The 208,073-nt window shown below is 43.9% G+C and overlaps 4 protein-coding genes, 3 long non-coding RNA genes and 1 pseudogene across 13 annotated transcripts; 6 read left to right on the top strand and 2 right to left on the bottom strand.

The window, feature by feature from the left end:
• The first annotated feature begins 10,287 nt into the window (after window positions 1-10,287).
• LOC308569324 lies at window positions 10,288-36,405 on the top strand. The gene is made up of 3 exons (XR_014000669.1): window positions 10,288-10,333; window positions 33,763-33,953; window positions 36,306-36,405. It is a non-coding gene; the product is annotated as an uncharacterized lncRNA (long non-coding RNA).
• A 14,442-nt stretch (window positions 36,406-50,847) lies between these two features.
• LOC308569325 lies at window positions 50,848-58,412 on the top strand. Its single transcript, XR_014000670.1, has 3 exons — window positions 50,848-51,022; window positions 55,261-55,412; window positions 58,377-58,412. It is a non-coding gene; the product is annotated as an uncharacterized lncRNA (long non-coding RNA).
• A 468-nt stretch (window positions 58,413-58,880) lies between these two features.
• Window positions 58,881-59,607, top strand: LOC308569818 (baculoviral IAP repeat-containing protein 5.1 pseudogene; annotated as a pseudogene). The gene has a single exon. The product of its transcript is annotated as a baculoviral IAP repeat-containing protein 5.1 pseudogene (transcript).
• A 6,399-nt stretch (window positions 59,608-66,006) lies between these two features.
• On the top strand, window positions 66,007-144,692 carry FAM171A1 (family with sequence similarity 171 member A1). 3 transcript variants are annotated; one of them, XM_081163185.1, is made up of 8 exons: window positions 66,007-66,451; window positions 99,761-99,988; window positions 105,605-105,697; window positions 110,864-111,022; window positions 112,827-113,003; window positions 137,388-137,504; window positions 138,026-138,140; window positions 141,832-144,692. In XM_081163185.1, exons 1-8 carry the CDS (start codon window positions 66,355-66,357, stop codon window positions 143,537-143,539), a joined length of 2,694 nt encoding a protein of 897 aa, XP_081019311.1. In that variant the 5' UTR covers window positions 66,007-66,354; the 3' UTR covers window positions 143,540-144,692. The 3 variants fall into 3 exon arrangements, with proteins under 3 accessions (XP_081019311.1, XP_081019310.1, XP_081019312.1); XM_081163184.1 differs by having other exon boundaries at window positions 66,129-66,451; window positions 112,866-113,003; XM_081163186.1 differs by lacking the exon at window positions 66,007-66,451 and having other exon boundaries at window positions 99,882-100,015.
• A 5,756-nt stretch (window positions 144,693-150,448) lies between these two features.
• On the top strand, window positions 150,449-181,266 carry NMT2 (N-myristoyltransferase 2). Of its 4 annotated transcripts, none has more exons than XM_081163246.1 (12): window positions 150,449-150,573; window positions 160,587-160,663; window positions 168,112-168,214; window positions 170,619-170,737; window positions 170,961-171,052; window positions 171,306-171,422; window positions 173,126-173,296; window positions 174,874-174,982; window positions 176,217-176,387; window positions 178,296-178,463; window positions 180,044-180,181; window positions 180,973-181,266. In XM_081163246.1, the coding sequence occupies exons 1-12, from the start codon at window positions 150,546-150,548 to the stop codon at window positions 180,991-180,993; spliced, it is 1,314 nt and encodes a 437-aa protein (XP_081019372.1). In that variant the 5' UTR covers window positions 150,449-150,545; the 3' UTR covers window positions 180,994-181,266. The 4 variants fall into 4 exon arrangements, with proteins under 4 accessions (XP_081019372.1, XP_081019371.1, XP_081019370.1 ...); XM_081163245.1 differs by having other exon boundaries at window positions 168,112-168,256; XM_081163244.1 differs by having other exon boundaries at window positions 160,587-160,722.
• Window positions 181,267-183,648: 2,382 nt separating this feature from the next.
• RPP38 (ribonuclease P/MRP subunit p38) lies at window positions 183,649-184,636 on the bottom strand. The gene has a single exon (XM_081163292.1). It carries the CDS (start codon window positions 184,619-184,621, stop codon window positions 183,674-183,676), a length of 948 nt encoding a protein of 315 aa, XP_081019418.1. The 5' UTR covers window positions 184,622-184,636; the 3' UTR covers window positions 183,649-183,673.
• Window positions 184,637-191,794: 7,158 nt separating this feature from the next.
• ACBD7 (acyl-CoA binding domain containing 7) lies at window positions 191,795-198,837 on the top strand. The gene is made up of 4 exons (XM_081163365.1): window positions 191,795-191,953; window positions 198,294-198,411; window positions 198,502-198,564; window positions 198,668-198,837. Exons 1-4 carry the CDS (start codon window positions 191,942-191,944, stop codon window positions 198,739-198,741), a joined length of 267 nt encoding a protein of 88 aa, XP_081019491.1. The 5' UTR covers window positions 191,795-191,941; the 3' UTR covers window positions 198,742-198,837.
• Window positions 198,657-201,453, bottom strand: LOC308569424. The gene is made up of 3 exons (XR_014000716.1): window positions 201,330-201,453; window positions 200,734-200,858; window positions 198,657-199,918 (listed from the first exon to the last, which is right to left on the bottom strand). It is a non-coding gene; the product is annotated as an uncharacterized lncRNA (long non-coding RNA).
• Window positions 201,454-208,073: the final 6,620 nt, after the last annotated feature.

Genomic DNA, 208,073 nt, shown 5'->3' with positions numbered 1-208,073 from the left:
AGGGCAACAGCAAAGTTGGGGCACACACAGAAAAATGAGAAACAATTTTTTGAAAGAATTTTGTAATCCAAAAATTAATTTCAGCATATGTGTAAGTTTTGTGTCATTTTTTAAAAAAACTTATTTTACTGTTTAGTATTTTATTTATATATATATATATATATATATATATATATATATATATATATATATATATGCAGGTTTTGGTGTCTTCGGGTGTCTTCCCGTGTAAGAGTTGGGGTGTCTAGGCGACGTTTTGAAACGTCGCCTAGACACCCCAACTCTTACACGGGAAGACACCCGAAGACACCAAAACCTGCATTCCTGTACCCGTGAAAATCTACGAAAGCAAATATATATATATATATATATATATATATATATATATATATATATATATATATATATGTAGGTTTTGGTGTCTTCGGGTGTCTTCCCGTGTAAGAGTTGGGGTGTCTAGGCGACGTTTCGACGAGGTCTCACTCGTCATCTTCAGGCTGGTGCTTTCGGCTTCTTGTTACTAGAACAGAGCAGGATCTCAGTGTTTGAGTTCCTATAAATACTGTTGAGGGGGTGTGGTGTATAGCCTCCAACGTTCTGGGCAGAGAGGAAGTTCCTAGGTTAATGTGCCTTTTCTTCTTTTGTTCATTAATTACTTGAGGGATATCTTGAGTGATTACTTGAGTGATATTCTGAGTACCACTTAGGAGGGTCATTAGGTGTGGATTAGTTGCTAAAGCTTTCGTGTCTTGACCTCTTGACCTTGTAAAGAGTTTTTCTGAGAAGATGGCTGTACTGCACTTAGTTGTGCTCTGGCTTGGCTTCGTGTATAGGGGCGAGCTGTGGTTTTGTGCCCTGTGCCAGCCAGATCTGTGTAGGGATTGCAGGGGGGTGCAGCATCCGGAGGTGCCACTATGGTTTGGCTACTGGATGGTGTCTGTAATTTATCTGTGGAGAGGGTCTGGGTTTGGGTCTGGTGTGGTTGATTGGAGATGGCGTTCTGTGTGCCTCTGGTTCTGGTGTCGGTTTTTGTGGGGAGGGCTAATTTCCAGATGTCTGGCAGGCGGGACGTGTCGTCACGCTTGTTCATGTTGTGAGGGTGTTTCTCTATCTCGATGGCTTCCATGATTATTCTCTTGTGGTGATGTTCCATGTTAAAGAGCAATTTGGAATCTGCAAAATTAATTTCGTGTCCTGTTTCTTTCATGTGTTGGTAAAGAGAGGAAGTTTTTTCTTCTTTTTTGACGGCATTCTTGTGTTCTGCGATACGTGCATTTATTCGTCTGTTTGTTTGTCCAATGTACGTGGCTGGGCAGACTTTGCAGGGTATTTCATAGACCCCTTGGTTTTCTAACTGGATTTTATCTTTTGGGTTTCTGAGGATATTGGCTATTTTTTGGTTGGTGCAAAAGGCTGTTTTGATATTGTGTTTATGGAGGATTTTGCTAATTTTATCTGTAGTGCCCTTGATATAAGGAAGGAGGGCCATGCCATTGTTTTCTTCTGTGTCTTGGTTTTTGGGGGGTGTTTCTTTTTGGATTAGCTTCGTAACCCTGTTTTGCTGGTATCCGTTGGCGATTAACACATTTGAGAGATTCTGTAACTCAGTTGTCAAGTGGTCTTTGTCAGCCAGGCGTTTGGTTCTGGAGATGAGAGTCTTGGCTACGGAGTTTATTTGTGCAGGGTGGTGGTGTGATTGTGCATGTAAGTAGCGGTTGGTGTGTGTTTTTTTTCCGGTAGATAGTGTGTCCTATCTACCGGAAAAAAACACACACCAACCGCTACTTACATGCACAATCACACCACCACCCTGCACAAATAAACTCCGTAGCCAAGACTCTCATCTCCAGAACCAAACGCCTGGCTGACAAAGACCACTTGACAACTGAGTTACAGAATCTCTCAAATGTGTTAATCGCCAACGGATACCAGCAAAACAGGGTTACGAAGCTAATCCAAAAAGAAACACCCCCCAAAAACCAAGACACAGAAGAAAACAATGGCATGGCCCTCCTTCCTTATATCAAGGGCACTACAGATAAAATTAGCAAAATCCTCCATAAACACAATATCAAAACAGCCTTTTGCACCAACCAAAAAATAGCCAATATCCTCAGAAACCCAAAAGATAAAATCCAGTTAGAAAACCAAGGGGTCTATGAAATACCCTGCAAAGTCTGCCCAGCCACGTACATTGGACAAACAAACAGACGAATAAATGCACGTATCGCAGAACACAAGAATGCCGTCAAAAAAGAAGAAAAAACTTCCTCTCTTTACCAACACATGAAAGAAACAGGACACGAAATTAATTTTGCAGATTCCAAATTGCTCTTTAACATGGAACATCACCACAAGAGAATAATCATGGAAGCCATCGAGATAGAGAAACACCCTCACAACATGAACAAGCGTGACGACACGTCCCGCCTGCCAGACATCTGGAAATTAGCCCTCCCCACAAAAACCGACACCAGAACCAGAGGCACACAGAACGCCATCTCCAATCAACCACACCAGACCCAAACCCAGACCCTCTCCACAGATAAATTACAGACACCATCCAGTAGCCAAACCATAGTGGCACCTCCGGATGCTGCACCCCCCTGCAATCCCTACACAGATCTGGCTGGCACAGGGCACAAAACCACAGCTCGCCCCTATACACGAAGCCAAGCCAGAGCACAACTAAGTGCAGTACAGCCATCTTCTCAGAAAAACTCTTTACAAGGTCAAGAGGTCAAGACACGAAAGCTTTAGCAACTAATCCACACCTAATGACCCTCCTAAGTGGTACTCAGAATATCACTCAAGTAATCACTCAAGATATCCCTCAAGTAATTAATGAACAAAAGAAGAAAAGGCACATTAACCTAGGAACTTCCTCTCTGCCCAGAACGTTGGAGGCTATACACCACACCCCCTCAACAGTATTTATAGGAACTCAAACACTGAGATCCTGCTCTGTTCTAGTAACAAGAAGCCGAAAGCACCAGCCTGAAGATGACGAGTGAGACCTCGTCGAAACGTCGCCTAGACACCCCAACTCTTACACGGGAAGACACCCGAAGACACCAAAACCTACATTCCTGTACCCGTGAAAATCTACGAAAGCAAATATATATATATATATACACACACACACACACACACACACACACACACACACACACACGGGGGGGGGGCACCATAACCTTTTTTCAGAGTTTATGGCCTCTAAAGGTCTTAATGCAGCCCTGAACCCGAGGCATCATTGACTTTAAAGAGGATTTAGAACAGTACAAAAGGCAGGCATGAGTTACAGATATTTGGTAGTGATGTGTTTGAAGAGTAAGATCTGGGAAGTTGAAATAACATTAAGGTAGTAACTACATATCACTTCCACTTTTAAGCACCAAATACTTGCCTGGAGCAGACTTTTTAATTTCTGGATGCATCATTCTTACCCCAAAAGATCGTTACTGATGATTTCTCAGCCTGTTGTAACAAGTAATTTAAAAAGTGGCTGTTTTTGTTTTTAAACTGTTCATTTTTGCCCCACTAAAAAACAACTGTTATTACTGATGTAATATAGCAAACAAACTTAATGAACTAGGTGTATTATTAAGAGGCATCGAGACTGGAATTGGACATCATCCCTTAATCTTCTGTAAGGTCTGTTTATTCCATTAACATCAGCCTGAAACCAGCTAAACTCGTATTTCAATGCAAACATTAAGAAATTTCAGTGCCATCAGATAATTGTTTCCCAAGCTGTTGTGTAAAGCCCTGCCAGGTGGGTGGGAGCCATTAATATTCAATAAACCTCCTTTCCACTTCAGATCCATGGGTCCTATTGGGACCTGCCCTGCACTCCTATTAAAGGACATTATTTTTTCAGGAAGTTGGTATCACATATGGAGCTTGCCTACAAAGTCTTCTTCAGGAACAGAAATAACTGCACTTTTGAAATTGTTTTTGGTTAGCCAGTATGTTATACTTGTTTCCTATGGTTGAATAAATGGCTGCAACGCTCTAGCAAAGGGCTTAGAGAAAATATAGTGGGATCAAATAAGTACTTCAATTGCAAGAACAGGGAGGTATGCACATGATGAGAAAATCAGCCATTATATAGATCATGAATGGGAAACCAATGGCTCTCCATAATGTTTTGGACTACAACTCCCATCAACCATTGCCAGCATGGCCAGGGGTCAGGGATCTTGAGAAATGGAAACCCAACAACTTTAAATAATAATTTTATTATTTTATTATTTAGATAATAAAATTGACTGGGTTGCCCCAGCCACTCTGGGTGGCTTCCAGCAAAATATAAAAACACAATAAAACATCAAACTTTTTTTTTTTTTAAAAAAACAACTTCCCTATATAGAGCTGCCTTCAGATATCTTCTAAAATAATAATCATTTTATTATTGATATTTATGTTATCTAGAGGGCCACAGGTGCCCCATTCCTCATACAAGTAAACCTGTGGGATCAGGTCCTGCAATAGACTGCACAACCAATATGGCATGCCACCACCAGTTCCCTGGGGGGGGGGGGTTACTATAGAATCATAGAATTGTAGAGTTGGAAGGGACCACAATGGTAATCTAATCCAACCCCCTGCAATGCAGTTATCCTTTGCCCAGTCCTCAAGCAGTCATCACCTCAGCCATCCGCACGGTCTACCCCATTCATATCAATTGAGGTAGAAGTTCTCTCTGTGTGTACTCATCTACATATGCTGATTTGCCGTCTCCATTGAAAGAACCATGCCTTGATAGTTGTTTGGATGCTGTGGATGTTTTTTTTATATATATAAATTTTTTTATTGATTTTACATTTTTTTTAAAACAATACAAACATATAAAAAGACATACACACACGTATAGTTTCATAACCTTCTTTTCGTAAACCATGTTTCTCAGACTTCCCCATACCTCCCCTTTCTGCATCCCAATGTCCAAAAGTTTTTAGCAACTCTAAATATTTCTGTCAGTCCTCTGTCCTCTTAATCTTTCCTTTAGTCTAGTCTTATATCGCTATAACCCTTTCTTACTCAAAACCTCGACATTCTAGCATTCAGCAAGTTTATAGTAGTCCTTAAGGTAAATTTTAATTTTTTTCCAATCTTCTTCCGCCGTCTCCTTTCCCTGGTCGCGAATTCTGCCAGTCATCTCGGCTAATGTCATATAGTCCATCACTTTCATCTGCCATTCTTCCAGGGTGGGTATATATTGTGTCTTCCAATACTTTGCGATGAGTATTCTTGCTGCTGCTGTGGCATACATAAAGAAAGTTCTGTCCTTCTTTGACACCAATTGGCTGACGATGCCCAAGAGAAAGGCCTCTGGTTTTTTAGGGAAAGTGCATTTAAGTACCTTTTTCATTTCATTATATATCATTTCCCAGAAAGCCTTAATCTTCGGGCACGTCCACCAAAGGTGATAGAAAGTACCTTCAGTTTCTTTACATTTCCAACACTTATTATCAGGCAAATGATAAATTTTTGCTAGCTTGACTGGGGTCATGTACCACCTGTAGATCATTTTCATAATGTTTTCCTTTAAGGCATTACATGCCGTGAATTTAATACCGGTGTTCCACAACCATTCCCAGTCAGCAAACATAATGTTATGCCCAACGTCCTGTGCCCACTTAATCATAGCTGATTTAACTGTTTCGTCTTGTGTGTTCCATTTCAGCAGCAAATTATACATTCTTGACAAATTCTTAGTATTGGGTTCTAGCAGTTCAGTCTCTAATTTTGATTTTTCCACCTGAAAGCCAATTTTCCTATCCTGTTTAAAAACCTCCATTATTTGGAAATATTGAAGCCAGTCTTGTAATTTAGGTTTCAGTTTCTCATGACTCTGTAATTTCAATTTATCTCCATCCTGTTCCAGAATTTCCCAATACTTTGGCCATCCGGCCTCCATATTGAGTTTCTTCAATGCCTTAGCCTCCAAGGGTGACAACCATCTAGGGGTTTTGTTTTCCAACAAATCTTTGTATCTTATCCAAACATTAAACAATGCTTTTCTGACAATATGGTTTTTAAAGGCCCTATGCACCTTGATTTTGTCATACCATAAATATGCATGCCAACCAAATGCATTATTAAACCCTTCCAGATCCAGCATGTCTGTGTTCTCGAGGAGCATCCAGTCTTTCAGCCAGCAAAACGCAGCTGCTTCATAGTACAATTTTAAATCCGGCAGGGCAAATCCCCCTCTTTCTTTGGCATCTGTCAATATCTTAAATTTAATTCTGGGCTTTTTGCCCTGCCAGACAAATTTCGAAATATCTTTCTGCCACCTCTTGAAACAGTCCATCTTGTCAAGAATCTGTAAGGTTTGAAACAAAAATAACATTCTAGGCAATACATTCATCTTAATAACTGCAATTCGGCCTAACATTGACAGTTTCAAATTTGACCATATTTCTAGATCTTTTTTAATTTCTAACCAGCATTTTTCATAGTTGTCCTTATACAAATTCAAATTTTTAGATGTCAAATAAACCCCTAAGTATTTCACCTTCTTGACCACTGTCAAACCTGTCTCTTCTTGAAATTTCTCCTTCTCCATGACTGTTAAATTTTTTTCTAAAACTTTCGTTTTTTGTTTGTTCAGTTTGAATCCAGCTACCTGGCCAAATTGTTGAATTATCTCCAACACCCTTTTCGTACTAGTGTTTGGCTCTTGTAGGGTCAATACTAAGTCATCTGCAAATGCCCTTAACTTATAATGTTTAACTCCGACCTGTACACCTTTAACCTGCTGGTCATTTCTAATCATATTCAGCAACACCTCCAGGACAGAAATAAAAAGCAATGGGGAAATTGGGCATCCCTGTCGTGTTCCTTTTTCTATTTTAAGTTCCTCAGTTATCACATTATTTACAATCAACTTGGCTTTTTGTTCAGAGTATATCGCACCCATACCATTCTCAAATCCTTGGCCTACCCCCATCCCATGAAGATTCTTTTTCATAAAACTCCAAGAAATGTTGTCAAAGGCTTTCTCCGCGTCCACAAAGATCAGAACTGCTTTAGTGTTTATTTTCACCTCTAGCAATTCCAAAATGTCTATTATATTCCTTACATTGTCTGATAGGTGCCTTTTTGGGAGAAAGCCTGCTTGGTCCTTATGAATCTTCTCCATCAACACTCTTTTAAATCTTTTTGCCAAAATGTCTGCAAAAATTTTGTAATCCACATTAAGTAATGATATTGGGCAGTAGTTCTTAAGTTGAGTCTTTTCAGTCTCTGTCTTTGGTATGAGTGAAATATACGCTTCTTTCCACGATTCCGGTGCCTTTTCCCCCTCTAAAATCTCGTTGCAGACTTCCTTTAACGGATAAACCAACCACTCCTTCAAAGATTTATAATATCTGGAAGTCAGTCCATCTGGCCCTGGAGATTTGCCCAATTGCATGTCTTGAATGGCACCCTCTATCTCTTGTTCTGTTATTCTCTGGTTTAAGTCCACCTTGCTTTGATGAGAGATTTTCTGTAATCCATGTTTATTAAGGAATTTATCTATATCCTCTTCGTTTTGTGGTCCTTGAGAATAGAGTTTTTTGAAATAACTCAGAAAGCAGTTTCTAATCTCATTGGGCTTAGATATATTCTTTCCATCCACTTCTAGGCTTGTAACTGTATTTAGTTTCTGCCTTTTCTTCAATTGCCATGCCAGAAGTTTACCACATTTATCTGCCGATTCAAATGTCTTTTGTTTCATTTGCTTTATCTTCCATTCAATCTCTTGATTCATCAATTCCATATATTGTGTTTGATATAACTTAATCTCTCTCAAAATCTCCTGGGACTTCGGTTTTGATCTTAATTTTTTCTCTCCTTCTCTTATCTTTTCCAAAATCTTTTCCTTCTTCTCATTTTGCTTTCTCTTCTTGATTGAATTTTGTTGAATCAAAAATCCTCGCATCACAGCTTTACTTGCGTCCCAGATCACTCTTTTTTCCACATCGGCCTTTAGGTTTATCTCAAAGTAGTCCTTTAAAGTTTTTTGGGCCTTCATGTGAATCTCTTTATCTCTAAACAGGGTGTCGTTCATCCTCCATCTGAATTGACCAGTTGTTGTAAGTTTCATTTCCATCTTCAAGGCGTTATGGTCGGAGCAGGTTTTTGGGCAGATTTCTATTTTCTTGATCTTTGGAGCCATCCCACTAGTAATCCAAATTTGGTCGATTCTGGTCCAGGTCATCATTGCTTGGGAGAAAAAGGTTCCCTCTCTCTCCAGAGGGTTCCTTGTTCTCCATATGTCTATTAGGTCCATATTTTCCGTCATCTCAAAAAAGGTTTTCGGAAGTCTCCCTTCCTTGGAGATTGTCAGTCTTTGTGCTTTGTCCATATTTGTAGAGACTACACCATTCATGTCTCCCATGATTATCATATTATAATCCAAATAGTCCGTCAAAGTTTCATGGAGTTTCTTGAAAAATTCCGCTTTGCCTTCATTTGGTGCGTAAATTCCAACTATTAGATATTTTTCTCCTTGTACTTGTATTTCCACTGCCAGGTATCTTCCTTGTTCATCTTTAAACATCATTTTTGGGGCCCATTTTTCTTTTACATAAATCACGACTCCTCTTTTCTTAACTTTATCTGATGAGATAAATTCTTGTCCTAATCTTTTATTTATAAGTAGTTTCCTGTGTACTCTGGTTATATGAGTTTCTTGTAAACAAATCAAGTCCAATTGTTCTCTTTTCAAAATGTGGAATACTTGACGTCTCTTCAAAGGCATGTTCAGCCCATTACAATTCCAACTAAGGAATTGCAGGGCCATCTTGTTATTTTTCTGTTACTCCTCCAACCGCTCCAAGTTGTTGCTCTTCCTCTGATGGTGCTGGGTCAAGTCCGTACGATAGGTTAAGGATGTCTAGTGCTCTCCTTTGTTCTGCAATTGGATCCACAGTTCCCTTCTGTAAGTCCTCTTGATTTCTTTCCAGGAATCTTTCTTTGTCTTGTATTGTCTTTATTTTCACCTTCTTTCCCTTATAGTCAAAAGACAGTCCTTGTGGGTACTCCCACCTGAAAGGGATGGTGTTCTTCTTCAACAGATAAACCAAGTCCTTATAGAAGGCTCTCAGCTCCAAGATATGTTTAGGGATATCTTTAAAAATCTGTATAGGTGAATTTTCAATTTGCAAGGCCCTTCCGTAATGTAATTTTAGTATTTTGTCCCTTTCTTCCTTCGATCTAAGGGTAATCAAGCAGTCCCTCGGGGTCTTTCTGTTCTGTCTTCTGCCCAGTCTGAATGCTGTTGTTATTTTTATTTCTTCATCCTCCAGGTCTTCCCAGAAATCAGCAAACTCTCGTGTCAGAAACTCCACTAGGTTGTCTCCTTCGCTCTCGGGAATCAGTCTTATTTTCAGATTTCTTTCCTTTCTCTGTAAATCCTACAAAGCCAGAGTTGTATCATGTTCATAAACTTTTTTAGCAATCGGTTCTAAATTCTGTTGAGTCTCTCCAGCAATAGCTCTGGCTTCCTCTGCAATCTTACGTGTTGCGGAATTTTCTTGGACCAGCTTATTTATGGATTCTGTGTTCAAATCCAATCTTGCTGTTAACTCTGTTAATTTCTGTGTATTTTCTGTGTAGGATGCTGTGGATGTTAAACAACTCTGCCCAAATGAGAAAATCTGCAAGGTACTGCACTGATAGGCCGGAGTGGCTCAAGTAACACTCCCTGACTTCTGTAAGAGGTTCCAGTTCCAGCTGCTCATTTTTCTGAAGAATAGAGATCTGGCTCTGCAGCCCAAGATCTGGTTATGAAGGCAGGGGGCTAGGCAGGAAGTTTTTAAGCCAAAGCTGGGTAGCTTTCTATCGCCAAGGGATGCTATAGTTGTAACTGCCTCAGGGCCACTGACAGAGGGGGGTAGAAGGAATTCAGAAGTACCAGGCCCAATGCTAGCAGGGACTCCAGGCACTTCACTTTTTAAAAAAGGAAGTGAATCAGAGACACCTAATGAAAGTTATAAAACAATATGTGAGATATCACTAAGGCTTTGGCACTCCGTGGGCAGCACCGTTGTTAATCAGGGACATACCTAAGCGTTGGTTGAGTCTGCCCAACCACCTCTCGACCCTGGTTTGGGGTGTCTAGGAGCCTGCCCACCCATCCACACACTCTCCTTGCCAAGGGCTCAAGGGACGAAGGGACACCACTACAGCTCCATACCAAGAGTACAAGGGAGCTTAGGTAGGCCTCTGTTGCGAAGGTCACTTAATCACTGTTGCTAAGCAATCAGAGCCCCACCTGGGACTCAGGAGAGGCCCTTTGCAAAGCAGCAGGAGAAGCTAAATGGAGGAGAGCATGGTGGTAAGTTTGCTTGTGTCCCCATTATTTCATCTACACAATGTGCTGCCTTTAAAGAATAAAAAAAAAAACTGGCTGGGTTTGGTAGGTTTTACTGAAAAGTAACTTGCTTTGAAAATAGATGAGGGTTTTCCTCAGAAAGAAATGGAATATTACAGTCCCTCACCTTCTGAGCTTCCATGTTCCCCACACAGCCACTATTGGTCTGTTTGTCTTAACTGGGATGCTATTTGTTAATATGCAGTAACCATAAAGCAAAAATATAAAATACAAAATGTCTCCACAAACGCAGCCACAAAATATCTGGACATCTCAAAGCTGCTGCAAGTTAAAATGACTATTGACTGTGTTTGAACACAATAATTTCTCTTTGTTTATCAAGGTTGACAAAGTGTTTCAAATATATATTTCTGAGAGTTGTGAAACTGCACATATTTGCTTATTGTATATTTGAATCTTTATTTTCCTCCCAGAGCTCAAGGTTGTGTATTTTATTATCTCCATTCCCCTATTTCATCTTCACAACAGCCCTGTGGGTTGGTAGTTCAGACACCAAAGCTGTGAAACTGAACGTGCTTTTTTGCTTGTTGTTATTTATCAGCATTGGAAAACCTTTTGTTTTGCTGCAAATATCAGGACTAAGAAACGCTGCAGTTAAAGCAAGGAGGCTGCTCTTCTGGCTTACCTTACATGATCTGTGAATGACATTACATAAGAATATAAGAAAATTCTGGTGGACTAGGCCAATGGCCCATTTAGCCAAGCTTCCTGTCTTCACATTGACCAACCAGGTGCCTGAGAAGCCTGTAAGCAGGACCTGAAAGCAATAACACCCTCCCCTCCTGTAGTTTCTAGCAACTGGTTTTCAGAAATATACCTCCTCTGGTGGTGGGAGCAGAGCACAGCCTTCGTGGCTCATAGCCTCTGATAGGCTTTTCCTCCACAAATTTGTCTAATCCTCCATTAAAGACATTCAAGTTGGACTGAAACAGACCCCTCTTTGAAACACTGGAAAGCTGCTGCCTGCCAGGCATTGAGTTAGATGAACCAATGGTCTGGGTCAGTACTAGGCAGCTTCTTATGTTCCTGGTATTTGTTCAAAAGGAGCTCCCAAATAATTGTTTTAAGAACACAAGAAGAGCCTTCTGCATCAGGCCAGCGGCACATTTAGTCCAGCATCCTTGTTCTCATAGAGGCCAGCCAAATGTCTGTGGGAAGCACAAGATTTAGTACAATGCTGCTAAAAGGCCACTCAGTTCCATAACACATGGCAGCAGCCTGTTGATGGGCGCTTCCCCCTAACACACACACACACCTGAACCAAAAGGGATCATAAATGAACCCGCTGGAAAAAGTTAGATGCTTCCATACAAAATAACAGAGTTCCCATCTTAAGATAAGAATGCAAGTGCATGGAAGCATCTGAACCCACAAGAACTCTACATAAGAGTGATGTTCTTGATAGATGGTTACTTCCTTCCCATCAGTGGAAATTGACAGCTGCAGCTATAACCTTTTCAGCACTCTTCTTTCAGTGGGAAACGGGGGACCTTCTCTCTCTCTCTCTCTCTCTCTCTCTCTCTCTCTCTCTCTCTCTCTGAATTACGGAGCTATTCAAGATTAGGAGGCTTTGTGGGCAAAATGGGGCAGTGGTTTGGGGAGCATTCTTTTGGGGGGATCACACATGGGGAGAAAAGGGGGGAACCATCTAATTCTCTACTCTGACGTTGATCGGCACCTGCCGAAACCTTTTTCCATGCTTTTATTATTTTTAAGGAGAATAATCTTGTAATAAGGGGGTGGGGGCTACATCTGGAGAGAGTTAAATGCTGTGGCTTTGAGACAGCTGGAATGCCGGCAACACGGAAGCTCCTTGTATACAGCGATGTTGTTTTCTTCGGGGAGATTGCAGAAAGGAGCTGTTTCGTTTCAGTGAAGCCAGATCTCGTGGAAATTCCATTGGCGAGTATGTGAGAGCGTGGCAGAATACAAATCTGCTTTCTTTGGTCCCCTGGTGCATCTTCTTTGAGTTCCAGTTCTGCCACGTGCCACTGCTACGTTGCCCATGAAGAACAGATGTGAGGGTGGGGGTGGGGATATGGAATTAAACAATCCAACTGATTTTAATTAGGCTGAAATAATAAACTATCATCCTTCAAATCAAGAATGATGGATACACTCAAGCTGCGTGGAGAAAGTTGTCTTCAGCCTGCTTGAAGGAGCCATGTTAGAATGGTCTCCTTACCCTCCCCCCCAAAACAATCACCTTTCCTACATACCTAAGGGATCCCAATAATCATGTGTGTGATCATTTTCCTCCAAGGAGCTCAAGGGTATACAGGGTTCTCCTCTCTGCATTTTATCCTCACAACAACCCTGTGAGGTAGATTAGGTTTTTGAAATACAATGACTGGCCCAAAGTCACCTCATGTGTGGTTTTGAACTCTGGTCTCCCAGCTCCTAGTCCAACACCCTAACCATTACACTGAACTGTGTAGGAACAGCAGCAGTGCATGCATGCAGCGGGGTCTTGCCAGTGGTGGTGCTGTGCTCATTCGGAAGGAAATGAAGCAGCAGCATGGTGTGAGGTACTGTGGGGTGTTTGCAGCCCAATAAGTGCAAATGCCTGTGGACTGCTACCCTGAAGCTCCCCCAATTTCACTATTGCTGCCTCCCCATATCCCAGCCCTATTCTGATTAGCACAACGTGTCACTGTCTCCTCCTCTCCCTCCACACAAAAAAACCTAAGAGAAAAAATCTTAACTGGGCAGGGGACAATCCCAAACTGTCCCAGTGAGGACTGAGCATGCAAAGTGGGCAATGACTGCTGAGCATCTGTTCCAGAGGAGCAGAAAACTAGAGATAGGGCAAACTGAATGGAGTATCCTAATGTTATGTACTAAGCTGAATAGGATCCAAAATGCAGCAGTTTGATTGGTCCTAGAATAATAGGATTCAGAATGTAGCAGTCTGATCGGTCCTAGAATAATAGGATTCAGAATGTAGCAGTCTGATTGATCCTAGAACAATAGGATTCAGAATGCAGCAGTCTGATTGGTCCACAGGAGCCACCCAATCCAGCTCCAGGTGGAAGTGAATCCGCAACCTGATTGGCCTACAGGAGAATCCTGGAATTAGCCAATCACGTGGGGCCCATTATGTAAATAATGTATATAAAGCAGACATTCTGGGGGAACTTCCATTCCTCCTCACCACTATGAGGTGCCTGGCAAGAACCTTGAATGGGAATAGTCCACACTGTAATGTTTTGTTCTCTGCGTGTGGGTCTTTACATGGCTCAGATGGCAAAAACATCCTGTACAAAAAAGGACTTCCATGTTTATTTGTGAGTATAAGATACTGAAAATGTGTCACAGGAAACGGGGATTGCTTTGATTAGGAATGAGAGAGAAAGTTCACATTTAAAGGCAAACATAGCTAATTCACACTATACAAAGCAGTAGACAAAGTGAAATACAGTACAAATACACACTTCTCAGCATTCTTCAAATGCAGTTCTCCTGCAAAGTAGTGTGTAAGTACAGAAATGCACATACTAGTGCCAAGTTTGTGTACATATGCATATATTAGTGAACATGGCAAACTAAAGTGCCTTAGGGTAGGGCAAGCTGCATACCAAAATGTGTGTATCAGGATAAATTTGCACTAAAATGCTAGTAGATTTTTATGAAACAGTTGTAGAAATGTAGAAAACTGGAAAAAAAAGACTAGGCAAATGAGAACCTGAGAGAACTGAAACTGACAATATTCTCCATTCCTAACTGTGATGCCCTGCTTATATGCACCCTTAGACATCTGGATGGCTGGTGTTGGAAACAGGACAATGGGCTAGATAAACCCTTGATCTGTTTCAGCAAGGAGCATCTCGATTAGGCTGGTTCACCATCCTCTCTCCACCACTCAGAAATCTGGAAACATCAATAACTAGCAAAACCAAAGGAGAAAAGCAACCCCAAAAGTGACCTAAATTGAAATTCACATTTTGGAGACGGAGTGGACGCACAGAGGCCGCCTGTGTGATAACCATCGTCTCAGGAACACACAAACTCGCAAAACATTAAAGCCCTGGCAAGTGTTTTAAGTGGTCTGCTCAATAAATGTGAACATCCTGGCCCACAATTATTTTCATAGGAAAATATTATTTGGCCAGAGGGAGGCGGTGGGGGAAACAGGCCTCGGGGATAAATATTGTTGGGTTGGAACAGGCCAGAAGGTAATCAGATATTTTATCAGGAGACAAGAAGATGGCAAAAGTTCACCCTCCCAGATGCTTGTAGGAAAGGGATTGTGCTCGCTAAATAATCCCAAATGGCTCCAGCAAGCCACATTCCATAGGGTGGGAGTGGGGAACTTCAGGCCTGGGGAGCAAATGCTGCCCCCTAGGCCTCTCTGTCTGGACTTCAGGACTCCCCTGGGCCATACCGCTCACCAGCTCTGCTCAGTCTCCTCTCCCGGGTCTTTGGCTGGCTGAGGTGTGTCCCTGAACTCTAATAAAGCCTCTTGCTTGCGTGGATTGGGAGACAGATCTAGAAGTATAAACAATTTTCAGAAGCTAGGCTTCCATTCCCCATCCACTGCTGGAATGCAGCCCCCAGAAGGTTGCTCACTAGGGAATGTGGCAATTGGGCTGTAGAAAAAGCTCTCCATCCCTGCCCTATAGAAATATGGAAATCCTTGAACCTCACATTTATTTATTTATTTAAGCTTTTCGAAATAGAAGCATACAGGTTCCATGTGGAATTCTTTGCATGCAGGTCAACAGAGAGGCCTCATCCAGCTGAGTTTATCTGAGATAAACGAAGCTTCCCATGGAGGCCGCATCATCCAGGAGCAAAAGATTGCTTGCTCTAAGGCCATAGCCTGAAATGCATTTTCCTGCTGCTCTGCTGGCATTATCCCGGATGGTGCAGATAGGAAAATGGAAACCCTTGTGCATTTTTTTTTTCCAGAGGCAGTGTTAGTAAATTTCAAAAATCCCACTTGTGGAGAGATCCGTGACTTGGAGCATGGGAGGCAGATTGAGAGTATATGGGTGAAAATTGTAGGAGGGGGAAAATGTTACGGAAAAGGAGCAATGCGGCAGCGAGCTGCAGCTGGCTGGAAAGCAAAACATGGTGGGAATGTTGGGACTGTACCGTGGGAACAAAGGGACAGTCTAATCACAGTGCTGAGCACCGGATTTAGCTCAGAGTGTAATTTGACCTGTACAGGAAGTACAGGAGGTGGAGTTTGTTTCTCTGCTGTTAGAGTTTGAAGAGAGCAGACGCGTTTCTCTGTAATGCTGCAAAGACAGAAATAAAGGCATGTAAATACATTTCTGTCTATCTCTTTCCCCTCCCTGGGGGGAGCAGGGAGCAGGGAAGAGTGGTGTGTCCTTCTCACGCTGAGGAGGATCGCCGATCGCGACCTAGCCTGTAACCTGCCGGGAAACGCAGACAGGGAGGTCAACAAGGAGATCAAGCCGGGTGCCTGGAGAGTGGCCAGTTTCTCCTGATAAGGCTTGAATTTCCAACAGAAACAACGGTAACCTTACTGTGGGTGTCTGCTATAGACCCCCAAGCCAGACTGAAGACTTGGATGGTGCCTTCCTAGAGCAGATTACCAAACAATTAAAAAGGAGGGATTTAATAGTCATGAGAGACTTCAGGTACCCTGATATCTGTTGCAACTCTGCCAAGAATGTAAGGTCCAACAAATTCCTCAGTTGCCTCACTGACTATTTCATTTCCCAGAATTTGGAAGAAGCAACAAGGGGGTCATCTCTCTGGGACATGGTCCTCACTAATGAGAGGAACTGATTGACAAAGTGAAAGTACTGGGAACCTTGGGAGGAAGCAATTTTGCTCTCTTGGATTTTGTTATACAGAGGCAAGGGGAAGTTGAGTGTAGTCAGACATGCACTCTGGACTTTAAGAAATTATTTCAAAAAAAGTTTAAGGAACTACTGGATGAGATCCCATGGTCAGAAATACTCAAAGAGAAGGGATGGAGGCTTCTTAAAGGTGAAATATTGAAGGCACAAAGGCAGGCAATCCCAAGAAGAAAGAAAAGTGGGAAGCACCTAAAGAAACTGGTGTGGCTACATAAGGAGCTTACAGATGAGCTGAGATGTAAAAATGTCATGTATAAGAAATGGAAGTATATACACAAGCAGCCAACACTTGCAAGGAGAAGGGTTCCCTTGCAGCTCTACAATTCTATGATTCTTTGTTAGTCTGCTGTGTATATCTCTCTACCCAGGAAGAAGGCTCTACTCAGGAGGAGGGAAAAGACCCACCTTCAACCAATTACCCATCAGAAGACCAGGTAGAGGAGGAGCTGCTTTAGCCTTACAGTCTCATGTAGACCTTTTATTGGGACTGGATCTATACAGGATTTAAAAAAAAAAAACACTACAGAAAAAACACTATAAAAGCTCTTAATGGAAAATCCCATTGGCTCTACAGTGCCATCTGGCGTCGCATGATTATAACTCAGTTATAATGATATAATTGATGAGCGTAGATGAGTCTCGGGTTAACAGCTCTCCTCCAACAGCCATTAAAAGGTGGGGTATGTATGTATGTATGTATGAGTAAATAAAGAACATTGTTATTTTAAAAAACAATACTTTGAGTTCCAGACCAGGGTGGCACAGACGTGCCTTTCCAGGTTCAGCCAGAAAGCATGCATGCTGATATAGATTGCCAAAGTCCTCATCCGCCTGTGTCAACGTACTGGGCTTCAACCATTGCCTGTTGAAGTTTGGCTATTGTCCTTCCCCAAATCTGCAAAGCCTGGCTCCATCATCTGTTCATCAAAATCCATCTTTTCCAGAGTTGGGCAGAATCCCTATTCCGTAACTGAACCATCCATAGATCCTGGCTGATGTCCTGAAGTAGCTGGAAGGCTGCATTGGGATATCCAAAGATTCATCCTGGCCTGGAAAGACAGGAAGCAGTCTGGAAAGGAGAACTTGTATGGGGTTTGGCTTTACCTTTGCATGGTGATCCAGGTAATTAAACTCTCCTGCCTCTTCAGTCTTTCCGAGTTCAGCAGGACACAGCGCAGCAGGAGAAATGGATGGTTTTAAGACAGTATGATAGATAGCTGCTTTTTCTAACCATTTTATTAATATCATAATAATAATAATAATAATAATAATAATAATAATAATAATAATAATAATTTTATTTACACCCTGCCCTTCCCAGTTCAAAAACCGGGCTCAGGGCGGCTAACAACAAATTTAAAACACTTAATTATAAAAGCAGCATAAAATACAGTATTAAAACATGAACAATAAAAATCAAAATTCAAAAATCAATTTAGGGGAAATAAGCATTAGATAATCCCCAGGGCTAGCTGGCTGAATTGGTCCTACTTGGGCCAGTGAGGAGGCCAGGGGAGAATTAGATGTGGGGTCTCAGAGCAGGTGATCTTCATAAATGGGGAGGGGGAGGGAAGAGAAGGGAAATAAAAGATCAGGCTGAATTCAAATTAAAGGCCAGGCGGAATAGCTCTGACTTACAGGCCCGACAGAAGTAGGTTAAATCCTGAAGGGCCCTAGTCTCATGGGACAGAGCATTCCACCAGGTCGGAGCCATCACTGAAAAGGCCCTGGCCCTGGTGGAAGATAGTCTGACTTCCTTAGGGCCCGGGACCTCTAAACTATGGTTATTCATGGACCTTAAGGTCCTCTGCGGGGCATACCAGGAGAGGCGGTCCCATAGATACGAGGGCCCTAAGCCACAAAGGGCTTTAAAGGTCAAGACCAGCACCTTGATCCTGACCCTATACTCCACCGGGAGCCAGTGCAACTGGTAAAGCACTGGGTGAATATGCTCCCATGGCAGGGACCCCATGAGGAGCCTCGCTGCAGCATTCTGCACCCGCTAGAGTTTGTGGGACAGTTTCAAGGGCAGCCCCGCGTAGAGCAAATTACAGTAGTCAAGCCTGGAGGTGACCCGTCGCATGGATTACTGTGACCAGTTCGGGGCGGGAAAGGTAAGGGACCAACTGCTTAATGCTGCAAAGATGGCAAAATGTCGCCTTAGCTGTTGCTGTAACCTGCTGTAACCATTATATCATCTATGATGACAACATAGTAGTAGACCCTGATGGAATTCATACATAATCATCTTTGATTATGTAAAAAGAGAATAGCTACAGAGAATATATTGTTGCATTGTGTGTTGCACACACACACACACACACACACACACACGCACACACGTGCAGATATTTATTTTTCTTACCACCTGTGATTCCTACTACTAGTATGATGGTAACAAGATGCGGTATGAGTTAGGGATAGGGAGAAAATTTATCCCGTTCACATTTAAAGGAGAACGTAACCTAGCTCACACTTTCTGAAAAAAATGCACACTGAGGGCTGTCCTTCAAAACTTACGCATCTGAATTTTGCAATGCAGTTCTCCAGCCAATATGTGCAAAACTGGGGTAAAGTATGCATATAAGTGCATATGTTAGTGAAAATAAGATGCAAAATGCATTATACTGATGAAAATTTATTTGCAAAAAAGTGTATACAGTGGTACCTCGGGTTACATACGCTTCAGGTTACAGACTCCGCTAACCCAGAAATAGTACCTCGGGTTAAGAACTTTGCTTCAGGATGAGAACAGAAATCGTGCTCTGGCGGCGCAGTGGCAGCAGGAGGCCCCATTAGCTAAAGTGGTGCTTCAGGTTAAGAACAGTTTCAGGTTAAGAATAGACCTCCGGGACGAATTAAGTACTTAACCCGATGTACCACTGTATTAGGGAAGCAGTGCACTAAAATGCTTATGATTTTTCAGGAGGTCTTTTTAAATAAAAAAAATCATGATATGATATGCAAATGGCTTGGGGGGTATTGGTTTGTTTTTGTTCTTTTTTATTATGTATTTTGTGTGCTCATTTTGCACTTTTATGTTGTGAACCACCCTGTGACCTTCAGGTGAAGGGCAGTGTACAAATTAAATAAATAATAATAATAAATGCATTACATTAAGTAAAAGTGCTTTCAACATGCATATATTAAAGCAAAAAATGTGTATGAAAGTGGCATATATTAGGATAAATGTGCTTGAAAATGCATATTAATATTTGACACTGGTGCTTTTTTTAAAAAAAACATCAAACTAATTCAGAGATGGAGTGATCTGAAGAAAAAGTTGGAAAAATGAGAAGACACGAAAGCATTAATTGATTGATTTGACCATCCTTGTTTTGTACCTATTCATTTCCTGTGAGGCCAGCGAATCTCTAGAAGGAGCACAGTAAACATCCAATACAGATTAGTATCCGCAGCAATGCACAAGGGAAGACCCCGACTCCCCCATGGAGGAATCTGTTTTCACAGCAGAATGGAGTGACTTTGTAGGATGGTTTCCTGTTGAGTTCATAGTCTGTGCAGGGTGTTGGGGCAAGGAAGTTAGCTCTGCAGCTTTGCTTTTAGTTTTGACCATAAATGTCTCTCCAAACCTGGACAAAAGTAAAAGGGAAAAAATGTGTCATGAAAAATGAGGGAAGATAAGATTTCTTTTTTTAAAAAATTATTTATTTCCAAAAGATGGGAGAAATACTCCCTCCTGCAAAGTGTCAGCAGCGGGACATCTGCATTATGTTGGTTTCTTGCAACAATCTATTCTGTCTAACATCCGTGTGAGACAATTAAAGGTAATAAATCATAAAGCCTTTCTTGGTTTTAAAGATCCCAGATGCTCTGAAAGACATAAAAATCTAGATGTCTCATCCCACCTTAGATTTTGTGTCAGCACTTGGCAGATTTAAGTTTGAAAAGATAGCAGAGGTCCTTTAAATGCCAACAGAGCAGGTTTTCTCAGATTAGTCATAATACCAGTGGAAATGTGGGTTTGGGGGGGGCAGTTGAAGGATAGGCATGTATATAACATTTACGGTACTCTTGACTGATGAGCTCTTTTATGCATACATTTCCCAAAAAAGAAATCCTCTTTTTTCAAAAATCAAATCGTAAATTGCAAGATAGCTGTATAGAAAAGGCTTAAGGAAAGTCAGAATTGCTGGTTAATGTTTATTCATTCCTTCTCTAGGGCATGTTTCATAAAAGACTGCATCTGTACTGGAAGCAGCTTACAGTAAAATATCACACACAATCTCACATACCCAAATAAAGTGCATTTTAACATTATGAAAGGCAAATGAACGATTAAATGTTTCTGCACTTCCTGTATGCATTCTATTAATACCCTCATGGAATTGCAGAGTTGGAAGGGACCCTGAGGGTCATTTAATCCAATCCTCAGCAATGCAGGGATCTCAAAGCATTCGTAACAAATGGCCACCCAACCTCTACTTAAAAGCCTCCAAGTAAGGAAAGTCCACCACCTCTCATGGGGAGGGGGGGTCTGTTGTGGTCAAACAGTTCTTACTGTCAAAAAGTTCTTCCTGATGTTTACAGTGGTACCTTGGGTTACATACGCTTCAGGTTACAGACTCCACTAACCCAGAAATAGTACCTTGGGTTAAGAACTTTGCTTCAGGATGAGAACAGAAATCATGCTCCCGCGGTGCGGCGGCAGCAGGAGGCCCCATTAGCTAAAGTGGTGCTTCAGGTTAAGAACAGTTTCAGGTTAAGAACGGACCTCCGGAACGAATTAAGTTCTTAACCCGAGGTAGTTTATTTTCTTGTAACTTGAATCCATTGGTTTGGGTTCTAGCCTCCAGAGAAAAAAACAAGCTTGCTCCATCCTCCATGTGACAGCCTTTTAGATATTAGAAGATGGCTATCATATCTCCTCTCAGTCTCCTCTTTTCCAGGCTAAATATACCCAGCTCCTTCAACTGTTCCTCATAAGGTTTGGTTTCCCCCCTTTGGTTATCTTGGTCACTCTCCACTGCACACATTCCAACTGGCCAATATCCTTCTTAAATTGGGCGCAGCTCATCAGGCCTAGAGATTTGAATTCATTTCAAGTAGTTTAGTGTTCCGGGAATGGATTCCAGTGCTGCCAGACCCCAATTCCACTGGGGGAAATGGATTTCAGTGGGGAGGAGAGGAGAGGGAAGTTCCATTACATGAGTGGAAGGCCGCTTGCTTAATGTTGGCTATAGTCTAATTGAATTTACTTAGGTTATACATAGGATTGTGTTGTAATTTATTGTATTTTTAAAATGTAGATTTGTGGAACTCGCCAGTGTAGCGTAGTGGCTAGTATGGTGGACTAGGACCTGGGAGACCAGGGTTCAAATCTCCACTCCACCTTGGGCCAGCCACTCAGTCTCACCCTAATCTACCTCACAGGGTTGTTGAGAGAATGCTGCACTAGACTGCATCCTTGGCGAGTTGGCAACCACTTTATCACTGTGGCCCTACTTAAACTTGCAGATGCAGTCGCAGAGATGGTCGCCTGCATTTACAGCTGAGTTCCCACAAGCTTTCCTCCATACCTCTGTCCCCCTATGTGCATGAGAGCACTGAGGAATTTGGCTGTGCAAAACAGCTCCTTTTGCCTCACAGGGCAGAGGGGGCCCCAAAGCCCTCCAGGAAGCATATCTTAGATGCATGTTTGAGAACATCAAGCGGGAACTGATTGTAAGCCCTGGAGCACAAAACCTATTGATTTAGCCACATGGGGTTTCTGAACCAAATTGTTCCCAAATGCTGATCTTTCTTCTACCCACTCATAAAGAGTTAAAGACATTTCCCACATGTTAGAGGGAACTCAAGGACACTGAGGGAGAGAGAGAGAGAGAGAGAGAGAGAGAGAGAGAGAGAGAGAGAGAGAGAGAGAGAGAGAGAGAGAGAGAGAGAGGGAGAGGGAGAGGGAGAGAGAGAGACCCTCTCAGAGCTTTTCAGAAATGTTTTCTCCCTTGGAAAATTCTAGTAAACAAAATAATTGCAATAATAAAAGAAATATTCTCTTCATTCTCCTTTTGATGGGAGATGGAGCTTCGTGATATAAATGTGAGTTGCATATAATATGCCATTAAAACTGTTTTACATTCTCTTGCAAGTTCCAGCAAATATGTCCACTTTACACACAAAGAGAGGAATTTCTGAGGCTTGCATTGTTGACTCTTTCCATATGGAATATGTATAAATGTGTAAAGAAACCCATATATGTTTCATTTTGACTTGGGACACAAGAAACAACTCACAATTGAGCTTACAGGAGATGGATGTTGATGTGTTCCGTGCAGATTATTAGTGCTCTTTGGCTCTGAAACAACCTCAGCTTAGGTCATAGCCAAGGACAAAAATAGCCCATAAAATATGGCATGTCCTCACCAGGCCCATTTATCTTATGAGCATCAGGTTGCTGCATTTACTGTAGCATAAATGCCTGGTTTCAAAGATGAGAGAGGAAGAAACGCTCCTAGTGAAATCAATACGTATTTGCAAATAAAAAGAAAAAAGGTCTTGATAAATTTGCCAGTGTGAATTAGAAACTCAATTTGCAGTAGATGTAAGCCTCTTTTTTCCTCCCACTGTTTGATGAATTTGTGGGGGAAGGAATCAGGGTAGTTGCTGCTGCTGCTCCCACTCCTGGCCTCCATGAGCTCAGCTGATGTTTTACAGAGCTTACACATGCACAACAGCATACAAATGGAGAGTGCTGTAGGGACAAGTGAAGAGAGAAACCTGCTTCCAGTTTTATGGACAACTTGTACTCATGCATACAACTCATTCAAACCTTCAAGTGACTTCATGGAAGCCAGGATCCTGTGGTCCATCTTGGCCAGCATCCTGTTCCGACACTGACTGTGGGAAACCTGCAAACAGGACCGAAGTACAAGAGCATACCCCGCACATGTCCCGGGGGGGAAATGGGACGTCCTGTTTTCTCATGTGAGGGCACAGTGACCATTTCGTAGGCCGCCACTGTTTCCTACAGGAGTGAGTTCCACAGCTGAACTATGTGCTGAATGGAAGTCCAAAAGTTCCAATTTCATGAGGGAAGGAGAAAAACCTTTCTCTGGACACTTTCTCTGTGCCATGCATCATTTTTGCAAACTTCTATTATGCCCCCAATCAGTCCTGACTGCAGCAATTCACCCAAAGTGAAGCTTTCATCTCCCACTGATTTAAACAGGAGAGACTGGTGGGAATTTGTCTGGATTGTGCCCGGGCTGCACCTGGATTGTGCCCGGGCTGCACCTCTTGAAGCATAAACTCTTGTGATTCACCGCAGGACAAACAATGTGAGAGCCATGTGTATGCTGCTACCTGGTGGCCCAGCAGCTCAAATGTTGCTTTCTAGGTTGCCTTTTGTCCCTCTTCTCCCGCCTGATTATCTTCAGCACTATTCCCTTTGAGACAAAGATCACAGCTTCTTATGTTTCTGCATGGCTCTTAGCACAATGGGACTTGGTCTTGATTACAGTCTGCAGCAGGGTCAAGAATATAAAGGCACAATGCGAAACAGGCACAATAGCTGGAGTCTAGGGCCCGCTGAGAAGATGGCTTGTAAAGTCCAGGATCTGAGCCTCTGAGAGTGATTTTTATGTCCTCAATTACAAGAAGAGAAGAGTTGTTATTCAAAGCTGTTGCCCCAGAGGACAGGAAAACAAAGAGGAAGGTATGTGTGGGACCTGCTGACCTCAATCAATTGCCTGCTTTCTTGGATAGCAGCAGCATCCCTGAAATCGAAACCCACCCTCCAAAATCCAACTGACTTCCTGTCACCAGAACTTGGGGCAGAAGGTCAAGATGAGAGGTGCAGAGTCATGAGAATGTTACCCAAAGACACCTCCTTAAATTAAAATAAGAAAAGAGAAATCCACAGGATGTGTTTTCTTTGCTAGGTTATTTACAGAGCAAAAAGATAACATGGCGGCGAATGGGTTTCGAGCTTTTCCAAAGCGTTTTTAATCTATTAAAGGAGCTGAAATGCTCTTATCCGAAAGCGATCTGAGCTGCCTCTACTTTCTGTGTTCTGTACTGTGGCATAGCGAAGAGAGAACAGCAAGGAGCTCAGCTCCAGGGCTGTCTCTAGAAGAGAGAAATGGTGATGTCATGCCAGAGCACCACGGCAATTGATAGAACCTCCTTGCTCTGGTGGTAAATGGATCAGGTGATAACGAGGCTTTCAAGTTTGTGGCAGATGAGCATTGGGTGAATGTGGAGAGTACGGAAATTAAACAAGAAGACACTCGATAGCTCTTTCGGTTTCTTAGATGGGGTTCCTGCTTCACTGTTTCGCTCTTCACTGTTAGAAATGCTAACAATCTTGCATAGAAAGACTAACTGAAAGGCTAAAGATTGTGTTTCAGCTGGCTTGAGATCTTTTGTTAAATCTCTTTTACACAGTGAATTTATTCTATAAACATCTATTCAGTGAAAGTCTTTGATCCTAATAAATTTGAAATTGTGTCCTGCATTGGGGCAGGGGCGGGATGTATGTGACTATAGATCAACACAGCCACTTGCATATTTTTTTTACTTTGAGAGGGGCTTGTCAGGATGAATTCCTGCACTTCCAAATTTACCACTACACCACTCATTCTGTAATGTCCGTACATAATCTTGACATTAAAGGAAGTAACTCTTTATTCTAATTCAGATCCCCAAACACCCTGTTGAACATTGTAGCTGCCATGCTAGGCACACTTAGCTGGGAATAAGTTCATTCTGAGTAGACATCTGAGTAGCTTCTGAGTAGCTATGCATAGGGATACACTGTAAATTAACATGCCTTGAATTAGCTAGAGGAAGCTACATTTTCACCTCACCCATTCATAAGCTAAACCAGGCTGAAAGCCCATTTATACATTTTTTTTTAATAGATAGATGCTTAAAATAAATAAAATTCTAGATGTTTGGCACAAGCTTTTGCCTGATGAGGTGCCTCGTATAGCTCAATACCTTCTGAAGTGAAACAAGAGTTGGTGCTCTCAAAACAATCTCTGCCTGCTACCCGTTTTTCTCCAGAATAAGAATATGCATTCTCCTTCACAAGGAAAAGGGACGCGGGTGGTGCTGTGGGTTAAACCACAGAGTCTAGGACTTGCCAATCAGAAGGTTGGGGGTTCGAATCCCCGCGACGGGGTGAGCTCCCGTTGCTCGGTCCCTGCTCCTGCCAACCTAGCAGTTCGAAAGCACATCAAAGTGCAAGTAGATAAATAGGTACCGCTCCGGCGGGAATGTAAACGGCGTTTCCGTGCACTGCTCTGGTTCACCAGAAGTGGCTTAGTCATGCTGGCCACATGACCTGGAAGCTGTACGCCGGCTCCCTCAGCCAATAAAGCGAGATGAGCGCCGCAACCCCAGAGTTGGTCAAGACTGGACCTAATGGTCAGGGGTCCCTTTACCTTTACCTTCACAAGGAAAATGTCCTTTGCTTAATTCAAAGACACTTAATTGCCATGACAAAATCAGCACGCATTACCAAACTCTGAGGTAAGGACAAATCCCAAATGTTTTTACTGGGCTGTGAAGAGTGGGAGATGTTATCCTACCCATTAAAGATTTGGATATTAACCTGAAAACTGCAATCCTGGCCATAGTCTACCAGGTTTAAATCTGCCTCATACTAAGGATCTGCCTCATGCTAAGACAGACCATTGGTCAACCTAGTTTAGATTGGGGCATTTCCCAAACCTACTTGGAGTTGCCAGGGATTGAACCCAAGACCTTCTATTTTCAAAAACATGTTTGCCAAGCATCTGAGATCAATGTGACAGGCAATACAGAGGTGGCATTACTTTCATTTTGTTTATTTTAATTTTTGGTAAATAGACGGAGCAGTTTTTCATATTCCAGTTATTTGACACAAACCTAAAAGACTGCACCAGTATATAAAATTAAAGATATCCATGACCACTAGTTACTCTGTCATCTTATTGGCTGGCACAAAGTAAAGATAGCATGGAAAAGCCATTAACTTAATATATTAAGCAGTTTAGCAACCATTTTATCTGTGGAAAGTTTCGTTGCCTGTAAAGGAATCTGAAATGATTGTGAAACTAGACAATTCTTAGTAGTCCTCCAAGGATCAAGCTGCCAGAAAATCCCTATCTTCTGCTAAACTCTCTTAACTTCATTATTTGTGATGAGCTGGAAAGAAATATGACCAGTCGTTTTCAGATATTGGGTGTGTGTGTGTAGTTTTTATAGGTACAGTATAAAATTTTAATACATCAAGATAGGATGGTGACATATTCTGAGATTTAGAAAGAATTAAACAAAACAAATCCCTCTTGGTTTGAGTAGTTTAGGTACCATTAAGCAGGTACTTAAATATTAAGTGCTGATTAAGCAAGCTGACAGGTTAATAACAAAGACTAGGGACTGTCTATTATCAAATATTTGTAAAACGCTTTTACAATATGATTCAGGACTGCAACAGATAAAGGACAACTATGCACAAGATATAGGCAGAATTATCCCTGTTAAGTTGTGGGTGAACATATCAGACGACACAGCGATTCTTCAAACAGCTCTTGTTTATTCACAGGCCAGAACAGAACTGAACTGAAGGGTTCAGCCAGCCTGCTTATATAGAGCTCCACTACAACGCAACAGTAACAATTTTCTGTAACTAGCCAATCACTGAACGTCACTTTCAATTCCTTATTTGCATATGTGGCCCTGAGTGAAAACTATCTACAGTATCCCCCTGCTGGCGCAGGGTGAGAACTTCAGTACATAACAATCCCAATGGATATCTAGGAGACTATATGGGACATGATGCGTAGATTTTCTTTAAATTTCATGTTAAGAGGAGATTGCTACACAGTAGTGTTGAAATAATAACTCTCACTTGTAATAATAAAGTAAATATTTTATTTCCATATGTTGGAAAGAAATGGAAATGCAAGATTATCACATTACTACTTACTCTCACATTACTAATTACTCTCAGCACCCTTAACAATCTACAGTTCCCATAATTCTTTGGAGCAGCATGGGGATGGGACCAGCAGGGACTACAATGGCAGGGGTGGGGCCAGAGTCCATGACCCTACTCTCTCTTCACAAAAAGAAACACCCAAATAGGTCTTAATTTAGGCTGCAATCTTTGAATGCAGACCTGGGGGGTAAGTCCCATTGTACACAGTGGAAATTGCTTCTGGCAAACATGCAGAGGATTGTACTGCTGTTACGGATCCAACCCACTGTGTTAACCCTGAGCTCTTCAGTGGAAATGATCAGGATTTCCTCTACATATAGTCTTCTACACACACACCAAACTTGAGTATGGATCCTGTTTTCATATTGGATACCTGTAAGTCAACAGAGAATGCATGCCCTTAAGGCTATGGGTTGCATCCCATGCTGGTCCTACTCAGAGCAGACCTGTTGAAATTATAGATCTAGCTAATTTAGGTTCATTAATTTCAGTGGATCTCCCTCAAGTGGGACTAGCTTTGGATACAATCCAAAGTGCTCCTGGAGCTTCCAAAGGTTAGAATTTGTCGTTCTGCTTGGACTTGACCCTGAAGGTCCTCTCTCTGGGACCATGACAATGTCAAGTTCCCATGCTTGGTACCACAGAACACAAAGCAGACACTTAATATAATATGACACCTATCTTCCTACTTTAGCAGCTGAGATACAATTCCAAATGAATGGAGTGCAGCTGCTGATAAACACACAGTCTGCACACTGCAGACACCTCATCTTGAGAACCTCTGGAAATAATCAAGAAACCTGAAGTACTCCATGCCTTTATATCAAAACGGCAAAGGCTTAGCATTACTGACAGCCATCTACTAGAGGTGCCTACATAATTTCTGTGGCTCAAATAGCTGAGACAGGTCTGTCTGAGCAGATTTGACTGAGGGTTACGACTGCGACTCGGAACTAATGTGTATGGATGAGGGAAGAGTCAAACATGAAATCATTCTGATCAAAGGGAGATTTCTTCAAGGGAAGGTCAGTCCACCCCCCCCCCAAAAAAAAAGAACAACAAAAAAACCCAAAATGAGGATTGAAAACAGGCTCCTTCGCAGACATGGGTTCTTTCATGCACCACATTTCTCAGGAACAACTAATCTACATAAAGCATAAAAAGAAACTCACTGGTTCAGTTTCATATCTCATATTGTATTCTGTATGTATACTGGTAGCCAGTCAGATGCTTCTGGGATGCTGACAAGCAGAGTGTCAAGAAAACAGCCCTCCTGGTGTTTCTCCCATCATCTGGTACTCACAGCGGCACTGCTTTTGAACAAGGACATTGGTGGCTTTGGTACACACTGGGGGAAAACCATAGCTCAGTGGGAGAGCATATGCTTTGCATTCAAAAGATCCCAGGTTTAATCCCCAGCAGCTCCTGGGAGGGCTGGGAAAGGCTCTGGTCTGAAACTCCAGGGAACTGCCTCTAGTCTGCGTAGATCAGATTTCCCTAAGCAAGTGCCCTCCATATGTTATTGGACTACAACTCCCATCATCCCTGACCACTGTCCAGGCTGACTGGGGCTGCTGGGAACTGGAGGGCAATAAGTGAGGGCAGCCTACTGCAAACACTACTGAGACAGATGGAGTAATGGCCTGGCTTGATATAAGGCGAGTTCTGATGGGCTGTATCAAACACTACAGATTCAGAAGCTGAGCTTGTACAATGGGTTTTCCCCTCTCTTGAAGTCTCCCCACATCACAACTCTCTCTAGGGGTTTGGGAGGCCTATTCAATATTGGTGCAAATTTCCTGCACTAAATTTTGGGTGTTCCCCACTTCACCCATTGCAGCTCTGGGTGGCATAGCCCAGAGTGCCTCTAACCCTATGAAGAGCCTTTTTAGGGGCAGCAAGGGGGAAGGGGGAAGCTGAGGCTCCAATACTTTGGCCACCTCATGAGAAGAGAAGACTCCCTGGAAAAGACCCTGATGCTGGGAAAGATGGAGGGCACAAGGAGAAGGGGACGACAGAGGACGAGATGGTTGGACAGTGTTCTCGAAGCTACCAGCATGAGTTTGACCAAGCTGCGGGAGGCAGTGGAAGACAGGAGTGCCTGGCGTGCTCTGGTCCATGGGGTCACGAAGAGTCGGACACGACTAAACAACTAAACAACAACAACATGCAATGTTGGATGCCACTTAATGTGGCACTTCACAGAAACACAAAAGCACGTCTCTCAATTCTGCAGTACACTTCTCCAACCAAGTAATCTGTGCAAAAGTGGATATGCTAATGTGCATTAAAAGGCACATTTTGTTGGAAATATATTGGGGGGAAATTGCTTTGCAATAATGTGCACATTGGGAGAAAATTGCACTAAAATGATGATGATTTCTCATGTGGGCTGAAAAATAAATAAAATCACAATCTGATGTAGAAACCTGGAGAATGGAATTTAAGACCAGAAAAGTGAGAAGTGGAAAGAAACTGAAATGGATATATGCACCCATGCCAAAAACCTTTGCTCCACCCAGGGGTATAGCAAGGGGGTGCAGTAGGTGCAGGCCGCCCTGGGTGTCCCCACCGAGGGGGGTGACAAAATGGTGGGTGACACTCATTGTGGGGCCTGCAGCGTGCCCAAGCCACACATCTCTCCTGGGAGTGATGCGGTGGCTTGAGCACCCGCAGGCTCCTCGCTTGCCCCAAACAGTCCGTCCGCGGCCTCCCCCTCAGCTGCAGGGCACCTGAGAGGGAAGAGGTAGGCAGACTCATCGGAGGCCCCGCAGTGCCCCCATGGGCGGTTGGCCCTGCCCCAGGCGCCCAATCGGCTTGCTCCGCCACTGGTTCCACCCACTTTTGCCTCTGGCCCTGTGCACCACTGAAATGTGGCCCCTGGAAGGCTGCCCTTAGTCTGCAAAAAGGTTCCGCATCCCCACCATAGAGGGAAATTGATCATGAGGCTGCAGCCAGTGTAGAACTGGGCTGGTACCAAAGTCCAGCAGCCCAATGGGTCTGCTTGGATTACAGGTGAAACTGCTGTTCTAACCCTAAAGCAGTGTTTCCCAAACGTTTTTGGGCAACGGCACACCTGTTTACCGGAAAAAAATCTCGCGGCACACCACCATTAAAGCCCCGCCCCGTGACGTCAGCGCGCAGCGTCACGCCGGGAGGGATGCACAAAAGTGAAAGTTTTTTCCCTCCCCCTTGCCGGGGTGGGAGGAGGCAGCAGAGCGAGGGACTGAGGGACGGCGGCAGCTGAGGCGGCGGCGGCTGTTGTGGTGGTGGCGGCGATAGCGGGCGGAGGAGGGGGCGGCGGCGGGGCTTGAGGAGCCGTCGCCGGGAGTTGCTGCTGCTGCTGTTGCTGCTGCTGCCCGGACATGCCGGCCTCCTCCTCCTCCGCTGTCTCGCGCTCCTCCCTTTTGCGCGCGCTGCCCCGCCGCTCGGCACCACCACCGCGGAGCCGCCCCCGGCTCGACGCGGATCCTCGCCGCCGCCGCCTCTCGCCGCCCGACTCGCCCGCCTCCCTCCCACGGCACACCAGCCGATGTCTCACGGCACAGTAGTGTGCCGCGGAACACCGGTTGGGAAACACTGCCCTAAAGCACCGTTCCTTCTGCCTCAAGAGATAAATGGTGTTGTTCGTTCTTAATGGAGAGAACGGCGAGTTTCCTCAGGCATTGCGAGCGCTGCGTGATTAGTATAACAAATGTTGCGTTTCAGACATATACACAATGGGCAAAGGGTAATCTTTGGGTGCACTGCAGGAAGATAGCAGCGAGCGGATATAGCATGATAGGAAACGGCATGTCTGTGAAACAGTTCATTTGTCTCCGTCCATACAAAGGAGTAGGGATATGTGGCCTGCGTACGTCAGGGATCACTCGCCCACAGATGACAACCCAGATAAGAACTGCAGTGGCGATAAAAACATAAAATGAGTTTATGTAGACAAAGCCCGAGGCCCAGATAATGTGCATCCACGAAGCTGTGACGGCTTAGACAGTGAGGAACCTTTTAATGGCATTTTTAAAAGTGCACTAGATTTGAGGGAAGAGGTCCCAAAGATTACAGAGCAGCAAGATTGATTTGAATACATGTTAACGGGCCTCGAGGCAGGAAACTATAAACTAGCAAATGTAACATTGTTTGCAAAGAAACCTGGAAACTATTTAAAGTGGTTTGTCCAAAGGAAGAACACCTGGAGAGTAAGCAGTTTAATATATATAACTTGTGGGTTTTTCTTTTTAAAAATAAAAAAAAGTCGCTCCTGTTGCGGGCAATTTCTTGTCTTGGACATTTAAAGCTTAACAGTATACCGATATGCTACAGTTAATTGTGGAAAGCAGAGGCTTTGCCCAATGCAAATTTGTGCACTTTGCTGAACTGTTCAAAATGTGTTTTCATCGCCATGGTGACAGGGGAAGTGTTTATTTGTGAATGTACTTCCCATCTGTACACACAGGGGACTGCAGATCCAGTATGAAAAAATGAGGCCTAAAGGTACTCTGTAGCTCGCATGAATCCTGGGACACTCACTCACTGGTCAGTGAAGAGAGCACTGAAGGAGCATGTATTCATTATAGAATCATAGAATCATAGAGTTGGAAGAGACCACAAGGGCCATCGAGTCCAACCCCCTGTCAAGCAGGAAACACCATCAGAGCACTCCTGACATATGGTTGTCAAGCCTCTGCTTAAAGACCTCCAAAGTAGGAGACTCCACCACACTCCTTGGCAGCAAATTCCACTGTCGAACAGCTCTTACTGTCAGGAAGTTCTTCCTAATGTTTAGGTGGAATCTTCTTTCTTGTAGTTTGGATCCATTGCTCCGTGTCCGCTTCTCTGGAGCAGCAGAAAACAACCTTTCTCCCTCCTCTATGTGACATCCTTTTATATATTTGAACATGGCTATCATATCACCCCTTAACCTCCTCTTCTCCAGGCTAAACATGCCCAGCTCCCTTAACCGTTCCTCATAAGGCATCGTTTCCAGGCCTTTGACCATTTTGGTTGCCCTCCTCTGGACACGTTCCAGTTTGTCAGTGTCCTTCTTGAATTGTGGTGCCCAGAACTGGACACAGTACTCCAGGTGAGGTCTGACCAGAGCAGAATACAGTGGCACTATTACTTCCCTTGATCTAGATGCTATACTCCTATTGATACAGCCCAGAATTGCATTGGCTTTTTTTATGGATTCCTTCTTCTGGAACAGATTTTGCATCAATACATCCTGCACAAATACATATCCCAATGGATTTAATACGGTTTGCATACGCACACATGCAGACACACAAGTATTCCTATGTGACGAAAGGTGAATGTTGAGATTGGATAGAGAAATCCTTAGGCTATGGGATTATGAAATGGCAAACAAAATGAGCAAGGACAGACGCAATGATACAAATTCCTCAGTTGTATTCAGGCCTTCTGAATGGGACTCAAGAAAACATGCAAACAGGGCAGAGTGTACCCAGCCTCACTACCTCCACCTCATTATCAGCCAGTGGCGTAGCGTGGGGGGTGCAGGGGGGGCCCGGCCGCACCGGGCGCAACATCTGGGGGTTAGGGTTAGGGGGCGCAAATCCACAGGTTAGGGGGCACAAATCCACGGGTTAGGGGGCGCAAATTACTTGCCTTGCCCCGGGTGCTGACAACCCACGCTACGCCACTGTTATCAGCAGTGTGGGTTCAAGGGTGATGTTAGCAGCAGGGAAGCCTCTTGTAGTCACCCTGAGGAATCAGGGTTCAAAAATGGGTTAGAGTGTCCATGAATGCAGGAGGACCTTCCCACAGCAGGCAGCCTTGAAGGTGGAGGGGCAGTAGGGCACTACCAGCGCACCCACGGATAATCTTCCCTTCTGCTGTGTTTCTTTAAACCTGATTCAGACCACCAGAGAACGGCTCATGAGAGAGAGAGAGAGAGAGAGAGAGAGAGAGAGAGAGAGAGAGAGAATCATTGAGGAAGGACAGAGCAAGGACTTCTATCCACCACCAGGGGTGCCAACTCCAGGGGACCCTGTCTCCTGTGAGCCTTTCCAACAGAGGATTGCTCTATGGCACAGAGTACCTTGCTTTTATTTATGTGAATTCCATCTAAAACCATTTGCCAGTGTGGTGTAGTGGTTAATAGCGGTAGACTCGTAATCTGGTGAACCGGGTTCACTTCCCCGCTCCTCCACATGCAGCTGCTGGGTGACCTTGGGCCAGTCACACTTCTCTGAAGTCTCTCAACCCCACTCACCTCACAGAGTGTTTGTTATGGGGGAGGAAGGGAAAGGAGAATGTTAGCCGCTTCGGGTAGTGATAAAGCAGGATATCAAAAACTCCTCTTCTTCTCCACATTTCCTGCCTGTCTAGGTAGAGATCCCATTTCACTCAGATTTCCCCCTAAGTCTTGCAGGGCTTTCCTCTCCCTTGATCCTCGCAGGCTCCCTCCCCAGCCTGCTCAGATCCCCGGCTCTCCCGACGCTGTTCGCTCCATCTTCTTTGCCAACACAGCCCAGGGCTGGCTGCCCTGTGGCTTCAGCATCAGCAGGTGGTGGCTGGATGCCATAGGGCAAAGGAGCAAGATCAAAGGGAGGTCAATCCCTGACCGTACATTGCAGATAACATCTGAAGTCAGCAGCTCCGTCTCTGAAGGATGTCATGTTGGAAGAGCAAAGAGCGCTATATGAGTTCTGGATCCTTCTCGCCTTTCACCAGTCTGGATGCCGGAGGCTGGACGCCAACAAAGAAAGAAAGAAACACACCATTTTCTTATGGAAATATATTACCCAGGAGGACGGAAACCAAACTGGTAAAACGCTTACAGTAGTATTACTAAAACATTGCTGCATTGTCATTAGCTCAGCAATGCATTTCCAGAAGGACTCTTTTAATGGAGTAAAAGGAATTGTCCAAATATTTAGGGGCAGCTATAGACTTGCAGGGGGAGGGCATTTTTCAGCATGAAAGCTGCATTTCCTTCTGGATTTCGCTCTTGGGGGGTGCACATGCAAATCATGGGGAGGTTGAGAGGCAAATATATACACAGCAGCAAATGAGATTTTTCCCTTTTTACAATAGGATAGTTTCTTCTCTCCCCCCCCCCACCCCAACCTGGAAGGCTTCATTTGATCTCCGAGATTCCCCATTCCTGTTATAGACAACCACATATGATGCAGAACGTTCACAGCTTTCAGGGTATTTTCACATACCCCACAAGTGTCCTGGAAAAACCAGGGTATCCCATCCCCCTCCCCCACGCCAAGAACACGGCAGCCCTTTTGCCCTTTTGCCTGATTTTGTGCTGGAATCTCCCCCCCCCCCGTGCTTTTTTCTGGGGTTGTGATCTTACGTGGCTCCCCAAAACGCACATTTTTAGATGACATGAGATCATGCGCCCCCCCAAAAAAATATCCATCTTTTGGGCTCTATGGTCTCACACAGGTCACATGACTTGCGCAGGAGCACAGACGGGAAGACGCATGTCCCAGTTTTGGGACTCCATAGCATTTATTTCATAATTGATTTTGTTATTTGTTGTTGTTGTTGTTTTGTATTTCAAAATTGATTTTGCAAATAGCTGCACTTATTCTTCCAAGTGTCTTTCTGGCATCAGTTCAAGACCTTAACCTTTGAAGGCCTCAACAGCTTGGAACTGGGGTGGAATTCAGCATCATACGATTACAGATGATCCTTCAGCGCAAGCATTTCTGCCTCCCCCCCCCCCCCAGTGCACTGTTCTGGGGGTTCTCCTCTCCAGATTTGGGTGAGGCACGCAGGGGGAGAAGAGTGAGGAAAGCCCAGTTGTGTTAGTGGGAGTCTTTGTGATGGCTTCCGCTAGCACACTGAGATAGATGCATCGGGTCCCTGGACACATGAAAGAACCACGTTCCCCAGCATGAATGTCTCCAAAGCCCTATCAGGATTCTCCCAGCAAATTAAATCAGGTGATTGGCAGCCATCTCAGGAACTGAACCTCCATTTAAGGAATGCACTTTCCTGACAATTAATCAGGAGGCAAATTTAAGTGATTTTGTTCACTGAGGCTTTTACCAGTTCCTAGAATTTGTAATGGTACACTTTTACTGCTGCCACTATTTTGAATGTTGATGGCATTGTTTAAAATTATCCTATGCTTTTAAGGTTTGTTTGGGTTTCTTTAGATCATCTTACTTATGGACTTGTACCCCTGCTGCCATTTGCTGCTGTACTTTTATTGGCTTTTTTATTGACGTTTAATGTTTGATGTCAGCCACTCAGAAAACTCTGGTTTTTATGGGGCAGCACAGAAATGATGTCGTTGGGTTTGGTTTTGGGGTTGTTTTTTTAAGTGCTGCTATTTTTTGTCTTCTTGCTGGTCTCGGCTTTTGTACATTAATTTGTGCAACTGTCGATTTTTATAGACAGACAATCAATATTTCAAATAAAAAAATACTAACCAAATTCTCTACTACAATTTCCCATCCCCACATAATGGATAATATGACCAGCCTTGCTGTGGGAATATTGCCATTGTGGCCACTTACGGCTGTACTTAAACATTTGCACACATCAGAGCTGGCAGATAGAACACACAACAGCCAGGTGATCACATCTCCTCTTACTAAGCCAAGATATGCACAAAACCCTTACTCACATGCACAACTTCTTTGCTTCTCCCTTCACTGCAACCTGCAATTAAACCAGGAAGTCTCTAATTTACTATAGCTTCCTGTTGCAGCTTAACTGAGAAACTATGGCTATCATCATTGGAACAAGCCGGGATATTAAACCAACTTCAAACAATTTGTAATATCCTGACTTGTTCTAAAACTGGCAACCATAGTTTCTTGTTTCGAATGAAACAGGAAACTATGGTTAATAAAAAGGCTTCCTGGTTTAGTTGTGCACTCCAGCAAATGGGGGAGCAAAGGGATTCTGTGTGTGAACAGAGGGCTACATCATAGCCAGATATGTTGATCTAAGTCCAAATGTAACCAGTCAGTCTGGAACTTTGGAATCCCTCAAATGGTGGAACAATGCGTGGCAAGGGCACAGCTTTGCAGCTTTACTGTGGGATAAGTGTTCCAGTGCTGTGATAGGATATTAGGCAAGAGCTAGCAACTATGGATTCCTTGAACGCAATGGCTGGTTCACACGTGCATTTGCATTGCTTCTTTCTCAGCATTCGATGACAGTCAGCTGAAAGTGGCAGTGAGGTCGTAGCCTTGCATTAATGAAGGACACATTATGAAGTCTTTGTTGCCTGCGGATATTAGACTCGCCCAATCTCCCTTGGAGGTTCTTTGTTCTTAATGAAAGAAATCACACACAACTAAGTTCACTGATATGAATCTCTACCTTTCACTATTATTTCCTTTGTCTCTGTTCCCAAAGACTGTAAAATTAATCTCTCTGGGAAGCTGAGAAAGAAAAGGAACACAGAATTTGAAAGACAGCTTTCAAGTAGAGTAGCCGATTCTTAACTCCATGCCTGAACTTTATAGAGAACGTTGTGTTGTTCTTCCATCCACAATAGCCATGTGCAACATTAGATGGGGAAATATCTTTCTCGCGGAATAAGCAGGTAAAGACTCTCCATCTCTACATAGCCATTTTCCCCTCTTCCGTTGGACTTCAATTTCGTTACATATTCAAACTCCACATAGGAGCCACAACTGAAAGTACTGTACTTGAAACTGCAAGCTATAACATTTAACATTTTAGTGCCATCTATAGGAAAAGGAAGGAACGACTGCAAGGACCATGATATCTTGTTGCCTACAATTGCTATGAAATGGTGGTGGTGGTGGTCCTGTTTTTAAGCAAGTTATATCTGTGTGATATTACCCATCTTTTGATTTGCATGTATTTATGAGAGTTTCCCTGGTGATTATGAGCCAGATGATCCCACAAATAAAATTAAAAAATAGATCCAAATACTCAGAATGGTGGCCAGTGTTCAAAAATTGAATAGCCCCTTTGGGAAGAAAGAAAAAAAAAAGAAATATGTTATTTGGAGCATCTGGATGTGCTCGGCACATGGCAGTCTCATTTCATGCAGTCTCTGTGCAGCAACCAGTGTCACTCGTGGCTCCTCCAGACAACCAGTTTATTGAGAATCCATCATGATTTGTTTGCAAACTCAGAAGTTAGACCATGTCCAGTGTTCAGCAAGCATTCATTCTGAATTGTTTGTGAGGAGGTTATGCCACAATGAACATTCTTCCTGATGTACTTGTGTGTTTTTTATACATTTTCCCACTAAACATTCATTCAGCCACACATTTTCTATGCATTTGTCCATCACTATCACTTTCCCAACTTCAGTTGTACAAACTTTACTTTCTGGTGTAGGTTTGAATCCCTCCGATAAAATATTGACAGTGTGGCGGTGACCTCATTTAAGAGTTATTAGGCATACAGCAGATATGAGAATCTTGCTCTCAAAGATTACTTCAGTGCTCTATTGACACAGTGTCTGCTGTGTTTGCATCTACCAGATTTCACATAATCTTAATTTGTGCCCGGGTGGGCTGCTGTTAAAGACCTCAGCACGGGTCCACCATTCTATCGATGCAGTACCTAAAAATGGCCTTCCTCCTCAGTTACAGTTCAGCAGCAGGCATAAGGTGCAGTGCAAAGAACTTGGCATGTATATATGTGTAACTTCATGCTTCTGGCTGCTAAAGTTAAATAGCACAAGTAGATGCCTATTGTCATCAAAAGCACTTGCATTTCTCATTGCTTTGGAGCTCACCCTGGAAATTATTTCTGGAGGAAGGCCACCGTAAAGACTTAACATATTTATAATGGCATAAACTACAAGGCCCTTGGTTTTTCTTGAAATTTTTGCTAACCGTTTCCCCATCCTGGACACAAATCCTGCACTACTTAAAGGCTCCAAATACCTTTATCTTTTCTTCATCTTTGGCGATCACTTGTAGCTGAGTAAGATTGTCTTCCATAAACATGGTTATTAACAATGAGTCCGTAAGTGACTGTGGAGGCCAATCCACATGTCCTTCCACAGTGGGGGCATTGGTTTCCAGGTGGGAGTTGATCATGGCGTGCCTTTGCCGAGCGTGCCTTCCTCTTAGCATGTTTCTCTCTTGCATCCTGAATTCGAGTGTCTTCAAAGTCCATGACACCTTTGGTAAAGGCTGTTCTCCAATTGGAGTGCTCGCAGGCAAGTGTTTCCCAATTGTTGGTGTTTATGCTGCATTTTTTAAGATTTGCCTTGAGATAGTCTTTAAACCTCTTTTGTTGACCACCAGCATTATGCTTTCCACCTTTATCTAGGAACAATGGGAACATGGGAAGCTGCCTTATATAAGGTTCCACCTCCAGCTAAGGCTGTGAGAGACCCTTGCCTGAAACCCTGGGGAGCTACTGCAAGTCAGTGTAAGCAGTATTGAGTTAAATGGACTCACTATACGGCAGACTCCTATGCTCCCAACCTCCATACAGGACTCCAACATTTTAATATATGAATTGGTGGGCTAGAAATTCAAAGAAATAAAGAAATGTATTGGAACTGACTGGTCTGGATATTCCAAAGCCAGATATCTATAAAATTAACATTTCATTTTACAGCACACCTCTGACCTCTGAAGTGGAGACTGAGTGAGGCATGACATATTTTCAAAGCCTAGCAGTGAAGAAAAGAGGAGCCTCAGCCATAAACCAGACTTTATTATGGTACATGAAGTCTTTTAAAAAGAATCTTGGGATCTTAAAACTAAGGCTTCGACACATATGCGAGTCCAAAAGCATTTCACGATGATGGCCTCATTCTATTACTTTCCCTTTAAAATGATGGTGGGATTTATGGTTTTCAAAAATGATGGTGGGCTGGGCTGCTCTTGCTTTTGGAAGGCAAACAGGAACTGCTTGAGATCTTACTCCAGACCCATCACCCCTGACCACTGGACCACTGGTCCTGTTAGCTAGGGATCATGGGAGTTGTAGTCAAAAAACATCTGGAGGGCCGAGTTTGCCTATGCCGGATCTAAATATTTCTCATGGAAGGAGGCCTTCAAAGAGAACGCTTAGCCCTCCTAGGTCAAGGGTTCAAGATTAACTGAGAGAAGACAACTTTGGAGAGTGATTGTAAGAACATAAGAATAGCCTTCTTGGATCAACCCAGAAGCCCAGCTAGCCTGGCCTCCTGTTTTCATGGTGGCTAACCAGATCCCTATGGGAAGCCTGCAAGCAGCACTTGAACACAACAACACTCTCCCGACTTGCAATTCCCAGCACCTGATATCCAGGGAGATACTGCCTCTGACCACGGAGGTAGAACAGAGGCGGATTTAGCGCAGCATAACCGGTTCCCCCACACAGGGCCCCGAGCCAAAGGGCCACCACCCCACCTCCTTCTCAAAGCCTAATAAGCGCTTGCCCAGCTTTGGGAATGAGATGAGGGTGCTCTAGGGCCGTGCCAGAGCCCTTGCACCTCCTTCCCGAAGTCTGGCCTCTTCCTCGGCTTTGGGAAGGCAGTGTGACGTCGGGGGAGGCATCAAATTCTGCTCTCGCACAGAGTGCCATATTACCAAGGTCCACCCTTGGGTAGAACGTAGCCATTGTGGCTAGTAGCCCTAGCATCCATGAATTTGTCGAATGTGCTTTTAAAGCCATCATTACCTCTTGTGGGAGTTTACAGTGGAACTATGCTCTGTGTGAAGAAGCACTTTATTTTGTCTGTTCTGACAAAACACTCAGCACCATTCCCTCCATATATTCCCTCCATATTCAGCTTCATTGGGTGACCCTAAGTTCCTAGACAGCGTCTTAAAAAGCAGAGACATCACCTTGCCAACAAAGGTCCGTATAGTTAAAGCTATGGTTCTCCCAGTAGTGATGTATGGAAGTGAGAGCTGAACCATAAAGAAGGCTGATTGCCAAAGAATGGATGCTTTTGAATTATGGTGCTGGAGGAGACTCTTGAGAGTCCCATGGACTGCAAGAAGATCAAACTTCTCCATTCTTAAGGAAATCAGCCCTGAGTGCTCACTGGAAGGACACATCCTGAAGATGAGGCTCCAATACTTTGGCCACCTCATGAGAAGAGAAAACTCCCTGGAAAAGACCCTGATGTTGGGAAAGATGGAGGGCACAAGGAAAAGGGGACAACAGAGGACGAGATGTTTGGACAGTGTTCTCGAAGCTACAAACATGAGTCTGACCAAACTGCGTGAGGCAGTGGAAGACAGGAGTGCCTGGCGTGCTCTGGTCCATGGGGTCACGAAGAATCGGACACGACTAAACGACTAAGCAACAACAACAACAACAAGTTCAAGTATTCTCAGGCAAGGAGAAAAGGTCTCCCTATTCACTTTCTCTAGACCCATCCATGATTATTATTATTTTACACCTCTGTTGCTGCTCCGTGGTAGAGCATATGCATTGCATATCTGATACCAGCTGACTTTTGGAGGAAAGAAAAAGAAAACATAAAACCAGGGGAGGAGAGGTGCCATGGAAAGGAGTGTCCTGGAACTGGCCAGAGTTCCAGAGAACCAGCCAGCTAGCCATTAACAGGAGTTCTCCATCCTGCAGCATTTTTGCTACAGGCGCCACTTGTTCCCTCTGCATCCAGTTCGAGTCTTCACCTGTGAAATCAGATGTAGTCAAACCTGCATCCTTCCACCACGCTCAAGAAGGTATCTGGATAACCCAGAGGTTTGCAGACATGCAGGAAGTCTTCAGAGAAAAACCCCGAGATGTGGGAAAGGAGTTTAAAACCCACAGAAAAGGCTGCTGTGTGGGTGAGATGGGGAAAACGAAAACTGGAGTGAGCAGAGGGTTCTACTGAGTGATCTGTACATATTGTAGAGAACCATCTCATTGTCCGGCTGGTTAATGTCTTGATTCACATTATGAAGCCATTTTTAAATGTCCCAGGAGATGGAGGTGAGTTCTGCCAATGGAGAAATCCCAAGATTTTGAATGTTGCTGAGAATGGGCACCACTTGAAACAGCTCAGTGAGGACTGAGCATGTTCAGTGGGTATGGAATGCTGGCTTACGATTGGCGCGAAATGGAAAATTTGGAGGGAGGGGGAATGGAGTGGAGTGGGTAGAATTCTGGACAGCCTCTGCCCACTTTTCCCTATTTTATTACAGGGGGCAGCTGTCGGGATATGAGTATTTGTGTGCATGAGAATTGGATCTACTGAAATGACCAAGGGACCAACACTGGCACAGGAGCTCGGTATGTATATTGGGGGTGGGGGTGTAATTCTGCACAACGTGGGATATAGTCACATACTCGTGTGGCAAATTTGAGAATGTCACCCAGTTAAACTTACTTTGTCTCAACGTCCCTTAAAATAGTTCTCGGTTTGCTCTTTTGAAGATTTCTGTTGCGCATATACAAGACCCTTATTCTTTGCATCATGTGGTTTATTGCATTCTTTATATTAGTTACACCTAGTTTATTGGAGCATAAAGATCTCAGAAAAGGACTCTGGCTCCCAAAATAAACATGAAAACTTTAAATGCTTGGAGGACTAACCTAAAAGAGCATTTCCTTCTTTGCATTCTCAAATGCAACCTATGGATGAAAGCTAAATCAGAGTTGTGATTATATTTTTGCATTTCCCCCCCCCCCCATCCGGGTTCCTGAGATTTAAACCTCTTTACAATAGCCTCTGGCCAAAGCTGGCATGATTGTGTATTCATGAGGCCCTGGAATCCACAAAGAAAGCCAGGATTTGTTCCATTCTGTATTAGATTTCAATCTCAAAACCATTATTTCCTTTTCTGGTGTCTTGTTTTCTACTTAGTTTTACTGCACGGTTTTTTGTTAACACTGACTTTTCATAAAAGATTGGCTTCAAAATGTGTAGATCTCTCTCTCTCTCTCTCTCTCTCTCTCTCTCTCTCTCTCCCTCTCCCTCTCCCTCTCCCTCTCCCTCTCCCTCTTTCCAGCACAGCACAAGATCACACAAAGAGGTATGTGTGCTGGTACTACCAAGAGGTAGTTACATTCCATTTCTTTTACTAACAAAGGCTGTAAGAAATGGTCTTTGAGTAGAGAGAGCTTAGTTTGGACACAATCCACTGGGAAGTTCTCCCGTGCAAACTCCATAGAAATGGAAGCTCGTGAACACGCTTAAATTCAGAAATGTGGAGGGGGGGGGACACAACCCCACCACGTATTTATCTTATGTTTTGCAAGATACATCTGAAGGCCAGTTGCTGGGAATCACAGGTGAGAAGAGTGTTGGTCCTGCTTTCAGGCTTCCCATTGGTTCCTAGCTGGCCACTATGACAACAGGATGCTGGACTAGATGAGCCTTTGGCCAGATCCAGCAGGACTCTTCTTGCGCTTTTAAAGGCACACACAAGGAAGAGTCCTGTCCTCCTTGAGTTCTGCTCAGGTGTTCTTCCAATAGGTTATGGGACAAAAAACCTTGACCCTGCACTTGACTTGTTTTCTTTAACAGTGGTGATGAAGGCCGTTTTTACCAGGGATTTATAGAGCAATTCTAACAAGGTTTTGCCCTAAGGGCCCACAATTTTCTCCATGACCAGATAAATGAACCCTTCTCAGTGACCTGGCCTAGGAGCCATGATTTTCATAACATGCCATGCAGGAGGGCTGTAGCTCAGTGGTAGAACATCAGCTTTGCATGTAGAAGGTCCCAAGTTCAACCCTTGACATCGCAAGATAGGGCCTGAAACCATGGAGAGCTGCTGCAAGTCAGTGTAGATAGTACTGAGCAAGATGGACCATTGGTCTGTCTCAGTATAAAGCAGCCTCCTATGTTCCCATGTCTTTGGTTAAATGATGATGCCAGCTCTGAAGGCACCAAACCTTTTTTTCAAGTGGTCTCCTGGAAATGGGAGGACAGTTTGAGAACCATTGTCTTAACTGTTCTCTCTGAAGTATTTAGTCTTGATCTTCTTGAGCCATTTATTTCCATCTTGAGTTATCTGTGATCTTTATTAGAATTAAAATGTTTTCTCTTGGATAAATAGCATCATGGGAAGTAGGTGGCACTGTGGGTTAAACCACAGAGCCTAGGGCTTGCCGATCAGAAGGTCGGCGGTTCGAATCCCTGCAACGGGGTGAGCTCCCATTGCTCAGTCCCTGCTCCTGCTAACCTAGCAGTTCAAAAGCACGTCAAGTACAAGTAGATAAATAGGTACCGCTCCGGCGGGAAGGTAAACGGCGTTTCCATGCACTGCTCTGGTTCACCAGAAGCAGCTTAGTCATGCTAGCCACATGATCCGGAAGCTGTACGCCGGCTCCCTCGGCCAATAAAGCAAGATGATATAAATTTTTTTATTGATTTTACAAAAATTTTTAAAACAGTACAAACATATAAAAAGACATACAAACACGTATAGTTTCATGACCTTTTTTTCATAAACCTTGGTTCTCGGACTCCCCCATACCTCCCCTTTCTGCATCCCAATGTCCAAAGTTTTCCAGCAACTTCTAAATTAGTTCTGTCACACATATGTCTTCTTAATCTTTCCTTCAGTCTAATCTTATATCGCTGTAGCCCTTTCTTTCTCAAAACCTCGACATTCTAACATTCATCAAGTTTATAATAGTCCTTAAGATAAGTTTTAAATTTCTTCCATTCTTCTTCCGCCGTCTCCTTCCCCTGGTCGCGGATTCTGCCAGTCATCTCAGCCAGTGTCATATAGTCCATCACTTTCATCTGCCATTCTTCCAGAGTGGGTAGATCTTGTGTCTTCCAATACTTTGCGATAAGTATTCTTGCTGCTGTCATGGCATACATAAAAAAGATTCTATCTTTCTTTGACACCAATTGACCGACAATGCCCAAGAGAAAGGCCTCTGGTTTCTTAGGGAAAGTACATTTAAGTACCTTTTTCATTTCATTATATATCATTTCCCAGAAAGCCTTAATCTTCGGGCACGTCCACCAAAGGTGATAGAAAGTACCTTCAGTTTCTTTACACTTCCAACACTTGTTATAGATAGATAGATAGATAGATAGATAGATAGATAGATAGATAGATAGATGATAGATAGATAGATAAATTTATTGTCATTGTCCGTATATACACAGTATACACAACAACGAAAATCAAACACCCACCCAAAGACCGGGTTCACATATACATTTGCACGTATCTCCGACACTCTCATCCTATTCAGACATAATCTATAAAACATAACATAATCCAGAATATAACATGACCTATTAAGGTATAACATAACCTAAAACCTAAAACATAACCTAAAACCTATCTCATTCCTTCCTACTCTCTGCTTGCTAAACCTTGCAACTGGCCCTGAGATCATTATTTAGTGCAATCAGAGCTCTTGGATAGAAACTATTCAGAAGGCGTGTGGTTCGTGTTTTCATTGTCCTATATCTTCTGCCCGTAGGCAATAGTTCAAAGAAGTTGTGAGCAGGATGGGTAGGATCTCTCAGGATATTATGTGACTTCTTCAAAATGCGAGACGTGAAGATCTCATCCAGGGTTGGTAGTCGGAGCCCAATAACATTCTGGGCAATTTTAATTGTTCTCTGTAAAGCTTTTTTATCCGTTTCAGAGCTGCTCCCATACCACGATAATATACTATAGGTTAAGACACTCTCAATGGTACTATGATAATAGGACAGAAGTAGGTGCTGGGATAGATTCAGTCCCCTGAGCATTCTCAGGAAATACAACCTCCCCTGCACCTTCCTCACAACCATATTAATATTTACAGTCCATGAGAGGTCCTCCGAGATATAAATGCCCAGGTATTTAAAACTACCAACCCTCTCCACTTCCTCGCCATTTATGTGCAATGGTAGAAATACACTTTTCTTTCTCCTAAAGTCAATTATGAGTTCTTTGGTTTTTTTGGTGTTAAGCATAAGATTATTTTCTTTACACCATTGAATTAACCCCTGTACTTCTTTCCTATAAGCAGTCTCATCGTTCTCACTGATGAGCCCCACCACTGTTGTATCATCCGCAAATTTGATGATTGTGTTGGACTTATACAGTGGGGTGCAATCCCAGGCAAATGATAAATTTATCAGGCAAATGATAAATTTTTGCTAGCTTGACTGGGGTCATGTACCACCTATAGATCATTTTCATAATATTTTCCTTTAAGGCATTACATGCCGTAAATTTTATGCCGGTGTTCCACAACCATTCCCAGTCAGCAAACATAATGTTATGACCAATGTCCTGTGCCCACTTAATCATAGCTGATTTAACTGTTTCATCTTGTGTATTCCATTTCAGCAGCAAATTATACATTCTTGACAAATTCTTAGTATTGGGTTCTAACAATTCAGTTTCTAATTTTGATTTCTCCACCTGGAAGCCAATTTTCCTATCTTGTTTGTAGACCTCCATTATTTGATAATAATGGAGCCAATCTCGTACTTTAGGTTTCAATTTCTCATGACTTTGTAATTTCAATTTATCTCCATCTTGTTCCAAGATTTCCCAATACTTTGGCCATTCAGCCTCCATATTGAGTTTCTTCAATGCCTTAGCCTCCAAGGGTGACAACCATCTAGGGGTTTTGTTTTCCAACAAATCTTTATATCTTATCCAAACATTAAATAGCGCTTTTCTGACAATGTGATTTTTAAAGGCCCTGTGCACTTTGATTTTATCATACCATAAATATGCATGCCAACCAAATGCATTATTAAAACCTTCTAAATCCAAGATATCTGTGTTCTCGAGGAGCATCCACTCTTTCAGCCAGCAAAATGCTGCTGCTTCATAGTACAGTTTTAAGTCCGGCAGGGCAAATCCCCCTCTTTCTTTTGCATCTGTAAGTACTTTAAATTTTATTCTGGGCTTTTTGCCCTGCCAGACAAATTTTGAAATATCTTTCTGCCACCTCTTGAAACAGTCCATCTTGTCAAGAATCTGCAAAGTTTGAAACAAAAATAGCATTCTAGGCAATACATTCATCTTAATAACTGCAATTCGGCCTAACATTGACAATTTCAAATTTGACCATATTTCTAGATCTTTTTTGATTTCTAACCAACATTTTTCATAGTTATCTTTATACAAGTTCAAATTTTTAGATGTCAAGTGAACCCCTAGGTATTTCACCTTCTGCCAATAAAGCAAGATGAGCACCGCAACCCCAGCGTCGGTCACGACTGGACCTAATGGTCAGGGGTCCCTTTACTTTTACTTAAATAGCATCATAATGTAAATGATGGAACCCAACTGGCTTGATAATGGAGGTTCCTCTCAAATACATAATATTTTATTGCTGACAAGTGCCTCAATAGAAATAATATCTCCTCCCCAGCATGCATCCTTCTCTCCAAACATCTGTGTGTTTAAAGGAAGGCCCATAGCTTAGTGGTAGAGCATCTATTTTGCCTGCAAAAAGTCCCAGGTGAAACCCTGAGAGCCACTGCCAGATGGACCGTACATCTGGACAACACTAAGCTAAATGGACCAACAGATAAGGCAGATTTTTGTGTTCCTATGTATCCTTCTGGCTTTTCTAGGCCATATGCTCATAGGATTCTCTTCCACTCTCTTCCTTCAGTTGTCTGCCAGCGGGTTAGGTTCATTCAATTTATACATTGCTTCTCGCAGTAAAAAGTTCTGAAGTGATTTACAACCAAAGCAAAGTATTCCCCTTTTCTGCATGGATGGCAGGTTGAAAGCTGAAACTATGCAGAACTCAGCATAAAACCAACCATTTTTTACAAGTCTAGCATGTAGAACTCTTTAGTTTAGAGAAAAAGTGTGTAAGAAGTTTATATAAAATTATGTATGGCATGGAGAAAGTAGACAGAGAATAGTTTCTCTCCCTCCCTTATCACATTTTACCTGTAAGCTGCCTTGAGTCTCTGTCAGGGAAAAAGACAGAGTATAAATATAATAATGATGGTGGTGATGATGATGGCATCCATCAGTCTCAAGAGACAATGGGGTGTGACTCCAGGGGTGAAGTCAAATGTCTGCATTAGCAGCACCAAAATGACCTCCCTGAGATGCAAGCCTGAGCAGTATGTATAGAGGTCCTAGGCTGCCCAGACAACAATACAGCCTTCTCGAACTCACTGATGTGATCCAAAGGAAAGGAAAGCAATACGTTTGGCACCAGCTTGGCTGCAGGAGTTGCCAGAAGGAAGCATACAAAGCACCATCCAACCATCTTAGAGACTCTACTCCAGATTTGAGTAGGGTTTGCACTGTAGCCTTTTCTTCTCCTGAAGATATCCCACAAGGCAGTGGAGGTTTAGGATCTGTGGATATAGGGTGGTATAAAAATTCTATTATTATTATTATTATTATTATTATTATTATTATTATTATTATTAATAATAATAATAATAGGACCAGAGTTTTCCTTCTCTTAGATGTTGACAAACCCCATCTGCCCCTCACTTCAATCGACAGCATGTGCAGAAACTGCCTTCTTGATCATTGGACCCACTATTGGTCTCATCCGCTCAATCTGCCAGAACCTGTCTTCGCATGTGGGGCAAGTCCCTAACTCACTGAGGATTTGAGATCCATCGGCTACCCTCACCTGGTTTAGCTGGCCAGTCGAAGCCACATCCCAGAAACAGGAATAACAGCAACAACACTAGCACTCATAGATACCCAATGAAGCTGAATGTGGAAAGATTCAGGGCAGATGAAAGAAAGGACTTCTTCACACAGCTCCCAAAACCTACTCATGCAGGAGGCAGCGATGACCTCCAACTTGGGTAGCTTTGAAAGAGGATTAGAGAAATTCATGGAGGTAAAGGCTATCAATGGCTTCTAATCATGATGGCTACTCTCTGACTCCGTGGTTGGAGGCAGTATCCTTCTTAATACAAGAACAAGGGGCTGGACTTGATGGGCCATGGGCCTGATCCAGCCAGGCTCTTCTTTCAAGGTTCAACTCCTTCCTCATCCACAAAGCTCTCTGGATGACCTTGGGCCAGTCAACCCATTTCTCAGCCCAATCTATCCCAGCAGTTTGTTGCAAGTATAAAATAGGGGAATACTATGAATTTTCTTTGAGGAAAGGCAGGCTGGGAAAGCAATTAAATAAGCAACTGGATAAAATGTATGCCTAAAACTTTCATATGGATTCCAAAACCCTAGTCATCAAGCATGGTTCACAGGTGGATGAAGGCTTCCAGATGCAAATTGCCTTGCTAGTTGCACACCCTGGTGTTCTGGAGTAAGGTTACCAGACGTCCCCATTTCCCGGGGACAGTCCCCGGATTTACAAATCAGTCCCCTGGCAAAATCCATCTATTTAATAGGAAGTTGAAAAGTGTCCCCGGATTCATTGGGAAAAAAATTGTTAACCTTATTCTGGAGGGGAAAGTGTTTTCTGCATTTGGGACCTTGTTAAGCCAATAAATACACATTGTAAGCTTTTTGGTGGTCATGCAAAGTAGTTGAAGTAATAGCTCTCACGTATTGAGGAAGGTGGGGCAACTGAACACACAACATTTTTGCAAATTGGTGCATGAAGTTCCTCACACACTCTGTGCGAAGCTCATCAATATACAAAACTATGTATGGATAGTTTGAAAAGTTAATTCTGACTCTTATTTCAAAAGCATTGCTGGTTTTTAAGGCTGGTTAGATACTTCTTTGGATCAGTATAGCCAAAAAAAGGCAAAACATCCTAGTTCTGTGAAGCACATTATTCCTCATCCCTAAAGGAGGACCACAAATCTGTTCCAATATGGAAGTGTTTGAGCCAACTAAGGCTTAAGTGGAGCAAGCAGAATGCCCTTCTGGAAACAACAATTTAGGACTGCTCATGATGGTAGGATTGGGAGATATAAAAAACAGAACAATTGAGCAATATCTTGTTCTGTAAATAAAATACCGATGTTCACTCCAAAAGCATAAGCGGTTGAAATAAATGTCAAATCTCCCAATGCAGAATAGTGTTTTGTTTTGTGCATAAGATGAGTCAATAACCTAGGGTGCATAAGGCACCCTTAACTGTTGTGCCTTTTTACACACACATACTTGTTCCTTTCTCACTTTGTTGAAAAATTCTTTGGATAACCAAGAAATCGAGCCACTATCCCAGGAGTAGCCAATGTGATGTCCTCTAGATGTTTTGGACTACAATTCTCATCAGCCACAGCCACCATGGGCAAAGGTTACAGATGATGGGAGTTTTAGTTGACAACATTGGCTACCCCTGTACTACCTGGTAAACCCTAGGCTAAGATTTTGAAGTTTAATAGTAAGTCAAATGCTAGCACTCATAATCTCTCTTAATATCAGGAGCCATTAAGACAGGTCTTTAGTTAAAGATGATTCAGTACAACAGAAGGTCTATTCCCTGCCCCGCTCTGGAGGGAAAAGCAGCTGGGAGCACTTTTGAGAGGGAAAGTGGACGGTAGGGAAAGGGTTGTGCACTCTGTCCCAAACATACTCCTCATAACAGCCACAAGCAGCTGCTTTTTGTTTGGGAGGGATGGATAGACAGATAGTGAGACAGACAGATATCTCTGCACAATGTTTGACCCTGTAATCCCAGTGATCCACTATAGCTGTAATCTTTTATCATTCTTAATATGTAATTAGTGGATTTATTCCAATTTCAGCATGTATTTTTCAGCTTGTGAAATCCCCTCTCTCAGATGCTCAGATGCTTTTCTGTTCCCTCTTACCTTGTCCAGGCTCACTGTTTTCCTACTGTCTCCACTCCTCCAAACAAGACAGCATCCCAAGACACAAAGGCGAACTGTATTCTATTCAGTAAATGTGGACTGCTCTGCAGCTCTGGTTCTGGCATGTCTTGCTCTGGCAAGTGAATGAGGTGATAACAAGGTTTTCAACTTTGTGGCAAGTAAGCACTGAGAAAGTCAAAAAATGAGCAAAGTAATTGAGCAGAGGCTAGATACTCCCCCCCCTTTCTTTGATGGGGTTCCTACTTCTTTGCAATGCTGTCTGCTTTCCAAATTGCAGTTGCACTTCAGCTGCCTGGAGATCACTTGTTGAAGCTCAGTATGTTTGGAAAGTTGACCCTGTGCAGTAAAAAGTAAGCCCAACTGAGTTGCATGGCGTTTACTCCTGGGGAACTATGCACAGGATGGTAAGTCATGTAAAACCTAATCAACTGGTTATTCTGCTATGGGCTGCTGCTGTTCGGCGTGGCTAGGTGTGTCACCACAGCCACCTGCATTTTTGGACTGCTCTTGGGGATGTGGCTATGGGGCTGTCATGTTGAACTTCTGCACTCCCAGAATCACAACTATGCCCCCAGTAGGGGCTTTGAGAGCACAGAGCAGCTTTTCCTTACATACAGACCCATAACTGGATGCAGCTGCATATTCAAAAACAGGGGAACTAATGCAGAGAGATTAGGAGCTGGATGCTGTCAGCCACAAATTATCATTTAACTTTGGCTCTGATGCAAAAACATATCCCAGTTACATCATACCATTGTAGTTGTCCATTGGTCACAGTCTCTGGAATGAATACTTTATGTACTAGCCATTATGATGGTACCTCAGATTGGCTCAGCTGTTTTTGCCATGCCCTGTTATGGTGTGCTGAGGGGTTGTGTGTGTGTGTGTGTGTGTGTGTGTGTGTGTGTGTGTACAATTCATTGGAGAAATCTTTCATGGATTATCACTAATGCCTTTCCTCGATACAAAACCAACACACATACACACCAGATGAACTAAAAGCCTTCTGGAAAGGTCACATGAAAGGAAGTCTAGTAAAAATTTCTAAACTTAATTAAGGGTCTTTTTTTTTAATTACAGAAACTTTTCACCTTGGAATTAGAACTCTTTGTAAGCTGAGGTTTGCTGGCTTTGAATGGAGGGGGGGACACAAACACAAGATTTTCCATTCATCTAAGTATTTCAGCAGATGAGATAGTTTACACGAGAAATAACTTGCCGTTGAGATCATAAATCTTTATGAAGGCTTGGATACTAAGGTAAGTTAATTGAAAGAAGTTTTTGGAAAGAAATTCCCCACCTTCCCTCTCCCCTGCAGCCATCCACACTATGTGGTGTCATGTCGCCCTCCTGAACAATATGTGTTGGGGCACAGGGTACTCTGAAATCCATCAGAATTGGACTTGGATTGTAAAATATGTAAAGGAAGTTCATGGGGAGAAATTTTCCCAACCTTCTCCTCCACCCATACATCGCTGCCCCATCATACATTGTTTTGGAGGGGCCCTTAATCTTCCAGGCAATTTTTTTTGGGGGGGGGTCAGAAGCAGAAGCTTTTTAAATGCTGCACAGTAGTTTACAGTATCTAAGTGCTTAGCACTATTTCAGAGGAAATCCATTCAAGAAAATCCCCCACTCATCTCAAAGAGAGAGAAATGTTATTGATGCTATGGGTAGAAATGTCTATGCTGTCCTTCAGTCGAAATACTTCATAGGCTAGCTGAACATCTACCGTGTCTTCTCAACACAAAATGGCAGCCATGTTGGATTTGACAGAGTCCTTCTTAGTCATGATGCTGATATCTAGGATAGCCAATATGGTACCCTCCAGACAGTGTTGTACTATGACTTTCATCAGCCTAAACCAGTATGGACAAACAGTCAGGGATGACAGGAGTTGTTATCCACATAAGCTAACCCTGGCTTTTGTGCTTCTGCCAGTGGTGGAACACCCCCTCTTGTTGAGAGCATTCTTCCAGGTGGCAGGACATTGTAATTTCACCTCAGGTGACAAAATCGGATGGGCCACCCTTGGTCAGTGCCTGTGGCTCTTGGAAATCAGGGTGTGGAAGGCACGCAGGAGTTGCCTTTTTTAAAAAACAACAACAACAACAACAACAACAACAACAACAACAACAACAACAACAACAACAACACTGATGCCATTCCTCACCAAATCCTCTATTCTGGGAGGAAATGTTGCTGGGTTTCATTTCCAGAACAAGTGGACTGATTTCGTTCACTCACCTGGGGTTTCTCAGGCTCCCCTCGCGCTGTTTAAACTTGGCTGCACATATTCACTGGGTCGCCAGCATGACGACAGGCAAGTCCAAATATAGTCTAGTAAGATAAGATAATCCTTCAAACACCCCTCATTAGGAAGGGGTTAGCTCAGTAGTAGAACATCTGCTTTGCATACATCTCCTCAGAAAGAAATCAGTGTAGGTATCACTGAACTAGATGGGTCAATGAGCTGACTCAGTGTAAGAGCTTCTTATGTTCCTAACCTTACCACAGCCTTGCAGCACTGACCTTAATGAAAGGATTGCCTGTTAATTTAAGAGAAAACCACATTGCGTTGGCTATATTACCCTGACGACACAACGAACCCAAATACATTGTTTTATAGGAACTCTCTACCTAGTGTCTTAAACTCCCACCTTTAGGACTTGAATTTTATTCAGCCACGAAAATGCTTCCTTATTCATGACTTAATAGGACAAAATTGATTCCTTATGCCGACCCAGAGATAAAACTATCTGTTCTCTTGTTTCTGCTGAGTCTCTTTGTTAGTGCATGCGCTATCTGGACAAAAGAAAGAAAAGTTCGCTGGACATTTTGCATTTGTTCATCTCAGGAAATGCTTCTGAGATATGACACAGGACTCTGTACAGTAACAGATTGTTACAAATGGCTCTGATTCTCAAATACATCTGCTGGAGAAATAGTATCTTTACAGCAGCATTTTGTGACATTTTATTTATGCACTCACTCACTCACTCACTCACTCACTCACTCACTCACTTACATGGAAGGGGCTGTGGAAGTCTGCACTGTCACAAATAACACCATGATAAATATTCCTCCAAAAAACCTCTTTCAGGGTAGGGGGGAGATAAAAAAATGTGTGTCATGAGACTTCTTCCTCAAAAGACAGACTCTTCTAAGATTTAAATTCGGAATCATTTCAGATTAAATCAAAGTGGCTTCCTGTATAATCCTTTTCAAATCTGCCCAGAAGTGAATCCTGTTGAGCTTGATGAGACTTACTCCCAAGTCATTGAATAAAGGATTGCAGCCATACTGTGTTTAAAATAAAATGCATGAAATAAAATGATTCGTTTGAAAAGGAAAGATAAAGCCCTCAAACAATAATTAATAAAAACACACGTGCAACATAATCTTGCTTGCCTGTTTTACACCTAAGTATGTGTACATAGGATTGTATGCAGTCTTAACTAGGATTAAACCCCACTCAGCACAGTGGGGTTTCTTCGGAGCAATCATGCTTATGTTCTGCCAAAAAGAGCAGTGCAAAAAGACTGAGGGCAACCAATGAAATGCTCAATGTGATGCTTTAAAAATTTTTGCTTCTTAAAAAATAAATAGTTGTGGATTAATATGGAAACAGGACAAAACCAACATATGAATGAACACATGTGATTTGAAATGAACTGGCGACAGGCTGATCCATCCTTTTCTATACATCTGTAATGCATTGGTTTCAAAGGCTACATTTACTTTTGGAAGAACTTAAATTTCCTGATCATTCAAAAAAAAAGCATTTACAGGGGAAGCAGAAAACAAATGTTTCCAAGGCAGCCAACGCAAATACATTTCTGATTTCTCCTGCTGTAATAAGTACCTACAGTATAATGCCAGATATTTCCCAACAATTATTGCTTCTCATGATAATAATGTCATACGCATTGACCGATAGTAGTCATATTTGAAAGAGTGGTATCATTACCATCGCTTCATTTAAAATCTGTTGAAAGTACACTATCACCATCTACTGCTCACTTGGCTGAACTACTGGTAGGGTCTAAATAGCCAATTTAGGTTGGGTGGGAGTTCAGCTGATGTACGCAACCTTTTAACTACCTAAATATCACAATATGTTTTTTTCAGGGAAGGAACTTCTCAACATTGTGTTCTTGCCATTCATCATATCCGTGCACTGAAGAGAAAGTGCCTTGTGTCAATTCATAGCAGTTACAGGTGTCACAGAATCCAGCAAACCTGAATAAGGACTGGCAAGAGAAGAAAACGATAAGCAATAAATGGGAAGACCAACGCAGGGTATCACGGCTGAGTCAAAAGTCTATTATCCTAGAGGCAAATCCCTATGTAGTCTGGTGTCAGGAGACTCCATAAAAATTTGTGACAAGGACTGAATGAAGTTCACAAGCTATGGGGTCATCTACAACCAATATCAAATAACCATACTATTTAAACCCATTAATTAAAAAATAGGATGTGGCCTGAGTTGGGTAATTAAGGTTCTTAATAACAATAAATAATATTGCATAGGTAGAAGAAAGGAGTGTGGAAATCAACAGTACAGGAAGCTGCCTTGTGCCAGGTTGGACTAAGACCTTGCTCATCATCACATCAGAGAATCGACTATATGTATTTAAGGGTTAAGTAAATGAAGAGTATGCCAATTGAAACTAATGGGAGATATGCTTAAAGTATATGTATGTATGGGGACGCGGGTGGCGCTGTGGGAAAACCACAGTGCCTAGGACTTGCCGATCATATGGTTGGCGGTTCGAATCCCCGCGGTGGGGTGAGCTCCCGTCTTTCGGTCCCAGCTCCTGCCCACCTAGCAGTTCGAAAGCACCCTTAAGTGCAAGTAGATAAGTAGGTAGCGGGAAGGTAAATGGCGTTCCGTGTGCTGCTCTGGTGCAGGCTCGCCAGAGCAGCGGTGTCACGCTGGCCACGTGACCCGGAAGTGTCTGCGGACAGCGCCGGCTCCCAGCCTCTAGAGTGAGATGAGCGCACAACCCTAGAGTCTGTCAAGACTGGCCCGTATGGGCAGGGGTACCTTTACCTTTACCTTTATATGTATGTATGTATGTATGCAACTTTTTGCATATATAAGGGTTATCTTCAACCAACTTTTACTAAAATCAGACCCACTTAAATTAATGGACCCAAGTTAGTCATGGCCATTCATTTCAAGTGGTCTACTCTGAGTTAAAGTTAGTTGAATACAGCCCAAAGTCTCTTTAAGCAAGTGAAAGAACCCCCCCCCCCAAGTATTTCCTTTGGCTCACAATATAGACAACAAGGTTATTTAAGGAGATTAAATCCACAATATAAACAATGGAAGAAAGAACACTTTACAATATCCAAAAAAGCAGCATATTTAGTGGGTGATTGCATGTCCTTAAAACCCTCTTTTGTACCACGTCACATAAAAGTGTTCAGAATTTGGATAAACGTATTTGAAATGTGACATTCTCCATTGTGACTTTGTTCTAAAATACAGGTGGGATGTCTGTGGCTTTCCAGATATTATCGCACTGCAGCTCACATCATTCCTGGTGGCTGTTCATACTGACTGGGGCTGATGGAAGATGAAGTCCAACAATATGGAGTCCACGGGTTCTCCATCACTAGTGAAAGCCAGCAGGTGTCAAGGTAAGCAGTGGTAATATTTAGTGAACTCCATTTTCCATTCCCTAATCCATACTGTGGACTACTTTTCAGGTGAAATTTCCTTCCCCTTGTCCTTCAGCATTTCCAGCCCATGATTTTAATTAATACATTTAATACAGAAAAAGCAAAAACCTTGTGAACTATGCAGATGGAAACTAATTATTCAGAATCAGTGAGTGCATAATATTCTGAAGACTATGTCTCAGGATTAGTGCTAATATGTCACACTTGATGTGTCTGAAATCATCAAAGACAAGTATTGCACAAGACAGTTTCAACAGCTGTTCAGAAAAGGGATGGTTATGAAGAAACACATTGTTGAGTCTATATAATCTCTTGCTCGTCCAAGCCACCAGCTGCTTGCACTGATTTCAGTCCTTAGAAAAAGGGGTTTAGAATGGGAATTAAAGAAGAGAGAGCAAGGGCTCATTTATCAGCCCACATTCTTGATATTTTCAAAGTTGCTCTTTTGAAAAGATTAGGAATTACGGCTGCATACTCTCTACATTTAAAACACATTCAAAGCATGTCTTTCCCGAGTCCTGGGAGCTGTCGTTTGTTAAGGCTGCTGCGAATTGCAGCTCACTGAAAGGTAAAAGCCATGTTTAGGATTCATTTGAGGGGGCGGCTGCTTTAAATATATGGTGTATATGCTTTGAAGAATGGTAACAAAACAGCTTCCAAGGGCTGGGCCTTGTGGCAGGACTGGCACTGAAGTCAAGGCCAGACAGTGACATTTTGCTGCCTGAGGTGAAGGACAAGATGGTGCCCCCTGCATTCCATGTGAGCAGGGCCAGCCCAAAACATTTTGGCACAGAATGGCACCCGCACCCAACCAGAAATGAAGGGGTGAATGAAGAAGAGAAGAAGAAGAGTTTGGATTTGATATCCCGCTTTATCACTACCCGAAGGAGTCTCAAAGCGGCTAACAATCTTCTTTCCCTTCCTCCCCCACAACAAACACTCTGTGAGGTGAGTGGGGCTGAGAGACTTCAAAGAAGTGTGACTAGCCCAAGGTCACCCAGCAGCTGCATGTGGAGGAGACGCGAACCCGGTTCCCCAGATTACGAGACTGTTGCTCTTAACCACTACACCACACTGGCTCTTTATGAAGATGGACATCAGGAAGAAGGGTGGAGTGAAGATCTACATCTGGGTGGGTGGGAATGAAATCAACCTTACCAGATGGTTGAAGTGGGAATCAAAGGCTGTTATGGGGGGAATCAGGCCTACTCTGAATCATGTTGGCCAGGAAACCCCAGAGGGCAGCCCCCACCATTTCCTCCCTAGCGGGTGGGAGACCAGCAATGTCTCCTACTTGCCAAGAGACCACCAAGAGGCATTGGTGGGGGTGCTGCCAAGGAGCTGGCAGTTGTGGCCTCCAAGGAGTGTGCCTCAGCTATCACTGCTACCATGAAAGCAGCAGCAGCGTGGACCAACTTTGCAGCTCCCACTTTTGTTTTGGCTTCATGGCCGTTTGCTGTGATGCTTTACCATGATCCCAGTGTCACAGCTGGTAGCACCTAAAGCAGACATTTGCACAAAGGTCCAAGTAACTTTATACAAAAATGACACAGGTGTGAGACATAGTGTCATCCATCTTAATCCATCGTGGCTGCTCTACTGTGTGCATTAAACTTACTGTAACTACCCAGTATGCAGGGCCCAGATTAATGGGATAAATCAGACTATAAGTGGAAATGGCAGAAATCACTGTTATCGCTCAGTGCATGTCTACTCATAAACAAGCCCTGTTGAGTACAATGGAACGCACTCTCAGTATGTCTTTTTTTATATATAAAATATTTATTAATTTTTTTTGAAATATAACAGTAAAAATGAAAAAGAAAAAAGAAAAATACAAAATAAAAACAGTTAAAAACATACATTTTTTTCTTTTACTTATTTTCTTTTAGCTTATTTCCCGGACCTCCTCATACCTCCCTTTTTTGTATTCCACTTCAATTTATTGGTTCAGCAAATCCTTACCATTAGATTTTAACCCATTTATAACCCTTTTTTCATATTGTCATAAATCATTACAGCTGGAAACCCCTTAGTTGCTATCCAACATCATTCTATCATTCATTAATCTTACAATATTTCTGTAGATAGTCTTTAAATTTCTTCCAGTCTTCTTCCACCGACTCTTCTCCCAGGTCTCGGATTCTGCCAGTCATTTCTGCCAATTCCATATAGTCCATCACCTTCATCTGCCATTCTTCCAAAGTGGGTAGATCTTGTGTCTTCCAATACTTTGCAATAAGTATTCTTGCTGCTGTTGTGGCATACATAAAGAAAGTTCTGTCCTTCTTTGGCACCAATTGGCCGACAATGCCCAGAAGAAAGGCCTCTGGTTTCTTCAAGAAGGTATCTTTAAATACCTTTTTCAGTTCATTATATATCATTTCCCAGAAAGCCTTAATCCTTGGGCACGTCCACCAAAGGTGAAAGAATGTACCTTCCGTTTCTTTACATTTCCAGCATTTATTATCGGGCAAATGATAGATTTTTGCAAGCTTGACTGGGGTCATGTACCACCTGTATATCATTTTCATAATATTCTCTCTTAAGGCATTACATGCCGTAAACTTCATACCTGTGGTCCATAACTGTTCCCAGTCAGCAAACATAATATTATGTCCAACATCTTGTGCCCATTTAATCATAACTTACCTGGCAGGGGAGATACCATGATCACAAAGGTGGTTTTCCCAGGGTGAGGCTTATCCATCGCACTCCCAGTATGTCTAGCACAGGACTGCAGCCTTGGAAATCAAGTGAGATCAAAGACATTGTGTTTGCGTGAGATGCAGGATGTCCCTCAATGTTCTATTTACAAAACTCAGTCGATTGCTCAACTTTATAAATAAGAAGTTGAAATAAATAATGATGGAGGTCCTCCGCAACACATGTGCCATAAATACAATGTCTTTGATCATACAGGATGTTTCTGTAATGACCATCCAAAACACCTGAGGGCAGGAAATGTAAGGAGGCTGAAGGGACATTCTTTCACCTCTGGTGGACTTGCCCGAAAGTGAAGGCCTTCTGGGAAATGATTTATAATGAGTTAAAAAAGGTATTTAAGTATACCTTCCCCAAGAAACCAGAGGCCTTCCTTCTGGGCATTGTCGGCCAGAAAGTGTTAAAGAAGGATAGAACCTTTTTTATGTATGCAACTACTGCAGCAAGAATTCTTATCGCCAGACGCTGCGAAGGAGTCACAGAAATGGAGACTGTGCTGAACAAAGTCAACTCAAACTCCAAGTGCTTGCTTGAATATAGAAGCATGCATTACTATGAGAATTGCTTGAGCAGCTTTGCATGCTGGCCTTCCTTCTGGGCATTGTCGGCCAGAAAGTGTTAAAGAAGGATAGAACCTTTTTTATGTATGCAACTACTGCAGCAAGAATTCTTATCGCCAGACGCTGCGAAGGAGTCACAGAAATGGAGACTGTGCTGAACAAAGTCAACTCAAACTCCAAGTGCTTGCTTGAATATAGAAGCATGCATTACTATGAGAATTGCTTGAGCAGCTTTGCATGCTGGCCTTTTAAAGAGAACTGCAAGTGTACTCCTGAAAGTATGGCCAGAGCTGGCTTGATCCACTGTCCAGGAGCAAATGAACCTGACCTGGCAAAGTGTTTCTTCTGCTTAATAGAGTTGGAGGGCTGGGAGCCAGATCACGATCCCTGGCTGGAGCACTCCAAGCGTGCCGGAGACTCTTGTGGGTTTTTGTCCCTTTCTAAGAGTTTTGACGACCTGACAGTTGAAGAATACTACGAACTAGAGATGGAGCGGGTCAGGATCTTTCTTAGCAAAACTGGGCAAAGTGTAATAAATGCCTATGAGAAAGAAGTGGCAGCAACCAGGCAGCGCCTCGTGGACCATTTTGTCAACAAATACCAGTATGCCCCAGAACCTGACCCAGCCACTCCTGCTGCAACAGAGAACGACATGCCAACCACCACGTAGAAAGAAAATGGGCCACCATGAAGACAAGGGGAGGTTGTTGTATTGAGTGTGATGCAAGTACTGTAGTGCATACCTGGGAGAGGCTTTCGGGTAGACAATATGGCATGGGGGGGGGGTCACAGGGGATCTGTCAGTACCACATCTTGTGTAATGCTGCTCTGTATGAAACCAATAACCAAAAGCTGAAGTATTTTTTTCGACTTATGGAAGGCATAAGGAGGGCATTGTTAAATAAAGACTTTTGCAAAAAAAAAAAAAAAAAAAGAATTCTTATCGCCAAACACTGGAAGACACAAGATTTACCCACGCTGGAAGAGTGGCAGATGCAATTGATGGACTATATGGAACTGGCTGAAATGACTGGCAGAATCCGAGACTTGGGAGAAGAAACAATGGAGGAGGACTGGGAAAAATTTAAGGACTATTTACAAAAACATCATAAGCTATATGAATGTTAAGAATTTGCAGGGCTTGGAAAGTCTAGCTTCAGCAATTAAAATTTGATGACCCTGGAAATTAAGTTATAATCAGGAAAGAACCAAAGTTTAAAGTAATCTGACAACAAGTATTTTAAACTTAAAATATAACTATCTGAAAGTACAAAAAACGTATGAAACAAGGTAACAATTTGCTGACATTTTTATTGTAAAGAATGCAGGGAGAGGGAGATGTGGGGAAGTCCAGTTGGTTATGAAAAAATGTTCTGGAAAAATGAATTTTTCTGTTTTACTGTCTTTCTTCTTTTTTTTCTTTTCTGTTTTGTCGTTTCTGTTATGTATTTGACTTTACATTTATATCTGGAAAAAAGCAATAAAATATTATTATAAAAAAAAAACAGCTGAGGGCATTTGCTGGCACATCAAATAAGAAAAAGGCCGCCCTTACTGAGAACGTGCATAGGTCAGGCTAGTAGCTTATAATTACGTTAAAATTTAATCATGCTATACCAAGGTGGATATTTTCTGTTTGCCAGCAGTGATAGATCTTGCTGGATGACAACATCCCACATTCTTACTTTAACTTCAGTTGAGCAGATCCATCTATTCCCTGTTTATATCACTTCTGTGTGTGTTCCATTCTTCCTTACTTCTGCACTAATCTGTGGCATTTTGAAATAAGCACAAAAAAGACATAGCAGGAAACCATGGTTAATCACCATGGCATCTGTTGACTCATGATGCACCAAGAAGGGAAGAGGGAATGCCGTAAAGATGGAGGAGGAGGAGGGTAGGAGGAGGAGTTACGCTAAGACCAGACCATGTCATTACAGAGGAGGCAGGTTTAGTCGTTGTCTGAGGACTATCCCTGCCTCCGGGTCTGGTCCTGTCCGGACGGATACTAGAATCAGCAAGGGATACCCACATAGCCTGAAGGTGCTGCTGTGCAATGCCAGGTCAATGATTCATAAGACCACTGCCATCCATGACTTGATCATGGATGGAGGATTTGACCTGGCTTGTGTAACAGAGACTTGGTTGGATGAAGCAGATGGGCCTGTTCTTGCCGCTGCTTGTCCACCAGGTTTCTCTTACGCACAGCAACCCAGGCCTTGTGGGCGGGGAGGGGGGGTTGCAGTGATTTTTAGGAAGTCATTAGTTTGCACCAGGCGTCCTATTGGGAAGACCCAGTTCTCTGAGTGCATGTTCTGGAAGTTGGGCAATAGGGGCAGTACAGGATTCCTTTTGGTGTACCGACCTCCCCGCTGCACCAAGGATTCCCTGCCCGAGCTGCTTCAGGTCGTGGCGGATGTTCTCCCGGAGACACCTAGTTTGGTTGTCCTAGGGGATTTTAATATCCATGCCGACACGACCTTACAAGGGGCTGCTCGGGACTTCGTGGAAAGCATGGCCTCCATGGGGCTGTCCCTGAATAAGTTTGGCCCAACCCATAGCCGCGGACATGCCTTGGACCTGGTGTTTACCTCCATGGATGTTGGTGTTCTGACACTAAGTAAAAGCGAAACAAAAGAAGTGCCATGGTCAGACCACTTCCTGGTGCAACTTGACTTCTCCGCGACCCTTCCCCTCTGCAGGGAGGTGGGACCGATTCGGATGGTCCGCCCCCGCCACTTAATGGATCCAAATGGTTTCCAGAGAGCGGTAGGGGATGCTTTATCCCATGTTGATGGCCTTTCAGCTGATTCCCTGGTGGCCCGCTGGAATGTGGAGTTAACCAGGGCTATTGACTGTTTGGCTCCGAAGCGCCCTCTCCGATTGCATGGAGCCCGGACAGCCCCGTGGTTTTCCACGGATCTGAGGGCAATGAAACAATCGTTGAGACGGCTAGAGCGCCGGTGGCGGATGACCCATTCTGAAGCTGACCGGACACAGGTTAGAGCTCAGTGTCGAGCCTACCAAGTGGCGGTAGCGACGGCGAAGAAGACTTTCTTCGCCGCCTCTATTGCATCTGCAGAAAACAGCAGCAGGAGACTTTTTCAGGTGGTCCGCAATTTAGCGGAACCACCTGCTACATCGGGGCCCAGTACGGGCCACATGATCTCCTGCAATGATTTTGCAAAGTTTTTTGCAGATAAAGTCGCTCAGATTCGGGAAGAGGTAGACGCCACCGTGGGAGCAGGGCCGGGGCGGGAGAGTGCTAGAGTCCTGTCTAGTCAAATTGCGTGGGATCAATTCCAATCTGTTACCTCCGAGGATGTGGACAGGCTGCTTGGACGAGTGAAACCAACCACCTGTCTCCTTGATCCTTGCCCATCCTGGCTTATAAAAGCTAGCCGGGAAGGGCTGGGCGATGGGCTTCGTGGGGTAGTGAATGCTTCCCTCCGTGAGGGAGCCTTCCCAGACCCGCTGAAAGAAGCGGTTATTAAACCGCTTCTTAAAAAACCATCTTTAGATGCGGCCACAATGGCCAACTACCGCCCAGTCTCAAATCTTCCATTCTTGGGCAAGGTGATTGAGCGAGTGGTTGCTGAACAACTCCAGGCACGCCTGGAAGAAGCGGACCATTTGGATCCCTTCCAATCGGGATTCAGGCCTCATCACGGGACTGAAACTGCCTTGGTCGCACTGGTTGATGATCTCCGGCGGGCTAGGGACAAAGGTGAGAGCTGTTTCCTAGTTCTGCTGGATCTCTCAGCGGCGTTTGATACCATCGACCATAACATCCTTCTGGACCGTCTTGAGGGGCTGGGAGCTGGGGGCACTGTCATACAGTGGTTCCGCTCCTTCCTCCTGGGCCGTGTTCAGAAAGTGGTGGGGGGGGATGAGTGTTCAGACCCCTGGGCTCTCACTTGTGGGGTGGCTCAGGGTTCTGTCCTCTCCCCCATGCTTTTCAACATCTATATGCAGCCGCTGGGAGAGATCATCAGGGGGTTTGGGCTGGGTGTTCATCAGTATGCAGATGATACCCAGCTCTACCTTTCTTTCAAATCAGAACCAGTGAAGGCGGTGACAGTCCTGTGTGAGTGTCTGGAGGCGGTTGGAGGATGGATGGCGGCAAACAGATTGAGATTGAATCCTGACAAGACAGAAGTACTGTTTCTGGGGGACAGGAGGCGGGCAGGTGTGGGGGATTCCCTGGTCCTGAATGGGGTAACCGTGCCCCTGAAGGACCAGGTGCGCAGCCTGGGAGTCATTTTGGACTCACAGCTGTCCATGGAGGCACAGGTTAAATCCGTGTCCAGGGCAGCTGTGTACCAGCTCCATCTGGTACGTAGGCTGAGACCCTATCTGCCCGCGGACTGCCTCGCCAGAGTGGTGCATGCTCTGGTTATCTCCCGCTTGGACTACTGCAATGCGCTCTACGTGGGGCTACCTTTGAAGGTGACCCGGAAACTACAACTAATCCAGAATGCAGCAGCCAGACTGGTGACTGGGAACGGCCGCCGAGACCATATAACACCAGTCTTGAAAGACCTACATTGGCTCCCAGTACATTTCCGAGCACAATTCAAAGTGTTGGTGCTGACCTTTAAAGCCCTAAACGGCCTCGGTCCAGTATACCTGAAGGAGCGTCTCCACCTCCATCGTTCTACCCGGACACTGAGGTCCAGTGCCAAGGGCCTTCTGGCGGTTCCCTCACTGCGAGAAGCCAAGTTACAGGGAACCAGGCAGAGGGCCTTCTCGGTAGTGGCGCCCTCCCTGTGGAACGCCCTCCCACCAGATGTCAAAGAGAACAACAACTACCAGACTTTTAGAAGACATCTGAAGGCAGCCCTGTTTAGGGAAGCTTTTAATGTTTGATGTATCATAGTATTTTAATATTCTTTTGGAAGCCGCCCAGAGTGGCTGGGGAAACCCAGCCAGATGGGCGGGGTATAAATAATAAATTATTATTATTATTATTATTATTATTATTATTATTATTATTGTTATTATTATTATTGAGTCTGTTAACTTGGCTTAATAATGGAGCTAGTCCAGGACATTTTGCTGCCTAGGGCAGAACAGCAGAAGACACCCTCCTTTTAAAAAGTCAAGATGTGTAGTACCCCAGGCTAGCCGATTATTTTGGCACCTGAGGCAAGAAAATCCCACAAGGGCTTCTTCCCATCCCTAACAGTAAAAATATAATAATGCTAAATATCACTCTGCTGCCTTTTCATGACACCCAAAATCAGTTGTCTCACTTTGCTTAATGATAGGGTTTGCCCTGCTTCGTAAGCTGTGATATGGACACGAGAACCAGGCTATAGACTTTTCTCATGTAAGTGTCTTTAGGTTTTATATATAAAATATCTATGCCTTGCTCACAGAATCATGGAGCAAGGCTACTCTGGTTGGTTGCCTGTGCTCTTGATGAAAAAGTATGACTCTCCTGAACAGAATGCACTTTCTTTATGATACATCCTCCCTTAGGAGTCTCTTTACCTCATTGTAACTGAAGGAAGCTGAGCAACATAGTGCCCTCCAATATGTTCTTAGACTACAACTCCCATCAGCACTGGCCAGCAGGGCCAATGATAATGGATGCTGCCATATGTAATCTAACATCTGAAGGGCAACATGTTGGATACTCCTGCTCCAGGTGCTAGAGATCTAGGTGGGATCTTTTGATAAAGGGCAGTATAATAAAATAATGATGGTGGTGGTGGTGGTGGTGATGTTGGCCATCTCACTGCAATTCAAATACTGGGCAGTCTTCCCAGAGAAGCACCTGGTTTTCCACAAACATTTGCCAAAGAGAGAGAAGGTTTCACTGCAATTAGTGCTGAGCTTGTTTATGTGACCCAGGGCACAATAACAGTAGTTTTAAAGTAGGCTTTGAAAGAAGATATTTCACCCTGCCCTTCAACCATCCGATACGTTTTTGGTACACCGAGGACATTCTGCACCAATTCGACAAAAACAGCCAGACACATTTACAGTCAGATAATGTATTAATGGTGGGTGTTGTTTGTGTGTGGTTTTTTTTAATGTGTTAACAAGGGTCAGGAGCTTGAGCTGGCACACGCATTTGTAATTTTGATTTCATGAGCATATTGAACAGCTTTGTTTTCTGTGATGCAACACAGTTGGCATTTGCTCTTAGGTCATCCATTTTTCTCTTGGTGCAGACACAGAACTTTTCCTTACGGTTCTGATCCTTCCTTCCTGTTCCTTACAGTTCTGATCCTGCAGAGGAAGAAGAAAGCAAATATCCAAATGGATCTTTAGATGGTGAAGAGGGCTGCACTGGAGGTTTGTTTAATGGTGCTTCTGCTGCATGGTAACAGCATGCAGTGTTAATTTATTGTAATTATTTAGTTGCTTTTTTCACAACAGTGACCGAAAATCACTTACAAAAAACAAATATTAAAAACAAAAGTAAACACCTAAAATGCTCAACAATCGTATGTATAAAAGGGCAGATCCAACTCAACCCACTAAAAAGGTGACTCAAATAAGAGCCCCAAAGCCTGCTTGTCTTCTCTGCCCAGGGGGAATGAAGGGGCAATGATTATGCCATGGCAACCCAGTCAGATGGGTGGAGTACAGATAATAAAATTATTATTATTAATGGAAGGACCAGCAGGGCTGCACTGGGCTCTTGAGCCGGAGCTTTTCCACCTCTGCTCCAGATTTTATTAATTTTTAACAAGAGGGAGGTTTTCAGATGGCATTCCCCCATCAAAAGTTGAGTGTAGCATAAACTCTGGCTTGTGATAGCTACTGCGAAAAGAGAACTTTTCTGCAAGATCTTCAAAATGTAAATGCATTCAGAGGCCTGAACATTTATTTATTGTCAACTGGAACCTAACATGATTTATAATGTTGGTCCCTTGATCAATAATGCCATTTCTGTAACCTGGGGAGAGGGTCAAAATCCCCCCTCCCTCACCTGTTAAAGGTGTTGGGGTAAGTGGGGGGGGGGTTCATTCAGAGTAGGAATCCATTGAACGATCTCTATTCACGCGCAGCTTCATAGCGGGACTCATCTTTAAGACGTGTCGAGGGTCAGGGAGGCCGGCGGGGGCTGGCGCCCACCTGCCGGCCTCCCCGGGGCAACAACGGCAAGCCCTTTCCCCATCCGAAGCGGGCTTTTGTGCGGGCGGAAGCAAGCCGCTCGCCAGCCGCCAGGTGGAGCTCCGACCCCCGGACTCCGCTCTTGGAAATCGGGGAGCGAGCCTGGGGAAGGGAGGAAGGGGTTAAGGAGCTGATGGTGGCGGTGGAGGAGCCTCGACGCCTCTGGAGGGAGACCCACCCGCCGCGCGCTCCCCCTCGCAGCCCACCCAGCCGCAGTGGTGGGAGCAAGGCGCGCGGGATGCTGCCGGGGCGCAGCGCAGGGGCAACGATGCAGCAGCAGCAACCGGAGAGGGCAAGCGGGGCAGCGGAGGGAGGCGCGGAGGGAGGCGCGGAGCGGGCCAGCCCCTGATGCGGCTCTTTCTCCTCCTCCTCCCCCTTCTGCTGGGCAGCGGCTCCGGCAATTCCCTCCCTCCCTCCTCCTCCTTCTCCACCTCCTCCTTTCCCGGTGGTGGCGGCGGCGGCCGCTGTTGCCACGGCGGGGGAAAATGAGCAAGGCGGCGGCGGCGCTTCTGCTGTGCCTGCTGGGCTGCAACGTGTGGAAGGCGGTGACCAAAACCTTAGGAGCGCCCGGCGCCGCTCAAGGTCGGTGCGAGGGGGGCCCGCTTTTGTGCCGCGGCGACGGCGAACCGCAGCGCGCACCCCGGGGAGGGTTTCGGGATGCGTTAATGCTGGGGGGGGGGCGCCTGGAGGGATCCGGGGGTTGCTGCATAGAGAGAAGGAGCCCCGATCGGGCGCCGGAGGTAGCTGCTTCTCTCGGCGCGAGGGGGCGGCGCCCGCCGTGACGCCCATCGCCGCCGAAGTGAGCTGCGGGGCGCTCGGTAGTGGCGGCGGCGGGGCGCCTGGCTCGGAATCCGCCGCCCCGGAGGCTATTGTTACCGCAGCCTCCGCTTCGGCTTTGTGCTTCCCGCACGCTTCGCTTTGCTTTTCCGCCTTCTCTCCCGCCCCCCCGAATCCTCCTTGCCTCCCTTCGCAGGCTTTTTCTGCGCAAGTCTTGAGTCCCCTCCTCCCCCTTGACTCTTGTCGCGATGCTGCCACGGTGATGGGCGCTTCTCTCTCCCCCCCCATCTCCCCCCCCCCCCAGTTGCTTCCTCTTGGAGGATTCGGATTGGTGTTAGGGCGGCTGGCCTCTGCGTGCATGCTTCTGCTGGAGGCTGCTTCGATTTGGAAATGCTTCGATTCGAAATGAGGGCGAATGGGAGCCCTTCTGTTCTGCAGGTCTCACAAGGTCCTGAAATAAAATTATCTACTGTATTATGCAAGAAGGGGGTGCATGACCCCCAAAAAACGTGGGGGAGAAGGGCCATCTGGCAAACCTTTGATTCCCACCCCCCCACCCCGGGGAAAAAAGACCCCTTGACAAACTGTTCTGCACTGCTGGTTCCACAGGGCTTCGCTTCCTGCTAAAACCCCTTCGTGCTGCCGCTTTTCTTCCCGCTCCACCAGGTGTTTGTTGTATTGTGGCTGGTTTTGCTCCTGTGGCCTTTCAGGTTGTGTGACACCCCCCCCTTTCTTTTGGTGGCATTGGCTGGGTCTTTTATGGACCCAGCTTGGCAGCGACAACCCCTGCCCCCGAAGGTTTAGATTCTCTTCTCTCCCGCCTGGCTCTGTTAAGATTTTTTCTCTGGGGAAAGCAGCTTTCAGAAGAGCTGCTCATCCTGTAGTCTTTGCACAGGGCCCTTTTGCAAATACAAAAGCAGCGTGTGTGTCGCTTGCTAGTCACGCTTTGGGCTCATCTGTTCAGAGGTGACCATATGCGATTCTCATTTCTTGCTATGCTGATTTTATCCATCCCCGCCCCCTACCCCGGCACAAATAATCCTATATGGCAAAAGCCTTAAGATTAGAGGGAGCATAGATGCTGCTGAAGCCAAATCTGTAAAATTAGCACTTATTAGGCCGTATTATTATTGGAACCAATTTTTGCCCATTAAGCTCCAACCTATTTGCTGCATATCCTTCCATCCACAAAATGCACCTGTGTGCTGTAAACCTGCCACTTCCACAACAGTGCTGGAGGTGGGAGAGCTGCTCAATCACCATTTAGTCAAGGTCCCGTGTGCATTTCTATCCTTCATTGTTGCCGGAATGTTTTCCCTTCTCCCCAGGCTTCTCTTTGCATCTTTTAGAAAGAGACCCTCTCAAAAGCCACTGACCTGCTGTGGCTTATATTTATGTTAACTTGCAGCAAACTAGGGGTTTTCTTGGGGGGGGGGAGTTCGTGTTTTGGTTTAATTACCTGCTGCAGGATTGACTGCAAAGTAGCTGGTAATGAAACCATCAAGGGCGTTTGCAAGAGTGTGCTTATTCTTGTAAAAAGCTTCATCAAGGCAGGCTAATAACATCCCACCAATAATAAGGATGAGAAAGCAAGTGGCACCATGGTAACAGTCCCTGCCTCCACTTTTGGTGGGTATGCATGTAAAGGCCAGTGACCTTTAAGTGACGCTATTCTATACCCCAATAAAAGATAGGTTACAATTGTGCCTTTTACTACTGTTACGTCATTGTTTCTGAATAAATCATCCCCTCCCTTCTGCACTATGCACTCTTAACCTCCCCCCCCCCCAAAAAAAAACCCCATAAGCTCTAGCCCTGTGGTCTGATTCTTATTTTGACAAGATCAGTTTTGCTTTGACTTCTTGAACTTTTGACTGCTGCTTTTGTTGTTTTGCTTTCTTGGGGACTCCACAAAGTGGTCTGTCCGTGTGTGTGTGTGTGTGTGTGTGTGTGTGAAGAATTCCTATTATGATTTAAAAACTGATCAATGAGTTGAAACAAATTGCTAATCTACCAGATTTTGTTTTTAAATGATACTCGTTTGGACCTGCCCTGTGCAAGTAGGTATTAATATTCTCATTTCACACACACAATAATGTAACAATCCAGCATGGGGAGAGAGGTAAACTTAAGCCCCATTGATTTTAGTGGGACTGAAGTTTGCATAGCTGCCCTGTGTTGTGGCAATTGGGTTTTTAGCTGGTTTCCAAAACTTTAATCAATGCCCGTTGTTTTTGTGAACCTAAAATTCATATTGCCATTAGGTTCCCATAAAATGTGACTTGGGATACTGTGGTACAGTGGTGAAGAAGTTGTGTTCTTGCAGATGCTATAGGACTCCAGCTCCCATCAGCCTCAGCCATTATGACCAGTGGTGAGGGATGATGGGAACTGCGGTCCAACACTGTAAGGAGGGGGTTTCCCATCTCAGCTGCGGCATTTGTATGCATAAAGTTGAGGAGCTGCTTAACTTGTTGAAGGGCCGTGAAGTAAGGCTAAGAGGCCTAAGTGATGCTATGTTCATGATTTTGCAATTGAAATTTATACCAATAATGTGGAATGAAAGTACAGCTGTGATCCTGTCGTTTTTGAGTGGGAGTAAGTCCCATTGACATACTTGTTTCCTAAAGCATTCTCTCATAGGATCAGGTTGTTGGTTATCGAATGAATGATAACATGGAAAATATGTGCGCCACAGAATTCTTTTATGTAGTAGCTAAATTCCTATAGAATTCTTGATACATTTGCCAGATCATTCCTTTTTAAAATTTTACAGTGTCTTGTCTCCCCTCAGGCTTCTGTTTTATTGCTAAGATGACTTAAAGATTGGCCTAACCCAATATCTAGATGAAGGAACTATAAAATGCAGCAGCTACAGAATAGCTTGATTTGTAAATCAAGGGAAAGGTTTAAAGATGGAGAGTCAGCTGTTATTATCTAGCTGCTATCGTGCGGACTTGCTCTCTCCTCTTTGAAAAGTTGACCTCTTTTCTGCTTTGAGCTATGTCACCCTTGAGTGAGCAGAGAACATTGATTTATGGTGAATAGAGTGGTCAAGTTCTGTCATCAGTAGTTGAAAATCCAGGGCTTACTGCTGTATGGTTTGTCAAGATACCAAACCCCATGGATTATTTTCTTGGCTCCCTTTCTAGAAGTGTTATACACTCAATAGTAGGGCCCATGCAGGAGAGTTTGGGTTCAAACCCCAGGAACAGTGAACAGCATCAGGTGGGTTGGGGAAAGACCCGAATCCAAAAACACTGCTGCCAGCCAGAGTAAACATTGCTGCGCTTGATGGACCAGTGGGGAAGGGCCTTGCATAGCTCAGTGGTAAAACATCTGCCATGCATGCAGAAGGCTCTGGGTTCAATCCCCGGCATCTCCAGGTAAGGCTGGGAATATCCTCTGCCTGGAAAGCTGGAGAGCTGCTGACCGTCAGTGTAGACAGTGCTAAGCTGGGTGGGCCATTGGTGTGACTTAATACAAGGCAGCTTTCTGTGTTATGTATGGGTTTGTTAAGGGGAGAGGTTTTTGTTATTTTCTGTTTATTTGATTAGCTGACTCTTTGGACCTATAAAAACAACTTCTCAGACAAGCTGAGGAGCTTGCAGATTTCTGGCTACCTGTATAATGAAATCTAAGACCATTTTATTAGCGTCCACCACTCCAAAAAAAAAAAAAAAACAGTCTAGGTGGTGTAGTGGTACCCTAGCTATGGAAGAGTCTTACCAGAAAGTTGCACCTGGTGCCTTCTCCATGATATTTGCTAGCAAGCTTTTAGCTATCTGCTGCTTATGGTTGATCTTCATTATTATTTATTGTATTTGTAATGCGAACATAAACATGGAAAGGAAAACTAAAACCCAGTAAATGTTGTGATAAGAGCTGCTTTGAAGTGTTTGTCGGTTTTTCAGAGGACTTGGTTTGTACAGCTTTACTTAACGGGGCTAATGCAAACTTTGACAGAATTTGTTTAATTTGTATGGTGATTTTCTACCCCCACCTCCTGCACACATGCAGTCTAGCAATGTCAGTTCTTATAGGTTCATTCCTGAAATTAGAGTTGATCTAAACTGAAATGCCTTGAACTCGCTTGATGATTACCCCAGAAAATTTCACATTGCTGTGATAAAGCCCAGCATGCTTCTGTGAGCAGACACAGTTATTCTATTTTTAGGACAATGTGTCTCTGTTTATTCAGATCGAGATATTTGGTGATTTGACTTCTGGGCGTCATGCAGTATCCTCATTGCCAATGGGGTTTGGGTCACTGAGGTCCCTTAAAGCAATATTAGCTATAGTGCTTTGCGCAGAGTTCCGTGGTGCCAGGAGAGAGAGAGAGAGAGAGCCCTGTATGGCTTTGTCCCAGCATAACTCAGAAAACTCTTCCTCTGTGCTCTGTCGTGATTTCTTAGATCAGTAGTGTAGTACCTGGAGTGGCAAATTAGAGCAAACAACATGCAGAAAACTGTTTGCTGGCTGTTCCCTTTCTGTAGATGTTTGCCAGAGCCTGAGCATCTTCCAGAAACAGACTGCAAACTTTGCTGCTTGGGGTAACGCACAGCAGCTGGTGACAACCAATGATTTTTCCTTTTCTCCCCCTTGGTATAGTTTTTTAAAAGAGTGTGTTTACCTTTCCAGAAGCCATGCTGCTTCAGCATGATTTGTTCTTCTATGTGCTTGGTAATTTCATCCTTAACTATGATTTCCACCCGTTTTCCAGCAACAGACACTAAGCTAAACAGCCTGTAATTTCCTGGATCCTTCCTGCATACCTTAAAAAAAAATTACATTCCAGTCCTTGGGTATGGAAGCTGATCACAGGGACATTAATATTTTTATTTAAAAGGTAAACGGTTTTGCATTTGAGTTCTTTCAGGACTTTTGGGTGGATGCCAGTCTGGACATGGAGATTGTTTTTAATTTCTGAATAAGGCCTGGGATTTTGTCTCTTGTCACCACCATTTGCCTCAGTTCCTGAGACTCCCTGAAAATTTCGGCACAGGTGCAGGGACATGCCCTGTATCTACCACTGCGAAGACAGATGCAGGGGGTGGGAGTGGGAAAATCATTTGGCTGCTGTGCAATCTCCTTTTCCTCCTTTAGCGCACCTTATACTCCCTTGATGGGTCTGCTGAACAAATGACAGCTGAGAGTATTTACAGACATTCTCCTGTAGTTGCTTAGGCATGGGTGTCACAGATGTGATGCCAATGGGATTTACCTCTGCATTTCTAGAAGCTGAATGCATTCTGCCTGCTCCGAACATTCTGAAATAATAATTTTTTTATGTCCATTAATTCTTACCTAGGTGGCAGAAAATGTCAAAGCTCAGAGATTTCAGAAGTGCCCTTTAATGCTTCTGAAAATCCTCTTTCCCCTCTCAGCAGCTACGGCTTTTTATGTTTTCTAATAGCTTAATATTCTGAAGTCTGTTCCAATTAGCGCTTAACGAATGGCTTGGAGCTGTAAACAGGCTTGGAATTCAGTCTCCAAGAAACTCCTACATAAAGTCACACTCGGTCTGTTGTAAGGGTCTTTCAAGTTGCCTTTTTGTGCCTGAGCCCTAATAATAGTCTTAATAGACACAGTGCCAAGTCAACTGCAGTGTGCCAGTGAGAGAAGGAAGAGTCCACTCCAGCTTAGAGGAGGAGGCCTGGGAGAGAGAGAGAGAGAGGGAATGTTGTGCTTTGGCCATACATACGTCTTCTCTCATACCACCTCATTGTCCCACCTCTAAAGCCTCTTCAGAAGTTTTTCCTGATGGGAAGGTGTCCTTAAACTGCTGCCATAATCCCTCTTGCTTGTCTGGAGGAAAGATAGAGAGGTGTGCTTGCATGAGTTGAAACCTCTGTGTGACTCAAATGTAGTCTTTGGACAAAGAGTAACATCCATTGATTTTACCGGTTTTGCCACTGGAATGTGCCCTCCGGAACTTCACTTTTGAAGAATTGTGGCCCTTGGCCTGAAACAAGTTTCCTACCTCATGGCTTAGACTGACAGCCTGGACTGAGGAAGACCTGCACATCTCTTGGATCTCTCTGTTATCACTCTGAGCCAAGTGTAGCTCTGCAGATATCCTGTGCCAGGGTAGAATGAAGAAACTGATGATTATCAAACATATATGCATGTATCAAACAGTCTTGTCACTCCAGAGGCTTGCCCCCTTCTTGAAAATCTAGAATTATATCTGTGAAGAAGAAGAAAATGTTACTTTGAAGGGTCAAAAAATATCCCAGTGATCTTGAGGACCTGGCATATGATGCGGTTACATGAAATATTTTCTTTTCATCCCAGTAAAAAGGCTGGTGTCTGACCTTTTGGTAGTGGTTGCTAAAATTTCAGGCTGGTGCAAGGAATTCCGAAATATTTTTTACCACCAATTTCGGGCAACGCTATTAAACCAAAGGGTGGGATCCTTAAGCCACAACAGTACAGACTACCGTGGTACCTCGGGTTAAGTACTTAATTCGTTCCGGAGGTCTGTACTTAACCTGAAACTGTTCTTTACCTGAAGCACCACTTTAGCTAATGGGGCCTCCTGCTGCCGCCGCACCGCTGGAGCACAATTTCTGTTCTCATCCTGAAGCAAAGTTCTTAACCTGAAGCACTATTTCTGGGTTAGCGGAGTCTGTTACCTGAAGCGTATGTAACTTGAGGTACCACTGTATAAGTGATGCAATTATCTCTGTGACTTGAAACAGCCTGATTCCCTCCAAGTCAGTGAAAAGAAGTGAAATGGAAACAGCAACCAACCAAGTTCACAACTGTTTCATCAACAATGGCACAAGATTTTAAGACCAAGACAGGCTTTTGGCCAGGTCAGCATGCCACCTGCTTTAAGCATTTCACAAAGCAGAAACAACAGCTGTCAAGCAAGTCCCGTTCCCACGTGTAAAGAGTGTAAAAGAATAAATGCAGGTGTTCTTAATGCTCAGCTGCAACTTTATCCTTCATAATCTGCAGCAGCTCACAGTGAACTGCAGTGTGACCATCTAAATCAGTGCCTTAAAAGAAGCTCACTTTCGTTTTTCTCATGTGGTTATATATGGATGGGGTGGCTGCTTGTAGGTCCAACCATGCAATTCTCTAAGCATGGCTTCACCAGTTACGTTATAAGCAGCCTCTATGGAAACTTGGCCATCTCTCCATGGCATTCGCCTAGTGACCCACAGTGACTTAAGACATAGCTGTCATCAATGTGGTTTCCAAATGGAGGCTTGTACCTTGTGCAAGTTACCTGAAATTCCGTCAAATAAAAAAGTGGTTTGAAGAGAGGAAATTGTGCATAGAGTGCCCACTGTAAATGGAAATAATCTCATTCCACCCTGTAAAATTATAACAATGCACTTATTTATGTGCGTATCAAGAAAATTAAAAGTAAAGAAATCCAGCATGTCAAAATCAGTGTTCCAATGAAATAATATAACTGTAATTAATACATATCAACTACAAATACAAGAACCAAAACCTGACAAGATTAAAGCCTGCTATTCTTTAGCAGTGCCTCCAATCTGCTGCCTGAGGATTGCGTCTCTCTGCCTAATGGTAGGGCCAGCTGTGCCCTAATCCATGGTGCTGTGTTCCAAAGGTTATCCAGACTTCTTATCATATCAGCATGGATTGGCAGGATGTTATCTCTTGCAGCCTTTCCTAAATCCTAACACAACCATGTTAGCTGCTTTCAGTCTCTCCTGGAGACATGTGAGGCATGAAGTCTGACCTTCAGTTTCCCAGTGGTGACCTCCTCTGTTGCTGGTCTTCTGCAGTCATTGTGCCTTGCTTGCAATTCTATCAATCATTTTGCTATATGAGCACCTCAAGGGTTTAGCTGGTGTTTCTACCACATCAGCCTACTTCATCCAGCTTTCCCTTAATTTTTCTAATCAGTGCTCTGAGTGTATTTATTATCTCTATCCATCTCTTCCCCCCCCCCCCCCCAATTGCCTTCAGGCCCTGTCCTTGGCTTTCCTCGCTGCATATTTTCTCCCTCTGGGAAATGTAATTGCTGTGTTCAGGCTTATGCCTCATTTCCTGAAGGTTTTTGGCTGACTTTACATATTCTTCTAAGTTCAGGTTCTCTACATTTGCCAGTTTGGTGTCTGTCTGGTCCATAGTTTTTTATTCCTCTTGTTTAAAAATAAAATAAAAAAATAGGTTGGCTTTTATCCTCTTCTTCTGCCGCCTCTTCTCATGGCGAGTGTTCATATGATGAGACCATAGGCGCCGACTCCATGGGGCTTGAGGGGGCTCGAGCCCCCTCAAAAAAAATTTGGGGGGGGCTCAGCCCCCCCAATAATCTCGGGCGCCCTTCCAGCAGAGCGCCGGGGGCGGGGGCTCCTGCCTCGCTGCTTCGCAGCACCACCGCCACTGCCAAGGCACTGCCGGGGGGAATTTCCTTCCTCCTGGCGGTTTCAGCCCCCGCGAGAACAGGGGAATCCCGACTGGCCACACCTCCCAGTCAGCCAATCGGCTGGCTGGGGGGGCGTGGCTTGCCCTATTTAGGGCCGGAGCCACTTTATTTGCATATTCATGAGCTTATTTATTATTCATGAGCTTTCCCGGGGCCCCCCAATATTTTTTATAAGTCCGCGTCCCTGGATGAGACCCTCTTCTTTGAACGTGTCTTATCAAGTGTGGGGGACAATGCAGAAGAGAACAAATCAGGGAGAGAACGAAAGAAAAAGCTGGACCTGTGAGTTCTGTATTTGCCCTGGTAAGCCTTTTCTGTAGTGTTCTTGTCAACTTTATGATGGGATCCTACGCGTGTTTACTAGGGTGTATAGTAACTCAGCCATATCTATATACCCATATATATCCTATGTAAATCAGTATATCAACACACCACTTTCCAGGCCCTCGTGTGTGTGTGTGTGTGTGTGTGTGTGTGTGTTGAGGGGAGGGGAATAGAGAACACTGGTACATGAATCTGAATACACATCCATCTGTGAGTACAGACAACCAGAGGTGTACCTGGGCTCCCTTTGCAAGGTGCTAATAGCGCCACCAGTTGACTGGGGAGCAGGCTCCATAGGGCTTCTGAGATGGCCCCCACTCGTAGCCAGAGTGGAGGCATGCAATTATTGCGGCCCCTGGGCCTGCGCCCTTGGTGGGTGTCAACCTGGTGAACCCCTAGGTATGCCCCTCAGAGCAACACGAATAGTAGCTGCTGCTTTAGAGGACGTTATTGGTGAAGTTGTATACAAGGGCAAACCCTAAAGGCACAGTGTGAAAAAACAATTCCTGTATGATTCAAAGGCTTTGTGTGAACACAGCCCCTTGGTGCCTCAGATTCTAGCCTCAGTCTCTTAGTCACACACAGTCTGAGGTCTCTACCTTGTTTATTGCATTTCTTGCCCATCCTTCAGCCCAAGATGTCAGAATGGCGCACTTGGTTCTGTTCTACCCTCACCTTATTTTATCTCAGCAACAGGTCTGTTGGGTAAGGTGGACCAGAAGAGAGCAGCTGGCCATAGGCCACAGGGCAGTTTCATGACTGTGTAGGGATTTGCACTGGGTCCCCCGCCTCCCCATCCATGTCTGACACTCTTAGGATAGGGGACCTTTTCCAGCCTTGAGGCACTATTCTCTTCTGGGCAAACCTCTGAGGACCACTGGGGCAATAGCGGGTGGAGAAAATGATGTAAATTTCACATTGTACACTCTTGTGCAAATTATTTGAAACAAAGCATGTTTTCTATACCACATTGATCAGTCTGTCAAGCACCTACAAACAATATGCAAATGTCAGGGAACTGACATCAGAGCAGAGGGGAGAGGCGAGGCTCCCAGATTCTGCAGGAGAGGGAACGAGTAAGGGAAGAGAGAGAACGTCATCTGGGGAAGGAAGTCCAGGTGACACCAGGAAGAAGGGAGAGGGAGAGAGCATCTCAGAGTTGAGGCTCCGAGACTCTTCCAGTGAAGTCAGTGAGGAGGGTGGAGGACCACTCTGCGCAGAAGGCTTCCGCGCAGAGAGGCGAGGCGGAGGTTGTCCGTTAAGGAATTCTTATGCTGGAGGAAATTTAGGAGACGCCCACTCGCGGATTCTGCGAGCGACTGAGCAGCAGTGCCAAGGGCTGCTCAGTCAGGGGAAGACACAACCACCCCATAAGCAGCTTGGAACAGCTGGAGGTTTACACACAAGCAACCCCAATTCCCTTGACAGCAAACAAACAATGAATATAGTACAGTAATTTATTGTACAAAATTCACATATACGTACATTAGTAATGGAAATGTATTTTTAAGCAGCATTTGAACACTGTTTGGCATGGAGTCTACTAGTTTCGAACAGTCACTGTTGATTTTCGGATCCCTGTACCACACTTGAATCAGCGCCTGAATGAGCTTCTCCATAGTCGTACAGTCTACAGCACAGAGGCGACTTTTGCATATAGCCCACAAATTCTCAATGGGATTTATGTCCGGGGGATTCCCTGGCCAATCAAGTACCTGTATTTGCTGCTCTCTCATGAATTTCTTCACCACTTTCGATGTGTGACAGGCGAGTAGGTCCTGCTGCAATATCCCAGTACTGTCAGGATACTTCTTTTCCAGCTCTGGAATAACGCTCTTTCGTAGAACCTCAGTATATTGTGGTGAGCGCAACCTGCCTTCTATTGGCTGCAGGCTTCCAACACCATAATAACTGAAGCATCCCCAAAACATCATCTTTTGTGGGTGCTTGGACAGACTGATCGACATCGCATAGAAAACATGCTTTGTTTCAATTAATTTGCACAAGGGTGTACAGTCAGGCTAGTTTCCATACACACCTTTCTTGTCTTCTATCCAGACAAGAAAGAGGCCTTATCAGAGTTCAGGGACACAAGCAAGCCAGGCAAAAACATGCTTGGTAGAAAGCAGAGTCAGTGAGGGTTATGGCCTGGGAAGAGCTCCAGACCAAGAGGGTTGAAGGGCCACATTTGACCCCCACCCCCCAGGTCTGAGGCGCCCTCCCCTTGCTCTGGTCACCGCCCCATGCTGTCTGGTGCCAACCATTGTGAGCCTGGAGAAGGAGTAGAGAGCTCTCCAACACACATTGTGTTTGTTAGGGCTTTGCAGAACAGGAAGCTCTTTCTTTCTCTGAAGGCAAGAAATCCTTAAGGGTTTTGGTAGGGGATGGGAATGTGGGGACCTTTATGCGGAATATTATGAACTGTCCTGAAGTAGTCGCAGGAGAAGGCAGCCAGAACAAAGGATAGGAAATAAGTCAGCAAATTTTCGCAATAAGGGAGTTAAAATAGTAAGCAGCTCATATTCACACACAGATGCACTCTGTTTAATGTTCATTTAAGAGGCCTGCATAGGAAGTGGGCATTGCAAAAAATATTCAGTCATTCAGATAGACACAAAGCAGAATACTTGTTTGCTTATTTGTGGATATGTGTATCTTGTGTATGATAGCATTCAAACTCCAAGCTGCTTATGATAATGATACAAATCATAAGAAAACTGAAAAGCAACTAAACAGTACAACAGGCAGCAGTAAAACAGTCTTGTGAGCCAACCCTAGGGGTGTCCACATTCAACGCAACATGCTTCATGGGCAAACATGTCCCAACTCCCTTCTCTTGCGGGGGCCCAATTAATGCCATTGCCTTCCGTTAAGAGTTTGGGTGTAATCCTTGATGCCTCCCTTTCCATGGAGGTGCAGGTTACAGCAACAGCCAAGGCGACATTTTTCCACCTTCGCCGCATCAAGCAGTTGGTCCCTTACCTTTCCCACCCCGACCTGGCCACAGTGATCCATGTGATGGTCACATCCAGGCTTGACTACTGTAATTCGCTCTATGCGGGGCTTGAAGCTGTCCCAGAAACTCCAGTGGATGCAGAATGCTGCAGCGAGGCTCCTCACGGGGTCTCTGCCATGGGAGCATATTCACCCAGTGCTTTTCCAGCTGCGCTGGCTCCCGGTGAAGTGCAGGGTCAGATTTAAGGTGCTGCTTTTGACCTTTAAAACCCTTCACGGCCTAGGACCCTCGTACCTACGGGACCGCCTCTCCCGGTACGCCCCATGGAGAGCCTCAAGGTCCATAAATAGCAACATCCTAGTGGTCCCGGGCCCTAAGGAAGTTGGATTGGCTTCAACCAGAGCCAGGGCCTTTTCAACTCTGGCTCCGGTCTGGTGGAACGCTCTGCCTCATGAGACCAGGGCCCTGCAGGATCTGATTTCTTTCCGCAGGGCCTGTAAGACAGAGTTGTTCGGCCTGGCCTTTGGCTTGGAGCCAATTTGATTCCCTCCCCCTCTTTCTTTTTTCTTTTCCTTTCTCCTGCGATGAGGCTACTTTTTTAATATTTTAAAGTTTCAATATTTTAATGTTGTATTTTAATTTTGTTTTTAAGTTGTATTCATTCAACTTGTTTTTGTTATTGCTTGTTAGCTGCCCTGAGCTCAGCCTTGGCTGGGGAGGGCGGGGTATAAATAAAAAATTATTATTATTATTATAAATGTGACTCTCCATTGCCAACACAATAGACAAGAGTGCAGTAACTCCAGCTTTCTGGGGGCTTTGGCCCTTCACACAGGTTCCTGCTCTCTTCCTCAGTTTATAATTTAAGGGTGCTGGGAACTGTAGCTCTGTCAGGGGTAAACTATAATTCCCAGTATTCTTTTGGGGAAGCCATGTGCTTTAAATATACGTTGTGTATGTAACTTGGAGTTGCAGCCCTGTAGAGGCGGATTGGGCCCTACTTAAAGTCATTCTGCCCAAGACAATCCCCTGTAGATCTTTACCATCATTAAACAAGCTAAATCTACACCAGCAAACTTGCAATTTATTCTTACTGTTTCGTCTTGCTTTTAATCTTCTTGCTCTTAAAATCATTGGGGCCTTATCTTTAAAACGACAACACATAAGCTCACACTTGTATTAATTTTGCTGCAAAACTTCCATCTGAGCAGCAGAAACTCAAATGGCCAACTCAAGTTCATTATCAAAGTTGCACATCCCTTCAGGTGGCATCTTCTCAGGTGACAGGTATAAAAATTAATTTGGTGACAGTCTGTTGATCACTGTGGCACATGTTGTCATACCTGCCTGATCCATTTAATGTTTAAGCCCATGGGTCTGAGATGCAACTGAGCATCACTATGATGGCCAGAAATGCCGAATGGGCTTTTCTTTAATTTGAAGTAGATCAAATTAAAATGTTGATTTTATGTTAAAAAATAAAAATTTTAAAAATTGGGCTAATCTTTATCAAAAGTATTCTATGGTTGCTGATTCAATAACAGAGGAATAGGAATTTCACCCTTTCCTAGCAATGACATGAGAAAAATGCAAGCGATGGATGTCAAGGTAGCAATATTGACAAAACTAGGGATCTGGGTCTACTGTAGGCAGACAAGGGGTCCATGAACTGGAGCAGGGATAGGGAACCTGTGGCTTTCCAGTTGTTTGTCTCCCATCATCCCTGATCGTCGGCCATGCTAGCTGACTTGATGGAAGTTGGAATCCAGCAATTCCTGGTGGGCTTCAGGACCTCCATTTTTGGACTGGAGGAGAAGGACGTGGTCTAAGACATGCTGGATGTCCAGGTCAAGCCAGCAAAATGAGGTGACCTGTGTGCTACTTGGGTGGAACAAATGGCTTAGACCAGCCTGTGCTGGCTAGAGTTGCTGAGAGTTGTAGCCTCAAACAGCTGGAGATCACCAGGTTGGTGAAGCCCGGCTCAGAATGATTACCCAGGCCCCATATTATTGATTGTAGTGTTGCATATATGTCAGAACAGTCTTGGAATGACTTTGAACTTGACATTTTAGACCCCCGAGTATAGCTGATTTACTGCTTGGCTCTGGACATTTTTCAGACATTCACATAGCGTTTTAGACAGTTGAAATTGTTATGTTGCACAGGCTTGCTCATGGCCCAATTTTTGTGTGTGCATGGAGAAATCACACATTTATTTTTGTATATGGGTTTGTTTGTGTGTTTTTTGTCTCTTAAGGTAAAGGTAAAGGTACCCCTGCCCGTACGGGCCAGTCTTGACAGACTCTAGGGTTGTGCGCTCATCTCACTCTAGAGGCTGGGAGCCAGTGCTGTCCGCAGACACTTCCGGGTCACATGGCCAGCGTGACAAAGCTACTCTGGTGAGCCAGAGCCGCACACGGAAACACCGTGTACCTTCCCGCTAGTAACCGGTCCCTATTTATCTACTTGCACTTAAGGGTGCTTTCGAAGTGCTAGGTTGGCAGGCGCTGGGACCAAGCAGCGGGAGCGCACCCCGCAGCAGGGATTCGAACCGCCAAGCTGGCAAATAGGCATGTCCCAGTTGGCCCCAGGGGAAGTTGTGGCTCTCCAAATCTTCCTGGCCTCCCAACTCCCATCAGCTCTAGCCAGCAAGGTCAACAGCCAGGAATGAATGGAGTTTTAGGGCAGCAGTGTCTGGAAGACCACAAGTTTCCCCCTCCTGCTCTAGAGCAACTGCTTCTTTCAGCAATTTTAACCTTCAAAACTGTTTCCAATGAAACAGGTTGTAGTATTTATTTATTTATAGCTGTTAAATAAAAAAATGGTTAATGTTGGATTCTTTTCCTCGTGGTTTGTTGATAGTTTCTGGTGTACTTAAGTCATGCTTTTTAAAACAAAAAACAAAAAAAGACTAAACAACAAACCAGATGTTAGAATAGTAATGTGCAGGCTTTCACTTTGTCAGGCTTATAATGTCATGCAAGTTGACTTGGTGTGCTTATACTAGCAGTTTCACAACTACAATTCCATATGGATTTTGCTCTATATTTGGAAACGCAATCAAATTCTTCCGTGAGACAAGCCAGCCAGTTAGCCCATGGATGGAAACTCACAATACCAATGGGGTCCTGGTTTTTGAATGGGTTTGAAAGCTAAAAAAATAGCAAGCTAAAACAAAAAACCCTGCCCTTGCATAGATTGCAGAAAGAATTAAACTAAGTTATTATAACACACTCATTATGTGGCTTGTGGGGTGAATTTCAGTAGGGTCATTATATATAGAAGCAGTGGTGTGTTTTGTCTTACAGACACTAGAGATATAAATGTTAAGGATTTGGTTTGGACAAGCTGAGGTGTCGTATTGAATTTTGCTACTTATGCTAGTCATCTTTGGCTAAGCAAGGCCTTTTTTGTAGTGGTCCCAGTGCCATGGAATGAGATGCTTCAGGAGGTGCAATTATGCACCTCACTCCCTGTAAATAGGAAGCTAGTACGTCAAGAAAGAGACTGGACTTGAACCCTTCTGCCTGATACACTAATGTTCCATGTGCGGGGGATCAGACTATACAGTGGTGCCTTGGCTTACAGGCGCTTCAGATTACAGATGCTTCAGGTTATAGACTCCGCTAACCCAGAAATAGTACCTTGGGTTAAGAACTTTCCTTCAGGATAAGAACAGAAATCGTGTGGCGGTGGCGGGAGGCCCCATTAGCTAAAGTGGTACCTCAAGTTAAGAACAGTTTCAGGTTAAGAACAGATCTGCAGAACAATTTAAGTTCTTAACCGGAGGTACCACTGTATTTGGAGACGGTCTGTAGCATATTTTATTTATGCGTGTTTGGCTCCTAAGAGTATAACTAATCTGGCAACTTATGCTTCGGGTTTGTCATTTTGTGTTGCTCAATAGAACAGAAATGCAAATAGAAGTTATAAGTGCAACTGTGCTGCCCACAAATATTAAGATGGCAAGGGTGAGGCCACCCTGTTCTCATTCAGTGGCCAAAGAAGGATTGGCTGAGATGAGCTTGCTCCCCAGTCCAACCTGTAGAGGGGAGAACCTCTCTGCCCCACTGCTAGTTAGCATACTCTGGACTCAACCATTGGCTAGGACTGAGTCCCTCCAGATGTTGCTGCCCACTGGCCATGCTGTCTGGGGCTGGTGAGCATTGGAGTTCAACAACATCTGGAGTGGAGCACATTGGGAACCTCTGGACTGGGGGACTAAAGCCTGCTAGGTTGTGTTACTCTTGTGTTAGTGTGTCCCTATTATTCCATTATATTTTGTTTAAAATATAGCCCATTGTTTGTCTGTGTGGAGAAGATAAAAAAATGCTATATTTAACATGCTATCATAAACAACCCTAAAGCTACAGAACATCTTTCTTCTATAGGCTGGAAAAACGCAACAGGGCGGCATAAATTTCTGGGCAAATAAATGTGTTTCCATCTATCGTAAGTCACTTTGAGGATCAATTGAATGGTGTCGAGAGATAAATCTTGTAAATAAATGTGTACAGTTCCACCAATAAAGCAAATGCATTTTTAAACTAATGTATGATAATGCCAATTTGCACAATACATGATCATTTAATCATGTAAAGAATCCTAATGTTCTAATGTGTTCAAGTAGGAATATACTAGGGAACTGTTGTGTGGGAAGATGTTTGATTATAGTAATGCAACAAATGGACTAAACCTGAATTGAACCTGAACTATAAAATGGTGAATATTGGACACTTTTCTTAGTGGTTTATTGACACTCTCTTCTCTTCAAAAACTGTACTAAAATGTTTTAAAAGCAAACAAACCAGATGTTAGATATAATAACGTGCGGACTTTCACATCAGTGTGCTTATTGTGCTATACCAGTTGATGTAGTGTGCTCATATTAGCTGCAGGGAGAGTGCTAGATGCCATATTTGAATGGATCTGCGTCACATCCTTGCAGCAATTTCCTTCTTGGGATATTGCCAGTCAAGACACTGACTGAATTCTGTCACACCAGATCTGTCAGGGGGACTCTACCTAACCTCTGGCTCCCTCCGAGCCTAAACTTGTGTGATTAAAACCCATATCTAACACACAAGCAGAAATCAATAAATGAATCAGTTCTGTGCTACATCTGCAGCTTGCTAAGTGCAATATATTGTGCCGTGTAGAAATCCTATTGGATATACTCTTTACATAAACTTTCGGGGGGGGGGGATTCACTCTGATGAATTTGATTTCATCTTACTATTTATTGTTCTTACCTATAGAACACAAAATAGCCCCCTGGCTTTATCTCAATTTAGAGTTAGAATTCCAAGTTGGAATTAAAATATAAACTGGAAAATGTGTATAATGCAATTTAGTACCCCTAGACACAGATCAAATGTTGCACCTTATTATAGAATACTATAGAGTACTTTTTAATTGCAATGTATGGTAACAATAACATTCTTGATTGGCATTCCAAAGCAGATGTGGAGAATCTTTGGCCCTCCAGATGTTGCTAGACTACAACTCCCATCAGCCCCAGTCAGCTTGGTCAGTGGTCAGGGATTATGGGATTTGTAGTCCCATATGAAGGTCCACAGGTCTCCCACCCCTGAATTGCATCTACCATCTCTATGCTACCTAATCGTAGTATATGGCAGAGATATTCTCTTCAGTGAAAGACTCTTGTTTTGTGTTGCGTTCATTTGACTTGACGACTTATTGCTAGTTTTGCATCCTCTAATACTAATGTATTCTTGCTTGATATCATGGAATATGGACGTTCAAGTGTGTAATCTATGTGTATGCTGTTTCTGGATCTTAAGACATGCAGTCGTCCATTTAGGCTATAAATGACAGGTATTCCCTGAGTCGTTTTATTAGTAAGCAGCCAAAAAATATGGGGACCACATTTTGCTAAGCTTTCATAATAATAATAATGATAAATGCCAGCTTCTTGTACCATGTTTAGGAAATGTTAAGTTTGTTTCCCTTAATACATATTTGGGAAGGTGATGCTGGAGAATTCAAATCCGTCAACAACGACAAAAACCCACAACATTATAACCAAATAGTAGCTGTGAAATATGCTCCAAGATCTTCAATATAATATGTGAGAATAAGTATGGTTCCAAATATGCTGTATAGCTATGGCTGCCAAGTGGTATGAGTTGAATGGTTGAATAATGAAATTTTGTGATACTTCTGTATTGTGCTTTGTGCTGATTGGGATTTATGTATTCTCTGTGCATGAGCAAACTGCCTGAAATTGACGTTGGACTTGATAATCTCAGATCTCTTCTGTTCATTGTGTAGGCACCACCACAGTCTGCCAAGACATTTGAGTCCTTGTTAAAGATGACTAATGCTGGCTTTTCTTTTTTAAAAAAAGTGTTTTAATCATGTTATTCTTGTAAGGCCGCATTGCAAAGAGATTAGATATTTTCCCCTAGAAATTGTAATTCTTAAGAATTAAAGTCTAGGTCTTTCATGTTGAGAAGCAGCACTATTTTGACAAGAGTATAAAGACCTCTTCAGTTCTATAAAGTATTTATCGTTTATGCATTTATATAAGAGCTAGCTTTTTTTTATAATTGCTTGGTCAAACTGGTTGGTACATTGCTCTTTATTAAATTTATATCCCACCCTCCCTCCCAAAGGAACCCAGGGTGGCAAACAACAAGCAATAAAGCATCTTAAAAGCATCTCTGAAACAATTCCAGTACAGATGCAGACTGGGAAAGTGCGCAGGCTACATATTGCTCACGTAAGAGCGTATTTCCTAAATACATTTGTCAATCAATGGCTCCTATACTGCCTTTCTTCCTGGTGGTGCACCTTACGAACCTTCTTACAGCAGTAAACTTTGATGCAAAACTCAGGTAGTGCAGAAGTGACTAAACTTTTTCAGTCAGTGTTCCTTTCTGGCAGCTCTGTTCCAGTTGGGGGTCCCAGCCCAATGCAATGGTGTGCAGGGGAGGAGGAAGGGGGTGCAGGAGGAAGGGGGCACCGAGTGTCACCACTGAAGGGGGGTGACAAAATGCCGGGCGGCACTCACCACCGGGGCCTGCACTGCGCCCGAGGCATGCGTCTCCCCTGGGAGAGACATGGTGGCTTGGGCGCGCGCAGGCTCTCCACTGCCCAAACGGTCCGCTGGCTGCCCCCCTCCCCAGCTGTAGGGCAGCTGAGTGGGAGGAGGCAGGCAGACTCCTCGGAAGCCCCATGGAGCATCCTGCCCCAGCTTGCCCTGCCCCACGGGCGGCTGGCCCTGCCTTTGAGTGCAGGGCACAGACGCCGCCCCAGGCGCCCGATCGGCTTGCTCCACCACTGATGGTGGGTGAATCTCCATCCACAATGGTACATAGGCTACATTTCAGCCTTCAAAAGTCAGAGGGTCCTGCATACACACTTCTCCATCCAGGCATGCAAGAGGTGTTGCCACGGTTCAAGGACTTCTTCCGACCAGGCAAAAATACTGGAGAAGCGGGCGGAGCAAAGCAGAGCCAGGGAAATGTGTGTTCTGGGGAGGGGGCTATGGAGAGTCCTGAAAGCCAAATAGAGAATCCTGGAGGGCCTCATTCAGCCATCAGGCCTGAGATTCCTCTCTTCTGAGCTAGTAGAAAGCCACTTCAACTTTTGGAAGGCCTGTTTGTAGCTTAACAGATGAGCGTGGGTGAGGAAAGTGACATCTAATCCAGAAAAGTAGGTATTTGCTAGACTTTTCTTTTTGAGGAGGGATAGGCCTCAAGAACAACCTTCCCCCATATTGGGTCCCCAGATATTCTTGGATGATGGAAACCTGGCCAAGAAGTGGGAGAGCATATAGATATTGTTACCTTTGGCCATTGGACATGCTGGCTAGGGATGATGATCTTTGTGGTTTGTCAACATCTGGCTGGGCAAGGATGGTGAAGACAGCACTGGATCATATTTATTATCTGCCTGCGTCATCTTTATTCACTCCTGCTGTAATGCAAACTCTAGAAACACTGGTACATTGCACTCTGGCCAAGTCTTCTGCTTTGGCCTGCACAAGAGTTCACAGAACACCATGAATATATTTTTATCTTTCTGCTCGTGGTTTGTTTGGATCCAAGACAGTGGCTGCTAGCTTGCCCACCTGCAAGCTCCTTCCTCTCTCCCAGTTAGCCTGAGTTGCTGTGATGGAAACCTGGCAAAGAGGTGGGAAAGCATAAAGATGAACGTTGGGTAGAAAAAGTAGTTCTGAATGTGAAGACAATTTGGGGCCGGGGGGAAAAGAGAGCAGGAGGAAAGAACGGAGCCTTTCAACAAAAGGTGGAGAAGTTAGGGTGCAAGGGAAATGGAGAAAATAAATTTGAGGTGCCAAAATTGTTTGAGATATTGTGTAGTCACCAAATGCTGCGGGTGTAAAATCAGGGATTTTGGTGGGATTTTGGTGAGAGGAGGTACAGAAGGATAAGGAGGGCTCAATTTAGAGTAAAGCCATTAGAATAAACCTTGGTTCTTATCTGTATACTGATAGGAACCACCATGCATACTATGTGTGCTCTAAGCCCATTGTTGTGGCAATGCCGAGTGCATTTGACAGCTGTTAACAAAAGCTTTGCAGGGGGGAGAAAATCCCTTTAAGGTCGTGGTGCCTGTCACAGTGTAATAAAAAAAAGGCACACATTATATATATATTTTTAAAAAATGTAATCTCAAGGACTGGTAACACACGCACACATACAGCTGTCAAACTGTCAAAATCCTCTCTTTGAACTCTGAAGAGACTAGGAAGGCAAGGGCAGATTTAAGGTCTATCTATGTGTAACACGCAAATACCACTTCAAACATATGTTTAGAAACCCTCCAATAGGAAAGGGGGCAGGGGAGGGAGCAGGGACAATTTGAAGTGGAGAAGTGGGCATATATGCATTTTAATAATAAGTGTGTGTGTGTGTGTGTGTGTGTGTGTGTGTGTGTGTATTAATGTAACATGCAAGATGCTGTACTCTAAATCTCCATGGCAAAGCTCCTTTTCTTTTGTTGCATGCATGTTCACTGAGTATGTGGGTCTGCCCTTACTTGTCCTACATGAGTCTTAGGCCCTTAAACAGCCTTCCGTGTCTTCCTTTCAGTGTCCTTTCATCACCAGACCATCCCCCCAATACCCCAGGGTTGTGGTCATTTTTGTAGGGTTGTGATTCCGCTTCTAAAATACTCATATTCAAAGCTCCACAAGGTTTGGCTGGCCTTTGTGGCACACCCAACATCAGGACCATGATTGTTCTTCTAAAATATAGGTCAGGGACGATGCCCTCTACTCTCCGAGCCCTTGCTAAGAGACCAGGCCGCTCACCTGTGCCACCAACCTTCAGGTCAGAGATGGGTGAGACATGGGAAGGACTTGCTGTGTAATCCGAGGGCCTCTGCTCACATCTTCCAGCCTGAGGGCAGAGTGGATAGGCAGAGGCTTGCTTTGACTCTGTGCTTGCCATTCATTGAGACTCTGGCCGAGCACAGAGCCAGCAAACCCCAGGCATCATCTGAAGGGGAGAGATGCAGAAAGTGCATCAGGGGAGCAGGAAAGCCATGCGCTCATGGTGCTTGTTGGAGACTCACCTTGGCAAGTGTGGCTACTGAAATTGTACAGCCCTGCAAATTGTTGTTGTTTTCCTAAATTCAGAAGTTCCCTCATTGTAGTTAGCCAAAAGTAAGATTTTTCACGTGAGTTTTTGGCTTTCTGATCAGAATTCACAGGAAAACTTACAATCACATTATTTATCAAAGCATTAATTTGCTCAAGATTCAGGTAGGTAGCTGTGTTGGTCTGACGCAGTTGAAATATATAAAAAAATTAAAAATTGTCCAGTAAAACCTTAGAGACCAACTAAGTTTGTTCTTGGTATAAGCTTTCGTGTGCATGCACGCTTCTCCAGATACACTGAAACCCTTATATGAGGGTCTGGTGACTTCTGTTTCAGTGTATCTGGAGAAGCGCACATGCACACGAAAGCTTATACCAAGAACAAACAGTTGGTCTCTAAGGTGCTACTGGACAATTTTTTTTATATATTTCGATTAATTCGCTCAGTTATTCTCTTGTCACACAGAAACGTAGGTTTGTACAATGGATTGTAAGTTCTGAAACAAAGGATAGTAGCTGGCCAACTTCCAAAATGTTACAGTTCCTACCACTGACAGACCTCCTGTCTCACCTGCTGCCGATTTTGGACTTACTACATGCATCATACAAAGGCATCTTAAACAACAGTGAAATTCTAAAGTGTTTTTATAAAAATGTTATACTGAAAGGCCAACATGCTCATGGCAATAATAGGCATAACAGCACAATCCTAAAACATGATTACTCAGATGTAAGTCCCATTTAGTTGATAAGCAGGCAAAGGATTTCAGCTTTAAAATGCCATTGAAGAAACTGAAGACTTGTTTTCTCCTCACTTGGGAAACAGTTTAATAATGAACTATGTGTGCATGTGTGTGATTGATCTTTTCTATAAAAGGGAGAGGCACTCAGTTTTCTAACTCAGTGTTCAGGCTGCTTTAATGCTAGTTTAAAATCTCTTCCATTATATTCCATTACCGTGTTTTGTAAAGGTTTAAATAATATATGAAGAGGCACAGATGCTTGGTAAGGTTATTTGTTTTGTTTTTTGAGATCTTAACAAAGTAAAATGAAAGGAACTCTGTGTGCTTCAGATACAGAACTTTTTGCTTGTTGGAAAGTAACTTACTTCGAATCTGAAAATTCAGACAAGTAACCTGTTGACTGCAATGTAAATGTGTACTTGAAATTCATTTTTATAAAAACATGTGAAAAGCACACACTTGTGCTGCTTTTTTTGTATAACTTCACATTTTGTGGGATGCACAAATAAATTATTATGTATGATTGAAAATGCCAGCTAATTTCACCACTTTTGTTCTTTGATGGATACTTGAGCCAAGATTGATCATAGGCCCCATACACACTATACATTTAAAGCACATTTTAAAGAGTCATGGCTTCCCCCAAATAATTCTGGGAGTTATAGTTTACTAAGGGTGCTGGAGGGTCATAGAGCTGCAATTCCCCCTGTGAAGGATTGATTGTTAAGCCACTCTGGGAATTGTAGCTCTTTGGAGGCTATTGGGGGTTTCCTAACAACTCTCAGCATCCTTACCAACTACAGCTCCCAAAAAATGACCCCTAGTCTCCTCTCCCTGAGTGCTCTCTCACATGCAGGCATTACGGATGGGCAAAGGGTGATGACAAATAATACTTGGCTTATGCACCAAGCCAGAATATGTGGATTGCTGCATAGTGATTGCTGTGCTTTTTTCTTCTTTTTATTACTGTTTTCGCATTGTTCACTCAACAACTGACTTTTTGATGTTAGATAAATAGCAATAATCATATAATCTCAAGAACTAACTTCAGTTGGTTCTTTGTGTACTAGCTTAATGGCCCACCAAATGGGGGTACCTTTTTCACCATCAGTGAAGTAATTTGAGATGATTGAGCACTCGTTATTAATGAGCAAATGGATTTATGGATCGGACTGTAAATGCTGACATTCTCTTTTTAAGCATGTAGGTTGGGAATATGAGTGTAACTTGAGCACAGTTTCGGCAGTCATTCAGAATTTTATAACTTTGCACATTTATAACTTTGTGGATATGAAGCTGATTTAATTTAACTTGGGAGAGGTTTCCCCTTTTTGTTTTTACAAAAATGTAGCAAATAAATTTCCTGTTCTGTGCTGTTCATCCATACATATAATAGTGTTAAAGCTGTAGATTATTCATGCTGGACTGGGTGGAACCCTCGGGTATGAATGAGAATATCCAACAAAGACCCATAAAGCAAAATTGTACTATTTGGTTTCCATTGGTGTCATAGTGTATTAGACTTGTTTTTCCTAATTGGGGTTAAAATGTATAGAATGGAAAGGGAAAAACTTGTGTATTAGAACTCTTGGAGAGACATCATGTGGATAATATCCAAGGGCTAAACATTCTAATATGGAGATCCTCTCTGAAGGCTCTTAAAGAGAGTTGACAGTGATTGGATAAGATAATAGGGAGCAAAGATTAGGGAAGTTAACCACTCTGCTTCCCCTCCAATTTACTGTGGCTGCATAAAAACCATACATTTAAAATACTGTTTTCCCTCCAAAATAATCCCTGGAACTATAGTTTAAGGGTGCTGGGACTGTAGTTCTGTGAGGGGTAGATTGCAGCTAGCACAGTTCTTTGGCTTTAAATGTGTGATGTGAACATTGCCTGTAACATATTTGTTCACTCATAATTCACATTTGCCAACACATAGTGCTCCTGTGATTTCTTACTCTTCCTTCCGTTTCTCGTCACTTCCTAAACCTGGAGTTTTTAACAATGGAGGGAAGCACATAGCCATGTTCTTACGAACCTCTGTTAGGAGGACTAGATATATTTACAGAATTCATAAAACGATCTGAAACAGTGAGGCAGCCAAATTGCTTAGGATGCCAAATTTAGGTACAAAATGGTGTGCCTCTGACTGACTGTAACCAGCCAAGGAGAAAAACTTGTGGTCTCCATAGAAAGCTTTCTGAAAAGTTCCACTTAGAATTTACCGGAGGTGGTGGAAAACATTGTAAGGATGTTTGAAATCACAAAATTACATTCAGCAAGAAATTCTCTCTCAAAATGCTTGAACTTCCAGTCATCCCCGAAAACCTTGCTGAGTGGGTAGCAAACAAGTACGGATCTGCTCTGCTTGCGGAGATTCTGTGGTACCCAGCTACCTGCTTGCTATCTGGTACTTTTGAATTTCTGACCCACACCCCCAGGCAAGAGGGGCACTGAGCTCAGCCAATAGGACACTAACTTTAAAGTTGGGGGACCATAAAGAGCATTGGAGTGGCAACAGGGTGGACCAGTCCCAGTCAGTCCACCCCCCCCCCTCACTGCTCTCCCTGCCACTCTCAGTGTGGGATGAGGAAATGGTAGACAGTTGGAGCCTCGGCTGCTGATACAACTGTTTATGTGTTACTGCTGCTTATTGCTATTGTGCCAGGGAATCTCTGGGGTCATAGAGACAAAGCTGGCCTGCAAAAGGGCACCAGACCTGCACCCTGTAGTCTGACACCACAAAGTATAAGTATTGTTCTTAAAAGGGATGGTTATCTATCATCTATCCCACTGGTGAATTTCCTCAACCTGTTGAGTTTGATGGGTAAAGGTTTATGGGCATGGTGCTTCCTCCTCCTGTTAAAATAGGATCTGCCTACACAACATTTTCATGTGTCCAGCTGAATGAGTATACAAGACCACAGTTGTTGCTCCAAACGTTTTCATAATTTGCATCAGTCTTTCAGCCTAAACTGCCTCACAGGGTTGTTGTTGGAAATAAATGGGGGGGGGGACCATATACACTTCCTTGAGTTTCTTAGAGAGAGAAAAGTGTATAAAGGCAATAAATAAAGGATTTGTTTATTTTGTGATAAGGAGCAACATTTCCTTATGAGGAAACATTTCCTTATGAGGCAGCTAATATATATTTCAATGCCCGTTAATATTAGTGGGGTAAAGGGACCCCTGACCATTAGGTCCAGTCGTGACCAACTCTGGGGTTGCGGCGCTCATCTCGCTTTCTTGGCCGAGGGAGCCGGCGTACAGCTTCCGGGTCATGTGGCCAGCATGACTAAGCCGCTTCTGGCAAACCAGAGCAGTGCACAGAAACACCGTTTACCTTCCCGCAGGAGCGGTGCCTATTTATCTACTTCACTTTGACGTGCTTTTGAACTGCTAGGTTGGCAGGAGCAGGGACCGAGCAACCGTCGCGGGGATTCAAACTGCCGACCTTCTGATCGGCAAGTCCTAGGCTCCGTGGTTTAACCCACAGCGCCACCCGTGTCCCCTATTAGTGGGGTAAGAACTGCTAAATTTCATTGACCCCGCTGGCCATTACATTTAAAGTCCATTGATTTCTCCTGTCCACCCTGGTCCCTGCTCCAGCAAGGAAATTGTTACATTTTTTCTTAACTATGATCTGTTCCAAGATGCAAGATCAAAATAATTTGTTAGTGTGCACCTTTGATCTAAACATTATCTCTTCAGTTACCCTATCATTGTTGAGCATTGTGTAGTACGGAGCCTGGGTGGAAGTATTCATCTGAAGAATAATTCAGAATGATTTGGAGGCAAATGGGGGCCTGCCTGACATTGAAAACAGGATGGAGGAATAAATGATAGCTATTATAAACGACTGTAGGTTATGCTAGAGGAGTTTTATTATAGTAACGGCTAAATAGGTTTTCTGCACCCGTCCTGTAATTTAATGTCTCTATTAATTATCTGGAAAAGGGCTGCGCAGCAGTTTAATTAAGCATTTTCCTATTGAACAAGGAGGCATAAACATGGCAGAGTGCAAATATAAGCATTTATGTTAAGAAATGCTAGAGCGTGTGTAGGTAGGAAAGCAAGGGGAGCGAGATCTGAGAGAACAAAAATAAACTGGATAAATCCAATTAAAGGGTTGGGGAGTAAAGGTATATGCTCCAGACCAGGGGTAGGCAACCTAAGGCCTGGGGGCTGGATCCGGCCCAATCGCCTTCTAAATCCGGCCCTTGGATGGTCCGGGAATCAGCGTGTTTTTACATGAGTAGAATGTGTGCTTTTATTTAAAATGCATCTTTGGGTTATTTGTGGGGCATAGGAATTCGTTCATGTCCGCCCAAAAAAATATAGTCCAGCCCACCACATGGTGTGAGGGACGGTGGGCCGGCCCACGGCTGAAAAAAGGTTGCTGCCCCTGCTCTAGACTGATTCTCTGCAAACTCTGTTGCATATAACTGAAAAGTATATTCCTGGCATCATTGGAAGGTGTGCTTTACTTTACCTGCTTTCTCTGGGGCCGAGACAGAAAATTTGGCCAAGGAGAAACAGTGCTGGTAATGAAACGGCATCAGCTCAGAGTTGCGTGTTTTAAGAATTTGTGGAAAGGGAATCAGTTGGGTGAGTTAATTTTCCGAGATGCTTCTTCTGCTGAATGACTCTGAGGTTTCTTTTCCCATGTGCCTTTCCTTCATCTAAAAAGGCAGAAATTATCTTTGTGGTAGTACGCAGATGCTTCTGGGGCCGGCCACCACCTCTGCAAAATGGAGAAACTGCCATGGATACCACAACTATGCACACACAACCACCACCAACCCTCAATTTTTTCCTCACCCACCTGCCACTGCCAGCAAATAGGCTTGGAAAAAATGTGATCTTCCTGGAGAGTTCAGCTGGGGAGGCAAGAGGTAACCTTACTTCCCTTACTGCAGTCTCCAGGAAGATATCACACACATCGACCATAACAGGTTTGGAGCCAATAGAAGGGATGGCATCTGCAGTGGGGAGGGGGGTTTCCAACTAGGCAGGGAAGGGGTAACTTTTCCCTACCCAACTATAAGCCCCCCACCCAAATATTCTCCTCTATTGTAATCAGGCTTCAAAGAAACATAATAGTGTAACCAATAGAAAGCATCTTTGAGATGTAATTGCATCATGGGGTTGGCTTGGTGTTTGTGGTCGCAGCTGGGGAAAGGGGAGTTAATTCTTCCCTCCTGAGGTGTAAACCTCCCTCCCCCAATGCCTCTATTAGGCTTGAAAGGTCTAATCCCAGTGGGGAGAACAAACCCTATAGGTACCACAGAAGGCCTCTGGCTGGTTAGCTCAGTCCGTAGGACACAAGACTCTTAATCTCAGGGTTGTGGGTTGGAGCCCAACCTTGGGCAAAATATTCCTGCATTGTAGGGGGTTAGACTAGGTGACTGACGTGGTCCCTTCCAACTCTGCGATTCTATAACCCATGGACACTGTGTTATGGCCCCATGACATAAGTTCTGCAACCTTATGGGTTGCTTCTGAGTCACGTTAAAGCAAGAACGGGTATGTTTCAACGGTGATAAGGAAAGGGGCCGTAGCTGAGTGGCAGAGCACATGCTCTGCATGCAGAAGGCTGCAAGTTCAATCCCTGCTGTCTCTACCTTAAAAGGTCAGGTGGCTGGTGATGGGGAAGACCTCCATCTGAGGACCCGCTTCCTGTCAGAGGAGACAGCAGTGAGCTAAATCAACACATAGTTTGACCTGGTACAAGGTAGCTTCCTAGGCTCCTAAAGTTTCCCAAATGTGGCTTTCTGTTTTTCACCCCTACAAGCATCAGATCTTTAACATTTTTCAATCGTCAGTGCTCCCTTCTCTCCAACTTGTGACCCAGCTTTGCTTCTGCTAGGTATTTAACATACACATGACTTTACTAGTGCTGGAAGTCATGTGCAGATTAATTATTAAATATTTTTTCTTAAGTAGGGAAAGGCTTAAAAAACACCCACTGTGGAGTGGGTTATTACAGGATACTGCTAGATTATCAATTTGAAAAACCTATTAGAGTTTATTATCTGGTAATATGCATACAAATTAATGCCTCATTTCGGAAAATTTTGCAATCGATTTCTCATATCTTTTAATTGTTTTTCAAGAAACAGATTGTATTTCAAAGGGATCTCTTTCTAAAAATATGCTATAGGACAAGTTCAGGACACCCAGCCCGGTATTTTCTTATGAATTTTCATCATGCAATAACAGATATAAAATACGTGTTTATTTATTTCATAAAATTTATATACCACTTGATTGTAAAGCAAAACTTCAAAGCAGTTTGTTGAAAAAGATATTATGGTTCGGCATCTAAAAAGATCAAATATAAGACCATTAATGTGGCTATAACTATTTGTTTCAAGTTATTTATGAGTGTGGTTTTAATCACACAACAGAAGGACATCCACAGACTATGCCACCTTCTGGTTTTAAAAATTAAAAGAGAATTCTGCTGGGCTTGCAGGAAATTAGATATTAGGAACCAGATAGTGTAGGATTTGGAAATTCCCCTCTTAAAGATGGGCACCGTATTACAGTATTTTTCCATCTTGGTGGCAAAACAGTTTGGCAGCTAGTTGCCATTGGAGATAATGTAGGAGTTACTTAAGTCCCTTATAGAACAATCACTTATTTTGGGTAGCAGCGCTTGAATTATTTTTGATTATTTTCATATATTGCATAACCAATCCAGACTGCGCCCAACATGTTCCCAAAGCCCATACTGTGTTTACAGATAAAATGCCATGGAATATATGCCCATTCAGGTTGACATTTCCTTTTTCACTGCACTTTTCCTCATTGTGAAATTGGCCAGTTCAGATCAAGTGGTGTTCGCATTAAATTTATTTGCTGATGTGTGTATAAACGTGTCTATTTGGGCAGATGCAAAGAAAGAACTTTGTGACAATGTTTGTGCTGACTTCTGTTTAAAAAATGGCAAATAGATGCAACAGTGGGACAGATTGAACCTAAGTTTGGAAAACTTGAGAGATGAGGGCCTGAGAAAAATTATGGTCATCTTATTCTTAGGTGAAGTGTATCCTTTCAGAGCTATTGCTCAAGGGATTGTAGGGAGAAGAGTACAGTTGGACCAAGATGTAGTATCAGCCAACATTTAAGCCACAAATAGCCAATGTGGTACCCTCCAGATGTTAGATTAGATATTTATACCACCTTTTATATTAAAATAACACTCAAAATGACTTGTTGGACTGCAACAGAAATTTGGCCCAGTGAGCCATGGAAGTTGTAGTCTAATGGAAGGCACCGTGTTGAGTATCTCTGATTTAATCCATGATTATGCCACTGTTTCTCTGCCTCAGTAAAGAACTGCATTTGGAAATCGGGATTGATCCCACCTGGAAAGTCTTAAAGCAAACATCATGTTGAACATTTGTTATCCAAACACATTCTGTGCCGACAGTGAAAGCTAATGGCTCCATCCTCCCTAGATCAGCACTTGTCTGGCAGCCAGGAAACCTAGCTGCTTGCCAAGTGACTATTTCAAGTTGTTGCTTTGGGACATTTCATGGAAGAGCCTTTCTTTTTAGCAAACGTGTTTTAAACAGCGGAAAAATCTCCGTTTGCCAAAACAGATGGAGCAGCGAGGATTCGTGTCTAATCAAATGTAGGTTTTCCCTGAACTCTTTGAAACGTCACATTGACAATGCAGAAAGGATTGTAGGTTTTGGATTGTGGCCTGTTTTGGATTTACCTCTTCCCAAATGATAACCCACGCCGTGGTTTCATTGTTCTTTATATGAGAGAACAAATTTAGCAATAGGAAAGGGCAGCTATATTTGCGCGACTGTATTTCACCCAAACCCAGTGATTTTGGTGTGCCGTCTAAGTTGTAAAAACAAGTAGGGTATAATTTCCTAAGGAGCTGAAGGAGAAGGAATGTAAATGGTAGGAAGTATGTGTAGTTTGTGAAGCCGCTAAATGCTATGTGACTTCTGGGGTTGTTTCCTTTATTGCCGACCTACAATATTGCTTGCTATTTGTAGCCCACATATTGTTGGTTTGATTTCGTTTCTTTAAAAGTGCTCTATGGCTTTAGAAGCACCTTGCAGGTGCACAGTCTTCTTCCGCAGTGCTGTAGCTTAGGTTGACACACTGGGCAGCTGACTGGTCAAATATTGTCACATGACTGCTTAATATTTAACTATGGCCAAATATCATTCTAAAAGTTCCAAGGATGCCACTGTGAAGATGGCAACTTGCATTTATCTTGATTTCATTATTATTGCATTCCTATCCCGCCTTCCTTTCAAGAGAGTACAGGGTGGCTACTGTGTTTTTCGCTCCATAAGACACACTTTTCCCCTCCTAAAAAGTAAGGGGAAATGTTTGTGCATCTTATGGAGCGAATGCAGGCGGGAGGCTCTGCTCAGAGCTCCCTTTAAAGAGCCGCGTGGAGCGTATGTGCGGTTCTTGGGAGTTTTTCCCTGAGGAGAGAGAAGGGCAGCCCATCAGTCCCTTCTCCCTCCTTGGGAAAAGCCCCCAAGAGCCGCACGCACGCTCCACTCCGCTCGTGAAAGGGAGCGATGAGCAGAGCCTGGGATGCGTACAGGCTCTTCTCAGCGCTCCCTGTAAAGAATATTTTTTTTCTTGCATTCCCCCTCTAAAAACTAGGTGCATCTTATGGAGCGAAAAATACGGTAAATGGTTCTTCCGCCATCCCCTGTTAATCCTCACAACACCCCGGTGAGGCAGGTTTGGCTGAAAACTTTTGACCGGCCCAAGGTCACCTAGTGAACTTCATGGCTGAGTGTGGATTTGGATCTTGGTACCCCAGATTCTAGTCCAGCGCCTTAACCATTACGCCATACTGGATCACATTACGGTTCCTATCTTCTTCCAAACAGGGAAGTTTTGTTTTCTTTGCTTGTTCATTCTTTCAGTATAAATTGTGTAATTCTAGAATCGGTGCTTCTGAACAGTCTTTTGTAGCTGTAATGTTCACCTGGCCCTTTTATTACTTCACTATTGTTTCTTGCATGCCACATTATTCCTTGCTACACTGGTTCTTCTGAATTAATAGTCAAGTCAAAGGAAAATGAATGCTAACGGTGCATGCCCTAGCTATTTAGCTTTAGATCACAGAGCTTCAGTTTCTTACAAGGTGTTTCATATTCTGGAAAAGAGCTCATTTTGTTGCTTACTTTACAACTTGTAGAAGTACGACTCACAAATTGGTTTCTCCTTAATATACAGAGCTTTTCACATTTGACAGGAATTTCTGAAGCATTTTGAGTGTGTGAGCTGGAAACCTCAATGTATTAATCTCGGAATCAAAGAATTGTAGGGCTGTAAGGGACCCAAAGGGAAATCTACTCCATCCCCTTGCAATATCCCAGACTAGGGCAGAGGGTAGCCAATATGGTTGGACTACCATTCCCATCAGCCCCAGCCACCATGGCCAGTGGTCAAGGATGATCTGAAGGGCACCATGATGGCTGACTGGGTTTCAGAATTTTTAAACAATGCGGTGCAAAGAATTTGGCATGCCTCATTGGTTTATATAATGGTTTACAGTCAAGGCTCAGGATTTCCAAAGAAAGCTGCTGTCTTTTGCAATCAAGCGGTATATAAATTTGGTTAAATGAAACAAATCTTTAAGCACACCAGAGCTGATAGAAATGTAGTGATGGGTCTGTAAAATGAATTGGTTATTTGGTGCAGCTGTAGCACAAATATGAATATGATGGAAGACAAGTTGTGTGTTCATACCATAAATTGGTAGAGATTTACCCCCTTTCATATAGAACACAGTGATATGGATGGTTTTGGGGTTTTTAATCATATGCGGTTGCTATGGTGACATTATTGAAGAATGGCACATGTGTGGGAGGCCGAAAAAATCTGGACAGCAAGTACTTGTTCTCAGAGTGAATTTTGGATCGTAACGGTTGTAAATAATAACACAGTGTATTTTAGCAAGGATGGGGTTGTGTAATGCATTCTTAAAGATCAGAAACGTCAATTCTTAATTAACCTATTAGCACCTAATGATATCCATGGAATGGCACTAGCTTCTAGAACAGGATCAGATTGGCTCTTCAGAAACTTCTTCAAAATGGCAGCTTTTTGTGTATTTATAAGTAAGATATGCAGAACTGAGTTACTGTGGTTGTAAATCAGAAGTACATAGGCAAAACCTCTACAGCAGGGGTATCAAACCTGTGGCCCTCCAGATGGTGTTAGACTCCAGCTCCCATCAGCCCAATGGTCCACTTCTGGGGAGGCCACAACTCCTGCTCCACAGGCACACTGGAGTTGGATGTGGGATTTTTTCCCCTTCATGGCACGAGGTCAAAGTGCTGTTGAAACTCTTTCCTCCCATCAGTTCTGCTTTGATAAAGCAGATGGGGAGAAGGTGACACAAAAACTTTACAAATAAAAAATAGGGTGTGGAATTTCTCTATGGCCTCCAAGCTGTTCAACACCCCTCCTTTTTTTCTTCCTTGTTTTACTTCCACCACAGAGACAGACAGACAGAGAAGGAGGGAGGGAGGGATTACTGTGTTAAAATGCAGTTTTGGAATTGAATGGGAAAGCTTTCAGGAGGGGAAGCTGTCAACACCCCAGAAAACCCCCTAAGGTTCAATCATTTTTGTAGGATTTGGATTCCAACCTACATTTTGTTAACATCTTTATAGCAGTGGTGGGTAGCCAAGGTGTGAAGGGCTGGAGCCGGCAGAAGGCTAAGAGCCAACATTAGACCACCTCCTTTTCTCTCTCTCTCTCTCTGCCAAGCCTTGCCGGCCACTTTCCCCTTTTGTCTTTCTCCCCTTCTCATTGCCATCCCAACAAAACCCTCCGCTCCCTTTTGGAATTAGACTTGCAGGGGGAGTTCCTGTTGGTGTCAATGGGAGCGAGGGTACCTTGAGAAGGTGCTCAAGTGAAGATCGTAGGGAGTTTAAAGGTTAATCCCAGCATTTGGAATGGGTATTCCCATTCCTTCAATACCTCATATATACCTTCTTCTTTTTTTGCACCTGTTTCGTGCAACTGTGGAATGTGAAGCTTTCCCAAAGGTTAACTGCTACGTTGTTGTTGTTCTTTGCAGATGTGACTCTGAAGGTCCACGTAAGTGATGCCAGCACACATCAGCCAGTCACCGAAGCCTTTATTGAGATTTTTACCAACCAGATCCCCATTGCCTCTGGAACCTCAGGAGCAGATGGCACTGCCTTCATCAAGTTTCAGTATAAGCTGGGCAGTCAGCTGATCGTTACTGCAACTAAACATGCTTACGTGCCAAACTCTGCACCATGGAAACCAATAAGATTGCCTGGTAAGAGATCTTTATTTTTGTTCTGAGGTAAGATTTTATTTCTAAAGGGGGGGGGGGTTTACAAAACTGTGGTGTTTTTTTAAGAAAAAAACAAAACAAAACAAAAACCTGAATGCTGAAAATCGTATTTATCATTTATTTATTCATTCATCATTTATATCCCATCCTTTCTTTCAAAGGAGCCCATGGTGACAAACATAAATAATATATATATATATATATTCAAGCATTCTAAAAGCACTTAAAATCAGTTATCTCAGGGCTGTCAGGAAAAGGGGGGCCTTTCAGCCATCAAATAAATGCCTGGGCAATGCCTGTTTTTAAACTGAAAGTCAGTGAGACAGGTGCACCTCTCTCAAATGGCAAACTGCCACTGAAAATGCCCTGTCTTGGGTCAGTGCAAATCCAGCAGCCCCTGGTAGCAGCAGCACCAACGAGGCCTCACCTGCCAGTTTTAGGGCCCAGGGTAGTTGATATGAATATAATAATAACCTGATGGTTTTCACAAGAGAAGAATATGGATGCCCAGTAAGAACAGTGCCTCTCCCCATACTCCCCTGGTTAGGCCTTTAGTTTGACCATGCTTTCCTTAGCTTGGCTTCAGCGCCAGTGTTTTGCCTTGGATCATAATGAAGCTGAACATGTGAAGCCAGAATGAGGAATCTCTGATTCTCCAGAGGTTGTTGGACTCCAACTCCCATCAGCCCCAGTCATCATGGACAATGATCAAGAGTGATGGGAGCTGTAGTCCAGCAATATCTGGAGGGCCCCGTCTTGCCTACCCCGGCCCTAGCAAATGGATGGGGCCAGACTATGGTAACTGGCAGTGGGGCAGAGAATTATTTCTGACCAGAGGGGAGAATCACTTCAGCTGATCTTTCTTTGGCCTCTGGATGAGGATGTTCTCGCCCGTTTTTCTCATCAATATTTCCTCCATTTTGGAGTTAAATATCTCTGATATTGGCTGACCTGGCATGCTTGAAAAGAGCAGTCATGCATTAAATAGAGCAGAGGTTCTCAAACTGATAGGTAGCTGTGAGATATAGAACAAAGGAAGCTGTTTTATAATGAGTCACACCATTGGTCCAACTCACTCAGTGCAGTCTACACTGACTGGCAGTACCTCTCCTGAGTTTGGGGCAGGAGGCTTTTCCAGCCCTACCTAGAGATGCCAGTGATTGTATCTGGGACTCTCTGCATGCAAGGCTTCTGAGATATGCCTTTCCTACAGGTGAGACATAGGGGCATGTATGAGGCACAGTTGCACCCTTTTTTAGTCAGTGAGTGAACAAGTGCCCTGCTGCTTGCATCAGAAGATGCTGGGGTCTCAGTGCAGCCACTGTTGCTGTATTTGAAAAACGATGAACTAAAGAATATTGTTTTTCTTTTTTCACGTCTAATCAAAATTTTGGCAGGGGGAGTGGGAGGGACTCGAGGGTGCCATTAGTGTGCAGGGTAGATTATTCCTTTTATTTCAGCCCATATTTCTTGTATATAGGGGTCCTTACAGTGCAATTTTTTTTGCTTTTAATATTGATTTTGTTTTAATTTTTTAAGGAAAGAACCAGTTTCGCAGAGCTTTTGACAAATCATTGAAATCTGAACTAGGCTTTTTGTGTGTTTTCAAGAGAAACCACTTGAAATGAGTGTGTGCTTCTGAAAGGAACGCTTGTTTGGGCATCCTCTGCCGAGTTCATTAGGCACTTTGCCACAAATTGCAGTGAGAAGGAGCTATTATTTTGTCCCCTTATTTGCACTTAGTTCCTCTGATAAATGACCAAATGAGATGAAAAAAGGGGGGGGAGAAATGTGTGGTGCAAAACCATTCTTCTTTATGACTAATAATAAATTAATGCAGCTTAATGCAAACCACAAGTTTTAAAGTGTGCAAACATTATTATTTTCAAACTGGCTTTTACTTCAGTTCGGATACTGCCAACTGGGACACGGGTTTGAATGGAGGTAAAACAAGACTTTCATAAGCTCAGCTGTGAGCCTTGGTGGGAGAAACCCTGGTGATTAAAGTTCCTCCACTGGGAACCCTGAAAACATTTCAGGGATGGTAGAAGAGCTTGAGGAAACCTGGTGACAAAGAGGAAAACTAGGGAGACTTTCTTAGGGAGGCCTCCCTAACTTTGTGGCCTGGGTTTGGCCCTTAGTGTGAGGATGAACCAGTGATCCTAGAGCAGCACTCTGTAACCTGACTACATCTGCTGTCAACCCTGGCCATTACCCGTGACAGATGGGGCTAATGGGAGTTGGAGTCCTTCAACTTCTGAAGGGCACCAGGTTGAGGAAGGTTGTCCCAGACTGTCCAACAACTAATCCATATAATAACCAGGACAGTTGTTGCTGTTGTTTAGTCGTTTAGTCGTGTCCGACTCTTCGTGACCCCATGGACCAGAGCACGCCAGGCACTCCTGTCTTCCACTGCCTCCCGCAGTTTGGTCAGACTCTTGTTTGTAGCTTCGAGAACACTGTCCAACCATCCCATCCTCTGTCGTCCCCTTCTCCTTGTGCCCTCCATCTTTCCCAACATCAGGGTCTTTTCCAGGGAGTCTTCTCTTCTCATGAGGTGGCCAAAGTATTGGAGCCTCAGCTTCACGATCTGTCCTTCCAGTGAGCACTCAGGGCTGATTTCCTTAAGAATGGATATGTTTGATCTTCTTGCAGTCCATGGGACTCTCAAGAGTCTCCTCCAGCACCATAATTCAGGACAGTAGTAGTAGTATATTTATATCCCATTCTTCCCAAGTACTGGGAGGAGGTGGGCAGGGAATGAGGTTGAGGAACTGGGAGGAAAGAGCTGTGTGATGAACCATGTGGGCTGTTCTGCACCCACTAAACTTTCCTGCTGCCTTCAGGTGTGGTGGGTGCTATTCTGTCACTGGTGTTAAAGTAACATTCGCCTGCCTGTCCAGTTGGCTTCCGGGTGCAGAATGAAGCAGACAGCATCTTGTCCTTTGTGCCAGCTGGAAAAATGTTTTGGGGCGGCCCTAATAATCACATTAAGGGAATGGAAATATAAAATGTGGGGCTTTTCACTCATGATCGCATTAGTACCCTACACAAGAATAAATGAAAGAAGACAAAGTTGGAACAAATCTACAGCAAAATGGTCTCCATTTGTTTTTGCAAAAATAATGCTCTAAATCCAAATACGGAAGCACACTTTTCAGCGATTTAGAGTAATTTAAGATCTCTAATAATATACACAATATGCCTTAAATATTTTAAAGTATACTATAACCATGCAATGAATTGGTAACGGTGCAATTATGCAGCTGTGCTATTTATATAAGCATGTAGTTAACATGTTTTGTTGTGTTTTCTTTCTTGTTTGTTAAGGTTATTGTGTTAAGATTATTTTGGAAGTAAAAATAAAAAAACACCAGACTTTTTACCAGATGTGTTCTATGGGACATGCTGTTATTTGTGAAACTTAATAATATGAAGACAATAAAATGTGATTTTTAATTATTGTATATTAATGTTTACAAATGGGACGCGGGTGGCGCTGTGGGTAAAACCTCAGCGCCTAGGGCTTGCTGATCGCATGGTCGGCGGTTCGAATCCCCGCGGCGGGGTGAGCTCCTGTCGTTCGGTCCCAGCTCCTGCTCACCTAGCAGTTCGAAAGCACCCTTAAGTGCAAGTAGATAAATAGGTACCGCTTTATAGCGGGAAGGTAAACGGCATTTCCGTGTGCGGCACTGGTGCTGGCTCGCCAGTTGCAGCTTCGTCACGTGACCCGGAAGTGTCTGTGGACAGCGCTGGCCCCCGGCCTCTAGAGTGAGATGAGCGCACAACCCTAGAGTCTGTCAAGACTGGCTCGTACGGGCAGGGGTACCTTTACCTTTAATGTTTACAAATAGCTAATAAACTGTCAAAAAGGAGTCAAAATCTCAGGAACATTCATAAGCTGTGCTTGTTTTGATTTGCTGATTAATTGGGAACTGCACTGGTACATATTCTTCATTTCTTCAAGCTATTTGAATTGCATTGGCTTTAATTCTTACCAGTAAAAATTAGGTGCAAAAAAGAAATAAATTCTTATATTTCTATCCTTCAGAGCTACCTATTCCATAATTCATTCTCCTTGTAGTACGTTATGCCCGATATGTGCTTTTAGTATGAGCAAAGAAGTTATTGTGATGGAACAGCTGAAATTTGAGAAGATTCTGATTTATAGTGTGAATCTATTAATGCTTAGCAGAGCATTCTCAAATGTAAATGTGGTTATAGCAGTACTAGAAGAAATTCTTTATACATATAATGTTTACATGACTACTGACGGTTATCTCCTGCTATTTTAAATACAACTAGTAGTTCCCCAGCTTCATGAAGAATGTTTTGAATTCAGGGAAACTGCTCCTGACTTTTGAAAGATACAGATCGTCTTGCAGATTAATACTTAGTGGTACAGTGGGACCTCGGGTTAAGTACTTAATTCGTTCTGGAGGTCCATTCTTAACCTGAAACTGTTCTTAACCTGAAGCACCACTTTAGCTAATGGGGCCTCCCGCTGCTGCCGTGCTGCCGGAGCACGATTTCTGTTCTCATCCTGAAGCAAAGTTCTTAACCTTAAGCACTATTTCTGCTTTAGCAGAGTCTGTAACCTGAAGCATATGTAACCTGAATTGTATGTAACTCGAGGTACCACTGTATTTACACCAAGCTCCTTTGTTTGCTGGGGGGAAAAATCTGTTAAACAACACCTCAGATTTGGAGAGTGTGCCCCCATCTTCTGGAAAAAATGTTTTTCTTTCTTTCTACATTTGGAGTTACAGGAACTGAAACATTTAATTTGATGCAAAATTTTAATGAACTCTGTTAATTACAGTATTTCCTTAGATTTTGAATTCTGTTCTTATTTTTAGAAAAATTGTGCTGTATCCACTGAATCTGAATTCCAGTACAACTTGCATTTAAGACTGGGTGGGGTGACAGCTCTCCAGATGTTTTTGGACTACAACTCCCATCACCTCTGACCATTGACCATGCTGGCTGGGACTGAAGGGAGCAGAAGCCCAGTAATATCTGGAGCAGGGTTTCCCAAACGTGCGTCTGCAGCTGTTTTGGGATTACAATTCCCATCATCCAAGACCACTGGTCCTGCCAGCTAGGGATGATGGGAGTTGTAGTTCAGAAACAGCTGAAGACCCAAGTTTCGGAGACTCTAGTCTGGAGGACACCAGGGATTGCTGAGCTAGATCCTTATATAGACCAAATCTGCCATGTAAACTTTTCAAGTCTTTTTCAAGGGGACAATGAGACTGTATTTCCCATCATGCGTTTAAAAAAGTGATCACGTGTGGTGTACCGCTTGTGGAATGTTCATCATTCCTCTCCCTATACATCGGGATTCTTTCATTCTTGCTGTCTAAGTTGATCTTCTACTTGTGGACACATAATGTACAAACTCCTGCATACAAACGTTATTGAAGCCAATGCATGTGACATATTTAGTAGATGCAGTAGTTCAGAAAACAAATGCATTACCCAAATGCATTACCTAAAAAAGGCATTAGTTGGTATACTTTCAAAGATTCGAGATCTGGAGGAAAGAGTTCTTTCAATATTACTTTATATTGTACTTAACCAATTTCCCTTCCACAGTGTTTTCTTCTCTAAGTCTTGGCCTTCTTCCTGAACGTTCAGCTACTCTAATGGTTTATGAAGATGTTGTACAGATAGTCTCAGGATTTCAAGGTATGTGGTGCAAAGGGACTTTCTTTGCTTTGTCATAATAATTTTTACCTGTCCCACAGCTAGAGCTAGGACTTTAGCCTTTTCCCACCTTGACATCCTAATGGTGGCAGGAAGGTGTGTTAGCTGAGCTGAATTAGGTGATCTAGAGAGCCAGTAGAAGCCTCTACTGCCCTTACCTAATAATTTCTTATGCCTGGCTCCTAGGATGTAACTCGAGTGAACAACTTATCCCTTTAAAAACAGATATTTGCTCTTTATAAAGCAAGTTTTAAGTTGTGCATCTCCCAAGATGGAATTGAACACCCTGAGGTTTTCATAGTAGGTGACAAATAATACAGATAAATTGCAGGAGATTGGGTTGCTTGATTAATGACATGCATAATCTGCATATGAATAAAGCAAACTCTCTGAGAAAAAAAGCCGACTTTATTAGTGGTTTTGGATTACGCATGCACATTTCACAGCTGTAAATTCTTTAAAGTTGACAGTTGCTGTCTGTAGCAATTGTAGTTTTGTGATGGTGCTGAAAATTCTGTCTTAAAAGAGATCCCACAATTCCTTGAGGGAAAGGAACCATGGCAGTTGAACCGGTTTACGTCTGTACTGCTGTTATGGCCTGAAGCCACAGCCCAACACCTTGTCCACCCTGTATTGAAGGAGCCAAAACTGTGCTTCTGCTCCACAGCATGAATTGTCTAAGCTGCAGCTGAGGATTCTTGGAGAGGTTTCTTTTCTTTTGCAATGAGTCGTCTGAGATAATAAAATTATTCTGCGTTACTCTGCTGCTTTTGTTTTTGTTGTGGATACTCATCCATATGCATATGCAAAGCAGCACAGGCAGAGATTTATGACTGAGCAGAGCTATCCCTGAGGCAGAGCAAATAGCACTATGTACTGTACAACATGGGGGAGCTATGCATGTTCCAGGGTTTCTCATAGTTAACTTCGCTAATATGCAAAAATAAAAAATGCTACCTTCAATTTGCCTTCGACTGCTTTAAAAGGGGACCTCTTAATATTTGAGAAATGTCTTGGGTTGCCAGCTACCTTTGCCACCTCCTGACAAAAGGGACGGTGAGGGCCAGGGAGGGGCTCAGGGGTTTTGTAAGCCCCCAGGGGCTTCATTGAACCCAAAGGTGCCCTGATAGTGATCCCAGATTTAGCAGCTGTCGGTAGTTTGTGCCCGCATTGTGTTTCAGAAAGCTGCTATAATTGTTCCAATACATTGCTGTTGTTCTAAGTGAAAAGTGTTTATTATTTAGTTTACTTTATTATTACATTTATATCTCACCTTTCCTCCAAGGAAATGCTCGATACGGCATACAAGGGTCTCCCCCCTCTCCATTTTACCCTCACAACATTTTGTCCTTACCTGGGAGTAAGCCCCATTGAACACAGTAAGGCTTTATTTTGAGTAGGCGTACGTTTGTACTGCAAGCTCTGGTTCTGAGTACATAACTGGATATGAATTTATTTTTATTGCGGGCAGAAAGCACTTAGTCGCCTTAGTGGTCACTTGCGGCATTTGTATCTCTCCCCGTAACATAAATTTCTCTGAGTGGCTTACAAATAAATAGGTAAGAAAAAGAATAGGTATGAGAACAATTTGAATACAAATAAGACAAAGAATCAAAAGCATCATAAATAACAATGAAAACAAAATTCACCAGGCACCCTGAGTTAAGTCAACAGATTTTAAAACTGAAAGGCCCAGACTACATTGAATATTTGAAAGGCCTGAATGAACAGAAAGGTCTTCACTTGAGCTGAAAAGACTGCTAAGTTTAGGGTTGCCATGTGTCCTGTTTTTCCAGGACACATCCTCTTTTTCAGGGGTAAAATTTGAGACAGATTGTATTTATTTGCTTTGAATGGCTGTATAGTGTCCTCTTTTTTGCTCTTCAAAATATGGAAACACTAGATGACACCAGTCGTACCTCCCTGGGAAGGTTGTTCCACAATTGGGGTGCCACTACTGAAAAGGCTATGTCCCTAGTGATTCCCAGTCCCTGGTGATTACCAACGGTTGGAGGATGGATGGCGACTAACAGATTGAGGTTGAATCCTAACAAGACAGAAGTTCTTGGGGGACAGGAGGCGGGCAGGTGTGGAGGACTCCCTGGTCCTGAATGGGGTAACTGTGCCCCTGAAGGACCAGGTGCGCAGCCTGGGAGTCATTTTGGACTCACAGCTGTCCATGGAGGCGCGGGTCAATTCTGTGTCTAGGGCAGCTATTTACCAGCTCCATCTGGTACGCAGGCTGAGGCCCTATCTGCCCACGGACTGTCTCGCCAGAGTGGTGCATGCTCTGGTTATCTCTTGCTTGGACTATTGCAATGTGCTCTATGTAGGGCTACCTTTGAAGGTGACCTGGAAACTACAACTAATCCAGAATGCGGCAGCTAGACTGGTGGCCACCAAGACCATATAACACCGGTCCTGAAAGACCTACATTGGCTCCCAGTACGTTTCCGAGCACAATTCAAAGTGTTGGTGCTGACCTTTAAAGCCCTAAACGGCCTTGGTCCAGTATACCTGAAGGAGCGTCTCCACCCCCATCGTTCTGCCCGGACACTGATGTCCAGTGCCAAGGGCCTTCTGGCGGGTTCCCTCATTGCGAGAAGTAAGGTTACGGGGAACCAGGAAGAGGGCCTTCTCGGTAGTGATGCCTGCCCTGTGGAATGCCCTCCCACCAGATGTCAAAGAGAACAACAACTACCAAACTTTTAGAAGACATCTGAAGGCAGCCCTGTTTAGGGAAGCTTTTAATGTTTGACAGACTGCTGTATTTTAATATTTTGTTGGAAGCCTCCCGGAGTGGCTGGGGAAACCCAGCCAGATGGGCTGGGTATAAATAAATTATTATTATTATTATTATTATTATTATTATTATTATTATTATTATTATTATTACATTTGGGGGAAGCATTCAGTTATGAAACTAGTGTAAATGACAGAAAGCTGTTGGAAGTAAAGCTAATCTTTTGAGTAGGCATTAAAATTATGATTCCTTAACTCATTTTTACACAGATTTAAAGCTAGATGTATTGAATGAGGACCCCAAAGCAATATAGCCTCTAGAACCACCCTAGAACCACCTTGTAATAAGGAGTTAATCCTTGATTGGCAGGGTTTTTTTGTTTTCTTTAAGTACACTCCATGTATTGAAAAAGAAGCTCTTGGGAATACAGTAACAGCTGTTTTAAATCTTCATTTGCATGTTATGCAAAAGCTTGCAGATGGGACCTGGCTGTGTTTGCTGCAAAGCTTTGTTAATGGTACAAATTTGTGGGGAAGTGCTTTTGGCCTCAGAAGCAGATACCTAATGGGACCTGAAATGATAAATACTACATGAAGCTGTCTCTAATCCTTCCAAGACTCCAAACCCTCCAATCCCATTAAGTGGCTTTGAACAAAAGTTCATTGTTGGTTGAGAGTTCAAGGAAAGCATAAATCATTAGAAGACGGCTTCCCCTACAGGGGATTTCCACAGGAGTGGAGGCTTGGTATACGACGGGCAGATTGTTTGAACTCAACAGAATCAAACCAAGTTGCTCTAGACCTGGAGGATGGAGGTTTGAGGTGATAGCGCTTTTCTTGACACCTGAGCCAGCAAAGACTCCTGCACTCCTGGCTTTCTGGAACTACTGCCTTGCTTCAGTGACTATAAAGTAGCAGGAATTTAATTCAGAAACCTGGGGAGGACCATAATGGTTTCTCTGGACATGATTCCACTCTGGAACTTTCTTCAAGCAGAGAGATGCTGCAGGCCAGTGGTGCAATGGTTTCCCTATGTTCACATTCCCTCAAGAGGCATCCTCCTGGGGCCTCGATGCCAGTGGCGGCTGGGGTCATAGGCAACATTGGGTGGACCATAGGCTGTACTTAAGCCATTCAAAAGTCAGAGATTTCTGCATACACACATGCATGCAGCCCTCACGTAACTTCCTCCTGCATTATTGCAGTTTAGTGGCATATTCTAGCTGAACAAAAGCATGGAGCAGGGCCTACATGTGGCCTTTGGAGGGAGTGTAAGGCACAGAGCCAGAGAGAAAGCAAGTGAACACCTGGAGAACAAATGAGCCCCCCCCCATGTGGCACTGTGGTCTAAACCACTGAGCCTCTTGGGCTTGCTGATCAGAAGGTCAGCAATTCGAATCCCTGCAACGGGGTGAGCTCCCATTGCTCTGTCCCAGCTCCTGCCAACCTAGCCATTCAAAAAAACACAAGTGCAAGTAGATAAATAGGTACCGCTGTGGCAGGAAGGGAAACGGCATTTCCATGTGCTCTGACTTCCGTCAAAGTGTTGCGTTGCGCCAGAAGCAGTTTAGTCATGCCGGCCACATGATCCGGAAAGCTGTTTGTGGACAAACGCCGGCTCCCTCAGCCTGAAAGCAAGATGAGTGCCACAACCCCATAGTTGGCTTTGACTCGACTTAACCGTCCAGGGGTCCTTTACCTTTTTTACCTTATACCACTTTAGTAGTCATGGCTCCCCCCCACCAAAGAATTCTGGGACCTGAAGTTTGTCAAGGGTATCTACAATTCCCATAAAGGTTTAACAGTCCTCCTTTCCAGGAAACACTGGGAATGGCAGTTCTGTGTTTTAAATGTACTCTGCAGGTGTACACTGACTTGAATTGCCCTGTCACATTACTTCTGTGTGCCTGATCGTTTGCTCACGTTCAGGATTTACATGGACTAACACAAGTAGCCGTTTCCTGCTGCAGATAACTTTAGACAGCAATCTCGGGCACATTTAACAGTGAATGCAATGGAACTTGCTTCTGAGAAGGTATACATAGGACTGCACCGTTAAAGGTACATTTTGACTTTGAAGAGGGAAGGTGGCTTCCTTTTAGATGAAATAGCCAAACATCCTAGCTGAATTATCCATTGGGATCTTGTATCACTTATTGCTTGCTTAATTGTCGAATGGTAATTGCTGCTGGCGTTGTTTGCTTTCACTGGAATCCATTAAATTAAGCAAACCATGAATGCTGGCTATCTCCCATAGGTATCATAAATGTAATCCTGTGGGGAATATGGGGGATATCATGGCTTTGCTACTAAAGTTATAATTGCATTTATAGAAAACTTGCTTCATGTAGATGGCTATTGTCACATTCATTTGCTTAGCTGCTCTGTTCCTTTGCTTATTGCTAGGTGCACGGATCCAGCCCAAAGTTCATTTTCAAAGGAGAGCCTTGAAATTGCCAGAGAATACCAGCTTTAGCGACCTCACAGCATTTCTTACTTCAGCTAGTTCACCTTGGGAAGTGGATAGTTTTCCTTATTTACAAGGATATGATGGCAATGGAACTGGTAAACTTTTGTTCTTGTATGTTTTAAGTTCTATCGGACTAGTTTAGTTCGAGTATTACCAGAATAGTACCATTTCTGTGTAGTCACTAGTACCGTTATTTACTGCCTGTATTAACTCTTTTCCTGAATTACTATTTTTTTAAAAAAGGATGCCCCAACCCCCAAAATCATTTGTAGCAGTCCTATGAGGCTAGTGACCCACCAAACTGAACTCAGCCCTCTGCTGTTCTGCTTCATGGGTCACAGACTGTGCAGGCCTGATTTACGGCCTTTTAAAGTGCAAAGGATAAAAACAAAACCCTACATTTAATTTATACTTGGTCAGAATGACCTGTTCCCCTTCCCTTCCTCAAGGCTGCCTGCATCTAGTTCTCTGCATCAATGTTGAAATGATAGGGCACCTAGCAGGCACTCCTGCCATTGCAGGAACTTGTCCTAAGAGACCTTGAGGCTCACAGGGGAAGATGGACAGTGTCCCACCAAGAAGCCAAGTCAGGAATGCAAGGCACCCAAAGTATCTACAGGACCTTGGAGAGCTCCCAGGGTCCTGCTGAGCTTGCATTGCAAGCTGATGTCTCAGCAAGCATCTAGCGCAGCCTTTCTCAACCTGTGGGTCCCCAGATGTTGTTGAACTACAACTCCCATCACCCCTAGCTAGCAAGGCCAGAGCTCAGGGATGATGGGAGTTGTAGTCCAACAACATATGGGGAGAACCGCTGATCTAGCGACAACCAATTTCTTATAAGTATTATGGACCTGTCATGCGGTACACCCCACCATCCCAGATGAGCTGACTGGCTTTTAAGGGGCTGTCACCATATTCTGCAGCACTTGGATCCTGATAGGCTGGGGAGACGGGTGCCATGTCTCAGTCAGGGGGGTCTGGAAGACAGTCCTAACTGTTCTTTCCCCATGACCAGAGCTGAAGCTTCATCATCCTCTGAACCCCCTGTGTTGCACAGTGCATGGTCTCTGGGTCGTGGATCACGGCAGGGTGAAGGGATGCAGCTGAATGGGGAAACTGACAGGCCATTCATATGTGCATGAAAGTACTTTCAATTCACACCTTGGATTTATTTGCTAAATGTCCACATGCAGAGGAAGCATTGCCGCCGCAGGATGACAGGAACAACAATTGCTTGTCATTGTCATCCTTCGCTTGCCACTTTCTTTGTCACCAGCAAGCTGTCGGTGTATGGGATGGACATAGCAAGACAATGTAATCAGTGGTGCTTTCATCTGAGAGGCATGTGGCCAAACTCTTAAGCAATTTGAAACAAGGAAGTTAAAACCTCTGTAGGATTGTAATGTTGAATTGGAATGAGCCGAAGGCCAAGCTGTACATTAGTTAATGATGTGATTAGCAATCACGTTGTAGCTTTCTAAAATAAAAGTAAAAATTGGGTATTGTGGGGATGGTAGTCTTCAGCCATATGGATAGGGATGTTTAAGCCTTCCATCTCCAGCTGCAATCATGAAGCCAATTTGAGGGTTTTTCCTCTAATGTCACATGGGAAGAGGGGGATTTTTACCAAGAACTAGCCCTTTTTATTTTTAAAAAAACCACATTGTGATTGTTAATCACATCATTAACGCAATGTTCATTTTGGCTTTGCCACTGCCTGTAACTTGCCTCATATGCTTTAAATTTTGCAAAGTGGTGTCCTGGTCATGCCACCCTTAGGTAGCAGGAAGCTGATTCGTTAATCAAAAATAGTGGGTGTTCACGTGATCACTCTATGTATTAATTGGCTTTGAAAGTTATATTTTATGCATTTTCATACTGTTGTTCATTTGCTTACAGGAAATAACACTAGGTATGATCTTACTCCTGTCACTGCAGTTAGTGTTCACTTACTCAGAAGCGATGGGACTCCAGTTCCAGTGAATGGACCCATCTATGTAACAGTGCCTCTCCCTACAACCAACAACTTGAAGCATAGCACCCATGTGCCCGCTTGGAGGTTTGACCAAAAATTTGGTAAGGAGCCTTTTGTCACTAATCCTCAGTTTTCAAACACTTCATTAGATAATTCACAACCTCAGATTGGAACACAGCTGAAGAGTAATGAGAGGCAATTATTCATGATGGTTCAAGAATGATTTGTTGTTGCTTGATTATGAGAATTCTCCTTTGCGGTTCTTATTTTACAGTTTGGGGTAGAATTTTTAAGGGAGCCTCCTGGATAAGTGAGATTTGTCATTTTGTGTTTCACAAAGCCAAGCGCGACACTGCCTTTATTGTTGTTTGCCAGTTGGATTTTGGCCGTCTTTTAGTTTAATTCCAGCATGTAGAATCCATTAATTCAAGAGGCCATTTACTTCAGTTTTCATTTACGATTCAAGATTGTCATTTTTACTTCTGTGAAGGGAGACAGAAAATTGACTCATACTTGCCTGGTTTATTTCCTGCAAGTAGCAGTCCACCTTTTCCTGTATCCTGTTTAAAAGGTTGGCACATACATTTGCAAATGATTGCGAGGAAAGAGGCTTTCTGAATTAGATCATTAAGTCACAGTGGCCAGGCACTTAAATCTCTCGCTCCTCTGGTTATCTGCTTTATATATTGCTCCCTGCTGAGTATTTTTAAAAAATGCTACATGTGCAGCTGTAAATAGTATGCAGTTGGTAAGCTGAATGAAGGGAATTTCCTCATCTGGTATTTAAACATCTGTTTCAGCAAATACGGATAGAACAGTCCTTGGCAAATTTAGCCATATTCACATTAATTTAGGGCAGTGGTGGCTAACCTCAGTACCAGTAATACTGGACTTCAGTACCCATCATCCCTGACCATTGACCATACTGGCAGAGGCTCATGGGAGTAGAAGTCCAATACCTAGAGAGTCACCATCCCTGGTTTGGGGCCTTTGTTTCCAATGGCATGGGGACACTTTTTATTTTATCGTGATAAATTTATTAAAGATGACAACAGTTATGAGTAATATTCTTAATAACAGCAGTAATAATAATGAGCAGCATCTTTGCTATGAATACAATTATTTTATTTCAAGAATTAGGACATAAAATTCAATATTTGTAATTTTTTTAAAAAAATTATAAAGCTGATTTTTCGGTTTGCAAACAAAACAGTACATAAACACAGAAGTAAACAAAGTACCATATCAGATATACTGTTAAGTTACCAGTGTTGATAAACAGGGGGAGGGATTTCCTAATATAATATCCTGCTTAGCATTCCAAAATCATCTTCAAATTTCTTAACACCTGAAATCTTCCTTGTCCAACACTCATGGACTGCATAACCGTATTTAACTTCACAAGATTGCAGAGTTTTATGTACCATTCTGTTAAATATGCCAGCTCACATCTCCACCCCAACTTTTTGCCAAGCTCGTCCCCAAGTACTTTCTTCCCCTGTGCTTTATCAACTTATCAGCAATGACTGAAAATACCCATTCGGCCAAGCCTTGACTTTACCTGCCTGACATGTGACATCTTATATGTCATATGTGACATCAGGATTAGGGCAGGTGGGTGTAACTTGGCAAAAATGGCCTCCCAGGCCAATTGGAGAGACTTTGTGGGTATAATTGAGCCCATGGGCCAGAGGTTCCTCACGTCTAAAGAGGAAGGACAACTTGTCGGACCACTTAAGTCCAGAGTCTGAAAGCAGCTGACTTCATCATTGACATGCGTTGGCACATATTACTAGGGCTGCTGTGCTCAGAAAGTGTCATGTGTTGTAACCCAATGTAGGAAGATCCACTGAAGTCAATAGCTCTTTCTTCCACATAAATGTCCTTAGAACTGTTATATTAAAGCAAAAAATAATAATAAATCACGCTGATCGTTTACTTTGCAATTATCCATTTATATGCCATATTACTCCAAGCAAGAATGAAGCATTGCAAACAAAACTTAACTGCCTTGGATGCAAAGCATACTAAATTAAAGGAGTGGCACCTTTTGAATAATTGATAAAATTAAACAGCCTAATTGTGCCCTGGAGACATTTCTAAGTTTATTCCGCGAGCTGGAGATACACTCCATGTCTTAATCTGCAGCAGTTGCCTCTACTGGAGATGGCAGGCAGAGCGATGCATTAGTGGGATGTACTGTCACGCCTTTGAAGGAAGCCCTCGATTTTCAGGGTCTAAAGTAAGCATACATCCATTAGCCTGTGATGTTAATGTACAGGTGGAGATAGAAAGGTAGCCCGTCAGATTTCCCACGACTCGATGAAATTCACCGACTTATAGTGCAATGTGAATTATTTCTGATGTTTGTTAGAAGTCCATCAGTGGCCTTTTGACTTGTTCCCTTTCCTCTTCCTGCTCAAGCAGCTTTGCCAATGTTTGCTGTGCCTCGTATGCAAACAGGCCAAAGACAATGGGTTGCTGCTGGATTGCTCCTTGTGCCTCACCCTGAATACATTTTATGCCAACATCCTTAGGAGCCCCTCCAGACTGCTGTCGCTTTTGGCAGGTGTGTTCTGCAACACGATAATAGAGCTTTAGTGGTTTATTTTATACTGGGCCGTCCACACATCATTCTGCTTTATTAGATGCAGATAGGTAGCCGTGTTGGTCTGCCATAGTCTAAATTAAAAAATTCCTTCCAGTAGCACCTTAAAGACCAACTTAGTTAGTTCTTGGTATGAGCTTTCGTGTGCATGCACACTTCTTCAGATACACTGGAGAGACCTGGTCTGAACAGAGACATTGGATTCTTATCTCATTATACATGACTAAACCATTTCTCACCTTCTCACCCCTTGCCTTTTCCTGTAAGACCTATTACAGTCGTTAAGAGTCGTCAACAGGCTCATCTCAGCTATCTGCCAATCTCCCATTCCCACCACCCTTCTGAGTAATACCCCTCCCCACCTTCTCACTATATAGAAGGATCTGGCAACTTCTGTTTCAGTGTATCTGAAGAAGTGTGCATGCACACGAAAGCTCATACCAAGAACTAACTTAGTTGGTCTTTATTAGATGTTCTGCGACACTTCCTCAGTGTTGTTGCATTGCCGTTGTCTGGAGGGGTGCTCTCACACTACAGCACAACTAAAGTGGAGCAACCCACCTGCTCCCCCAGAACATTTGCAATATTAAAAAGTTACAGGATTTCAGCAGGACATTTTGAGACATGCATCACTTGAGAATGAAGCAGTGCGTCTGCTCCAAAACTTTTGCAGGCACTTAACAGTATCAGAAGTAGCATTTATTGGCTTCGTCTGCATGATAGGAAAGGGAATTTGCGTGCTTTGCTCTTGTGTGCTCTTTCCTTTTCAGTTTCCGCGAGATGCAGCTTCTTGTGTACCATTCTTGACTCACATCCTCCTTTTCCTGAACTCTTAGCCGACATCCTGGACCATAACCGTGTTTTTAGCTCTATTTCATGCAAAATAGACCACTGTGACCCCCTCTGAGTAAATCTAAACCGAGCGCCAGTTAATCCAATAGTAATTGTGATGGATCGTTTGCATGCCAAGGTGCTGCCCACCGGCTTAGTGTACTGAAGGTGCTTACCTGCACCACTTTGGGATAAAGAGTTTGGAGGTGATCCTCAGAAAATGCCTGACATATTTTGAGTCAATGCGCACAGTTGGCCCTTCAGGACTGACTGTACAATACCTACAAACGTCAGGCATTGCTTTCCCCAGAGATTTTCACCAGGAAAGATTGGAGATGAGCCTCATGTTTTCATACTTCCTCTTCCTGTGGTGAGGAGAGTGGAGAAGGGAAGTCCTACAGCCCACTGGATTTAAAAGAGGAGTAAACTGAATGAATAAATATAAACTGAATGAATAAATGCCGAACAAATACATTTTATATTGTTGGATCCAAAATTTGGCAAAGGTAGCATGTGGTGTACATGTTGTTGTTGTTGTTGTTTAGTTGCTTTTCTCACAGAGTGACCCAAAGCAGCTTAAGTTAAAATCAATTAAGAACAACAATAAAAGCACAGCTACAAGACAGGACAACAGCTCCAGCCTCAGTAAAAGAGGCCGCAGCAGTCCCCTTCAAATGAAGGGCCGGGATCAGATAGTTTTCTTTTATTTTTCAAAGTGTTACTGTTTGCGATGGGCACAACTCATCCTGCTTTTGCCTTTGGTAAACAGGCTTTGGAAGATTCTGTACTGGTTGGGGAAAAACTGCAAAGCTTGTTTGATCAGCTTTGGGGACAAAAGGAATATTTGGGGAGGTAGTAGAAAAGCCCTGCCTCTCCCAAAATGCTTTTCATTTGTTTCCATTTGTCTCCAGCCTCAAAATCCTCAGATGTGTACACCTACCCAGTGGTGAACGCGTTCAGGTTTAAGGTACACAAATGTATACAGAAGTGTGCAAATGAACAGCAGAACTGTGGTAAAAGACCACAGCGGCATACAAAACCACATCTTAAGAAATTATCTTTCATCCATACAAGTCGTACCTCAGAAGTCAAACAGAATTCATTTCGGAAGTCCATTCGACTTCCAAAACATTCAGAAACCAAAGCGTGGCTTCTGATTGGCTGCAGGAAGCTCCTGCAGCCAATCGGAAGCTGTAGGAGATCCGTCAGACATTCGGCTTCCAAAAATAGTTCGCAAACCGGAACAATCACTTCCGGGTGTGCAGCGTTCGGGAGCCAAAACATTCAAGAACTAAGCTGTTTGAAAACCAACATACGACTGTAGTCACTGTGGCCAAGCCGTTTATTGTGGTGCCTACCGAAACATCATCAGATTGCTTGTTATATAATTATTGTTTTCAAGCTACAGAGGGGAAGTTGAGCCACTGCAAAGTTCACAGCGCATGCTGTTTTTTATCTGGCAGTTGCTGATAACTTGCTTTGTACATCCTTTTCTGCCTTAAGAGAATATCATTGTTAAATGCTTCTTTCTGAAATTAAAAGAGAAACTATCCTACCCAAGGATTACATGATTTAACCATTTCTAAAGAGTGAGGTATTCCCTGGTTGCTATAGAAATGAAACTCCCCCCCCCAATAGTTTTAAATCAGTTGCAGCAACTACATAATGCAATGTAGGCAAATATAATTGCCTACATGGCAGCAGACATGCTGTGGTGTAGAGAGGAAAAGATCTGCTGCTGTGTTGAATGCTTTGCATTCTGTTTAGGTTTTACTGGAAAGGAGCAATTAAAAGCTAAGGGTGCAGACATGTTGGTTTGATTTTCTGAAGTGCAGGTGTAAAAGCCAAAGTTGCATACAGGACTTGCAGCTCAACCTCCTCCTATAGACACAGCAGTCCAATTTGCACATCACAGTAAACCATAGTTAATGGTTTGCCATCAATGTTCCTAAGAGGGTTCTTTTGCTCCTTTCCACACGCTGAGAAGAAACAAACTGCAGTCCCTGGCTTAGCATTATATCTGAACTAGGGGTCATAGTTTGTTCTGTTTCAAGTAAACCATGATCTGTAGCTGATGTTTGTTCTTGATTTTTTATTGTGGTTTGCTGTAGCACAGTCTCAGAGTCTGATATAACACTAAGTAGGGGGTGGTGGCTTTTTTGCCCCTTGTAAGAGCAGAGAGAGACAAAACAGACAGGTGTGATCATAGTAAAACATAGTTACAAGTATGGTTTAGCATTATGAGGATTCAGTGCTGATGTCATACCAAACCATGGTTAAAGAACCTTATATGTGGTTTAGTGTGTAGTTTGAGCTGATATGCTCTGGTTTATGATTGACTGGCAAACTATAATTGGAAGCCGTGAGTTGGAGTGGATTTGTGCACCAAGGTTTGTGCTAACTATAGTCTGGCATTCTTTCAGAATTGACAAACCATAGTTACAACTACTACTACTCCTACAATTGAGATGGTAGCAGAGGGAATGTATTCACATAACACACTGAGTGCTGAAGAACAAAAAACAAAGTAGCAGCTCTGACTCGTGGTTTGCCTGTTGAACGTTTCAAAGCTCAAACCATGGCATCGGGTTCTAAACCATGGTTAGCGCAAACCATGGTTGAGCTGAGTCAGAGACTGCAGACAGCCACCAAAAAGAAAACAGCCTTGGAGAGGCTGTTGCTGTAGGTAAAATAAGGCATGTCTATGCTGCATTGGGATTGAAGCCTACAATGAACAGATCCCCGTTTTCAGTGAAATTTCAGTAGGTCTCTGGCAACAGCTCTCAAGGGTTTCAGGCAGAAATCTTTCCTCAGTCCTGAGATCCTAAAAAGTCTTAATTTTGCACTTCCGGAGGCGGCGCGTTCGGCAATGGCTGCCTGCTCCTTGTAAGGAGAGGGAAGCTCCGCTGAAAACGGGTCGTCCGCTACGGCGAAGCGGAGACCCACTTAGGAAAACCACAGGTGGTAGAAGCCTGTGGTCTCGAGACCCGGCGGGTGCCAGAAGCAGCCCCTAAAACGTTGAAGGGACCCCGTAACGGGGCTCCGTATCGCGGAGGGGGTAGCGGCGCTGAGGGTCGTTTCGCAGTCAACGGAGCGAAGCCGCGTTGCTGTTGCCGGTCAGCGCTGACCTTTCTTCCTGAAACCTTCAAATTTGGAAAGTTACAACCCATGAGTAATTTGGACTTTACAATTTTAAGACTCTCAAGATTTAGAATTTGGCTGAAAGCGGAGTGACGATAAACAGGAAGTCCGTCTTCCGGCAAGGCTTACAGATCAAAGGCAAAGGAACTGACAGGCTGGAAGCAGTGGAAAAGGATTTTAAAAGTGGAAGTATTATGCGTCCGACAGAACTGTGGTTTGAAATGAAAGGCAAGTTTTCTTATTAATTTACTCTATAGTGTGGAAGTAATTTGGGAACCTTCTCCTCTGGTGGACTTTAAAGTTTAAGACCCAGCCTCGGGATGGCAGGGGAAAAGAATGTCTCTTGCGGATACAATCTATAAAATTGAAATAGATACATAGAGGCAACTTTGGACTACATAACTAAGCAACTGTATCTTGCGCCTTGAGAGGTGACATTTGTGGCAACTTTGGAAGGGCTCTGCTAGTGGAAAAAGTTTTAAGGACTATTGGTAAACTATTTAGCTGCAGGAACTTTAATGGCGACCAAAACTTTTTTCCTTCTCTCCTGAACTCCAACTGTACTCCCTCCAACTGTACTCCCTCTAGTGGAGACTGGGATTTACAACTTCTTGGGAACTAACTTTGTTTTGTCTCTCCGCTGTTGTTATCTACACTGAGGCCTGTCCTTCCCATGGAACTTTTGACAGCCTGACCTTGACTCATAGACAGGTGGGGAATGAGTGGCCAACCGAAAACAAGATCTGCAAAAGCGAAAGCAACAAAAGGCCAGCTTGTGCAAACAACTCTGACTTCTCAGTCACGTAGATCATCAGTTCCTGCTGTACTGAAGGGAATTGAACTTCCAACAGTAGCTGAATTGAAGGGAACTGAACCTTCAACAACAGCAGAACTAAAGGAAGCTGAACAACCAGCAATAGAGGATATGGCTGCAGGTGGATCTGATGTACTTCTGAAGGAAATGCTACAACAATTTGCAATTTTAAATAAGAAGGTTGATGACCAAACAGCAAAAATTGACTTAGCCACATCCTCCATCACAAAGCTATCTGAACAAGTGGCACAGCACTCACAATCAATTGGGAATCTAAAAGACGCTACTTCTGAGAACCGGAAATTGGCCGAAGCTGCGAACGAAAAAGCTGACCAAGCAATTCAAAAAGTGGATGAACTGAAAGGAGAGGTAAGGCCACTACACAAGCACATCAGTGACCAGCAGGCCTACCTGTCTATGGTGGAATTGAGAAACCGGGAAAACAATTTAAGATTACGTTCTATCCCAGAGCTCGAAAAAGAAGATTTGACTGGCTTTTTGACAGCAGAATTTTCCAAATTCTGGGGAATAAAGGAAGACGAAGACTTTAAAATAACAACGGCATTTAGATTGGGAAGTGTTACCAGGAAGGACAGACCCAGAGACTGCCTGATTATCCTAAGGACCAAACAGGAGAGAGACAAAATACTTGACCTTCATTTTAATAAATCACTTGAGATCCAGGATAGAAGAGCGGAAATTTATAAGGATATACCAAAACAATTACTGGATCTCAGAGCCATCTATACTGACCTAGCAAGACTTTTGAGAGGCAACGGAATACCTTATAGGTGGGAGTTCCCACAAGGCTTATCATTTAAATACAAAGGAAAGAAGGTTAGAATTAAGACAAAAGAGGACAACCAGAAGTTCCTGCACGACCACGGAGAGGATCTCCAGAAGGGAATAGCAGTCCCTTGGCCTTTGCCACAGCCTGGATTGGAACCAACACCATCTCCCTCGGACCCGGACAAAAAGGAGGACACCCCATAAAGAGCAACAACAGATTGATACAGGATGTCTCTGCAGCTGTACAGTTGGAACATTAATGGCGCAAACTCCCCGGAAAAACGAAAAAGGATCTTCCATATTTTGAAAAAGGAAAATTTGGATATAATTTGCTTGCAAGAAACGCACGTGACTAGGCTCCACAGGAAAGTACTAATTAACAAAAGACTAGGCCAAGAATTTATTTCATCAGACAAAGTAAAAAAGAGAGGTCTGGTGATCTACGCAAAGGAGAACCTAGCACCGAAATTTTTGTTTAAAGATGAGCAAGGGAGAATCTTGGCAATTGAAATACAATCTCAAGGAGAAAAAGTTTTGATATTAGGAATTTATGCACCAAATGAGGGGAAAGCAGAATTTTACAAGAAGCTACATGAGACATTACTGGACTATCTGGACTATTCGAACATAATAATGATGGGAGATATGAATGGGGTGGTCTCTACTTTGATGGATAAGTCACAAAGCCAAATAACTAAGGACGGCAGACTACCGAAAACTTTTTTTGAACTGACAGACAATATGGATTTGATTGACATTTGGCGGACAAGGAATCCCCTAGGTAGAGAGGGAACTTTCTTCTCTGAGGCCCACTCATCATGGACGAGAATAGACCAAATCTGGACAACTAGAGGGCTGGCACCGAAGACTATAAGAGTGGAAATCTGCCCAAAGACTTGCTCCGACCATAACGCCCTGAAAATGGAATTGAGACTTACTCCAGCCGGCTCCTTCAGATGGAAAATGAATGACACCCTCTTTAGAGATCAAGAGATTGTAAAGAAGGCCCAAAAAACTTTAAAGGACTATTTTGAAATCAACTTGAACACTTCAGTGGAAAAAAGAACAATCTGGGACGCCAGTAAGGCGGTAATGAGGGGGTTTCTGATACAACAAAACACAATTAAGAAAAAACTCTGGAATGGGAAAAAGGACAAAATATTAGAGAGGATAAGAGATGGAGAGAAAAGGTTGAGATCTAAACCAAAATCCAAAGAGATCTTGCGAGAAATTAAATTCCACCAGGCACAATATTTGAAATTGATAAATCAAGAAGTGGAATGGAAAATTAAACAAATGAGACAAAGATCCTTTGAGTCAGCAAACAAATGTGGAAAACTGCTGGCATGGCAGTTGAAAAAAAGACAGAAACTTAACTACGTTACCAATCTAGAGGTGGAAGGGAAAAATATCCAGAAACCAGGTGAAATTAGAAAGTGTTTCCAGAAATACTTCAAAAAGTTGTATACACAAGGGCCTGAGGAAGTGTCTGAGATGGAACGATTTTTGAAACTCAACAGTTTACCAGAACTATCTCAGGAGAAGAGATCAATCTTGAACTGTAAAATAACACAACAGGAAATTGAGGATGCCATTCAGAATATGCAGATGGGCAAATCTCCAGGCCCAGATGGGCTTACCTCCAAGTACTATAAGACATTAAAAGACTATTTGATTCTACCACTAATGGAGGTTTGCAACCAGATTATGGGGAGAGGAAGGGCACCGGAAACGTGGAAAGAAGCTTTCATCACATTGATACCCAAAGTGGAAACTGAAAAGACTCAACTTAGGAACTACCGTCCCATCTCACTCCTAAATGTGGATTACAAAATATTTGCAGACATTTTGGCAAGTAGATTGAAAAAGGTTTTAAATGAAGTAATTCATAAGGACCAAGCAGGCTTTCTTCCTGGCAGGCATTTGTTTGACAATACTAGGAATATTATCGATATTCTGGAACTTTTACAAACAAATATTAACACTAAAGCAGTATTAATTTTTATCGATGCTGAGAAGGCCTTTGACAATATTTCTTGGAAATTTATGAAGAAAAACTTGGAAGGGATGGGAGTGGGACGAGGGTTTGAAAATGGTATAGAAGCAATTTATTCAGAACAAAAAGCTAAGTTGATAGTGAACAATGAGGTGACAGAGGAGTTCCATATTGAAAAAGGAACACGTCAGGGGTGCCCCCTATCCCCCCTACTATTTATATCAGTCCTGGAGGTTTTGCTGAACATGATTAGGAGGGACCGGCAAATACAGGGGATTACGGTCGGAGTGAAACAATATAAACTGAAAGCATTTGCAGATGACTTAGTAATAACATTACAGGAGCCAGAATCTAGTACAAAAAGAGTTCTGGAACTGATACAAGAATTTGGTCGGGTGGCAGGATTTAAGTTGAACAAACAAAAAACTAAAGTTTTGGGGAAAAACTTGACGCCTTTAGAAATAGAGGGGTTTCAGAAGGAAACAGAGTTAACTGTGGTTAAGAAGGTGAAATACCTGGGGGTAAACTTGACGCCTAAAAATTTGAATTTGTTTAAGGATAACTATGAGAAATGCTGGTCAGAAGTTAAGAAAGATTTGGAAACTTGGTCGAGACTGAAGCTTTCCTTGCTGGGCCGAATTGCTGCTGTTAAGATGAATGTTTTGCCCAAAATGTTGTTTTTGTTTCAAGCCTTGCAGGTCGTGGACAGAGCGGAATGTTTTGGAAAGTGGCAGAGGGATATCTCAAAGTTTGTCTGGCAGGGCAAAAAGCCCCGAATAAAGTTTAAAATACTAACTGACGCAAAAGAAAGAGGGGGGGTTGCCCTGCCAGACTTAAGGTTATACTATGAGGCGGCAGCCTTCTGCTGGTTGAAAGATTGGATTTTATTAGAGAATACAGATGTCCTAGACCTGGAAGGTTTTAACAATTCGTTAGGATGGCATGCGTATCTGTGGTACGGCAAGGCAAAAACACATGGAATGTTCAAAAACCATATTGTCAGGAAAGCAATTTTTATAGTCTGGATGAAATACAAAGACTTACTTGAAAGTAAGACTCCGAGGTGGTTATCACCAGTGGAGGCTAAGGCGCGGAAAAAACCCAATATGGAGGCCGGCTGGCCGAAATATTGGGAACTAATAGAAAAAATTGGTGACAATTGGAGGTTGCGGAGCTTTGAAAATTTAAAGGATAAGGTGCAAGATTGGTTTCACTATGCCCAAATTAACGAGGTTGTTAAGTTGGATAAAAAAACAGGATTCCAGGTGGAAAAATCGAAACTTGAGACAGAGTTGTTAGAACCAAAGACCAAGGTATTATCGAGAATGTATAACTTGCTGCTTAAATGGAATACACAGGATGAGACAGTCAAATCAGCCATGATAAAGTGGGCTCAAGACATTGGTTACAATATCATGTTTGAAGACTGGGAAAGGTTATGGACCACCGGTATGAAATTTACGGCATGTAATGCCTTGAAAGAAAACATTATGAAAATGATATACAGGTGGTACATGACCCCAGTCAAGCTTGCTAAGATATACCATTTGTCTGATAACAAATGTTGGAAGTGTAAGGAGGCTGAAGGAACATTCTTTCACCTTTGGTGGACTTGCCCAAGAGTGAAGGCCTTCTGGGAAATGATCTACAACGAGTTAAAAAAGGTGTTTAAGTACACCTTTCCTAAAAAACCGGAGGCCTTCCTCTTGGGTATTGTCGGCCAAAAGGTCTTAAAGAAGGATAGAACGTTTTTTATGTATGCTACTACAGCAGCAAGAATTCTGATCGCCAAATATTGGAAGACTCAAGATTTGCCCACGCTGGAAGAGTGGCAAACGCAATTGATTGACTACATGGAGTTGGCCGAAATGACTGCCAGAATCCGAGACCTGGGAGAAGAAGCAATGGAGGAGGACTGGAAAAAAATTAAGAATTATTTGCAAAAATTTTATAAGTTATATGAACTATAAAATGACGCATAATTTGAAATGCTAGCCCCAGCAATGAGAGTGCAACATTTATGAAATTGGATAACATTACTGAAGGAATCAAAGTTTAAATGTTAAAGATGATAATATGTTTTGTTTTCAGAGTAAATGGACAATAAGGGATTTAAACTTAAATTGCAATTGAAAGTACTAAAGAAACACATGAAACAAGGTTATAATTTGCTGATAAATTTATTGTTAAGAATGCATTGTGCGGGAGATGTGGGGAAGTCCGATAGAAAGTTGAAACAAGCTGTTGAAGGGTTATGACTCTTTTTATTTTCTTTTTATTTCTTTTCTTTTCTTCTGTTTTCTGTCTATGCTTGAAAAAATGCAATAAAAACTATTTAAAAAAAATTAAAAAGTCTTAATTTTGATTTGTATGCATATACAGGGATCTCCCCGCTGCAAAACAAAGCCTTCTCCTCCCTGGTGCCCTCCGGGTTTTGTGGACAACATCATCCTTGTCCATTGACCATGCTGTCTGAGGCTGATGTGAGTTGTAGTCTAAAACACCTGGAGGCACCAGGTTGGAGGAGGTTGGTGTTTTCATACAAATTAGTTCAGGTACACCTGAGTGATGGGTATAAGCTTTGGAAGCTGCCTTGCTACCAGGCCAAACTACTCACTTGTCAATTCTAGTAATATTGCCTGCTCTGACAGCCACGGGCTGATCCCTTGCTACCTGATCTTTTCGACGGCAGGGTTTGAATTCGGGCCCTTCTGTATGCAAAGCATGTCCCTTTCCACTGAGCTACGGTCACTCCCTGCCCATGATTTGCATTTATGGCCTCTGCCAGGCAAATCAGATGATCTCCCAGGAGGCTGCCTTCCTTAATAGGTTTCGCTTCTAATCAAAACAGTGTGAATTGTGAACTGGGGTGGTGGCTGTGATGCGGTGTCTGAATGCTAACCGTGAAGAGTTGCAACTGAAAAAGAATCCTTTGCATTTATATTTTCTTTTCTTTTTTTCACCAGAGAAGGAAGCAGTATAGTCTATGCCAACCGTGAAGCAGTAATTTGCGGTATAATGTATAATGTCCCTGGAGTTCGTCCTTCGTAGTTCCCCACCCCCCAAAAAAAGCATTTAGGGAGCAAAAACAATGGAAAGCTACCTGTGTGCATAATTCGCCCTCCCTCCTTCATATGTAATTAGAATTGCTAAGTGCAGGGAAGAGCTGTGTTCTTTTGTTCAGTATTAGACAGGTAATTTAAACATACAACGGAAATGCAGACTTAAAATGACAGCAGTAACAAAGGAGGGGGGAAATGAAAAGTTCAACTTGGATTTTAGTAATGAATCAAGCAGTAATCCTTTGTGGGGAGGGATTTCTTTTCCTGCACTTAGCAAAAATCATATAGATTGCATGTCAGAACAAGTGTACGTGTTTAATTTGGTTATCCTAAAGCACGCAAAGTAGGGAAGCCCATCGATAAGTTGTAGAGCATCTGAAGTATACCCATCATTCAGCCCGTACACTGAGGTCCAGCTCCGAGGGCCTTCTGGCAGTTCCCTCCCTGCAAGAAGTGAGGTTATAGGGAACCAAGCAGAGGGCCTTCTTGGTAGTGGTGCCCACCCTGTGGAACGTCCTCCCATCAGAAGTCAAGGAAATAAACAACTATCTGATTTTTAGAAGACATCTGAAGGCAGCCCTGTTTAGGGAAGTTTTTAATGTTTGATGTTTTATCGTGTTTTTAATATTCTGTTGGGAGCCACCCAGATGGGCGGGGTATAAATAATTTGTTGTTGTTGTTGTTGTTGCAGAAGGTTGTTGCAGATGTTCAGACCCCAGCATCTCCAGGTAGGGCTGGAGGTCTGCTGCTGGTCCATGTAGACAGTGCTGAGCTAGATGGATCTATTAAGAACATAAGGAGAGCTTGCTAGATCAGGCCAATCACAGATCATCCTATTCTCACAGGGGCTGAACTGATTCCTGTGGGATTTCAACAAGCAGAACATGAGCACAGGAGCAGGCTCCCTTCCTGTGTCTTCCAGCAAATGGCATTCAGAAGCTCTGCTGCCTCCAAACTCTGGAGGCAGAACTTCTTCTTCTTCTTCTTTGGCGATCATTCGTAGCCGAGTAAGATTGTCTTCCATAAACACAGTTTTAACAGTGAGTCCGTAAGTGACTGTGGAGGCCAATTCTGGATCCACACGTCCTTCCACTGTGAGGACATAGGTTTCCGGACGGGAGTTGATCACGGTGCGGGTTTGCTAAGCGTGCCTTCCTCTTAGTACATTTCTCTCTTTCGTCCTGAGTTCGAGCATCATCAAAGTCCATGACACTTTTGGTAAAGGCTGTTCTCCAACTGGAGCTCTCACAGGCCAGTGTTTCCCGGTTGTCACTGTTTATACTACATTTTTAAAGATTTGCCTTGAGAGTCTTTAAACCACTTTTTTTGACCACCAGCATTATGCTTTCCATTTTTAAGTTCAGAGTAGAGTAGTAGCTTTGGAAGACGATCATCAGGCATCCGCACAACATGACCAATCCAGCGAAGTTGATGTTGAAGAATCATTGCTTCAACACTGGTGATCTTTGCTTCTTCCAGTACACTGGCATGAGTTTGCCTGTCTTCCCAAGTCATGTGTAGAAGTGATGTGAGGCAGAGCATACCCATCATGACTAGTAGCCACTGATAGCCCTTCCTCCATGACTTGGTACAAGGCAGCTTCCTATGTTTGTTGTTTGCCAAGCCATGATATTTCTGCTATGAAAAGGGTAGCAGGCTGAAGCTAAAATGGTTCATCTGGCTGGAAGCCTTTAGGAAAAAATACTCAGTGAAAGGCGGGAGTAATGAAGGTATGATCTCAGACTATATATGCTTATTTCTTCTGTTGCCTGGTAACTTCAGAACAATGGTCGGAGCCCCCTATGTATTTCAGGAGCAGGGGGGTGCAGGGGGAGAACCTCTAGGCCTGAACTGTTGCCACTGTTGTAATTGCCTAGAAGGAACTTCTGAAGTGTTTTATGTTCTCCACTGATAGCTTTCTACTCTAAACAAACCTCCTATATATATTTTTTGAGGAAAGCTTTCTCGGGCTGATTGATGGCAAGGCATTGTTCTGCCTGGTTTGAGGATAAATGTTTTAACTCTTCATGGGGAAGGTAATTTGCCCGCATTGGAGGAATTCTCCATGCTAAACTTCTTCTTTTTAAAAAATGTAATTAAAAGATGAAAAAAAGTTGACCATAATGTTAATCCCTATAAGGTGGGGATATGACTTTGAAGTGGAGAGTTAACGTTTGAAGTGCTGCATGCGAGTTCGTTCTGTTTTTGTTCCCTCTGTACCTGTGTGTGTTTCCTAGAAATGTTGTGCAGGCTACCGCCAAAGTGGAGCAGGAGGTGGACAAAAATGAATTCTAACAGCTGCCCATGCAAACATGTGGAGGAATATCTGGCCTAGCCCCCTAAATCTATACCACGGTCGGAGAACCTATGGCTCTCCAAATGCTTTTGGGCTACATCTTCTATATTTCCTGAACATTAGCCATTGGCAGCATCAGAAAGACTACAGTTTCCTCACCCCTGGTCCTACTCCGACTTAGCTGTAGCTCCCAAGGATATTTTCCCAATCCTGCTAAATGTGTACCTATGAAATGGAGATGTCAAAAATTAAACTTTGGAACTTCTTCATGCAAAGTGTGCTCTGCTGTTGAGCTCTGGCCTGTTCTGTGAATCACAGAAGAGTAGGATTTGAACTTGTGCATGCAGAGAACATTGGATTTCCAGGCTGTTAACTTCCCCCTCCCACAGCCATCACCTTGCATGCCTTTCTAATAAAGGTGGACATCTTCTCTAGCTGCCAGTATGGGAGAAGGTGAGATAATCTGTAGTCCCAGGAGCAGAAACTGATGGCTGTGGGTTGTATTTAGCCAACTTTTGCTCAGAATAGACCCATTAAAATTAATGGGCCTAACTTAGTCATATTCATTCATTTTAATGTGCCTACTCTAAAACTTTAACTTCGATGCCATTCAATTATCACAACTATACCATAGCAGCTAAATGCCCATGATAGTGGGGATTCAGTATTTATCCTAAAGGTTAAAATGGTTTATTGTTTCGGTCAGCGGCTGAAATAAACTTTTTCGGATAGAAAAGAAGGTGCAGTAGGTTTAATAATTTATACAAACATTAAGCTTGTTTAAAAGCAAAACATAATTTGGCCACATTTTGCATGTAACAATAAGCCAAGAACTTTGGCATAACAAACCATAGCTGTTTACGAGCTGGTAAGCAAAAGGGTAAGAGGGCAGTTCAGTGTTACATCCAACATGCCGTGCTTTGCTGTTGGCTTAAGAATCCTGACTAGAGAGAAACAAACTGCAGTCCTGCTTTCTGAGCAATATCAGATTGCATACAACATCATGCACCTCAGTATCGTTTATGGGCATCCCAGGGGCTGTAGGATGTGGCAGATCTCCTTCTCTGAGATCAGAAGCTCTGGTGTTGGATTTCCCCCTCCCAGCTACTGTGGCAAGCAATGCTAGAGCTCTGACATTGGTAGGGGCAAAAATGGGGGTGTTGGGGGTGGATTGGAAGCATGCAGGTGGACGATCAGGAGAAGAAGAGTTTGGATGAAGAGTTTGGATTTGATATCCCGCTTTATCCTAAGGACCCTAAGGAGTCTGAAAGCGGCTAACATTCTCCATTCCCTTCCTCCCCCACAAGAAACACTCTGTGAGGTGAGTGGGGCTGAGAGACTTCAGAGAAGTGTGACTGGCCCAAGGTCACCCAGCAGCTGCAGGTGGAGGAGCGGAGACACGAACCCGGTTCCCCAGATTACGAGTCTACCACTCTTAACCACTACACCACACTGGCTCTCAGAGAAGACATGGATCCAAAGTCCCCCAGCACATGCGCAAACCAGAGGTTGAACTACACCAGTCCTGGAGCTGGTGTAGCACAATTCTCTTTATTTTCACTATGGAGAGGGAAATACAGTGGTACCTTGGTTTATGAACATAATCCGTTCTCAAAGCCCGTTCTTAAACCAAAGCATTCTTAAACCAAAGCGTGCTTTCCCATAGCAGCGGAGGACTCAATTTACAAATGGAACACACTCAACAGGAAGCGAAATGTGTTCTGCTTCCAAGTCAAAGTTCACAAACCAAAACACCTACTTCTGGGTTTGCAGCGTTCTTGATCCAAGTTGTTCATAAACTAAGCTTTCTTAAACCAAGGGACCACTGTACTTTGAATAGAGGTTGGGGGCGTGGGGAGTTAGTCCTGCTCTGAAAAATTATGGCGAGGCAGGAGAACACTCCTCTAAGCCTGGAATAATTTGGCCACAATAAGGAAATTTTGTCCATGGTATGATTATTTTCCACCTAGTTATTTGGACACTTTGGCACCCTGTTTGCAAAACTTAGCAATTCCAAAATACAGACGCGCTTTCACTAACACCAAAATTGAATATACAGTGGTACCTCGGGTTAAGTACTTAATTCGTTCCGGAGGTCCGTTCTTAACCTGAAACTGTTCTTAACCTGAAGCACCACTTTAGCTAATGGGGCCTCCTCCTGCTGTTGCGCTGCCGGGGCACGATTTCTGTTCTCATCCTGAAGCAAAGTTCTTAACCTGAGGTAATATTTCTGGGTTAGCGGAGTCTGTAATTTCGGAGGGTCAATTTCAAAAAATTCTGCTGGAAAAATGGTTATTCCCATGTGGAGATAGCAGTATTGAGTCAGTGGCTTGTGTGCTTCTGGCTTGCACTCTTTATAAAGATTTGAGGAGTGAGGTTGTTACCCCTCTGTTATTGTCCATTTTGGGTCGCTCAACCTTTGCTACTGTGTCCCTTCTTCTGGCAGATCAAGATGATCAGGTGACAGCAAAAACTGCAAGGTTTTTCCTGGGGCAATTAGAATAAAATATTATTTGATTACTGATGTAAACCTCCAAAACATATTTTGTATAGTTAAGTTTTCACCTCTTGTCTTCACTACATTTTGTTTAATTGCTATGGCTGGTGGCTGACGCAAATAAAGATTCTTCTGATCAGCTCCTCTAACCCTGGAGAGAGACCAGCAGGGCTTTGGATAGGGCAGATGAACTACCTTCTAGTTGTTTCCTAGGCCAGTCTTAGGATCACAAGGCAAACCAATTTTCCTGGCTTATGGCAAATGTGGCCACTCTCAAAACAAGAGGCTTGCATTTACTTTGGGCATGATCTATGCCATAAATGGGACCAGGAGGTTGGCTAAATTGTGCCCTAGGCATTTTTACATGTGGTTGGTGGTACCTAAGTGAGTTAGGGCTCTTTGACAAGGCCAAAATCACAGCGATCATTTTTTAAGTGACATTCAATTGTGCATTTAACAATGGCTTTATCTTTTTCCTGCCTCTTCCCTTCTTCCTCTTTCCCCCCACCCCTTTGCTATTTTAATTCTTCAGTTTTGTTCAGACTTTCTGTAGGAGTTATAAACATCTCCTTAGGGAGGTCTGCCTCCCACTCTTAAGAACTGAGAATCTCCATCTGAATTCCTGGGGAAAGGTAGCATATGCTACAGAGTCTCCTCTGCAATTCCTTTGGGGTTCTTATGCCGTAGATGGCCTTGGTAGTTTTTCCTATGTGCTTTCCTGAAGACTGCATGCTCATCTGTTTTCAGAAGGGAGGACATTGCCTTTTGTGTTTTTTACTAACAGTTTTCATATGCCACCCAATAACTGATATTATTTGGGCAGTTCACAATAAAATGTTAAGCCATAAAGATTGAAACAAACAAACAAACAAAATCCAAACCAAATAAAGCAAAACCAATGCAAAGCAAGGTTATTTATAAACCAGCAGCAAGATTTTAACACACCTTGGGAAACAAAAACCTCTTCCCTGGTGCCCAAACATCCATAACGTGTGTGCCAGGTAAATCTGTCTGGGGAAGGTTTTCCATAACCGGGGTGCCAGCACCAAAAAGGCCGTCTGTGTAGTATTCACCTATCACACATTGTTGGGTAGCATACTGCTGAAGAAGGGCCTCTGAAGATCTGGGCACATAGTCCTGTTGTACAGCACAGTCAGAGATGCATGTGTGCATTGGCCTCCCCCAACCCAGACACAAACACACTTAATCTGAAGACAGCCCTGTATCAGGAAGAACTTCCTGACAGTAAGAGCTGTTCGACAGTGGAATTTGCTGCCAAGGAGTGTGGTGGAGTCTCCTCCTTTGGAGGTCTTTAAGCAGAGGCTTGACAACCATATGTCAGGAGTGCTCTGATGGTGTTTCCTGCTTGGCAGGGGGTTGGACTCGATGGCCCTTGTGGTCTCTTCCAACTCTATGATTCTAATGTCTGGTGTATTGTGTATTATGTTCTGTTGGAAGCTGTTCAGAGTGACTGAGGCAACCCAGCCAGATGGGTGGGCTACAAGTGATAAATTATTATTATTATTATTATTATTATTATTATTATTATTATTATTATTATGGCCATGGGGCATCACTTGCGCATTGGTTAAACATTTCTTGAATGTGTCAGGGGGCTTCGTAGTCACTCAATGTAGATGTACGGCCCCTCCAGACACACATTTTTAATACGTGCTTGTGGTTTCATGGCAGTTCTACACAATCCCACTTTCAATACTGCTTGTGCCTTCAAATGTTTGGGGCTTGAACACATTAGCTTGTTTCCTATCACCGTAACTGTCCCGTAACTTCCTGCTGAAATCCTGCAGCTTGTTATACCACAAATAACCCCACTTGTTTATTTTTTAGCCCTAGCTGCGCTGTATAATGCAAGGGTGCCCTTCCAAACAGCAACCGTGTGGTAACATTGGAAAAGCATTGCAGAACAACTAATAAAACAGAATAATATGTAATATAAATCCACCATTAATGCAGCATTATTGGGTCAATGATGTGCGGCAGAATATACCAGCGAAAAATACCGGTATAGAAGAATTGCTATTCTTAAAAACATAAGAGGGGTCTGCTGGATTAGGCCAGTGGCTCAACTAGTCCAGCATTCTGTTCTCACAGCGGCCAACCACATGCCTGTGGGAAATCAGCAAGCAGGATTCAGGTACAAGACCACTCTCTCCTCCAGTATTTTCCAGCAACTGGTGGAATGCGGGTGGCGCTGTGGTCTAAACCACTGAGCCTCTTGGGCTTTTGCCAATCAGAAGGTTGGTGGTTCGAATCCACACAACGGGTTGAGCTCCTGTTGCTCTGTCCTAGCTCCTGCCCACCTTGCAGTTTGAAAGCATACCAGTGGAAGTAGATAAATAGGTACCGCTGCAGCGGGAAGGTAAATGGTGTTTCTGTGCACTCTGGCTTCTGTCACGGTGTCCTGTTGCACCAGAAGCAGTTTAGTCATGCTGGCCACATGACCCGGAAAGCTGTCTGCGGACAAACGCCGGCTCCCTCGGCCTGAAAGCGAGATGAGCGCCGCAACCCCATAGTTGCCTTTGACTGGACTTAACCATCCAGGGGTCCTTTACCTTTTACTTTTTTACCTTTATTCAGAAGCATTGCTATCTCAAATTGTGGAGGCACAGCATAACCGTCACAGCTAGTAGCCATTGATAGTATTCTCCTCTGTGAGTTTGTCTCATCTTCTTTTAAAGCCATTGAGGTTGGGGGCCCTCGCTGCTTCCTGTGGGAGCAAGTGCCATAGTTTAGCTAGGTGCTGCATAATCTTCCTTCCTCTCTGCAGCAAGAGCAGCATTCCCTTATTTGTTTAACAATATTTATATGCCTGCAAGCGGATTACAAAGAATATGAGAAAAGCAAACGTTTAAAAAAGTTAACATTAGAAAGATTAAACATAAATAAAAGCAGCATTTAAAGAAAAGTGTACCCATGAAAATTGCATGCTGCTTGGGTAGGCTTCCTGAGACAAATAATGTCTTCCTTAACAGGAAAAGGAAAGTACCTTGGTTGGATGTTACCTGCTAACTCTGTCCCCTCACAAACAATTACATCACTTTTCTTTTCTTTTTTAAAGTATTATAATATTGATAGCATATGTTTGGAGCGGAATCAGAAAGCATTATCTCATCTGGGTTTTGCTGGTGCCAAATGATCATTGATATTGGCCTATAAAAACCAGCTGTAGTACTTCCATGGAAAATTCTAGTATGTTTTTTTTTTAATAAAAAAAAAGTTCCGCTGTCTATGTGGATAAAAATTTATATATTGAGTGACTAGGTGGTGTGTTTTTTTAGGCCAGCGTTATTATGATAAAATGACCAGAGCTGTGTCTTAGTTCATACGAAACTGTCAGGCAGAGATTTAGAGGGTTTTTTAAAAAAAACAACACACAAATAAATAATAAATAAATAAATATGCCTCCCCTCTCTTCATTGCATTCTATTTATACTTTGGACCCATTTTCTGGCATGTTCAAAGATAAACATGGCGACGATAAAAGATTCCATCTTAGGTTTTTGGCAGGAGGTGGCTCCCTACAGGAACTTAGAGAGATTTAATTGGGGTGACTGATTATGGGGCTGTCTGGGAGCTGGGAGGAATCCACTCGCCAGCTCTTGCCGTCTCCTCCTCCTCGATGCATCCAGCAGAGATACCTAGATAAGAACAGAGGCAGCTTTTGTGAGGAAGAAAGTAGGGGTGGAGGAGAAATTCAATTCAGCTCACATTTGCAGGCAAACTTACCTAGTTTTCACCTTCTTGAAACTATATCTGCACACCAAAATTCAGACACCCGTCGAAATTCTCACTTCTCCAGATTCTGTAATGCGGTTCCCAAGCCAAGGAATGTGTACCAAAAATACATAAAAGCCTGTATAAAAATGCATGGATTAGTGAAAAATCACCTGAAGAAATGCATTCGTTAAGGGGAAATGGTTCTGCCAAAATGTTTATGTTGACCAAAACATAAAAAGATGTATACAGTGGTACCTCGGGTTACATACGCTTCAGGTTACATACGCTTCAGGTTACAGACTCCGCTAACCCAGAAATAGTACCTCGGGTTAAGAACTTTGCTTCTGGATGAGAACAGAAATCGTTCTCCGGCGGCGTGGCGGCAGCAGGAGGCCCCATTAGCTAAAGTGGTGCTTCAGGTTAAGAACAGTTTCAGGTTAAGAACGGACCTCCGGAACGAATTAAGTACTTAACCTGAGGTACCACTGTATATTGGGAGAAACGAACACTAAAACACTGCTGGATTTTCACAAGGACTTGCTTCTTAAAAATCCGCAAACTGGTGCAGAAACGTAGCAAAGTGAACTAAGGGGGGGGGGTGAGAAACTGAGCGAAACCAAAATTCACCCATCTCTACAAGAAAACAATTCTCTATTTTAGAGCGGTTGCTGGACTCCAGCTCCCATGAGCCTGAGCCCACACGGCCAATAGTCAGGGATGGTGGGAGTTTGAGTCTAGCAACATCTGAGGGGCTGCAACCCCACCCACCCAAATCCCTCTCCCACAGAGAAAGCGCTGCCCTAACCAGGACTGCTTTGTGTTCTGAGGGGTGTTCCTGACAGCAGCCCAAATGTTAAGGAGCAACAGCAGGCGGGCGGAATAAATGAGTATTGTACATGCAGGAAGACAGCCTCTTTTGTTGGCTACCTCCTTCCTCCACGGGTACAGTATTTCCTTTTGTTGGCAAATGCAAAGTGATCTGACCCATTCCTTAATTCAGCTGGAACCATGGCCGAACTCTACTTTTAAAAGCTTGTTTGTGTGTGTGACCTCCGCTTGGCTCCTTTGATGCCTGCACTGCTCAGGGACAAAATTCACTCAGCGGCAGCAACAAAGAACTTTTAAAAGAGGGTTGGGAAGGATTTTGTTTGTATTAATGAAGTGTAACGTGAGTCAGGGAGGATGCAAGTCCTCCCTCTCCACCTACCCCCGCGGGCGGAATATCAGTCCTGACGTAAACTCAGATTTTGCCCGAGCTGTAAAATTAATGATTCCCTTTGGTCATCCACGAGATCTTATCAGCATTCAGTGAGGAGCTGGGCACAGGCTGGCTCTGCATTCCCAAGTTACTCAAATATCCCTGGTTTTGTTGATGGTAACGTTAATCCATCTGAAATACAATTGCAGCACAAGGATATAATTCTAATTCCAAGTGATCGTGATGGTGGCACAGCCCCCGTTTATATGATTTTTGAGAAGTGTGCAGGAGTCGTCCCACCAAAGAAAATGACTAGGGCATGGGTTGGCAAACTAGGGGCCGGATCCGGCCCAGTCGCCTTCTAAATCCGGCCCATGGACAGTCTGGGAATCAGTGTGTTTTTACATGAGTGGAATGTGTCCTTTTATTTAAAATGCATCTCTGGGTTATTTGTGGGGCATAGGAATTCGTTCATTCTTTCCCCAAAAATATAGTTTGGCCCCCCCATAAGGTCTGAGGGACAGTGGACCGGCCCCCTGCTGAAAAAGTTTGCTGTCTCCTGGACTACGGTAATGAATACAGCAGAACTTGAATTGAGCTCATCTCCAGGTACTTTGCCTGCTTCCCTCCTTATTTGTTAGTTTTGGCGCCCACTGCTGGTGGAAAGCAAAACTACTTGCACTCATTTAATAAAACTCTGCCTAAAAGTCACGATGGTTGATTTGTGCTACATTCTTTAAATTGAAAACAATGGGACGCGTGCACACACCTCCCTTTGCTAAAAGCTTGCCGCTGTTGCTCATATGTGATAAACATGTAGCTCCATTGGTTTGAGAGACACCAACAGAACACTCTTATACCCGTAAGTCACATTGTGTCTAATTTGGGTTTACTTCCAGGTAAGTGTGCATAAGATTGCAGCCTTAATGACCTGCGCTAACGTGGATTTTGATCACTGGGGCTGCTCTTTTCCTCCATTAATTCCTTCCTAGAAGACCACTCGCTGCATCCATGTTTGTACAGGAACTGCATCTACAGCTCCTGTCATAAACTCCAAATATTGATATTATAATGCTAAATGCCTTTGTGGCCCATTGGGGACTGTCTCTCCCTGGCCAATACCATCTTTGCTTGGATTTTGGTTGGAACCAAGGAAAGGGTCAAATCTTACTTCCCAGCTGAGCCCCCTTCATCTTCTGTTAACTCTCTTGTTCTTCAGCTAATGTGTTTCCATGTGACTCATTTAGCATCACGACCAACTTTTGTCTTCATAGCACCATCCTCTGCATGCTTACTCAGAAACAAGTCACACTGTTTTCATTGGGGCTGAAGGGCCACGTAAAAGAGAAATACAGCTGCAGCCTTGGTCTCTCTGTTATTTTAAAACAAAGCAAAACAAACAAAAACCACCTCAAACAAGGCCTTTCGCCACGAAGTGACTTGTGTCAATGCACAGAATTGTTCAGCCTTCCTTGTATGGTGTTCCTAAATACATTTTGAATCCCTGTGTTACAGGAACATGGTTGAAAAGCAGCTTGGGCATCGTAGAACAAGAAGGAAGCGAGATGACCTGGACGTATATTGCCCCACAGCTGGGATACTGGGTTGCAGCCATGTCCCCCACAAATCCAGGTGAAATGAGAGTTTTCTTTTCTTCGTTCCATATATATCTGCACACCATGCTGTGGATGGGCCTGTGTGTTTCACTATAGTATCAGTGCACCCGCCATTTTAATTACCCACAAGGCCCTCCCAGCGTACTACTGCTCTGGGGCATTGTGGGAATTATGAATGGTCGTCATCTTATCACTGTCTGGCGTGGGTGGCATCACTCCTGCCGCCTGCAGAAGCACCTACAGGGGACCCCCTCTGAGCAGAGGTGGTTTTAGGATAGCATGATTGGTTCAGCTGCGCTGGGTGCCGGCGCCGCGACAATAATGTAGAATGGGGTGCAAGAGTTGGGGGCACTGAATTGTAGCATCACAGAGGGCGCCACTGAAATTTGAAACTCTGCCCCTATTCCAAGGCAGGGAGGGGTGCACACTTGGACCCAGAACCAGCCTGTCCCTTAAATATTCACTCAAAGGGGAACTGGAAGGCTCTGTATTGGTTGGATTGCTTTTCTTCAGCCTTTTCAACTTTTTCTCTTCTAGGTCCCGTTGTAACCCAGGACATAAGCACTTACCACACAGTGTTTCTTTTGGCTATTCTAGGAGGGATGGCTCTGATACTTCTGGTTTTACTGTGCCTCCTCTTGTACTACTGCAGGTAAAAAAACTCTTTAAGAGTTTTCCGGTAAATTTTCCATCCTACATTACAAGCATCCATTTAAAAAAATTTTTTTTCAACCTAAAACTGCAATGTAACTACTACATTGTCCATCTCATACTTCCTAAAAGGGTCTTCGTATCCTGAGCATATTATGGTCCATAGCAGTAAGTCACAATATCGGGACCACAGATGTTTGGGCAGGAGGTCATGTCAAAATGATTTGGGGGCCTCTCGAAGTTTCACAGTCCAACTTAGTCTTGATGTAACCATGGTAAGAGGATATGAAGTCCCTATGAAAGTGTATTGATTTTGCTGCCCTTCTAACTCGACTCACTTCTGTTAGCTTTTCTACTAAAGCTAACTCTCGTACCTTTGAACCACCATCCTTGCAGCATGAATGGGGATTTCTGGCGCAAATGTTTTGCTGTCTCAAAGCCTGCAGGCTGCCAATAGGGAGGAAATTAAGTCTATAATCTCCACTGTGTTTCCTCAGTTTGTGTACAGAGATCATCCCATTTTGCTTTAATACTAGGGGGGAAAGAAGCATTCCATCCTGATGAGTGATCCTTTAAATTTTCTCTCTCTTGGCACAGAAGCTCTCAAAAAGAAAAAGAAAAAACCATTAGATCTCTAGGAGCACCTTGAGTGAGATAAAAACAAGAATTAAATGATTGGGTATGAACCATCTGAAACTAATTCAGACCAATGTCCCCTAGTTGAGCCAGTAACTGATTAGGTTTGAATAGATTATGCATTTTGTGCAACCCTCTACTTGCCCATTTCTTAAATTGCTTAAATTTTCTTTCCTCTGTGGTATAAAAAGGGGCACAATGGGGAACTAGGAGTCACACCCGTTTTACCCATGTTACAAAAGGCTGGCTTTACAAAAGGGGGTTATCAATTTCATTTAAATCATATGCAGTTATCTTTAGAAAGGGAAGCACTTTGTAATAGCGATCTTGGTCCCAGTTCAGCACTCCACATCCTGATCTCCCCTTACGATCTGTTTCAATTGCTTAAGGTGACAGGCACCGTAGTATAACTGGAGGAGAGGCATCCAAAGCCATCAACTTCATGTCTATTGTTTGCCATTTCATTTTGCAATGGGGGGAAATGGTGCTTTGCCACAAACACTTGCAGATGGTGCAGTGATACGTATACCAGCTGCCATAATAGTCAAGCAAAAGAACGCCTTTGGATTTCGGTTCCCTGTTATGAGCTCTGTTCAGGCATTCTGAATACTACTACAGTGGTACCTCGGGTTAAGTACTTAATTCATTCCGGAGGTCTGTTCTTAACCTGAAACTGTTTTTAACCTGAAGCACCACTTTAGCTAATGGGGCCTCCTGCTGCCGGGAGCACCATTTCTGTTCTCATCCTGAAGCAAAGTTCTTAAACCGAGGTACTATTTCTGGGTTAGCGGAGTCTGTAACCTGAAGCGTGTGTAACCTGAAGCGTCTGTAACCCGAGGTACCACTGTACTACTACTACTACTAATTTTATTATTTATATCCCGCCCATCTGATTGCATTTCCCCCAGCAACTCTGAGCGGCTTACAACACATAAAACATTGTAACACATCAAACATTTAAAACTTCCTGATACAGGGATGACTTCAGATGTCTTCTAAAAGTCAGGTGTTGACATCTGATGGGAGAGCATTCCACAGGACGGGCGCCACTACCGAGAAGGCCCTCTGCCTGGTTCCCTGTAACTTCACTTCTTGCAGTGAGGGAACCGCATGTGATATGCCCCTAGTCAAAATGAGGGCCTCCTTTTCAAAGGGAAGAACAGCAATGGAAGAAAAAGGATTTCGTTTGAAGGAAGATTTGATTGCCATTATGTATTATTTAATTCCCAGCTCTCCTGAGGACTTTTCAGTGTGGCTTACAAAAGTGCAACAATATCAAAAAACAACAACAACACACCATTAAATACAAAAAGCAGCAGCAATAAATTATATGTAAAAGCAGCATTTAAAAGCCATACTTATAAAAACACCTTAGGCCAACACATGGAAACGGCAGAGCGTGGACGGGCATGCTAACGCTCATCTTTGCCGTCACCCTCAGCATGTTACCTGGTGACTCTTTGTGCTGTGACGAAACCTCCTTTACTTACAAAGACTTCCCGCATTTTGAAACCTTCACCTCACACAATATTCTAGCCAGGAGAAACTCCCAAGACAGACTGCTGAAAGCAGAGGATGGATGGCTTCCACATCCAGAAGGACAGTTTTGGATGCAACCCAGTGAACCTAAACAAGCTCACTGGAGGGTCACATGTTAAAAAGAATCATCTTTTTTTCCCCCTTTTAACATGTGAAATTAATGAAAATATAAGTAGTTGATTTATTCCAAGGGAACTTTTATAAGATAAAAAGCAGCACAGACATTTAGGAATACTATTATCATCATCATGATCATCATCATGATGTCTCTTTTCACAAAAGTGACTCAGCAACTTAAATGGGGGGGACGCGGGTGGCGCTGTGGGTTAAACCACAGAGCCTAGGACTTGCTGATCAGAAGGTTGGCAGTTTGAATCCCCGCGACGGGGTGAGCTCCTGTTGCTCGGTCCCTGCTCCTGCCAACCGTGCAGTTCGAAAACACGTCAAAGTGCAAGTAGATAAATAGGTACCGCTCTGGCGGGAAGGTAAACGGCGTTTCAGTGCACTGCTCTGGTTCACCAGAAGCAGCTTGGTCATGCTGGCCACATGACCCGGAAGCTGTACGCCGGCTCCCTCGGCCAATGAAGCGAGATGAGCGCTGCAACCCCAGAGTCGGCCACGACTGGACCTAATGGTCAGGGGTCCCTTTACCTTTACTAAAAGAATAGAGAATAAAATAAAAGAAGAAGAAGAGGAGTTTGGATTTGATATCCCGCTTTAGCACTACCCTAAGGAGTCTCAAAGCGGCTAACATTCTCCTTTCCCTTCCTCCCCCACAACAAACACTCTGTGAGGTGAGTGGGGCTGAGAGACTTCAGAGAAGTGTGACTAGCCCAAGGTCACCCAGCAGCTGCATGTGGAGGAGCGGAGACACGAACCCGGTTCCCCAGATTGCAAGACTACCGCTCTTAACCACTACACCACACTGGCTCTGTTCATATATATACAGTCATACCTTAGAAGTTGAACGGAATCCATTCCAGAAGTCTGTTCAACTTCCAAAATGTTCAAAAACCAAAGTGCGGCTTCTGATTGGCTGCAAGAAGCTCCTGCAGCCAATCAGAAGCCACGGAAGCCCCATCGGGCATTCGGCTTCCAAAAATAGTTTGCAAACCGGAACAGTCACTTCCGGTTTTCCATCATTCAGGAACCAAAACATTCGGGAACTAAGCTGTTTGACTTCCAAGGCACGACTATATATAGAAATAAAATGTACAGGCAAATCCAGCCTCACCTGCCCTACTAAAAAGATGAGCACAAAAATAGGCCACAAATATACAAATTAAGGGCCAAAAGCCTGGGTAAATAAAAATGTTTCTGCCTGGCAACCAAAAACAGATAAAGATTGTGATGGGCATGCTTCTCTAGGGAGAACATTCCACAAACAGGGGGCCACCACTAAGAAAACCTGTTCTCTGCAGAGCTGTCAGGTTGGAACCCTGAATAGGAGCATTCACTTAACAAAAGACAGTATCTTGTTGCAGGTGCTAACCATTTTTGTTCTCTTTTTATGATAGGCGAAAGTGTCTGAAGCCACGTCATAAGAAACTGCAGCTGTCCTCAACGCTTAGTGGCGCTAAGAAGGATCAGTCGACCTCTATGTCCCACCTCAACTTAATATTTTCGCGCCGCGAGTCGGAATTTCCTGGCGGGTTGTCCGTTGCCAGCAATGGACACACAGAGTCCTCCGGCCACAAGGAGCTGATGGGCGCTGTGCGCATGGAGAAAGTGTGTCCGGGGGGGGAAGCAGATATGCACACTCCCATGCTCAAGCACACATACAGCACCTCGCAAGAGTTTAGTTCCCGAGAAGAGTTGCTTTCCCATAAGGAGAAGGATCAGAGCCGCATGTCTCTGGAGAACATGGCCTCTAGCGACACTCTGCGAAAAGACTACCTTAAATCAGTGGATAGCTTTCCTATAAACCCCAGGAAATCTATGGAGGCATCAGAAGGGTATGACTCCCCTGACAAGGAAGATCACAGGAGGAGTTACAGTGCAATGTTGACTCGGCCTTTATTTGAGAAGCCAGAGCAGGCCTCCATGAACCATATTTCCACAGGAAGTAAATACAATCTTCAGGAGCAACTGTACCCCATCCCTTCAGCACCCGAAACAGAACTGCTAGACTGCAGGCCCAGTGAATGTATGATGTCTCGCTCTGTTGACCACCTCGAGAGACCCACTTCCTTCCCTCGGCCAGGTCAGCTGGTCTGCTGTAATTCTGTTGATCAGGTTAATGACAGTGTTTACAGAAAAGTATTGCCTACGCTGGTTATTCCAGGCCATTATATGAAACTTCCCGGAGAACATCCTTACATTAGCCAGCCTCTGGTTGTTCCCACCGACCAGCAGATCGACATAGAAAGGCTCCAGGCGGAACTATCGAGCCCTCATTCTCAGCTCTTCCCGCACTCGCAGCAACAGATGCAGCCCCAGCAGCTGGCCGCTCAAGCAATATCTCAGCAGCATTTGCAAGAAGCTGGAGCAAGCGAATGGAGCACCCAGAATGTCTCAATGTCTGAATCTGTATCCATTCCGGCATCGCTCAACGACGCCTCTTTGGCGCAGATGAATAGCGAAGTGCAGCTTCTTACAGAGAAAGCTCTCATGGAGCTAGGAGGAGGCAAGCCCTTACCTCATCCTCGGGCCTGGTTTGTTTCTCTCGATGGGCGCTCCAACGCTCACGTCAGACATTCGTACATCGATCTTCAAAGAGCTGGGAGGAACGGAAGCAACGACGCCAGCTTGGATTCTGGGGTGGACATGAACGAGCCCAAATCTGCCCGGAGGGGAAGGGGAGATCATTTGTCCCTGCACCAAACCCACCTGCAAGTTCAGGTACATCCGCAGAAGGAGCAGAAAGCTCCCGACAGCACAGCTTACACGCAGCTTGTGTATCTGGATGATATGGACCAAAGTGGCAGCGAATGCGGTACAGCTGTTTGCAGTCCGGAAGACAGTACTCTAAGGTGCCTGTTGGAGGCAGGGAGCAGGAGGACAGGCAGCCAGCTGCCCAGCCTGCAGGAGGAGACGCTAAAACGAACAGTGGAAAGTTCACCAGAGCCCTTAACGAGCCCAGAGCACGGAATGACTGTCCATAACGAAGCTGAAGATGATGAAGACGACGAGGATGATGATGACGACGACGATCAAGGAGAACATAAGAAGAGTCCTTGGCAAAAGCGAGAGGAGAGGCCACTGATGACGTTCAACCTCAAGTGAGCTGCGGTTCATTCATCTTTTCCCCCACCGACCCAGGGGAGTATTAAAGTTGCCAAATAGTTCTTTCGGCGGATGTTCTCAGTTTGTCTGTGGAAGGGGGGAGAAAAAGTCGGCGGGGGGAGAACCCTCAGGGTGGGGGGCAATGGAGGAAGTGCAAAGAATTACTGTGCAGATTCAGATAGTTGCTCTGAAGAGGCCGCGCGAGGGACGCTTCCTACGAGAGTGTGACTCTTGATTCCATTTACTTGACATCAGCCATCAAGGACATTTGGACATGTTTGGCATGTGGTATGGCGGATTATGACCTCAGATTTCCCCGAAAAGGGATCTATGTGAAACTTCATTGCGTTTTCTTAAATTCAATTGTATCATGACAGTGCTACTGAAAGGGTATCTTTCATTAGACTTTTTGACACTTGACGTCTACCGATATGCATTATCTCCAAGGAAGGCTATGCATTGCTGCTTTTTAGTAACCTTTTTTTGCGTAAACTATGCTTTTCTTACCTATGTACAAGGTAGTTGTTAAACATTTTATGTCCTTACGATAAGTCTGCTCAGCAACTGATTTTTACCTACACAAAAGCCTGAGTAGAATCTCTTGGTATTTTGAAGAGCCTTTTTTTAACGAAGCCAAACTGAATTTTAAAGTCAGCTGCGATTCCTCTGGTTCCAATCCCCCACTCCCAAGTGCCTTTTTTACAGGAACAATGAACAGCCCCTTCTTTTTGCTAGCGCCTTGAATATTCAGATTTCTTTCTCTTTCTAAAGCTTTACATTTTCTTTTAAGAACTGCATGCCATCTAATGTCTGTGCTGATGGGACTCCTCATTTCACCGCAGTGTGTTCCCTAGTTATGGTGTGTACTGTGGATTCTGTTTAGCAAAGATAGGCTAGAGGACATCTTTGGAAAAACGAAAACCCGAAAGTAGCCAAGAAGATAGTTGCAATGACTGTAAATATGGTGTATATAGGCTGAAGTAACATGGACTATGGACCAAGCAAGTGGACTGAATGTGTGTTTTAGAGAGTTCGGGCAAAAGTTATTATGTACTATCCAAAAGTGCCAGATAAACACTTCTGTGCTTTCTCTATATAAAGCTGCTTGGTTATCCAAAAATTATAATTGAAAAATAAACTTTTTAAAAATTTAGGATTTTTTTTAAATTCCTCCTTTTAGTTGCAGCATTATTATTATTTACTAGCAATTTGAACTCTACAAAGTGGCTGCTGAGGTTGGTGTGCTTGAATTCTATCACTTAATTCTCATGGAATCTCAGTGCCCTCCTTGATTCATCTATGGCAAGGGAGGGGCAATGCCAAACACCCGGCTTTCCATTTGCCACTGTTGCGGAAAACATTGTGGACATAGGAGATAATTGAACACAGAAAGTCCACTGACAGTGATTCAGAGGCCAAAGTACAGCTCTAATGCAGAAGCCCAAATGCAGTGCAGCCATATAAATCCTGTACATTTCCCCGGGGGCAATTTTAATACCTGTTGTGTCGTTTTTGAAAGAAAATTCAAGGCAATTAAAATTAACATTGCCATCTGTTTTAAATGGCTCCCTAAACTGGGGGGGCAAAGGTGAGTGTATCATTAAAGAACATAATAATTCTTGTGGATTTCACAGATGTTACACAATTTGCTTTGTATATTTTGTTCTAATGCTGTCGACAACAAATATTAAGAAAGCTATTATGCATACACTACTTGAGACCTTTGGGAATGCTTGTATTAAAGAATACATATTTAACGTTCTTGCTATGTTTCAAGGGCAAGGGTGGTCTATACAGGATTGGAGAGCCATAATGGATGTATTGCAGTATATTAAATAAGAACATAAGATGAGCCTGTTGGATCAGGCCAAAGGACAAATTAGCCTAGTGTCCTATTCTCACAGTGGTCAAACATATGCTTATGGGAAGCCTGCAATCATATTATAATATACATAATTCCTGTAAAAAGAAACTAAAGCTTCATTCATACATGGGGTTTATTACATTCGTTTTACTGGTTATAATGAAAGAGCTTCTGTTCCAATTTGCAATGTTCCTTTTACACTGCAATTACCTATTGCATTACAGAACTTTGGCTTTCTGATTAACTTACCAGAATCCCACGCTAAATTTTAAACATCAGGAAAGAACTGCATATTGGCATACCGCTTCAGATTTCATCGCATGAGCAGCTGAGTTTTAATCATGAAAAACCATGTGAAAATGGCAATGCAAAACTCCTGCAATTTTCTGGAAACAGCATGGACATGAATGGTAGTAAACTTCCTCAAATTCTGCTACATTTCCAGAAGTGGCTTTTACATCATGTGATGAAAGAGAATATAAAATGTAAACATTGAGCAGGTAAGGAAACAAAGGTCTCTGATATGTAGTTACTCTTCTCATCCTGGGGATCAAACAAAGAAGATATTCTGAGGAGAACTTTCTCCAGCTCTTCTCCAAAGTACCTGGTGTAACTTAGATGGCACTTCCTTCAGCCAACTTATTCAAGAATCCCTACACACACCTTGGTAGGGCAAAGGACCCCTGTTTGTGGTATCAAGGAACCTTTGGGATTTGCTTGGGGCAAGCTAGTCTCTCAGAATCCTGCTTTTTTCCCTCATCTCCCTTACTCCACACCTCAGCCGCTGCTCCTCGCTATCCCTCACCGTCATCTTGCAAAAAGAGACACTTTGTGGTTTTGTCCTTCCTAAGAGGTGTTGAAATGCATATTTACTCTGCACCCTGTCCTACAAGCTTCATAGTATAACATTTATACTAGTGGATGTATACCGGGGGTACCTAAGTCCTAGCCCAGGGACCTGATGTGGCCCCCACAAAACAATTTCATATGACTCTGCAGACCCCTCACGATTTTGGTAGTAAGCATGGCATACAGCAAAAAACCTCACAACTATCCCCCTCAACTCTGGGCCACTGCTGTCACAGGGTGGCATTGGTTTCTGCCATGTTCACTGGCGGACCTTGGGCCAGGTCACTGTTGGAAGGACCTTGCAGGATTGTATTCAAAACAAAACGAAGTAACCTAACATTCATCTTTGCTGTGTGAGCTCAGTGGAGAAACAGGGTGGAGTCCAAATGTGAAGAATGTTCTGGGACAAATGTGTTCCTTTGTAATATATTTAATGCAGAGATCTGGTACTTTATAATAATGCAGGTATTTGAATGAATACGACATAATCCTGTCTTCCTAAACTCACCTCCCAACAAAAAAAGAGAGATTACCACATTGGCAAATACAGCTCCTGGAAATGTCAGCTGTACTGGCAAGAAGAGATGAATGGAGTATGTGGCTAGGCCAATAATGAAGATGACTCCCAGAAGACAGCCAGGCCACGCCCAGTAAAGAAAACCCCCAATGTATTTAAAGCAGCTCCCCTGTTAATCACACATAAGTGATGCAATCATTGATTGATTGATTGATTGATGGATGGATGGATGCAATGCCTACAACACCTAAACAATCTGAACTTTGCCTCTCCTTCCTTGCGATGGCATTCTGCTTCTCCAGAGAGCCGTTTGAAAGTGCCACTGTTGTCTTTTTGACCTAGATGCTGGCACAAGGAGCAGTGTTTGAAATTAATTGGGCCAGCAGTCTTTTTGATAGTAACTCTCGGCAATAACCCTCAGTTACCCACCAAGGACCAGGTTATAGCTCAATAAACGGCGGCACCAGCTCCACTGTGCTTTTCGGGAGCTTATTTCTGGCAGTTTTTTAATTTCAAGCAAAGGCTGTTAACGAACAGGATGTAATTAGTGTGTACAAATGAGGCACTTCTCGGGGATAAAACAGCTACCCAAACAAAAGCAATGATCCTAATTTAAGAAATCAAATCTCTTTAACACAGAAACCTGATAACAATAAGAGAGTCACTAAGAGAAGCACGTATTATTTCTTCAAAAGATTCATAGATTCAAACAAAATGCTTCCCAAAGTGATTTACAAACATGTTGTTTACAACAAACTAAAGCTCAGTCCAGATAAGATGAGGCACTGTTGGTGGGTGGTTCCCAAGATCAGATGGATGGGAGGTTTGCTTGCTCTTGATGGGTTACACTTCCTCTGAAGGAGCAGGTATGTAGCTTGGGGGTACTTATGGATCCATTGCTGTCACTTGAGGCTCAGCTTTAGCCCAGCCGTGCCCCTATCTGGACAGGGATCGCCTAATTTCTGTTGTCTATGCTCTGATAACATCTAGGTTAGAATACTGTAATGCATTATATGTGGGGCTGCCTCTGAAGACAGTTTAGAAACCTCAGCTGGTGCAAAATTCAGCAAGGCAAGATGGTTTGAGCGTATTACACCAATCCTGGCCTGACTGCCAATTAGTTTTCAAGCCCAATTAAATGACTCAGTACTGCAATACTTCAAGGACTACCTCTCCTTATGAACCTACCTGGACCCTGCGACCATCATCTGAGACCCTTCTTCATGTGCCGTCTCCATGAGAGATCTGGAGGATGGCAATATGAGAAAGGGCCTTTTCTGCAGTGGCTCCCTGTTTGCACAATGCTCTCCCCAGGGAGGCTCACCTTGCCGCTTCATTATTCCTATTTAGGCGCCGGGTGAAAACATTCCTCTTCAACTAGGCCTTTGGCTGATTAGCATTCTATGGCCTTTTAAATGTGTTGGGTTTGGTTTTTTTGTTTTGTTTAGTTCTTGTTTTTGTTACGTATTTTGTATTTTTATGCTGTGAACCACACCATGAGATCTTCGGACGAAGGGCAGTATACAAATTTAATTGATAATAATAATGCATACAAGCAAACCATAATATAATTTTAAAATCAGATTAAAAACAGACATGTCACTGCATTTTAACTGTTACAGAATATGACTAAGGTCAGCATAAACTAGCACCAGACTAGCGATTTAAAAGCAACTGTCAAAAGGTAGGCCTTCACACCCTATTTAAACATGTTAAGGAATGGACCCTGCCTAACTTTGTGCAGAACTGAATGCCATAATTGTAGGGCCACTGCTGAGAAGGCCCTGTTCCGTGTGCCCACTAACCTAATACTCTTTGTAGGTGTGCACTTAAGTAGGGTATGTGAAGCAGGGGAAGATTGCTGGCTAGCTGCTAGAGGAGAAAAAAAACAGTTAATCGTGTGGGCGGTTGGGGAGAGATAGAATGGAGCATCCCATCTGCCTAGCCACTGCACAGTTAAATGTTGTAATTTGCTACCGCAAGGTGTGTTGATGGCCAACATGTGGCTTTAAAAGCAGATTGGGTAAATCCATTGGCTATCAATGGATGCTGGTCACAGTAGCTGTATTATGTTACCTCCAGGACCAGGTGCCTCTGAATAGCTGCTGAATAGCAGCAGTCGGAGAGGACCAGGGCACTCAGTTCCTGCTTGTGGCTTTCCACTGGGGGGAACAAGATGCTGGAATTTGATAGGCTTTTGCTTAGTGGCTCTTCTTAGTCCAGCCTCATCCTTGTGAATTTTCTCTAAAACAGGCTTAATTTCACACAATGGGTGGAATGTTTTGTCCCCAGTCCAGTGGACCCAGTACACATGCAGATGGCCACATGAAGCCCCATCTGTTAACCATACAGAGCTCAGGATTGGGGACACCACCACCCGTGCAATGGGGTGCCTGCGCAGGACTTTCCCCAACATAAAAACCATGGGTAATATTAATATAAATTTATGTCTCATACCCTGCCCATCTGACTGGGTTGCCAACAAAAACACAGGAAAAACAACAACAAACATTAAAACTTCCCTAAACAGGGCTGCCTTCATATGTCTTCTGGAAGTCAGATAGTTGTTTATTTCCTTGATATCTGAAAGGAGGGCGTTCCACAGGGAGGGTGCCACCACCGAGAAGGCCCTCTGCCTGGTTCCCTGTAACTTCACTTCTTGCAGTGAGGGAACCACCAGAAGGCCCTCAGAGGTGGAGCTCAGTGTCTGGGCTGCATGATGGAGGTGGAGACTCTCCTTCAGGTATACCAGGAACTGAGGCCGTTTAGGGTTTTAAAAATCAGCACCAACACTTTGAGAAAACAGGCAAACACCTCTGCTAAGTTGAAGAGGTGCTGCCACACAGGCATGCATAGCTCCAAAGGAAACAATGTACATTATTCATCTTCCCCACTTCTAGAATGTTTTTTAATTGTGCATATTTATTCATTTAAAAATATGTGCATACCTCTTAATCAACAAAAGCATCTGACCCGTTTACATAAAACAATAAGGAATATTCATTTAACCCCGGTAAACCCATACATTAAAAACAAGTCGACATAAAATTTATTAAAATACAACCAGCAGTTTTAAAACGCATCTAGGTAATAAAATCCCACGTTAAAAATATACAAATTTGCGCAGGCAATATATATATATATATATATATATATATATATATATATATATATATGTCTAAAAGCCTACGCAAATTTGTATATTGTATAGGCTCTGTCTTCTCATTCATCATATATATATACCTGATGATGAATATATATATGATGAATGAGAAGACCGAGCCGATTGCGAATATAACATTTATTAGCATATAAGCAAAGCCAGGAGTCTTAAAACGCACGTGCCCGTTAACACTACAAATGGGTGCGGGTTCAGCAAACTTCAGGAGCGGATGAGTCGCTTGCGCTCGAGCCAGCCTTGCAATCCTGAGCCCGGAGGATGGAGAGCAGGGAGCGCCTCCCCCGCGTTTCACCTGGTCAGCTGGGGCGGCCGCCCGGCGAGGGGGCGTCTCGCTCCCCGGGCTGCGTCTGGCGACGAGCGAAGGCGGAGCAACGACGGGGGGGGAGGCCCGCAGCTAGAGGGAGCTCCTCCGGCCGCCGCCGCCGCCGCCTTGCGCGCCCAAGCTGGTTGCCTTTCATAGGCTTGTGCCGGCGAGTCCCTCCTCCCTCCCTCCCCCCCCACCTTCCCCCCGTGATGGCGGAGGACAGCGAGTCCGCCGCCAGCCAGCAGAGCCTCGAGCTGGACGACCAGGACACCTGCGGCATCGACGGCGACAATGAAGAGGAGACGGAGCACTCCAAAGGGTAGGGACGCCACCCTCCTCCGCCCAGCCCGGCGCAGCTGCGCTCGCCTCGCCTGCAGCCCGGCGCCGGAGCCCGGGTGGGCCCGGCCTGGCGAGCGGCAGCGCGGGTGGGTGGGTGGGCGGCCAGCTCCGTCGACGGCTCCCTGCGGCATTGGCGGCGCGCGGCGTGGCCCGGGGAAGGCGGCGGCGGCCCAGGCGGGAGGCAGCGCGCAGGCCACGCGGGTGCCAGCGGCCGCCTCGCGCTCGGCCGCCGCTTTTGTGTGAGGTGGGAAGGCAGAGCGAGCCGCTCCCCTGCGCGCCTTGGGCGGGCGGAGGGGCGCGGGGCCCAGCGGCGGCTTCTGCTGCTCTTGCTGCAGCTGCCGGGTGGCCGCGGAGGAGGCAGTGTGCCAGCCGGGGTCGCTCCACGCGGAGCCGACGCCTCCCTCGCCCGGCCCTCGGCCTGGCATTTGCTGCAGCTGGCGAGCAAGGGAGTCTGCTTGGGAAGGTGGCCTGGCCGCCCTCTGCACTCGCCGCCGCAGCCGCCCCCCTTCCGCGGTTGCCTCTTTCTCTCCCCCCACCTTCCCGCGTGCTTCCTTTGTGGACAGTCTCTCGTGTTTTGCAGCCGTTTGTCTGCCGTTCAGAAGGGCGCCGTCAACGTCCCTCAGTGCAGATCGAGTTGGCCCTGGACGCCTTTTATAACACACACATCCATACACACAGAGCTAAATCCGGCTGCAAGGATATGGCCCCTCGCTTGCGCCCCCCACCCCGGGAGAGGGAAGGGCTGTTTGCACCGCTAAAGTGTCTGGGAGTGGTACCAGTCTCTGATGGATTGATGCAGAACCCAGGGATGTGGTCCACCCCATCACCCCCATGGAAATTAGGTTGCAGTGGGTTATCTGTAGCCCTGCTGACATCCCCCATCCCTCAAAGTCTTTCTTGCAGGTAAAGCAAAGGGCGTGTGACTTCTCTAGCCAGAAAAAAACTGTAATCTATAATAGATAGGGTTTGGAGGAGGAAACTTGTATCAAAGAGTTTTATGCAGTGTGTGGTTGGTTCTGAAAGCCACAGCTCAGCTCTGATGCAGGTAGAGGTAAAAGCCGGCAAACACATTGAGCATGCACAGAGTGCTTTTTAATATTATGGTTGATTCATCAATCAAGCCCTCATTTAAGTTAAAAGGGCTCAGAGGGCCGAACTTGCAGTCAGGTGTAAGGCACCCAGGGAGATTTCTGCTTCAGTGATATTTTCTTTTTGCAAATGTACCTGCTATGCATACGTATACTGTACAGCAAGCAGAGTGTCTGGTTCCAGCTGAAAAAAATCAATGAGGGGAAAGTAGTTGTTTTCCCAGGTTGATAACTACCTATCATAGGAAATGTGTTGGGTGCTAACTGACTGATTCACTTGTGTCGCTGTGCAGACTCTCCTGAATCTGATAGACAGACTTAGGATCCAATCCTTCCTACTAGGTATGCAGGTTGGGAGAGGTTAGGATGTGCAATATAATCTTGTCCCATCTCCTCCTACCACTGGCTGAACTTAAGCTGGCATAAATAACTTTTCCTGATGTTTCTGCTTAGGCTGGCTGAGGGACCGCTCATGGAAGTTAAGCCAGTGGAAGCTGCACAGGTCCAGGACCAAAAAGGGGCATTTAAAGGGTATGGAAGTGGCATGTTGGAGATACATAGAAGGATAAACAAAGTTACGCTGCCTTCTAACTTCCTCTGTTCCCTGGTCTCGCTCACAGAGCATAGCGTAACTTGCACTACCGAAAATGCAGGTTTCACTAAATTCAGCACCTAGGAGGTCTTTGAAAGGGCAGAAAACACAGTTAGGATGCAGCTTATCTTCTCTACAGAGAATGTACCACATATCTGCCTGTTTAGGATTGATCTGTTAGATGAAGAAGGAGCTGTGTCTTTAGATCATGGGTGAGCCCAGACCCTGACCTTCACGATCAAACCTTTTGAGCCTGGGCAAAGGAAATTAGGCTATGCTGGCAAAGTCACAGGGATCTGCAGGCGTTCCTGGTCAGCTCATTGGCGCTGCTTTCAAACTGTGTGCAAAGGTCGGTTTGCAGGCACTGCCAGTGAGCTGTTTGGTGGCACCTGCAAACCCTGCCTTCATACATGATGCTAGGCGTAGGGCAGATAGGTATGGCTGGTGCATCTTCTTATGTTCTGAAATTGGTGCCACAAGAAGCAACAACTAAAGCGGAAGTGGGGGAGCCTCTGGTCCACATGCCAAATTAGGATTCTTGCTGTGTCTAATTTGGCTTGCTGGATCAGACCAGTGGTCCAGGTAGCCCAACATCCTCTTTTCACAGTGGCCAGCCTGATAGATGCCTGTACAAAATCTGCAAACACTCTCCCCTCCTGCAGTTTCCAGCATCTGGTGTTCAGAAGCAGACAACCTCTGGCCATAGAGGGCAGACCATGGCCTCTGTCATGGCTAGTAGCCATTGATCCTCCATAAATTTGTCTGAGCTTACAAAGCCATCCAATTGTGTGGCCATCACTGCATCTTGTGGTATTGACATCAGAACATAGGAAGGTGCCCCGTACCTTGATTCATCTTAGCTTAGGATTTCCAAAAGTAACAAACAGTGACTATTTAGCACAGGTATGAGGAACCTCAGACTGGGGGCCAGAACTCTCTCTGTGGCCCTCAGGACACTCCCCAGGCCACACAGCCTCTCTGGCCACACCCCTCACCAGTCCTGATTTGTGCTGTCCTTGATTGTGGCTTTTTTTTTTTTTGCCTAGCTGATACGTTGTGTTCTTATTTTGTATTTTTCTGTTGTGAACCGCTCAGGAGGTGTCTTCAGATGAAGGAAGGTGTAATAATAATAATAATAATAATAATAATAATAATAATAATATGTCCTTGCTAATGTTTCCTGCTGTCTGGATGAATAGAGAGAGCTGTGTGAATGTGCAGAAACTTGCCCACTGAAAAAGGCCCCCCACCTCTGCTCTAGGGTTTTACACAGGAGTCTTTTTCAGCTGTGTTTGGAGAAGGCGGGGACTGAACTTGGCAGCATGTGCCCAACCACTGGACCCAGGTTGTGTCCAGTGTATAATGGGAAACACCTCATTTCAGTTTGACTTCATCAGGGGAAAGCCCTTTTGCAACCCAAAACTATTTAACCCTGTATCTCGCAAATGGGAAGTATGATTCATGGGCTTTAAGGAAAGTCACTTCTTACACTTTCCCCTTCGTTTTCTCAAATATGTTGGCTTCTTTTTATTTATTTATTTATTTTAAAAGCTTCTAGTGTTTGAAAGAGAGGCATTCAGATTTTCCTAACTCAGATAAATTGTCTAAAATTAAAGGCAAGTACACAAATAAACCCGGAGGGCTGGAAAACAAGATTGTCTTGTTGCTCAGCAGACGTAAAATGTTTGCCAAGGGAATAAATGTGCTGTTGAAAGAAGAAGTTAAGTTGTGGCAGAAGCAAAAGTATTAGATGATGCTTAGAGGTGTATTGAATCATCTTAGCAGGTGCCTTCTGAGTCCTTCTGGGCAATGCATAGATTATACAAGACAAACTTGGGGTTTGCCCACTGAGTAGACACTTGGTGACCTGCAGATCTAGTACACCCCAATTCCAAGTATGTTTGTCACGCTCACATTTATTGCTAAAATGTCCTGGGTGTATTTTCCCACACAACTCTCTCCCGATCCACTTTAAGATCTGTCAGCAAAGTCCTGCTTCAGATAATACCATCTTCTGTGGATGTTAATATCAGCATCTACTTGGAGCAGGGCCTTTTCAGTATCTGCCCCCAAACTGTGGAATGCTTTGCTTCAGGGAGGTGCATTTGGCCCCTTAACATCTGGCAATGGAGGAATATTTTTGCTCCACAAGCACTTTGGTAGCAAGGCCTCTATTAATGGGAAGTGATATCCTAGGAAGGTGAGGAAACCTCTGGCTCGTGGGTCTCATTACGGCTTCTAGTCCTCCCCATTTTGGCCAAGCCACAACCCCCTGCCAGTCACTGGACATCATGACATTGGACGTTGCCAGGTCAAAAGGTAGCTGGACTGACCAGCTGGACTTCAGAAGCATGGCACACTTGGTTTCTGTGGAGAGGCAGATTTGAGAATTGATGGATTCTGTGGCTAATTTGGCTTCCTTTTTTGGATCTTGCTTGCTTGGTTTTGGTTCTGTTTTAAGATTGCCTCTTGGCATCAGTAATGCCTGTTTTGTTTTTATTCTTTAAACAGCTTAGGGGATTAGATAGAACTGTTGTGAATTTAGTTAAATAAATAAAACTGTAATGGATGATGATTCCCCTAGGCTCCTTATTCATTTTGGTTAAAGGATTTCTGAAGCTCACTGGTGTCTTGAAAGCCTGGGACCTGCTAGGTATCCACTGTCTTTGCAAACATTTTACAAGTATGCTGTGTGTATCCTCTTTAAAGGGTAATTTCAGCTCTCCATAGACTCCAGCTGTATCATTCAATTTGCACTATGCTGCTGAGATAACAAGAACTAATTAGAGCAGGGGTAGGCAACCTAAGGCCCATGGGCCAAACATCTCTTCAAAGTTTTCCCCAGCTTTTCTGTTCATGGAATCTTCTCTGCTTTGCTTTGCAATTTTCTTGAAATGCAGTTGCTTAAACTGAATGCCCCTCCTTTGTGCTAAATCAGCTGAAATGCACAAGGCCCCTGGGTCAGCTGAAGTCCATCCAAATAAGGAACTGGATGGGCTTGGGATCCTGAGGTTACACCACCAGTGCCTGACATCTACATGAAGCTGCCTTATGCAGACAGAGTCAGGCCATAAATCCACTTAGCTGAATATTGACTGCTGCCACAGGGAACAGTACTTTTAAATCAAGATGTAGAGGACTGAATCCAGTAACTTCTAGATGTGAAACGTGTGCTGTAATACTGAGGTAATGGTAAAGGCAAAGGGACCCCTGACTATTAGGTCCAGTCGTGGCCAACTCTGGGGTTGCGGCGCTCATCTCGCTTTATTGGCCGAGGGAGTCGGTGTACAGCTTCCAGGTCATGTGGCCAGCATGACTAAGCCGCTTCTGGCGAACCAGAGCAGCGCATGGAAACGCCGTTTACCTTCCTGCCAGAGCGGTACCTATTTATCTACTTGCACTTTTTGGCATGCTTTTGAAGTGCTAGGTTGGCAGGAGCAGGGACCGAGCAACGGGAGCTCACCCCGTCACGGGGATTCGAACCGCCGACCTTCTGATCGGCAAGTCCTATGCTCTTTGGTTTAGCCCACAGCGCCACCCACGTATGGCACTCTAAAAAGGCTCCACTCAAAGGCTTCTTCTTGTAATTTGGCTTAATATTTCCCATAAGGCTGTTCTCCCTGTGTGTAGATGATCGCACAGCTTATTGAACTGAGGTTTCTAAGGGTGTGATTCAGATGAAGGAGCTGAATGCCAGTAGTAAGAGAGGCCAGGCAGTCTAGACCTGAGGAGGCTTGTAAATAGCCAGTAGCCTGGTTGTTGGTGGTAAGGAAAAATTGCTTCCAGGTGATCAGTCAACAACCCGTGAAAGCATATGGACATTTGAACTGCCGGTATGCTTCTTTTGGACCATTGGTGTGCTCCAAATAACTAAGACAGTATTCCAAAATCCATATTAGGACAATGTCTTCATTAGGTCGACCGAAACATTACAAAATGGTGTGCAAGCTTTCATGTTCACCAGGCGAGATGGTAAACGATTGTGGGGGGAGTTGGCTGATGCAGGAGCTGTGGGTAGAATCTGCATTTAGTCACAGTCTTAAGATGGAATGTGGGAGGAGGTAGCAGACATTCAGAAGAGGCTCTTGTTTGGTGTGTTACAGGTTTCAAGTTGTATTGGGAAGAAACATACAATAGTTAATGTCCCAGTTCTGAAAATACAAAATCCAGCTGTTACCTAGATTTGTCTCCATCCTTAGGCAATACACATAGGCCCTTGACAGATGGAAGACAGCAAAAATAGGCAATTTTCACATCAACAAAACTGCAGATCAGTTTCGCTAGGTGAAAAATAATTTTTAGAAGCCAAGTTGGGTTGCTTTACCTAATAATTGGAGGGAATATTCCCTCAGAGAATAAAGTCCCATCTTCCTTTAAAAAAAATGTATATGTATGTAAGGGCTTGTAAAAATTCTTGCTTTTTAATTTATTTATAAAGCTCATCTAGGAAGGCTGACTCTACCGTAACTATTGGAGTTGCCTCTGGCTATGTCCCTGCCTCTCTATGGGTCTGCTTTTTAAAAAATCAGCATTAGTTTGGAATTAAATTGCTGCTGGCAGTTTCTCCCCTGGGGTGTTTGAAATAATCGGTTTGCAAAGTTCTGAGGGCCAGACTCATGTTTATACCCCTGATCAGAATTAGGTTGGGTTAAAATACGCCCCCCTCTCTTTTCATTCTTTTTTTTTTAATTAAAAAATCATTCCATTAGCATCTTAGAGACAAACTAAGTTTGTTGTTGGTATGAGCTTTTGTGTGCATGTACACTTCTTCAGATACATTTTTTTAAGGCAACCATTCTAATTTAACCCAAGGGACTATGGCATAGCTGCTGCTTTCTTTTTGTCATGAAGACAAATCAGGTGTTCAACCCCTATTTTCCTCTCTGCAAACAGAAGTGCAAAATGTATTGGTTGGAGTGAAAAGTTCACTGCTGAAATGAATGTGCAAGTAGGCGGCAAGCAGAAATACCGTATTTTTCGCTCTATAGGACGCACCTTTTCCCCTCCAAAAATGAAGGGGGAATGTGTGTGCGTCCTATGGAGCGAATGCAGGCTCCTTGGCTTCAGCGATAGCAACGCGAAGCTTCCAAAGCGCAGAGGGAGCGCTCCCTCCGCACTCCAGAGGCTTCGGGTTCCTTTCGCTGAAGGGTAGGTGCCCCTTCAGCTAAGCGGGAGGAGAAATGGAAGGGGCTCCGTTTCTCCTGCTGCTTCGCTGAAGGGGCACTGAGCAGAGGGGGAGGGTTCTTGTTCTCTAAAACAAGGTGCTTCCTATGGTCCAGTTCATCCTATAGAGCAAAAAATATGGTAGTTATGAGCACTTTGTCTGCCTTGTAAAGAAGTTGTTAAAAGCTACTAACCTCCCCACCCCCAAAAACCCAGTCCACTTTGTTTTTGTGGTGGACACAGAGGAAAGACACAGTGTACCATCTTTCCTCTACCTGCCTCCTTACGACTTCGTATGCAATTCCTTGTCACTTATGGCGACTGCACAAATATTTTAAAACAAATCTGATTCAGTTGGTTTTTTTAAAAAATGCATTTATATGCTCAGGGTGGGTTAAATGGGGTTTGGGGCGGTCTCCAACCCAGACCTGCTTAAAGTGCAACACAATTGCATGCTGTTAGGTCAGCCATTGCCAGCCTGATGCTGTCCAGATGTTTTGTACTGTAACTCATCAGCAGCAGCACCAGGTTGGCAAAAGTTGTGCTATGCTACTCTCTAGGTCCAGCTCGTATACACACCTGTGCCCAAGGATGAGAATTAGGCAGGTTCATAATCACTGGGCTTGATAACAACTTGCCACAGCAGGAGTCCAGAGCCACTATATGGGCACATGGAATTGATGTTGTAGCTCTTTTGGATCCTGGCTGTTGATTCTGTCACTTCTACTGTATGCATATATCAAGGTGTCTTGTTCCATCAATTGCCTAGTGTTACGGGGCAGTGAATCATACCATTCACTTGTTGAAATTTGTTGAGCATAGCGATGCATCCTCAGAAAATAAGCAAATGACAGGAATACATCAGCAATTACTAATGAGGGAAGGGATACAGTAAATAAAAGCACAGTGGAATTGATTGCCTCTCGTTCCTCAAAATGCAGAAAAATGTATACCTTGTATGTCATGAAAAGGAACAAATTATTGGGCTGGTTCATATTTAATGCTAACCATGATTTAGTGCTGAGTGAACAAGCAGGCAAAGCAGAAGGGACCATGAGCTTTGCTTATGCATGTAGCATTAAACCATGTTTAGCAATATGCAGTATTCAAAATTAGCCAGGCATATTTTGCACCTGTTAAAGGTGCCTGGGTGCCAGGATGGCGCCTGACATCTCCACCATCTGGAGGTACATGCCAGGGGATCATTGAATATGGACTGCTCTCACAGACAAATACCACATCCTGTAGGAATAGGCCAATATATATGTGGACTACCCCTGGATAAAGTGCCTTTTCAGCTTTCAAGTTCTCAGAGCTCTTCCCCTAACTTAAGATTGTCATCTGAACTAGCCAGATATTTAACTGAGAATCAATCACAACCAGTCCATCATTTGGAAAATAAGAGTTTAGAGCCGCCTGGCCCCAAAATGGCAACCAGACATTCCGTTTTGGTGACTGCAACCTTTAAGGAGCCATTTGGCGCCTAGCTTATATATCTGAGTTTCTAACACTGGATGCAAGAACTAGCTCATTGTAGGAATATTTTGAGTTGCTGCTGAGGGTTTTTGACATATTAAGTAAGGGTGGATTTGGTGCCCTCCGGGTACCGTAGAAATGCAAGTCCCATCAGCGCCAGTCAGCACAGCAGTGGTCTAGGATGGTGGGAGTTTGAGCTCAACAGCATCACAGGCTCTCCATCCTGGTTTTAAGGGGAGGACCATAAAATCAGAATGGGAACCTGTGGCCTCCAGGTGTCGTTGGACTCCAAACTCCCTCCATCTCTGACCACCAACATCTCAAGGGCACCACCCTGGCTATATGAAGAGTCAATATGTTTCAAAGGAAACCAATTCACAGCAGAGGATGTTACAGAGAAGACATGACTCAGAGATGGTGGTAGTTATAGTCTGACAACATTGGGAAGGCAACACCATGATAGAGGATTGCGGGGCAGGGTTGGGTTCCTAGGCTCCATCATAAATTCTTCAAGGAACCAGATAGTAGGCCTACCTAGCTAATGGAAATTTCAGATAAAATGGGCTTACTTTCAAAATGAAATAGGAGGCCTCTATTTCTGCAGGAACCCTAACTGTAGTTCTGTGTTTAGGGTTAGGGAGCACCAGTGGAAATTTTCATCACCACCCACTGCACAAAACAAAACAAAGAAACCTACCCTCAACTTCCCAGAATTTGTTGTGAGGGGTGAAGCCATAGCAGTTAAACTGGTAGAAAACCAAAATAGATTTGCTCTGTGTGTGAGTAATTGCGAAGCATAACAGTACCAGGTATCTTCCAGAAATGTAGAGCACAGAAAGCCTTTTGCTGTTAACTACCAGGAAATTTCCTTTTTTAGTTTCCGGTGCCATTTTTTGCATGCACTGATGTGCAGGGAAAGGTTTGCAAGCGAATAATGCTGCTTAAAAGATGTGATCATGTCAAATTCCTTGCTGTATTTAGAATCTCCTGCTCTTGTGGTACTGAGCACACAATCCCTTTTGATCTCAAGCTTCAAGGGAGGGGACGACTGCAATATCTCTTTCATTCCATGGTGTGACACGAACATTTAAATGAAGACATTTCCCCCTAGGTTGACATTTTAAAATTAGGTTATACGCTGATGACCACAAAGCAGTTTTGTGATTCTGTGGAGGTGTGGTAAAAATAGACCTGTGCAGAGCAGACGAGGCTACATAAACTGGATACAGGAAATAATGATATCATAGATGGCTGTGAGGGATACAGGTATCAGCATTTTTCAAATATCGTCTTTTCTGCTGGATGCTGGGAGTGTATGCAGTGCGATTCAGATAGCTAAGTCTTACATTTTTTTCTTCCCAAAGAACCTCATTCTATTATGTTTCACTACAAAGAAGGTGCTTCCATGTGAGGGTTGCATTTTTTGGGGGGGTGGAATTGTTTTGGGGAGGGAGATGATGTAATTTAGCTCCACTTTTAAATACAGAGACTGCATGAATGCGCCCCTCTTCCAAGGTTTAATTTAATTTTTCATTCTGAAGCAGAATTTGGGGAATATTTTTGAATATGACAAAAAGAACCACCCTGAGCTACTTTTGGTACATTTTCAGAGGGGTGCGTGCGTTTTAAAAACAACACCAGGTCATCTTTTTCCAACTCTCAATTTCTTTACAGAAGTCCTGGAGGAGACTTGGGAGCGAAAAAGAAGAAAAAGAAACAGAAGCGAAAAAAGGAAAAGCCAAATTCCGGAGGTACCAAATCAGACTCTGCATCTGACTCCCAGGAGATTAAAATTCAGCAACCTTCAAAAGTGAGAGCCTGGGCTTCATTTTAACTTTGGTAGCATAGTGTGAGAGTCGTAATAGGCAGTGCTAGGTGAAGGGTACGCTGAATGGGCTGCTTGTCACAATTGCAGGTAAACGCAACTGTCCGACAGAAAAAAGCTACTTTAATAGACTTTTCGAGGTCTAAGTGTCAGGTTCTACTATCCTGTTAATCCAAAATTAGAACCTTTCCCTCTCTCTTTTTGGCTCCTAAAATTCATTACCCTTGTTACCAAGCATTTTGTAGGACTCCTACCCCGGAAAGGTTCATATGTGCCAAATGTAAGAAGTCTTCATTTAAATTTGTTGTTTTATTTTGATGCACTGTAATTACTATTCTATCTTCAAAATGTATTTTAAGTAGTTTTCCAAATTTTGGGAAGTTATTTGCTTGCTTTGTATTTGAATAACTGTTAGGGTATCACAGCCAAATTTTTCCACGATGGGTCCAAGGTACAGTCTTTTGTCTTATGTTTGGATAGAATTGGATGCCATTCAGAATCACTGATTTGACCCCCCCCCCTTTTTTTTAAAGTGCAATCCTGTATGCGTTTACTCAGAAGTAAGGCTCAATGAGTTCAAAGCGCCTTACTCCTAAGGAAAGTGGATATAAGATTATAACGTCCATTATAGTTGGAGGCCTTCGACACAAATCTGCAATTTATTCAGTTGTCGTTTTGTGTAATTACAGCACAAATTACTTTGAATTACCTGCTTTCTGGTTTTGCCTGGTGTTTGTTCTGCTGCTTCTCTGCATGTATCTCTCGCTGCGTATTTTGGAAAGTTGTTTGCTTGCTTTGCATTTGAATAACTGTTAAGGTATTACAGCCAAATTTTTGCACGATGGGTCCAAGGTGCAGTCTTTTGTCTTATGTTTGTATATAATTGGGTGCCATGCAGAATCACCGATGGTGGGCTGAACCTTTGAAAGCTATCTTGGATTTTGACCAGGGATTACGAAAACACTGATATTTTGATTTCTTAGAATTCCTGGCAACACTGGGCATGAGACGGTAGGTGCTTTATAACACCACTTAGTCATAGTGTTTTCTAGTGAATACCACAGGACAGAGTGACAGAGAGTTCAAATACGAGAACCTCTGTGAACCCATTTCTTTGAGCAACTCTCTGTCTCGCTCGGCGCACCCCACCAGATTGCCTTGAGCATAACAACTGCTAGGTTGTTAAACCTCTTCCCGCAGTGCTGTAGAAATATAATTGCATACCTACCCACACAGAAAGGGCCTGTAGGTTTTTCTGCTAAATCACAAAGACCAAGTACTACTTTGTATGTCAGCAAAACTCAAGCCTGCCTGTGACCCATTGTGTTCTCCAGGTTGAAGTTATTTTTATTCCATTTACAAACGATTGCAGCTTGTCGTAAGTTCTGAGGCTTCAGACTGAAACTGTTTACTGTTGCTGCCTTCTTTTGCTTTATTCTGAGGGCGGCGATTCTAAACCAATTTCCTTGGAAGTAAGTTCCACCTGAATCTCAAAAGCCTCTTCTCCAAGTAAATGCTTTCTGTTTGCCAGTACATCGCTTCCGTGTGCATTTCCTCTCTGGTTGGTTTTCCCCTCAGACAAGTGCCACCTCAGGTTGGTATCTCAGGCAAATCTGGCAGAACACAGGCCTCATCAAAATCCTCCTGTGGATGCCATGGCTGATTGGGAAGATTTGATGTGCTATGGCAGTGGTTTTCAACAAGTGTGCCGTGGCGCCCTGGGGTGCCTTGAATGATGGTCAGGGGTGCTGCGGACAACATTGGCCTCTGTCCCTCTTTCTTTCCCTCCTTCCTCTGATGCCCGCTCACATCTCTGCCTCCCAAAGGCTTGCACAGCTGTTTGTTGCAGCAGCCCTGGCTATCAGCTCTGCAGGCAAATGGCACCTATCTTTGGGACAGGTGGTGGGAAGCCCAGAGACCAGGAGTGGCAGCAGCGGCTGCCCAGAGGACTCCCAAGGAGAGGAGGCTAAGGGAACACTCCACAAGAGAGGGTGTTTGAAAAAGGGTGAGAGGCTGCCAGTTCTGCAGGCAAAGGGTAACATAACTGGGCTCCTAAGCCCCACAGGGGTGCCACAGAAAGAATGTACAGTGGTACCTCGGGTTACATACACTTCAGTTTACAGGCGCTTCAGGTTACAGACTCCGCTAACCCAGAAATACTACCTCGGGTTAAGAAATTTTGCTTCAGGATGAGAACAGAAATCGTGTTCTGGCGGTGTGGCGGCAGCTGGGGGCCCCATTAGCTAAAGTGGTGCTTCAGGTTAAGAACAGTTTCAGATTAAGAACGGACCTCCGGAACGAATTAAGTACTTAGCCCAAGGTACCACTGTATTTGGTCAAGAGAGCCATGGACTCAAGGAGTTTGAAAACCTCTTTGCTGTGGTTATGTGTTGCGGATTGGTCATGCAAACTCATGGCTTTCTGTCCCATGTTTGGCAGATGTAGGTGGGGCAGAGCTACTGGCAGGTGAGTTGCATTTGCTTACAGGGAGCGGGAAAAGGCAGAGAGATCAGCATGTTGCAAACACACCAGCAGGGCCAATATGGTGCTCCTGCCAGTGCATTTGCACTGCGCTGACCACACATACACCCAGCCCCGCTCCCTTGCACCTTCCCACCTCCCTCCCAGTAAGCAACTGCGACCCACCTGCCACACAGCTGGCATAGTGGCTCTGCCCTACTTCTGATGCTTAGATGCACCTAGTCAAATTAAACTCAGTGGCTACTCTGCTTAAGATTTGGGTCAGGTTCTGCTGTTTACATACAACTTCCTTTCCGAAGATTGCTGTCATGCAGATGAAGTGATGTCTGATCCAGCGCGTCCCTAGATAACTTTCGGGTGGCGTTGATTCCCATGAGTGCTGCAGGATATTTTCCAGCTGCTGTGTGTATAGAAACCAGTTGGCAAAAGAGCTGGCTGAATAAAATGATGTATCAGATTCTTCTGAGAACTGGCCCTTGGTGTAGAAGGATTTGTTGGTGGTTATTCAAATGTGGGTTTGATCTCTTGTATTTTTAAAACGATAACACAGCATCTGAAACCTCTGCCTCACCTGGTGCAGTTCCCTTTCTCAGGCAGGTAAAGGAAATGGGCCTGTGCTTACATCCCTGTTTCTTTCCTAAATTGTATTTTAAGATAGATTAACAAAGTTTCAACCTATTATATGATATTGGAAAACAGCAGAGAAAACAAACAAGGCTGGCAGAGAGGATGTTTGAGTTAATTTGTTACCCATAAAGTGTATTCACAAGTCAGTCGGGGCAATAGTTTAAGAAACAAGTTCATTTAAAGCAGTGGTTCCCAGACTTAACGTTTCTGTCATTAAAATGCCTAAATGGGAATGATAGCCTGACTTCAGTTGCCTGTGTTGCAATGCATTGTCTGTGGGGCTGTCTTTGAAAACAGCTAAGAAGCTGCAAGCTGCTACAGAATGTGGTAGCACAATTGTGAACTGGGAAATGGAGTAATGGTAGACTTTTTCCAATTCACGGGGGGCGGAATTAAGTTAGTGGCTAGGATTTTTTTTTTAATTGTCTTGCAATCTCTTACATAATAACCATCCATCTGACCAGGTTTCAGCTAATTCCATCTGTGGGAGTTGTTGTGCCATCATTGCCAACAGCCCGATTTTTCTGTAATCAGCTCTTCAAAGTATTTAATTCTAGTTCATTCAGGCTAAACACCTGTATTGATGGCAAAGATGACAGCCAACATCTTGGAGCAGAAGTTTCCTGCTGAGAGCACCTTGAAGTCCAAGTCCTCTGTGAATTGAAAAAGTGTGGGAATCACTATTTAAAGCGTTTTTAAAAAGAAAAGAAAAGTGACTTATCTTGTCTTTTCCCTTATTATTCCAGTAGTTGACAAATAAAAGGCCATCATTATTAGACTCACATTACAATTTTCATCACAGAGGTTTCCTGAAACCTAGAAGTCTCTCTTTTCCCACGCATCGTTTTGAGGGCTTCTCATATGATTACAATTTAACTTTTAACTAGCTCCTTAGTGTGGTAGGTCATGTACAAGCAGACAAGTGCAACAGTTTCTGTTCCATATGGTTTCAATCAGGCATGGCCAAACTCGGTCCTCTAGATGTTTTGGGACTACAACTCCCATCATCCCTGGCTAACAGGACCACTGGTCATGGATGTTGGGAATTGTTGTCTCAAAACATCTGGAGGGCCAAGTTTGGCCATGCCTGGTTTAAAGCCTGCAGAACAGAATAAGTTTGCTAGTTCAGGGCTGGCGGGGGGGGGGTTCAGATTTTTAGAGGCAGCACTACATTTTGAGGCATGTTGTAAGTGGGTACCAAGTCCCAACTCACCTGCTTTGGGGCTTCACCTGAGAGGGATGAGATGGAAGACCAAGTGCTAGTGGAATAAGTTCAGTGAGCCATCCTAGTTGGTGGCTCATGAGCTGGTGGTCCACTGCGAGTGCTTCAGCATCATTGTATGATTAAGTTGAAACCATAGCCCTTGAGTTGGCCAGTTGTGGCTCTGCAATGTCCTCCTTGAAGTGAGGGAGGGGACTGTACACAGCATTCCAGGTGTGGTCGCGCCATATATTTCTATAACATTATGCACCAAAAGATTACTTATTCACAATGAACCACAATGAGCCCAGCAACCCTGGCTTAGAGTGACATTTGAATGTTGACATTTAAAAAACAAACAAACTTGGGGAGCCAAATTGGATTTGTTGGGTTGTTCATATTTGCTTTTTATACTACATTTAGCTGCCGGTTTTAGATTGCTATCTTCGTTTGATGCCTTTTGCATAATGGTGTTTGGTTTCAAATGGCTCTTTTTAAATAATATGGTATTGAGAAATAGGATATGGGCGGCATAATATTATTATTGGGGCGCAGGTAATGCTGTCGTCTAAACCACTGAACCTCTTAGGCTTGCCGATTGGAAGGTCAGCGGTTCGAATCCCCACAACGGGGTGAGCTCCTGTTGTCCTGTCCCAGCTCCTGCCAACCTAGCAGTTCGAAAGCGTACCAGTGCAAGTAGATAAACAGATACTGCTGCATCAGGAAGGTAAACGGCATTTCTGAGTGCTCTGGTTTCCGTCACGGTGTTCCGTTGCACAAGAAGCAGTTTAGTCCTGCTGGCCACATGACCTGGAAAGCTGTCTGTGGACAAACACTGGCTCCCTCAGCCTGAAAGCAAGATGAGCGCCACAACCCCATAGTTGCTTTTGTCTGGACTTAACCATCCAGGGCTCCTTTACAATACCTATTATTATTATTATTATTTCTCTTTTAAAGCCATTCAAGGTGGTAGCCATCACTACTCATAAATCAGTTTATTTTACAGTATTAATATGCTTGTATATTTTTATCCTGGTTGTAAATCACTTCAGGTCTTTTTTTGTTGTGAGAAGTGATATGAATTTAATAAGCCCAAACTGAAGAGAGTTTTTGACATCTGTTTTTACATTTACTTTGTCTTTCCATTTGACCTTTATTTGCTTTGGTCAGTGGCTGGAAAGCAGGAAGTGGGGAGATGATAAAATGCTCCTAGTCCCAGTTGTTGTATTGTAAGCCCAGTGCTGCAATATTTGTATTGCAAACATCTCTTTAGGGCAAATGTAGATGCAAAGAAAAAGAGATGAATATTTCAAAAATAGAAAGGCTTGGCAAGTTTGTTTATAAGAAAGCAGAAATTGTGAGTGAACTATCCCAGCTCCTGCCAACCAAGTAGTTCGAAAGCACACTAGTGCCAGTATATAAAGAAGTACCACTGCAGTGGGAAGGTAAACAGCGTTTCCGTGCGCTTTGGTTTCCGTCATGTTGTTCCGTTGCACCAGAAGCAGTTTAGTCCTGCTGGCCACATGACCCAGAAAGCTGTCTGTGGACAAACACCAGCTCCCTCAGCCTGAAAGCGAGATGAGTGCCACAACCCCATAGTTGCCTTTGACTGGACTTAACCATCCAGGGGTCCTTTACCTTTACGTTTACCCTTTACCTATCACAGCAGCCAACCAAACATCCCCCAAGCCCACCTCGCCTGGTGCTCCAAGGCATTATCTGACCCTCCAGAGCAGCTTTCCATGGGGCTTCTGGGGGAAGAATACATTGGTCAAAACCACTCCCCCCCCCCTCTTTCTGTGATACTAGCAGAAGTCTTATCATAAATCTGGATCGAACCCAATGCATCTCTAGAACAGGGGTGGCCAGTGGAGTACCCCCCCCCCCGATTTTGCTGGACCACAGCTCCAGGGACGCGGACTTAGAAAAAATATTGGGGGGGCCCGGGAAAGCTCATGAATAATAAATAAGCTCATGAATATGCAAATAAAGTGGCTCCAGCCCTAAATAGGGCAAGCCACGCCCCCCCAGCCAGCCGATTGGCTGGCTGGGAGGTGTGGCCAGTCGGGATTCCCCTGTTCTCGCGGGATTTCCGGCAGTGCCTCCGATTAGGGCGCGCGGCTGGCTGGCTGGCGAAGGAGCAGGTGAGGAGGCGGGGGACGGCGGCGGCGCTCTGCTGAAAGGGCGCCCGCCCGAGATTATTGGGGGGGCTGAGCCCCCCAAAAAATTTTTTTGAGGGGGCTTGAGCCCCCTCAAGCCCCATGGAGTCGGCGCCTATGCACAGCTCCCATCTCTGACCATTGGCCATGACTGTGGGGCTGATAGGAGCTGAGGTCTGATCGCATCTGGAGGACACCCCACTGGCCATCTCTGCTCCAGAGTGTTCCAGACATTAGTGAAAGAGGAGAATAATTTCAAGACAGGCCAGCCATTTCTGGATGGGGAACCTGCAGGCAGTGTTAGAAATTATCTAGACGAGAGCAAGCGCAATATATGGCATTAATTCATTCATATATAATAAAAGGTTACCATGTGATAAAAGTAAAACTGTTAATTCCTGCAATATATTTGAGCTTTCACACAATCCTAAAAGCCATTTCCGGAAAGCTAAGGCAACATAGCATGTGTTTACTACTCATTTCCTGTTGTTTGATTCCAAGGGGTGGGGTGGGGGATCCATTTGTAGTCCCCTTGAACCTGGAAAATCACAGGAGAGAAGTGATGAAATTTGGAGCTCTATCCCGGCATATATTGTTGTTCCCTGTTGTTATCACGGGCAAAGAGAAACACACACATGTGTGTAAAGGGTGGAGGGGTAGTGACATTGCCCAATGGCAGTTGTTGTTGTGTCACACCACACCTACTGGTGCGAGTGAAATTTAGCATGATATATCGGTCAGGAAGCCACAGTTCCATAGCACAACAGGTAGTGTGCAATGAGATCGGGACCTTAGAACACAGGACAGAAGTCCTAGCATTTTAATCAGGAAAACTAATGCAATATTCCCATCTGGATGCACCCTAATTGACTCTGCATATCTCTCTCTCTTTCTCTCTCCCTGCAGAATCCAGCCATTCCAATGCAGAAACTGCAAGATATTCAGAGAGCCATGGAGCTCCTGTCAGCATGTCAGGGCCCAGCAAAGAACATTGACGAGGCGAGCAAACGTAAATACCAGTTTTGGGATACACAGCCTGTACCCAAGCTTAGTAAGTCTGTAGCCGGGACCGGGATAATGAAAGTATTCGGATTGACTGATTGAATATATCGATTTGCAGCCTGCCTTGTAAAGCAACCGTGTGAAATCCTAGTGCAACAACAACCAGAACGAAATAAAAATAATAATAATAATAATAATAATAATAATAATAATAATAATAATAATAATAATAATAATAATATTTATTTGTACCCTGCCCATGTGGCTGGGGTTCCCCAGCCACTCTGGGCGGCTTCCAACAAAGATTAAAAATACATGAAAATGTCACACATTAAAAACTTCCCTGAACAGGGCTGCCTTTAGATGTCTTCTAAATGTCAGGTAGTTGTTTATCTCTTTGTCATTTGATGGGATGGCGTTCCACAGGGCGGGTGCCACTACGGAGAAGGCCCTCTGCCTGGTTCCCTGTAGCTTTGCTTCTCGCAGTGAGGGAACCACCAGAAGGCCCTTGGCACTGGACCTCAGTGACTGGGTAAAACAATGGGGGTGGAGACGCTCCTTCAGGTATACTGGGCCGAGGCTGTTTAGGGCTTTAAAGGTCAACACAAAGAAGCAAGTGTATCGGCAGCATTAAAACCCAGTCTAATCGGAGGTTGAAACCTCTGGGGAAGGATGGCAAAAAGGCACCTGATGAACCAGCAGAGAGAGAGGAGGGCAGCTATGTTTGCGTTGTCCCTTCTGCCCCACTTTGGGGGACGCTGGTCAGAAAGTGCGATACATACCTATGATCCATTAGCAGCTCTACGGCCCCTATCATCCTTTCGCTGTATATGGAACTTAATAGAGCAATCTAAGCCAAGGGGGCAGCAGAAAGGAGAGAGCTCAGACACTATTTCTGCGAGCTTGCAGTGGGATCCTGGGGGAGTTGACAAAGGAGAGGCAGAAGGGAAAAGAGCAAGCTTAACAGCAGGTGGATTTTAACATCAGGTGCTATTCCTCAGATATAGTCACGGCTTAAAAAAAAAAAACAACTTACGGTATATTTGCCTACTTAGGGCCCTTTGACACAGGCCTCCTCTGCACTAAACATTTAAAGGAATATTATTCCACTTTGAACAGTCGTGGCTTCCCCCAAAGAATCCTTGGAGTTTGTTAAGGGTACTGAGAGCAGTTGGGAGGCCTCTATTCCCCCTGTTGTTGTTTAGTCATTTAGTCATGTCCGACTCTTTGTGACCCCATGGACCAGAGCACGCCAGGCCCTCCTGTCTTCCACTGCCTCCCGCAGTTTGGTCAGATTCATGTTTGTAGCTTCAAGAACACTGTCCAAACATCTCGTCCTCTGTCGTCCCCTTCTCCTTGTGCCCTCCATCTTCCCCAGCATCAGGGTCTTTTCCAGGGAGTCTTCTCTTCTCATGAGGTGGCCAAAGTATTGGAGCCTCAGCTTCAGGATCTGTCCTTCCAGTGAGCACTCAGGGCTGATTTCCTTAAGAATGGAGATGTTTGATCTTCTTGCAGTCCATGGGACTCTCAAGAGTCTCCTCCAGCACCATAATTCAAAAGCATCAATTCTTCGCCGATCAGCCTTCTTTATGGTCCAGCTCAGAAATACAATTCCCAGAGTTCCCTGGGAAGAAGGATCAATTGTTAGACCACTCTGGAAACTGTAGCTGTGTGGTCCCACCCCTGCTTTTTAACCCTTTCCTCTGTCCGGTCTTTTTTATGCTTAATTGGATTTGTGATGAAATGTCAAAGGAGAAAAGGGATGAGTAAGGACTGTAAAATGAGAAGTATAAAACCAGTTAAAGAAAAACTGCTTTTTTAAAGAGTATATAATTTCCAAAGGGAACCTTTCCTCTGACAGACACGCAGGAGTCATACCAGTGGGTGTTGAATTCCCAGCCTCCACCATTCCGTAGAAAATTATTACTCCATTAATTGGGAGCCATGAGTCTGCTGTTGGGGTTTGATTCTGCATTTGAAGTGATCTTGAGGAACGGTCATCCTTATTATTTTGTTTATATCCCGCCTTTTCCCCTGACAGGCACTCAAGGCGGCTTACAGCTAAAATAGAAACAGCTAAAAAAAACAATTAAACATGCATTATAGCATTCAGCAAAAAGAGGCAAAAAGTGACAGGCTGACCAGTGACATCCAGGGAAATTGTGTACTCAGTGTGGTTATGCTGATGTAACCAATCAAGATACAGTACATTGGACTGACTTGAGCAATTGAGGGCAGGCTGGGAGAATGCAACCTGAAGTTTACTTTACTATGACGTGTAATATTCTCACTTCATATTCGTTCCGTAAATCTTGCCCTTTTCCCTTAAAAGTGGGGATTTTCAGAAGCATGCCTGTAAGCTACACACAATGCAAATTTCCCCCTCTTTCCCCGCTTCTTTTATGAACTAGGTGAAGTTATTACATCTCACGGCGCAATTGAGCCTGATAAGGACAACATCCGCCTAGAGCCATATTCTTTGCCACAGGGTTTCACATGGGACACTTTGGACCTGAGCAACGCCGAAGTCGTAAGTAGAACTGCTTACAGTCTTTTAAAACACAAGCTGGGGAGGCCCATATATTTCGCTGCTGGGCATGTTTTATGTGCACTTGGGCACCAGAGCAGTTTTGCACAGGTTGTGGAAGTAAATGCAGCACTTCTATGGGCTTTGAGCCACTGGACTACAGAGTCCAGTGCAAAATTCTAGTTAGCGCATTGGGATTAATGTTTTCCCCTTAATGCCTTTTCAGCTCAAGGAGTTGTACATGCTGCTAAATGAAAACTATGTAGAAGATGATGATAATATGTTTAGATTTGACTATTCACCAGAGTTTCTCTTGTGGTGAGTAACAAAATTCCATGCTTTTCCAAATAGCAAACTTTGAAAAAATTAGTACCTGACTGTCCTTGTTTTCCTCATCCCTCCTCAACTCTTTTTCCTTCTGTGTCATGTCTTGTTGCATAACAAGTCTGCAGGCAGGGGAATTTTTTTATTTTTATTTTTAAATGTATATCTCAGAACAGTGCCTAGAAAGCTGTTAGGTTCTTTGTAAATAACAACAATAAATACTAACCTGTGGTTTTCTTCTTTCCAGGGCTCTGCGGCCTCCAGGCTGGCTTCCGCAATGGCATTGTGGTGTCAGAGTATCATCCAATAGAAAATTGGTAGGGTTCATAAGCGCCATTCCTGCACACATACGGATTTATGAGAGGTAAGTCCTGACCACGCCTGATGTCAGTTTCGGCTAGGCATGTTGTTAAAAATCAGTTTCATCAATGGCAGATAGGGACATGTTGGAAAGATGTTCAGTGTTTTCTTAGGTCGAAATCCAATATACAGTTATACTAGCTGAAGTCCCATTTAAAGATTCCAGCTTTGGCATTTATTGGGAATGTCCTCAATACAAGTCTGTCCACCTCGGCAACTTCTTACTATTCAAAATAGTGGGATACTGCTCTATTTTGTGATAGTTCTGAACAAAACCCAAGATGTCCATCAAGGCCCTGGCCTATGGGGTTCCGCATATCCACCTGGGTGGAATTCAGGATCACCAAGACCTACCAGGCTAGTGCTTAGAAGCAAGGTTGAATCAAAACGCCCTACATTTAAAAACACAAACCCTTAAGCCAGCAATATGAAGTGCTTCGAAAACGTTTTTGAAAGCCAAAATGCCCCAGTATGCAGCAGCAACTCAGATGTTTACAGTCCAAAGGTCTATCTAATAAGGGAAGAACTTGTCTAGCCATGAAAAAAAACCCCTTTTAAGGGAATCGTCCCAAGTGCACCTCCCCAGGAAAGAGGGTTCCAGAGAGAAGGTGCCGGCAAATTATTTCCAAAACATGTTTTGTTTATACAGCTGGAGGAAGGCAGGATTTAAGAAATGTGGCCTTGTGTGTTAAATAGTATATGGTGGTACATGGTCTGCAAAGAACACATTCCTTCCAATAAGAAACAGCCAACGTACCATTGGAATATTCTCTCAAAATAATCGAGCATTCCTCTTGCTGAACGGAGCCAGCTTTGAATTCTTCGTTGTTTTAAAAGAGGGATGGCTTAACTCCTTTGGTCCAAAGGTCCTGCGTTCGCCCTTGGCCACCCCATGAGGCGTGACCAACAGCTGCTGTGGGAGCCATTGTACTACAAGCTAGAGGTTGTCACCCCCCACACACACTTGTACACACACACTTACAGGTACACACACATAGCACACAGCTTCTTCCTTCTCAGCAGATGTGTGTAGATCCGCTGAGGAGGGAAGATAACCACTTATCAAGAGACCTATTGGATGACCAGGGAGGGGGCGATTTGCATCCTCACTGGGGTACTGGGCTCCCCACACCTGATCCTCCCTAGGGTGAGAGCATTCCACAAACGGGGGGCCACTGCAGAAAAGGCCCGTTCTCGTGGAGGAGGCACACGAAGAAGGGCCTCAGAGGATGATCTCAAGGTCCGGGAGAGAGGCAGTGAAAGTTGGGAGCACAAGGGAATTATGCTTCCCATGTAACATGTGAAAAGGGCATTTTGCAGAAGGTTACATGGGAAGTTCTAATCGTGAGAAGAGCTTGCGATTCCTAGTTCTGCAGCTGCATCTTTTGCACATTACATCAGTGCTTGAATTACAGGGAGAGGCCTCAACTCCCTTACCTTCTGCAACAGCCCACTTGGGCTGGTCTTTTGATTTGCCCAGAATCGGGAGCTGGGGCTTATGGCCTCGCTTTCTCTCCCGCCTCCTTGCAAATCCCTGCATTATGCTGGCAGCATAAGAGGAACTGAGCCTTGCAGGCATCACCTCTCATTTATTCATCGTCGCAAGAGTTTATATTACATTTCTGCACCGCAGGCAGAATATTAGAGAATATTTGGATTGTTGTTGTTTAAAAAAATAAGTGGTGTCTTATAACTTTTTATTCCCAGTGAAAAGAAAATGGTAGAAATTAATTTTCTGTGTGTCCATAAAAAACTGAGATCTAAGCGAGTAGCACCGGTCCTGATTCGCGAAATAACCAGGAGAGTAAACTTGGAGGGGATTTTTCAGGCAGTTTACACTGCAGGAGTGGTACTTCCCAAACCTGTAGCAACTTGCAGGTAAGCAAAGGGTTTTCCTGAGATATGGTTGCTTTTCCAAAAGCTTGCAGGTGGTGGTGGTGTGGGGTTTATACATGCAGCTTTCAAAACACATCTTGTGTTTTTAAAGTTTCCAGTTTAATGATAAATCCCTCGCTGTGCACAAGCAGGTAAAAATAATTCAGTAAGAGGAATGAATAGCTTTATGTGGCGTCCAAACCAAAGGATTGTGGTTTGTTTATCCCCCCTATAAGCCAGGATTGGTAAACCAACCACAAGCCTTGATTTAAGTCTTACCTAGTGATCCTGGCTTGTTAGGGAGGAACCAACCACAATCCCAGACTTGGCTGTAACACTAAACCATTTCCTTACTGATTTGTTTGCCTGTTCATGCAAAGCGGGAGCATTCGGGCTGTATGTGCAGCCTATAACTCACACACAGTATGGATTATTAAGCAAGGCCCTTGGCTTAGGAACATCCCTAAAAGAGGGGATTGGTGCTGGAACAGTGAACCGGCATTGGGGGGAAATACGATATAGAATACTTTGAGCCAGTGAAAGCACTTTTTCGTGCCCATTGTTCAAAACAGTCAGTGTTGCCTCAATATATGCTATTGCCTCCATTTCTTTTTCTCCATCTTTCCGCTAAGAAAAACCAGCTTGCAGGTGAATCACTTTATGGTGTCAGTGTGAGGCTGCAAAGGGAGATTTAGTGGGCTGTCATTTCCTGTTAATGGAAGATGAAGATGCACTGTCCTCCTAAATTTTGCATTATCCTTTCCTGCCCACAGCCAGCATGGTGTAGTGGTTAGAGTGTTGGTCTAGGACATGGGTAGGCAAACCAAGGCCCAGGGGCCGGATCCAGCCCAATCGCCTTCTCAATCCGGCCCCCGGATGGTCCAGGAATCAGTGTGTGTTTACATGAGTAGAATGTGTCCTTTTATTTAAAATGCATCTCTGGGTTATTTGTGGGGTATAGTAATTCGTTCATTCCCCCCCCCCCAAAAAAATAGTCCGCCGTCCACCCCCCCAAAAGGTCTGAGGGACAGTGGAATAGCCCCCTGCTGAAAAAGTTTGCTGCCCCCTGGTCTAGGACCTAGGAGAATACAGTTCAAATCCCCACTCAGCCATAAAGTTCACAGCTGACCTTGGGCTAGTCACAGTGTCAAGAGAGTTGGGGGGGGAGCGCATACCTTAAACAAACAAATTATTTCAGTAGATTGGTAGATTGTTCTTACGATATTAGCTGTCAGTGTGTTAAATTTTGTGGGTGCTTTGCATGGAAACACATTTCAAAGACTGAAATTAGATTTCTGCATATAAAAATTTTGCTCGGGTCTTTTCTAGGTCCTGTCCCAAGCAGTGGAGCAATAACTTGCCTTAAATTGGATAATTTAGTTTAAGAATTTAATTTTACTTATAATGAAACGCAGTGATTGCAGTTCAGGGACTGAGGTCAAGTGAGATAAATTTTATTTATTATATTAGGTGTTGTATTTTTTTAAAATGCACTGTATCCTGTTTCTAACAGTGAAGATGGGTAATAATAAATATTTTGAATAAATAAAATTAATATGTATATATATTAACATTTCTAGGTATTGGCATCGATCCCTGAATCCCAGAAAATTGGTAGAGGTGAAATTTTCTCATTTGAGTAGGAATATGACTTTACAGAGAACGATGAAGCTTTACAGACTTCCTGATGTAAGCATTGTGTCTGTTCACAGCACCCTCACTCTCACAGTGGGGCCCCAAATAGCCTTCTGTCAATCCTTGACAAGGCAGGCTTTCATTTTGGGAAGGCAGGACTGTTCGAGAGACGTGGAAATAGTTAACTCTGGTTAGGAAGAGGCTTTCAAAGAGTTGTAGAGTTGACTTGAATGTACTGATGGCATATACTAGGCACGTCCAACTTTCAAGAGACTGTGATCTACTCCCACTGTTGAGTTTTTGTGGGGGAGGGGTCCTGCAATCTACCACGGACACCCCACAATCTACTGGTTTATTTGGGGGAAATAACTATGGCCTCCCGGATGTTTGTTGGACTCCAATAATTCCCATCAGTCCTGCCATTTTGGCCAATGTTCAAGGATGATGGGAGTTGTAGTCTAGCAGCATCTTCAAGGCCAGAGATTCTCCATCCCTGTTTTAAAGGCAGGCATTGTTCCATACTCATTATGCCCCCATTAAGCATTAGAGAAGACATGACAGATATGCTGTGACAACACAGAGCCCTGTGTTTTTCTGTAAAACCTGATGAGGCCATAAGGACATTAGAACACAGTACTCTTGAAGCCATTATTTGTTTTCCTGTATCTACGAAGTCCCTCTTGGTACTCAGAAGACCGGGGTCATTTTTTTTGCTGCCCAAACATCTGTTTGCATGCAGAAGTTCATGAAGGATGACTTTCCTGCCTGGTTGCTGTCTCCTTGAAGGTGCTGAATTTGCTGGGAGTTATGCAAAGCATCATTCGACAGCAGGGATGGGCAAATTTCAGGCTTACAGGATGTGCTTTGGATTTTACTGGTAACCTGAGATCCACCACCCAAAGCAAGATGCAAAATAGCAGCTCTGCTGGGTGGACATAAGCTAAGGAACAGAGTGTCTCCATGCGCAAGCTCAGCCAGGAACTTCGGAACAGTGCCAGAACCCAGCTCCCAAGCAATTTCATACAAAAATTCACTTCTGGTCTGCCCACCCCAGCATTATCAGCAACATAATGGGGGAGACCGTGTTTTAGTTGTCGCTGTTTTCTTGCCAAGCCACCATAAAACACCTAAAGATCTCTCAGAAGATCCTGATCTGTCTTCTGCCTACCCGAGTAATCTGGAGGATAGGCACAGTAGTTTTTCCTCACTGAATGCCCTAGCATTGTTTTTCTGCTTAATGTGTAAGCTCTCTCTCTCTTTAATCTCTGACCTCTTTCCTTATAACAAGGCCACAAAAACTTCAGGTTTGAGACCAATGGAACGAAAAGACATTAAAGCGGTGCAAGAATTAATCAACAATTACTTGAAACAGTTCAACCTCGCTCCTGTTATGGACGAAGAAGAAGTGGCCCACTGGTTCCTGCCTCAGGATCACATTATTGATACCTTTGTTGTAGAGGTAAGAGAGAGTCTGTTCCCTGCCTCCATCGAGAATGTCAGAAAGGCCCAGCTGCATCAGACCAAAAGCAAATCTAGTCCATCATCCATTTCTCACAGTGATGGACCTGATGCCTGTGAAAAACTCTTCCCTTACATTGGGAACCCCTGTATCTCCATTTTAATCTATTGTTTTTAAGTTGCTGGTTGTAAGCTGACTTGTGAACTCTTTGTTCTGGAAGACAGTGTTGAATTGTTCAAAATAAATAATAAAGTCTCTCCCAGAAAACTGGCAATAGTCCTTTTCAGGTGCAACATTAAAACCCAGTTTTGTTATGGGCACAAACAACAGTGAGCCTCAAGCTCAGACTTTTCCCTGTTCTCCTCAAGCTTAGCTGTGTGGATATCAGAAGCATCCACTTTTGCTTTTAAACTAAATAGTATCTTTTTCCACCTGAACTTGATTAAACTATGGATTGTTCAAAGAAGCCCAAATCAAACCGTAATTCCCCAAGTGTAGATGTAATTGAGAGACACTGCGTAGTTTAAAAGCAAAGCAGGGGCTTCTGATTTCTCACCAAGGCAGGAGGAGTGTGCAATCCCAATATTTGCTGCTGCTTGTGCATGTAAAACTTTAAACTATGATTTAGCATTATGTCCTAGCTGGGCAGTAGTAACTTCTCTCCTTTGAAGTAAAACTGGATAGTCCTGTACTAAAACCTGGGTGATTTCAGATTGGCCTCCGTTGGCCTGATAATAATCACGATTACTTCTACCACTTGGAATTGGGAGCGCTTCTTCTTTTGTTTAAATAAGGATAAATATGCACAATGTATCTGGGATCTGCAACAAAATGTTGCAGTGTAGAATGGTCATGTTGAGGATTCCAGGTATTTCATTCTACGGAGTTACATGTCCACTAAGCATATTTACTTCTCACTGGACTGTTTGCAGGGGTGCCTGCTTGGGTTTTTCATATGTATGCAGAACTTGGGGTTCCCCCAAGCATGTGGCTACCTCCTTCTTGTGTGTTGAGGTGCCAGTTTGACTGACACTCATACAATTGAGATGACTCTTTTGCAATATATGATACAACTCAGCATGGATTGACGCTGCTGGGCTTGAGCCTTGCTGTTAAAACAGATGGCTGTGCTATGCAGGCTGCTGCTCTGCCTGTTTAAATGGCAGGCTGTGCACTTCAACACTAGAACGAAGTGAGAGCCAAGGTGATCACTGACTGGGGAGACCCTGGTTCAAATCCCCACTCAGTCATGAAGCTCACTGGGTGGTCATGAGGTTTAAAATGGGGTGGCATACCGTGTGTGCTACCTTAAGCTCCTTGGGAAAAGATGAGACATAAATGTAATAAAGGGGACAGTCTGCACATTCAGTATCTTTGTTCTAGCTGCATGAACCTTTGGCCCTCCAAATCCCATCGTTCCAAGCCAGCATAGCCAGTGGTCAGGGATGATGGGAGTTGTAGTCCAACAACATCTGGAAAGCCACAGGTTAGCCAACCCTTGGCCTAAAGCAGTGTTTCCCAAACTTGAGTTTCCAGCTGTTTCTAGACTACAACTCCCATCATCCCAAGCTAGCAGGACCAGTTGTCAGGGATGATGGGAACTGTAGTCCAAAGAACAGCTGGCAGCCCAAGTTCGGGAAACACTGGCCTGAAGTAATGGCATTATAGATCGTGATCAGCGTGAGATTGTTTCGAAACAAGTTTAACAGGGCTAAAGTAAGCCAGAGCTGCTGGCCGTATTTATTTGGCTGGCTGTAAACTCTCGGCACATCAAATACCTCTTGGCTGCAGTTTTTCTTGACCTGTAGTTCTGCCAGCCAGCTTGAGTTGCTTACGTCTCTAGTGTGCTATAGAGTCTTTTCACTTTGATTTCTCAGTAGTGTCTTTTTCTTCCCCTTCCTTTCCTAGAGTTCAAATGGTGTTTTAACCGACTTTCTGAGTTTCTACACGTTACCTTCGACGGTCATGCACCACCCTGTTCACAAAAGCCTCAAAGCAGCCTACTCCTTCTACAATGTTCATACGGAAACCCCTCTCCTGGATCTCATGAACGATGCACTCATTATAGCAAAGCTGGTAAGTAGCCCTGGCATCGTCGGGTCACTTGGGCTGCTTATATGGAAAACAAGGTTGCCTCTCCCAAGTCTTCCGTGGCCAGGAGAGCTGGGAGAACACAACTCCTGGTGTGACACACCTCTTGGCACTGGAGAGAACAGGGCAGCCTCTGCTTATGGGCTTGAGCTCCCAGGAGGCCTTTGGGTTGTATGGACAGAATAATAGAATTGTAGAGTTGGGACTACCAATGATCATCTAGTCCAACCCCCTGCAATGGCAGAATCTCGGCTAAAGCATCCATGGCAGACTCTGCTTTAAGAAGAGTCCACCACCTTCCGAGGGACAGGGGATTAACAATACACCCACATATTCCAAGTCTAGCATTTTCTGAGAGAGACCTTTGTGCCTGCGTGCTGCTGCTACTTCTGGATGACAAAACAACTGGATGTAAAACTGCAGCTTTCCTTCTCCCTGTTTCGTATTATAGTCTTGATCCAAACTTAAGACACAGCAACAGTGGCTCATTGCAGGGCTCTGGAGAGAGAAGAGCTCTTAACCCCATTACCTTCCAATGAGCCCATGGGGTGGTATTCGACACATTGATCCCATCAGCACAAAGACTTGAGGCTGTGCAACAGAACTTCTCTGTTTTCTCACATTATCTATTTTAATTGAAAACTTCAGGAAACTTTTTTTAAAAAAAGAGCTCTAAATGAAATATAAACTACTGTATGTTTCGCTCCATAGGGTGCACCGGACCATAGGGCGCACCTAGTTTTTAGGGGGGGAAATAAAGGGGGGGAATTACCCCCCCAGCCGCGGGGCTGGGGCGGGGGAAGCCTGAGCCTCCCAACCCCAGCCCCCAGAACAGGTTCAGGAGCGGCGGCAAGATTGTGGCGGGAGTTCCCGCATTCGCTCCATAGGACGCATACACATTTCCCCTTCATTTTTGGAGGGGGAAAAGTGCGTCCTATAGAGCGAAAAATACGGTAATGATAAAGTAGCACTTTCCATCAGTAGATGTCATTTTAGTTCCGGTTAAAGTAAATATAGCTCTTGGTCTCTCTCTGTTGTTGTTTTTTTATACCTCCTGCCATCATTAAATTCTCGACGTATTGGTCTGATTTCAATTTTCATGAACAACAGATTGGCTTGCCAAGCGTGCTTCAGGTTTGTCCAGAACAACTTTGTCTTGCACCAACTACAGGTCAGAAGCTGGCCAAAAGCGGGTGCCTGTTCCTTATCTCCTGTTAGTCAGATGTGAGGATTCTGCAAACTGGACTCCTTTGGCGCAGAACCTTGAATGTGGCCTGTGGTGCATTGAGTCAAAGCGAGTTTGGATATCAGTTCAATTCCACTTGCCCACCACTTGGAAGTTTTTGCATGTTTCAACATACATGTGACTAGCAACAGAATTGGGAGCTAACCCCCAGACATACCAGCAGGGGGGTTGCAAGAAATGGAGGGGTGACTATACCTACTGTACAAGATGTGTACCAAATGATGGGATCACATTCTAAGCACAGCACGCTTTCATAGGTAACCTTGATGCAAATGCCACTAGAAAAAAAATCATTATTTTTTCCCCCTCATATTGCCAGAAAGGATTTGATGTGTTCAATGCACTAGACTTGATGGAAAACAAAACATTCCTGGAAAAACTGAAGTTTGGTATCGGAGACGGCAACTTGCAGTATTACTTGTATAACTGGAGGTGTCCTGGCATGGACTCTGAAAAGGTAACACATTTCACAGAGGCTCAGTTGTCTATAGTGATTTGAATTACCCAGATGCCCTGTGACTTTGCTTTTTTGTAACTTGTGGCAGGGGAGGCTAACCTGTGGCTCACCAGATGTCACTAGACTACATGTAAAATCATCCCTAACCATTGGCCATGCTGGCTGGGGCTGATGGGAGGTAAGAGTCCAGCAACATCTGGAGGGCCAGAAATTAGCAACAAGTGTGTCTGACAAAGCCCGTTCTAGCGCTAAGTCATAAAACAGGTGGGGAACTGGATCCGTCACTCCCCATGGACTGCCTCCCTGTTACTCACCTGATGTCAGCTGATTGACACCTGCGTTCAAAGAGGAACACTTTAACCACTGATCAGATGGGGTGCATTTACAGCTACCTCCTTTAAGGGCCAGCTCCTAGTGCCAATCACCTGATGCCTTTAAAGGGGCATACTCCATCAGTACAAATCAGTTTGTATTGAAACCCAAGGGAGAACTCCCTAGTGCAGCCAATCCCCATGGGTCTCCCTGCCAGTGCCGATCAGCTGATTGGTGCTGACAGGGATTTCCGCTTGCAAACGAACCAATAGGAGCTCCCGGTGGTTTCTTTGTGGCCACATCCATACCTGCCCGACAGGTGGGGTGGGGCAGCCAATAATGGTTTCTGAAGAACTGTCTCCTGGGCCAACTTGGCACCTGTGCTGGGCCTAATGAAGCCAATGGGCTGGAGATTTCCTTACCAATGTTTTTATTTGTTACCCTTACCTGCACTAACAAACCCGCTGTTGTCTTTCTAGGTCGGTCTTGTATTACAATAATGAGGAAGGACACTTGTATTTATAGTTCTCGGAAGTAATCATCTGGGCTGATGGAAGCTCTTGGATCGGTACCGTTCAAGAGGAGAGAAGCACAAAGGCTGGTGAACTTAAAAATAATCCTTTGAACCTTGGGGCCACGCGGAGGGGAAGTGAGGAGACCCATGCCTGACCAATCCTTCACACCTTCAGCTCAGCTCGGACCAGAGAGAGAAAAAGCTCATGAACCTTTTACTGTTTTGTCGATGAAACGAAATAAAAGCACATTTCTTTTAATTTCCAACGCTTAGCTCACATCTTGATGGAAAAGGGTTCTCTCTTTTCCCCCCCTTCCCTTCCCCTGCGTAAAAGACTGTTTTTTGTACAACCAACTCGATTGCAGTGGTGGAATAGAGTACAAATTCTTTACTGTTAATGTGACTGAACTGCTGCATTTCTATTTATTAAGTGGTGGTAGTGTACATTTATCAATGTAACAAAATGAAGGAGCCGATTTTGAGTGTTTCTGCTTATTTTCCATCACGTGGATGTCATCGTCGGAAGGAGGAAATCCTTGGGGAGTATTATGACTGTCTGTTAGGAAACATGGAAAACCTTGGATGTATTTTGTAACTGTGGAGTGGTACGGGGAATGCGCTGGTCTCGGACTAGTGCATTTGTTTCTCCATAAGCAATGCTGCCAAATCAATAAAATAAAAAAAAATTACAGATTTGTACTTCGATCTTCAGTAGATCACTGACTTGACTTTCAAGAGTATTGCACTGTTTAGTGCGGGTGTTTATATGTTGCCTGAATTATATATTACTCTAATAATCTTGCAGCTATGAAGAAGGAAAACCTTTCGGGGTTTCTTTCGGTGGCAGAGTTATGAGCAGCCTGTACATAAAAAAACTTAAGAATTTTAGTACTGTTATCAAGATGTTACAACTGAATGTGTTCAAGGCTTTTGCAAAATTGCACATATTCCTACTTTGTCTACTTGTTGTTTTTTTTTAAAAAGGGGGGTGGAATGTCCATTTTAAACAAAAAATATGTTTGTGTAAATAAGTAAAATTTGCTTATAGTAGCAGTAGTATATCCTGGATTTTGGAACAAAGGATTTCTCTGTCCCTTGTGCTTATTATAAGCAAATGTTCAGAACCCTGCGAGTACCTTTTTTGGGTGTTACCAGCCTTAACTAATATGCCATAATGTGTCTCTTTCTATTTTCCACCCACCCACCCTTGTTCTTTAATTCTAATAATGGCAACCAGCCTAAAAAAAAAAGCAAAGGCCATGCATAGACATTGCTTGCTTGAAACGAAGGTATTTCCCAAGCTAGACTCCCCCCAGATTGATTTCTCAGTGAGTTGGTATAGGTTGAACGGCTCTTGTAAATGAGTCTACGCTTCTCTAAGCTTTCAATTTAATGCACCATGATTCAATTAAAGGTGAAGATGTTCAGTAGTGATCTGGATAAGTTTACATGACTGGTTAAACAAGTGGGGGGGGGGACATTAAAATAGCACTGAATAGCTGAAATTAGTGTGGAAGTAGGAGTGAGGAAAGCCTCAGAACTGCGCAAGACTTCATAAGATTAATAACCCTTCGTTTTTCTCCTTCACTAGACAACTAAGAACAATCTTCCCAATTATTATCCAATAAATTGCTGGAGCCAAGCAAGTCCGGTCAGTGCTTGGATGAGTGACCACCAGGGAACCACCTAGGTTTCCATGGCAGAGGAAAGGCAGACTAGAAATGTAATAAAATTACAACAAATTAAATATTTGTGCTGGAAAGGTAAGAAAGCAAAGCACAGTTGGTATAGACATGTGGTGATTTCGCCTTTCCATAACCCTTTAAGCACAAACTACTGCAAGCACAAAGTTTTGCACCTGACTAAATAGGTAATAATTTAACTACACATCCTATATCCAGTTCTTGCCGCCGCTGCTGCTGCTGCCTCCTTACTGTCCCTACAACTTGCCTGTTTTCAGTATTAATATATTAATAGCAGCTGATTGAAACAAGTTTCCTCTGAGCAGCCATTTTAAGTTGCACCCCCGTTTTAGCTGTTTAGGGGCATTTTTAGTTTTTAGATTCAATAGCATGCTGTTAAACTGAACGTGGCAAGGCTGTAAACTCTGTTTAGGAAATCTGCATTGTGGGATCTGCAAGATCAGTTGTGACCTGCATCCCAAAATCCAAATCTGAAGTGCTTTTCTTCTTGCAGATATTTGGGCTGATTGACATGCTAAAGAAAATACTCCTCTCTTAAAGGCCAAATGCACCTGGGGTCAGTTCTGCATGCATTATTTGACCAAATGCAAGTGTCCAAAGGATAACATTGTGCTATCAAATTTGCAGATGTTTTGTGATTCCGGCATCTTAAAGAGATTACTAGCTATTGAATCTATCAGCACAGATGGATGTTTGAATAAATGTTATCACTTCCATACTATTTTGTTTTGAATTACATTTAATCCAGAAAAAGGCTTTGTTCCAAGCACTTTTAGATTTTCTGAAATGACATGTGTCCAGTACCAAGCTATTAGCTTGAATATCTTGCCACAAATATGAATTTTGTAATGTTGGTATATATTCTTAACTGCAAGCCTAGTTAATGCTACATAGCTTTTACTGGCTACACACACACAGACACACAGGCAAATAAGAAATGTGGGAACAAGCCAATATAATTGATTACTTTGAAATGCGCTTTTTAGTTTTGGGAAGCTTCCTTCGCTTGTTTGGATTAGGTACTATTTTTTTAACCTTGAGTGCTTGCAGGGCTGTACCAGGAGAGGCAAGCCTGCTGCAATCTGCTCTTTTCCGCTTGTGGTTGGGAGAGCGCTCTTCCGGGTCTGACTCTGTGCCCTCACCCGCCTGCAAGTTCGCCGGATGAGCATCTTCAGTGGCCAGCAAACGTTCTGTTCCGTGCCGAATCCAGGGCACATCCAAATGTGGTATTCGTGGGATAATGGTTTTGGCTACCTCTGCAAAAGCGTCAGTGTCCTTTTTAAATCCCAGGGCTAGGATGGATGTTAACCCGAGGACTGGTGCGAGGCTTTCACTGAGACGTGGCACCTGGCCGGCTGGAGTGGCCCGGCTTGCGCAGAGCAGAATAAGGTGAGACGTTAGCATAGCAGGTTTGGCAGACTTGCAAACAAGCACCAGGAGCAACTCATTTTTTTCCAGTGCTCTGGTTACTTCATTGATCCCGATAGCAAGTTGGTTCCTGATTTGCAAGTTTGTCCACCCGTGTGCTTTAGCATCTCCAGCGCAATTCTCGTCTTGAAGTCTGCTGGTCTGGCCATCGCCTTGTTCTTTCTCCTGCTTCTTTCCAGAAGAGGGTTTCTTCCTTCTCCGAGTCTCTACCTTTTCTAACCCAGTCTGTTTCATAACATCTCCTAAGGCCTCCAATATGTAGTGCATGTCTGCTCCATCCACAGGGCTCCACTGCAGAGTATACGGGTTGCTCAAAGATGTCTTTACAGTCATTTGCTTCGATTTACGGGCTGACGATCCCTTTGCTGCCTGAAGGGACATCTTTGATGCTCTTGGTATGGTTTGCCAACCTGAGCAGCGAATGAAAAAGCAGCAAAAAATTATGCAAACTAAACCAGAGATATACACAACATCTATAGGCATGCATCCCCCATCCCAACACTTTCTTGCTTCTTTAATATATATTTTTCTAACATATTTGGCACTGCTAGGTTCTTAACTTCTAGCCTTGAAAATGCAAATTAAGCTGGTCATTTGCACAAAGCATGGTTGCTTATATCCAGCGCTACACGCTTAGCCATACAGAAAGGGGAGTCTGCAAAAATTTGCAACCAGGATCTAAAAGTTGTAAGCGACAAATGTGTTTCCATTTGATGCTGAAATATTTTGGAATTATATTTTGGAAATAATAGATGATATACTAGAACAATGAAAAGTCTAGGAGGAAAAGCTAGTATCATTTAGAAGGACATTTAAATCCAAATTTTAAAAAGAGTGTTCCTAGAGAAACCTCAGAAATGTGTCTTTCCACTGGGCTCTCTGATCTGTGAATTCAGTTCGATTTCTGCATTTCATGAGATCTCTGCATATAGGCTACTATCTGCCAGGAGGGGGTTCCCTGGACTAGCCCCATTCAAATGAATGAAAACAGCAAAACACTACCCTGGATTCTGCCAACGATGTGCACTATCTAGTCAAGTTCAATATTTAAGCTTCCCTTGTCTCTCTCAAGAAGACATGTCACAACCCATCTGTATATCTGACTTCTGACTCCTGTCTCAATGCATCAGTGCAACATCTCTCGGTGTTAAACCATGTCTGTTCTATCAGCAACTTTACTTATTTAAACCCTGCTTTTTTCTTCCCAGAAGCAGGACTTAAAGCAGCTGACGAAAATTAAAACAGACATGGGTAAAACAGGAAGCTAAAAACATATAAAGGATAATACATAAAAAGTGATGAGAATACCTAAACAGTAGATTTAGGAAGGCTGCTTGTTTGCTCAGCATCTGTCGCTTGCACTTGAGATCTGCAAGGCTCCTACACTAAATAGGGGACTGCACTAGTTCAAGGAGTGGACAGAAGAGGGGTCAGCAAACTTTTTCAGCAGGCGGCCGGTTCACTGTCCCTCAGACCTTGTGGGAGGCCGGACTATATTTTTTTTGGGGGGGGGTGAGAATGAACGAATTCCTATGCCCCACAAATAACCCAGAAATGCATTTTAAATAAAAGCACACATTCTACTCATGTAAAAACACCAGGCAGGCCCCACAAATAACCCAGAGATACATTTTAAATAAAAGGACACATGTAAAAAAAATGCTGATTCCCGGACCGTCCGCGGGCCAGATTTAGAAGGCGATTGGGCCGGATCCGGCCCCCGGGGCCTTAGTTTGCCTACCTATGGATTAGTATCTACTGGGAGATCGCTGGGTAATTTGCAATAGCTTATCAAGAATTTCTGACTCCCAATTTTTCAGCAGCAGAAACATAATAGCTTTCCCCACAGAAAATATGTTGCTGAACTGCAGAAAGCTAACCAGGAGTGGACTTTTATATGTAAAAAGATCTTCGTTCGGGTTTGGAACGGAAAACAGAAGTCTAGACTCAGAATACGGTGCCGCGCACCCTGCTCTTTATTCCTGGCCCTGATAGGTAGATCTACCCACCGTGAAATCATGAGCATCCCTGCACTAAATCACTTCTGAGGATCTAAAATGCAAGGACTCCTTCTTTGAAAGCTTCCTTAAGCGTAAAAGGAAAAAAAGCACCTCTCTGCAAGTTAAACAAAAACGAAGCCCAACCTTCCCTGTTAAAGAGACGTGCTCAATCCCGGCCTGCTCTCTCTGCTCCGGCAGCTGGAAGCATTCGGAAACGTTGCTACCACCCCTGGCCGCTGCACGTGTAGACTTGGCCATAGCCCGCCCCCGTCTCCATCTCCACGTGGCAACAACCCACCAGTACAGCAGACGGCAGGACTCCTTCCGACCCTCGTGGGCGTCCGCTCTCAGGCTCCTCTCCGGCGGCCGAGCGCGCTGCGGCCCCGGCTTCCTTCCCGCGGCCTCCAAAACCTTCCTGATTGCGCGGAGGGAAGCGGAAGAGCCCGGCTCGCCTGGCCCAGGACCGCCCTCCTTCCAGGCGGAGCTTGCGCCCGGAAAGCCAGGCACAAGGCGGGCGCGCAAGCCGCGGTTTGCCCCTGCGGCGGCCGCCAGAGGGCGCTGCGAGCACAGTCTTCGTGTAGGTTTCGTGCGAGCTGAAGCCCGACGGGAGCTTCGCTGTGCTCGACGGGGCTTTACTCCGAGGATAAGGTCACGCCTTTCTGCCGTACTAGTTCCTGGCTGAGCGTTTCCTCGGACTCCCCACAACCCAAGACATAGGGGAAGGGGGCCCTGGGGCCCTCTAAGCCATGGGTAGGCAAACTAGAGCCCGGGGGCCGGATCCGGCCCAATCGCCTTCTAAAACCGGCCCGCGGACAGTCAGGGAATCCACGTGTTTTTACATGCGTAGAATGTGCCCTTTTATTTACAATGCATCTCTGAGTTATTTGTGGCGCATAGGAATTCGTTCATTTCCCCTCCCCAAAAAATAAAGTCCAGCACCCCACAAGGTCTGAGGGACAGGGGACCGGCCCCCTGCGGAAAAAAACTTGCTGACGCCTGCTGTAAGCGTTGCTGGAGTCCAGCTCCCATCAGCCCCAGCAAGCATCGTCAGAGACGATGGGGCTGGAGTCATAGAAGAATTGAAGTTGGGACCCTGAGGGTCATCTAGTAGTCCAACCCCCCCCCCCTGCAGTGCAGGAATATGCAGCTGTCCCATACAGGGGTGGAGCTGGCAACCGTGGCGTTATCAGCTCTAACCAAGTCCAGCAACATCTGGCCAGGCATGGAATGCCCATCAGTGCACAATATCAACCGTGAGACCTTCCCACCGTTTCCCTCCAGCTGCCAGAGGTTCCTGTGCTACACACACACAGAGAGAGAGAGAGAGAGAGAGAGAGAGTACAGTCATACCTCAGGTTACATATGCTTCAGGTTACATACGCTTCAGGTTACAGACTCCGCTAACCCCGAAATAGTGCTTCAGGTTAAGAACTTTGCTTCAGGGTGAGAACACAAATTGTGCTCCAGCAGCGCAGCAGCAGCAGGAGGCCCCATTAGCTAAATTGGTGCTTCAGGTTAAGAACAGTTTCAGGTTAAGTATGGACCTCTGGAACGAATTAAGTACTTAACCCAAGGTACCACTGTATATAGAAAGCTGTAGGAGGAGAAAGCGGTATCTGTTGAACTACCCAGATCTGTGTGTGTGTGTGTGTGTGTGTGTGTGTGCGCGTGCGCGCGCGCACACACACACACACACACAGAGTGATCTGGGTAGATCAACAGGTACAGCTTTCTCATTCGGTAAGCAAATTGACAATACCATAGTGGAATATCCGCTTGCTATGCTGCTGTTAGAGACAAAGGACAGGAGTCCCACTAAAGTAGAGAAGTAACAGTTCTAATATTGCTATTAAATAAAACCCAGCAGCAAACTAAGAGGGCCACCACATCCTTATTCCAGGGCTTGTCAACCTGGTCCCTACCGCCCACTAGTGGGCATTTTAGGATTCTAGGTGGGTGGTAGGGGGTTCTACTGGCACAAGCTGAATCCTCCTTCCATTGAGCACTGGTGGGTGGTAAGGAAATTTTACCATTAAAAAAATGCATTAGTGGGCAGTGGGTATAAAAAGGTTGACTACCCCTGCGGCTTATTCAAAAACAGGAAATGGGTCTTATAACACTTTGAAGCATGGACAGCTGCTCCCCCATCCAGTAAAACAATAGAAATAACTAACTAATCAATGACATTGGTTCTGCCCCCTCTAACAAAAGTCCTGGTTACACCCATGCTTTAAAGGCTGACAGCTTTATGGTGGCATATAAGCCCTTTTTCATCTGCCAAATCACTGAAAGAATAAAGTTGAATGAACTTTATTGTTTAAAGCCAATGGCATTATAAATACACCAAAAAGTCACTTTGAGATAGTCTGAACAGACGCAGGTGCATGCACACATACACCAAAAACAAAAACAAAACTGCTGCTCCCCCACATAAACCACATATTACCCTCCTACAATAAACTTTAAAATACATTAAACATTACTAACTTAATGATTTAATGTGTGGCAATACCAAGTGCGGTGGGTAAGAGAGCTCCTCTTCAAATCTGTGCAATCTGTTAGCACAATTTAGCAGGCATAGGCAAACTCGGCCCTCCAGATGTTTTGGGACTACAACTCCCATCATCCCTGACCACTGGTCCTGTTAGCTAGGGATGATGGGAGTTGTAGTCCCAAAACATCTGGAGGGCCCGAGTTTGCCTATACCTGCCCATTTAGGATCAATGATGTAATGCAAGTGTGCATAACGCATCAGCCCTAATGCGCAGGAACGAACTAGCACTGCATGAAATAAACACTAGGTGGCACTAAATGAGCGATACGTACAATGGGATGCACATTGCGACCATTCTCGCTTCAGTGCATTCCAGGGGCACTGCGGAAATTCAATGTACTGTATTCCTGTGCAAAACCTTTGTTGGCTGACAGACAACACAGAAATAAACTGTAACATAATATTCAGAAGGAAGCAATACATTTCAGTGACCAAAGTCTTTTCTTTCAGTTTGCTTTGTTCCCATTTTAAACTGCAAATGCAAGAGGCCTGCTTTAAATTGCATTTGGGGGAGGGGAGGTTTGACACATAGAAAGGCAAGTATTAGTGTCTGACTGCTGCAACAAGTTTGTTTATTTTTTTTAAGTTTTGGCGTAAGCTGAAGTTTGAGACATTAAGCTGAGAGATCCCTTGCACATTGGAGGAGGACGGCTTCCTTGGAGTTGGGAGGCCACAAGGCACTGGGAAACAAATGAGGTAATTTGCATGAGGTAATGATGACATGCCTCTCTCCTCTCTGGTGTACAGAGCAAAGTTAAATTGCAACTTGAAATGCAGCAGGGGGAAGCAACCCTGCAGTGTTTTAAACTGCCAGTATGCGTATAGCCTAAATTTCCAATATGCATTTGAACCCCTCCTCAAAATACTGACAAGTTTCTGCTGGCAGCCAATGAGTCGCTGACTAACAATTCCATTCTGTTTTCTTGCCTCTCCTTGCTGTTAGATTTTGCCCACATTAACACCATACATCTAAAGCACTATTATTATTATTATTATTATTATTATTATTATTATTATTATTATTAATGCTTTATTGGTTTAACAAAACAGAAAACCAAATCAAACTATATATAACAATTAACAAAAAAATTGCTTATGTACCCAAAAGAAAGATACAGAATTAATTTCATCCTTTACTAATTCTAATGTGACTTCCGCCCCCCGTGGTTCCTAAGTTCCCTTTCACTACACACTTAATTTTATCTCTTCTAGATGATTCTCTATCATTTTTGTTCTGTAACAATCTCCTGTTTTCAAGCAGAAACTCAATCCAAGCCTGCCAATGAATTGGTAATATTACAATGTTCTTTTAAGTAATCTCTATAAATATTCCACTCTCTGTTGAATATTTGATCTGTATGGTCTCAGAATCTTGCTAGTTCAGCATATTCTAACATTTTACTTTGCCAGTCTAACTTTGTGGGCACAGAGTCCCCTTTCCATATTTTAGCAGTAACGATCCTAGCTGCTACTACCACATATATAAATATTTTCCTTAATCTTTTTGGGATTTCATTATTCATTATGCCTAGTAGGAAGGCTTCAGGCTTCTTTGGGAAGGTGCATTTAAACATTTTTTAATTTTCAATGTAAATTGTTTCCTAGAAACCCTTGATTTTCTTACAGTTCCACCACATGTGGATCATGGTGCCTTCCAGCTCCCTGCATCTCCCAAACATCTGCAACAGATGTTTGATCTAGTATTATACATCTTGGCGAATTTTACAGGTGTTAAATACCATCTGTAGAGCATCTTCATGCAGTTCTCCTTCGAATCATAGCATGCTGTGAACTTGAGGTCCTCCTTCCACAGCCTCTCCCATGATTCCATCTGGATGTTGTAGCCAAAGTCTCCAGCCCACTGCACCATAACACATTTCACTTCCTCCTCCTTGACCTCCCAGTCAAGAAGGAGCTTATACATATTAGAGAGTGTTTTCTTATTTGTGCTTATTAAGTCTTTTTCTAATTTTGAAAGTTCCGTGGAGAGTCCTTTCTGTTTATCCTTTTGACATGTTTCATTTATCTGAAAAGCACTATCAACCACTTTTAAAAGTCATGACTTGTTATTATTACTATTATTACTATTTAGTAAATCTGTATACAGTGGTACCTCAGGTTAAGTACTTAATTTGTTCCGGAGGTCTTTTCTTAACCTGAAGCACCACTTTAGCTAAAGGGCCTCCTGCTGCCGCCACGCCACCGGAGCCCAATTTCTGTTCTTATCCTGAAGCAAAGTTCTTAACCTGAAGCACTATTTCTGGGTTAGCTGTAACCTGAAGCATATGTATGTAACCTGAGGTACCACTGTACTATCCATCCATAGAGCTCAGGACAGTTTTCCTAAAGTATCCTGGGATTTGAAAGTTTGCAAAGGGTGCTGAGAGTTGTTAGGAGACCGTTATTCCCCTCACAGTGCTAGAATACACAGAGCTGTTTAACAATCAATTCTTTTTCTTACCAGAGAACTCTGGAAATTGCAGCTCTGTGAGGGAAATAGGGAACTCCTAACAACTCTCAGCAGTCGTAATAGTGTTTTTATTTATATCCTGGCTTTTAAACCAACAGATACGCAACACAGCTTACAAGGCTTATAAACATATGCAATAAAACGAACCATAGACTAAAACGTACAGTATGACAGACGGCGAAACAATAAATCAGCAATAAACAAAAGGCAGCTGAAAAATAAGTCAACCTAATTGGAAGACAATAATAACATGGGGAAATAAAAAAATTCTTAAGCAGCCACCTTGAGGCTATAAAAAAGGGGACCCAGTGGGAGAGCTGCAGTCCAACAACATCCGGAGGAGAGCAGATCCCCAAACCCCATCGTCAGAAGCGATGGTACACTGCAACATTTTGTTGCATGTCGGACTTGAAGCTCAGCCCATTGCGAGCAGGTCTGCGCCTAACAGCGTTCGGCGCTCTCGCTCGCTGCTCACCACTGCCGCCTAGCGACTCGATGGGGCTGCTGCCGCAAAGCCCAGCCGCCAATCACCAAAGCGCGCTGCCTCTCCGCAGCTGGTCTGGTTTCCAAGGCGGCGAGGCAGCAGCAGTAGCATCACCTACTTGGCTCACTTTTGGGGAGCTCGCGCCTCTGGTGCGACGTCACAGTGCCTTCTTGTCCAATGGGGACGCTTGGGCCGATGGCATTATAAATAAGGGCTGCGAGAGGGAGCTGCGGCTTCATTCCGGACGGGGGCGGGGCTTTGCGGAGAGCTCAGGAGCCGTCGCAGGTTGTGCACCATGACTCTGGAGGTAAGGGAACCTCGAGGGAAGGAGCGGGAGGGGGGAGAGCGGGCCGGCGCCTGAAGCAGCGGCGTGAGGGCAGCTTCTGGAGGGACCTGGACTGCGCCGAGAGTGGCACTTGGGGAGGAGTAGCGGGGGAGGGCTGCTGGTCCCCAGGTTTTGCAGCAGTATCCGGCGAGTGACCTCCTGTGCTGTGCAGGATAGGCTGCTGGGTTCGGTTCGATCCAATCCAGCGAAGCTATTCTTAGGCAAATCCTATGCCTGCACCGTGCAATCCTATACCTGGAAGGATTGAGCCTCATTGAACTCAATAGAACTTATTTTTGAACAGACATGTATAGAATTGCTGTGTAATACACTCTTTTAAAAAAGTGTGACTTGAGTTTCCCTATTTGATTATTTCCTACACCTTTTGGTTGGAAGGGAATTCCCCCCTCCCAGCTGTTTGGCTCAGGGGTCAGCACTGCAGTGATCAACTAGACCCCCCCCTCCTCCTCCCCAAGTCACCATAACATTGCACCTCATGTTGAAGTATGTAGGTGCAGAATTGAGGAGGTAGGACTTTAAAACCTGGACAGTTATAGCCGTGCATTTGCAGCTCCTCCAGCTAGTACAGTGGTACCTCAGGTTACAAACGCTTCAGGTTACAGACGCTTCAAGTTACAGACTCCGCTAACTCAGAAATAGTACCTTGGGTTAAGAACTTTGCTTCAGAATGAGAACAGAAATCGCGTGGTGGCAGCGGGAAGCCCCATTAGCTAAAGTGGTACATCGGGTTAAGAACAGTTTCAGGTTAAGAACAGATCTCCAGAATGAATTAAGTTCTTAACCCGAGGTACCACTGTACTGATTCATGAAGTATAATGTGATGAAACAAGTCCCTCCACCCCCACCCAACCACACAAATGGGAGCTGCAATCCATTTAGTGTTGAAACCATAAACTTGGGCAAGTTCCCGTGCACAGTTGCAGAAGATCTGTGGAATTGCTTGGGGACAAGGCAGGGACCTACCTGCCTGATGGACTGGTTTGGGATTTCAGCTTTAGAGAATTATAGGGGAGCAGTGGAGAGTCTTGTCTTTCAGGATTTGGGACACTTTGAAGACTGCTTGCCTTTAGGTGCTGCACATTCATGTTTTGTGCATGTGCTAGCTAGTCTCCCCTCCGAGTTAAGTGTGACTGCACAAACACTTACGGCTTCCTCCATCGGAGCATTTATGGCTGGGGACCAGCAAAGTTTGAGGACTGCAACACTCCACTTGCATGCTAGGATCAGAAGCCGCAGCCTCTTCTCTTTCTGATGTGCAGGCCTCAGCTCTTTCCTACTTATTCTGCTGGGCCAGCATTAGCATCATGCAGAGAAGGTCTAGGAAAGTGATGCAGCTGGTGAAGGCAGATTCAGCAGCATCATAATCCCCCCCCCCCCCAGAAGTACTCAAACTCTGCACACAGCAGCTCTGCTTAACTGCCTGGATTTTGGCCGAATCTTTCGCAAGGGGGATTTGAGGACTACAGATGATTGTTGTGTAACATGCAGTCTTTGTGACTCTCTGCACACATGCAAGCCACAGCCACCCGCTCCAATTTAAATGAATGGCTGCTAGCTTGTCTCTTATAATGCCATCTAGATGTAGAACAGTAATAAAGCAACGGAACAATGTAGAATTAAAAACACAACTGCATTCAAAAGTGATTAGCATCCAGTTAGAATACAATAGTTTCCCCCCATCAATTGCAACAGTAAATAGATTTTAAGATTTTGTTGTTTCTTTAATAATATTTGTGTGCCATCTTTGTGATGTAATGGGGTCCCCCCATAAATGTCTTTTCCCCAAAGTGCATGGCCATGTAGGGGCTTTCTTCTCAGTTTTGGCTTTCCAGAAAGGATGCTGCAGCATGCAAACAGTCGGTCGCAAACCTATTTTATGCATTTATTTAGGCAATTCTATATTGTGCAATCAAGCTGTGCCTTCTGGGTGAGCTGTAATACGCTATTTGCAAAAGAGCTCACAAGGTGATTACAGAATATTTAGGGATAACTAATGAGATTACATATTCGTTAAGGTTTTTTTATGTTTCAGTGCCCCTGTAACAATACAGATATTCTTTCTCCTATTCAGAGCAAGTGCATAATTGACTTTACGCAAACAATCCTGAATATAGTTTATCAGATAATTTCAAAGCACCCCCACTAAGAAGTATGAGATTTTATGTTCTTAACTAGAGGGGGGATTTACTGGGATTCCTTCTTTCTAAAAAGCCATTGCCACCCTGGTTGGTATCCTTTAAAAAGCACAGGTAGGTCTGCATGCTGAAAAGGGTGTCAGGGTTACATTGCACAATAGCAACCCCCCTCCCATGCTATTGCCCCTGGCAGACCACTTTTGAGTTGACAGTGCAGTCCTATGAGTAGTGCAGTCCCAGTAATCAATGGGGCTTACTCCTAAGTATACAGTATAGCATTGCAGCCAAAGGGTACTTTTAAAAGCATTGATTTAGGCCAGTGGTTCTAGAACTTTTCCCCTCTAGGCCACACTTTCAGAATAATAATAAAAAGAAATTGATAAGAAAAGAAACTGGAAAAGAAATACATTGGAAAACAAAAAGAAACACGCAGTGCTTGATTTTGAAAATATACCCATATTCTGCAAATAAGAAAAAAAAATTGATACTATATCGTCTTATACTATACTACACTAAAATTTTAAAATATTTCTTTGATTGTCTTTTAATCTTCCCACCACACTTGTCATCTCCTCCTGTAACACCAGTATGGGACCCCATGCCCTGTTAAGGCCAATAATTTAGGCTGTGTATAAATCACTGGGTTTAAAGTGCATTCTCTGGCCCCTGGAAAATCACTGGAACTAATTTACACCTCACAGGCCTACAACATGAGGCACTCTTTAAAAACTACAGTTTGAATGATTCTTTAGGGAGGGGAAATGTCTTTTAAATGTATGATGTGCATGCTGGGGGTGGGCAGGCAATTGCTGCTCAAAGTATATAAAAAACAACTACTGGACTAACTTAAGCACTTGGGTATAAGTGTGTTTCTTTGGCTTCTTGCTATTGCTTGAAAAACAGCTCCTGGTGATCAAGTTTATAATAATCCCATTGGCTATTCATATTCTCTGGAACTGGATAAAGGTAAAGGGACCCCTGACGATTAGGTCTAGTCGTGACTGACTCTGGGGTTGTGGCGCTCTTCTCGCTTTACTAGCCGAGAGAGCCAGCGTACAGCTTCTGGGTCATGTGGCCAGCATGACTAAGCCACTTCTGGTGAACCAGAGCAGCACACGGAAACGCGTTTACCTTCCCGCTGGAGCAGTACCTATTTATCTACTAGCACTTTGACGTGCTTTCGAACTGCTAGGTTGGCAGGAGAAGGGACTGAGCAATGGGAGCTCACCCCATCGCGGGGATTCAAACCGCCGACCTTCTGATCGGCAAGTCCTAGGCTCTGTGGTTATCCCACAGCACCACCTGCGTCTCTCTGGAACTGGATAGTTCGCCATAATTTTATAGCAAGCTTTTTATGGCTAGGTGTAGTTAAATCTACTATTCTAATATTAATAGAAGCATGTGGGAAGAAAGAATAGTGAGAATTAATCAACAGAAGGGTGGGAAACCAACTCTGAATTTGTAACGGTATTTGTATCAGTGGGCCTAAAATACGATAGCATGAATGAATGAATGGATACTATGGTTACACATAGTGGACACAGTAATGAATGGGTGCCCTGTTATAACTGCTCTGTAATGGAACACAGTAGCTCATTGTTTAATTTCAGTGATGTTCTATAGTTGTTTCATCCAATGAATGTTTGTGGGGGGAGAGGTTATGGGAATTTAAGAGTTGACGACTGCATCTTTGTGAGCCAAGGTTGAGTTGATTAAGAGTCCGGATTTTAGTGCTGGCCGTCTGCCTATTTGGAAAGCTTCATACTGAATTATTTGTTTCTTTGCAGTATTTTACTTTCTGATAGGAGAGAGAGGTTCCTTATGACACCTTTGTTAAAATAGTCAGGATGCTTAGCCTGGCCTTTATTTCTCATAACAGACATTAGAGCACTTGCGAGGAAAGAGCCCGATTGATTCGCCACAGGCTGGCATGCAGTTCTGGCAGGATCATTGTGTCATGAGCTTTGCGCAAAATACGCATCCTACTGCTCATGCATATAACTGCAGGTCTGCCTGGAGATTACACAGTGCTAATCAAATAAATAACTTAGCAATATAGCCATCGGGGCATGGGTAATGCATGTCAGTTGTTGGCAAAGAAGGGTCAATACAAGAGCTGTACTACATATAGTGGAGCAGTATCACCTTTCCTGCATCACTGTAATGCGTCTCTTGTGACTTAGAATCATAGCAAAGGCAGATGAGAGAATTATTGACACTGACTCAAGGTTACCCTGAAGTAGCAGAATAAAAAGATGCTGGGCATGTCTTGCTTTTTGTAAAATTAGCTCTGCTCTAAAAGGGAAAGGAGATTGCTAAACCATGTGGACTCTAGACTAGCATCTTTATTTTTAAGGGGGTTTTGTGTGGGAAAAGTAGCCAATGTGTTATATAAATGCATATTTAAAACTAGTCAGGTTCTTCATTTAGAATTCTTGAAAAATGATCTGTGATTCTTGGAGACTGACAAAGAGAACTGAAAAGTAGCTTTTCCAGTCCCATACGTTTCTCTTTTTAAAAACATCATTGTCTGTTCTAGGACCTAATTCACAAAAACGTATACCTGTACTTGCTCTCTCCTTGAGTTACTGGATTCACTTATCCAGAGCTTCCTGCTCTTGGGAGCTGTCATTAGTGCAAATATCAAAGCCACACACTTGGTCTTGAGAGGATTAGGGTAGAAGAAGCTGTTTGCAGCCAAAAACCATTCTCTCCACCCACCCATGGGAAGGAAACCTTTTTCTATAAAAAATAATATTGAACTTGGGACAACTGTCTTTTTTCAGCTCAAAGACAGAAGAACTTGGGTTGCTGATTGCTCACAATATGTGGTTCCATCACTAGTGTGGTTATATGACAATGCAAGCTAACTGCGCATGCCCATTAGGGAGAAACACGGGAGCAGAACTTGAATCCTTGACAGCAGTATCTGTATTTCACATGTAATGTAGTTCTGACCTCGGTGAAGTCGAAAATCAGTAGAGCTGACAGAATATTGAACAGATGGCAGCCATGAAGCCCAAAATGAGGCCTTTTGGCAAGCTCATGGGTAGGCAAACTAAGGCCTGGGGGCCGGATCTGGCCGAATCGCCTTCTAAACCTGGCCCATGGACGGTCTGGGAATCGGCGTGTTTTTACATGAGTAGAATGTGTCCTTTTATTTAAAATGCATTTCTGGGTTATTTGTGGGGCCTGCCTGGTGTTTTTACATGAGTAGAATGTGTGCTTTTATTTAAAATGCATTTCTGGGTTATTTGTGGGGCATAGGAATTCGTTCATTCCCCCCCCCCCCAAAAAAAAAATATAGTCTGGCCCCCCACAAGGTGTGAGGGACAGTGGACCGGCCCCTTGCTGAAAAAGTTTGCTGACCCCTGGGCAAGCTGCTAGCTCCCCCTAGCCCGCCTGACAGAAATCTTAGGATAAAAGGAGCATAAACCTGTTTTGTGGTGGAACACTGTGATACTGATATGGAAATTATAAAATCCCATGCTTTTTAGTCAAAAATAAACTTGGGTAGGTAATTCCAGTCTATAAACATGCTTTAAAATCAGTGAGCCAAATTAGCCCCTTGCTGATCATTAAAGTGTTACAGAGAAATAAACCTGCATTAAGGCTGCCATTTTATACCTGCCTTCCTTAGAGCAGGTCCATTGGGACTTTTGAACCAACGTGCATAGGACTGAGAAGTTTTAAATATTGGTCCCATCGCAGACGAGCATATTCTGGCCTGGTAGTATAATGTGACATTCTTGTAGCCATGTCAGACTGATTAAACTGGCTTACTTCAAATGAAACCTTATACCCAAGAATAGAAAAATACCAAGGCAAACAAAAAACAACCCAGCTTGCTGAAAGAGCTGATATTGAACAGAGTTGGAAAGATGCCCAGTGTCTTCAGTATCTGCATTGCAGCTTACACAGAGAAAGAGAGTGAGATTCAAGCGATGCTACAACTTGACTACATGCAACTGCTGATTGCATGGGAAGCTTCTTAGCATAACTTGCTGGTAGAGCATTTGTCTTTTGTTTCAGAAGGTCTCAAATTCAATCTCTGGCATGACCAGGTGAGACTCAGAGAGACTCCTCCCTGAAGCATCAAACTCCTTGGAAGCAATATATGGCTGTTTTAAGTGAAATTCTTATGGGTTTTTTTTGCCTCTCTTCAGGCCGACTTCAACACCGTGGCAGAAAAAGTAAAAAAACTAAAGACCAAACCAACTGATGATGAACTAAAAGAACTGTATGGACTCTACAAGCAGTCGACCGTGGGAAATATTAATATTGGTAACTTTGTACATACCTACACGTTTATATATTCATTTCAAAGATACTTTGCGTGGTTTTTATTGAAACTTAGTTGTTATCTTTTGGCAGAGTGTCCTGGGATGCTGGATTTGAAAGGCAAAGCAAAATGGGAAGCATGGAACCAGAAGAAAGGTGATGGATTTATTACAGCTCTTTATTATTCTGATTCAAAATAATGTCATGGGAAAATAACAAGTAAGGCATAGTAATAAAGCTGATTTCCCCCCCTTTACAGGTATGTCAAAAGAAGATGCCATGAAGGCTTACATTTCTAAAGCAAATGAGATGATCGAGAAATATGGACTGTAGATTTTCTTTGGACAATTAGTTCAAAGGCAAGGGCACTACTCATTTTCAGACTGATGTGAACATCATTATTTGCAATAAACTTTTTTCTTCTTTGGACACAGCTTCTTTGGATCCTCTTTAAGCTAGTGTAATATTCATGGTTTTGGCCACTTAAATATTCACAGCAATCTTCTCATTACCCATGTCAATATAAAAGTTTGCACTCACGCGGTAGAAAAATAATAATTCAACAACTTTGGGAGCGGCAGTGATGTTAGGCTATTATAATGCATCTGGTTAGTTTTACTTACAGGAAATACTGGTAGCACTTCTGTTCCAACTAGTGACACCAGAGGTGGGGAACCTGTAGTGCAACTCCCACCAGCCCTGCCAGTGCTGGCTGTGATAGGAGCTGTCTTGCACTGATGGACCGTTTCAGATGGCATAAGGTTTTGAAATCATGTATTTACACCTACACACCCATTGCAAAAGAAACATGAAACCACACACAAACTTCTCAAATGTGATAAGTTGCTTCTGGTTGCATGCAATTTCCTTGCCCGAAAATCAGTTTACCTATTAATTATCCGAAACACTTTCTTCTTTAAAAGAACGAAATATTCCAATTAACAGGCAACAATTAATAAAAAAGACTGATTGCAATCAAAACGTATTTGCAACTTATGACACAGTCCTTAAAATGTGAAGTAATCATCTCTGCTTCCGCAGATTTCATCACACCAGATTATCAACCTCTGTTACATCTTGAGATTTAGGAGGATATATTTGAGTTTTGGGGGAAGCATGTAGAGTCATACCAAGACAGGCCTCCATTGGCCTCATGTACATGACTGAACAATGTCTAATTAGAACAAGGATCAGTTAAGGCCAAATGCCTTTATGCTATCTCATTTCACTGCAGCTTTTTGGGCATACATTTATTTTGCTGAGGAGGTTGCCAACTAATGATTCTGAACAGGTAGCAGTGGGAGGGAACTAGAACGCTCTTTGAGTGTTCTGGGTGGGGTAAATAATTGAAGAAGGCTGCTGCTGATGGTGATATCTGCCACCCATCTGGCTGGGTTATCCCAGCCCAGTGCCTTGGAACTTCTCGCCATGTAGGAAGTGGGACGTGCTGAACTACTTTCAGTGGACTAGCCAGTTCTTGAAATCTCAGTGTTTTTTCCATGAGCTGTAACTGTTTGGGATAAAATGGAAATGGTTAGCCTGGTCCTCTGCCAGAGGAACAAAAAAAATCCAAAGGAACGACTGACCTAATTCCAGATAAATTGCAAGAGGTTCAAGTTTATGTAAGCCCTTCAGAAACAACATAGCAATACAAATATGCAACAAATTGCAGTGAGCTGTTCCCATCATTCCAAGCTTGCTTCTGAACTAAACTGCTATAACACCTTGCTTATTTCTTTGGCCACAGTGAACACTATTCTGCAGTTCAGGAATCTCTTTAACGGAACGTGTTCTTACATCTACCGAACAAAGGATTCAATTGTCTCAACACTTGCTTTCCTCTCCAAGTTTAGTTTACAAGTTTGGAAAGAAATTGGATGTGACTTGCACAACAAATTCAATAGAGCCATTCAGGGACCTACTCTATATTCATGATAATGTGCCCATTTGATGCCTGGTTGGTCTTTTTCCTTGAAAAGGGACTGGAAACTCCAGTTGCCAGTACAACACGATAGCCATGGGAAATGCTTTACTCAGTAATTGGATGCTGCTTCATTGTTACAAAACCATTAAATGTTTCAAAATTAATAATTTTTGCCCTTTGCACAGGACAGAAAATTGCAGTTCACTGTTTTGTAAGAAGCTGAGAATTTTCCCATGTAAAAGGTCTTCAAGTGAATGGACTTGCTGTTTATGGACTGTAAAAGGGAGAAGAACACTAAAATATATTTCTGCTTTCTAATATGTTTCTCCTGGCCTACCTAATCATATCTACCTAAATTTCTGCAGTGAATTGTACTTTTAATCTGAGAAACACTTACCCACCTGCTATCGAACTGTCCATTTTTGTCTCACCATGTGCAATATGAGGAGCTTCACTGCCACTTGAAAGCAGACAAATAAACTATTAAATAACACTGGGCTTTCAGGGCAGATGAATCTTTTCCTTTCTTAAAAAGAAAAAAGAAAACCAATTGATGCTTTCATTTAAAATAAAATTCACTGAGTCTTTCAGAAGAGCCACTTCTATTTCAGATCTTCAATTTAGGTATTAGTAAAGGTAAAGGGACCCCTGACCATTAGGTCCAGTTGTGGCTGACTCTGGGGTTGCGGCACTCATCTCGCTTTATTGGCCGAGGGAACCGGTGTACACCTTCCGGGTCATGTGGCCAGCATGACTAAGCTGCTTCTGGCAAACCAGAGCAGCACACGGAAACGCCGTTTACCTTTCCGCAGGAGTGGTACCTATTTAGCTACTTGCACTTTGACATGCTTTTGAACTGCTAGGTTGGCAGGAGCAGGGACCGAGCAACGGGAGCTCATCCCGTTGCGGGGATTTGAACCGCTGACCTTCTGATCGGCAAGTCCTAGGCTCTGTGGTTTAACCCACAGCGCCACCCACATCCCAATTTAGGTATTACCTGGTGTAATAATAGCAGTATTGATCATCTACATCAGTGTTTCCCAACCGGTGTTCCGCGGCACACTAGTGTGCCGTGGAACGTTGCCTTGTGTTCCGTGGGAGGGAGGCGGGCGAGTCGGGCGGCGAGAGGCGAGCACACGCGGGGCGGCAAGCGAGCGAGCTCCCACATCCCATCGCCGCTCGCTACTGGGCCTGTGCATGCGCGAAGTTTTCGCGCATAGCCACTTCCGGGCCTGCCCCAGGAGGTGGGGTTGCGGGCATCACGCCCTTACCCACGTGAGCGGGGAATCCCATCCGCCCCCACGTGAGCGGGGAATCCCATCTCAGCCCCCGCGAGAGCAGGGGAATCCCATCCGGCCACGCCTCCTGGCCAGCCAATCGGCTGGCTGGAGGGGGCGTGGCTTGCCCTATTTAGGGCCGGAGCGGAGGGGGCTTGCCCTCTCTTCTCCGGCTAGCCCCATCGCCGCTCGCTACATCTCATCGCCGCTCGCTACTGGGCCTGCGCATGCTCGGCGAGCACACGCGGGGCGGCAAGCGAGCGAGCTCCCACATCCCATCGCCGCTCGCTACTGGGCCTGCGCGTGCGCGATCGCGCCTTCGGGATTCCCTTCAGCAGGCATCAAGCAGCCTACCTCCCTGCTTTTTCCCTTAATTCAACCTCCACTCTCCTGCCCCTCCGTGTTTCTCACCCCAAAGCCTTGTGGGCAGCAGGAAGTGGGGCCGTCCTGCCTCTACCCCACGCCGGGTGGCTGCTGACACGTCCCTTGGGCAGGAGAGGCATCCGGCTGGATGAAGGCAGCGACGCCGGGGGAACGAAACAGCACGGCAGGTCTGAGTTGGCGCCTGGAAGGACACAGACTGCTTCATGTCGCTGCATTCCACAGCTCCGAGGCTGGCAGGTGAGTGTGTGCACTCCTCTCTCTCATTTTATTTAATGTGCATTTTAGAAGCATGTGGAAATATCCTGCGTCATCAAGCACTTTGGGGAAAGTGTGCGTGTGTGTGTTTGGGGCTAGATTTCATGCATGCCTTTTTTTTTAAGTTCTCTTCCTGCTTCATCCACATTCACCCCCCAAAAGGCCATTTTCTGCGTGCTGAATAAATTCTGCAACTCAAACGGCACGAGGTGCCAATGCATCGGGGCTGTGGAATTTATTCTGCTTGCAGAATTCTGCAACTCAACCGCATTTTGATGTTTAAATGTTGTATTTTAATCTTGTTTTTAAGTTATATTTCAATCAACTTGTTTTATTATTGGTTTTTTTATTTCAATCAACTTGTTTTTTATTATTGTTTTTATTTCAATCGACTTATTTTTTATTATTTATTATATTTCAATCGACTTGTTTTTTAATTTGTTGTTAGCCGCCCTGAGCCCAGTCTTGGCTGGGGAGGGCGGGGTATAAATAAAATTTATTTGGGAAAGATGGTTTAGGTATGTCCAAGCAGGCTTGATAGCAAAAACTGTTTCTCACAAACTTAACAGCGTAATGGACAGTGGCCTTATTACAGTCTTTTTCAACCGCTGTTAGTGTTTTTCAACCTTTTTAGGTTTTCTGTAAACTGGGGAAGACATCCATGTTGGAAGTTCAATTCCTTGCTTAGCCATGAAGCTCAATGGAAATTGCCTTGCTCTTGCCCTCTCTAATCCAGTGTTTTTCAACCGCTGTTCCGCGGCACACTAGGCCCTCGGGGACCTCGTGGCTTCCGCTTTTGCGTGTGCTGCCGTCACTCTTCCCGCCATTCCCATGTATAATTCGTGCCCGTAATACAGGCAGTAAAAACTGTTCTGTATAACGACTACCCCGCCTCTCCCCCCCCATCTAAACCCATTTTTTTTCCTTTGCAGAAATGAGCCGCTGCATTGAGCTCACACAGTATGCATGTTTTTGCCTGGCTGTGATTGGTCCGGACTCCAGCCTGGACCTATCACAGTAGGACATCATCTTCCGACTTCCTTCCCGCCCGAGCACAGAGACCAGGACTCAGCGGGAGTCGGCACTGCAGAGAGGCCGGATACTGCAGTGATGGAAAAGTTTTTGAAAAGAAAAGAACTGGACTCTGAACAAAATTTGGAGCCAGATGAGAGGCCAAGTACGAGTGGGCATGAAAAGAAAGCAAAGATGGTTAGCTCAAGCAAATTCTCTGTCACAAGGCAATATAGCGAAAGCTATATTTCATTTGGATTTACTTTCACCGGAGATGCAAACCAACCAACTCCACTGTGCGTGGTGTGTGGTGAAAAGCTAGCTAACAGTGCTATGGTCCCAAGCAAACTTAAACGCCATCTCCAAACGAAACACCCTTCACTTCAAAACAAGAATGTGGACTATTTTGTTCGCCTGCGTGAAAACACGGAGAAACAGGCAACTTTCATGAGACAAACCTCAAAGGTAAATGAAAGAGCTCTTAAAGCTAGCTATCACGTTGCTGAACTTATAGCCAAGACAAAAAAGTCGCACACTGTGGCAGAGACATTAATACTTCCCGCCTGCAAAGCTATTGTAGAGGAGATGCTCGGACCTGAAGCAGCTAAGGAAATAGCCAAAGTCCCTCTCTCAAACAACACAATTTCCAGACGTATTGATGACATGTCTGCAGACATTGAAAGTGTGGTTTTGGAAAAGATCCATAGCAGTGAGAAATTTGCATTACAACTGGACGAGTCTACTGATATCAGTGGACATGCTCAACTCTTGGCCAATGTGCGTTTTGTTGATGGTGATGCAATTAGAGAAAACTTCTTTTTCTGCAAGGCATTGCCAGAAAAAGCAACAGGAGAAGAAATTTTTCGGGTCACATCAGAATACCTTGAACAAGGAGGACTTAAGTGGGAAAACTGCATAAGTGTCTGCACCGATGGAGCTGCAGCCATGGTCGGGCACACCAAAGGCTTTGTAAGCAGAGTGAAGGAAAGAAATCCAAATGTTATTGTTACGCATTGTTTTTTGCACCGTGAGGCCCTCGTAGCCAAGACTTTACCAGCAGACCTAGTTCATGTGTTGGATGATGTTGTGCGCATGGTAAACTTTGTAAAGTCACGACCCGTGAAAAGTCGCATATTTGCAGCTTTGTGTGAGGAGATGGGAGCGAAGCATAAAACCTTGCTGTTTCATACGGAGGTCCGGTGGTTGTCGTGTGGCAAGGTCTTGGTTCGTGTGTATGAGCTGCGGGAGGAACTTAAAGTGTTTCTGACAAATGAGAGGACAGATTACGCAAAACTGCTTGCAAGTGATGAGTGGTGTGCAAGGCTGGCATACCTGGCAGATATATTTCATCATCTGAATGAACTGAACACACGAATGCAAGGCCGAAATGAAAACCTGCTTACAAGTACAGATAAAATAAATGGATTCCGTGCAAAGCTGCAACTCTGGCATCAACACGTGGAAAGTGGCAATCTTGAAATGTTCACACTCACCAAGCAATGGCAAGGTGTTCACACTGCTGCACTGTGTGAGATAATAGCTAAACATTTAAAAACTCTCGAGGGGAAGTTGTCATTTTATTTCTCTTCAGTCTCCACTGAATGCCTTGACTGGGTTAGGGACCCTTATAGCTCAGCATCAGTTGGTGGAAAGGACATGACTTTACAGGAGCAGGATTAACTAACTGAACTGAGACAAAATCGTGGTTTCAAGCTAAGATTTGCTGATCTACCTTTGGACAGTTTTTGGTTGGAAACTGCCAAGGAGTTCCCCCTTCTGGCAAACAAAGCTATTTTGACATTGCTCCCATTTTCCACTACATATCTCTGTGAGTTGAGCTTTTCAAGCATGATTGCTATAAAAACTAAATACAGAGAGAGACTGAGAGCTGTTGACGAAGAGCTACGTGTGTGTCTTTCTTCGATTCCAGCCAGAATATCAGCTTTGTGTTCAGCCAAACAGGCCCAGGTTGCGCACTGAATTATTTATAATTAAAATTATTTTATAATTTTTCATATTTCTGTTTACTTACTATTTCATAATAAAGTAATTATAAAATACTTTCTTTGTGTTTATTTGATTCCTATTAAAGAGAGTTACTTTATATATAGTCAATATAGGCACAGAGTTAATTTTCTAAACATTTTCTAATGGTGGTGTGCCTCGAGATTTTTTTCATGAAACAAGTGTGCCTTTGCCCAAAAAAGGTTGGGAAACACTGATCTACATTAGCAGTTACATTCCCAGGCTGGGCAAAAATCCTCATTGGCCAGGGCCATGATGCCATCACCTTAAAGGCTGCAGTGAACATCAGTACCTGCAAAAAAAACCTGATAAATATACCATTGCTACTGCCTGGGAGAGAAGCTCATTAGTAGCGAGGTTGCATTGGTGAGTCCTTTTTTTGATGGGCAGCAAGGCTGTGCAGCAGCAACTGGTCACACTGCTAGGGCCATTTGTGACTCAAGTTTTTCTGAATGTTTAAAGGCTCCCTTAAATATGGTTAAAGACTTCACCCCCCCCCCCAAATGAGGCTATTGGGAGTGTCATAGCAGGAGTACTGATAGCAGGAGATGGAATCAGCAGGTAGGTCTCTCCTAGCTCAATACATCAATATTGCAACCCAACTACAAAAGTAACATAAATCTGACTCTACACCTTGCTTTTGAATATATATTTTTTCATTTCTATTTTGTTTCTCTCGTTCTCTTGAACACACAGAATTTAAAAGTCACTAATTTAGATTACAAGTTCGGCATTCTACAATATCAGTTATGCTCTGTCTGGCTATCGCAAGCAGGTTAATGGAGTCACAAATACTCATCCAACTCGCTGGGCAAAACATCCTGATTTATTTATAGTGCGATAAATGATGTCCACTGTTGCGGCTATGACCAACAGACAGAACTTAGAAGTTCAGAAACTGCCAATACACACGTTTTTGTTTCTTAAAGTAGGCAAAGAAGTCAAATGCAAAGGATGGTTTGAAAGAAAACAACTACATCTTTTAGACAAACTAAACATAGTATAAGATTCTGCTGAAACTCTGGTAAGGACAAAGGATTTCAAAGTACCGTACTTGCGACTGTTGTAGGCAACACTGCCATCTTCTGGACATTCAAGCTGCAACATGCCCTACAGTCTGACTGTGAGAGGTTGCTGTTCTCGTGGGTGCTTCACTTAAACCACACGTACCTTTGCTTGACTATGTGGAAATACACCGGGGAGCTGGAACTAACTGAACCATCCCCGCAGTGGTTGCTGGTGCTCATTGGGGCTGGTGGGGTGGAAGGCAGGGAGACCAACAGTAGGTGCAGCCGCTCCCTGACTGGTTGTAAAGTTGGCTGGTAGGTGGAGGCTAGTTGAGGGCAGACTGTGATGTGATATACTGAGGTTGATTCAACAAAAAAATACTGCATCAGGTCTGCTGGACCACCAGTTAACTTTAAACACCTAGGCATTTTGCCAACAGATGGATGCTGGAAATGCAGACAGACCTGAAACACCCCCTGTGGAAAGCCCTCCCCCAATCCCCATAGATCCTTTTTCAAAAGAAGTACAAACCAGAATCAATTTGGATATAGTGGGTGTCAGTTCTACAATCCTATTAAAATCACGCCTGTCATAAGGACAAAAAAGAGGCAAGGCAAGGCCACACAACTTCCAGTACTGGAAATACAGATATGGGAGACTGGATGCGAGGCCATCTGCAGTTGGAAGACCATGAGAAGATCTAATCCAAGAAACACAAGCTTCCAGATTTGGAGTGGGGTTGTTGGAACTATTGACAAGTCACATCTAAAATGAAGGAAGTTGGTGGGAGTGTAGAAACTGGAGATTTTCAGACTGGTTTTCTGACTTGGTTTGTTTACTTTACCCCACATTTGACTAATTACCGATCAAGTAGCCACAGTTTGATAAATAACTGAGAAGAACCTCCATAGCTCATTTGGTAGAGCAACTATTTTACATGCAGGAGGTCTCTGGTGTCTTCAGGTAGGGCTGGGATTGGAAGGGACTGTTGTTTGAAATCCTGCCACACAATTCTAAACTAGTGTAGTACAAGTCAACTTCCTATGTTTTTATGACTGACGCAGAAATATAACACTGTACAGCAGACCAGTGGGTCCATATTGTAGAAAAAGAGAAAACAAAAACCAGAATAAACTTAACACAACATATGAGAGCCAATTGTGGATGATCTGCCACACTGCAACAGTCAAGCCATGTTTGGTGGTGGCAGTGACCCAACAAACAATGAGGTTTCCACATTGGCACAATGATTATATATGTCAATGTCAGATAAGCTGGGTTCCAGAACTTCATTTCATTCTCACAACAAAATGTTATTTAAGCAGTGGGATCTCAGTGGGAATGAATTCACTAGAGTTTGTATTAATCTTCCAGTGTGGCATGATGGTTAAGAGTATTGCACTATGATGTGGGAGACCACCAGGGTCCAATTCCCCACCCAGCCAGGAAGCTCACTGGGTGACCTTGGGCCAGTCACCATCTCTTAGCCTAACCTACTCCACAGGCTTGTTGTGATGATGAAATGAGGAGTAGGATAGCCTTGAGCTCCTTGTGGTATATAAATAAAGTAAATAAATGGTTAGGTAAACCACATAGCACAGATTATCTTTGACACTTCAAAGCCTTGCTCCAAGACTATTTTGCAAGTATTAAAAATGGCTTGTGCTTTAAATAAAAATAAATACATGTTCCCTTAAGAAATATTAAATGCTATGGATTAATATGGATACAAATATGTTTAAAAGATGACCTGGTCATCTGAAACAGGCAAGATGCAAAAC

This window comes from Podarcis bocagei (assembly GCF_964188305.1).
Source record: "Podarcis bocagei genome assembly, chromosome: 12".
Lineage (NCBI taxonomy): Eukaryota > Metazoa > Chordata > Lepidosauria > Squamata > Lacertidae > Podarcis > Podarcis bocagei.
Note: the sequence above shows the minus strand (reverse complement) of the source record. Positions and strands in the feature narration are given on the sequence as shown.

Excerpts from the sequence above, each read along its gene's own strand:
- RPP38 (XM_081163292.1), bottom strand. The coding sequence starts at position 184,621 with ATGCCTATAGATGTTGTGTATATCTCTGGTTTAGTTTGCATAATTTTT.
- FAM171A1 (XM_081163185.1), top strand. The coding sequence starts at position 66,355 with ATGAGCAAGGCGGCGGCGGCGCTTCTGCTGTGCCTGCTGGGCTGCAAC. Across the intron at positions 99,989-105,604 it reads GAAACCAATAAGATTGCCTG|TGTTTTCTTCTCTAAGTCTT; the intron begins GTAAGAGATCTT and ends TCCCTTCCACAG. Across the intron at positions 111,023-112,826 it reads ATATGATGGCAATGGAACTG|GAAATAACACTAGGTATGAT; the intron begins GTAAACTTTTGT and ends ATTTGCTTACAG.
- ACBD7 (XM_081163365.1), top strand. Across the intron at positions 198,412-198,501 it reads CGTGGGAAATATTAATATTG|AGTGTCCTGGGATGCTGGAT; the intron begins GTAACTTTGTAC and ends ATCTTTTGGCAG. Across the intron at positions 198,565-198,667 it reads AGCATGGAACCAGAAGAAAG|GTATGTCAAAAGAAGATGCC; the intron begins GTGATGGATTTA and ends CCCCCTTTACAG.
- NMT2 (XM_081163243.1), top strand. The coding sequence starts at position 150,464 with ATGGCGGAGGACAGCGAGTCCGCCGCCAGCCAGCAGAGCCTCGAGCTG. Across the intron at positions 150,574-160,586 it reads GAGACGGAGCACTCCAAAGG|AAGTCCTGGAGGAGACTTGG; the intron begins GTAGGGACGCCA and ends ATTTCTTTACAG. Across the intron at positions 178,464-180,043 it reads CACTCATTATAGCAAAGCTG|AAAGGATTTGATGTGTTCAA; the intron begins GTAAGTAGCCCT and ends TCATATTGCCAG.